This window comes from Lissotriton vulgaris, chromosome 8 (assembly GCF_964263255.1).
Source record: "Lissotriton vulgaris chromosome 8, aLisVul1.2, whole genome shotgun sequence".
Taxonomy (NCBI): Eukaryota; Metazoa; Chordata; class Amphibia; order Caudata; family Salamandridae; genus Lissotriton; species Lissotriton vulgaris.
Genome location: NC_141696.1, coordinates 1,328,748,305 through 1,329,036,662, shown reverse-complemented (window position 1 = coordinate 1,329,036,662; position 288,358 = coordinate 1,328,748,305). Strand labels below are relative to the sequence as shown.

At 46.9% G+C, this 288,358-nt stretch overlaps 1 protein-coding gene across 1 annotated transcript; it reads right to left on the bottom strand.

Annotated features, from left to right (window-relative positions):
- Positions 1 to 85,448: 85,448 nt before the first annotated feature.
- On the bottom strand, positions 85,449 to 229,039 carry DCUN1D5 (defective in cullin neddylation 1 domain containing 5). The gene is made up of 9 exons (XM_086935266.1): positions 228,471 to 229,039; positions 173,940 to 174,061; positions 151,841 to 151,929; positions 134,780 to 134,850; positions 134,345 to 134,436; positions 117,028 to 117,136; positions 116,845 to 116,949; positions 97,198 to 97,300; positions 85,449 to 85,797 (listed from the first exon to the last, which is right to left on the bottom strand). The coding sequence occupies exons 2-9, from the start codon at positions 174,008 to 174,010 to the stop codon at positions 85,742 to 85,744; spliced, it is 696 nt and encodes a 231-aa protein (XP_086791392.1). The 5' UTR covers positions 174,011 to 174,061; positions 228,471 to 229,039; the 3' UTR covers positions 85,449 to 85,741.
- Positions 229,040 to 288,358: the final 59,319 nt, after the last annotated feature.

Below are 288,358 nucleotides of genomic sequence, written 5' to 3'. Positions count from 1 at the left end.
CCTTGGTGTATAAGGACTGAGTCTTCCTACCACCTTAGTGCCCAGGAACCTATAGTGTCTCACTTGCTTTCCTACTCACTCACAGAGAAACAAGTGATTAGACACCCCAGAACACAACACTCCCAGATCTCTAAGGAATCGCAGTAACCATATACACCCTTTTGCTCACACTCTTGTACTTGTCCACAGTAAGATCTGACAGAAAGACGGAACAGTTCAAAATATGTATTTTAACATGCAGTATATGTGCCACAACAAGCAGAAAAATTCATAGTACAAATACAGTCAGCATAGCAGCTAGTCCATATATCCTGAAGTGAGATATCATCATGAAAAGACACTAGAGAAAAGGCTAAAGCGCCTAGTTTCCCTCCCTTTGCTAAGAAGAAGTATTATTATATAATAGAAGATCTCTGGGCTTTGTCAGCAGACGCAATACCTTAGCCTATAGAGAGTAGATCTACATCATAGGTGCGGTCTCGCTGTTCTCCCTAGAAAGGGCCCTCTCCTTATGTGTACTACCTATTCATGTATTCTAATAAGACCAAAGTGTGTTTGACCAAACAACAGCTGCACCGGTATGTTTTGTATAAGCGGTAAGGCCTGGCCAGAACAAAATAACAAGGGCATTGTTGTTCGACCTTGCTCACAATGTTCTTTCAAAATCCCAGGAACTTGCAGATAGTGAACACAGCGATACAGGACACCTCTGCCCAGGATAAGCTTTGTTTCAGGACCCAGAGAGTGGAGGCTCTCTACCCAGGGGTCCAGAAACCTGTTTGGTGGTGACAAATGGTGTGCAGCTATAATGGAACCACACCAGGTCCCTGTGAGTGCATTTTACATTAACTCCTACACTGGCATCAGTGTGGGTTTAATGCGCTGAGAAGTGTGCTACCAAACTTCCCAGGTTTTAGTATAGCCATTATGGAGCAGTGGAGCTCGTAATGACCCATATACTCTTTTTGGTTTTATTACGCTTACAATGTCTCCTAATGGACTTAGACTCTGTAGGGGTACAGGACCCATGCCACTGTACTCTCACCCAAGGGCTACTGCACCCTGCTAGAGGGGTGCCTTACCTAGGCCTCAGGCAGTGGGGTGCAGACATGGCACACCAAGATTTGAGACATGCAACTTCATTTTTATCTGCACCAACACGGAGCGTCCACTGATAGTGTGTGGGTGTTACAGGGTCTATAAAGGTGGCACAATAGGTGCTGCAGCCCTTGAAGGCCTTCTCTGGTCACAGTGCCCATAGTACCCATGCTACCTTTTACAAGGGGCTTACCTGTGGCCAGAGATATGCCAATTATGGGTACTAAGGTACAGCGTTGGAAAAGAACACAGTCCCTGGGAATCTGATTTGCAAGGACCCAGGGCACATCAAGGCAGGTTGCATCAGATGTCAGTCAAAAAGTGGGGGTAACCATGCAAAAATGGGCACTTACCTACAGCCCCCCTCCAAAAAAATAAAACAGGATGAGACTAACATTTCCCAAGAGAGTCTTGATTGGCTGAGTGGAAAAATCTGGAAAGGCTACCTGCATTGGCATGGGTAGTCCAAGGTCTATGTTCCACTGTAAAGTCCATTCCCTGTAGGGAGAGGGATAGAAATGGGGGTCTCTAGTTGGCAGAGGTAGGTACCTTTGGCAAAGTAGGGACACTTCTTCCTAGTCAGGATAAGGGAATTACACTCCTAAAATAACCCCTGCTCACCCCCTTGGTAGCTTGGCACGAGCAGTCAGGCTCATCTTAGAGGCAGTGTGTATAGCATTTGTACATAACCACAGTAACACAGTGTAAGCACTACAAAAGGACACCACACGAGTTTTAGGAAAATATCCAATATTTTTATATACTTAAGACAAGACCAAAAACGATACAAAATACACAATACAGGTCTTAGAAATCTTCAGTTATCAAAATAAACTTGAAATAAAGTTCCTTGAAGTTGATAGCTTCTTCTGGGGCTATCACGGTGTCATGAACAACAAGTTCCAAAGAGTTCTGGCTGACCGCAGCATCGCGGGCCAGCCACGCTGTCGGGAAGACCCGCAAAACAGAACCTTTAGAAATGCAGGGCATAGGTGACCTCTCGTTGAGTTCCGAAAGTACGGCGTCTGCAGGCGTCGGTTCCGGAGGTCGGTGCAGGACTCATCAGACCCTTGAAGTCACATGCCAGATCTCCTCGCGGTTGAAGGCACGAACGCTGGCGTCGGGTGCTGCAGTGCAAAGTGCAATGGTGCTCTTCTCTGTGCTGACAGGTCACGGTGCAAAGCAGTACAAAAGGGGGTGGTGATGGACCGGTTTCTAGCATTACAGGCGTCTTCAGCCAGGCTTGCTTGAATCTAGTGGCAAAGTAAGCAAGTAACGGACGTCCGAGCATACCCTGCCAACTTATGGCAAACAAAGCGGGACAAAAGGGGGCGGTGATGGATGGAGCATCTGAACCAATCAAACACTCACACCCAGTCAACAGATCTGGGTTTAATCCATAACCGTTCTTTAGCCCACTCTGCCACCCCAGTTCAGACATGACCATATGCAAATCAGTCTGACCCTGTGCCTGAGTGTTTGATTGGTTGCTATGCTCCGTCCATCACCACCCCCTTTCGTACCGCTTTGTTCGCCATAAGCTGGCAGGGTATGCTCAGACGTGAGTCCCTTGCTCACTTTGCCACTGGATTCAAGCAAGCCTGGCTGAAGACAGCTGTAATGCTAGAAACCGGTCCTAGAAAGCTTGGATCCGGTCCAGGGAAGGCATGGCTTGGCAGTTCGGGCTGGACTGTTCCCATGAGGCACAGGGTCAGACTGATTTGCATATGGCCATGTCTGAACTGGGGTGACAGAGTGGGCTAAAGAACGGTGATGGATTAAACCCAGATCTGTTGACTGGGTGTGAGTATTTGATTGGTTCAGATGCTCCGTCCATCACCACCCCCTTTTGTACCGCTTTGTTCGCCATAAGTTGGCAGGGTATGCTCAGACGTGAGTCCCTTGCTCACTTTGCCACTGGATTCAAGCAAGCCTGGCTGAAGACGGCGGTAATGCCAGAAACCGGTCCTAGGAAGCTTGGATCCGGTCCAGGGAAGGCATGGCTTGGCAGTCCGGGCTGGACTGTTCCCATGAGGCACAGGGTCAGACTGATTTGCATATGGCCAAACCCAGATCTGTTGACTGGGTGTGAGTGTTTGATTGGTTCAGATGCTCCGTCCATCACCACCCCCTTTTGTACCGCTTAGGTCACGGTGCAAGCAGCATCGTAATCGTCTTTGCTGAAGCGCTGTTGTCAGCTGACGAACTGGAGTTGATTGTGCCTTCGGCGGTAGGCCAAGGCTGCGGTGCGGGATGGGGACGGTGCATCAGTAGCCTACGAGCAGTGCCTTCAAACCACGGTGCAAGCATTGGCGTCGATGTCGCTCGTGAAGCGTCCTCATCTGGGATAATAGAGAGACGATGTGAAGGGAGGCAGTGCCCTCTGTGGTGCCTTCAGGACACAGTGTCGGCAGCGGTGCAGTAGAGGGTGTCGGGTTGCTTGCAGAAGAACTTGACGTTTTTGATGTTCCTGATACTTCTTGAACAGGGGGCAAGCTCTACCTTGAGCCCTTGAAGAAACTCACAAAAATAGATTTCAGAAAGTTCAAGTCCAGTCCTTTCACTGCCCAAGACAGAAGCACCCACTGCAGGCCAAAACAGCAGAGCACACAGCAAAGTGGTTGTTCCTCAACACAGCAAAGTGGTTGTTCCTCCTCACAGCTTCTCCAGCTCTTCTTCTTGGCAGTCTTCTTGGTATAAAAGAGTTCTAAATTTCTGAGGTCTTTGCCCCAATATTTATACCACCAAATCCTTTGTTCTCTGAAGGCAGAGTTTGTCTGTACCCAGCCCAAACCAGTTCTGTCCTCACTGGTGCAGTTTCCTGGCGGGGTGGAGACGGCATTGTGCAAGGCAGACCAGGCCCATTCAGGTGCAAGGAAATCTCGTCCCACTACTCTAAATGCAGCCCAGGTCTATTCAGCCCAGCCCTGAACCATAAGGCTCTCTGGAGCCCCTGTCATTCTAAAGCCAGACAAGCAATCCCCAACCCCAGTAGAGGCACACAGGATGGCTATGCAAGAAAATACCTACTTTCTAAAAGTGTTAATTTCAAACACTGAATGTAAAAATCATCTTCACTAAAAGACATACTAAACTTTATTTTTCAACCTTGTTCCCAGGGGTAGTTATTATTTTTTGGGAGTTTTATATAGCGCTAGCCAGACCCGGAGGTATCGGAGCGCTTTACAACATTTGTCCATAACAGTCTAGTATTCAAAGAGTGTCCAAAAAACACAGTGATTCCAAGGTGGTTCATTAATCAGTATAAGTCTAGTAGCATTCAATTCAGAGTTGTAAAGTTCATGGTAAAAGTAGGGGGGAGGACTGTGCGGGACAGGAGGAAGGTGCTGTAAGGAGTGATCTTTTGTAGTCACTGGGTCACTGAGACAGAATATTCATGTATGTCCATTGGCCCTTCGTGAGGTCTCGATTGAGGAAGAACGCTTTGAGCTGGCTCTTGAATGCTTTGAAGAAGGGGTTAGTCCTGATATGTATAGTGATGGCATTCCAAATTCTGGGTGCATTTCCAGAGAATGACCTAGATAAGGTCTTTTGTTTGCAGGTTTTCGGGGGGATGAGTAGCAGAGAGTTGGTGCTTCTGAGGTTTCTTGTCTGTCCCTCTTTTTTTAGTTTGGCAGCTAGATAGGTGGGTTTGCCAGTGTGCAGAGCTTTGTGTGTGAGACAAGCAGTTCTGAAGTTGGCCCGCATTTCTATTGGGAGCCACTTAAGCTCTTTTAGAGCGGGAGAGATGTGTTCATACTTATTTACTCCCCTTTATAAGATGGTATACACAAACTCCCCATACTGCCTATGGGAATAGGCACCTTGCAATGGTAAAAAAGAAAATACACTGTAATTCACCACCATGTCATGTCAGTACGTGTCCTACCTCTAACATACACAGCCCCCTGCCCACAGGGGTACCTTGGATTTACCTTAGGGGTGACAGACATGTCAAAAAAAGGAGAGGTTGGGACCTGGCAAGTAGGTGCACTTGCCAGGTCGACATTGCAGTTACAAACTGCACACAGACTCTGCGGTGGCAGGTCTGAGTTACCTTTTCAGGGCTACCTCTGTGGGGGGCACAACCAGTGCTGCAAGCCCACGTGTAGCATTTAAATTACCCGCCCTGGCACTCTCAGCGCACTTTACTAGGGTCTCATCAGTAAATCAAATATGCCAATCATGGAAACACCAATCCTTAACATAATTTACAACAGGAGCACTTGCACTTTAATACAGAACAGCAGTAAGAAAGTGCGCAGAGACACTAGAGTGGAGAAGTGTGGCTCAATGATTAGAGCAACAGACCCTGATGCAGAGGTCTAGCCCAGGACCAGGGTTCAATTCTTTCGCCTCGGCGGGTCTTGGGCTCAAAAATTCCACGGACCTGATAATTCTCGCCTCGGTGCCTATTCCAATCATGGTGTCCCACTCTGCAACTCTGGGCAATAGCTTGCTTAATCTCCACAACGGCCCCCACAACGCTAAGGATGCCTGGCCTCCACCTTGGGGGTGCCCAGGAGTGGACGCCTCACAGGGAAAGCCAGGATGGGTTCCACAGCGGTATTCGTACAAGCGCCTTGAGACCCTTGCGGGTGAGTAGTGCGCTATACAAGTATCAATTTAAACCAGCAAAAACAGTCAAAACCGGGAGGTCAGAAAGCAAAAAGACTGGGGAAACACGCCAAAAGATGCAGAGTCTAATAGACCACCTCAAAGGTTTTGGGTTTTCTCCTTTCATCTGCATCAGCCGTCTGAGAGGTCTGTGGTCAGTTGGAACCAGGGAGTGAGTACCAAACCTGTATGGTCTCAACTTCTTCAGGGACCAAAGCACAGCAAAAGCTTCACACTCCAACGCTTTTCCCTGGGGATTAGCATTCTGCTTATGAAAGCAAAAGGTTGGTCTTGTCCATCGTCATTTGTCTGGAATAGGACCGCTCCTATCCCTAGCTCAGAGGCATCAGTCTGCACAATGACTGCTTGGAGTAATCTGCAACCTTAAGAATAGGCACTGAGCACATTGCCTCTTTTAGGATGTCAAAAACCTTTGGCAGCCAACTGTCCAGTTCACATTCTTGGGCATCTTGTTGGAGGAGAGTTCTGTGAGGGGTCACAATGGGCCCATATTGATTCACAAACCTCCTATAGTACTCAGTCTAGTCAAAGAATGCCCGACTTGGGTCTGGGTTGTTGGAGCTTCCCAATCCAGAATGGTCTGGATTTTGGGCTGGAGAGGTTGGACTTGGCCTCCACCTATAAGGCGGCCCAAGTACACAACAGTTCCCTGTCCTATCTGGCACTTGGATGCCTTGTTAGTTAGGCCTACAGTTTTCAGGGCCTGTAAAACCTTCCCCAGGTGGACCAGGTGATCATGCCAGGAAGAGCTAAACACAGCAATATCATCAAGATAAGCTGCACTTAAGCCTTCCAACCCAGCAAGGACTTGATTAACAGCCACCATTGGAAGGTCGCTGGTGCATTCTTTAGAACAAAGGGCATCACTGTGAACTGTAATTGCCCATCAGGTGTGGAGAATGCAGTCTTTTGTGCTCCATCAGCCATGCAAATATACCAGTAGCCTGCAATTAAGTTGAAGGTACTTAGGTAGTTGGCAGCCCCTAACTTATCTATCAGTTCAGCCGATCTGGGGATGGGGTGTGCATCTGTGTTGGTGACAGTATTGAGGCATCTGTAGTCCACACAACACCTAATTTCTCACTTTCCACCATGTGGATGGGGTTTGAGGGCTAGGACCACTTGGCTGGCCAGGGACTCTCAGAAGGCTAACAAAAACAACTCCAGCATCTTGCTGACCTCAGTCCTGATGCTTTTTTTAACTTGATCAGACTGGGGATAGATTTTGGTCTTGACAGAGAAGCTGTCTCCGGTGTCCACATCATAGGTACACCAGGGTGTCTGACCAGAAATGAAGGAAAATAACTTTTCATACTGTTGCAGAACCTGTCTCCAATCAGCCTGCTGTTGGGCAGAGAGGGTGTCTGAATAGACAACCCCATCTACTGACCCATCTTATGGGCTGTAGGAGAGGTGGTTAGGGAGAGGTTCACTTTGTTTCCTGATCCTTATCAGTAACCATCAACATGGTTACATCAGCCCTGTCACAATATAGTTTGAGGCAGTTCACATGTATCACTCTTTTGAAGGAACCTGCTAGTGCCCAGATCTACCAAGTAGGTGGCCACACTCTTTCTCCAGGACAGGGTAAGGGCCACTCTATTTGTCCTGGAGAGCCCTTGGTGACACGGGTTCCAAAGCCCACACCTGTTGCCTTGGTTTGAGTCGTACCAGTGCAGCTTTTTGGTCATATCAGAGCTTCTGGAGCTCCTGGCTGGCCTAAAGGTGGATGTTTTCTGCATGTACTCTGCCATCATGGAACGAAGGCCTAGTACATGATGGTTATTGTCCCCATCCTTCCCTCACAAGAGAGTAATCCCCTTACTGGGTGGCCAAATAGAAGTTGAAAGGGTAAAATCCACACTCCCTTCTGAGGTGCCTCTATGTAGGTAAAAAGCTGGCAGGGTAGCAGAAGGAGTAGTTTCTGTCCTGTAACTCCAGTTCTGTAGTAGGGGTATCTCTGTTATAGTCATAATCTAGTGAATAGTCCCGCCCATGTGCGTGGACCCCGGCAATCAAAAATAATCTCTTAAATTGTCAAATCATGCAGAAACTGCAAAGACACTTAAGAGATAATTTAAAGACAAATAATACAGCCTATATCCACAGGCTACACTGTCCAGTACTTCAAATAGAAATTCCTCCAAACATCACCACACACAACACATCCTGCCCAGTTTCAACTATAGAGAAACTTGCCTCCACCAGTAAAAAGACTCTGTAATGATAGAGAGGAAGGCATGGACAGACAAGCCCCATAGGCTGCCATTATGTGGCTTAAATAGGATACTGTGCCTTTAAGAGAACTTTCCAGAACTCTCTCAGTATCCCAGAATGCATAGCAGGTCCCTCTTACTTTCAGTTCTTTTTGAAGGCGTAGCACGCCAGACCTGTAGCATTCCTTACATGAAGAAATATCTCAACCGGGGAGGAGGGCTGGCGCTTATGACTATAACAGATTAACCCTTCTACAGAACTGGAGTTACAGGACAGAAACTACTCCTTCTGTAGTAGGGGATCTCTGTGTATAGTCATAATCTAGTGAATATAATGGCAAGCCCATCCCCACACTCAAGCGGCGGTGGAGAAAGAAATCAACACCACTACTGTGCGAACAAACTCCGCAGCGAAGCCTGTCCAACCTGAGCATCTGCCCTGGCATCAGTGACCAGACAGTAATGCTTAGCAAAGGTATGAACCGACTTCCAAGTGGCTGCCTTGCAGATTTCAGCAATCGGCACGTTACGGAGCAAGGCTGTCGTGGCAGCTTTGCCCCTGGTGGAATGAGCCTTAGGCTTACCTCCTACGGTCTTATTAGCTTTTTGGTAACACAATTGTATGCAGGACACAATCCACCTAGAAATGGACTGCTTAGAGGTAGCAAGACCCGTCCTGACTGATCCATAATTGATAAACAACTGGTCAGACCTACGAATATCTTTGGTTTTATCCAGATAAAATTTCAACACCCTCCTAACATCCAGGGAATGGAGAGACCTTTCCGCTGGAGACGAAGGATTCTGAAAAAACGTAGGCAAAGTTATGGTCTGGTTGACATGAAAATCAGAAATAACCTTGGGAAGAAATTTAGGGTGAGTACGCATAACAACCTTAGCAGCATGAAATACAGTATAAGGTTCTTGGAAACACAACGCCTGAATTTCACTCACCCTGCGGGCCGATGTAATGGCCACGAAGAACGCCGCCTTCCAGGACAGGTGCTGCAACGAAGCCTTATGAATGGGTTCAAAAGGCTCCTTCATCAATCTGGACAGCACCACATTCAGTTCCCACGAAGGCGAAGGAAGCCTGACAGGAGGGAATACTTTCTTCAAGCCTTCAAAAAATCTTTGATCACAGGGATCTGGAAGAAGGAAGTCTGTGAAGGGCATTTCCTGTAGGCAGTCAATGCAGCGTGATGAACCTTAATGGAATGAACATTAAATCCAGACTGCGCCAAATGTAGAAGGTAAGGAAGGATGACATCTTCCTTGCACGTCGTCGGGTCATGGTTCTTAGACTGGCACCAGATAAAGAACCTCTTACACTTGTAAGCATAGGAAGTCCGAGTGGAAGGTCTCTTAGACTCCTTCAGTATGTTCATGCAGTCATCAGGCAGATTCAGATGGCCATATTGCACTATCTCAGGAGCCATGCCGCCAAACTCAAAGACGAGAGGTTGGGGTGTAACATCCGTCCCCCGAACTTCGTGAGAAGGTCCGGCCTGCACGGCAGCCGAATGTGAGGAAGGAGAGACCGGTGAAGCAGGTCCGTGAACCACCACTGTCTGGGCCATTCCGGGGCAATGAGTATCATCCGAGCCCTGGACCGGGCCAGTTTGATGAGCACCGCCGGAATCAGGGGAATGGGCGGAAAAGCGTACAGGAAGCTGTTCGACCAGTTGATCCATAACGCATTCCCCAGCGTCCCCAGCTGGTAGTACCTGGAGGCGAAGTCTCGGCATTTGCTATTTTGGGCGGTGGCGAACAGATCTACGTCTGGAGTTCTCCACCTTGCGAAGACTTCTCCTAGTACTTCGTCGTTTATGACCCATTCGTGGTTTTCCTGAACCAGTTTGCTCAGTGCGTCTGCCTGAACATTCTGCAAACCTGGCAGATGGGTAGCCGTTATCGTCAGTCCTCTGGCTAGGAGCCAGTGCCAGATCGTCTGCGCCTCCTGCGACAGAGTGCGTGATCTCGAGCCCCCCTGCTTGTTGAGGTAATACATCGTGGTGGTATTGTCCGTCTGTACAAGCAGAGAGTTGGTCTGGAAGGACGGAAGAAAGGCCTTCAGTGCCAAGTGAACAGCTCTGAGTTCCAGGAAATTGATGTGATACGTGGCCTCCATCGGGGACCACGTTCCCTGAATCTGTAGGTTTCCAGAGTTCGTACCCCAACCCAGGAGAGACGCATCCGTCATGACAGTCTGTGTGGGAATGTCCTTGTGGAAGGGAACCCCTCTGAGGAGATTCTCCTCTGATCCCACTGGTCTTCCAAGCACTCCTGCAGCAGTCTCATGTGCAGACGTGCGTGTGGCGTCAGGAAGATACAAGAGGCCATCGATCCCAGTAGAGAAGACACCGTCCTCACTGTTGTAGATGGAGTGGACATAAGAGCCTGAGCCTTCCGAAGGAGTGATAATCATCGCTCCTCCGAAGAAGACACGCTTGCTGACAGCGTATTGATGGAGGCTCCCAAGTACTGTATGCATTGGACTGGAGTCGGGACAGACTCGGACATGTTGACGTGCAACCCCAGCTTGTTCAAGAGAACGCATGTCTTCTGTAAGTGTGCTCGCGCTTCCGAGAAGGAGGATGCCTTGATCAACCAATCGTCCAGGTACGGGTAGACAAACACCTTGTTCTTCCTCAGGTGTGCAGCCACCACCGCCATGCACTTCGAGAATGTTCTCGGCGCAGACTTTAGTCCGAATGGGAGTACTGTGTATTGATAATGATTGGCGCCGACTTGGAACCGCAGGAACTTCCTGTGTTTGTGTGCAATGGGCACATGGAAGTACGCATCCTGTAGGTCTATAGCACATAGCCAGTCTCCCTGTTGCAACTGAGGATAAATCTGATGCAACGACAGCATGCAAAACTTTTCCCTCCGAATCCATCTGTTTGCCTGTCGCAAGTCCAGAATGGGCCTGAACTCGTTCTTGTCCTTCTTGCGAACCAGGAAGAACCGAGAGTAAAGACCTCTTCCTCTCTGAGACGAAGGTATGTCTTCTATCGCCCTTTTCCTTAACAGGATATCTGCCTCCTCCTGGAGCTCCTGCAGTTGATACTGCGAACTGACCGGCGGGATTGATGGAGGCGGGCTGGTGAACCGAAGACTGTATCCATTGCAAACAATATTCAGCACCCACTTGTCCTGAGTAATTTTTCTCCACTCTGCCAGAAAAAATTGAATGCTTCCCCCTACCGGAGTGGGTAACAGATCCGGGGGAAATAGGTTCCTAGGGCCTAGACCCGGCCTGGCCCTTGGTCGCTGGAGCCGACTGCTGGCCTCCTCTGCCCTTCTGGCGTTTCTGGAACGGCTTACGGAACTGTTGATGTTGCTGTGACTGTCCCGAAGGTTGGCCCCGTCCTCTGCCCTGCCCACCGAACCGCTGTTGGAACGGGCGGTACGATTTCTTCACTTCTTTGGGCTTTTCCAGGCCCACAGCCATGAGCGTTTCGGCCTCCGCCTTCATGCGGGCCATTTCGTCATCCGCATGTTTCCCAAAAAGGGTCTCGCCAGAGAATGGAAGGTTGGCTACCCTTTGCTGTGCTTCCGGTTTCAGTGACGTAAGGCGGAGCCAGGCGTGACATCGCTGGTTAACTCCATGGCAAAGCCCATGTGCCGCTAATAGGGATGAGTCTGCTGCAGCGCTGATAATCTGAGTCGCTACCAGCATCCCTTCATTCAGCACTTCCTGGAATTTCTTCCTGGAAGTCCTCCCGCTTTTCGCGGGGCAAGTGTTCCGCAAACTGTTGGAGGGAGTCCCAGAGGGCGCGGTCGTAGCGTCCCAACAAAGCCGTGGTACTCCCAGCCTTCATAGAAGTCGCCGATGTTCCACACACTTTCCTTCCAGCTGGGTCCTTCCAGCTGGACTCTTTATCCGGTGGAACCGTGGATGACGGGGTGGTGGCGTGTTGTTTGCAGGCCGCCGTCACAATTACTGAATCCGGAGGAGGTTCCGCCCTTAGAAAGGCCGGGTCCGAATCGGGAGCCCGGTATTTCTTCAACAATCTCGATGGAGCCGCCCTCGTCACCGCAGGGGTGAGGAAAAGGTCCATGGCCGGTTCCTCCAGGCCCGGCACCAGAGGCAGCAGTGGACAAGACAGGTGTTTCTGGTGCAGAGTCTCGAAAATGACTGATGTCTTAGGCGTGGGCACCATCAAAGATATGCCCAATTTCGCAGCACCTCTCAAAAGAACATCATGGAACGCCACCAGGTCATCAATCGGAGACACCCTTATGTCCGGTGATCCCGACAAGGTCGGAGAGTAGTCCCTAGTCCCTGAAGACCTTGTGCGAGAGCGAGATCTGCGCCTCCTATGGCGGTGTCTCGACCTCGTGGACGATCTGTGGCGCGATCGCTCCCTCCTCCCAGAGCGAGAGCGGGATCTTCCAGCCCGTGGCCGCTCCACAGGCTTCCGTGGGGGAGTCTTCCTCGGTTCCTCCTGGGGTCTAGGTTTCGGTGTCCCCTTCGGAGGTGTCGGCAGAGGAGGTAATGACGTGTACCTCGGCGGAGGGACCGGAGGTATCACCGATCGAGGGGCAAGCCCATGCAGTGGAAGCGGTGGTAGTGGTCGGCCTGGCGGAAGTGGAGGGTTGGTGGGAGGGTCCTCCTTCGGTACAGGCGGAGGAGGCGACCTAGGCTGAGATGGTGTGTATACCACCGAGTACACTGAGCCCGGTGACCCCTTCGGCGAAGGGGGCTCAGATCCAGCCCCTTCAGCAGGTGACCACTTCCTCTTGCATCCTCCACTAGATCCAGCCTGGCTTCTGGCGCCAGAACTCTTCTTGCGCCGCTTAGGAGAGGTAGAGCGACTCCTAGACGCCGATCTCTTCCTTCTCGACGCTGAGCGTCACTTTTCCGGCATCGAACGTCGCCTCCGTGACTCCGGCGTCGAACGCCGCCTCCGCGACGTCGATCTCTTCCTCCACAACGACGAACGCCGCTTCCGCGACGTCGACCTCTTCTTTCGTTACGCCGCCTCCGCGACGTCGACCGTTCCGTTCTCGACGACGAGCGTCGATTCCTCCTTCTCGAGGACCTCGACGTCGAGGAGCCCCTCGACGCCGACCGTTGTCTCGACGGCGAGCGTCGATGCTTTTCGCGATAGGTAGACTCCGACGCCAACGATGACGATGAAGATACAGTCGACGGTGGTTTCGACGGTGGCCTATCCAGGCCCTTCGACGTCGAATCGTCACGCCGTCTCGACCCGGAGCCCCGGGGAGAAGGGGAACACACCGTCGTCATCCCTCTCGACGTTGTCGATGCAATCGACGCCGACGGAGACCGGGACCGTTTGCTGGTCTTCCTGCCTCTGGGGAGCCCCCCAGAGGCCTCAGCAGAGGCAGAGGGAACCTTCCCAGCCTGCCCAGACCCACCTGCTGCCTGCAGTCATATCTCTTCAAGGCCCTGAAGCCTAATCTTCAGCCTGTCCCTCAGGGTTCTTGCTGAAAATTGCTGTGTGTCAGGGAGACAGACGATGCAGACGTCGTGTGGATCACTCTTGGCCTTCTTCCTTCCACATGCTGGGCACTTGTCGAAAAGACCAGGCATTTTAGAGCCCTAAAAAGCCTGAACCAACACACAGGGGAGAAGAGAAGCACCAATAAAGATATACTCAAACACTTTTGAACAAAAAGTGACAAAAATTCCAATAAATCCTTGAAACAAGGGAGAGCTCAATGCCAGGGTCCTGTTAGCAGGAGCCGGAAAAAAGAACTGAAAGTAAGAGGGACCTGCTATGCATTCTGGGATACTGAGAGAGTTCTGGAAAGTTCTCTTAAAGGCACAGTATCCTATTTAAGCCACATAATGGCAGCCTATGGGGCTTGTCTGTCCATGCCTTCCTCTCTATCATTCCAGAGTCTTTTTACTGGTAGAGGCAAGTTTCTCTATGGTAGAAACTGGGCAGGATGTGTTGTGTGTGGTGATTTTTGGTGGAATTTCTAGTTGAAGTACTGGACAGTGTAGCCTGTGGATATAGGCTGCATTATTTGTCTTTAAATTCTCTCTTAAGTGTCTTTGCAGTTTCTGCATGATTTGACAACTTAAGAGATTATTTTTGATTGCCGGGGTCCACGCACATGGGCGGGACTATTCACTAGATTATGACTATACACAGAGATCCCCTACTACAGGACTCCTTTTGAGTTTCTCATGGATTCCCATTATCATACCTTTCAATGAAGGCCATTGATGTGTCGGTGGTAAGGTGTTGTGAACTTATAGAACACTCCGCACTCATCCAACCTGATTTAAGTATGCAGACATGAAATTGGAACCTCTGACTGATATTACCTCCTTTTGACACCCTACCCTGGTGACGACACCAATGAGGGCCTTGGCTACCACAGGGGCTGTAGTGGTCCTAAGGTGAATGGCATCAGGATACCTGGTGACATGATCCACTACCACCAGTATGACTTTGTTTCCTGAGGCAGTGGGAGGTTCAAATAGACCCACTATATACACTCCTACCCTCTCAAAGGGAAGTCCAACAACTGTAAGTGGAATTAAGGGGGCCTTTGGGGACCCCCTGTCTTGCCACTGGCTTGACCGGTAACACAGAAGCTTACAAACACCTTCACTTTTTGGGACATCTGGGGCCAACAGAAGAGGGGACCAATCTTTTCCAAGTTTTGGTCTGGCCCAGAGGTCCAGCTAGAGTAGCTCATAGGCTACAGTGAAGAGAAACACACTATACAGCTGCAGCACTACCACTCTCCCAGTTGCACCATGTTTGTGGTCTCTGGCCTCACTGTACAGGAGCACCTACTGCCAATAGACTTTGTGGGAGCCACTGACATCTTCCTGCTCCTGTGCAGCAGCTGCTGCCTCAGGCCTTTAGGAGTGGGGCAGACCTGCTGTCCGAAGCACAGCTGTTCCCTAGTGGGTCCCTCTGGACCAAAGAGGTCTACCTCGTAAGGTTCAAGTTCCATGGACTCAGCTCCCTCTGGCGCTGACAAGTCCTTTCCCCGAGGAGCGAGGTCTTGATCTTTTTGTTGTGTGGAAGCTGTTTCACCAGTCTTCCTACCTTTTCTCTTAGGAGATTGTGCCATCATTTCAGGCTCCAACTCTATTTCACCCTGTTCTATGCAATGGGCTCTTGTTTTCACATACACTATCGCAGGGATTTGCAGCATGACTGCATGTCTTTCTTTCTACCTCAGCCCATGCAGAGGTTTCCAGATCATTTCCAAGCAGACAGGTGGCTGTGAGTTTTGGAGACACCACTGCCTGTTTCAGGCCAGCAACCCCTCCCCCCTAGTCTAATATCACAATAGCCATGGCATGGCTAGAGGGGACACAGTCAGCATCGGTAAGTCTTTCCATTTAAGGTTTGCTCTGGGGAAACAAGGGTATCCTTCAGAGCTTCTATCTTAGTCCCATTCACTAAGGGGTACTGTAGGTACTTCTTGAAATTTGGGGGCAGACAGCGAAAGTGGCTAACTTTCCCTCCCCTTCAGAGACTAAAAAAGCCTCAGTTTGAACCCTGATTATTTCTGGGCACACTATTGATTTGCCATACCAGTAGAGATTGGTGGGGTACTAGGGTATGGTTAGTTGAGACAGGCACCATCTCCAGTTCAGTGTTTGTTACACTTGAAACACCAGGCCTTAGGAGGATCAAAATGTTTCCCCTTTTGGCTACTAGTTGGGTGGGAAGAGTTCTTGGGCCCAACCCCCTGAACAAGGTTTTGGGGGCCTTTAGAAGACCCTTGTATTTTATCTTTGGGTTTCTCACTCTTTCCCCTAGGGAAGCTTTGTAATCCCTTTCTTTTGGTCACCCCCCCCAATGGCGGTCTTGGTCACCATTGTCTCGACCCAGTGGTCATCCTTTTTTCCCCAATTCTTGGAGAGAAATTGGACCTAGGTCTACCAGGTACTGATGCAACTTTTCATTGATGCAGTTACTTAAAATGTGTTCCTTCATAAACAAATTATAAAATTCCTCACAATTCAACACTTTACTTCCAGTCAACCAGCCACCTAGTGTCTGTACTGAGTAGTCTATAAATTTCACCCAGGACTGAGTCTGGGATATCAGAGCCCCCCTGAATTTAATTCTGTAACCCCTCAGTAGTGAGTCCAAATCCCTCAATCAAGGCACCCTTTATGATTTCATAAGACTCTGCTTCTGCCCCAGTAAGGGTCAGGAGTCTGTCACTGCACTTACCAGAGAACAGTTTCCAAAGAAGTGCCCACCCCCCTAGTGAGTCCCCCTCACCTTTCTGGCCTCACAAGCCCTCTCAAAGGCTGTGAACCACTCGGTGAGACCATCACCATCCTCAAATTTGGGGACAATCCCTATGGGAATTTTAAGATAATAGGATCCTTCTTTCTCTTGAGTTTTTAAATTGCTGCCACCGTTGATGGGTCCTAGGCCCATCTGTGCTCCGGCTTTCTCTAGAGCTAAGCGCTGGTCTCTAGGTCTAGTCTTTTGGTCATCCTTTCTAAAATGGAGATTCTCCTCAGTGAAGTTGTCCTCGCTGACTAGTAGACAGTTAGCCCTACCTCTGTAGGAGCCAGACCCTGTATCTCTTGGGTGTGTACGGTTGGACAAAAAGTTCCCATCCTCTAAGTAGTTGAGGTGGGTGGTTTAAGACCTCATCATCTAAACTAAAATAATTATTACAGGGACTTAACACAAGGCCCTAACAATACACTTAGAAATTTGAAAAAGGCAATTCAAGAAAGGAGTTGCACTAAAGTAAATTTTGGGATTCAATCAGAGGTTGACTAAGTTAGTCCAATAAATGCACAACTTCACATCCCACTGCTGATCCACCAATGTAGGAAGCTGGCTCTGTAAATAATATACTAAAGGAGGGTATAGTGTGCACAGAGTACAGGAAGTCTCCAGAGGTATAGCAAAGGCTAAATTAGGTAAGAACCAACAGCTCTCTTTGTGGTAGTGTGGTCGAGTAGTTAGGCTTATTCAGAGGGTGTGTTAAGCATTTATTGTATACAATCAATCAATACGGAAGGCACACACTCAGACTGAATCCAGACAAATTGGGTAAGTATAAAAAAAAGTATACTTTCTAGAACCAAGTACGTTAATACAGGTAGGTAAAATATACTTTCAATCATAGAACATTTTGAGAAGTGCAATTGGGAATGGATTTGTAACCGTTACCGGATTGTATTGGGTCCAAAAAGCTGTTTAATTTACACTGTAATTACTATTGGAATATTTTTACTTTTAGATTACATCGACTACTCAGGATTGTATGCCAGATACCACACCCTGGATCTCACAGTACAAGGCAAGTTAGACTTTTTAGGGTTTGCAGTTTAGTTACTTTTTCTTTCATACAAAGTCAGTTCGATACACTTCGAACAAAAACTCGTAACATTGGTTCCCATGGCAGACAAATGGTTATCAGTTTCACAGGTAAGTAAACGTCTTAAAACTGAGAGTTTTGGGGGTTAGGACCAAGGTTCCCATCATTGCAGGGGCCAACAATCAGCACAGGCGCTGCACCACCTGTGGCTAAGGGACAGCCAGGTGCAGTGTTCCAAGGCGACGTCGGGGGCACTGTGGATTTCAATGAGAATCTCCTGTTAGGTAAAGATGCTGCAGGCTTGGGCAGGCAGGCTTCCTGGAGGCGACCACCGGCTGGAGAGGTAAGTTGGGATCTTGAGGGATGACTGGACACCGTCGGATGGGCCATCTAAGGCCATGGGGCATCGGGTGCAGGGGTGTCTTTTGGCATTGGGTTCTTCCCAGCTGCAGATGCTGTCAGGGGGACCCTCAGGTGGAGGCTGCAGGTGTCAGCTTGAAGCTTGAGGGAGGTCAGGATCGCTGCGGAGTCCTCCTTGTGGTGTTGGGGCACTCTGACATGGGCCTTGAGTGCTGCAAAATTGCGGTGCTGTCTAGATCTGGATTCTGCAGGCGAGTCTTGGTTGAGCAAATACGGTGCTCACGGGAGTTGTAGGGCAGATCCTCCAGGCTGGGGGGCTGCTCGACACGCCAGATTTTGCTGTAGGGAAGTCTGAGTTTGGACAGACCGGTAGGGCTGGGGCCAAAGCAATTGGTGTCCTCTTCTTCCTGGGTCAGCACGGCTCTTCGGTTCTCAGTTCTTCCTCGAATCTAAGGAGACCAGGTTCAGGGATGCCCCTAAATACTACATTTAGGGGTGTGAAAAGGGGTGTGCAGGTCAGGGCAATGGGTCCCTCACTTGGGGTGTGGACACTCCCTATTATCCCACACTCCAATGGGAGGGGGCAGGAAACTTCTCCCTAATTGTCTGGCTCCCCTCATCTTCAAGATGTAGGGGACTTAGATGGTTGCTTCACCTCGCCTCTCCCAACTGAGGGGTGGGATTGGCAAAGGTGGGCACCCCTCTCTTCCTAGCTTGATTTTCCCACCAATTCTCCTGCCCATAGTGGGGGGCAGAGCCGGTGGGAGCCAGTTGGTGGGGGGCAGCAAAAGGCAGGGACAGCTTACAAAGGCGGCAGGCCTTAGAAGCTTCCCCTTCGTGTCCCATCTTGGGGGAGGAAGCATGACACCTCTGACCAGGATGGGCTTTGTTTCTGGACCCAGAGAGAGGAGGCTCTCTACCCAGTGGTCCTGAACCCTGTCTGGTGGTGGCAAATGCCGTGCAGCCATAATGGAACCAGACTAGGGCCCTCTGAGTGCATTTTACATTACATCCCACACCGACATCAGTGTGGGTTTAATGTGCTGAGAAGTTTGCTGCTATACTTCCCAGGTATTATTAAAGACATTGTGGAGCTGTGGAGTTCATAATGACCGACTCCCAGAACATATACTCTTTATGGCTTAACTACATTTACAATGTCTAAGAATAGACTTAGACACTGTAGGGCAGGGGTCTTCAAACTGTGGGGCACGACCCCCAGGGAGGCCGTGGAGCCATGCAAAGGGGGTCGCGCCTTCCCAGTAACACTTCTGTCCAGGGCCCAGGGCTTCAGCCCTCCCTCTTCCCCTGTCCTGTGTCTCAGCCCAGGCTGCAGCAGTGCAACTCGAGCTGCTGGGGGCTCAGCCAGTGACGTAACACAGGCTCCCGACCCCCGCAACCCCCACGTCACAGGGGGGCAAGTTCCAGGGAGCCCCCTCAGCACAGTCCAGTGAATGCCCGGCCACCAGAAACACAAAACGGCTGCATTCTCATGCTAATGCCAGGCACCTCGGGTGGGTGCTAATAGCTTAGTACTGGGCGAGGTGAAAGTCCGAACGTGCTGCTTCTCCATCCTGACAAACAATGATGCCACTTAACCCTCCCCGCCCACCCTCCACCTCTTCAGGCTGAACAGGACACCTCACACCCCTAGAGCCATGTAGATTAGTGTAGCCTTGGGCCTCGAACACAGAACTCCACTCTGAAGTTCATGACTTCTTTTTCCGATTGGTGCACCTGTCAGTGAAAAACAAACACCATAATCTATCTAGTTATCTGAGACACTTAAACATTACAGTGTCATGTGAGCGCAACTGAAAGTTCAAGTTTGCAGTTCAGGGAGCTGGATAAATAAGCAAAATAAGCACTTTTATGTGGAAGCACAACTTCTTCCAAATCATACTCCTAGCTACCAATATGTGGCTGGTAGCCAAAGGCGCTCTCCTGGTAGTGTTTCCTAAAGTCTTCTTGTCTTTTTCTGTTTATTAAGTTTAATCACATAATATCTGGTGCCAAGCCAGGTCTAAAACCCTCCCAGAAAGAAAGAAGCCGCCCAACAGAGTTTACAACAATCTACAAATATAGGATTGAGTTCCACAAGACAAAATAGCTACCTCATTTCACAAGCAAGATGCAGTTTTAGGAATATTTTGACATCTTTTTTTCAAATCCCCAAATTAAACATTTAATTTAAACTTGGGCCATATAACTGGATATGTATTCATTACTGTTTTTTCATCATTTGCCAGGACTTTGTTTTTAACAGGTACCAACCTTGTGCTCAATTCACCCAAGAATCTGGTCGGTTCTTCCCAGGTCCACTACTGACAAACTTACTAACCCGTCAATTTACACGTTTCATTTTACAGATTAGAAGAAAGGGCCTGATGTATCAAAGCGGTTTGCATACTCTTTGTCTATAGGGAAATAGGTTAGTACATAAAGGCAAAAATTTTCAGCGACACCAGAGCTCTAAGGAGTCAGGACAGCGTAATACTCGAAAACTCAAAATACACAGACACTATTTCTATGTTTTATGAAGACATCTCCATCATCTGGAATTCTGTCCCGACCTATCCTAGTCTGGCAACTCCCCTCACCCTGTTAAGAAAATACTTTAAAGCCTTTCTCCTCCAGCACATTTTTTAAATATGATCCCTTGACGAAATTCTTCTTCCCTTCCTCAATCCCCCTATTCTCCAGTCCAGTAATTGATCATTTGGATGGCCCTGATCACTCTCTAGTGCTTATCCATCCATATAGAAAACTTCTAAATAAATAAAAGCATGTCTCCTGCATTTGTTCATGGGCCCTGTGAATAGCAACGTACTGTGTATAGAGTACGTTCTCTAAATCTTCCACCTTTGATGATGGACCATTCCCATTTAATCATACTTAACATTGTTAATTGCCCTTATTGATTGCATTGCGTGAAATGTACCCCCATTACAGAATTAATTATGACAGTAACAAAAGCTTGAATGCTACCTAAATTTGCCCATTAGGTCTAGCTTTCAGGTGGAGCAGGTGAGCCAAAGCCAGGGAAGTGAGCCAAGAGTGTTAGTGCTGGAAATAAAACAACAGCCCAGGGAGGGCACAGACCACCCTTGGCTGGTAATCTGAACATGTCATGATACACCAGTGCAGAAGAATCACTACGCGTGTTAGGGTCATGCACCCGGTCATTGGTGGAGTTGAACTTGATTCACCCTCTTTATCAAAACTTAATTGGCAATTCATTGTGTCATAATGTAGCCCTTTGCCCGTTCTTGAAGAGATGGTGGCATGCATAAGCCTCTATTGCGTGTATGCACAAGCCTATATTGCCAGTGTGCTGGCACAGGCTTTGGGTGCTCTCCTTTGCAGCAATGGCAGCCCAAGCTGTGCCCTAGCACAACATGCCTCTCCTACTACCAGGGGATAGAACTGAGTCCATTTGGAAAGAAGGTGATGGAGAGAGGGACATTGGCACCGACTGGCACAGGTGCTTTGGACTTCAGAGAGACTCCCTGGGGCTGAGTGCATCTTCCGAGGGCATCTGTGTGACACAGCAGCACTGCCTGGAGTCAGCTAGGAACAGTCTCAGTGGAAACAAACGCTGGCTGGAAGGAGGCCCAGATACCCTGGAGGTCCCACCCAGCTGAAGCCCCACTTGAGTAGAGATCTGCAAGAGTGAGGCAGAGATAACCTGGAGGACCAAAAGGGAAGATGTGAAAGATGAATGGGGGGACTGGAGAGGTGTACAATATAAATAGACTAAAAATTGAATGGCGAGAAAAGGGGAACGCAAAGTGCTGAGGGGCACGGGACTGTTAGAGATGAGGGCAATAAAAATACAGAATGGCAAGAGGTGATTAAAGGTGAAGTGAGAGGTTGAATTGGGAGAGTTCAGAAGTTGTGAAAAGAGGTGAAATAAAATGGCCTGCAAAGTGAGAGATGGGTTAGGAGAGGAGAGAGGGATGGAAGGGAGGGGGCGAGAGGAAAGCTGCAAGGGTAAACTGTTTAACTGTGCACGAAACCGCCAGGGTTTTAAGGGACCCCTGCTTCTCCCGGCCAGGGCCAGGTGAGCTTCTAATGTGGCAGCACGTATTCCTGCGGAGTGGAAGGCCCTTCACAAAGGTTGACTAAAAATCTTTCTGATGTTAATTGTTGTATTTTGGTTATAAACTGGTACTGATGGGGTGAAAGCTTCCCTCAGTGTTACTGTGTGTAAAAAAATGACAAACTAATGAAGCAATGCTATCCTAAAATACGCGGCATCACATAACATCTTTTACATTTTCTTCCCACACAATTTAGTTAAGCCTGTCGCCTAATTTGGTCCTTATCTGCCTCATAATTCCACTAGCCCTGCCTACTGGTTTAGACATTTTTCTCAGGAGGGGGTCCTTACACCTCAAAATGTTGACAGGGGGGTCTCAGCATCTAACGGTTTGAAGACCTCTGCTGTAGGGGTACAGGGATCATGCCACTATACCATCATCAGAGGGCTAGTGACCCTGCTAGAGGGGTGACTTACCAAGGCCTCAAGCAGTGGGGTGCATGCATGGCACAGGAATGTGTGCCATGTTGACACTTCACCTTTTCTCTGCACAAAAGCAGGCAGTGTGTTGGTGTTAAGGTATAGTCTCTAAGGGTGGCACAATAGGTGCTGCTGCCCTTGGAGGTCTTCCCTGGTCATAGTGCCCTTGGTACCTTTTATAAGGGGCTTACTTGTGGCCAGTGATGTGCCAAATGTGGGCACAAAGGTACCGTTTTTGGAAAGAACACAGGCTCTGGGAACCTGATTTTCAGGGACCCAGGGCACATCAAGTCCAGTTGCATTAGATGTCAGGGAAAAAGTGAAGGGATAACCATGCACAAAGAGGCACTTTCCTATACTAACCATTTCACACCCAACCCTAAATAATCACAGGTCCTTTAACGGAATGTGAGGAAAATGGGTAGAGCTGGCCCGGAGAAAAAGTGGACCTAAAGGCATCAACTAAGGAACCATTCAGAAAGAAGTGCTTAACACAAAACTGAGGATACTTCCTGTTACAGGCATTTGAAAAGAGATTCACTTATTATCAGCACAATTGTCATAGGGCCGGTAGGGTTATTGTCGATATCGCTAAGTTAGCATGAGCTCTGCTGTCATGATGCTGCTTTTGCGCACGTTACTACATGACTTTATCATCCAATACTCGGTTTATGCCTTTCACATGTGAACCGTCTGCTTTGTGCGTTCTCGGTTTGTTCCTGGAGTTTAGTCTGAACACGGTGAGCAAGGTTGATAAACAATACCCCTTGTTATTCTGTTCTGGTCAGTCCCTAGCACCTAGACATAACACACTAACACAGCTGTGGCTGCTGAAGACTCGTGCTTTGATATTATGAGAATGCATATTTGGTTGACAAACTCTTGGAGAGGGACCTGTCCAGGCAGAAGAGCCATGCTATTCCTATAATGTAGATATACCATCAAGGCATGGGCTCTGCTGGCAAAGCCGAAAGATCTTCCATTATATAATAATACTTCTTACCAAGGGGAAGGTGGTTAGGCCTTATAGTCCTTTATCCTCGGTCTATATAAGATGACATCTCTCTTTATAATATATGGAATTGCTACAATGCTGTTTTAGGTTTATGCGTTTAGCTGCTGGTAGTGGCTCGTATACTGCATTATAGAGTTAAAAGAAACATTTTAAACTATAACAGCATCTCTGTCAATTCTTATTGTGGACAAGTACGAGTGAGTGAGTGTATGGGTGCGTCTTGCTACCACAATTCCTGAGAGTCGGGAGTGTTGTGTTCTGGGGGGTCTAATCATTTGTATCGTCGTGATTGATTAGGAGAGCAAGTGAAACACTATAACTAGTCGGTCCTGGGATTGTGGGTACTGAGGTGGTAGTAAGGCTTAGCCCCTATACACCAAGGTCCTGCATTACTGCACATAGTTCTGTGTATGTACAGAATCCCTGCAACATGATGCCACCAACATTCTGGTACTTACCTCAGGACTCCCAAGTAGTGCTTGGGCTTGTCCACAATCTCCTCACTTCTGTTTCCGAAAACGGATGGTACAGTGTTGCCTCCTATTATTGAAATAGAGGTTTTTCAATCTTGAATTAAAAAGGTCTTTCACTTTCTATAGCCCAGTTTTGCGCTGCCGCTCGTAGGTTGTTGCATTATAATTTTCATTATGGCAGTTACCATAACCGCGCTCCTGTCACAGCTTATTTGACTCATCATGGAGTGCTTAATGCTGATGCTGCTCTTATTTTTATTGTTGAAGCGGATGCAGCTCACTGCTTTGAGGCACTCTATTCTTGGGTCACCTTCCCTGCGGTGGATGGAAATGATAATTTCTTTCACGGATATGCTGCCACTGCGCTTCCGCAGAATTATCGACCTTATAGATCTCTTGAAGTTCCGTTAACGGCTTGTCAACATACCATTTGGTTTAATGGCGCCCTTCCTCACCCTTTGACATCGGTCCGTTTAGGCCCCTTATCAATTGACGGGGCCACATGGCCCATTTTGGCTGGGTATACCACACATCCAAATTACCTTAATGTTCCTGTAGCAGAGCTACGCGTATTACATACATCCTTGATACGTGTCCATAGGACTGCAATACAGTTCCTGTCGCGCTACAGAGGTGGCACCTGGAGTTGCTGCGCAACCGCCGGGACACAGTCGTTTGGTTATAAGTCCCCTCATAATTAATTCGGATATGGGCAAATGTCCGTAAAATAAGGATGAATTTCCTTATTGGCTTGCTGAAAAATTTGGGTAACTCGAACCTGTTTTTCCAAACACCCCTCCTGTTGAGAAACAGGATCTTGACTATGAGCTTACCTTGTAGCGTCTTTTATGTGTCACACCCCCAGTGTCACCACCTCACTGTATGTCAGGATCCTCCCTAACACAAGATCAGCAGGTGTGCTAAGGTCAAGAAAACAGAATTGGAACCCAATCACTTCCTGGTCTAAAGCATGGAATTCATGGAACTCCAAGATGGCGAACGGCATCGGGAAGTTAGCAGTCTAGTGTTCCAGGACATTCTAGAGCGGAGTTCAGGTGAGGCGTGCGTTCTCTCAGAACTGCGCACTTCACCGCGAATCTTGCCCGAGTCAGTTGAGGAATCTTAGTGAGCCCCAGAAAACGTCGAAGAATGTTTAGTTAAGAGTGGTTTTTAGTTTCGTGAGGTTATCAGAGAATAGGAGATTCATATGCTATTCCCCTATAGTGACTAACGTTGTTTTGGATGAAGAAAGTCCTGACTGAAAAAACCTGTCAGAGAGATTCAGTCATCGTATCCGACAAGGTAGCACCGTCAGCAGCGTGACGGAAGAACTTCGTTGAGCGAGCCGGCTTGCCACCAAGACTACAAGAAGGCATGCGAGTCGGAGAGAAGCAGAACTTGAGAGCTAAGTGATATTAATCGTAGAACTGTACAGTACAAGTGTTATAAGCAATAAGTAGACTGGGTCAAAGCTCAGACAGAGAATTCTCTGTTGGTTATTGTCTACAAGAACTTTTCAAATCTACTAGAGAAAGTTTGTCGTTGATAAGTTATACCGAGAAGCAAGAAATCAGAAAATATAGACTCTTACCTGAAAGTAGCGCGAAGAATCACTTCAACAGAAAAGACTGCATTTCTGAAGGAACTCATAAGTGTTTGAATTGAATTCCATTTTGAACAGAGACAGTAATATATCTGAGGAGGTTATACCGACACAATATAACAAGAGAAACATTTAAAGATATGGAGTTGCAAATAGTGGTAGGCTAAAAATACCTCATTCCATACTTGAGCCAAGAAAGAGAAAGAGTAGAGCAGGTTACTAATAAAGGTATTGATTTCGTTACAGTGAGATTAAGACACTATAGGCAATCCAGAAAGAGAACCTCCCAGAGTAATAAGAAGAGAAGCAGGTCAACACAGTCCCATGGGTATGTTAAAAAAGACATTGGAAGAAAAGGTAGACCAGGGAGGAAATATAAAAACTTATAGTATTCTTGTATGTGTTTAGTATTCACAGGAATCTTGGTAGGCTGGCTAGAAGCCTGAGGAGGATTTGCTGGAGTATCGAGGGACCAGGACCAGTCTCTTCTGTGCTTTATTTTCTTATGGTTATTTTCTCCACTTTTTCTGATTGCTTGGAGTTACGATTACATTCTGACTCCGACCGATTGGAGAGAGGGAGTCGGAAAGTTAGCATCATCTGTTCCTGTGCAAGTCGACAAGAGAGACCCTAGAGTTGGAATTCGTGGACTCTGACACTGTAGCACTTGATATAGAGCCTAGACTTAGCCAACACTGCGACGTAGATGACACCAGGGACTGGTACTTTTTGTGCTATACACTATGTAAACTGATGCCATGTGTTTTTGCTTTTTATTGATTTAGTATCCTATCAGATGTTCTATGTACCTATTTTTGTATTCTTTCCCAGCCCTGAGGAGTTGCGAAGACACTATTCCCACGTGACGAAACACGTGTCTGCTGGTTGTGGAACCATTAAACCTTCTCAAAACATCTTTACGTCATATATTATGCTTGTTTCTCTGTTGACTTTGGTTTTTTCTGATTTGTGTGACATAATTTTACACGACTGTGAAAGATTTATGTTCTTGTGTGCATAGGCATTACTGTAGTATGAGCTTACCTTAAGGCCTTGTTCCTGAGTTAGCTGATTGTAACACTTGGGGTAGAGTGTTTACAGCAGTATATTCGATGTGTTTTGGCACCCCCTCAATGACTGTTCTCCCTTCCATGATAAAAAGTTGTCAGGATGAACACAAACCTTAAGCGCCCTGGAGTTGGGAATGAGACTGGTGGGAGTGTTCGACATGGTTTGAGATCTGATCTTTGCTAATGTGAAGGGTGAAGCTGTAAGCTTACAAGTAGCTCAGCGCTTGGAGGCTGTTGCCAACACAGACAAACAGCATGAATTACCAAAGATTATTGCTAAAGCTTATAAAACATTGGGGCGCAATAGTCTGGGAATTAAGCCTTTTACTCCAACTTATAAAAAGCCCAAACTGGAAAGGATGGGCGCCAGTTCTTTCCTAAAAAGAACTGGAGTAAAAAAAAACAGAGGCAGCAGAAGCAAGGTTCGCATGCTGGTTCACCGACACCGCATTCTTCTGAGCGTACTTATGATTTGCGCGACCGCGTGAATCTTAAGTCTCCAGACAGATTTCAAGTCCGTGATCAGTGCTCTTCTTATTCTTTGCAGGACACATCAGACTCAAGTCAGTGGTGGAGAGCACCAGGATCACAGCAAAGGAGCGACCGCTCAGCAGGGACGAGATCAACCTCGCCAGTTTGATGTCAAAGCCAAAGAGGAGTGACTGCCTAGTTTTCAACCCCCTGATCAAAAGAAGAAAGTTGCCGCTTTAACAGCGAAGTATGACTCAGACGGTGAGAACACTACTCCTAGATTGGATATGGGTATGGGTAGTGATACTCCTCGACAGAGCGGCGGAAGTTACCATACTGCGTCCCTGTCTGCATTTATTACAGTAAAAACAGCAGATACACGAGTTGCACCCCCTGATAGACTGTACGAAACAGTCCTCCAGATTGAAGGAGATACAGTGTACAATTACTGTGGTTTTCCGGGAAAATCTCACCTCCTCGCATGACATTTTGTTGGCAGAGGCGGATTGGCCTCCACCATTTGTTCTTGCGCCTTCTCATGGGGATGACGGGATACTTTCGAGTTTTTCGCGTAACGCCCTTGAGGAAGCTAAACAGGCTCATGCAACGGAGTGGGATGTGGCCCTTGCTCCGGCGGTGTATAGTAATCAAGTGGGATGAGATAGGGATTCGCCTGAACATGAGCTTCCTTTGTGATCTATGCTGCAGCCCCAACCACGCTATTTAATCAGACGAGAGGCTAAAGCGTCCGTCTGCAACAATATGTCCCAGTTGGAATATCAAGGTGTAATTAAACCCTGTATCACCGATGAATAATCCTCTTTTTCCGATATCTAAACCCAATGGTTCATATTGCATAGCATTAGATTATCGAAATTTAAATAGTCATGTTCGTACATTTGCAGTAAAGAACACGCAACTCAGCATTAGTGCATAACATTGTTCTCAAAAAATTCAAAACGACGTTGGATATTTCCAATGCTTTTTACAGTCACAATTTGGCTCAAGAGAGCCAGGATTTGACTGCATTTAGCGTGGTCGGCAACCAAAAAAAGGTTTATGCGTTTGCCTATGGGCTATAAGAACAGTCCAGGGGCATTTGCTGCAAGTGTTGTGTCTTTGTTACATAGCATTGACCCTGATGTGTTCTCAAATGTCGATGGCATGTATCTGACGGATGAGGAACTGATTTCGCACCTAGACCATGTGGATAGGATCATACTGTCGTTTGCCAACTTTGGTTATAGGTTTATTTATTTATTTTTGAGATTTATAAAGCGCTCAAATACCTGAAGGTGTCTAAGCGCTACGGGCAACGGCATATGCTGGTGAAGTGAGTTATAGGTTGAATAAACAGGTTTTGGACACTTTTCTAAAGGTTAGCAAAGACTGGCATGATCTGATGTGTAGCAGAAGTGAATTCCAAAGTTTTGCAGTGGAGACAATAAATCGCTTATCGCCCCCATGTAGCAGTTTTGACGCGAGGAACCTTCATCAAAAGCGCAGTGGCTGAGCGAACGGCCCGGTTAGGAGTGTACATAGCTAACTCCTTTATTAGAAATTGAGGACCAAAGTTAAGCAAGGCCTTAAAGGCGATGCACGGGGGCGTGGCCAAGCAGCATGGCCCACAGGACGTGAGCTCCTTCGGCTCCCGACAGGCCAGCGCTGAAATCCTGTTACTTATCCTTCATTAGGCTCCTCGGACCAGATTTGCAGAGGTGTGTGGGTCCCTGCAAACGAGGGCTACAGCCTATGCAGCGGTGCTCCTGACCAGCGACCTGCAACCGCCCGTTGTGGCGCTGGACGCAAGGCTGGTGGGCCGGAGCTACGCGGGGCTGGGGACTGTGGCCTGTGACAGCGTAGTATAGCGCAATCCTGGTGCTCGCCAAGGCCTGCAGCGAGGGAGGCGCCCACTGCCATCGGGGGCCTCCAGCGAAGACACACGCTCCTGCAGCGTGGCACGGCGGGTGACGGCGAGGACCCCTGGGCCTCATCAGGACTTTGCCCGCCTGCAGTGGTGTCCGGACCGAGTCCCGGAGGTGTGCCCTGGTCCCTGGGGGCAGGGGGGATGCCCTAGACAGCGGTGAGCTGGTCCGGAGGCTCGCAGACGACTGCAGCAGTGCGGGCCCCCACAAGTGGTGAGCCGGCCCTACGCGGCTGCGGTCTGTGTCGACATGGGTGGCGTGCTCCTGGTGCTTGCCTGCCCTGGGTGAAGATTTGCGGCGTGACGCCCACTGCCATCGGGGGGCTCCCGTGAAGTAACACGCTCCTGCAGCGCGTCCGGCTCAACGGTCACACGGCGGACGACACGAGGGGCGGCGAGAACCCCCCGGGGGTCGCCATCGGCGCATCGCCTGCCTGCAGTGGAGTCCGGACTGGATCCCGGGGGTGTGCCCTGGTCCCCGAGGACAGGGCGAGTGCCCTAGACAACAGTGGCCTGGGCCGGAGGCTCGCGGAACACTGGTGCACCGCTGGGCACCTGTGACTGGGGAATCGGCCCAACGCGAGGCCAGAGCGGCGGTTTGCCTTGCCGTGGGTGAAGCACAGAGCTGGCGCCTGCTGCGAGCTGCCTGGATGTGTGGCGGGGGAGGTGCCCACTGTCATCAGGAACCCCCCGCGAGGAGCTGCGCCCACATATTTCACCGAGCACCCGCAGGTGAGCGGAGGTGGGGACTAGAGACTGCGGGGAGCCCGGGGCCCGGTGCTGGCTCATTCCCGACGGGGGCAGATGTTCCGGCCCCCGATTGCTCCTGGGTGGCTCGCAATGAGATTCCGAGCATACGTGCAGGCGCCTCATGCCTGGACGCTGAAAGCGGACCATCTTTTGCCCTGGGGAGGTACCCACAATCCTTGGGGGCTCTCGGAGGGGGGGTTGAGCCCGTGCATCGCCTCTGGCCCCCACAGAGCATCTGGGGCTCAGTAACACAGACTCTGCAGCCCAGAGCGGAGGGCCCTCCATTTCATGCCCTGGGGACCCTTCTGAAGACACAGTGGTGAGTGCGGGGTGGCGGTGCTCAAGCTCGTGGATCTGGGTGGCCCACGGGGACACGGGGCCACAGCTGTACGGGACCAGAGAGGTAGCCTGCACTCGCCTGGGGGGTCATCCCCTGGCTTTTACCTGGTGGGGCTCCTGTGACATTTCCCCGGGCTTTCCAACGAGGGGCACGCATTGGGTGAGGCTGCCTAGAGAGGCCTCTGCCATTCGAGGACCTCGGAGTGGTCTCCTCACGCTTCTACCATGGGTAAGGACAGGTTGCCCCACGCTTCTCAGCCTAACACCATAACGCAATACACCACACAGCGCCTCCCCTCACAGCGGATAACGCGTCAGGCGGGTCTGGATGGGGAGAGTGATGCAGCCGACAAGCCTTCCCGAGCGGAGCTCCTGCAGGCGATACAGGGGCCCGTTCCGCCCTGGAGAAACAAATTGAGACTGTCTCCACTGACGTGAACTTGTTGCGGGCAGACCTGAGGAAAGTTGCGGATAAGGTCTCTGCTGCGGAAGGAGATATCGTCCAGCTGCAGGGGGAGGTGGCTTCCCTGAAGAAGACAGTTTCGCAGCTTACCGCCTCCTTGGGGGCACTGGAGCGTAGGGCGGAAGACACGGAAGGGAGGGCATGCCACAGTAACATCAGGGTCCTTGGCATTCCGGAAAGCTCGGAGATAGGCAATGCAGAGCGATTCCTGGAGAACTGGATCCGCACAATACTCTGCCCCGCAGGCCTGTCTAGTGTCTTTGTGATAGAGCGGGCCCACAGGGCGCTGGTCCCGCCACCGAGACCAGGCGCTCCAACGAGAGCCCTAATTGCTAAGATCCTTAACTATCGGGACAGAGACTGCATTCTGAAAGCGGCTAGGGAAGCAGCGAACCTCACCTTTGAAAATGCCAGAGTTTCTATTTACCCGGACTATACCCACCAGGTACAGGAACAGCAGAAATCCTTCCTAGCCGTTAAGCAAAAACATCTGGATCTACACCTGGAATACATGCTACTCTACCCTGCCAAGCTTAAGGTCATATCTAGGCTGTCCGGAATTCGGTTAAAACCGACTCTGCTCAATATTACCCTACCGACTGCAAATCAGCTGGCCCAGTTTAAACCGAGTATAGCAGAATTTTTCACATTCGGTTCACCACTTGGCCGTTTATACCTTTTGGCTACTTGAGGGAGCCAAAGCAGTACAAACATCGCATCCGAGCTAGGAATCAGTAATTCCAGAAAACATTTAATCCTCCTCCCACTGTTCAGGGCCTTCAAACACACTTGTACTTTCAGCGCAGTGGTCTTGAAACGGGCGCTGCGCTTTGCATTCGGCATTGGTTCGGTGTAGTGGCGGTTTCTATAGTTGGACAGAGGGGCTGCGCCCTTAGTAATAGGTCTCGCATTAGGAAAGTTTGAGCTATTAATTTTGTAAATGACACTTTTTTTATTTATGTATTGGTTCTGAAAATAGCGAAATTAATAGCTTTGTCATTTACAATGCCAATAGTTTTTACTTTCGCAAATGTGACACCTATAACATTTGTAATGCAATATGTGTTGTATTTACATGACTTAGATGTATTGATATTACAAATAACAATTGCTTTTAATTTTTTTAAATAATTAATACTTAGATAAAAGTTATTGTAATTTATAATGGCAATAGCTTAAACTTTTATAAATAACTTTTGTGAAGATTATGTTCAGTGTATTTTATTGTGACGAAAATCCAAGAACAGAAGTGTAATATTAACATCTTTTTGTGACATTTGTAATAAAGCTTGAAACATTGAGAGAACATATTTGAATCAGTTGTTGTTGAATGGTTACACAGATTGATGCTCTGGTAGCGCTGAGTGATGTTGTGGTTGCGACGAGTGATGCTGTGGCGTTCAGTGATGCTGTGGGAGCGCATAGTGATGTTGTGGAGCCCCTGAGTGATGCTGTGGTGGTGCTGAGTGATGCTCTGGTGATGCGATAGATAGAGTGTAATTATGTGGCGTGTAACTATGTGGCACTGAGTGGTATTTGGAGTGTATGTTGCATTGAGTGCAGTGTAATTATGTGGCGTGTAATTATGTGGCACTGAGTGGTATTTGGAGTGTATTTTGCGTTGAGCGCAGTGTAAATATGTAGCATATACTTATGTGGCATTGATTGGTATTTTGAGTTTATGTTGCATTGAGTGCAGTGTAATTATGTGGCTTGTAATTATGTGACACTGAGTGGTATTTGGAGTGTATGTTGCGTTGAGCGCAGTGTAATTATGTAGCATATAATTATGTGGCACTGAGTGATATTGTGTGGAGTGTATGTTGTATTCAGTAGAGTGTAATTGTGTGGCGTGTAATTATGTGGCACGGAGTGGTATTGTTTGGAGTGTATGTTGCATTGAGAGCATTGTAATTATGTAGCATATAATTATGTAGCACAGAGTGTAATTGTGTGGAGTGTGTGTTGCATTCAGCAGAGTGTTATTATGTGGTGTGCAATTATGTGGCACTGAGTGGTATTTGGAGTGTATGTTCAATTGAGTGCAGTGTAATTATGTGGCGTGTAACTATGTGGCACTGAGTGGTATTTGGAGTGTATGTCGCATAGAGTGCAGTGTTATTATGTGGTGTGTAATTATGTGGCACTGAGTGGTAATTGGAGTGTATGTTGCATTGATTGCAGTGTAATTATGTGGCGTGTAACTATGTGGCACTGAGTGGTATTTGGAGTGTATGTTGCATTGAGGGCAGTGTAATTATGTGGCATGTAACTATGTGGCACTGAGTGGTATTTGGAGTGTATGTCGCATAGAGTGCAGTGTTATTATGTGGCGTGTAATTATGTGGCACTGAGTGGTAATTGGAGTGTATGTTGCATTGATTGCAGTGTAATTATGTGGCGTGTAACTATGTGGCACTGATTGGTATTTGGAGTGAATGTTGCATGGAGTGCAGTGTAATTATGTGGCTTGTAATTATGTGGCACTGAATGGTATTTGGAGTGTATTTTGCATTGAGTGCAGTGTAATTATGTGGTGTGTAATTATGTGGCACTGATTGGTATTTGGAGTGTATGTTGCGTTGAGCGCAGTGTAATTATGTTACGTATAATTATGTGGCACTGAGTGGTATTTGGAGTGTATGTTGCATTGAGTGCAGTGTAATTATGTGGCGTGTAATTATGTGGCACTGAGTTGTATTGTTTGGAGTGTATGTTGCATTGAGTGCAGAGTGTAATGTTATGGAGTGCGCTCTAAATACATCACCACTTAATAAAATCATATTACGAAACGGCGGAGGCGCAGAGGGAGGGCACATCTGTAACTGAGCATTGAAGGTTGTGTCATATAAATGGAAGGATACACTAAATATAAAATTAGCTTTGGCATCCGCTTTATTGAAATTATCTTCATAGTGTTAGGACTTGAACGAAATGCGGTGTGGTATTCCATAACTACTGAACACTAACGACTGCTTTTGGACTGATATCGGAAGACTGTTTATGGGTAGAGAAAGAGCACGGCATGGCTGGGACAGTACACAGCATATGACGTGCATACAGGCACTCGAAGCTCTTCAGTGAGAGGGAGGGAGGGAAAGAAGGTGGTAGATGGGGGTGTGACGAGAGAGAAAACTAGGGAGGCGGGGGAGCGGATCTCTTTGAAGCACAGCCTCGCGGCCGTGAAAGATAAGAAGAAGGGGAGGGAAAGAAGGTGGTAGATGGGGGTGCTACGAGAGAGAAAACTAGGGAGGCAGGGGAGCGGATCCCTTTGAAGCACGCTGCAGGGGGCAATGCAAGGGCAGTAGCCTAAGGGATATGATAAACAAGCATTTCCAGAAAACGCAGTACAAAGGATGTACATCTTTCCAAAGTGGGAAAAGGTATGACTGGTAAAATAAAATATTCGAAACATGAAAAATCTGCTGGTAAACAAGCCCATGTTTTTTTTCCATAGTAAGGGTTGGGAGGTAAGCATAGCCGGTAGGAGAGGGAAAGGAAAAGAGATGGGGAAAACGAGCAAATCAGCCAGTGACTAGTGTATGCTTAATCGCACAAACGTCTCATCAATATGTACAATTACATAATGGGATGGAGCCGGTCACAGAAAAACATATCCGCCCTTGTGAATCCGCAATCGGAGCCCAGAGTGTAGCAGGGGTTAAATAAATATCTAAAAAAAAAACTGTTTTCTGTGCAATGCTCACGCCAAAGACACCAGTGATAAAACAAGCCTTGACGACCGGCAGCCACGACGCAAAGTAAACATTAACAAGACCCCCGCAATAGAGGCACGAACCACTAAAAGGCACGATTTGCGGGCTGATAAATGTAAAACCCGTGATAATGCGGATTTAAAAATAAATGGTGTCGCGAACACCAATGGCAAAAACACGTATAAATCAAAGCAGTTTTTACATTGTAACTAAAAGCACAAATAATGAAGGCTGGTACGTGTAATAGTAGAAACGGACTGAAAACCCAAAACCGCACAAGACACCCGCAATAGAGGCTCGGAGCACTAAAAAGGCACGAGTTGCTGGCTGATCAAAGCAAAAATAAACGTGAAAAGCAAAGTATTTGGTACATTGTATCAAAAAATACTAATAATGCGGGCTCATAAATGACAATTCACTAGTAATGTGGCTTGATAAATATTTATCGTAAACGGAAGCAAAAGCACGCGTACAGCAAAGCAGTTTGGAGATTGTAACAAAAAGCACTGGGCTGGTACATGTGATAGTACAAACGGGAGCGAAAATCAAAACCGCAGACAGCGGAAAAGCAAGCTTCGTAGTTGCATATACCTAACATGTTTTAAACTTGTGAAGTCGTTACTTTGGGCTTCAAGAAGACGGACGCCACGCTTTACAGCAAATGTAATGAAGACCTGTGAAGTCCTTGGGTGCGGCTGCAAAGCAGCAAAGATGCAGAGTACTAAATGTGAAAATCCAAAAAATGTTGTTTGCGAAAGAACGTAGCTCAAACGGAATGCACAAAGAAGCTAAAGTTTAAATTAGTTGCTACAGCGGCGCAGATATCACTAAAAATGCAGGCAGTGAAATGTGAAAACCGTAGTAATGTGGGTTGAAAAATGGTGTAGCGAAAATAGAAGGCAAAAGAGGCTAAAAGCCAAGCATTTGGTACTTTGTAACAAAGAATACTAATAATACGTACTGCGAAATAAACAAACACTAATAATGCTTGAGAAATGTGAATGCTTCAATTAACATCAAGATGAAGTTAAACAGCATGAAAACATGAGCTGTGCTTTTATACAATGGATGCAGTCTCTGGGAATGGCAGTGGGGAACGGATTTGGGATGAGGAATGAGTTCCTTAGGCAGAAAGCAGTCTAACAGGTGGCATTTTGTCAGCCCCTGGGATGGTAAGTCACTGGAGAGGGCAGTCGCGACGGAAGGAAGTTGGCAGACAGTCTTGAGGGGTCGTGGCCCGTGGGTGGGGCAATCTGACTAATGGGGGGTTTGGAGTAAGAGCAAACTCACGGGGTGTTAATGGATGGAAAGGCAGGCTCACGGGCGGTATAAGGGGGGGGAGCGGATTTGCTGGGGCAGATTCGCTGTGTCAAAGCAGACTCATGGGTGGTAAGGGAGGAAAGGTGGTGAGGCAGCCTCCCTGGGGGGGAAGGCAGACTCACGTGTGGTAGAAGGGAGGCAGACTCACGGGTGGTAGAGGGGAGGCAGACTCACAGGTGGTAGGGGGTGGGAGGCGGACCCTGTTTGAAAAGGGAAAGCAAGTGCAAGACAAGCACAATATGAATGAGAATTTACGTATTCAAATAGCTTTTGTCCGCACACCCGGGTTGAAACTGGGTTTGCCAAAATAGTTACCTAACCGGCTCTAAATTACGAGAGACCACAATAAAAACAAAAAGCCAACGGTTTTCCTTGTATGAAAATACTCTAGGCTAGTTTGAAAAACAAGCAATTAGGGGGAGGAGAAGGGAAGCCAGCTCACGCTGGGGAAGCCTGTGGGAGGGAGGCTGATGGCTTTGAGGTGGGGAAATGCACGTGCTTGTGGTCACGTGATTTCACATGAACTGTTGAAAATCTGCACTCGGTGAAACTTTCTGGTTTCACCGCAATAGGTCTCTCTACGAGACCTAAAAAGCAATTATCATCCATTTTCCTTTAAAAACAAAGCATTCTGTGCAGATTGCCTCACCAAAAAACAGACATCAGGCACCTGGGCAGATTTTATAAGGGCACATGCGCTAAAGCTCATGCACCAGGTACGTCATATTTAGGGGTGACAATGAATGTAATTTTAAGCAGCCTAGTACAGCCTGAAATTCTGCCAGCAGCACTTCGGAGTCCCCGGGACCGCCCAGTTATGATGTGTTAAAGCGCACATTTTTGAAGCAGCCCCGGCGTTTACAGTATCAGCCCTGTACTCCTGAGGCTGCCTGTCAGTCATGAAGAGCTGCCTCGTACAACCCCTCCCTTTCCCAAGTGTCACACAGTGACGACTTGGGAAAGGGAGGGGTGAACGCCTTTGTAAGAGGCCCTGCAGGCCGTGAGAGCCTTGAGGGCAGGTCAGAAGCGGCTTGTGGCACTCATTGGTGCATTAGGACACCACCCCCCTCAGAGTGTGCACCTCCATGGTGACGTGCGGCATACCCGCCCACATACCTTTACCAAAGCGCTTCCAATCCGCTCTGTAGGAAGTATGAACTTGTACTTTGGCCAAGAACATCTCTACCAATTATATTCACATTTAAAGTACTGCACCACTTTTATACGTCTTTTTGCCAGTTCACTTCAGGCCTGACTAGCCGCAGCCTCTGCTATCCCAGGATTGTGACCCTAAAAACGTCTCCCCCACTCCATTTTAATTATGAGCATCTGCTCTTCCGGTATCCCGGCACAAGAGACTGACTATACTAGCTCAGCAAAAGCACCTCACTCCTGACAGGGAGCAGCCTAAAGCTGACTCGTGGCGCCTTTCGTCTTCATTGTATCAGGAGCCATAGAACTCTGCCAGAGCACCCCTATTCAAACCGTGACACCTCCAACTGATTGTCCACTAGGAGCGACAGACTAGATGTACAGCGCCGCTTGCTATTCCAACAGTGGAGCCCCCCTCCTCCCCTTCCTGTGTTCTCTCGCCGGGACCCAAGAACCGAGCTCTATTGATACATCTCGCTCTTGACCTAGTGCTCTCGATCGTGCTTCTGCGAGGAGTGCACATGTAAACACCCACTGCTCGTGGTGTGCGTACAAACCGCGAGGGTTGTATCACCCTTACAACCAGATTTTGGAATGGGGCGTTTAGGGGCAATTCCCACCACCAGATTTTTTAAGTGGCAAATGAAGAATACACACATTTTCTTCAGTTCTTTGGGGACTGCACAACATCTTTGTTCTTTTTTTTCTTCTTTTAATTGTGGTATTGAACTTCTACCAATATCGTTCAATTATGAAAGCCAAAGGACCCAGCTGTTAGGGAATGAAGGTGCTATTTTAAGTTAAAGCTACAGCTGGAACGCCTGTTTTGAAAATAAAGTGTTTTTAGGAAAGATTAGCTCCTGATCGCCTTGTGACATGTGTTGCAGTGTAACGGAAGGCCCATTGTAAAGGTTGACTGCTCATCTTTATGTTGCTTATGGCTATGTTTAACTATTAAACTTGGTACTAATGAGGTATATAACCTATTCCCAGACAGTGTTAAAATAGTGAAGCAATACTATCAGTAAATGTGCCGCATTATGCCGTATAGTTTGCATTTTCTTGCTGCATAAATCGGTCAACCATGACACGTAATTTGGCACTGGGCCTCATTCCCTACTTATCAGTTCCGACCCATAATAGGGGCCATACGCTAGACCAGGTGTTTTCTACTATTCCTCTGGTTATGGCCTGCCCCATCCCTGTTCTCTGGTGGGACCATTTCCTGATTAGCTTCCAGATTCAGGGTGTTAGCAAACTCCTGGGTGCAATTCCTAATCATTGTAGGCAAACGAGTAGGGCTTACCATCGGGTGACCCCTGAGAGTCTAGCACAGGCCTGTTTGGAGCATCCTTGCCATCTCTCGGGCGATCTTGAGGGATCTCAACCTACTACAGAAGTGGCTAATGGAGTGGCTAGATGATCTCGCTCCTCCTCTTGCGCCTCGGACGACTGCTAGGCGGACCTCTGCGACTTGGTTTACTGATTCTCTTGCACTTTCCAGGCGTAATTGCAAGGTAGCAGAGAGGCTCTGGCGCCAGCAGTATGATCCCGAGGCCAAGGCCGCTTATAGGGCTACTATTAAGATCTATCATGCGGATATTTTGGCCAAAAAAAAGAACTAATATGCAGCAAGAATCGAGACTGCCTTCAGTTCCTGCAGGGAAATTTTTACTATTGTCAAGGAGTTTGTAACTCCGAAGGCCAGTGCTTCACATCATGAGTTTTCCGAGTCATGGGTGATCTCGATAGCTAGTTTTTTCTCTACTAAAATTAAGCAGATTCAAGAGTCCTTTCCCTCCCTGGACCCTAGTGTTGTTACCATCCCGAAGGACCAGTTGAATTTGATAACTGAACCTGGACCCTTTCTCTCTGAGTTTCCATCTATCTCTATGTCAGTCTCCCGGGACCTCCTTTCCAAGCTTAAATCAGGCTCACCATCTGACCCCTGCCCTGCTAGTTTTCTAGCTAGGGCTGGTGAGGCTTTGAACCCATTAATTAACCCCATTCTTAACCTGTCTTTGTCAAGTGGTGTGGTTCCTTTGGTTTGGAAACAGGCGATGGTGGTTCCACTACTTAAAAAGTCGGGTCTTGACCCCGAGATCCTTGACAACTATAGGCCGATTTTCCTCTTGCCTGCTCTCGCTAAGACAGTGGAAAAGCATGTTCAGACTGTGCTCTCCACTTATCTTGAGACCCATAGCCTGCTGCATTCCACCCAGTCGGGCTTTCGCTCCAATCTAAGCACAGAGACATCACTTTTGAAGGTTAATGAGGCCATCAAGGAAGTGTTGGATGAGGGAGGAAGAGCTATGTTGGTAATGTTAGACCTGTCGGCGGCTGGTTGAACTGGTTTAGATCTTATTTAGCTGGTCGCCGATAGGTGGTCTGGCCCCCCCATACTCAGCCGAAGTGCCGCCTTTGGAGGTCGGAGTTCCTCAGGGGTCTGGGCTTAGCCCGACTCTTTTTAACATCTTTATGACCCCTTTGGCGTTGCTGGCTGAATCATTTGGGGCTCAGATCGTATCATACGCCGATGATACTCAGCTCCTCTTCACTTGCGGGAAGGGGGCTGAGTTCCGTGGGTGTCTTGAGGCTGTGTTCGAATGGTTTCGAATGGTTTCAGCGAAACAGCCTCAAATGTTACCCTGGAAAATCTGAGGTGCTTTTCTTCGGGTGTCAGGCTGACCCAAAGTGGCAGGATTGGTGGCCTGTGAACATGTCCCCGCCCACGTCCTCTTCTCAGGTTGCGAAGAATCTGGGGGTCAAAATTGATAATTGCCTGTCACTCAAGTCCCAGATCCTTGGTCTGACGGGCACCTGCTTTGGTCTCCTTAAAATGTTTCGCAAGTTTCTTCCCCTGCTCCCGCTTGCGCATAGAAAGACCACTGTCCAGGCTCTCATCTGTTCTAGGCTGGACTACTCAAATGTTTTGTATTTGGGTCTTCCTGACTATCTATTACAGAAACTTCAGGTGGTCCAGAATTCGGCGGCTCGGGCAGTCTTTGGTCTGCCTCGTCGAGCGAGAGCCTCTGACCTTTTACATTCCCTACACTGGCTCCCTATTCGTAAGCGGATTGTTTTTAAAACACTTACGCTGGCGCATAAGGCTCTCCATGCTGTGGGAGCTGAATATATTCAGAAACGCCTTGCTTTTTACAAGCCAGCTAGATCCCTAAGATCGGAATCTCTTGGTCTGGCCACGGTTCCTTCTGTTAGGAAAGCAAGGGTGGGGGGGCGTTCTTTTAAACACCTGGCTCCCAAGCTCTGGAATGCCCTCCCTTTGTCGCTCTGCGGTACCTCGAACCTGCTAGCCTTTAGAAAAGGCCTGAAGACGTGTCTATATGGACAGTGATCTGCTGTTTCCTTTGCGTTCTTACTTCTGCCTTCTGTTAGTCTGCTGTGGGTTTGAAAGCGCTGGGACACTCCTCGGAGTAGCCGAGCGCTATATAATACACCCATAACATTAACATTAACTGTTCTGCAGCATAATTAGCCCTCTTCTGCTGCATAATTCCAGTGCCCCACAACTACGTATCATTTTCCTTAGCTATTCAGTTTGCGAGCACATTGAAATAATTCGGTAAAGGATCTGTGTTCTGAAAACCGAACTTCTCTGTGTAACAAAAAACAATCTTGCTTTACATTTAATAGGAATATACGCTGTATAAACAAACAGAGAAATGTTCAAACACATCACCTAACATGGGGTATAAGTTTTGAGCTGGAACGTGAGGGGATTGGTTACATGCACCAAGAGGAATAGGGTCCTGTCCTCCCTTCGCAGGCACAAGGTGTTGATTGCGTGCCTCCAGGAAACACACCTCACAAATAAAGGGGCCCAAAAATTGGGGAAAAAGTGGCGGGGTCAGGTGTACCACTCTTCATTTTCCACATATGCCAGGGGGGTCCTAGTCTGGGTGGCCCCGGGAATCCAGTTTGCTGCCCAATATGTGGAAGATGACATTCAGGGAAGGTACCTGCTCCTTAGAGCGAAGCTAGATGGCAGGGATATCACCATACTGAATTCCTATGCACCAAACATGGATGACCCAGTTTTTTTTCAGTCCCTGCAAGAGGACTTGATCCCAGACCTGGAGATACCGGTGCTTTGGTTTGGGGACTTTAACTGTGTCCTGGACCCCACTCTTGATAGGTTCTCACTCCGCACAGGTACGAAACCACGAATGACAGCGAAACTCAGGGAGGTCATGGGGAATATAGGTGCTCTTGATGTTTGGTGCCAGAGAAACCAGACTCAGAAGGTGTATACCTGTTTTTCCTCCACTCAATACCCATAGTCGCTTGGACAAGGTCCTAGTCGCGAACACAGAGTCAACCATGTCACTTGAGATTATCTATCAGGCACATTTTCTATCTGATCATTCTCCTGTAGCGTGTGTGGTGAATTGGGGGGCTCAGTTATATTGCCCCCAGTCCTGGAGGTTACCAATGGAGATCCTTCAGGATCCTTCAGGAGGGAAAACATCACATAGAAACCGCCATCAACGACTACGTGGATCTTAATTGGGGGGCGAGGGAGCACACCTTGGCTACAAAATGGGACGTCTTAAAGGCGGTGTTGAGAGGGGCGAGCATGAGTCTCACCTACGGCGTTCGGAGACAGCTTCAACAGGACCTGCAGGACGCAGAGTGTAGCCTTTTAGATCTGAAGACAGCTGAGACTCCTGATGCTCTGTCACGAGAGGGGGAACAGGACGCTCGGTCTCGTATTCACGATATCCTGGAACAGCTCGACAGATATACCCTCACACAATATAGACAGCGCCTTCACAGGGAGGAAGATAAATCCGGTCACCTGTTGGCCTGGATTCTCCGACGGGAGCAAGCCCCGGAGAGAATTGTGGCCCTGCGGGGGCCTACAGAGGGTGTGGTTCACTCAGAAGTGGGTCTGCTACGAGTTCTCCAGTCTCACCTCCAGCAGGTGTGCGCCGCAGACCTCACCATTTCCCGGGCCTTTTATCTCCCTTACCTTCAAGGGTTGACCCTGTGGTCTATTCCCAAAGCTGTGCAGGAGGACCTGGACGAAGCCCTGACTTTGGGTGAGGTACGTACCGCACTGCAGCGCCTACAGTGGGCTAAGTCCCTGGGAAGCGACGGATTCCCTCCTGAATTTTACCAGAAAATCGATGGTACACTTTCCTGACCCCTATTGCAGGTATTCCATGCAGCATTTGAGAGCGGAACTCTCCTACCGAGTATGACTCTGGGGGAAATATGTATGATCCTGAAACCGGGGTGCAACGCTCATGAACCTTCGTCGTATCGTCCGGTCACGATGATCAACATGGACGTAAAGATCTTATCTAAGGTGCTGTCCTCATGATTGGTACTGTGTATGTCTCACTTGGTCCACATAGACCAGTGCGGCTTTATTCCGGGGCGCAATGCAGCCATGAACCTGCGGCGGTTAAACCACATTATTCATGAGGTGCTTGGTCGGGAGGAGCAGATGGTGTTGGCGTCTATCGACCTTGCTAAGGCGTTCGACACAGTTGACTGGGGGTACTTGCTAGAGGTCCTCCACGCTGTGGGACTGGGCCCCAACTTTTGTCGTTGGATTTGCATCCTGTATACGGCCCTTCGTGCTAGGGTGAAACTTGGGGGCGCACGGTCTGAGGAATGGCAATTGGGATGGGGTACATGCCAGGGGTGTTCCCTCTCGCCTCTCCTGTTTGCCCTGGCCATAGAGCCCTTTGCTATCCGAGTCCAGACGGATATGGAACAATGGGGTATCAGGGTGGGGGACACTTGCAACGTCATCTCCTTATATGCGGACGATGCATTGTTCCATCTGACTGCTCCCCGGGAGGCACTGCCGATACTGCTGCACCACTTAGATCAGTTTGGCGAGGCATCGGGGTTGCGACTTAACCGCAGTAAGTCTTTGATTTTTCTGCTTGCGGGCCTTGACTCGGTGCCCTTGGGAAACTTACCAGTCTTCATGCTGCGTTGGGAACGATCGGGGTTACGCTTTCTCTGAATACAAGTGGCCCCGAAAGATTCACAGCTGCTGGCCCGGAATGTGGATCGCATACTCACATCCTTACAGCAGTCGGTGTCCTTTTGGAACTCTTTGCCACTCTCTCTGATGGGATGGCTGGCCGTCGCCAAGATGGTAATGCTTCCTCAGACGTTATATGTCCTTCAGAACTCGCTGTGTCCTCTCCCCCCACGAGTTTTCCGCACTCTCAATATGCTGCTCACGTCTCTGCTCTGGGCGGGTCGGTGCAGTAGGGTAGCACTCCACACTGTTGTCCGCAGTTACGAGTAGGGGGGACTTATATAACTATGCAGAAGAGTTGCAGCATGCGGCCCGTTAGTTTACGGATGCGGACAACTGGGAGACGCGCCTCGTTGCGGGTAGGCCGGACGTCCAACTGCTACAGGTCACCATAATGCAGGGGAGGGGGGCGGATGCGACTCTTCCTTATGATGTGCGTCACGAGGCCGGCACTTGGCAGCGATTTGTTGAGAGGGTCTTACGGAGGGCACCCTTTCATAGGGAGCTTCCGGTCTGGATACTGGCCCCCTTCATTGACATGGAGAAATAAATGTCTTGTGCAAAAACAAAAAGAGAGTGAGGGATTTTCCACTGTGTGGAGGGGGATACTCCTGGTCCCCTTGACCTTGAAATAAACAAACAAAAGGAGTACCACCACAGGACCTGTCAAGGTCTCAATGGAGTGTGGGGAGAGGGAGTGTACAAAAGAAAGATTTTCTTTTGTTAAAAGGCCCCTCACTCACCAACCTGGTTGGTGACATGCTTCATCATCGGGGTCCCACCCGGACAGCCGAATGCCATCCGGGTGTGCTGCGACACCTGATTACAGTGGAGCGGGTAGTTTTTTGAGAATGTGAAGTGCAAAAAAGTGGGTTAAAAATTGGCCAGATATAACTTTATGGAAAAAACTTTATTCTAAAGCTACTGGACAATGTTAAAACAATTTTTCGATACTTGCGTTGGTTAGGTACAAAAGGATAAAACAGTCTACATGTTTCAACCTGTGTTGGGAATTGCCAGATTTTTGTCAGGACCAAGTGTGAGTGACCTGGGCTGTATACACACGCTAAGCCAACCCTCGGCCACAGTTACCTAACTGCGTACTTACAGTTGGTGTCCTTTCGTCAAAATTAGTCAAAGGAAAAAAACCTGTGGAGAAAAAACACAATCACAAACACACAGATTACGTGCCTGCAAAGTGGTTTCTGAGTGGTTGATTGCTCCATGCTCTCCCAGTCATGTGTTGTGCACGAGCAATTTCAATGCATACTATGGTCGTGGTGGCTATCTGTGCTGGCAAAAACCAGTGGAGTGGTCATAGTATGCGCATTTCTATATCTTGTGACCGAATACAGCACAGGAAAATGGTTGGAAAACCAATATATGGATTGTGCACAAAGGCAAAATATGCCGTAACACTGCAGTGTCAGTCAAACTCACAAGGGTATCAATATTGGAGCACCAGTGAGTATATTTTAACACACCACTTACATACATTATTAAGAGGTGGTTGTGTACGCTCTCATAACATTAGTGCGGGCGTAATAGATATTGCATGCATGCTATTTGACAAAGCGTTGTCACGTATGATACCGAAAGATCTGGGGGGGATCTAGGGGCGGAATTGTGCTTACTCGAATGCTGAGTGTTCAGTGCCTCATGGGAGTCAGGGTCATGCCGCTACTCCTGAAGCACAATCTGATGTGGTGGAGAGAAAAGGAAGTAAGGGCATTCAGCACCTCGGTTCTGGAATCCGAGCCGCAATGTCAAAAAAAGGAACGGGCATAGCCCGGTGCTACAGGAATGGGGCTCACTCTCATCACGTAAAGTACTCACTGTGCCAGGGCTGTAGCATCTGCCAGTATGCCTATTCACCGACTGCCGCTCCCCGTGGTTGAGGTATCGGAGAGGTTCCGTCATTAAGTGCAGAACTCTTCCGGGTGGGGAAATACATGTCTTTCGACTCCTGGCGGGAGGGTGGTTGCAAGGTCCTGGCTGACCTTTACCCAGAGTCCTTCCTAACTTATACGCAGGCAGAGGAGGCCTTCGGCCTGGGGAAGGGACAATACTTGCACTATCAGGGACTCCAGGATGTAGTAAAGGCTACTTGGCCCCAGTACCCAGACGCACCACCACGGACTCATACCTTGGGTATTCTTCTTTCCTGCGACAAGGGGCGCAAACTGGTCTCTCTCCTGTATACGACCATGAAACAGGATTCCACTCCCCCGGTGCCACCAGATCTCGGTACTGTGCTGGAACAGGGGCAGTGGAAGCGCATAGGCTCCCTTACGCGCAAGATTTTGTGCAATGCACGGTTTAAACTGATACATTTTAATTTCTTACACCGCACCTACCTAACCCCAGTTTCCCTAAGGCGTATCTCTGGATATAGAGGAGGCGGATGCCCTCGATGTAGCGCAGAGAAAGCGGGCTTCCTACACTTAGCCTGGGACTGTCCTTCGGTCAGGCGTTTCTGGGTTGGGGTGGTGGAACGCATAGTCACAGCTACAGGCCTTCAGATAGCGATGGACCCCCTGCATTGTCTGCTTGCGTTAGTCCCCAGACCCAAGAAAATGAAGCTCTGATATAAACTCTTACAATTAATGTTGGTGCTCGCCAGACGCAGAGTGGCGATAACTTGGATGGGGCAGAGGGCGCCGGAAGTGCCCATTTGGCTTAGGGATGTCCGGGAGTGGTCCCTGGCTGAGGAAACTCACATGCAACTCATTCGGAGAGACGAGAAACTGCGGGACGACTTACTCGCCTGGCGAGCCATGTGTGTTTCAGGGCTAGCATAAGGGGAGCTTTCCACCCATGATGAGTCTGACAGTGAGGGTAGTGGGTTGAGTGCACCAGCTGGGTCGGGGTCTGATGGTGAGGGAGGGGGTGGCCACTAGGGATATTTACCATTTACCACCTGCAGACGTACCGGGCTTGGCTACTGCCCCATGAGGTTTTCTTTGTCTGTTATTGTGTTTCCTCCCCATGAGTCTGTTCCTCCCTTGATGCTGCCTACAGTCCTAAGTGCCGATAATGAGGTTGTCGATCTGTATACATACACTGTAATGATGCAAATTGTGTGTTCTTGTTTAAAATGAAAAATAAATGTCAAAAAAACCAAAAAGGCGATGCACAGTGCCTTAAATTTAATGCGATTTTTCACAGAGAGCCAGTGATACTGTTTGATGACATGAGAGATTGGCTTAACACCTTAGATGCGCGAAAACATCCCTCCCCAGTGCTGCGCTGTCCATTGGAACTAGTGCTGAATGGACGTCCAATGGTCGTGCGCAGCACTGGGGAGGTAGTGCTGCTGTCGGCCAACGCCCCGACGCAGCACTTAAGAGGCTAAACTTAGGAGTTCTGGATAACATTCTGGGCGCTGCGTTCTGGACAGATTGTAACTTTTGAGTGACCTTATTTTGTGCATTTACAAATAGCCCGTTAAAGTAGTCTATAGAGGACAAGACTAGAAAACTGACCATAGTTTTTCCCGAATTCAAAGGGAGGAATGGTAGAATTATTTTGATCATTCGCACGTTGTAAAATGAAGCCAAGACCACTGAATTGCCATGAGGTGCAAAGGTCAGTCTATCATCAAATATGAAGCCCAGATTCCTGACCTTAGTGACTGGAATCAGGGGGGGGGGGGCAGAATGGGAGGCCACCAGGGCTGAGACCAGGCGGGGGACAGATTGCCAATTGTCATAACCTCTGTTTTGTCAGAGTTCAGCCTAAGGCAATTGCTGGCCATCCAGCTACTGATGGCCAGCATGCCATCTTGGAACTCAGCTGCCACCTTGTCACCATTGTTGTTTTTTTGCCAGTACCAGTTGTGTATAGTCGGCATAAGATGTAAGGCCCATCGCGGGTGATTTAATGATTCTCGCTAAGTCTGACACATCGATGTTAAAAAGCATCGGACTCAGCGATGAACTTTGTGGTAAACTGCATGGGAGGGCCAGTTGGGCAGACTGGAAAGTGCCCAAGTTTACCGACTGGGTACGTGAGGTGAGAAAGGATGACAGCAGGTCTCATGCCTTAAGCAGAATGCCCATTCTAGTGACACGGTTGATCAAGATGGTGTGATCAACCGTGTCAAAAGCGGCTGAAAGGTCCAGCAAAATAAGGACTGCCGTCCCGCCCTGGTCCAGGATAATTCTTATGTCTTCCGACGCCTTAATAAGTGCGGTTTCTGTTCCATGCCCTCTGCGGAAACCAAATTGAGTATCATCTAGTAGTGATGATCTTCTATAAATTTCGAGAGTTGGGTGTTCATTATGTTCTCTACGATTTTACCCGGAAATGGTAGGCTGGCTATGGAGCTGTCATTTTTAGTGTGTTCCGGGTCCAAATTAGATTTTATTTAATAAAGGTTTCAGGATGGTTTTCTTCCAGAAGGTGGAATAGGTACCTGAAGAGAACATAGCATTACAAATATTAGCCAAAACCGGGGCCACCTGTTCAGAGGCAGGAGTAAGCAAAGCAGGCGGGCAAGGATCATTGGCTGAACCAGATTTCACTGTGTACTTTATGTTAACAATCTGGTCTGGTGTTGTGTTTTCGAATTGTGCTAGCATATGATCAGGTAAGAAATGTTAATAATGGATGCTCTAAACAAGTAGCAAGGAAATACAAAGCAACCTCTACACAATAACTGCAAGAGAAGTAACTCACTGCCGTTACTTATTGTACAAATTATCCATTAGAAAAGGTTAAAAAGGATTGAGAGTGAGACAATAAATTTCACATGTTACTTTTATCCGAATTACATCATTCAATGATAACCAAAGTAAACAAAGAAAAAATAGATGCGGTCAACAGGGAATTTCCACATAGGTGACAAGTGAAGTGACACGTGATTATTGTGCTAAAAAATGTGAACAATATATACAGTGCAGGCATATGTACAATTTGGCATATGTACAGTTTGGGAGGTCAGAGGTTTAATGATACAGTGAATCCTATCCTTAGTCCGAAGGAATCCTGCAATCTCTGAGCTTAGATGTACGTTGACGTTTCGACCCTAGCGGTGCCCCAGTGGGTGGTCACAACGGGTCTTCCTCAGGACGGGGCCAGGGGTGGGCGGTGTCGCCTCAAGATGACAGCCTAAGAACAAAGGATTGTGTGTGTGAGAGCGGTTGTCAGAAATGCTCTCAATGGAGATGCAAAGCTCCATAAGGGCCTCCATTACTCACCCTAGGACGGCCCAAAGAATGCTGGCCTTGAAGGTATGGATGGTTGAGTCACCACTAAAAACGAGAAATTAAAATGATGTGGTGTGTGGCAAAACGATACACAACAGCACGTCTCAGAGTTGCTGCTAAGTCAAGGGGGAGGGGGTAATAACTCACCCTCTAAAGGTCAAGGAAGTCTTTGCCTTGTAGAAGAAGAGAATTCTTTGCCACTGTAAGGAAAGTATTGGAAATCAATGTCCAGGCCTGGATACTTAGACCCAATCTATTTACAAGGAGTGACTCAAATGATTTATTCGTGGACATGCAGGCCAAGTGGTGGATGTATGTAACGGTGCTGCGATAGAACTAGCAGGCTCCTAATATACTGAAGACACGGCTATTTGCCAAAGCATACCCATAGTTTTGCTTCTGCCTTTTTGTGATTCATTTTTTGATAGGCGCCTTGATGCCTTCGGGTTTTAGTTGCGCGTTATAAATTTTCTTTCATTTCATTTCATTCATTTCATTTTATTCATTCAGGGAGACCCTCAGCCCCTTGGTTCTCCGAAGAGCTCAGAGAGCACAAGCTCCTCTGTAAGAAACTGGAACGGGCTTGGCGGATAAACTACTACGAGGCAGACAAGAGGAGACTCAAATCATGTCTTTCGGAATAGAAGGTCTTGATTGTGAAGGCAAAACAAACTTACTTTACCAACCGATTAATTGTGCTAGAAACTCGCCTAAGGAATTGTTTGCTACGGTTTCAAGTCTTGCATCTCCAAAGCCAGTGACTACGCCTCCCAGTATGGAGCTGTATGAGGATCTCGCGCAGTTCTCTTCTTAAATAAGGTTGAGATTATTTTTAATTCCCTTGAAGGGCATGTCAGGGAAAACCTGCCAGAGGCTAGGTCTGTAACTTTAACAGCCGATCTGATAGTAGATAAGATGCTGCACTTCTCCCCAGTGACCTCTGAGGAGATCAAGCTTTTGCTACTAGGAACTAAATCGGGCTCCTCACGGGACCCATGCCCGGCCACTGTGGCCAAATTAGCCTCGGCTCCTATAGCCTCAACTCTAACCACGCTGTTCAACAACATGTTTATGACGGGGGTTTTCCCGTCCAGCTGGAAATGGGCCTCAATCCTTCCATTGTTGAAAAAAACAAATCTAGACATCACCGATCCAAATAATTATAGTCTTATTGCCAGACTACCACTACCGGCCAAACTAATAGAAAAAGCTATGAATAGACAGATTCGCGTATTCCTGGGAGCCACAAAAGCCCTTGACCCATCCCAACACGGTTTTAGAACAGGTCATAGCACCGAATCCGCATTAATTAAAGCGACAGAGGAAATTAGGAAAGTGATGGATGTCGGGGGAGAGGGCTCTGGTCTTGTTGGATCTATCAGCAGCCTTCAATACGGTCCACCATGAGATTCTGGTGGTCCGTTTGGAGGCCTGCGGGATTCAAGGGAAAGCGCTAAACATCTTAAAAGCTTTCCTCACGAACAGAGTCCAGGTCGTGGCAGAGGGGAGGTCGAATCTAAACCGTTCGTGTTACACTGTGGGGTCCCCCAGAGATCCTCCCTTAGTCCTACCCTTTTTAACGTTTACGTCTCCTCATTGGCTCCAATTATTCGCTCATTTGGGTTTGAATTGACATCGTATGCGGATGACACGCAGATTGTGAGGTCACTGCTACCGGGCAAAGAGGAAGGTGTTGCCCCTAAATTCCAGGAATGTATGCTGGCGGTTGGCAATTGGATGGCCAAAAACTGTCTTAAATTGAATTTGGCTAAAACCGAAGTTATACTGTTCGGATCTAGTGATAACTTTTGGAGACAGAACAGGTGGCCTGATGGGATGGGCACACCCCCCTCTCCAGTCACGAAGGTCAAGTATCTAGGGGTCCTGATCGATGATCAGCTCACGTTCAGACCCCAGGTCAATGATTTCATCCATCCATTTGATTTTGAAATCTATCCGGAAGATCCTTCCATTCTTACCCGATGGCTGTAAGAAGACTGTGGTAACTTCCCTGGTTTTGTCCCGCCTGGACTATAGCAATAGCCTGCTTCTCAACGCTCGACAGGGGCTTCTGATCAAATTACAGGCTTTGCAAAATGCATCAGCCTGACTCATCTCAGGTTTACCTAAGTTCGCTTCCATCTCTCAAGAATTAGTAAAACTGCATTGGCTTCCAGTACGGAAGCGAATATCTTTTAAGGCCTTGTGTAAAGTCTTTAAAGCCCTCCGAGGAATCGGCCCGTCTTTTCTAAAGCAGTACTTCCACTGGTATAGGTCTGGAAGGCAGCTTAGGTCATCTAACATGGGCTTGATCGAAGCCCCTCGACAGAGGAAGGCGCGATTGAGAGGCAGGAGTTTCATCCTGGGGGCACCAAGGCCTGGAACGCCTTTGAGTGTCAGATAAATGACTGACCTGATGGCCTTTCGCAAAGGCGTGAAAACCTGGCTTTTCGCACAGTAAACATTTCAGACTGGGGCATGGGGAGCTCTCACTTCAGTGCCAGCACACCGTTTGGTAACGCTTTATAAATGTTATAAATAAATAAATAAATATGCATTGTGCCGGGGACGGTAGGTTTCACGTACTTAGCATTTAATGAAGGAGACACAGTACCAATTGCATACAAGTCACTTTTGTACACTTGGGCGGAAATGCAGTTTTCCAATGTTGATTTTATTTTTTACTGCGATCCAAATGGCAATTCGGAAAAAAGATCATTGGCGCTGGGGAAGCGCATTCTTATGGTTTCGCCTGTACCAGCTTTAGAAGCAGGGACTATGGCGAGGGTGCGAATTCTATGGGCTACTTCTTTGACATCAGCTGCTATCACGTTTATCTTTGATCCCGCTCTGCAGACACAGGAGTTTTTGCAGTATGAACATGTTCATCCTCCTCTGTGGTCGTTACTTCCTTTGGATCAGTACAAAGGTATCATTTATACCGACTGCTCCGCTCAACTGGCCTTCGGGTCCAAACATGCTTATTCAGCAGCTTGCACAATTGTGGCTGATTCAATTGCAAATGGTGAATTTAAGCCTTCCATTGCGCATACACAGGCACTGGGGGACTGTACGGCGCAATTGGCGTAGCTGCGTGCACTTGTTTTATCTCTAGAGTTCGCTGATCCAAATATGAACACTCTTATTGTGTGTGATTTTTACTACTGTGTCCAGTCTTTTAATGACAACTTATTCTTTTGGTCTCAGAATGATTGAGACTCTAAAGGCAGTGCAGTAAAGCATAAAATGATTTGAGTCAGAGTGGCAGAACTTAAAGAACATCTGCCACTCACACAAGTTATACATACTCTTTGCCATCAGCGTGTAGGAACACATGCTGTCTGTAATTCTTTGGCTGACGAGGCAGCCAAATCTGCAGTAGCCATGTGTTTTATTTATTTATTTATTTATTTATTTAATTTATATGGCGCGTTATAACCACAGGGGTCTCTAAGCGCTGTTCAGTTGCAGCAGTTACAAGGTCCATGACTAAAATAGATAATGAAATACTGGCAGCTATAGCTGCTACGAAGGAAGGAATGGGTTTCCCACAGGGCTTTCCTTCTAAGTATTCTTATTATTTGTCACCCGAACAAGTATCTTATGCTGCAAAACAGTCAGTTGGAGATTGGCTGGTTCCCAACATGGACCGCAGACTTCCTTTGATCATAGCCGCTCATGAGGGCATGGCTTCTGCACTTGCCAGAGTGTCGTTGACTGTTTCCATTTTACAGAAACTTTATTGGTGGAGTGGTTTATATAGCAAACCCATAATTATGTGCTTTCTTGTGACATTTGTCAACAAAATCGAACCATCTACTGTTTCACTCCACCACAAACACAGCTATAGATATATATTGAATTAGCCATTTGGCTGTGTATATCTTGATCATTGCGGTCCATTGACTTTTGATACTGCATATAAATATATTTTTGTTGCAGTTGATTCGTACACTAGATTCCTATGTGTTTGACCACAACGCAGTGCTGACTCTCGAAATGTAATTAGAGATTTGCATGTCTTTGTCAGGACTTTGCCTGTGGCACCTTCCATTCTGATCAAGGTCCAGCCTTCGTCTTGAATGCGTACAAGGACGCAATTAATTCTTTGGAGGTGCTGGTGCAGCGAATGAACCATGACTTAAAGAAATCTTTGACACCTAGAGTCTTCACTACTTGCAGGAACTGGCTGGTCCATTTGTATGGAGTTCAACGTGCACTTAATAACCTCCAGTGAAGATCTCTGGATGGGCGGACCCCATACAAAATGATCTTTGGCTTTAAGAGGTTTTTGCTAGACATTGATGGTCTAGATGTTGTGGCGGCAGCTGCAACATTTGACATAGATAACCACTCTATTATGTTACAGAACCTACAAAAGATCTGTGACAGCTTCGCTACAGAACATTCACCATCTTCCAATGAAAAAGCAATGATGGACCCGGTCGCCGGCTGGCTTCCTAAGATTGGAGATCTGGTACGAGAAAAGCTGGAGAAAAAAAACAAATTTGGTCCCTCTTCTTGTGCACCAGTCCTAGTTACTGGATTAAAGGGTACTTGTACAGTGATACTACCAACTTTGCCTGGTCACAAGGAACACAGATTTATTTCAATCAACAATGTCAAACTACACCATCTGGCCAATTCCGAATAGTGGGACTCCTAGTGCTTCAAGCAAAACTATTTCCCTGAATCTCATGGTTTCTGCTTCTTCGACTAATGCCCATGTCGTCAAGGGTGAGATGGAGACTTCAATAAACTTTCTGCCTGTTGTGCCCTCATCCTCCTCCAACGCGGACGTGGAGTATGCTTATCCTGCAGATGACTGTCATAATGAAGTACCGGACAATCCTTTACATCATCAAGCTGAAGCTGCACTGCCTCCGTTAATTAACGTGGGAGCAAGCGGTTACTTTGTGGATCATAAGAGCTTCTTGTAGGACTCTTCGTCATCAACTGTGACAACTCCACCGACGCAACACAGTATTTTTATCTCCTGGTTCAAAAATACTTATCTGGACCCAACCTGGACCTACATCTGGCTGGTGCTTATACTGATTTTCCTCTTCATGTCAATTGGGTTTCTGACCATGCTCTTCTTGCTAATCAATGTTCATTACTTGCCAGAACGCTCGGCTGTGAAATTGGTTGATGGAATTCTGGCTCCCATAAATCGTCCCATATTTCTTTAAACTGAAATTGCTGTCACAATCTACATTTATGTTGACCCACACAAAGTCTATTTATACTAATTCAGTTAGAACTGAATTATCCTTACAGGGTTACAAACACTGGAAAGAAACCATTAATTTGAAATCGATTTAATGTACCAAATCTTGGCAAGTCCAGGGAGCCAAAGCTTTGCATCGTGCAGGTCTCATTCCAACTCAAATATTTTTAAATGACACGATGCACCAAACTACTCGCATTGGTTTTGCTGCAGCCAAAAATTTGAATATTCCGTCCATTCCCTCATTGGCAGAGTATGATAATTGGCATAAACACACCAATCATACATTCGACAAACTACAAGTACTGTTTCGAAATGGCAGTTTAAATATCTCTGAAGTTCACCCCTCAGGGTGGTTGTTGTGGCACACCAATGCCTGTCAACTGTTTTCATAAGGCAACAACCAGTTTCACACAAACTAGACCTGATCCAAGTTTCCCGCATTCACATTCAGTCTCCACATATTCGGTATGGAAATTGGGTCAGCAATGGTTGGAACATTCAACACGGTCGTCAGTAAAACACCCGTCTCTCTCGTCGAGCGACATTAATTTAGTAGATCTTATCCTGGGTCCTAAATCTCCAAGATAAAAAAGATTTATCTTTGAGGCTTATAATGAATTTGGGAAACTATCGCAGATTGAAGCAGCGTTATGTCTGCGCTAAATTGAACAAGCAAATTTGGAGAAATTTATTGCAGTTGTCGACAATAGCATCAACACATTGCCTTGCCGTAGATGTACGTTGGAAAATGTTCTTTCATCTGTCATTAATATTGTTCAAAGTGATGGATCAGTGTTGTACAGTGCTCAAAATCAATTACGATCTGTGATGCAATTTGTGTGGACATTACAAACTCTCAAAATGGGAAAAGTACCATGGGATTATTTTAACGCTTGTCCATTGTTTAAGCCATTTAACTTAACTGATAAACAAAGGTTCATGTCCATGAAAGACATTACATACACATTGAACAATTAGAACATTTGTCATTTTCCGTCGCAGAAACTGACTGCGCATTGTGGTTAATTTATGGCATTATTTCTCTGCAATTCTCGCTATTTCAGTTTGAGTCTTGCACTAAACACTTCCCAATAGGCCGTTTTGAACCCCTGGGTAGTTCGTTTCTGCATGAATTATGGTCCTTGCCTTTCACATATAGATGTCACTGGGAAGAGAAGGAAGTTTTCATAACAGGGGAGGAGTGAGATTCCACAGTAGGACATTCCCTAGTTTGCAAACATGTTAATCACAGCGCTTGTAACGTGACCGCTACTAATCTGGCTTGTTTTTTGGACGGTGCACCTGTCCCAACAATAATTCCCACACTCACATTGCTTTCGAACGTCAGTCATCTTATTTTGAATAAACACGACTGCCGTGGCTTACGGGCAGGTATCCTGTATATAGTAACCGTTTCAGACCGTGTTACTTGTAGCAATGTGCTTTATCCACCCCCGCATGGGATTGTAGATGGTTCCCTTTGACCTTCGGTTCAGACTCTGAAAACAGCTTTCAATAAACTAAGCAGGCTCAAAGCACTATTGTTTCAACAGGAGGTGGCTCTCACTTTGGCTCGAGATACCTACAAATTGCAGGTGGCAAGAACATATAGTGAGAGTCAGTCCCTCCTGAATAAAAATATCGTACTTCATTTTGGGGAATGGATACATCAAATAATTAATGCCTCTGACACAGAAAGCCTGGCTCATTTTTTTCAAGCTTGTGGGATCTGGCCTTGTGATCTCTTTTCAGATGATTTTTGGAGTAATACTGGCCTTTATCCATTCTATATTTTCCAGTGCCTTCGGAGGGTTTCCGTTAATTCTAGCACTGGCGAGTGGCGTGCTGGTACTTCTACTCCTTTTACGCAATGGCTGCACATCATGTGGTACTGCAGACCCAGCCTATTGCACCTGTACCGTGACCAAATGCAACAACTTTTTAGATGCTTGCCATCAGCAACGCTTGGCGTAAGTTATGGACTAACTTTTTACCTTGCCTACTTCACTTTCATGCAACCTGTGCTCTACTGCCGGCGGTGCCCTTTCTATTGGGCCTTGGATTTGGGCCTTGGATTTGTGCCTCTCCAATAAGTCATGCGCAGACCCGGATTATGATCTGTTGGTTGGTCCATTACTGGCCCGTGACCAGGCCTGTTCTGGGGATGGCCGTTTGAAGCATGCTGCTACACTTGGAGTGTTGGCTGAGTGGAATACCTGTGTGGCTGCACAACACCTCTTGCAAAGACGTTTCATTGAATATCATGCAAGGTGCCCGAATATGCTCATGGAAGCATCAGATTACGAGGAACACGTGTATTTCTTCTCACTGCTTAACTGGATGGCATCCCTTTTTGCTACGAATGATAGGGATGACCGTTTGGAACAAATGAACAAGTTACTTACCTTTGGTAACTATATCTAAGAAACATAGGTTAGTTATAGAATCTTTACCTAAGAATTACCCCCAGGCATCATAATGGATCCGGAAAGTTTTTCGTCACCAATACCCCTGCGGATCGGTAGGTGGTGTTGGTCGACTCCGCGTCAGTCCTCGGCATTGTGGCAGCTGGGATGACGTTGCAGAAGTTACTTAGCTGCTGCCCTGGTGTGCGGACGTCAGTTCTGTACACGAATTTCCGCACCAGGAACACAGAGCCATGCAAGACACTTACCACTGGTGCACAAAACTAGGGCCCTGAAAGGATGTCCTTAACCCTAGAAATCAGTTCGCAGAACGGGAGGATGGGTGGGGCAGTAAGGAATCTATAACTAGCCTGTTTCTTACAGATCTATTGTTACCGAAGGTAAGTAAATTGTTCATCTGAAAGAAACTGTTAGTTACAAATTCCTTATCTTAGAATAGATGCCCCAGCAATACCAACCCCGGAGGAATGTCTGCGTACTTAGTTCACGCCAGAAAGTCCTGGAGAACAGAACAGCCAAAGAATCCATCTCTCTGGACTTGGCTGTCCAGGCAGTTGTGCTTGGTGAACGTGTGCAGTGATGCCCTCGTAGCTGCCTGACAGATGTCATTCAGGGGGACTCCCCATCCCAAATCAGTAGTAGCTGCCGGCGCGCAACACCACTGGAGGCTCCTTCTTTGCCAAAGAATAGCAGGCTTTGATGCACGAACAACCCATCTGGAGATGGTGCGTATGTGCACATCCTGACCTTTCTTAGCACTCTCGTAACCAACAAAGAGCTGGTCATCCACCCGGAACTGTTTGTTTCGATCGAAAGAAAATGAGAGCAAGCGTTTTGAATCCAGACGGTGGAGCCTCTCTTCCTCTTTTGAAGGATGCAGAAAGGTGGGCAAAGTGATGGTTTGGCCAATATGAAAAGAAGTGACCACCTTTAGAAGAAATAAGGTTGAGTTCCTAGGACGACCTTGTCCAGATGAACAGCCAGAAAGAGAGGCTTGGAAAACAGAGCTTGTAGCTCACTCACCCTGCGTGATGGCCACCAGAAAAGCAGTTTTCAGAGTGAGGAATCTGAGAAGACAGTTATGTAGCAGCTCAAAGGGAGAGCACATCAGATCAGTAAAATCCAAGTTCAAGTCCCACTGAGGCATTACAAAGTGAACAGGAGGAAACAGATGAGTAATGTATTTGAGTAATCTATTAAAAGGGGACTTGAAAAGAGAAGGCTGATCAGGAAGCCTAAGGAAGGCAGAAATGGCCGAGAGGTAGCACTTAAGAATGCCCAGAGCAGAGTCCTGCTGGACCAAAGACAGAAGGAACAAGAGAACCTCATGAAGAGGGGCTGAACAGGGATCAACAGCCTTTTCTGTGCACCATGCCACAAATGTATTCCATCTGCAGGCGTATACCGTCTTAGTGGAGGGACGCCTGGCTGCCAAGATTACATAACTGACTTCGGGAAGCAAGTCAAATGACATCCACTGCCGCCGCTCAATCTTCACACAAGAAGGTAGAGGCTAGACAGGTTCGGGTGGAGGACCGTCCCCTGCTGCTGCAGCAGAAGATCCTCCCCAAGACGCAGTCGGATCAGGGGATTGATGGCCATGTTGAGCAGCTCGGGATAACAGAATTTTTGTGCCCAATCCAGAGCCACAAGGATGACTTGGGCCCGGTCGCGCCTGATCTTCAGCACTCTGGGCAGAAGTGATATAGGACGAAAAGCGTATAACAGACAGCAACTCCACTAGCAATGAAAAGCACCACCCAGCGAGTGCCGCCTTTGAAATTCCAATGTGTAGAATTGCTGACATTGCACATTCTATTCGGTCGCGAATAGATCCAACCAAGGCTCTCCTCACTGTTGAAAGAGATCTTGCACCACCTCTGAGTGAAGACTTCATTCGTGATCCATCATTCACCTATGGCTAAGTTCATCCACCGTGGCGTTCAGTGAACATGCCAGGTATTGAAACACCAGGGATATGCCCTGATGTTCCAGCCATGTCCAGAGAAGGGGGTCCTCTTGACATAGGGTCCACAACCGCACCCGCCTTGTTTGTTACAGTACCACATGGCGGTGGTGTTGTCCTTGAACTTCTGCACTACTTTTCCCCAGGCAGAGGGAAGGAATGCTTTTAATGCAAAACTGATTGCCCGAAGCTCCAGAAGGTTGATGTGGAGCTCAGACTCTGCCAGAGACCAGAGGCCTCTGATCTCTGCCTCTCCCATGTGGCCATCCCATCCCAGAAGGGATGCATCTGTCACCACTGTGTGTCCTGGTTGGACAAGAGAGAGGGATCTGCAGTTGACCCAATCCTGGTTTGTGAGCCAACACAGCAATTGGCGTGTAGTGCCATCCTAGATATGGACACAATCAGTCAGATTCTCCTGATGCTGCACCAACTTGAACTTCAGGTCCCACTGCAGAGCCCGCATAGGCCACCTGGCAGGATCGAATATCAGGATGTAGGAGGCCATGAGGCCCAGCAGCCTCTGGGTCATCCTGACCGAAACCCAGAATGGAGGCTGAAAGATCAGAATCATAGCCCGAATATCCCGGACTCGCTGTTCGGGAGGATAAAACCGAAACTGCGTCGTGCCCAGAAACGCTACAATGAAGAGGAGCTTCTGAGAGGGGGTCAGGTGTGACTTCGGCACATTGATTGAGAACCCCAGTGAATGCAGGAGGTCAGCCGTAGTCTGGAGGTGGGAGACTACTGTCTGGGGCGCGCCTGCCTTCAACAAGTCGTCGAGATAGGGGGAAGACTGGGGAAGACTGGAACCCACCTGATCTACGCCGATCAGCCGGGACCACCGTCATCACTTTTGTGAACACTCGATGGGCACTGGTAAGGCCAAAGGGAAGCACCGTAAACTGAAAGTGCTTGTGGCCAACTGTGAACGACCGGTAACGCCGGTGGGCCGGCAGGACAGGGATGTGAAAATAAGCGTTCTGCAAGTCAACCGCTACCATCCAGTCTCCAGGGTCGAGGACAGACAAGACCTGAGCCAAGGTCAACATTTTCAACTTCTCCTTCCGGAGGAAGCTGTTAACGTACCCGAGATCCAAAATAGGACTCAGGCACTGTTCCTTCTTGGGCACCAGAAAGTAGTGGGAATAGCAACCACAACCTACTTCAGGGGCAGGCATGCGCTTGATGGCTCCCTTGGCCAAGAGAGCCGAAACTTGCTATTGGAGAAGTGCCAGGTGATTCCTCGACATGCAATGGTACTGGGATGGCATGGCTGGAGGGATAGTCTAGAAGGGGAGGGAGTAGCCCCTTCGAACAATCTGCAAACATACCTGTCTGACGTGATGTTGCACCAGTGGAGGAGGTGATGGTGGATCCTGCCGCCCACTGGCATATGATGGGCCTGAAAGGTCGGACTAGGAGGGTTTGGAGGCTGCTGCAGAGGTGGACTGACTAGCACGCTGGCCCCCAGAACCATGTTGGTGGTTCCAATGTCCAAGGCCGTGCTAAGGTTGAACAGCTTACGCTAGCCTGAGGCTCTGAAAGGAACGTGTTGGGGCACCCCTTCCGTGGCCAAGAAAGGAGTGAAAGGCAGACCGTGCAGGGTGCGTGGTGGAGAGGCCCAAGGACTTGGCCATAGCCCAAGAGTCGTTGAAGCACTCTAGCGCACTGTCTGCCTTGTCCCCAAAAAGGAAACGGCCTTTAAAAGGCATGTCCATCAAAGTGTTCTGGACATCCCCGGAAAAGCCAGTCTTTCTCAAACAGGCGTGACGGCGAAGCGCCACCGACGTTGAAATCGTCCTACCCAGTGAGTCAGCAGTTTAGTCCACAGCAAATGGCAAACTTTACTGCATACTCCCCTCTGCAACAGCACAGGAGAGCACGGCCCAGGCCTCCCCCGGACACTGAGGCAGCACTTGGGCCACCGTATCCCACACGGTGTGGGAATAACGGCCCAAGAGGCATGCAGTGTTCACCGACTGCAGCCCTAAGCAGGAGGAAGAAAACCACTTCCCAAGCTGATCCAGATTCCCTGTCCAGTGGTGCGGTAGGGAATGCACTTTGGGATGTAGAGGCTTTGACTACCAAGCTCTCGGGGGAGCGATGTTGGGAGAGGAAAGAGGGGTCACCCGGGGCCAGGAGTTGGCGTCGTGCAACCATCCTATCCACAGGAGCGCCTGTGTTGGGCCTAGACCAGGTGCCCAAAAGGATGTCCAATAGAGCTTCATTAAACGGCAGCAGGGGCTCCAATGGGCTTGCTGCTGGTTGAAGTGCCTCCGTCAGGAGGTTAGTCCGGACTGCCACAGTAGTGGGCTTGAGGGGTAGGGCCTCGGCTGCCCTATGTAACACCACTGCAGAAGACGCTCAATCCTATGTAGGCACGGAAGGAGGCGACAACATGCAAAGGTCTGGTGAGGTGTCCAGACCACAGGCATCCCCCACGTCCTCTCCAGTCCTGATCTTACTCGAGCTGGGCAGTGAGAGGGTCCTCAGACCCCTCCCAGTCTTCCTAACCCTCCTCTGGCTACCAAACTTGCTGAAAATGGCCAGAAGGAATGCAGGCACAAAAGTACCCATCAGCGCCCAATCCCCGGCTCCGTATCCACATAGGGGTGGAAGCCGGGATCAACGCCGGTTGGAGGTCCAGGCGGTGCTGGCTTCAGACATGGTGCCAGTGGTACCAGCACCGATGGAGGTGTAATGAGGTTGACTGGTGCCGATCTGGATCTAAGGGAGATAGGCAATGATGCCAACAAGGGATTTATTTTTGATAATTGCTTTCCAGTTCAGGATGAGAAAAAGCAATTCAGTAATTCTGGCTGACTAATCAGAAACTGCAATAATAAATGAATATCAGAAAGTAGTGAGACTTAATTAACAAATCAAATATTCATACAACTAGAATGAGACATGGAGAAACAACGTTTTGATAAAAATGGTTGATTTATATATTTGCTTATTCTAATAAAAAAAGAACAGGGTACAGATCAACAATTTCAGGTCATAGACACAGAACAAAAAAATTGAAATAAAGAATTGTAAAATCAGCCTTAAATTCATTCGTGAAAAGAGTCTAGTCCATTATAATACAGTAAAGATGAGTATTATCACAGTATCATAAATGCATCATCTGTTTGTTTTAATCGTAATCACAGGAATGGGACTCAGTAGTCGACGTGTCGGTCTCCACTAGAATAAATCAATGAGACCTTCCACAGGACAAAACAATAGATCAGCAGTTGTGACCCTTGAAAAAACACGAACAGGACTGCGTGAGTTAGTCCTCCACTAAACTCGGCGTTCTTATTTATCGGTTTGCATGTATTGTCAAATTTGTCACGCAATAGATGATTGGAAAGTGGTTGTCGTGCACTTATTTTGGAATTTTCAATTTGCAGAAAGTATTCCACTCTGTAACAGCGATCAGAGAAGCACAGCAGTCAATCTCGGCGTCTGAGATGACCTCGTACTAAGGGTGCCCTGCGGTGCGGAGGCCGGAGACACTGGCATAATCAGCCGAGCGCGCAGGGTCCGAAGGCGCACCGGCGGAGTTAGGCTGTCCATAGATTGCATGCATTGCTTCGTAGAACTGACGAAGCTGGGATGGGGTCGCTCTTGGTGCCAGGAAGGGAGGGAAGGCTGGAGTCGATACTGAAGGCTCCGCACACTGAGCCGCGGGAGGGGCACCACCCACACCCTCGTCGAATCGGCCGACGGGCATGGGGTAGTCGAAGAGTGACCATGCTTCTTTGACTTCTTGTGCTTCAACTTGCCTGACCAGAGTGCGAAGACTTAGATCAGGAATGATGAGATGCCTGCACAATCAGTCCCTCGACCTCCCACACAACTGTGACCTTGAACGACTCTGAGCTGTATGACAGGCCTCAAGTAGTTTCGGGACCGCTCCTGCAAAGACTTCTTGGACATGGTTCGGCAGTCAGGCGCACGACTTGGGGTAGTGGACGCGCTCCAGTCATTAGAGGAACATGCGGTGCGGATTCGTCACCAACACCAGTAGAGTACAGGAACCGCAGGCCTTGAACCGGGCATCCCTCAGGCACCAGGTGTCGATGTAAGACTCGAAAAGAAGTTGACAAAAGTTGCAAAAGTTAGTCAAAAAGTGATTGGGGGTACCGCTCTCTCCAGATCCACGCTCGCTGGCACAGAAAAAGAAAGGACTGACGCCAGCACGTGAGGGCGGCCTCTAAGTAATTTCCGCAACGCCATCCCTGCAACCAGGAACAGATGCAGAATTGACCGATGCCACCTACCGACGCGCAGGGGTACTGCTGACAAAACTTTACGGATGCAGTCTGACGCCTGGGCATAATTCTAAGGTAAGGAATCTATAGCTAATTTTGTCTCAAATTGCATTCTTTTTTTTTTTTGTTCACAAAAATTTTATTGAGAGAGATGAGCAAGCATTACAGACATGTGCATATATCATGCATGGTTCCGGCATCAACAAGAGCAAGTACACAAGTATACAAATATAACGGGAACAAAGGAGGGGTAAATTAAGATAATATGAGATAAATCAATAAGCAATTCAAAACAAATCGTAAGGAAAAGAAAGATAACACAGGCAGTGCATCAGTACATTTTCAAGGTTACGGTCATAGGTGGAGCAAGATAACCACGTAAGTCAATGAGGTCAGTCGTTTGGACAGGTAGGCAACCCGGACTATGGGCAGGGTGTATATGTGCATGGCGCATCAGGTAATCATGGTGGTTTAAATAGGTCGAAGTGAGCGTCAAGCGAGGACCACAGGTTCCTATAGGGGGGGCGCCACGGTGTAGCAGCCAGCGCAATATTGTCGGCTCCTCTGAGGTTCGAAACCCAATTGAGCCAGTGGGGGAAAGAAGCTTTGCCAGTGTCCTTCCAGTTATTCAGTATGAGTTTGACCGCTGCTGTCAAAAGTAAGTCAAGTAGGGCTTTATCATTTTCATTGAGGTTAACAGCTTTGGCAAAACCCATGACTAAGGTTGCAAATTCCCTCGGGAGCGAAATATGTAACACTTTGGTAATAAATGCAAAGATTCTAGCCCAGTAGTCGGATACACAGGGGCATTTGAATATTAAGTGTTCAAGGTCCCCACCCTCTGCCTTGCAGTTCCAGCAGGAGTCATCTTCCTTGATGTTGTGCAGGAAGAGTCTCCTAGGAGTCCAAAAAGCTTTGTGGAGAAGCCAGAATTTAGATTGGGATAATGTAGGGCTGATTTTGTGTCGCGAGGTAGATTCCCATATTCTGGCCCATTCTGCTTCCGATGTTGGTGTGGAGGAGTATGAACCCCAGAAGGACTGTGTGGATGTTGTCAGCTTTGTGGTCTGAGGGCGGATCAGTTTGTATATTCTGGACACCTGATGACCCTGTCCGTTAATCGTGTGTAGGTATCCAGGAAGGGAGGGGGTGACGTTGGATAAATCTGTTTTGGAGAGGGCCACTTTGATGTGTAAGAAGTAATAGAAGTCTATGTTCTGGAGTTAACACTTTTTTTGTAGGTCGTTCAAAGTGAGTGGTAATGGACCATCAAACAGCTGATTAGGGAAGTGTATACCCTTCTCTATCCAAGCATGATTATTCATTGGTTTCCCTTTGTATAGCAGTTTTGTATTGTTCCACAACGATTCCCATCGTGATTTACAAAATTGGTGTGGTAAGAATTTGCTTACATGAAGGAGGGCAGCCTTCGTGTTTCTGAGGATGGTGCCTGAGGATACAGTGGGTTGTGGTTTGGTAGTGAGGAGGGTGGAGGGGGGGGGGGGGGGGGGGGGAAGGCCACGGAGGATGGATTTTTCCACCGACAGCCACACTGGTGTGTAGTCTGAGTGTGGAGTGAGCCAAAAGGCCCCTTGTCTAGCTAAGAAGGCGGTTTGATAGAGCTTAAAGTCAGCTAGATTGACGCCTCCTAAGGTTTTATCCAGCCTTAGTTTTTTCATGCTAATTCTGGCTTTTTTCCCTTGCCAAAGGAAAGACGAAATTAACTTATCCAGTTTGGAGAGGAAATCTTTGGAGAAGGTGAGGGCAGCATAGTGCTTAGGTAGTTGATTAGCGGTGATATCATCATTTTTATAGCTTCAATTCTTCCCCACCAAGTAATAAATCGTGGGGACCAGCCGTCAAGGATTCTTTTAACTTTTGTCATTGTCAACGTTTCGTTGTGTGTGATGGTGCTCATTAATTTATCGTGAACTCTATTCCTAAATATTTTATAACCCGTTTGCCAAGCTAGACCTAAGTTACCAAGACCTTCTTTGGTGGTGAAGATGTTTAGTGGTTTAACCTCGGACTTATCTTTGTTTAGCTTGTATCCCGATAGGTAGAGTACTTGCTGATTGAGGACATGAGTCCCTCGATCGATTTGGCTGGGTTTTCTGTCGCAATCAGTATATCGTCAGCATACGCTGCTAATTTTACCTGAGTATCTCCAAAGGAGACTCCCTGAATATCCTCATTCTTTTTGATGTCAGTTAGAAGGGGTTCAAGGGCCAAAAGGAAAAGTGCCGGCGAAAGTGGGCAGCCCTGTCTGGTGCCTTGGTATAGGCAAAAAGGGTCAGAGAGGGTGCCATTAATTGCTATCCGAGCCGAAGGGGAGGCTTACAGGGACATCACCATTGTGATGAACGACTGTCCGAGATCTCAAATTGCATTGTTCAGTTCACAGGATTTGATGTTTTATTCAGATCCACATTAGTCACGTTTTCAACGAAAAATAGGTTTTGCTCTAAATTTTCCAAATTGATTTTTTTTCCCTCTTCTCCAGCGTTACTTGACTGCTTATCTTTGGTATGTTTAAGTCTTTTATCTATATTCTACAACCTGGCCAAGGGTAGGGTGTCATATGGCAGGGAGGGTCATTGTCGACATCGCTAAGTTAGCATGAGCTCTGTCATGATGCTGCTTTCGTGCAAAATACTACATGACTTTATCTTACAATACTCTGTTAATGCCTTTCACATTTGCACGTTCTCCGTTTGTTCCTGGAGTTTAGTCTGAACACGGTGAGAAAGGTCAATAAACAATGCCCCTTGTTGTTCTGGTCAGTCCCTAGCACCTAGACATAACACGTTAACACAATTGCAGCTGCTGAACACTGGTGCTATGATATTATGAGAATGCATGTTTGGTTCACACACACACTTGAGAGGGATCTTTCCAGGGAGAAGAGCCATGCTGGTCCTATGATGTAGATATACCATCTAGGTACTAATTTATGGGGTCTGCAGACAAAGCCCAGAGATCTTCTATTATCTAATAATACTTCGTCTTACGAAGGGGAGGGCGGTTCGGCCTTGTAGTCCTTTATCCACGGTCTATATAAGAGGACATCTCCCTTTATATATGGACTTGCTACAATACTGTTTTAGGTTATTGCATTTTGCTGCTGGTAGTGGCTCGTATACTGGGTTACAGAGCACGTTCGTTAAAATAAACATTTAAAACTAAAACGTTATCAATTCTTCTTGTGGACAAGTACGAGTGAGTGAAAGGGTACGTCTTGCTACCACGGTTCAGTAGTCGGGAGTGTTGTGTTCTGGGGTGTCTAATCATTTGTATTTTCGTGATGGTTTAGGAGAGCGAGTGAGACACTATAGCTAGTCGGTATTGGGATTGTGGGTACTGAGGTGGTAGGAAGACTTAGCCCCTATACACCGAGGTCTAATATTCCCGAGCATAGTTCTGTGTATGTGCAGAATCCCTGCAACACCATCTTGAGAAAATCCCAAATGGCATTACTACTCTGAGGAGGAGGAGGAAGAGTCTCATGCGGGCTATGTCCAGCACTCCTGTTATGAAGGTTAACCACAGCATTGAAGTAATGTGAGGTTTCTAGACTTTGATCGTAAAGTTCAAGTCAGAGTTATGTTTTTCAACTAACACCATGAACTCCGCTTCCACCAGCCAGTTGTCCAAGCATGCAAATACATCTACTCCAGAGTGGTCCAAATGGGTAATAAAGTATATTTTCTTTTTGAGGTACCCCCTTCTCATGAGATAGGCTTTGCCTTCACACTGTGTTAAGTTAGCATGAGCTTATTAGAAGTTTAAACGCCATTTTTCCTTGCTGCTGCTTCTGCACATATTGTTATTAGTGCTTTTAGCCTAGTAGACTATTTAGCTTCACACAAGAATGTTTTCCTATAGTATCAGCTTTGCTTGGTAAGCCAAGTCTGTACGGCGAGTTTGAGGCCTTTCAAGATTATTTCAACACAGTGGTTGTTCGGTCGAATCAGCGTACGTCCTAGACATAACACATATGCAGCTGTGGCCGACTCTGGCTTTTGGCGCGTTTAATAATGCACTGCGCAGAGCATGCACACACACTTTTTTTTAATTTGTTTTTATTGTTGCATCATAGAATTTGGGTACATAGTGGATCATCTGCTGGCGTGGCGTCAACGTTCAGCCACGGTCAGCCGTGCGCGCAACATTTCTGTATACAAACTTGTGGAAATTGATATTTCCTCCATTAAACAGTACAAATCAATCAGATATGTCTTCAGGCTGGGATATTGTAATCGTGCTCCATAAGGGAGAAAGGAGAGCAATAGTGGGCACGTGAATTCCCGCCTTGGTGGCGTAGGATCGGGGTCTGTACAGTTCGTATAACAGTATTACTAGGTAACTGGGGGGACATAACTGTGGGGGGAGCATATAGGCGCTGGCAAGAGCATGGTAAAGGAAAACAGGTGTCGGGAGGCAAGGGGTTCCCTCAGTATGCACTCACAGTAAGGTAGAACAATCAGAGAGTGGGGGCATTCCGTGTTTGTGAGTAGTGGGATGGTTAGCGTGGGGGTGGGGTATTGACTAGGGACTATGGGCTCACTCGAGTGGGGTGGGGGGGGCGCGTAGGTGGGTCTTCTGTGTGCAAGGACTGCCGGAAGCTATGAAGGAGCATGGCCCATTCCATAGAGATGGGATGTTTACGCACACCCCTGGCTTCCTCCTCCATAAGGGCATCCTCCTCCGCCGCCGCCCACTAACAGACCGCTCCCTTCCATGCAGCTATGGGGGGACCTTCCGGGGATCGCCAATGCATAGCTATGCATCTGTTTGCCAGCAGCAGCACCAAGGACACAAAGAGTGTGTACCGGTTCTTGTTTAGGGGCGTGAAAAATGCCTAGTGCGCTGGATTCCCAGGAGGCTAGTGATGTGAGGCCTGTGAGATCTGCTAGTGTGTCGTGCACCGTTTTCCATAGGGAGTGGAGGTCGGGGCAGCTCCAAAACATGTGGCGAAAATCTACATCAGGGGATCGACATCTGGGGCATAGGAATTGTGTTGATGGGTAAAATCTTTGCAGACGCGCCGGGGTGAGGTATGCCCTGTGTAGTATATAGTATTGAATGTTTTTGAAACGAGCATTCCTAGAGACGCGTTTCGGGGCCTTGAGTGCCTTGGTCCACTCTGAGTCGTGTAATGCGCGAAAAATGTCTTCCTCCCATGTGGCCCGTAGGGCCGTCAGGGGAGCGTGCGAGTTCCCAGATCGATTTATACAACCAGGTGACCAAGTGGCGACCCACTCCCATGTGTAGGATAGTGTGTATTACTGGATGCGTGTCTGGTTCATCTGCCCTGAGATTATAGTAGGGACGGAATCCCTCGAGTAGCGGTCTATGTCTGAGGAATTGACCTGGGGGAAGTTCGTACTCTGCGACCAGCCGGTCGATTGGTTTCAGCTGTCCTTCCTCGAAAAGCGACAGCATGTCCGTGATGGCACAGTGTGTCCATTCAGCAAGCATTGGTGCCGAGAAATAGGAGTCCCGCCTGGTGCAACCTATCAACGGTAGTAACGGGGAAGATGGGGTTTTACCGGGGGCCATCCGGTGGATCCACATCATACATTGAGGCGCTATCGCGACATGTAGGGGGTATGTGCGTCGGGGTTAGGTGCCCGGGATGAGAAGACGGGTGAGTTCCGGGGTTGTGACTCTGCCGATCGGGGTAAAAGTCTCCTGGGTGTAACGGTCCGCCGTCCAATACGATAGACATTGGAGCTGTGCCGCCAGGAAATAGGGCTCAAAGGAGGGAGCTCCGAGCCCGCCTAGTGTTGTGAGAAGTTGGAGGGTTTTCAAGGCCACTCTGTCGGCCCGCGCCCCAAATAAGGGTACCTAGGAGAGAGTTGAGGTCCTGGAAGAAGGACCTGGGTGGCACCACCGGCAGGTTCGTGAAGTGGTAGGGAAGTCGAGAAAGCATCACCATTTTGGCCGGGGCTATCCGCCCTATCGGGGCCAGTGGGAGCTTGTTCCAGAAGACAACAGTCGGGCGTAGGTTAGCAAGCACTTTACGGTGATTACCGTCGAAGAAGTCTGCCGGAGAGTGGTACAGGAGAGTGGTACAGGAGAGTGGTACAGGCGGACACCGAGGTACCGGGGGGCTTCCGCGGACCATGAGAGTCTATGGATTCCCAACCCAACGTCACAGGGAGGTAAGCGCGGGTGGAAGGGATAGATCGTGGACTTGTCCCAGTTCACCTGGAGTCCCGAGGCGTCTGCGAACTCAGCCAGCGCCACCCCTATGGGGGTTAGATCATCCTCGATGTCCCGGACGTATATGAGGTCATCTGCGTACATAGAGACGCAATGTGTATCGTCCGCGAAACAGGATGCCCCAATGTATTCCCTCCTGGCGCAGTCTGACTGCCAGCGGTTCGACGGCCAGGGCAAATAGAAGAGGTGACAGGGGGCACCCCTGTCTTGTGCCTCGGCGAACCTCAAATGCAGATGAGATGTGTTTCCCGATCCGTACTCGCGTTGTTAGATCGGTGTACAGGAGGCGAGTGTATGCCATGAGTGTCGGGCCAACGTTGAGACGACGTACGACTGAAAAGAGGTACGGCCAGGTTAGGGTCAAACGCCTTTTCCAAATCCATAATCAGGCAAGCGGCGCGGGGGAATTTGTCCCAAACCTGATCCTGAACATGGAAGACGTGGCGGATGTTCTGTGAGGTGTTCCTACCCGGAACAAACCCACATTGGTCAGGGTGGACCAGTGGGCGTATGACCTGGGTGTACCTGTCTGCCAGGATCTTTCCGAGGATCTTACAGTCTGCCGACAGGAGCGTGATAGGACGGTACGATCCCATGTGGAGTGGGTCCCTGTGGGGTTTGGCGAAGGTCACAATCACGGATTCCCGCAGTGACCGGGGAAGCACTCCTAGATGGAGGGCCGCCGCGAACATCCGAGCCAATCGGGGAACCATTAGGGGAGAAAACGTTGAGTAGTATTCTAGTGGGAAGCCGTCAAGCCCCGTGGCTTTATTCCGGGACAGGGCACGTAGTGCTTGGGTGATATCAGAGGGTGTTATTTTAGTGTCAAGCGTACGCTTGTCAGCATACGATATCGTGGACAATGTCAGTGGAGCGAGGAAGCGGTCCACGAATGATGGAGTGTAACGGGTAGGGGCCTCGTATACCTTTGCGTAATGGTGTTGGAACGCCAGGAGGATCTCAGCTTGAGATTGCACTAGCATGCCATCCGGATTGATAATATCCGTAATTGGTTTGATCGCGGTGTCCTGTCTCGCCATCCAGGCGAGCATCGCTCCCGTTTTGTCCCGATCTTTGTGGACTCTGGAGGCATAGGCCCGGAAATTATATTTCCGAAGATCAGCGCAGGCAGCTTGGCATACCGACTTCGCCTCGGCCATGAGCGCGACGTGTTCCTCCGAGTCATTGGTTTGTTTAGTGAGTGTAGCTAGGCGCTGTTCCGAGGTTAGGAGTGTCTGTTCTAATGTGCGGCGAACCCCTGCAATTTGTTTTACGCATTCCCCCCGTGCCACCACTTTAAATGCATCCCATTCCACTAATGTCGATGATGCCGAGTCCGCTTTTTGTAAGAAGTAGTCTTGTATGCTGGTTTTGTGTGTGTCCCTGAAGACCTGGTCTGATAAGCAGTCTTTAGGGAGGCGCCAAGTGGGAACTGGTGGGTGTGGGGGGCGCCAGATCAAGCGCAAAATGTGGGCGTCATGATCTGAGAGGATTCGACCTAGGTAGTCCGAAGATGTTACCTTTGGGAGGATTGGTGCAGAGCATAAGAATCTGTCCAGACGGACCCGAAGGTTGTGAGGGATCGTGTGGAATGAGTAAATGCGAGCCAGTGGATGTAAGTGCCGCCACGTATCAGTGAGCGCCCCCAGTGTGTGGTCCAAGCTCTAAAGAGTTCCGCTTGCCGGGGGACTGGGGAGTGTGCGGGGGGCTGTGATCGGTCTAGAGCGGGGTCCAGCGTGCGATTATAATCATCCCCCCCCCCCGCCCCCCCTCCCCAAGATCCATGGGACTGCAGTGAACTGGGCCAAGATTCCTGTGAGGTGGACCCAGAATTTATCTTGCTCAGTCTTAGGGGCGTAAATGCTGCCCAGGAGGACCCCTTGTCCGTCTAAGATTCCCTCTAGTAGTGTGCATCTGCCCTCCCTGTCAACCACCCGTCTGAGTGTTCGAAAAGGGGTGCCCGGCCTAACCCAAATTAAGGCGCCACGCGCGAATGCTGAGTATGTCGTGGTGCAAAAGGTCCCCCGCCATTTGGCCTGTAGGCGGCCTAGTTCGGTAGCGTTGGTATGTGTCTCTTGTAAAAGTGCAATACTAGCTGATATACGTTTAATGTAGGAGTAAACGGAGTAGCATTTGCTGGGTGTGTGAAGGCCCCGTACATTCAGTTTGAGGAAGTTAACGTCCGACCTTGGACCCGCCATTGCTAAGATATCGTGCTTGTGAATGGGGCTCCCTTGCAGATCCCGAGGACAGTGAGGTCATGTGTTTCGCGTGTGCTCCTGCGCGCCATGCTTCCATATGTGCGGGGGAGGGACTAACGGGGATAACAACAGGTAGAACCAAGGCGGGCAACAGTCCCAATACCAGGAATATATCACCGGGGGTGGCATATCCAAACTAGTGTCCCACTAGGGGAGAAATATAACAGAATTCTGCGGGGGTGGCAGCATGTGTTACTGCCGGGATTGTGCGCTGATCGGGCTTTTGCAGGAGAGATGTCTATCGCGCGTGCGTATACAGTTAACTGGTTATGCATCCTTGGCACACAGACATCGCATAGCGCATTAAACAACCAAGAAAAGAGGATACAGCAATTGTCTTTCGGTCCATCATGAAGAGGTGCCAGGTTGTCCAGCCGGGGTAGCGTCCATTGTGTGTGCTACAATGAGGGGGGAAGAGATTGGACCAAATCCCATTGTGCCATCACTGTCCCGGTCCTTCTCAGGGGTGAACAGGTGTGGTTGGCTTTCCGGGTCCGATGCCTGGGGAGATATGTGCAGTACAGTCACCGCTCTTAAGGCGTCATGCCTTTCCTGCATGATTTGCGTGAGGTCGGGCGAGCCCGAGGGGGAGGATGCTTGACTTTTGGAAGGGCCTGTCTGGGTACGATTCGTGCCTCGTCTTCTGGATCGTCGAGAGTCATTGTTGTGCTTCCGCTGGGGTCCGGGCTTAGGGATCAGCGGACAGTGAAACTCCGCCCAATCCTGTGCCTCCTCCGCCGTGGTAAAGAATATGGCCTTCCCTTTGTGTAGCACTTTGAGGCGGGCCGGGAACAATAAGGAGTACTGGAGATCATTTGCACGGAGGCGTCTTTTAACCTCCAGATAGGTAGAGCGTTGCTGCTGGACTTCTCTGGCATAATCCGGGAACACCATGACCTGTTGGTCCTCTACTTGCAGGGGGCCCACCATCCGGGCCGCGCGGAGCACCGCATCGCGGTCTCGGAAGTGCAGGAACTTAGCCAGCATGGGGCGTGGAGGGAGACCTGGCTTGAGTTTCCGGGAGGGGACCCTGTGGGCTCTTTCGATAGAGAAAAATGCGTTTTCACTGTGGGTTGTAGCGTGGCCACAATCCGCTCTCCCTCCTTCACTCTGTCCGCCAGCTTACGATGGTCAACGCGGATCAGGCTAATGTCAGTCGTCAAGATGCCCAATCGTTCCTCCATTGAGAGTCGGGATAGTTCAATAGCTGCCAACACCTGATCCAGTTTCGCCGATAATGTGGGGTCCGTATGTGGCGTGTTTGCTTGTGTCCAGGTCCTCGTGTGCGGCATTTTCTCGTTCGCCGTTTCAGGGACAGCAGTCACCTGCGAGCCCTTCGGTTTCCCCATTGGCCCGAGGGAGAGGGCACCGCGTCGTCGTGGGGTCCTGGAGCAGCGGGTCGTCAACTGCCAGTTCGTTGGGGCAGACGACAACCCAGTGGGGGTCGGGTATGTAGTCCTTGTTGGAGCCGAGGTGATTCTGGGTTCGCCGCGGGGCGCCCCAGGTCCGGAGCGCACCGGCGGTCTGCAGTCGCTGGTAGTTTCGGTGGTGTAGCGAGGGGGCTACGCGGGTATCTACAGGCACGTATCAGCAGGAGGCTCCCCCCACTGTCTAGGCACTCCGGGAGAGGGGGCTTCTCGCCGCCCGTAGCCTGGCAGTGTGTGGGTGGCTGGTTTTCGCCTCTCCCTCCTCGATGCAGGGAGTAGTCTATATGCCAGTCTGTGGGGCAGAGGGCCACGCGGTAGGATCTTCAGGGTCCGGGGCAGTGGTAGGTTGTCCTTGTTGTGGCGTGCCACCGCCGCAGTCCCGGTGGAACGCTGCCGCTCCTAGGAGGAGGCTCGCGCCGAGCCCGGCATCCAGGACTTCATGGGCGCCATGTTAGGGATAGGCAACCCGATTCGCAAAGCCGCTTGTGGTGCCAGGTGCGTCTTGGCCCTTCTGCCCCTTTGCCCAGGGGACGAGGTGGCAGGTGTCCTCTAGAAGGCCACAGAGTAATCAGGAGGCTGTTGGGGTCCCTGGGGGGAGGGCAGACACTCACCGCCTGTAGGAGACGTTGCGGTCATCGGAAGGTCCCGGCGCCGCGTAGGTGATGTGTCCGCCGGTGCCCCTCAGCCCCCGGCGGTTGGAGCAGTAGTCGGGTCAGATACCCGGCCGGGCAGGAACGCTGGTGGAGTGAAGCTCCGGACGGCGGCCGCCGTCTTGCGCGCCGATGCGAGTTTTCGGGGGCGAGCCCGGTACTGAATACGCTTCCGCGGGCAGGCCGCGCTGCCCGGCCAGGATCTCCGCGGCCTCAGGCTGGTTTCACTTCTCCGGGCCTCCGATCCAGGAACGAGGGCTCAGTGGCGCCATTTTGCGGCTCGGCGCACCGCTCCGGCAGGAGATATTGTTCCTTCAGGTGTTGCACTCCAGCAATGTCCGCGGCCCACCTGGAAGGTGCCCCTAGGTGTGAGTGCACTTCGGGTGACATTTCTGAAGGCTGAGGCTCCCGGCGATCTCTGGAATCGGGCAGGATGCTAGCCCGATCGCAGAGCCTCAGCAAAACACAGCCGCCATCGTGGCTTGCTAAGCCACGCCCCAGCATGCACACACACTTGATGAATATTCGCATGCAGAGAGTTGGTGTAGAAGAGGATGTGATCCCTTTCTACTAAGACCAGAGGTATCGGGCCGCCCTGCTAAAACCCAAAGAGACCTTTACATAAAATATAATATACTAGCAAGGGAGGGTAAGACTTGGGTGTAATTTAGCCTTCTTCCCTTTAGCATTTTATCATGCTTTCTCCCTTTGTATTTTATGGAATAGTAACTATGCTGATAACCTTGTTGCTTATAATATATTTGCTTGTATTAGTATTGATACTGCGCCTGAGAACACAGCATTAGAAATAAATATTTCAAACTTGCACGTGTCCTCATTTACTTCTCGACTGATATTTTAGTATAACGAAAGAGTGTTCATGTGTTCCATGTGACCGGAGGTGTTCTAAGTTCATGTTCTGGGTTATCTAATCATTGGGGGTGTGTAAGAACCACTGAGACACTGATTGCTAGTCTGGTAGGGGATTTTGGATACTAAGGTGAGTTTTGGCACACCCTAATTTACTGAGGTTCCAAGTCTCTATGTACAGTTCTGTGTAGGAGCAGAATCCCTGAGACACCCTTTTTGAATTATATATGCTGGATTTTTTTTAGGTATAAGTGTCAATTATAAATACACATTTACTCCTATAGTTATTAATTGCAATGTGATAAGTAAGCTTCCTTGAATATATTCATGTGTTTGGTAAGGACTGAAATATCAGTGATAGTTTTTAAATAGACAAGGTTTCATAGACACTGATAACTTAACATCTAATTTATTATTTTTTTTTAAAAACAGGCAAGGTTTCATTAAGTGCAAGTGAAACTGTACCAGGGCCTTCCTGCTAATTGTTCATTCTGAAAATGTTCAAAAATGTTTAGATACAATTTATAAACTAGGAACAGTGTGCAATGGGATTGAGATAAGAAATCAAGTTACTAACCTGTAACTACAGTTATCCAGTATTGGTATCTTTCATAGATTCACATGCCTGAATCATTCCCAGTCGGCGAGGCGGGAGTCCCACTGTAAAATACAAAAGTAGCGCCATAAGCAAGTAGTAGGCTAAAAAGAAAAAGCCTGAGGTCTAAATCTTAGTAGCCTATCTACATCCTTTTAGTAAAAAGAACCAAAAGTCAGATCCAACCAATCGCTACCAGCACCCTCTAGAACACTATTGCAGAGGCAGTTCTCAGATTTTCTTAGCACAAGTGGGAAGTAAGTATCCCAAATTCACTGAGAATTGACTCGATGGGGAGGAGGGTGGGAGCATGTGAATCTATGAAAGATACCAATATTCTGGATAACTGTAGTTACAGGTAAGCAACTTGATTTCTTATCCAGTATTGGGGTATCTTTCATAGATTCACATGCCTGAATCAGAGTAGCAAGCAGTATGCCAAATGCACTGTCGCTAGCGGATTGTGGGAGCCAAGTGTTCGTAAACTCCTAAACTACATCCATAACATTGAAAACAACTGCAATGACCAAGCCTTGAGAAAATAAAGTCATTTTAAAAAGACAGAAATAAAACATGAATATACAAATATATATATATATATATATATATATATATATATATATATATACATACACACACATATATACACACACACACACACATACATAAAGCATGATCTGTGAAACACAGGAGCATGAATACTGAAATAAATATAACAGCACAGAAAGAGAGAAAACCTGCCTCTCAGAAATGCATATGATTAAGACCTGTGAGGGTAATGCTGTACCTGCTGATTAAAGTGGTTCCACTAATGTCCGACTGGTGGGCTTGATTTCTGCCCTGGAGATGGCGAGGAAAATTCTTTTCTGTGCATAGGCAGTGACGTCTCCAAACAAGCCACGACCTGGCAGGCTGGGTGTCCCTTCATCAAACTCTGTTTTCGTTTATGGACACATTTAAAAGGGAGAACCCGCCGGCTGCACCCGCAATTGGAGGGATGGATTGAGCCAAGTGAGCACCACTGGGGTATGCGGGAGGCGCTGCCACCAAGCCTTAGGAGGTCTACGGGCCAGTGTTATCCTGCCTTTCTTGTTGACAGCCAAGGTTTGTGGGATACTACATTCCCGCACAGTCTGACCCCGGGGGACAGAAAACCAGGACGCCACACTGTTTATCAGAACAGTGGGCATCTGGCAGAACAGTGTGCGCAGGGAAGGATACCAAAGCGGAATTACTAATAACGTTAAATAAAGAAAGAAATGACTTTTGTGGGGCAACTACTAGCGCATGTTATGGATGATGGGACATGTAGTCCGGAAGTGCTTAACAACCCAACCGAAGGAGAGACCTTCAATAACTGTGAAATATGAGCACTAAAGCTAAAAATCGGAGGAGAAAGGTCGGGAAATATCCGGAGGTTGGTGATAAACTGCGCGAAATAATAAAGTGTAAGTTACAAACAAAACGATAAACTGGATTTGAAACTTGCCCGCAAGTCCTCCTTCACTTTTGGTGAAACTAAAAACTATTTGAACCCTAATCACCTGCCTCTCAGAAATGCATATGATTAAGACCTGTGAGGGTCGAAACCGGTAATGCTGTACCTGCTGATTAAAGTGGTTCCCCTGATGTCCGACTGGTGGGCTTGATTTCTGCGCTGGAGATGGAGAGGAAATTCTTTATATATATATATATATATATATATATATATCCATCCAGCTCAAGTCCCTGCAAGTTTTAACATTGAGGAAGGCGGAGCGCCGAAACGCGTCTGTTGCGAACCTGAAATAAAATAATCGAAAACGACCCCCGGAGTGCGTGGTTTCTTTGGCGAAAACTGGTGGAAACCGTGAGATATATATATATATATATATATATATATATATATATATATATATATATATAAATAAATAAATGTTAGTCTTTAAAGCATATTAACACATGATCTGTGAAACATAGGAGCATGAATACTGAAATAAATATACCAGCACAGAAAGAGAGAAAACGATGAAAGATAAACTTCAAAGAAAAAACTATAGGAATCTGACCTTAAGAGAAAAAGATGGCGTAAGACAGCCTGTCCAACCGCTGCATCTTCTTGTTGTGCAGATTGAAGACAGTAATGCCTTGTGAACGCGTGAACATTTTTCCATTTCGCAGCACAGCAGATATTTTCTAGTCACTCTAGCAAACAATGCTGTAGAAGCTGCCACAGTTCTGGTAGAATGTGCCTTGGCTTTCCTTTGTAGAGTTGTGTTGGCCTTTTTATAGCAGAAATGAATAGCAGAGGCAAGACATCTGGCGACTAGCCTTCGTCACTGAAGTTCCAAGTGTTGCCTGAACATAGGCCACTAACAGTTCTGAACGTCTGATATCTTTAGTCTTTTGTAAGTAGAATTTTAAATAGCGCTTAACATCCAAAGCGTGTAATGCTCTTTCAGCTGGATTGGATGGATTGGGAAAGAAAGTTCTTAACTTTACCGGTTCATTCAGGTGAAATGGAGGCAGTACTTTAGGGAGGAATCTACAGTTTGTTCGAAGAATTACATAGTCCTGAGTAAAATGTAAAAAGGGTTCCTTAATAGTGAAAGCTTGGATTTCACTAACCCTTCTTGCGAAATTCAGAGCCAGTAAAAGGGCGACCTTCCAAGTGAGGAATTTAAGATCAGCTTTGTGGATTGGTTCAAATGGACGTTTCATTAATTGCACTAGAACAGTGTTGAGTTCTCACTATGGAGGAGGTGCTCGCACCGGAGGGAATGCACGAAAAAGTCCTTTCATGAATGGTTTGACAAGTGAGGACGAACAGAGAGAAGGAAGTTTACCGCATTTTCTGAATCTGGAAAGAGCAGCCAGATGGAAATTGACAGATGAAAAGGTAAGCCCAGATTTGGCTAGCAAAAGCAAATAAGGGAGGATTTGTACCGCAGGAGCTTGAACTGGGTGAACGTTATTCGCTTTGCAACAACAAAATCGCTTCCATTTAAGGCGATAAGTCGATTGTGCTCTGAGCACGAGATTTAGCCAAAATTTTACGACTGTCTTGCGAAATGTTGAGGTCCATGAAATCTAAGAAATCAGGAGCCATGCATGCAAATTGCAGCGACCGTGGGTCCACATGAAGCACTTGGCCTCTGTCCCATGACAACATGGGCTTGGCTTGAGACCATAGCAGAAGTTCCTGGAACCAAGACTGTCTTGACCAACAGGGGGGCAAGCAGAATTAGTCGGCAAGCCTCTAGCTTCATCTTTCGGAGGAAAAGTCTATGCACAAATCCTTGACCATCGCATGGACGGGGCATTACCCCTTGAGCCCTGCTGAGGGAACCTGCTGGCATATCAGCATTACTTGTTCTCCCTCGTTGCAAATAGATCCAGGGCTGGTATGCCCCAAGCCTGGTAAATTCTGTTTATCTGCGCCTGTTCCAGCTACCACTCGTGACAGACTGATTGGGACCTGCTCAGTGTATTCGCCAGAGTATTGTGGAGACCCCTGACGTGCTCGGCTCTCAGGGTTATCTTGTGGAACGTGATCCACTCCCATAACTCCTGTGCCTCCTACGAAAGCATAATGGATTTTGTTTGTCCCTGCTTGCTGATTTAATACATGCTGGTTGTATTGTCAGTACAGACCAGCACTGAGGAGCCCACAATCCTTGGGAGTAAAGCTTGCAAAGACAGAACGATGGCGCAGAGCTCCAGTCTGTTGATATTTCGCTGTTTCTGCACTAGAAACCATTTTCCTTGAATTTGTAAATCTTGCAGGTGACCTCCCCATCCCTCCATGGAGTCGATCGTTAAGACAAAGTCTTGAATGGTTTGCAGAAATGTGAGACCATGGGCCAGATTCGCTGTTTGTGACCACCAATGCAGAAAATCTATCATGCACGGCGTGATCTTGATGGAATCTTCGAAAGACCCCAAGGCATGTTGCCATTGAAGGTGTAGTTCTTCCTGAAGAAGCCTCATTTTCAGCAGTGCCAAGGGTATGAGATTTATTGCAGAAGAGCACATCCCCAGGAGTGATGCAAACATCCAGACAGAAACCGACCTTCATGAAATGACAGGTTAATTTTTAGAGGCTAATTTGGTGGTCGTGTGGCAAGAATTCTTTGCACTGGACCGTGTCTAGTGTCGCTCCGAGAAAAGGAATGACTTGAAGTGGATGCAACTGGATTTGCTCTCGTTGAGCGTCAGCCCCAGTGAGGCGAAGAGATGGAGACAGGTTGCTGTGGCAATGTTGGCTTTGTGTTCTGAAGGACCTTTGAGCAGCAAATCGTCCAGCTAAGGGAACGCTTGGATTCCTTGAGATCTCAATGCTGCTGCCATTGGTGCCAAGCACTTCGTAAAAATTCTTGGTGCTGATTTCAGGCCAAACTGAAGCACTTTGTACTGAACATGGGCGCCAGCCATTGTGAACCGGAGATATTTGTGATGTTTGGGGTGGCTAGGGTTGTGGAAATAAGTCGTCCATATTCAGAGTGGTCATAAAATCTCCTTAGTTTAAACAGCTTAAAATGTCGGAAAGAGTGACCATCTTGAAAGTTTGCTTTTCGGAGGAATTTATTGAGCTTGCGGGGGTCTAGAATCAGTCGCCATTCCCCTGAATTCTTTCTGATCAGGAAGAAACGAGAATAGAAACCTGTTACTTTTTGAGATTATGGAACCTTCTCTATCGCTTTCTTGAGGAGCATCATTTAGGCTTCTTTGAATAATAAGACAAGGGGGAACCCTGGGCGGAGTAGTAGGTGTCCGTTTGAGAAATTCCAGGGTGTGGCCCTTGGTGACCAGGTCCAGAACCCATAGGTCTGAAGTAATTGTTGCCACCTGTGCGCATAGGTTTAAATCTTTGCGCCCACGGATATGGAGGGTAATTTGGTTGGTGCCCTGGTGAGATCAGTGTCAGTTTTAATAGCTAGCAGGGCCTCATCAATTTGTTTCCCAAACAAAGAATCCCCATCGTAGGCCAGGACAAGAATCTTTGTTTGGACTGCAGGTCTTTAAGTCACCACTAGCATCTAAGCACTGCAGCTCCAGCAAGTTGACGGAAATTGGTGTTAACAATGTCCAGTGCACAATCTATTGTTTCTGAGGCAGCACGTTCACCCTCCAATAGGATCTTCCTGGCCTCCTTTCTATGGTCTTCTGGGATGAGGTCAATGAGACCCGCCATATCTGACCACATTTGTCGATCATAGCAGCCGATAATTACTAACGCATTAGCCGCTCGAATAAAGGCCACTGCCATGGAGGAAAATGTCTTGCCTGTGAGGTCCAGACGACGTCCTTCCTGGTCAGGTGGCGTGGTGATAGTCGTTGCAGGATTCTTTGATCGCCGAAATGACTGAATCTGGTCGTGGATGACCTCTAAGACAAGATGGGCTATTTTTAGGGGCACGGTATTTCTTCTCTTTGCGAGGAAGCACAGCCAGGATGGATGCAGGCATCTTCATTATCTTGACACCCTCTTGCCAGATGTAGTCTATGGATGGGTATAACTCTCGTGATTGTTTTTTTACATGAATTCAAGGAGTGAAGACCAATCTGTCTGTTCGACAGTAACAGACAGTTGGAATCTAGCGGCCGCCCGCTGCATCACATTATGAAAGCTCCTCAGGAGGAGAATCATAGGGTAGCGGAAGAGGCGGAGAAGGCATTGGCATTATATATTCGTCCCAGGGATACAGAATGGGAACATGGTCAGGTAATTCGCCCTCAACCTCGTATTTAGAGGAGGAAGTGTCATGCTGCACCTGATCCGAAGAACCAGAAGGATGAGTCTTTGTAAAAGGAGCATCAAGCTCAGGTAAAGGATCAGGAATCGCCTCTGGTGGAGGTGGATTTTCTGAGACAGCACGCTGAGGGGGAAAACTTTGACTGTAATCCACCAGCATAGCTTGAAGCTCCTGTATCAGCGTTGGAGGAAGGCGACTCATTTCCCTCTGGCGTGACTCCTTTTTGTGAAACTGATACCTATGACGTGGAACCATCAGTTGCTCCTGATAATATTGTTCCTGATAGTCATCGTCATCCTGACATTTGATGTTAAGCCACAAGGTCCCTCATCGTCCTCTTCCTCATAATCATCATCTTCTAGGTAATTTTCTAAGAGGTGTGAAGACAGAAGCATAGAAATCTTACTAAAATCCTGTTTCGCAAGGGGCCTTAGGAAAGTCTTGAGTTGGGAAATTCCAGACGACATGGGCGTCGACTGAAGATCTAGTAATCACCGTTGACTCGTTGACCTGAATTGGTATATCCGTTGTCGACTGACTCATCATAGACAGGGCAGACGTTGACAATGTAGTAGACTTAGTCTAGGTTAGCGCCTTCTCCAACGGTGGAGGCTCGGTCAATGTTGCAGTCGATGGATTAGACGACTCTTCAAGAACAGACTTAGATTTAGTTTTGATTAAGATTCTGGTAGACCGAAAAGGTGAGGTAATGACAGTCGTCGAGACAGTTGCTGTTGACGATGGGGCAGAGGTCACACAAATAGTCATCGACGAGGGCGTCAAAGTGACAAACTTAATATGTCCTTTTCTCACAGTTTTTGTAGAAGATGTTTTCTTAGACTCCTTGACCGATGTAGAGGGTGGAGACTGTTTACCCAGAGGAAAGCTTAGGTGACCTCTGTAAAGGGTCAGTGACATCATGGGAAGATTTGTGGTGTTTTCTTCCCTCACTAGAAGAGCTGTCATGAGATCTAGCTCTATTGCTAGAAGTAGAGGCTCGGTCTTCCTCCTCAGCCGAAGAGGATTTAAGCCATAAAAGCAGTCTTGCCTCTCTATCCCGAAGAGTCTTGGTAGGGAAAGTACGGCAGATCTTGCAGTCTTTGGTCTCATGCTTCGGATAAAGGCAATAAATGCAATTCTAATGCTGGTCATCAACATGGACCCTTTTCTTATCACAGGACCTGAATAGAGCTTTCCTGTCAGACATTCTAAGAGTTGAAGAGAAAAAAACTGAGTGGCACTCACTTCCACACGACATCCGGTGAAAATCTGAGCGGAGGAGAGCTGCCTCTGCCGAAGGCTCTAGAGGGTGCTGGTAGCTGATTGGTTAGAGCTGACTTTTGGTTCTTTTTACTATAAAGATGTAGATAGGTGATTGGTTGGAGCTGACCTTTGGTTCGTTTCACTATAAAGATTTAGGCCTCAGGTTTTTCTTTTATAGCCTACTATTTATGGCACTACTTTTGTATTTTAGAGTGGGACTCCTGCCTCGGTGACGGGGAATGAGTCAGGCATGTGAATCTATTAAAGATACCCCAATACTGCATAAACTTAGTACCAGACAAGAGCAAACAGGGCCATAAAGAGCGGTAATCAATTTCCTTTGCAGAAGGCTGCAGTGTTGTGCACCTAGCCTCGACTTGGGCAGCTTTCTTGCATGCCCAATTGCAGATGAGAATAGCAGACAATGTTAAGTTGTTGTGCATAGAGTTTTCAGAGATAGTACGCATCTGCTATCCTCTTATGAGCAACAAAACCAAAATAGGCCTCTTTTGGTGCTAAGTTTAGCCTATTTAGCTGAAAGTAAGGTAGGGCGGGAAACTATCTAAATAAGCTTCATGACAAGTTTCATGATTTTTAGTATTTACCTTCCTGAGAAGTTTAGTTGTCACTAGTTTGCTTGGTTCTATATTAGTTATTACTCACCTTGTATGCACTAGAATAGTTTGATTTCAAATACATCTTGAAAATATACCCTTGGTTTCAGAGTGTTCTTGAATGTTCCTTTCCATGAAAAGAGGGTTTGGGTTTCGCTGAACTATCCCTTTTATATCTTACAGGATTGATGCATCTCCCTAAAGTAATGGTCAGTGGGTTGAAGGTTAACAGTCATACAACTTTCTGTCTCAGGGTGGCACATTGGTAAAGTCCTTAGTGCCAATGTGTTCTAGCTCTAGAAAGCCAATTACAAGGCCATGTTCTGGAAAGGAATAAGGAAAACATAGAACATCTTGGTTTAAGGAGAGTGGTCCAATGGAGAGGAGGGGAAGAAGGAAAGGGTAGAAGCAGATAAAAAGAAGGTTCAAGCAGCAGAACATGATAGGGCTAGATCTGCTGCATCTCTTGATGGCGCCTCCTACATCCACCAATGCCAGAAAAGAGGCTAGTGCTCTGTTGGAGTGCGTGTAACAGCGGCTAAGGTTGGTGCTGCCATGAGGGTTGTGCCAGAGTCTCCAAACTTCTATAATGCTGGTGGCATTGCCTCACTGGTGAAACACGGTCCAGCAAGCAAACCGCACATACTAATTTTTCAGGTGTTTCAAGATGAAGTCAGCCTTCTCCCCAATACTCATGCAACATAAAAGGGCATGTCTGAGGAGCCACTGGAATGCATCCAGGTATGGAGACTCAACATGACAGCCGTGCCCACGGACCAAGTCAGTGTCTCCAGAATCTAGATAGCACTTCAGGATTTGTTGGAAGGCGCCCAAACAGTCACTGACCAATTAAGAAAAAGGCATTTGATGGTGCCCTGAAAGATTAATAACTAGGTTATATCAGTTCCCACAATATCTGTTCCCACACAGCATAAACAGTGCAGGACAGGCAACAGGTGACATGCACTATATATATACACACACATACACACATACACACATACATACACACATACATACATACATACATACATACATATATATATATATATATATGCAAGCCTGCCGCAGGTAAAGAATGGTCAGCCCATAAAGTCCAGATTTTTCATCTTGCCATCTGGAGGTGCGAAGGAAAAGCAATTTGGGTTCAGTTCCGAAGACAAACCTTGGCCCACTAGAATTTTAGTGTAGAGTGATGACAGAAAGTTTCTCCCAGGCAGCCAGAACAGGTTCCAGAAACCCCTCAATGAAGAGCTTAAACCCAGATGTATTAAGAGACATCTGATCTAGTCACCATCAAAAATGTTGAGGAATTTAGTCCAATAAGCATAGAGAACTTCAGACCCATGCCAATGAGACACAGAACAAGCATTTGCAATGCAATAGGTCTCGCATTTGAGAGTTTTAGCTTTTGGCATTATAAATGACAATGCCTTTTATTAATGCGTTTTGAAAACGTGCAAGCAGTGCATAAACATGCACTTTGTATTTATGGTACTTACTTACGAGAAGCAAGGCTGGCAGTAAAAGGGGCGCAGTTACTGCCAGCTTTGCTTCTTAAATAACGACTAAAAGTATAAAGTGTGAGTTTACACATTACTTGCGGGTTTCTCAAGACAACTAAAAGGCACTCATTTACAATACCCCCAACTGCTATTGCATTGCAAATGCTTGTTTTATTTTGTAATGCGATTATGGTGTGGCTAACTGCGACCGATTATACAAATTAGTGTAAGGGAAGTAAAAATACTTTTTCAATTACACTGCTCACAGCAGCAAGTTCGGTTTTCCCTGCAAATGAAACTAGCACCGAGATCTTCTGTTGCCGCAAAAATTATGATTACAGATATGAATGAATTTAGATATTTAATGAAACAAGCTATCCGTGTTCAAATATTCCACAAATGCAACTGTCACTTACCTCTCACACCGCTCTTCAAATACATTCCAATCAAGGAATGTCAACGCTCTTTGGAAAAATGTGGCAGCCATGGAGCTTTCATAACAGCACCAAAGGAAGACGAAAAGGCTACACTTTTTTCGTCTGGCAAATATCGTTCCCGGGGAAACTTTTTTGTAATCCTATTTTGGGAACACACCAGAACTGCCTCTACAATCCGGACCCAATATCTAAAACCATCCTTCCTGCTTAAGTGGATTAAGTCCACTCCATAATTTACATTAAAGCAAAAGGGTGGGTGACGGCAAGCAATTGCAGGAACAGAAGCAACACAAAGGAGGTTGGGGGTTAGGCAAAGCAACAAGGGGAAGAGACAAAACATCGGGGGGGGGCAACACCTGTTTTGTGTCACTACTATGGCAAATTTGCTTGTTGTCACTTTCTGTAAGTTGCGTTCGAGGAGGTATATATTCCGGGCTAGAACGCAACTTACAGAAAACAGGCAATTTTGCCACAGTAATAAAGGGAGCCTGACAAAAATTCAAAATTACTATTAAGTGATTCAATACGTTCGGGGCGAGCTTGCGGTATAACAGTGTATCCGCTAAATAGAGTTGGGCAGGGAGAGATGACACTACAAATCAGTGAGCCTTTTCGCACTGTAAACTTCCTGAAAGCTGTTGACAAGGGAGCTGGGGACCCCCTGTTCGAGACTCACCATCCGCTCAATATTTTGTACATTTTTTTTGTAAATTACTTATTGTCTCCCCTGCCCGCACAAAGGTCATTGAAAGGATTTTTTTTTAATTTTTTTATTTTTTTAAAGATAGTGATTTGTAAGGGGATTTGGGGGGGGGGGGGCATGTACTGTTATGGGAGGGATGAGGGCACACAGAGGAAGTATACGAACTGTAATTTAAATAAAGTCGCAAAAAACGCAGCAGTCTTGTAGAAGTGATGGGGGAGGGTAGGTAGTGTTGTGAAGGGATAAGGGTGGGGAGCGAGAGGGCTCAGCTAATCAGTGAGCACGTCAGTGAGCACGTTGGCACTGTAACCTCCCTGCACGCTGCCGACATTCAACTCGGCAGCTGGGGACCGCATCTGCTCAATAGTTTGCAAATATTTGTAATTCACTTATTGTCTTCCCTGCCTGTGCTATATAAATGCACACATCTAATAGAGAAAAAAGCAGCGATCGCAGCTAATGTAAATGTACAAATATCATTGAAAGCAAAAAAAAAAGCTGTCGCCGTGAGAGTGAAAGCGCGGGGCAGAAGATGAACGTACGCGTGCACACCTCCTGTCCTCTGCACGCGTGCACATCTCCTGTCCCCCTTCGGCCAACAAACCAACAACAATAGGTCTCGCCAAGGCGAGCACCGCATGAGATGCGTTGCTAGGCGAGACCTAAAAACAGAAGGGACACCAGTGTCCCCAGTGGCACTCAGATTTCTAAATCCTATTTGGTAGGCAGAGTCAAAGCTGTAGCCTATGTCGCAGGGAAGGCCTGGAATGAGCTTCCAGTCAACATCATAGGTTCTGCCAGCCTGCACATCTTCTGTAAGAGCCTCAAGACCAGAAGCTGCATTGCACCGCGCAGCCCCCCCCACTCCCCCAAGCACTTGAGACCCTCACAGGTGAGAAGCGCGCTTTAAAAGCCCCCTGATTAATTGATTGTCACCTGCTGGCAACATTGTAGTGCTACTGCTGCGGAAAGGTTTCCAAACCAGTACGGAGGAATTGGGTGAGAAAGAGCTGAGCAGTTTATGTTAAAGAAAACCTTATATCAAAACAATAAATGGCCTACCTCTCCAAGAGGATGGTGAGTGGGTCTTTCAGCAGTTCCTTTAACAGAGAAGAGTAAAGAGCCTTCTCCCTGCAATGCTATTTTAAAGGGCCAGTAACATTAAGGAACATAGCTGTTGGTTTCTATGTAAATAATACATTGCTGGCAAAGAAGCCCTGTAAAATAGAATTGTTTTAGAATGTTTGAGGTACCACTCCAACAGAGGGAATGGTTCTTACACTTGGATTGAAAAGGATCCCACAAGAGAACAAATACATTCTAAAGTAACTATTAAAACAATGTGTATACCACTGACAAAAAAAATCATTTAATTAATGGTGAAGAATATGTAAGAGTAAAAGCATTCATTGACTTAGAGAGATGCACAAAGTATATTTGGTAACCTGGACGGCAAAATGGATTAAGTAGACTTCTGAAGAAAAAAATGGTAATCCTTCGTTGACAGGAATAAGGGTGCTTCATGAAACAGCTATGTTAATTGTAAAGATGTATACTTCTAGCTGCATCCAAATGAGAAAAAAAATAGACACGAAGCTCAGGGGATGACTTCAGTTTGTAGACCTTGTTGCAAATCTTTATCTTTATTGTTTTGAAATGTGTTGTAAGCATCACTAGACTCAAAACAAAAATTCAAATGTTCAGTCTGTAAAGAGGATGTAGTTCCAATGCCCATATCACATATGCAATAGGAAATCTTCAGCTCCTTAAAATAAAGGAAAATGCCATGAGAAGTCTTCAGTAAGGATGAAAGTTTGATCTTCGGTTCCTTCTCATTTCATACTATTTTGTGACTCAATGGGCATTGAAAAGGCTCAAAATTTGCAGAATTGTTTTTGCTATGTTGGCTGCCGAACTTTCTGCCATTCAACAAATTCATCAAGGAGTACCGGCCCTGCAATTAAGAAAAAAATATATATATAGATTATGCTTTTACTATATTTTTAGAGAATTTTTTTTTTTTATCTGTTAACTTCTAGGAAAGGCCTCTATTTATTTACTGCAGTCATAGTTCATATTTTTAAGCTGAGGCAGAACATTGGTTTGAAAAAAATAACCTGGATAAAAACAGTCTTAATTCCGTTTATATAATCTGAAAGTAAGATACTGCCTTAGTCCATTTGACCAGTGAACACATACATACTGCCCTAACCAATCAACAGGCAAACCATTGTCCAAGTAGGTAAACTGAACTGTCCTTGCTCCAGAGGTTCTCCATTATCAGCATGCAGAATTATGGAATGTTACTGATCTGGATCAAAATCTAATATCCAACAATTATTAAACCATTTTAGAGAGTGCTGCTACCCGCCTTTTGGTCACATCATATGCTGTAGTTATGCAGCAGTTCCCAGTAGGACGGAAAAGAGGCTCAAGTCTAATGAGGGTAGTGAACGCCCCAGTCCCGATTTACATGGTTTCGATGTACACAAGCGAAGACTGTTCGACTTTGCGGCTTTGCCCCAAGCTGCTGCAAGTGTTTCTGAACGCTGTGACTTAAGTGCTTTTTGAAAGTTTTTAGTGGACACTGCAAATGTTTTTGATCATGAAAATGTGATCATAAATTGCAACACCAGGGGTCCTGGACAGTCACTAGTTTGTGGGCGGATTCCTATCTGGATATTGTTATTTACCATTGGGATCTGAAGGTACAGTATGAACTAAATCCAATTAAATAGTCATGTTATTTCTTTTGGACAGGTCTCTCTCTGGGAAACTAGAGCCAACAGTCAAAGCTTACTCCAGGAAGTGGTGGTGGGCAGTTAGAGACTCAGAAATAGCGTGACATGATAAACATAAATCAGTCACATCATAATCCCAACAGAGTTTTATCTTTAAAATCATGTAAATTGATACTTGTATAGCGCACTACTCACCCGCAAGGGTCTCAAGGCGCTTGTACGAATACTGCTGTGGAACCCATCCTGGCTTTCCCTGTGAGGCGTCCACTCCTGGGCACCCCCAAGGTGGAGGCCAGGCATCCTTAGCGCTGTGGGGGCCGTTGTGGAGATTAAGCAAGCTATTGCCCAGAGTTGCAGAGTGGGACTCCATGATTGGAATAGGCACTGAGGCAAGAATTATCAGGTCCGTGGAATTTCTGAGCCCAAGACCCGCCGAGGCGGGGAATTGAACCCTGGTCCCGGGCTAGACCTCTGCATCAGGGTCTGCCGCTCTAACCATTGAGCCACACTTCTCCACTAAAGGACTTACATCAACTAGTAGGATATCAAAACCATCAAACGTAAGCAAAACAGCAGAAGGTGCCTCAGTTGCTGAGGTACAACTTCCGCTAAATAGTAACTAAAGATGGAAAATTTTACTTACCCAGCATGCATCTGTTCTTGGCATATAGAGCTGTAGAGTCATATGCTATGCAAAGATCGCCATCTAGTGTTGGGTCCGGATGTTTGCACTTTGTTTTTGTTCGAAGAAGTCTTTCCAGCCACGAGGTAGGCGACCCCTCCTTTCAGTGATCATGCGCATGGGCATCAACTGCTTAGACTGTTATTCCACAGAGGGTGATGATGGGAGTTAGTAAGAGTAGTAAAGAGAGACATCCATGTATATTGTATCCAAGTAAGATGTTCCTGCAACAGGTAAAGGTACCTGGGGAGGCGGGTGGGCGCATAGGACTCTACAGCTCTATATGCCAAGAACAGCTGCATACTAGGTAAGTAGCATTTTCCGTTCGAGGCCGACATCAAGATCTGTGAAAGAATAGATATCTGTGTTTTGGACTACATGTTTGATTATTGGGTTTTTACTATCCGAAGGAAACCTGGTCACTGGATATTAAATGGAATTACAGAGGTCAATTAGACTGGACCGATTTCCTGTGAGCAATCACTTTGTTTAGGGATGACATTTTGCTACAACACTATTTATAATAGTGTTATAATTTTTTGCGAGCTCAGAGGTACATCAATTTTGTTAACTTGTCCGAGGTGATTTAATTCCAGAAAGGTAGGAATTGAGAGAGACGTCCACGGACAGGAGGGGGGGGGGGGGGGGGGGGGGGGAGAATTGATTAGGGGGTAGCAGAAAGAAGTCACTGTTTGCGGGGGAAGTGTGTGAGGAGTTGCTGCCCCTGTCTCTTCCCTTATTGTGGTTTCCTCTAAAACCTCCTCTGAAATAACCTCTTGAAGAGGGAGATTGGTTGTTACCTTGTAAGAGGAGGAGGAATTTTCGGTGGATACAGTTTTGGAACAACCTCTGTAAAAGGAGGGCGAAAGGAACCCATGGTGGTGGGTAACTGCAACGGACGGACTTTGCGACCTCCATGTCTTTTTTCCAGCGAGGTATCAACCGCTGTCCCAAAAAGATGCCCTGGTTACTTACCGGTAATCTTCATTACTCCGAGTATAGTCTTCCTCACCACATGACTAAGTGAGCTTCAGCTCCACACCAGAACCCTCCAAAGCAAAAAGTCAGCCTCTCATGCCTCCCATCCCTTCCAAATATGGCCGACCCATTACACCCCTGACCTCAATAAGAGGCTCAACCCATAAGCCTGAAACCACCAAGCAGAAACATGAAGCCGATAGCCAGACAGGGAGGGAGGGATGGGAACTCATGTGGTGAGGAAGACTATACTCTGAGTAATGAAGATTACCGGTAAGTAACCGGGGCATTACTCCTAGTTAGTCTTCCTCGCCACATGACTAACAAAGTGAGCACATACCAAAGCCAAGCGGCTTCATGGAAACTCACAAGAGACCAACGGACCAGAATGGGACCCCCATGGAAGAGGGCAAACAAACATGCCAGACGAGTGGAAGAACCACCCAAGAGAGGCAACCACGAGCCAGAAGAACCAGCCCAGGACCTAAAGACAACGGAAAGGCCGAAAACCCGGATCCCAGAGACACGAAGGACAGCCAGAAAAATGCCCCCAGGAAGACCCGAAGGAGGATAGAGAATGCACGGCACCAGACTGCACAGAGCCAACAGCAACAAGACCCAGAAGAGAAAAGCAGTAACCCACCAAGATAGCCCAACGGACAGTCAAAGCGAGAGGGGGGCAAGAGCCCATAACACGGGGGGCAAGAGCTTATAACACAGAGGGCAACCCCACCACAGCGACCAGCAAAAAAAGCCACTGCAGCAAGAGAAAAGCAGCCCAAGAAACACAAGCAAGGGAGGCCAACACAAAGGGACCCCCGGAAAAGAACGTGACCACGAGAGAACAGAGGCAGGCACAAGACAAAAAAAGACCCAGGAAGGAGCCGGAAAAGAAACAAAAGAGACACGGCCACCAAGGGAACCTAACCAGCCAACTGAGAAAGGCGGAAGGCCCAGAGGCCCCTCCACAGAGCCCGTAGGGCGGAAGAGACCAGGCCAAGTCACCAGAAAAGAAGCGAACGGCCAATAAAAGTAAACAGAGGTGCCAACTTCCGTACAGGTGTGAAAAGAAACAATGAAACACCCAGAAACAAACACACAGCCTCGAGAGGAAGAGTATAAGACCACAGCCAGCAGGCCACAGGGACACACCCAGAGGACCCCAAGCAGAAGAAGAAAAAACACAGAGCCCGAAGGAAGAGACACGCAGCACGGCGGGCAGAGACCGCCATCCCAGGAACGCCCCACCAGGAGGAAGCGAGCTGCCACAGCGAGCACCTAGGAGAAAACAGGGCGAAACAAGCCCAAGTCAAGGCAACACTCACAGAGAGCCACCGGGTCAACATGGCCCCGGAACTAAAAACAGGGCCACACCGAAAACGCAAGAACCCGCCAGGGAGAAGAGAACCGGGAGTAGCACCCCCGGGCACAAAACAACAAGCGCGGCTAATAAGACATCACTGGCAGGATATTAAACCTCGACCCGAGAGAGGCCGAGGCCCCAGAGGCACAGAATATACCATCGAGCGACAGCCCCCCGGCCCGAACAAAAACCAGCAAGGGAAACCAGAAAGCAGGGGCAGGACACGAACCCCGAGCCCACAAAGGCTCCAACACGGACCAAAGAGCAGCATAGCCATAGACGACCAACGCAGAAGCGGACGCCAACGGAGACGCACCCAGGTGAGCACCATCAACCAGCGTGGAATCAAAAAAGGACCCCAGGAAATGCAAAGCCGGGGACCAGAGACCAAGCGCAAAAAGGACAACAGGGGCGAACCCCGCAAACACCCCGGAGCACGAAGCAGGGGAGAAAACGCCCAGGAGAGCAACCAGAAGCACCTCATGGCTGGGGCAAAGCCCAGAGAAGCCAAGGAAAGGGAGACCGAAAAACCGACCAACCGACAGGGCACCGACCGGGAACCCCCTCATGCCTCAAGGGGAGGCAAAGGTCCCCAGCACCCGGGAAGGACATGGACCCACAGGAGGGGCAGCCCAAACCCAAGGAGACCCAGGCAGCGACACCATGGCGCAAACCAGCCCAAAATGAGGACAGAGGCACACAGGGCAAGAAAGCCACAGGACCCAGGAACACCAAGGACGGGAAGCACGACCAAAAGGCAAGGCGCAGTACCCAAAAAGCTGCGGGAGCAAGCCATAGATCAGCACAGAAGACCACCAAGAGGGAGTCACAGAGAGGAAGCAAAGGCCGCCAAAACCCAGGAACGGGAAAAATCGAAATAATTATCAATAGGTCATGCAAAACACAGCATGCAAAAGAACATCCCAGGTCACTAAGACAGGACTCAGAACCACGTCACCCGAGAGCCGGTGACACCAGGGGCACAAGACACTCCATTGAGCATCAGCCACCCGGTAGAACAGAAAGGACCACCCGACCCACTGGCAGACAGGGTGGGAAAGGGATCCACCAGGGCAAGAAAAAAGGACACCCACGGAAACAGGCGGAGACGGGAAGCCCAAGAAGGGGGACAGTCAAAGCACGATGAATACAGAACCCACCACGGAGGGAACACAGAGCGCCCGCGTGCGGGCAGCAGAGCAAAAACGTGCATCACCAGGAAAAACATACGACCCAGAGAGCAAGAGCCCAAGACAGCAACCAGCCACAGGGACCCCACCAGCCGCCCCGGGCCAGAGCGGCCCCAAACGCAGACCGCAAGAGAAACGTAGGGGTGGCACTGACAAGGCAACATCAAATCCCGGCCACCACAACAAAAAGGTTTGACACGGAATCAAGCACAACACGTGCACAATCAAAGCCCATGTAAACCCCATCTGGGACTCATGGCGCACACTCACTGGTACGCAATGAATCAAACATAGAGGGATGAAAAACCGAGAAGACCCACTAGGAACTGAACCTGCGACCATGCGGCTGAACACAGGCTCCTGCAGCGGACGAACCAGTCCACTGAGACCAACCACGTGGCCACCAATGAGTCCAAACAGCACCCCGCAGGGAAAAACATCACGCGAGTATGCGTTAAGGACACGCAGAGCCCAAGTGCCACAAGACACTGAACAAAAAACAGAGCGACATGCACCCACGCTCATCAAGAATAAAAAAAATGGAACACTTCGACAAGACAGGACTAGAACCCTCGTCGACCGAGAGCCTGTTGACAACAGACACAGCCCCGAGCAAGAGGCACATGGGCACAGATACACTGGAAGCACAAGCTGAACCACAGACATACCCTCTCATTGAATAACAGATGCAAATTGTTACCCAACCCAATGCAACTCAATGCAGTGACCAAGAAAAAGGCGAGAGGAGCCGTCAAGCCATGAACCCCGCGACCACGAGGCCAACCACAGATGACAGGAGCGGAAAACAATGATGCAGTGAGTCACAAGTCCAGAGCACAAGCGAATGTGCCAGAAAAGTGCCCGGGGGACCACGGACCAGGGGAGAGGAAAAAACCGAACAGCCGGAAAAAGAGCGCCTGAAAATGTACCACCTCGGGCTACTTTGACAGCATTGGCAGGATTCGAACCCTGACCAGTGAGGGCAGGAACCACCAAAGGCACAAGACTTACCTTTGAGCTACAGCTCCATGGTAGAATAAAAACAAAACGTACAGTAGGAACAGCCATTACCCCCTGCGGAAGCCTGCGCCATCAGAGGCACAAGTAAAATAGAGCCAATGTGAGACAGAAGTAGGACACGAACCCACATCTACAGGAGAGGCAGCAGCCCAATGCAGCGCCTAATGAAAGAAAACATGGGGGGAAAAATGGAATACAAAACCGGGATCCACAACCGGGAAGAAAAACACTCCAAAAACCCGGAGATCCAAGCTCCCATGTACACACACGCCTCGACCGCAGAGACAGTAATACACATTTGCACACTTGGAGCCTCTACATGACACAAGGGCACATACAATCACATTGAATCACAGGATGCCGCGTCCGAACCTGCATTCGCAGCACGAGGGACGCCTGCTTCAGCATTGCCACAGGCAAGGGAAACAACAACAGACCTGACCCCGGGAACGGAGTAGAACCCACAACCGGAAGCCACCGCGTAGCACTAGCAGAAAACATACCGCCCACTGGGCCATCTCCCGAACCTGTGACCATGCAGTTCCTGATCGATTAAGGAAAGCCGGAGGAGCCCGGCCCCGCCCCTCTGGAATGAGGCGAGGAGCCGAAAGACGGAGGCATACCAGAAAAAACAGGGAAAGAAGCGGCATCCTGCCGCGCCAAACAACCTCCGAGAGCTAGCGACACCAGGGGCCAAAACCCGCAGGAAAAAAGGCGGCTACCTGAGCCAACGCCAGCCCCCGCCGAGCAGAAACTGGTTGAGCGGCACCCGCCGAGGACGGCAGAAGATAAGCCCGCGAGAGCGGGACCCAGCCAAGGGGAGGGCGCCTAGGAAGGCAGAGCTGCGGGGGAAGCAGGCAGGCCCCCCAGGGATCGAAAAACGGCTGAAAACTGCCGGAAGAAAATGCCCGTCCCCGCCTTCAGAGCCCTATGGAGAACCGGGCATAAAGGTGCAAGCCACCAACGCAGGAGCGTAGCGGATATACAGTAAAAGACACCAGCAACACGAACACAGAAACGTGACAAGAAGAGCCCAAGACCTCAAAAAAAAAAAGGCTACTGGGACATCAGCTGGTGACTAATAGCACGAGGCGAGGGGCAGAAGGGCGCAGAACTAGCAGAGCCCTAAACCCCGCTCGCCCCCCTATTGACCCATGGCCCACTAAAGCAGAGCCTAGCCGTGCCCAAAAAGAGACCGGGGGAAGGTCCAAAAATTCATAGAGTCCACTAGCGCAGGACCACCAACCAAGGACCCATGCTCCCGCTACAGCAGGAACTCACTTACCTGAAGACGCAACTGGAGAGAATGATGCGCAGAACTAAAAAAACAGGCTGATGGGTTGGGTCGGCCCGCCTCTTATAGAGGTCAAGGGTGTAATGGGTCGGCCAGGGAGGCTGACTTTTTGCTTTGGAGTTTTCTGGTGTAGAGCTGAAGCTCACTTTGTTAGTCATGTGGCGAGGAAGACTAACGAGGAGGTAATGCTCCTTATCAAATGTTTGGTTGAGGATAGAGGTTTGCACCTCTGGCTTGAAGCCTGATATTCTCAACCAAACATGCCTGCGTAAGAGTATACTGGTGTTCACTGCACGAGCTGCAGTCTCTGCTGCGTCTAGGGCAAATTTGATGGATGTATTAGTAATAAGTTTACCTTCGTGGATAAGGTCGGTAGCCTTAAATTTGTGTTCAATAGGTAAATATTGTATAAGATTTTCTACCATCATAATGAGCCTTATCGTAACAAGCCAGTAGAGCTGAGCGTTGGAAATACGCCAATGATTTGTTGCCCGTGGGGTCACTCTTTTACCCGAGGCATTAAGCTCCTTACCAGGATGAGGAGTCTCAACTGTGGTTTGAGAGTTGGCTCTCTTGCGAGTGTTGGAGACTACATCAGAGGCAAGCTGCCCTTAGACTCTCTTGTAAACCGGGTCGGTGGGTGCAGGTTTATATTTATCCACCCTAAGAGTAATTCTTGCCCATACAGGATCTTTAAATACCTCAATTGTGTGTTTTAACATGCCTTTTAGCATTGGTAATGTAGGAGTGGCTCTTTGAGAAGAAGTAAATGTTTCAAAGAGAAATCCTCTTTATGGAGCTCCACCCCACAATATTGAGCCGCCCTGGTAAGGAGCTCAATGTACCCAATGTTATCGTCAGGTGGGGAGGGTCTGGAGGGCTACAAATCAGGGTCATTGTTTGTATTTGGGTCAGTATGGTAATCCTACCAAGAGTCAATGTCCTGTGGCCTAGTCTGATCTTCGTCCCCATCCCAGTCACCCTGTGGGTCAGGTAAAAGTGAAGGTGAGTTTGATGGTGTGATAATCAAATTGGGATCAGTGAGAGAAGGAGGTGGAATGTAAGGAGGAGAAAGGTTAGTACCCACACTTCATTTTAAGAGGAATATGGTAGTCCTCTGGTAAGTCAATCTTCCGTTTTTTGGAAGAGTGGCATGAATATGTTCAGTTTCGGGGTTGATCACATGTTTTTTCTGCTTTGGATCCAATGGCGGGGTATCGGTCTGAGACTCTTTAGACAAAGTGTCTCTTTTAGTTGCCGGTTTTGGCGTCAAAAGGTTTCGGCTCCAAGCCTCTCCGTGAGGAAGGTGGAATCTTCCGCAACCATGGTATTGTGACAACCACTGTTTGGATTTGGGTTTCGGCGCCGAAGGGGGGGGTCGGCTCGAGCCTGAGCTGAAAGGCTTCTCTTTCTGTTAGAGCCAGGGCGGTGCATCGGAAACTTTGTCGGTGCCGACCTTGGCCCGAGGGCAGAGGAGCGACCAGAGCATTTGTTTTATGTTGTTGAGGGGGCAAAGGGGTATTTTTACTGAGGGTACGTTGACCCGGAGTAACCAGCTCCTCTTCCATGTCAGAGTCAACTTCCTCCTCTGCTCCTTGAGCTTGATGTTCTGTGCCGGAATCTTCACCGAAGATGTCTGGTGTGGAGTTGCTTTGTTGTTGTATCTCTAAGGGTCTTCTTCAATCGAAACGCTCGAAACGCATCACAGTCTCTCATTGTGTTCCGGGGCAGGAAGCAGTTGCACACTTCATGCAAGTTGTTGCATGGAAATTTAGCACGACAACCGGGATATAACTTGAAGGGAAGCTGTTCCATCGACTGCTAGTACGGTCGGCGTGGGTAGGCCAGACGGCCTGCCCCGAGTTTTCTGAACGAAGTGTTTGAGGCGAGACGATAAACAAATAGGGAACCGTGATCGATAACCATACGTCTACGGTAGTGGATTGCACGTCAAATGGGTCCGAGAAACTGTGCCAAACCGGAAAGCAGCAATATACATCCAAACCCGATGGCGGAAAAAAACAATCTAAGGATGGAGTCGATGCCTATGCATATCACTGAAAGGAGGAATCTCCTACGGCACTGGAAAGACTTCTTGGAACAAAAACAAAGTGCAAGCACCCTGACCCAACACTAGATGGCGATCTATGCATAGCATATGATCTACAGCTCATATGCCTCTAACATATTTCCAATATAGAGGCCACATGGCATTTTTAACTAGTGTAGGTTGAATCTCTCTGGGTTCTTTGGAAGGGGCAGATTGTCTAGTCTTCTCTCTCGCAAAGGAATTTAGGATGGGACCCAGGGATACAAATTTGTACCTCTGGTCGTGGGCCAGAGTTGAGTGCCACATTGGAAAACTCAGTGAGCTAAAACTCAGTAGTCGCCCCCACAAATAGGTATCATTAAATGCACCACTTAATATTCAACTCCAGCCACTAAAGTCAATGTTTCTCCCTTCAAAATTCTGTGGTATACTCAATTGTGACCATGGCTCTGGTCCTTTTTATCCAGAGAGGACCAACACCAAAAGTAAACAACAACTGTTTCCGGTCCTTTTCAAGGGACATATAAAAGAGTTTATGGGGTAGACTTGACTGCGAAGTGAAAGTTGCTATCTCAAGGTTGTAGTGACTAAAGTGAAACTTCAGGTCACCTGTATCACATCCAATACCTGGGAATATTAAAAGAGGGTGAAATAAGGAAACCCATTTCAATCTGTAATAAACCGCATTTACCATTGTACAGATGGTTGATGCTCGAAGCAATGTGGAGAACATTGCCTTGTATATATGTGTGGTACTTTGACCATTTTCGTGGGCGATACAAAAAAAAACTAACCAGAAAGGCTAAGCCACTTAACATATTACTATATGCACCGTTTTGGGTGATCATATTGCTAATTTGCTAATTTGACAATGGCAGTAAAGGAGCAAAACAAAGCGAAGAAATTAGCTCCTCCAGTCACATGAGGACCAAGTCCACACCATTCTTTATAAGCGCAATGCATAATATCACACTTCCAAGCCTTCCATTTAACTTGGCACTCTGCATCACATCACACTATCTAGAAGACATCACAATCGCCTGGCTTTCGTCACTGTCCTTTTCTTTCACATACTTTGTAACTGTAACACACTATTACAGCACATCTCAGACAACATAAAACTTATACACAGGCACAAATTAAGCATAATTTCCAGGCCATATGAACAAAAAAACACAGCTTGTGATTCAAATTTAGAGCAGTGTACACCTTAGTACCTTCAGGAGGAGTACACACATGAGTGCAAATGTCAGGTAAATACATAGTAACATTTGTAAATGTAAACATACCTCTACAAACCTAGGAACCCCAGTGTTTATCATAAAGGGCATTTTCCCCTTCTGAAAGAGTCCTATGAATCGGAGATCAGTTGCTCTAATCTCAAAATGATAAAAAAAAACAAAGTTATCCAGCAGACCAGTTTCTCTTATCCCATGCAGGGTTCAAGTAACACTGGCATGCTGAACCACTCACCCATGAAACTAAAATAACGGTACCATTTGGCAAGCACCAACAAGCCCACGCTGTGTAACAGGGCAGGCGTTTAGTAGCAGAAATCTGATTCTGCAAAATGGAAAGACAGACAATTTCACCTTTATGTTTGACAGAAAAACTCAGTGAATTGAACATGTGAAAAACAACACCAAAAAGAACAAGACCATGGGACGTTGCTTAACATAGTGGTGCAAGGTGCACACACCATATTTTGCGGAAGAGTGAAATAGCCTGTTTTATCCACTAGGACAAACTATTACTCTTGTTTTACTCTTGTTGCTATACTGTCAGTTTCAAAGCAAAGTGAACCTTTGTCAACTATAGTTCTTGAGTTCAGTTCCTCAATACTAAATGTACTTTACCAAGAGATATACGGGCAGAAGGGGAAGGGTGTCGTTGAGGTGAAACTGGGTGGTGCTGTAGAAGAGTAATTTATCAACATGTACAAAATATTTGTTATTGTCTTAGCTGATCTATTTAATGGAGGGTTCTGTACTATTTTGACAGCTTACATTAAGTGGAAAATAAAACATTACACTTACATGCACCATCTTCATCGTAGTTACCAAGATCCGCATGCACAGTCCTGCTAAATTCTAACACATTGTACCACTGATCCTTGTTCATGACTCTGTATTTTGATTGCTAAAGAAAACAAAACATGCGTTTGCATAAAAAGACTGCATTTAAGAGACATCCAATTCACATCATTTGCATCAGAACATAGGACTTAGACTGTACTCACAACAAAACTAGAGCACTTAACTGGTAACCAATGAACGTTACACTGTGTAGTTACTATTCAATCGAATTTCCCACTGAAATTTAAAAAAAATTGCCAATAACTTTAGCCTAGCATATGCACCAAATTTAGGATTCGCTTAGCTAACGAAGGTCCGGCATGGTAAATTGTGTGCAATTTCACGCATGTTGAAAAATGCAAATGCTACTTACCAGTATGCATCTGTTCTTGGCATGTAGGGCTGCTGACATTCATATCTGTGCATAGATCGCCACCTAGTGTTGGGTCCGGATGATTGCACATTGTTGTCCTGGAAGAGTCTTCGAAGTATCACGAGATAGGAGACTCCTCCCCTGGACTACAGTGCGCATGGGCATCGACTCCATCCCCAGATTGTTTTTAGCCATTGGCAGAGATGGAGTGAAGAAAGTGAATGATGACCATGCTATGAGCATATGTGTATATATGAATGAATACTGCAGCTGCTACAGGCGCCGGGGAGGAGGGTGGGCGATATGAATGTCAGCAGCCCTACATGCCAAGAACAGATGCATACTGGTAAGTAGCATTTGCAGTTCGAGGCATGTGGGCTGCTGAATTCATATCTGTGCATAGAATACATAGCAGTCCCTCCATTAACGGCGGCCGCCCGTGCCAGCTGCAGAAGTCTGAAAAAGCGTTTTTAGAACAGCCTGACCAACAGCTGCCTGCTGTTTGGAATGCACGTCTACACAGTAGTGCTTAGTGAAAGTGTGTGTGGTAGACCATGTGGCTGCTCTACAGATATCTTCTAAGGGAATGTTACCTAGGAAAGCCATAGAGGCCCCTAACTTCCTGGTGGAGTGGGCCCTCGGTGGGATAGTGAGAGTGCGCTTAGCTTTAGCGTAACAGATCTGAATGCACTTTACTATCCATCTAGCAATCCCTGCTTTGGAGATAGCGTTTCCCTTGTGGTGTGTGGCAAAAGCAACAAAAAGTTGTTTGGTTTTGCGGAAATCTTTTGTCCTGTCTACATAGTACATTAAAGCCCTTTTCACATCAAGGGTGTGGAGCATGCGCTCCGCCAGCGTCTCTGGGTTTTGGAAAAACACCGGCAATTCAATTGTTTGATTTATGTGGAATTATGATACCACTTTGGGTAGGAATTTAGGGTTAGTGCGGAGCACCACCCTGTTAGCATGCACTTGGAAGAAAGGTTCTTGGATGGTGAGCGCCTGCAGTTCGCTAACCCTCCGTAGCGATGTAATGGCTACTAAGAACGCAACCTTCCAAGTTAGAAACTGAAGCTCACAAGAGTGCAGTGGCTCAAAGGGAGGACCCATCAGCCTCGTAAGAACCACGTTGAGGTTCCATTCTGGAGCTGGTGGGGTCCTTGGCGGAATGACCCTTTTGAGTCCTTCCAGAAAGGCTTTGATAGCGGGAACCTTAAAGAGTGACAGGTGCTGCCTATTTTGGAGGTATGCTGCAATAGCAGATAGGTGAATGCGGATGGAAGAGTACGCTAGATTGCATCGATACAGGTGAAAAAGGTAACCGATGATGTTTTGGATGGAAGCATCTAGCGGGTCAATATTGTGCTGAGCACAGTGGATGACAAACCTCTTCCATTTAGCCGCATAGCAAGCTCTAGTAGTGGGCTTCCTTGCTTCCCGAATGATGTCCATACAATCGGGAGGAAGATTGAGGTAGCCAAACTCTAGGACTTCAGGAGCCAGATCGCCAGGTTGAGCTGTTGCGGATCTGGGTGCTGAATGTCGCCATGGCTCTGCGTCAGAAGGCTGGGAGTGAGATGAAGCCTTTGATGCAGTACCACGGAAAGTTCCAGAAACGTGGTGTACCATGGTTGGCGAGCCCACGTTGGAGCAACCAGGATGAGCGTCATTGAGTGCTGCCTGAGCTTGCGTGCCACCAGCGGTATCAGAGGTGCTGGGGGAAAAGCGTACGCAAATCTGCCTGACCAGTTCATCCACATCGCATTGCCCTGTGATTGCGGGTGTGGGAACCTGGCGGCGAAGCTTTGGCATTTTGCGTTCTCCTTTGTGGCGAATAGGTCTATCTCTGGATGACCCCACCTTTGGAAGTACGGTTGGAGTACTGATGGATGTATCTCCCACTCGTGCATCTGATGGCTGTGCCTGCTGAGCAGGTCCGCCATTTGATTGTCCTTGCCCGGGAGATGCTCCGCCATGAGGAAGATGTTCCTCTGAATGGCCCACTTCCACATGCTCTGAGCCAGATGAGACAGCTGTGGAGAGTGTGTGCCTCCCTGCTTCTGAATGTAGTACATGGCTGTCATGTTGTCCGTCCGGATCAACACGACCTTGTTGCACAGATGTACTTTGAACGCCTTCAAGGCCATGAAGATTGCCATCAACTCCAACACATTGATGTGCAACTTCCGTTGCTGTAGTGTCCATAGTCCCTGCACAGTGTAATGGAGTACATGCGCTCCCGATCCCTGGAGAGAGGCGTCCGTCGTCAGGATAATCTGTGGGACAGGCTCTTGGAATGGTCGGCCCTTGCAAAGGTTTTGTGGATTCCACCAATGCAGAGAGTTGTAAGCCCGACCGCTCACCAACACTAGGTCTGTCAGTTGCCCATGAGCCTGAGTCCACTGACGTGCTAGGCACTCCTGAAGCGGACGCATATGTAGTCTCGCGTGCGGGACAATGGAGATGCAGGAGGCCATCATGCCTATCAACTGCATAAACACCCTTGCTGGAAGCGAGTGTTGGGGTCTGAATCGTTGGATCAGCGCCTGGATACTGGCGATTCTCACTGAATTTGGCTGCGCAGTGGCTGCCAGAGTGTTGATTGTTGCGCCCAGATACTGTCGCACGTGGGCGGGCTGGAGATGGGACTTTGGGTAGTTCAGAGAGAATCCCAGATCGTGCAGGAGATGAATGGTGCGTGACACGTGGTCGACGCACTGCTGTTCTGTCTTTGCCTGAATGAGCCAGTCGTCCAGGTAGGGAAAGACGTGGACGTGCTGGCGACGGAGATGAGCCGCCACGGTCGCCAGGCACTTTGTAAACACCCTCGGTGCTGTGGTGACCCCGAACGGCAGAACCTTGAACTGGTAATGCTGGTTTAAGATTGTGAATCGGAGATACTTCCTGTGTGAAGGATGCAGGGGGATATGAAAATAGGCATCCTTCAGATCCAGCGTAGCCAGGAAGTCCCCCTGTTGAAGCAGGGGAAGCACCTGCTGTAACGTGAGCATATGGAAGTGCTCCGAGAGGATGTACCAGTTCAGGGGCCTGAGGTCCAGGATCGGTCTGAGGGACCCGTCCTTTTTGGGGATGAGAAAATACAGGGAGTAAACCCCTGTTCCCCGTTCTTGCGATGGAACGAGCTCTATTGCCCCTTTTTGCAGCATAACTAGGACTTCTTGCTGCAACAAGGTCAAGTGCTCGCCGGACATAGGACGGCTTCTTGGCGGTATGTCCGGTGGAATGGACGTAAGCTCCAGACAGTACCCGTACTGGATAAGAGACCTCACCCACCTGTCCGTGGTGATGGACTCCCACGCTGGCAGGAACTGCTGGAGTCTCCCCCCGGACTGGTGTTGTGTGGTCGGGGGGCAGTGACAAGACGTCACTGCTTGGTGGTGGTGGTGGACCTGGAGCCATTGTTTCCACGTCCCCTGCCCTTGACATTATTGCCTCTGTAACCACCTCTGCCCTTGTTGTTATACGAGGCTTGGGTGTTACCCTTGTAATATTGTGTGGATTGGGATGCCTGTCCTCTTGAGGTGCCTTTTGAATTTGAGCGGCGAAAGGAGCCACCTCGAAACTGCTGACTTTGTAAAGCCCCCATTGACTTGGCAGTTTCTGTGTCTTTTTTCATTTTTTCCAGGGAGGCATCCACCTCCGGGCCAAACAGATGGTCAGGATTTACGGTTTGATTTAGTATAGTAGTCTGGATGTCGGGTTTGAACCCCGAAATCCTAAGCCAGGCATGGCGTCTAAGTAACACGCTTGTATTGATAGCTCTGGAGGCCGTGTCTGCCACATCCAGTGCACATTTGATGGATGCGTTAGTGATGAGTTTACCCTCTTGAATAAGCATCTCCCTTGCCTCTTTGTATTGGTCAGGCAAGTGTTGTAGGATGGCCTCAAGTGTGTCATAATGGGCCCTATCATAACGTGCAAGCAGGGCTTGGGTGTTAGATATCTTCCAGATGTTAGCTGCCTGTGCAGCGATCCGTTTGCCTGAGGCTTCAAAGATTTTCGACTCCTTATCTGGGGGAGGAGCGTCACCAGTCGTTTGAGAGTTTGCCCTCTTCCGAGCGTTGGAAACAACCAAGGAGTCCAATGGCAAGTGTCCCTTGATATATGTTGGATCTGTGGGAGCTGCCCTATATTTCCTGTCGATTCGAGGGTTGACCACACGCGCCCGTGTGGGTTCCTTGAAAACCTCAGCGGCATGCTTAAGCACCCCCTTAAGCATCGGCAGCGTCTTGACTGACTTTTCAGCCACCGAGAAGGTGTCGAACAAGAAGTCCACATCCACGGGGTCTGAGTGCAGTTCGACGTCGTGGTTGGCCGCAGCTCTCTCTATCAGAGCATTGAAGGCCGCCGAGTCTTCTGTAGGAGACGTTTTGGCGGCGAAAAGTTGAGTGTCCTGACCCGACTGCGGGTCGTCGGTGTCGGCGCCGGTGGTCCAGGGTACAGGCCCCTCGTCCGGATCCGAGTACGCCGGATAGTTGTACTCGGCATCCTCCTCGTCCACATCGACTGCGACTGAATGCGTCGGAGAGTGCCGTTGGGCCTGGGGGGACATAGGTTCCACCATAGCCAAAGATCCTGCAGAGTCCTTGTTTTTAAGAGGGATCTTAAAGGGTTCCAACGCCGGCTCTGTTGTGATCTTCCTTTTGTGGAGCGACAGTTTTCCGGTGTTGGCGTCGATGAATACCTCACGACGTTCCTCTACTGCAAGTGGCTGGATTCGAGGCTTTAGCACCGTCAAGGCAGCTTTCGGCGTCAATGGCTCCTTAGCGGATCCGCCCAGCTTCGGCGCGAAGGCCTTCGGCGCAGACTTTGGTGGGAGAGTGAAACGGATAGGCGTGTGGCCCGCAGTAGGCTTAGGCGCTACAGTGTCCTGAGCGGGATTCACACCGGCCTTTCGAATCCGCTGCAAGGATTCCGTCACTTTCTTTGTGAAGGCAGGAGAGGGCTGTGCCGGCTCGAGCGATTCCTCATCCTCGAGATCCACAATGTCCGAGGGCACCTTCTTCGGCGCCGGCGGCCCATGCTTATCGGCGTCGTCGCCCTGACGCTTCTTCGGAGCCGTCTTTGGGTCCACGACCCCTTTCGGCGCCGACGCGGCCGCATCGGAGGACTTCGCCTTAGGCGCCGACCCAGAGGTCTTCGGGTCGGCCATTTTGGCGCGACGCTTCGGGTCGGCCATTTTGGATGTTTTTGTAGTTGACGCCTCCAGAATCTTCATCACCTGCGCCACTTTCGGTTTCGGTTTCGGATCCGATGGTGCGTGACCAGTTGGCTTCACTTTCGGTTTTATCAACTGAAGTGATTGTTCTGAAATGTCCGTGACCGGGCCCGGAGGCGGGGACGTAGGACTTATAGTTAGGTCTTGGGTAAGGCCCGAAGGCGATCCCTCGACCTGGGCCGTATGAAAGGGTATAACCCCTGAGTCTGGTTGGGGATGCTCCTCCTCCGAGCTATCCCCCATCGTGGCACAAGCCTGATCGTCGTCCCCTACCTCGTCGGAGACTTCGTCAAAGTCCTCCTCACCCGCGTCGTAGGTCTCCTCGTCACACGCGGGACCAGAGTCCGAATCTCGCGCGTCGTCTTCCACCTCGACAGATTCCTGGAAAATGTCTTCTGGAGGGGGCGCCGCAGCCGATAGTTGAGCTTGGAGCCGATTGGCACGACGAATCTTCAAGGTCTTCTTGCTCCGGAATTTCGAACACGCCATGCAGGTGTCCTCGCGGTGATCCGGTGACGAGCAGGTATTGCACACAGGGTGCACGTCGAGGTGTGAGTATTTGGAGTGACACAGCGGACACTTTTTAAATGGAGTCCGCTCCATAGCTAGAGGTGTAGGGTAGGCCCGTCCGCGCCGAAGGCACGTGGAAGGGCAGTAAGAGATCGGAGCTGAGAGTCAGAAAGAAAACTCGTACGCAACAATACCGACGCCCAGCCTAAAGACCTTTTGGTCTCGAGTAGAAGTTAAACAACTGTCGGTTCCGACAGAGGGAACCGAAACACATCCGAACCCAATGGCGGAAAAAAACAATCTGGGGATGGAGTCGATGCCCATGCGCACTGTAGTCCAGGGGAGGAGCCACCTATCTCGTGATACTTCGAAGACTCTTCCAGGACAACAATGTGCAATCATCCGGACCCAACACTAGGTGGCGATCTATGCACAGATGAATTCAGCAGCCCACATGCCTCGAACATGCGAGATCAAGGCTTAATTATGACGAGTCACTATTTTAACTATCATGCAAAATATTTCCTACCACCTACAGTTAAAATCACTAAACAGATTTACATAAAACTTGGTTTGCATGTAGAACATTATTCTGAAAGAGTGCTTTTACTGCTTTGGTGTAAATCAGCTCTAAGCTTGAGATATTAGCGGTTGGAAAAGGTGCAGATTAAGCTTGAAACTATTAACACTTTTCTATATCTTGTGAATTGCAATTTATTGATCTGCTTATAAATGTGGCACTGTTTGATAAAATAGTTAAGTAATTTGCAAGATACCATGTTGAAATTACTCTAAGTATTTTTAAATGTATTACTATCCATCACAGGGAAGAGGTCAGTTAAAAAGGGGAGAGGGCAAACATTATGCTAATAACTTTTAGAATGGTGTGATGAATCTGCACAAAATCCGGCAGAAGCTTGAAAGGATCAGTTTTCTATTGGAATGTCAAGTATTGAGCCCGTCCATGGTGGGGCGGGGCAAAGTTAAAAAGGGAGGGGATAAATAAAAGTTTTATTTGCCATTATGTTTGGCACTTCTTGATCAATCTGTATCAAATGTGGCAGGGAGTTCTCAAATAACACCAAGTGCAGTTATTTCAGGTTTCCTAAAGATTCAATGGGGAAGATGGTACAACAGAAAGTACGCGAGGATGTCAGAAATATTAGACAAATATGCACAACACTTAGCAGAGACATAGCCCGTTTACCATTCGCTTGCCATTTTAAGAGTATGCAGATCGATCATATGGGGCTAGGGGAGGATGGCAAAAAGGTTTCATTTGCTAATAACACTGATTGGCAAATGGAAGGACTAATTTTTTATTTCTCTGTTAAGGTTTTGCCCCAATCCATTGGTAGCTAGAGGAAGGGGTGGCAAACTTAAAGAACTGGTGGGGGTGGTAAGTAAAATTCTTAATTTGATTATAAGCAGTGTTGTTGCACGTGGCTCTCTGCAGGGTCACCCCCAAACTTCATGTATTCTCCCATCCTGTTTTGCTGAATTTGCTTTTGTTGGATTTAGTCCTTCGTAAACCCAGGGCCAGTAAGGAGAATGCTACTTACCAGTATGCATCTGCTTTTGGCATGTAGAGCTGCAGATTACTACACTTAGCATTAGATCGCCACCTGGTGTTGGGCTCAGATGATTGCATGTTGTCGTCTTGGAAGAAGTCTTTTGTAGTCACGAAATAGGAGACTCCTCCCTTGGACGATAGTGCGCATGGGCTCCATCCTTAGATTGTTTTTCGCCATGATGGGAAATGATGGCGTTAGTAGAAGTAAAGAAAAGGATGTCCATGCGTGTGCATCTATGTAAGATAAAACTGGAACAGATACAGGTCCCGGGGAGGCGGGAGGGCGTGTAGTAATCTGAAGCTCTACATGCCAAGAACAGATGCGTACTGGTAAGTAGCATTTTCCCTTCGAGGCATACGAGCTGCAGATACTACACTTAGCATCAATCGTGCAGCAGTGTCTCCCCTAGCAGTGGTCACCTGTATCTGTTGCAGTAGTTTGAAAGAGTTTCAAGGACAGCTTGGCCTACTGAAGCTTGCTGCGTGGCTTGCACATCAACACAATAGTGTTTAGTGAAGGTGTGTATTGTAGACCATGTTGCTGCCTTGCATATATCCTCTAATGCTATGTTTCCTAAGAAAGCCATAGAGGCTCCTAGTTTGCAAGTGGAGTGTGCTCTAGGAGGAACTGTTAGTGTACGTTTAGCTTTGTGATAGCAGATTTGAATACACTTAACAATCCATCTAGCTCTTCCAACGTCTAGTGTGTGCAAAGCTCTTTCTGTAACAGAGTCCGGTTTTTGAAAAAACACTGGTAACTCTACTGATTGATTTAGGTGAAAAGGAGTAATCACTATTGGTAGGAATTTTGGATTAGGTCTAAGAACCACTTTGTTAGGATGCATTTGAAAAAAATGGTTCTTCTGTTGTGAATGCTTGGATTTCACCGACTCTTCTGAGAGAGGTAATGGCAACAAGGAAAGCAGTTTTCCATGTTAGAAATTGTAGTTCACATTTATGTAACGGTTCAAAGGGGGGTCCCATGAGTCTTGTAAGGACTACATTCAGGTTCCATACTGGAGCAGGTGGTAACCTGGGTGGGATTATTCTTTTTAATCCTTCCATAAATGCTTTTTATTGCAGGTACTCTAAATAGAGATAGATGTTGTCTATTTTGTAAATATGCTGCAATAGCTGGTAAATGCAGGCGTATGGAAGAGTAAGCCAAATTGGATCTTTGTAAATGTAGAAGGTAGCAAATTATATTTTGGATGGAAACATCCAAAGGATCGATGCAATTGTTATTACAGTATATTGCAAATCGTTACCACTTAGCATCATAGCATGCTCTGGTAGTGGGTCTTCTAGCTTCTTTAATTATATCCATACAGTCTGGTGGTAGGTTTAAGTAACCAAACTCTAGGACTTCAGGAGCCAGATTGCCAAATTCAGTTGGCTCGGTTCTGGGTGTCTTATTTCTCCATGGTTCTGTGTTAAGAGATGGCGTGAGCTGTAATTTCTGATGTGGAACCATTGAGAGATCTAGCAGCGTGGTGAACCACGGCTGGCGTGCCCATGTGGGGGCCACTAGCATTAGTTTGAGGGACTGTTGTCTGAGCTTGCGTACTACTGGTGGAATGAGTGGGAGAGGCGGAAAAGCGTACGCCAATCTGCCTGACCAATTCATCCATATTGCATTCCCCTCAGACCGTGGGTGGGGTTCAGGAGCCAGATTGCCAAATTCAGTTGGCTCGGTTCTGGGTGTCTTATTTCTCCATGGTTCTGTGTTAAGAGATGGCGTGAGCTGTAATTTCTGATGTGGAACCATTGAGAGATCTAGCAGCGTGGTGAACCACGGCTGGCGTGCCCATGTGGGGGCCACTAGCATTAGTTTGAGGGACTGTTGTCTGAGCTTGCGTACTACTGGTGGAATGAGTGGGAGAGGCGGAAAAGCGTACGCCAATCTGCCTGACCAATTCATCCATATTGCATTCCCCTCAGACCGTGGGTGTGGAAACCTGGCGGCGAAGGTTGGGCATTTTGAGTTCTCGTGGGTGGCAAACAGGTCTATTTGTGGATGCCCCCACATTTGAAAGAATGGTTGCAGTACTTGTGGGTGCAACTCCCATTCGTGAATCTGTTGAGATTGACAACTTAACAGATCTGCTATCTGGTTGTGAATCCATGGAAGGTGTTCTACTGTCATGTATGTTTTGAGGAATGGCCCATCTCCAAATTTTCTGTGGAAGTTGGGATAGTTGCAGAGAGTGTGCCCCCCCCCTGTTTTTGTATGTAGTACATGGCTGTCATATTGTCCGTTCGGACTAAGACAGCTTTGTTCTGGATTTGTACTTGAAAAGTTTTGAGTGCCAGGAAAATTGCTAGCAGCTCTAGGTGGTTGATGTGAAACTGTATCTGTTGATTGTTCCACTGACCTTGTGTGGTATAATGCAGTAGATGGGCTACCCATCCCGTAAGGGATGCGTCTGTTGTGAGCACTACTTGTGGAACAGGCTCTAGGAACGGCCGTCCCTTTGTCAAATTTTTGGTGTTCCACCATTGTAGAGAGCGATATGTACGCTGTCCACCAACACCAGGTCTGTAAGCGGACCTTGAGCCTGATTCCACTGTTGTGCGAGACATATCTGTAGTGGATGCATTTGCAGTCTTGCGTGGGGAACTATGAAGATGCAAGACGCCAGCACCCCTATTAATTTCATGAACACTCTGGCTTGTAGAGAGTGCTGGCATTGAAAAAGGGAGACTAAGTTCTGAATACTTTGAATCCTGGCTTGACTGCGATAGGCTTGAGCTACTGATGTGTTTATAGTAGCTCCTAGATGTTGCTGAACATGCGAAGGCTCTAGGTGCGACTTTGTGTAGTTTATCGTAAACCCTAACTAGTGCAGTGTTTGAATTGTTTGCCTTGTGTGTTGTGCACACTGGTTGTACAATCTTGCCTTTATGAGCCAGTCGTCTAGGTAGGGGAAGATCTGTATTTGTTGTCTTCTGAGATGTGCTGCCACTACTGCTAAGCACTTTGTAAACACTCGTGGTGCTGTTGTAACCCCAAATGGAAGGACTTTGAACTGATAGTGTTGTCCTTGTATGACAAACCTTAAATACTTCCTGTGTGCAGGATGTATTGGAATGTGAAAATAGGCGTCCTTTAGGTCTAGTGTGGACAGAAAATCTGCCTGTTGTAGTAATGGGAGTACCTGTTGTAAAGTGATCATGTGAAAATGATCTGATTGAATGTAGTGATTGAGTGGCCTGAGGTCGAGTATTGGTCTTAAAGTCCAGTCTTTCCTTGGAATTAGGAAGTAAAGGGAGTAGACTCCTGTTACTTGTTCTTGTAATGGAACTACTTGAATAGCATCCTTTTCTAGGAGTGCTAGAACCTCCTGTTGAAGCAGAGTTATGTGTTCTGCAGACATTGGACGCTGACTGGGTGGTATATTTGGGGGGTTGCTGTGAGTTCTAGGCAGTAGCCATGTTGGATAATTTTTCTTACCCACCTGTCTGTTGTGATGGAGTTCCAGACAGGTAGGAACTGTGAGAGTCTGCCCCCCACAGGAGTGGAGTGCTGTAGGGGAGGCAGAGAGAAGTCATTGTGTAGGAGCGGAAGAGGAGCGATTGATGTTACTACCTCTACCTCTTCCTTTGTTGTTATTGCCTCTGTATCCTCCTCTAAAAAATCCTCTATTAGAGGAGGTCTGCGTGTGTGTCTTAAAAGATGATGTGTCTGCGCCGGTCTGCTTGGAGCCTCCTCTATAAGAGGAGCGGCGAAAGGAACCTCTAGCTTGGGTGTATTGCCCCCATAGACTTGGCGGTATCTGTGTCGTTCTTCATCTTTTCTAATGTGTTATCTACCTCCGGCCCGAACAATTGGTTCTGATTAAAGGGGTGGTTTAGAATGGTAGTTTGTACCTCTGGTTTAAAACCTGAGATGCGTAACCACGCGTGACGCCTGAGAATAACACTAGTGTTTACTGCTCTGGATGCTGTGTCAGCTACATCTAGTGCACATTTAAATGAAGCATTTGAAATTAATTTGCCTTCTTGTAAAAGCTCCGCTGCTGGATCCTTGTGTTGATCCGGTAGGTGTTCAATTAACTTTTCTAGTTTATCGTACTGGGCCCTGTTGTAGCGTGAGAGTAAAGCATGTGTGTTTGCTATGCGCCATATGTTTGATGCGTCAGGGAAACGAATTGCTGCACAAGCAACAATGATCTTGGACTCTGTCAGGCGGGGGTGTGTCTCCAGAAGTTTGAGAATTGGCCCTTTTACGCGCATTATACACTACCAAGGAGTCTAGTGGCAGATGACCTTTAATGTATACTGGATCAGCTGGTGCTGGCCTATACTTTTTCTCGATTCTAGGATTTAACACCCTACACCTTACTGGATCTTTAAAAATCTCTGGAGCATGTTTTATGACTCCCTTAATCATTGGTAGTATTTGAGTAGACCTTTGTGACTGTTCGAAAGTGTCTAACAAGAAGTCCTCCTCAATGTCAGAGTGCATAGGAACCCAATGGTAAAGTGCAGCTCTGTTTAACAAATGATTAAAGCCAACACTGTCCTCTCTAGGGGAAGGTTTTGTTGGGTAGTACTGAGGATCCGGGATGTCTGGTGCATTATTTGGTGAACAATTGTATGCATCCTCATCATCCTTAGGGTAATCTGTGTTAGCCTCCTCATCTAAAGGGTATGTATGTGTTTCTGGAACATCACCCCCCCACCCAGATCATACTCCTCATCCGTGTGGTGTGATGATGCAGGAGAGTGAATAGGAGAATTTATAGGTTGATATGGAGTAACAGGAGAGGAAGAAGGAGAAGGAGAGGAAGGGTGCATTGGAGAAGTTGCACAGTCCTTTTTGTCAGGGACCACAGGTGTAAGTGGTGTTTCTGTTGGTCTCCTTTGAGGAATTGCTTCCACATGTTTTTGGATTAATATGGACCTTTTATTTGTTTAGGATCTGGTGTAAATAGTTCTTAGTCTTGTATAACCTTCTTCGGCGTCGATTTTTTCGGAGCCGATAGAGGTTGTTTAGTACTTTTTGCCTTATGAGGAGTACCTGAGTCTTTTGGCAATATTTTCGGTGCCTAATGTTGTTTAACCTTATCTGGGGTCTTCGGTACTGATGATATAATTTTTGGCGTGGAGACAGGTTGTGTCGGTCTTGTGGTGCCGGAAATTGGCTTCCCCTCCTTGTTTTTTGAACCGGAAGGTTTCGGGGTCGAAGCTTTCGGAATGGTACAGTGTTTGTCTTTGGGGCAGATGATACGGGTGCCGAAGTGTCTTTGCCTTTAGGCGCCGATGTGTTTGTTCCGTGCCGACGGATCCTTCGGTGCCGAAGGATATTTTGGTGCCAATGGATGAGGTGCAACTGGCACATGGTGTCTCTTCGGTGCAGAGGCACCGGAAGGCGTACTGTCTTTCCTCTGAGCCGGGCCCGAAGGCGGGGCGTTGGAGGATATATGTCGGTCTCGACTGGGCCCCATGGGCGGAGTGCTGACCGTTGCCTTCTGTTTGGGTAAAGTCTGTCGTGCAGGGGCAGATGTACTAACGGGTTGTCGAGACGGGATCGAATCGTCCGAATCCTCTGCCCCCGATATTATTTGGAGATCAGGCGAGTCTTCCTCTGCGCCGAGTGGAGCCTCGTCTTCGGAGATATCTTCGATTGGATATATTCGCCCTCTGAGACGTCTTCTTAGACGATCTCCTCTTCAAAGATGGCCTCTGGTGCTGGTGCTGATCTTCTCATTTCGTGTTGACGGGCCCTCCGATCTCGAATTGTTTTCTTCGATCGGAAGGAGGCACAGGCTGTGCAGGTCGACTCGTCGTGTTCTGGCAAGAGACAGAGGTTGCAAACCTCGTGATAGTCGCTATGAGGGAATTTTGCTCGACATACCGGGCATCTCTTGAATGGAGTTCTTTCCATGAGGCGTAGGCCGCACGGCGCCGATGGGTCCAACGGCCCGCGTCGACGCACCAGAATGTAGCTGGTGATGTCGAAAGTATATTCGATGTCGAAAGAAGTTTATTTGAAGTTTCTCGCTTCAAAAGAGCAGAAAAAGTCTTTTTCTAGCCGGAGCGGAAAACTTTCATCCGAACCCAGCGGCGGAAAAAAACTATCTGAAGATGGAGTCGATGACCATGCGCAGTATTGTCCAAGGGAGGAGTCGCCTGTCCAAGGGAGGAGTCGCCTATCTCGTGACTACAAAAGACTTCTTCCAAGAAGACAACAACCTGCAATCATCCGAGCCCAACACCAGGAGGCGATCTATTGCTAAATGTAGGATCTGCAGCTCATATGCCTCGAACATGATATTCTGGATAGACGCGTCCAGTGGATCAATTAAGTAATTGTTGCAATAAATGGCAAATCTCTTCCATTTAGCAGCACAACAAGCTCTGGTAGTAGGTCTCCTGGCCTTTTTAATGATGTTCATACAGTCTGGTGGTAGGTTAAGATAACACAACTAAGACTTCAGGAGCCAGATCGCCAGATTCAGTTGATTTGGGTCTGGATGGCTGATGTCTCCATGGTTCTGTGTTAGCAGGGATGGTGTGAGGCGTAACTTTTGGTGTGGAACTAGAGTTCTAGCAGTGTGGTGAACCATGGTTGGCGTGCCCATATGGGATCTACCAGGATTAATTTGAGAGACTTGTCTGAGCTTGCGTACTATTAATGGTATTAGTGGTAATGGCGAAAAAGCGTACGCAAATCTGCCTGACCAGTTCATCCATATCGCATTGCCCTTGGACAGCGGGTGTGGAAACCTGGCGGCAAAGGTTGGGCATTTTGTGTTTCCTTGTGTGACGAACAGATCTATGTCTGGATGACCCCACTTGTAGAAAAATGGTTGAAGAACTTGCGGATGTAGTTCTCATTCGTGAATTTTTTGTGTCTGCCGACTCAACAGATCTGCTGACTGTGAACTCCTGGAAGGTGTTGTGCTAGCAGATATATATTTCGTGGAATTGCCCATCTCCAAATGTTCTGTGCAAACTGGGACAGTTATAGAGAGTGTGTGTCCCCCCCCTGCTTTTGTATATAACACATAGCTGTCATGTTGTCCGTCCGGATTAAGACAGCTTTGTTTTGTACTTGGAATGTTTTGAGTGCTAAGAATATTGCTAGCAGCTCTAGATGGTTGATATGGAACAATCTTTGTTGAATGGTCCATTGTTCTTGTGTCGTATGATGTAGGAGATGAGCTCCCCATCCTGTGAGAGATGAGTCTGCTGTGAGTACTATTTGTGGAACAGGCTCAAGGAACAGCCGCCCTTTTGTCAAGTTTTTGGTGTTTCACCACTGCGGAGAGCGATGTGTGCAGCTGTCTACCGAACCCAGGTCTGTTAGTTGCCCTTGAACCTGGTTCCACGGTCGTGCTAGACATTCCTGTATCATATGCAGTCTTGCAAATGGCACAATAAAAATGCAAGACGCCATCGTGCCTATTAGTCTCATGAACACTAGCTTGGAGAGAGTGTTGATGTTGGAAGACTGACTAAGGTTTGAATGATCTGTATCCTTACTGGACTGGGATACGCTAGAGCTGTAGACTTGTTTATTGTAGCCCCTAGATACTGATGTATGTGAGAGGGTTGCAGGTGCGACTTGGTGTAGTTGATTGTGAACCCTAAGTCGTGCAATGTTTGAATTGTCTGATGTGTGTGTTGGACACACCGATTGAATGACTTGGCTTTTATGAGCCAATCGTCTAGATAAGGGAAGACATGTATTTGTTGTCTCCTGCTGCTACTACTGCTAGGCCCTTTGTGAATACTCTTGGTGTCGTTGTCACTCCGAATGGAAAGACTTTGAACTGATAAGGTTGCCCTTCCAGTACAAACCTGTGAGCAGGATGTATAGGAATGTGAAATAAGGCGTCCTTTAGATCTAGTGTTGTAAGGAAATCGCCTTGCTGCAGCAGTGGGAGCACTTGTTGTAAAGTGATCATATGAAAATGATCTGATTGTATGTAATGATTGAGTGGCCTGAGGTTGAAAATTGGTCTTAGTGTCCCGTCCTTCTTGGGTATGAGAAAATATAGAGAGTAAACACCTGTTCCTTGCTGTTGTAAAGGAACTATTTCTATTGCGTCCTATTGAAGACGCGACCGAACTTCTTGTTCGAGCACAGTAAGGTGTTCTGCAGACATTGGACGCGGACTGGGTGGTAAGTGTGGAGGGGTTGCTATAAGTTCGAGGCAGTAGCCATTCTGGATAATTTGTCTTACCCACTTGTCAGTTGTGTTTGGAATTCCAGACAGGTAGGAATTGGGTTAATCTGCCCCCCAACAGGAGTGAAATGCTGTTGGGGAAGCAGAGGGAAGTCACTGTTTTGTGGTGGAAGAGGTTAGATTATTGTTGTTACCCCGACCTCTTCCTTTGTTGTAGTTTCCTCTATATCCTCCTCTAAAATATCCCGTGTAAGAGGATGTTTGTGTGTTAGATTTGAAGGATGTTGTATTGTCTGCTACAGTCTGTTTGGAGTCTCCTCTGTAGAAGGACTGCCAAAAGGAACTTTTAGCTTGTGTGGACTGTAAAGCTCCCATAGATTTGGCAGTGTCTGTATCCTTCTGCATCTTTTCAAGTGCTGTATCTACCTCTGGTCCAAACAGTTGATTTTGATTAAAAGGTTGATTTAAAATGGTAGTTTGCACTTCCTGTTTAAATCCTGAAATGCGTAGCCACGCATGTCTTCTAAGTACAACACTAGTGTTACAGCTCTAGATGCAGTGTCTGCTACATCTAGTTCGCACTTTATCTTCTTTTGCAGAGGATCTGGTTGGAAAAGGTCTTCTTCTTGTGGAACCTTTGTCGGCGGCGATTTTTTCGGTTCCGGGCAAGGTTGCTGCTGGTCTTTAGCCTTAGGAGGTGTTACAATGTCCTTTGGCGTAGTTTTCGGCACCAACGGTATTGTTTTCGGTGTCGTAGGCTGTTTCGAGGGCTTGGGCGCATCGGAATCAGGCCTGGTTTTGTTTCGGTACCGAAGACGGTGGCTTCGAAGTGGAAGCTGGTCTCGTCGGCTTCGAGGCGTCGGGACGCTGGCTTCATGCCTTTGTCTTTAGAAGTTGACGGTTTCGGAGCCGAGACCTCTTTCGGTGCCGAGGTAGCTTGTGGGATCGGCACACGAGTCTTGCTCGGTACGGAGCTACCGGAAGGCTTAATTATTTTCTTCAGAGCCGGGCTCAATGGCGGGGCTTTCTAAGTGGTTTTTCGGTTGCGAATGGGCCCCGGAGGCATAGTGTTGACCTTTGCCTTCGATCTGGGTGCTGTGTGTGGTGCAGGGGCAGTAGTACTCACGTGCTGACCCGATGGTATGGAGTCATCTGATTCGTCTGCCTCTGTAACTATTTGAGATCGGAAACTTCTTCGGGAACGAGCGGAACCTCCTCGAAGATATCCACCGGTTCCGGAGCTGATCTCTGCATGTCATGTCGACGGTCCCTCTGATCTCGGATGGTTTTCTTGGATCGAAAGGGCGCGCAGGCTGTACAGCTGGATTTGTCCTGTTCTGACAGCACAGGTTGCAGACCTCGTGGTGGTCACTGTGTGGAAACTTTGCTCCACACTTGGGGCATCTCTTGAATGGGGTCCTTTCCATGAGGTGTAGGCCTCATGGCGTGGATAGGCCCAACGGCCCGCATCGGCGACTGGAATCAAGCTGGAGTCGAAAACTATGTTAGTCGATATCAAAGGTAGTTCGGTAAAGTTTTAATACGTTTTTGGCGCTTTGAAGTGCTTGAAAAGTCTCTCTAGCCAGAGCAGAAAAGTTCATCCAAACCCAGTGGCAGAAAAAAACAATCCAAGGATGGAGCCGATGCCCATGCGCACTATCGTCCAAGGGAGGAGTCACCTATCTCGTGACTACAAAAGACTTCTTCCAAGACGACAACATGCAATCATCCGAGCCCAACACCAGGTGGCGATCTAATGCTAAGTGTAGTATCTGCAGCTCATATGCCTCGAACATTAAAATAACTAGTGACCCTGCAGCACTCAGTCAAGTAGCCTTTTAAAACCTGTTTTAAGTCTGCTATTGCAGCCAGTATGCAATTTTAAACAAAATAACGAGATTAGCAGTTGCTGATTTCATTCATTGTAACCAACTACATGGGCCCTTTGCTCAACAGAGAAATACCCTTCAGCAGCAAAATGTGTGCTTAGTTTTCCAATGTGACAAAAAGAACAGAAGAGGAATGAGAGGTGGTATTTCTATGACTAGCGAAGCCTTGTTCTGCAATCTGTAGAACCCAACAGTACAAGGTATTGGATTGCCAGTGTGTCAAATTAAACGACACACTGCCACCCATCTCTCTGCCCCCAAGAGGCTGCACGCACACTCACTCAAGGGCAGATTAAAGTGGTTTTTGCCGGAAGGGTCAGTTAAGAGGAGAAAGGTGACTGCTATTTCGGCCTTCAACAGCATTCAGAAACACTAGCTTAGCTCAGAAATAACTAGTTTGGTTCCAGCACTGGGTGAAAGGACTGGAGCTGCTGAAAGGGCAGGCCTAGTCCAGGCCTTCCTGAACTAGTGAGGAGGCTAGCGAGCAGATGAAGTCAGCCCTAAGCACCTTCCATTAAGAATTTCAGCACTAAATCAACTGTCCCTCCAAAGAGACAGACTATCACAAGGCTGGTCTATAAGATTTTATGGGATATCACCCAAAAAGCCAGGACCAAGGGAGATTGTGTTGGGCGGCTCACAGACATTGCCACTGAGTTTAGGCCAGAGCAAAGGATCTGCTTGGCTGAGCCTTACATGGGATGACAATCATCTGTGAAATTAATGATTGCGTAAATGGTCAAGAAGGTCTGGGCGCAACATGCACCATCTCCCATAGGACAATGGATTTGTAAGTCAGGAGGGAGGTTGCTTTCATGGAATAAAAGGTGAGAGTCCTTGAAGTTAAGACCACCTTTCCCACTACCTAGATCCTCTTCAACTCCCTGAGAGGAGGAGTATAAGAAAAGGAGTCAGGTCTTTTGTTTGGAAGAGAATGACTCCTGGACCACAAGACTCCAGGGAGAGGTGAGCAGACAGATATTTTGCGTTCCCAGGACAGGGATGCAAACGGCCTGGCGACTCACCACTGAGGCAGATGAAGGCTTGCTCCCAGTAATCCAAACAGAAGTGAATGCTGGCAGCAGAATTTCTGTTACACAAAGGACCTACCCCTCAACTAAAATAAATGTTGAGAAGCAGAAGAATCTCTGTTGCAACAGATCTTGACCTTTTCCCTTGAGGACGTGTCATTGGGAGCAGCCTGTTCAATTATCATATAGTCAAAAAACAGCCACAGTGGGATCAAGAGCAGGACCTGTGCCTAAAAAGACTGAAGTGTACCCCGAATCTGCACAGTGAAGAGTAAGTTCCTGAATCTTAATGGCCTTAGTGTACAGGACACATACAAATTGGTGTTGTGCCTGGGACTTCCAGTGTGCCATCTTGTTGTGGTAAGTGCAACAGCATTTAAAACCTGAATCTTTCATGGCAATCTCTGAAAACACTGCAATTCAAAAATTTGGTTTTAAAAAAAGGGTCTCAGGAGAGCATCTGTTGACTTGAGAGAAAGAGTGCAGAAAAATAAAAAGCAAAAATAAATAAATCTCAACAGACGTGAGTGCACCGGGATTGCATCTTGTGCAACTCCAGGTCATATACGGGGTGAATCACAGAACCAAGAGTGGACTGCTGTACCACCTACCGGCACAACAGAGCTATTTCAGTGTTCTAGATGCAGTGTGGGACGTGGAAGAGATTCAAGAGGTGAGGAATCTGCAGGTAGAAGAATACTTACAAAACTCCACCTTCTGAACAGAATGAAAACAATCTCTTCTGTTTACACTGCAACTAACCCATATAGTTCAGTATTTACATAGATAAAGTAGTAACATACACTACTGTTGAATAGAATCCAGTCAGGGATTTGCATGTCACTATATCCTTACCTCCAAGTACTGATGAAATACTGAGAAAAGTGGCCATGTTCTTCCAAGCAAAAGAGCCAACATAGACTTTGCTGTATCAATATCAAGGCTTCGTTGGTCCTTTTCCTAGAATGGAAATCCGAAATTAACAAAATTGCAATACACTATAAAATACTAAAATACGTAACAAGAAATTAAACTTACCCTGGCAAAATCAAAGGCATATCTGTATATGTTCTTAAAAGATGGAATATCATTCAGTTGCGAACGTAAATAATCAAATTTGCTTTGTAACTTTTCTGTGCAGTCACACCTTAAGAAAACAAAAATTGGTATGTAACTCAAACACTTCAGATGGTTAAGATAATTATCACTACTACAAGTAGGTTTATGGCTTACAAAAATATACATTAGTGTGGCAGAAATATTTATATCACAAGCAGTTTTACTATAGCCCACTTCCGAGGGCTATACCAGTTGTTAAATGCCCGGAACCAGAGTTATGTGACCCCGGCCTACAACAAGGGAGAGGGCCTTTGACAACAGGTATAGCCCGAGACAGAAGGACTATAAGGCCACTTGAACATTCAACCCACTAATGGTAGAATGTTCTAAATGAAAAAAGAGAGAAACGTTAGAGACAAACATTGGAATGCTGAAGCTCCGGGCTCATACCCACCATTATAAGCCCAGAGTTACTCCATTGTTATGTTATGTTAAAAACATTTATACCGCGCACGGTCACCAAAATGGTTTCATGGCGCTCAATGCAGCTCAACATTCCAATGTTCCAATACAAGGTGACAAAAAAGTTTTAAATGACAATCAGGCTACGATGAGAACACGTTACTAAAACAAAGGCTTGGTAGTCTGTGCATGAAGATATGAAAAAAATATCCCTGAGCCCCTTGTTAGAAAACTACTGCTCCAAATACTTTTAGTTCTCAAGCCTCAGTTTCCACCAGAATTAGAGCAGATTAGTAGACTTCCCAAGGTTACATTAGTTAAATAAATATGTTCTTAGGTACCAGACCATCAGTATTAAATACCAGTGCTGACTAGTTTTGAGTCCACCTCGTGCCTCCTCCTTCCACAACCCTACTAGCACATTATACGTTGTTTTCTAAATTCCTGCTTTCTCCTGAACCATCTCTTTCCCCTCCTTGCTTCGTTTCCTCTTTCTCTTGTTTGTCCTCCATCAAAGTCTGATGAATAACACATGCCAGTTCCCAAAAATGAGTGCCAGTGCCCACTACACAACCTTACATTTTATCATTACCAGATATAACCAGGAAAGTGGTCGAGACGTGTACTCAGGCGCACCCAATGCCTGGTGGTGGTTTGGCAGGTACCACAATTCCCTCACATGCACTGTGTATTCAGATATCCTTAAAGGAGAGACATGTTGGGAAAAGCAAGTGTCCAGCTCAGATGGCAATCAATCACCAATTTTAGGCATAACATTAACCAATAAGTATTTAGGTAAAAGAGTTTAACATATCAATGGGTTAGGCACAGAGGAAGGAATGATAGTTGCGTTGCACTCAGGCAGTTGTCATTAATCAGAGTGGTTGGAGGACTCATCTCACTCCAAGAAAGTTAAAATTACAATATCTTCCTCCTTAAAGCATGGTTCAGAAAGCGACAGCTGAAAACTATTGTAATACTCGCATTAATCTTTCGCAGATAAAACCATTTCAGTGATGAAGGCCCAGTGCCACCAGACTGAATTTTCCTTTCTCCAGGGTTCTAAAACAGACAATGCAAGCCAAGCCTTTCAAAATCGTGGACAGCTCCTGGCTCTGCTTCTAACACTCACTGTACACAAAATGCTCTAGTATTAAAATGTTCCCGTTCTGTGGCTATGCTGAAGGCTCGGAACCAAACAACAAAACATACTGAAGTTGGTCCAGCAACTTTGAAGGCTTTACATACACCACCCCTGTGCCTCGTATGGTGCCTTTGATGTAAGAAACGGTGTCAAATTATGAACAGCAGCAACCTTTCTATAACTTTCCAACAAATCTTTAAGATGAGCAGAAAGTGGGTTTGTTCTCCTTTCTGATGAGGTGCCCACAGGCAAGATGCTTCTAAGACAGGCAAGCTTTGCATGCGTCCCCCGTAATGGAGTCCTTGTACTCAAAGGAAGACCAGAATAATCAAATCTGTCCATCATCTGAATATTTTAATGAGTTTATATAGTACCAATGTGTTTTTGTTTGTAAGCAAATATTACACAAGGTCTGTGTCAACTGAAGTCCAAAGGCATAGATTGAACCTGTGCAATACATGAGTCTAAAAGTGTTGCAATGTAGGCATGGATTGAGAATATTAAGGATCGGTGGATGCGTACTGAATAGCAACTAAGCAGAGTGAGGTTTGGCATTCTCCAACACGTGCAACCAGGCACCCCTCCAACCCCAGGACTGGTGCCCCCGCTGTGCTGCCTTGTCAGAGTTGTGGGTAGATTCATTAACTCAGAAGTGAACCAGCCCTCTAGGAAGCACTTTGAAATTCAATTACAAAATCTAGTTGGCAGTTACCTAAATCCTTGTCCGATAAAGGCTGCTGCAGTACGAACCATATTTCTTGATCATGTATCAGTATACTACTGCAAATTGTAATAAATTAGCTAATGGCGTTGCAAAAGTCAATGTCTTTTATCTATGTGTTTTGGTTTCGAGCGTAGCGGATGTATGAACAACGATACAGCTGCAGCACTGCAGAGATAACTTAGACTGAGATATTACCACTGGGACCAGAGAAGAAGCTGCAGCACGGTCACTCTAGAGGACTTCGAATGAGGAATTACGACTGGGAACAGTCCGCTGCAGAACTGCCTACTGGACTCAGAAAGTGGAATTACTTACAGGACCAGAGTAGCAGCTACAGCACCGCCAACACTCTCGACTTCAAAATGATATTTCAAGAGGAGGGTGACTTAGGTAGCCATTTTAAGATTTAAAATTGACACCCTACAAAACTCTCCATTTGATGTCCAATACTGACACCAGCAAAGTAAGGACTCTGCCTCATTAACACCTTGGCTGCTAGAGGTGTCCCCCCCCCCCCCCCCCCCCCAAGCTCAGCTCGTCATCAGCACAGCTCAACCGTGCCTCATGTCGAGCTGAGCTCGTCATGAGCATCGAAGGGGTTAAAGATCACACTAGGACACTTAATGCAATAATAGCAGATCCTATCAAGACACAAGTTACATTTAGATTATTATTAAGAACAGCGTTCGCTGCACAATGCAATGGGCAGAATTGTCAATGTTATACATTAAGCTGGCTTATGCCACATACTGTAAAACGACAATCCAAAATTACACAGTCGTATAAAAACATGGAATTCAATTTTGAACAACTACTATTGTGACATCATAGCCAACTCTAGCTTTGCTCTTTCTGTCTATTTGATGTCAATTAGAATCTCCCCATTAACTATTTATTTATTGGCACCAATCTAGTTCCATATTTTATGCCCTACTATTGAATTCCAGACTTGCACAACGCAAAAGACAGAGTAACCACTACTGGTGTCATATTATCAATCAAGTTAGATGGAGGTGAAGAAGTCTAAAAGGACTGCAGATTGAGCTCGAATAAAAGACTAACCTGTCCCCAACTTTAAGGAATAAAGTTCAGCCAGCTGACTGGATCTGCCGACGCGGAATACTAGTAAGAGCAAGTGAAATAGAGAAGCAGGGTGATTTCAAATTGCTCAGACAATTATGCCTTACAAAATGTTGAGGAGGGAGTGAAGAGTTTTAAAGAGCTTCGACTGAGCAGGTCAAGTTGTCTTTGGAGGGATCATCTGGGTAGCAAAGTCCTTTCGTGTTCACAGCTGGCACTCTTAGGCAGGACGAATGTTTAGTGAATCTTTAATCTGCAATTACATTCCAGTATCCATGTCATGCCCCACTCAGGCACTCTTGCGGATCAACTCTCTCAAGTTGTCACAACCTGAGCTTGATACTCTAGTCAAACGGTTATCCAAAAACTTCAGAAGTGGCAAGAAATCAAGAATAAATTCCTTTGTTTAAGGATTGCTTTCACAATACTGCACTCCTTATTGAGGCAGTGTCTGCAAAGCCTATGACTTTCGACATTTGCGGCTGGTCTCAGAAGTGCAATCATCCACTGAGATATTCGAGAAATACAAGCATTGGCAAAAACTGCTCAGGCCATGGCGACCTTGGAACCTATTTTGTAAAAGATATGCAATAAGAATTAAAAGTAAAAATGCAGAGTGTATATGCTTGCAGAAAAAAAAATGAAAGAAATTATCCATAGCGAATAGCATGTGCCTCAATCAAACAAATCACTTTTAGTTTAGAAGACCAGAGAAATGGTAAAAACATAATACTTAATAAAATGATAAAGATAAAAAAAGGTATAATTCGCTTAATTGAGAGGATAGCCCTGTAGTTTTTATAGATTTTATTTTAGCTACGTTTTATTTGCATTACAAAAAAAAGCAATGATGGTCAAAAATCTCCACACAAGATTCGAAAGTGAAAATATAACCTTTCTGTACAAACCAAAAACAGCTGCATAAATATATTCAAACTGAAGAGCACTGGAAAGGTTTTGTTAGCTTTTACTATTTTAGATGTACTCTGCTTGATCGTCCCAAATTCTACGAGACAAATCATGGCTACCCATATATCTCACAGACGTTCCTGTGTTGTCTTATCCTTCTCAAAGTGAAATCACTTCAAAATTAAAACAAGAATGAAAAATATTTCTATTGAAATAGCATGGACCATGGAGTAACAGTTAAAGGTAAAAACTAGGGCATGTAATATTTATTGACAAACATTTTGAACAAATGGGCCTTCTATCCCGTTCAACTGTTCATGAAATTAAATGGTCCCAGCTGTTGGAAGAAATGTCTTATGATAGCAGCGGTGGTATTCCAGTGGGATAAGAAACAGCGCAGACTTCTGCTTTTATTTTCGGGTTGAATGAAAAACAACAACCTGCAAGAGAAGTGGCAAGACGTAGGAAAGCACTTAGGCTTGCACTTCCACAGACAAACAGAAGAATTCCTGAGCCCATGGGCCTGAAATATATTAACACCTTGAGTGCTCATGACAGCCGGGAGCCATCTGAACGTTGCCGCTCGGCCCAGGTGCGGTTAATTCCTTGCATGTGCAGGAGAATTGATCGGCCGTCATGAGCACACGCCTACTGTGACTCATGACGACCGGGACCCGCCCTCAGTACGGCAGCGCCACCCCAGCCCCGCCCCCTCTTGCACCGAGGCGGAATTTGCCACGCAGCGAAGGAGTTAAAAATGGACTTAAAATCTTGACTCAATTTACATTTTGTCAAGATCAATTAAAAACCTATGCTGAACTCCTGCCGACTTCCTCCCGCACACACGACATCTGGTCTCCCCCCAAACGTACCTCTTAGTGCAAGCTGCCCCTAATGACACTGAAGCAGAAACGCCGTTTGATGGGTGACGGCGCTCACACATGGGATTCGGCCTAGTTCACACTAGACCTGATTATGTCTGCAATGTTGACCCTACACTATTTATGCTGATGGGAATATTGATGTCCATCAATGCAATGTGCTAATTCTCTTCCATCACTGTGCGTTTAGATAATCTACTGTATTGGAACTTTTGAGTGGCAATGTTTGCTGGTTAAGCTTATTGTTACATGTCCAAAACTCAATAAATAAATAAAAACGTTCTCACTTAACGCACACTGCACTATTCAAGGCATTTTTTTTTCTTTTTTTCCAAACACCAACGTCAAAAATAAATCTAAGGGCACGTCCTGTGGTTCCGTGGTCCCGAAATGGGTTAGATAGTTCCGAAACCCGATTTATAAAGATTGTCGGAAATGGACGATCTTGGTGTCGGCAGACCGCAAATGACGAGTCTAACGTGTCTGGGTGTTTTCGTATGAATCGATATAGGAGAACACTCTGCATTTGAGGATTTAGTTTGAACCCTCGGGTTCCATTTTGTAATGTGGCAGCCATCTTGTATGGTTGCCCTAACATAGGCCCTGTGATTGTGGCCGAACGAGTCCTTGACACGTACGCCTTAGCTGACTTCTGGTTGACCTGGCCAAACTGATTCCTCGCCCGGGGCGAATCCTGCTGAGCCAGTTCCTTGGTTAACAGCTGCACTGATAAAGATCAAAGAGCAGGACGTGGTCAGATTTTATGGCCCACCGTTCCCACTCTATCTCCTTTCCATCCGTTTCTGCCTTTCCTTTACGATATGCTCATCGAACTGGGTTGAAGGTTTTATGATGGGTTTGTCCGGCCTGATTGAACAGGAAAATAGCATATGTGCGATCGTTTGTGGTGGGCTGGACAACGGAAAGTGGGATTAACTTTGACTGTCGTGATTCGCTACTTTTTGAAATGCTACTTGCTCATTGGTTAGTTTTGTATGCACGGAATGTAAATTGTGATGTTGCCAGAAGCTTAATTTTCGGCATAAAAGACAGTTTCGTTCATTGAGGTGGTGCAGTCTCTTTCGAACTACCCGAGTACTTCGTAGACCTCTGTCCCTGGTTGCAACCATTAAACTTTGGTCTTTGACGTCATCGAGAAGTATCCCGTGTCTGTTTGCCAAGACAGGGGAATCCGGGGTCTTTGGGTGTTGCCCTGACACCGCTGGGTTTTGTATTAGTATTGGTTCCAAGAAAACCCAGTACCTCATTTGGCGCCCAACGTAGGGCGACTTCAGCGGTACCGGTCCAAGCCAGAGGTTCGTGAGGAGCGTCGTGAGAAATTCTGGAGGTTGGACAGCCACTTCAGCGACCCCTGTATGTCGACGAGGTTCCGAAGGTCTTTGCTGCGAGGCTTCCCGCGTCCCGACGGCTACGAAGGACTGCTGCCCTGACTGTCGTCCTGTTTTGGAGCCTTAGACGTTTGTAGAGCGAGACGGGTCTTCTGGTGACGCCATCGACAACTCAGTTAAGTATAAAGGGAGTGTCTCCTAGTTCTTAGTCCTTAGTTTGTTTTGTATCCTTTAGTGGATAGCTTTGATTTGGTACCTGCAGGCCCCAAAGCCAAGGGATTCGTGTATTCACGAGCTTATCGATTTTAGATTACCCTTGTTGTTTGAAGCTAGACTAGTGAGCAAGATGCCTGGTTTTAGCAGTCTTAGGAATTTGTTTAGTTGTGGTACTATGAGGGATTCCCGGTTAGAGGATTTGTGTCCGGTTCCTCCGATCGGAACTCCTACATACGAGTTGTACGTGAAGCATGGAGTAGGTCCAATTAGCTATAATGAGGTTTGGATAAAATACACGAAGAATGACGGTGTCCTACCGTGGCCCCGTTATGGTAGTTTTGAGACAGAAGTCTTAGATAATCTTGAAGTGAAGTTGTTCAAGAAGAAATCCCGGCCGGCGATGTTGGACTCTTTCCGCATATGGCGCAAAGAAGCCAAACAGAAAGAAATTAAGTTAGCGAAGAAGAATAGGAAGGGTATGTCAATGGTGCAAGCCGCCGTTGCATACAAAAATTATGAAGACGAAAGAGATAGTGAGCAGATGCTTAGAGTGAGGAAGTTAGCGGTAGACAGATGCTACCCAGTTTTGCCAGCTAAAGAGCAGAAAGATGAAAAGGATCTTGTGAAAGACCCTTTGATGTCGAATTTGCTAAATTCTCCACCACCCTATATGCAGAATGCTACGGCTCCACCACAGCCTGTTGTGGCCGTGCAAACTCCTCTTGCTTTGCCTCCTGTTATTCCTTTACAGCCAGCTCCTCCGTTGGTTGTTCCTTCTAATGCGCAGCCTTCAAGGGTTGCCTGCTTTGCCTTCTGCTACTCCTGCTGTTTCTATGTCTGTTCCAACTATAGATCCGACTACTACTGCTTCGTCTCCTCTTGTCCTTCCGACTGTTCCTTCTCCTAGACAGCGGATGACCGCTGCCTTTTCTAATTTTCTAACTCCTATCTTGGGACAAATGGGTATGTCTCCTATGAATGAGCGTAGACAATTGCGTAGTCAACTGCCTGATACAGATGAACGAGTGGTTCTAGACCATATGACACGTAGATGGGTGACGTATAAGTCCTAGTATGATCTGGAAGGTATTATGGATGTTTTCCGACAATGGGAAGGTCCAAAGCAGCGTTACGTTTTTGAACTTGTGTGCATTCCTCCATGAACAATGGATGGATGTAGTGGGTAGGGTTCCTGTAGAATTATCCCGATTGCGTTCGGAATTTGCCAAAGGAACGATTGCGAGTCTACCCGATGTTGAGAAAGCGGTATCAGTGTTACTGCTGCTACGTAGCGATGTTCCTATTGAACGGTTGTTTGAGCCAGATTCGTCCGTTAGGAGACAAGCGCGTCAATATCCGATGCGAGAGGTTCCTCCAGTATGGAGACCTGCTGATGCTGCTGCTAATCCACCGGTTCAAGCACATTTCCAACGTGTGTGGGTACATGTACCGTGGAAGCGTGCAGAAGTTTTAGCGCTTAAGCAGACATTACCAGATCCGCGAAAGAATCCGGCGGGATATTATAAAGAACTTGCACAAACTGAGTTCGTGTCATGAATTTGGCGGATATAGATATGCTTTTTGGGAACGTTGTTCCACAGTCCATTTGGAATGCCATTCGTCATACAGATCATGATCTTGTATTGGGCGATTCGTGGGCGAATCTCGCTGCGGCAAATGATAGACAAGTTGGAGGTGCTAAGCCTAAAGATGCTATTACTGAGCTTCCTGGTAGGATTATTACTTTCATGAAGACTTTAATGCCTGAAGTCAGTGTTAATTGGGACAAACTGTCAGCTTGTAAGCAGAAGAAAGAAGAGTCTGTTTCAGACTCTCGCAGTTCGAGGAAACGTTCGTTGATCATAGTCGTCAGGTTATGGCTACAGAAGGTGGCCAGAGATTGTTCGTCGATAAATTCGTGCACAATCTTCTTCCCGAGTTGTGTACTAAATTGAAAGATTCTGAGAGTTCTTGGCCCGTTTCTACTTCAGCGCAGATCCTTGCTACGGCACAGTACTATGAGAATAGGCGTAAGGATGAGTTAGAAAGAGCGGATAAGAAGACTAAAGAATTGAAGACTAAAGTTCTTCTACAACAAGCTTATCCACCTCGTGTTAATAATCAGCGTGACTATCAGCAGTCTCAACAGTATTCGAGGAACTCGCAAAGAGACGAGACTCCTCAACAACAGCGTATTCCCGATGGTCCTAATCAGTGTGCGTATTGCAGAGAAGAGGGTCATTACAAGAATAGTTGTCCGGTTTTGTTGCAACGTGCTAATAGTGCTCCTGGTGTTAGAGGTAGAGGTGCTCAACAAGTGCCTCGAGGAAGAGGTCGCGGACAGAACGCGCGCCCTTTGCCTCCACAGAATTCAATGAATAGTTTTGACCAACAACAGTCTTCTGGTAAATCTACACAGTACTACGTAGATGATTACTATGTCGAAGGCGATGGAGAGCGAGGTAATGATTATTAGGACAGCCATGGACAAAGAGAGGGAGTTGTTTCAGTTCCGGTAGATCAGAGTGGACCTTATGTGGAAGTGATTGCATCAGGTGTGTCAGAGCCTTTCCTGCTGGACACTGGTGCTACGAAGAGTTCTATTATGCAATCGAAACTCCCTGGCGCACCTTTGTCTGGCTTCAATAATGTTTCTATAGGTTTTTCTGGCGCCACCGTTATGAATCAGATTTCTGTTCCATTGCCTCTTTCTGTTGGTCCTCGTAGGTTTGAAGCACCCCTTCTTTTGACTACAGGTTGTAATGAGAACTTACTAGGCCTTGACTTGTTGAAGAGATTGTATGCGACTCTGTATTGTTCACCGTCTGGAGTACAACTTACATTAGGTGAGAATGTGATTTCTCCAATATACGTGTCGAAAGGTTGTCTTCCATAGGAATTGTCCTTGCTACCAGGTTCCTTGTGGGCTACGGGTCCAAATGATGTGGGCCTGTTAGACATTCCTCCATATGTTGTGACGTTGAAGGCGAATGCTCAGTTACCACGCACTCCGCAATATCGTATTTCGAGTGATGGTGAACGAGCGCTTTTAGCGATCATTTATGATTTGATTGATAAAGGTGTAATTGAAGAGACTCGAGGAAATGTGCGTAATAGTCCGTTTTTGCCTGTTCTAAAGAGAACTGATTCTTCACAGCCTCCTGTATATAGGTTTGTTATCGATCTTCGTGAAGTGAATAAGATAGTCGTTCCGCAATTCCCTGTTGTACCTGATATAACTGCATTACTGACATTGATTCCGGCTTCTGCTGCCTGGTTTTCGGTGATTGATTTAAAGAATGCTTTCTTTCAAGTCAAGTCAAGTCAAAGATTTATATAGCGCGCTACATACCCAGAGGGTCTCAAGGCGCTTGGAGAAGGGTGGGGAGTTACTTGTCGAATATCCACGTTTTGAGTTGTTTTCTGAATGCTAGGTGGTTCTGAGTAAGGCGAAGGTCAGTGGGAAGTGAGTTCCAAGTTTTAGCTGCTAGGTAGGAGAAGGATCTACCTCCCATGGTGGTTTTGTTGATGCGGGGTACAGTGGCAAGGGCTTGGTTGGAGGATCGTAGCTGGCGGGAGGGGTTGTAGAAGGATAGTCGTGTGTTGAGGCATTCGGGTCCGATTTCGTTGAGTGCTTTGTGTGCGTGGGTTAGGAGCCGGAAAGTGATCCTCTTATTGACGGGGAGCCAGTGGAGGTTTTTCAGGTGATCAGAGATGTGTTCTTTACGCGGGATGTCTAATATGAGCCTGGCTGAGGCGTTCTGGATGCGTTGAAGTTTTTTCTGGAGTTTTGCGGTGGTGCCGGCGTAGAGGGTGTTTCCGTAGTCCAGTCGGCTCGTGACCAGAGCGTGGGTGACTGTTTTTCTAGTTTCGGTAGGGATCCAGCGAAATGTTTTTTTTGAGCATCCCGATTGCCATAGAGAGTAGAGATATCTTTGGATTCTCTTTAGGAGGACGAAGTTTCCACTTCAAGCGCGCTCCTCAAGGTTATTGTGAGAGTCCATCAATTTACAGTCAAGCTCTGAAGACACAACTTGACTTGTTGGCCTTACCGGAAGGTACGGCCCTTATCCAGTATGTAGATTTGTTTGTCGCTGCCGATACTGAAGACATATGTAAGGATGCCACTGTGTCCTTGTTGTCTCATTTGTCTAAATGTCATCACAAAGTCTCTTTCCAAACTACAATTCTGTCGCCAAGAAGTTACCTATCTAGGTCACCTCTTATCGAAGGAGGGAAAGAAACTGACCCCAGAAAGAATTCAGACCATTGCGAAAATGAGTGTCCCTACAACACAGAGAGAAGTACGTGCGTTTTTGGGTATCACGTCGTACTGTAGACAGTGGATCCCGAATTTTTCTCTTTTAGCAAAACCTTTGATAGCCCTTACGGTTAAGGATACTCCAAATCCTATTCCTTGGACTGATGAATGTCAAAATAGCTTTTCTGAATTACGTGATGCGTTGTGTTCGGCTCCTGTGTTGGGTACTCCCGACTACAGCAAGCCTTTCACATTGTATGTTCACGAGAGAGAGGGATGTGCATTGTCGGTTTTGACTCAACAATTTGGCGAGAAGCAACGCCCATGTGCGTACTTTTCGTCGACCTTAGATCCTGTAGCCAGAGCGTTGCCAAGTTGCTTGAGAGCAACTGCAGCAGCGGCTGTTTCGATTCGACAATCTGCTGGTTTGGTTATGGATAATACACTAGTGGTTATGGTTCCACATGCAGTGGATACCTTGTTGAATCGGACGAAGACACAGCACTCGACTAGTGCTCGGTTGTCAGGGTATGAGCTTACGTTGTTGGCAAGTCATGTGCACATCAAGAGGTGCAATACTCTTAATCCGGCTACGTTGTTGCCAATATCGCTTGAGACAGACTATGATAGTGAAGAGCAACACAATTGTTTTTTGAGAACTGAAGAAGAGACGAAAGGGAGGATTGATCTCAAAGATACTCCTCTCCCTGATTGCAATGATGCCTTGTGGGTTGACGGCTCGTGTTTTAAATTACCAAATGGTGATACTACTGCAGCATATGCTGTGACGAGTTTACATACAGTTGTCGAAGATGCTCGAATTCCCTATAATTCTGCTCAAGCGGCAGAGTTAATACCACTTACGAGAGCATGTGTGTTGGCGAAAGGGAAAAGAGTGAATGTATATACTGATAGCCAGTATGCGTTTGGAGTGGTCCATAGTTTGACGATTGTGGCTTGAACGTGGATTTTTGACATCGCATGGGACGAAAATCCAGCATGGGCAACTGGTGAATGAGCTTCTTGAATCTCTTACGCTACCTTTGCAAATAGCGATTGTGAAGTGTAGCGCCCATAAAAAGATTACAGATGATATTGGTCGTGGTAATGCGTTTGCAGAGGAGGTTGCGAAAGAAACTGCTAGAAATGTAACAAGTCGAATGTATGTTGTGGGTCCAGCAAGATGGGTTCCAGAGAAAGGCATGTGCGAAGACACTATTGAGAGTGTGAAGATTATTCAGAGTGAGGTTTCGGAGAAAGAGTTGGATGACTGGAGGGAGAATAAGGGTAGATTGGATGCGAGTGGTTGTTGGAATGACTTGTCCGAACATCAAAGATGGTTGCTGCCGAATGCGTATGTGCTTCCAGTTGTTACAATGGCACATGGATTGGCACATATTAGTGTGAAAGGGATTTGCAAGTTGTTGGCTCCGGTTTGGCAGAATGCAGGAATACCCAAATTTGCAGAGAACTTGGTTAAGAATTGCATGGTGTGTTTGATGCATAATCCTGGTAAGGGAACTCCAACACCAGCTGGTCATTTTGCTCCTCCTCGTTTGAGGCATTGCAGCTAGATTTTATATGGAAAGATGCAACAACTTAAAGTATGTGTTGGTGGTTGTTTGCTCTTTTTCTAGATGAGGAGAAGCTTACCCTCTTAAGGACAATACTGCCTTGTCCACTGCCAAAGCTTTGATAAAGGAATTTTTCCCTAGGTTTGGATTGCCGAGAATCGTTTGGAGTGATAACGGAAGTGAGTTTGTGGGACGAGTGATGAAGAGAGTTTGTGAAGGCCTTGGGATTAGGCAGAAATTCCACGCTGCAAATCATCCCCAATCAGCTGGTTTAGTTGAGTGCTACAATGCCACTCTGAAGTTAAAGTTGGCCAAAATCCAAGAGAGCTACAATGGCCAGATGCTTTGCCTTTAGAGCTTTTGTCCACCCGAATGACTGTGCACTCACGAATGGGTTTGAGTCCGTATGAGGTTGTGTTTGGTCGCCCGGCGAATATTTGGGGCGTACCAAGACCAACGAACTTTAGTGACCTTGAGTACCCTGTTTTGCTTGATTACTTGCGTGAAATGACAACTAAAATGAGTGTTTTACGCCAACAGGTTAACGATTCTCTTCCACAAGCTACAGACTATCCAGGACACGTGCTTGAACCCGGTTCCTGGGTGTTCATTAGGAACTTCCAGAGAACGAAGAATACTCGGCCCCGCTGGACTGGACCTTATCAAGTCCTCTTGTCAACGAGATCTGCGGTGCGAGTTAGTGGGAAGAAACACTGGATACATGGGTGCCACACGAAGAAAGCACCCCTATCTTTACCACACGATAAGTGGGTTCAAGATGGTCTTGCAGATTCAGAAACAGAAACTGTCCCGAAATTTGTCACGTTCAGTGATGCTCGTTTGATTGGTACTAATTCGGAACTGGAGAGCGATCGGCTTTTGCAAGCAGCAATACCTCCTGCGAAGCGGTTGGACACTACTGATCCTCAGCTGTTTACTGATCAAGAATTACCTGGAAGAGACCGATACAATTTGAGATCGAGAAATAAGGACAAATAAAGTGAATAAAGTTGATTTTTTTAATGTTTGCAGGTTAACTCTCCACCAAGGATCTACGTATTTTTGTTTTTCTGAACTGCCATCCGGTTCTTGCTGCTAGGGTCGCGGTTGCTACAAATCTTGGGAGTGCTAGCCTGAGACACTAGGTCTTGGGTTCCGTTAGTCCGAGGCAGTCTTCCTGGGTTTAGTGGAGGCCTCTCAAGCAGAATCAACCAACCACCGCGGGCAGCAACTTTAGTTTAGGAAGGATTTCTTTGAGTTGGAGAGACCTGTGCAGACACTGACTTTTAGAAAACGTATTTGTAAAATAATGTTGAAGAAGATGTTTTTGATTCCGTGCATACTTTTACTACTAAGTATCGTAATTCTTATAATTGGGTATGTAGCATTTGTTTTTAAAGAGACGTCTAATTCCACTGTGCAATCTACACCTTCACCTACTATTTCCTCTCATTCTTTCCACCCTTTGCCTGAATATGAGGTAGTTAGACGTAAGGAGTTCGCTAATAATTCCTTCATACAGCTTTTACATCAGCACTAGTTAGTGATTAATACAACGAACTGCTGGATTTGTGGTTTAATGCATCATACCGCCGATAAAGGAATTCCTTATTTGGTCTTGCCCTTTAGTCTAAATGGTTCGATTCGAGCTTATAGAACCATGTTCATATATGCCCACGGTGTTGACCCCTTACGCTCACCGAGAGATAATCCGAAGAATAGTCCTATAGCTAGAGGCATAGTCGATATGATTCAAGGGACTAATGCAGTAGAGACTATTCCGCAAGACGAGAGACAACCATATAGTGGTTGGAGCGTAAGTGGATATGGAGTAAGTCTGAGTATTAACCAGTGTGCGAAAAGTCCCCTACCGATCTGGATAGTGCCCCATAAGGATTACTATTGTCTGCAGGGCAGCGGTAAGAATCCGAAGGCTCAGTTAGGGAAGAGCGTTTGCACTGAGACTTACGTGTTTCCGTCTCAGTCTTCCCCAGCGTTCTTAGCTGCCAAGGGTACTTATTTTGTTTGCTACGACAAGGCATATACATGGTTGCCCCATGACTTTTCCGGCACATGTTTTGTTTCCTTTCTGTTACCCCCCCACTTTTATAGCTGCGGCAGATTATCACAAGATGAGAATTACGAGAGGTGTCTTTAGTCAAGAAGACACTGCAGGACAAGAATTGGGTGATTTCTTCAAGGGTTTTCTGCCGTTTTGGGGACCTATGGCTAACAGTAGGAATATTCGTCAGCTTACGAGAGTGGTTGAGTCCACCATAGTTGAGACTGCCGGTGCCCTTGGTAACTTGACTGCTGAGCTCCAGTCAGATAGACTTATGACACTTCAGAATAGAGTTGCCCTGGACGTTATTCTAGCAGATCGAGGGGGAGTTTGTAGACTGATTCAATCGAGCTGCTGCGTTTTCATTCCGGATAATGCTCCGTCAGTCTTCCAGGCCATTTCTAAATTGCATAAAATCTCCGATTCTGTCCATCTGGACAAAGGGGATTGGTCTTTGATGGGATGGATTATACGGATTGATATCCACTTGGGGTTGGAAGATTTTGATGGTCATTGGAATGGTTTTGGCGATTCTGTTTGTGTTCTGTCTCTGTGTACAGTGCGCTCCGGCTCTTTGTGGCCTTTGTGCTACTTTGTGCATACGGAAGCCTGTCCGAAGAGAGAAGCATAGTAATAAGATGATGCTACAGAAGCATATCGATGACCTGATGAATATAGATTCAGATTAAAATGGGTTTGTGTTTATTGCCTATGATAGGGCAAAAGGAGGTCTGTGGTTCCGTGGTCCCGAATTGGGTTCGATAGTTCCGAAACCCGATTTATAAAGATTGTCGGAATGGACGATCTTGGTGTCGGCAGACCGCAAATGACGAGTCTAACGTGTCTGGATGTTTTCATATGAATCGATATAGGAGAACACTCTGCATTGAGGATTTAGTTTGAACCCTCGGGTTTCATTTTGTAATGTGGCAGCCATCTTGTATGGTTGCCCCAACATAGGCCCTATGATTGTGGCCGAACAAGTCCTTGACACGCACGCCTTAGCTGACTTCTGGTTGACCTGGCCAAACTGATTCCTCGCCCGGGGCGAATCCTGCTGAGCCAGTTCCTTGGTTAACAGCTGCACTGATAAAGATCAAAGAGCAGGACGTGGTCAGATTTTATGGCCCACCGTTCCCACTCTATCTCCTTTCCATCCGTTTCTGCCTTTCCTTTACGATATGCTCATCGAACTGGGTTGAAGGTTTTATGATGGGTTTGTCCGGCCTGATTGAACAGGAAAATAGCATATGTGCGATCGTTTGTGGTGGGCTGGACAACGGAAAGTGGGATTAACTTTGACTGTCGTGATTCGCTACTTTTTGAAATGCTACTTGCTCATTGGTTAGTTTTGTATGCACGGAATGTAAATTATGATGTTGCCAGAAGCTTAATTTTCGGCATAAAAGACAGTTTCGTTCATTGAGGTGGTGCAGTCTCTTTCGAACTACCCGAGTGTACTTCGTAGACATCTGTCCCTGGTTGCAACCATTAAACTTTGGTCTTTGGCGTCATCGAGAAGTATCCCCTGTCTCTGTTTGCCAAGACAGGGGAATCCGGGGTCTTTGGGTGTTGCCCTGACACCGCTGGGTTTTGTATTAGTATTGGTTCCGAGAAAACCCAGTACCTCAGTCCGCCATTAATCCAGCCGAGGCTGCTGCGCTGGTTAAATAGAAAAAAAACTTTGCGGGAGAGCATGTTCTGCCAAGCAGGCAGGAGCAAGCCATTTAAAAACAAATTGTGCTCAGAGGCTGTAATTAAAGCCTACAGTAAAGCCTACAGATTAACAGCAAATGTAACAGGGGTGTGGATTCATGGGAGGATACAAGAAGAGAAAAGGCAATACTAAGCCTATTGACCATTGAAAAGCCCCCATTTACGAAGGACTGTGACATGAGCCAATTAAAAAGATGGGCAGAAAGTGTGCGGAGCTTCAAGTCCATGCCTGAATACAGCAGGTCTCGAAGAGACAGCATAAGCGCTGCCTATGCAAGACCTAAAAACTAAGAGTACCGCATCAACTAAGGAGAAATGTCAGCAAAATAAGGCACCACTCAAATTTTTGAACCACAATATTAAGTAATTAAATAATGAGGTAGAAAATGTAATCCAGCTATAACTTTAAATAAAATTACAAATAAATTGATTACCAAGTTAAATTATGTTTAAAAGGTGAGCAATAGAAAGAGTGCAATCATGATAAATGTTAAAGGCATATACACAAAAGCAGATGGGACGTGCAAGCACCAAACATCTTTCAAAAACATCTTGCACAAAACTTGGCATTTTTTCTAAAATAGTTTTAAAATCGCCTGATTGCATTTCTTTAAAAATCAGTTATCCCTCAAATATATGTATAGTCGTGTATCTCCACTTGCAGGGCTACATGTAGTTCAAATTTGAAGAGATACCTGATCTCCCCTTTTATGGTAAACAATAGTGAACCTAACAAATAACTGCATTTAACACGGTATTTAGATTCTCTATGACAAAGCAATATCAAGAGCATAACATTCTTCAGTCTTGCACACAACACTTAGTCTAATAGCCAAAATATTTTAGCCAAAATATTTTAACAGTAAACCAAAAGAGTATTTAATTGAACATACAAGAAAACAAAAAAATGGCTCTTACTGTAAAGAGGACATCCCCTTCAACCATTCTTCCTTGGTAAAAAATCCCATGCTTTCAGCCTCCAGCTTCCAGGCTAAAACTAACATAATAATCTGAAAAGCAAATAGGTAACAAATTAAAAATACATAAACACAAATCCGTGAGTGCGTACTCAAATCAGAAAAGTTACATATGTACAATTGACCATCAGTGGTAATCTAATAAAAAAAAAAAAATAAGCAAACCTTCGGGCCATACACCTCGGTGCTAAATGATGGAGGTAGGAATGTACAGCATGAGAGAACAATTTCAAAAAGATGGACTTCATTAAATTGTAACCATTGACTGATAGACAACAGTTTTCCATTGGATTTAAGACAATAACAATAAAATATATTATCAAATGAAAAGTTGTAACTTATGCACCAACAGCAAACTTCTTGGTAATAAACTTACATTTTCAGGTTCGACACCAATGTCTTCACAAAACTTTTCCATTGCTTCTGGGCCTAAAACATCATCAGGACCTAAAGAAAAACAAAAAGTTTACCAAAAGAGAACATGCCCACGTTTTATGGACTATAAGTGTGTGGGTGAGGACTGGGGAGCTTTGAAAAATTAAATCACCTTTAGCAAGGGGTGTAATTACAGCGACAATATCCAACTCATGTTTTCTCTCACGGACAAGAGAAGCACCTCCAGAATCAACTACACCAACTCCATGACCTTGGGTAGATGAATGAATAAGCACAAACTGCATTAAGCTCAATTCCGACAAGACAGAAGTTTGGATATTTGGAAACAAGACCTCCCCATCGGACTCCACCTGGTGGCCATCAGAGCTAGGATTAACACCCCCAAACACACAAGACAAGCATTGGAAATGCAATAGGTCTCGCATTAGGAAAGTTTGAGCTATTGGTATTGTAACTGACACTTTTATTTATGTGTTGGTTTTGAAAGTAGCAAAATTAATAGCTTTTCAGTTACAATGTCAATAGTTTTAACTTTTGCAAATGTGACACCTATAGCATTTATAATTCAATGTGTGTTGTATTTACATGACTTAGATGTCTTGATATTACAAATAACAATGGCTTTTCATTTTGTAAATAATTAATACTTAAATAAAAGTTATTGTAATTTATAATGGCAATAGCTTAAACGTTTGTAAATATTTTTTGTGAAGATTATGTTCAGTGTATTTTATTGTGACGAAAATCCAAGAACATTGCATTTGCACCTACACACACACACACACACAGAGCCACAAACAGATGTGGTGGTGGTGGATCAGGGGATATGGTGATGGTGGATGTGGTGGTGGTGGATCAGGGGATATGGTGGTGGTGGATCTGGGGGATATGGTGATGGTGGATGTGGTGGTGGTGGATCAGGGGATATGGTGGTGGTGGATCTGGGGGATATGGTGATGGTGGATGTGGTGGTGGTGGATCAGGGGATATGGTGGTGGTGGATCTGGGGGATGTGGTGGTGGTGGTGGTGGATCAGGGGATATGGTGGTGGTGGATCTGGGGTGGTGGTGGTGGTGGTGGATGATGATGTGGTGGTGGTGGTGGTGGTGGATCAGGGGATATGGTGGTGGTGGATCTGGGGGTGGTGGTGGTGGTGGTGGTGGATGATGATGTGGGGGTGGTGGTGTTGGTGTTGGTGTTGGTGTTGGTGTTGGTGTTGGTGGATGTGGTGTTGGTGTTGGTGGATGTGGTGTTGGTGTTGGTGGATGTGGTGTTGGTGTTGGTGGATGTGGTGTTGGTGGATGTGGTGTTGGTGTTGGTGGATGTGGTGTTGGTGTTGGTGGATGTGGTGTTGGTGTTGGTGGATGTGGTGTTGGTGTTGGTGTTGGTGGTGGTGGATGATGTGGTGTTGGTGTTGGTGTTGGTGGATGATGTGGTGTTGGTGTTGGTGTTGGTGGTGGTGGATGATGTGGTGTTGGTGTTGGTGTTGGTGGTGGTGGATGATGTGGTGTTGGTGTTGGTGTTGGTGGTGGTGGATGATGTGGTGTTGGTGTTGGTGGTGGTGGATGATGTGGTGTTGGTGTTGGTGGATGTGGTGTTGGTGTTGGTGTTGGTGTTGGTGTTGGTGTTGGTGGATGTGGTGTTGGTGTTGGTGTTGGTGTTGGTGGATGTGGTGTTGGTGTTGGTGGATGTGGTGTTGGTGTTGGTGGATGTGGTGTTGGTGTTGGTGGATGATGTGGTGTTGGTGTTGGTGTTGGTGGTGGTGGATGATGTGGTGTTGGTGTTGGTGTTGGTGGTGGTGGATGATGTGGTGTTGGTGTTGGTGTTGGTGGTGGTGGATGATGTGGTGTTGGTGTTGGTGTTGGTGGTGGTGGATGATGTGGTGTTGGTGGTGGTGGATGATGTGGTGTTGGTGTTGGTGTTGGTGGTGGTGGATGATGTGGTGTTGGTGTTGGTGGATGTGGTGTTGGTGTTGGTGTTGGTGGATGTGGTGTTGGTGTTGGTGGATGTGGTGTTGGTGTTGGTGGTGGTGGATGATGTGGTGTTGGTGTTGGTGTTGGTGGATGATGTGGTGGTGGTGGATGATGTGGTGTTGGTGTTGGTGTTGGTGGTGGTGGATGATGTGGTGTTGGTGTTGGTGGATGTGGTGTTGGTGTTGGTGTTGGTGTTGGTGTTGGTGTTGGTGGATGTGGTGTTGGTGTTGGTGGATGTGGTGTTGGTGTTGGTGGATGTGGTGTTGGTGTTGGTGGATGTGGTGTTGGTGTTGGTGGATGTGGTGTTGGTGGATGTGGTGTTGGTGTTGGTGGATGTGGTGTTGGTGGATGTGGTGTTGGTGGATGATGTGGTGTTGGTGTTGGTGTTGGTGGTGGTGGATGATGTGGTGTTGGTGGTGGTGGATGATGTGGTGTTGGTGTTGGTGTTGGTGGTGGTGGATGATGTGGTGTTGGTGTTGGTGGATGTGGTGTTGGTGTTGGTGTTGGTGGATGTGGTGTTGGTGTTGGTGGATGTGGTGTTGGTGTTGGTGGATGTGGTGTTGGTGTTGGTGTTGGTGGATGTGGTGTTGGTGTTGGTGGATGTGGTGTTGGTGTTGGTGGATGTGGTGTTGGTGTTGGTGGATGTGGTGTTGGTGGATGTGGTGTTGGTGTTGGTGGATGTGGTGTTGGTGGATGTGGTGTTGGTGGATGATGTGGTGTTGGTGTTGGTGTTGGTGGTGGTGGATGATGTGGTGTTGGTGTTGGTGTTGGTGGATGATGTGGTGTTGGTGTTGGTGTTGGTGGTGGTGGATGATGTGGTGTTGGTGTTGGTGTTGGTGGATGATGTGGTGTTGGTGTTGGTGGTGGTGGTGGTGGATGATGTGGTGTTGGTGTTGGTGGATGTGGTGTTGGTGGATGTGGTGTTGGTGTTGGTGTTGGTGTTGGTGGTGGTGGATGATGTGGTGTTGGTGTTGGTGTTGGTGGTGGTGGATGATGTGGTGTTGGTGTTGGTGTTGGTGGTGGTGGATGATGTGGTGTTGGTGTTGGTGTTGGTGGTGGTGGATGATGTGGTGTTGGTGGTGGTGGATGATGTGGTGTTGGTGTTGGTGGATGTGGTGTTGGTGTTGGTGTTGGTGGATGTGGTGTTGGTGTTGGTGGATGTGGTGTTGGTGGATGTGGTGTTGGTGTTGGTGGATGTGGTGTTGGTGGATGTGGTGTTGGTGGATGATGTGGTGTTGGTGTTGGTGGTGGTGGATGATGTGGTGTTGGTGTTGGTGGATGATGTGGTGTTGGTGTTGGTGTTGGTGTTGGTGGATGATGTGGTGTTGGTGTTGGTGTTGGTGGTGGTGGATGATGTGGTGTTGGTGTTGGTGTTGGTGGTGGTGGATGATGTGGTGTTGGTGTTGGTGTTGGTGGTGGTGGATGATGTGGTGTTGGTGTTGGTGTTGGTGGTGGTGGATGATGTGGTGTTGGTGTTGGTGTTGGTGGTGGTGGATGATGTGGTGTTGGTGTTGGTGTTGGTGGTGGTGGATGATGTGGTGTTGGTGGTGGATGATGTGGTGGTGGTGGAGGTGGTGTTGGTGTTGGTGGTGGTGGTGGTGGTGGGGGTGGATGCGGTGTTGGTGGATGCGGTGTTGGTGGATGCGGTGTTGGTGGATGCGGTGTTGGTGGATGCGGTGTTGGTGGATGCGGTGTTGGTGGATGCGGTGTTGGTGGATGCGGTGTTGGTGGATGCGGTGTTGGTGGATGCGGTGTTGGTGGATGCGGTGTTGGTGGATGCGGTGTTGGTGGATGCGGTGTTGGTGGATGCGGTGTTGGTGGATGCGGTGTTGGTGGATGCGGTGTTGGTGGATGCGGTGTTGGTGGATGCGGTGTTGGTGGATGCGGTGTTGGTGGATGCGGTGTTGGTGGATGCGGTGTTGGTGGATGCGGTGTTGGTGGATGCGGTGTTGGTGGATGCGGTGTTGGTGGATGCGGTGTTGGTGGATGCGGTGTTGGTGGATGCGGTGTTGGTGGATGCGGTGTTGGTGGATGCGGTGTTGGTGGATGCGGTGTTGGTGGATGCGGTGTTGGTGGATGCGGTGTTGGTGGATGCGGTGTTGGTGGATGCGGTGTTGGTGGATGCGGTGTTGGTGGATGCGGTGTTGGTGGTGGATGCGGTGTTGGTGGATGCGGTGTTGGTGGATGCGGTGTTGGTGGATGCGGTGTTGGTGGATGCGGTGTTGGTGGATGCGGTGTTGGTGGATGCGGTGTTGGTGGATGCGGTGTTGGTGGATGCGGTGTTGGTGGATGCGGTGTTGGTGGATGCGGTGTTGGTGGATGCGGTGTTGGTGGATGCGGTGTTGGTGGATGCGGTGTTGGTGGATGCGGTGTTGGTGGATGCGGTGGTGGATGAGGTGGATGTGGCGGTGGTGGATGTGGCGGTGGTGAATGTGGCGGATGTGGCGGGGGCGGATGTGGCGGGGGCGGATGTGGCGGATGTGGCGGTGGCGGATGTGGCGGTGGCGGATGTGGCGGTGGCGGATGTGGCGGTGGCGGATGTGGCGGTGGCGGATGTGGCGGTGGCGGATGTGGCGGGGGCGGATGTGGCGGGGGCGGATGTGGCGGGGGCGGATGTGGCGGGGGCGGATGTGGCGGGGGCGGATGTGGCGGGGGCGGATGTGGCGGGGGCGGATGTGGCGGGGGCGGATGTGGCGGGGGCAGATGTGGCGGGGGCGGATGTGGCGGGGGCGGATGTGGCGGGGGCGGATGTGGCGGGGGCGGATGTGGCGGGGGCGGATGTGGCGGGGGCGGATGTGGCGGGGGCGGATGTGGCGGGGGCGGATGTGGCGTTGGTGGCGGATGTGGCGTTGGTGGCGGATGTGGCGTTGGTGGCGGATGTGGCGTTGGTGGCGGATGTGGCGTTGGTGGCGGATGTGGTGTTGGTGGCGGATGTGGTGTTGGTGGTGGATGTGCTGTTGGTGGTGGATGTGCTGTTGGTGGTGGATGTGCTGTTGGTGGTGGATGTGCTGTTGGTGGTGGATGTGCTGTTGGTGGTGGATGTGCTGTTGGTGGTGGATGTGCTGTTGGTGGTGGATGTGCTGTTGGTGGTGGATGTGCTGTTGGTGGTGGATGTGCTGTTGGTGGTGGATGCGGTGGATGTGGTGATGGTGGATGCGGTGGTGGATGTGGTGGTGGATGTGGTGGTGGTGGATGTGATGGTGGATGTGTTGTTGATGGTGGATGTGGTGGTGGAGGCGGATGTCATGGTGGATGTGGTGGTGGTGGATGTGATGGTGGATGTGGCGTTGATGGTGGATGTGGCGTTGATGGTGGATGTGGCGTTGATGGTGGATGTGGCGTTGATGGTGGATGTGGCGTTGATGGTGGATGTGGCGTTGATGGTGGATGTGGCGTTGATGGTGGATGTGGCGTTGATGGTGGATGTGGCGTTGATGGTGGATGTGGCGTTGATGGTGGATGTGGCGTTGATGGTGGATGTGGCGTTGATGGTGGATGTGGCGTTGATGGTGGATGTGGCGTTGATGGTGGATGTGGCGTTGATGGTGGATGTGGCGTTGATGGTGGATGTGGCGTTGATGGTGGATGTGGCGTTGATGGTGGATGTGGCGTTGATGGTGGATGTGGCGTTGATGGTGGATGTGGCGTTGATGGTGGATGTGGCGTTGATGGTGGATGTGGCGTTGATGGTGGATGTGGCGTTGATGGTGGATGTGGCGTTGATGGTGGATGTGGCGTTGATGGTGGATGTGGCGTTGATGGTGGATGTGGCGTTGATGGTGGATGTGGCGTTGATGGTGGATGTGGCGTTGATGGTGGATGTGGCGGTGGATGTGGTGGTGGATGCGGTGGTGGCGGATGTCATGGTGGATGTCATGGTGGATGTGATGGTGGATGTGTTGTTGATGGTGGATGTGGTGGTGGATGCGGTGGTGGTGGAGGCGGTGGATGTGGATGTGGCGTTGATGGTGGATGTGGCGTTGATGGTGGATGTGGCGTGGATGGTGGATGTGGCGTTGATGGTGGATGTGGCGTTGATGGTGGATGTGGCGTTGATGGTGGATGTGGCGTTGATGGTGGATGTGGCGTTGATGGTGGATGTGGCGTTGATGGTGGATGTGGCGTTGATGGTGGATGTGGCGTTGATGGTGGATGTGGCGTTGATGGTGGATGTGGCGTTGATGGTGGATGTGGCGTTGATGGTGGATGTGGCGTTGATGGTGGATGTGGCGTTGATGGTGGATGTGGCGTTGATGGTGGATGTGGCGGTGGATGTGGTGGTGGATGCGGTGGTGGCGGATGTCATGGTGGATGTCATGGTGGATGTGGTGGTGGTGGATGTGATGGTGGATGTGTTGTTGATGGTGGATGTGGTGGTGGATGCGGTGGTGGTGGAGGCGGTGGATGTGGATGGGGTGGTGGTTGTGGTGGTGGGTGTGGTGGTCCTGTGGGTTCCATAAGGGTTTGTGACAGAGAAAAGATTATCTTATTTCAATAACATTTAAATTCGTGTCTGTATTTGTGTCTAAGACAGATTCAATTCTTTCGGAATTTAGAACAAAGAGTACATTACACAACCAACGGTGGAAGCCATCCCGAAAAAAACCAAGCATCCTGCTGTGAGTTAGAGGCCATTGAGGACCGTGCTACAGGGGTGGCCTGGACGTCGCGCTGAGAAGGCAGGCCTAGCGCCCAACGGGGCATTGGTGCTGTAGCCTGCGGACGCCTAGGTTGGCAAACCCCAAGCAGGAAGAGCGCAGGAGTAGGTGAGGCTCCTAGTGCTAGCCATTGGTGCAGACTTCATGACACGGGCAGGGGAGGGGAGGGGGCGGAGAGGGGAGAGGGTGTTGAGCAGCAAATAAAATCTATACAACCGGGCGCCTGCTAAAATATTAAGCGCGGCGCCCATGTAGTTAATACATAAAGTTACAATGCAGGACAACGAGGAGCAAATAGTGGAAAAGCGAGCGCAGTGGTGCACCCTAAGTGCGGCGCCAGAGTTGCCAAAAATAAAAACAGATGTTAACAGAGTTGGGCAAGCCGTGCATTACAATGAGAAACAAGACGGATTGAAGGCAGAGAAGGGGGGGCGGGGGGAGGAGAAATGAGACACGGCGGGCAGGGCGGAGTGGGACGAGGGTGTTAAGCAGCAGGGGCCTTTGAAGTGAAGCTAAGCTTCACTTCAAAGGTGTGGGAGGAGTGTGGCTGAGGGAACAGACGGCGATTTGATGATGTGCACGCACATTTTAGGTCAATGCGCTTGCGCATTGACCTAAAAGCCACGGGCACAGCACCAAATCGCCCAGTCTAGGTAAAGCTTATTTAAGTCCCTATATATCTTCGCTCCCGCTCAATGCGCATGCGCATTGAGATAGGTCGCTCGACCTAAAAAACTGGGGTTCGTCCTAAATGACAGACATAACGGCACAAGTCACAGTGAGTGCCTACTCCCTCAACATCCTTCGAAATATTTTCAAGTGGCTGCCACAGAACACCAGACAGACTCATGCAAGCACTCATCACAAGCAGGCTTGACAATGGCAACACACTTTACTCTATGCCAGACTCTCAAAGTAGCTCCTACAAATGATCCAGACCATCCTGAATGCCGCTGTAAGACATAGTGGACCCACTGTGCTGCACCCCATCACTTCGTACCTCAAGGAACTACACTGGGTCCCCATTCACTAATACAGCCAATTCAAACTCTTGGTTCACACATACAAAGCCCTAAACAACATTGGGCGAGCAGCCTCATACATTTTCACCAGCTGACCAGACACCTGTGCCCTGGTTTCCTACAGTCACAAAAATAGAGCAGGTGGTCACTTGTTCTCATACATGGCACCCAAAATATGGAGCTACCTCCCTCAGTACTGCAAGACGCTGAAGACATGGCTCTCGAATAACTCTGTGGGGACCATATGCCCACTCAACAGCTGAAGTGCCTGGATACACTCACGGGTGATTACTATGCTCTATAAATCTACATAACTTATTTATTTTATTTTTAAAGTTTTATATAGCGCGAACAAGATCTTCGCAGATATCAGAGCGCTTTACAGAGTAGGGGAGCATATATAAACAGATACATCAATAGTGTTAAAAGTACAGTGAAGTGATATAAACAATCAAGTAAGTCAGTTTCAAAGTCAAACAAAAATGCAAAGGGTTCGAACAAGTAGTACAGATCAGTATCGAGTCTTTGACGCTAATCCCCAGTAGTAGTTCAAGTGCTTGTTAGGAACATCTAGCTACAGTATTCGCTAATTGACGTTGCTTTTTAATATGCAAAAAGTCCAAATGTAACTCAGGTCTGAAAGTTAATTTCACATCAAAAACAAACAATACTAAGGTTGTCAAAATGGTAACAATGGAAAGGAATTATTAAAAGGTCCCAGGCATATTTTTTTTTAAACTAAAAACCATTCAATGGCGTTGTCAACATTATGGAGTACAGAACAGCAGCTTCCGCTGTGGGAACAGATCTTAGCTATAGCAAAAGTGGGTATCAAAATCGTTAATAAAATGGTCACAAAAATGCCAATACTGTAGGAGGAAACACAGCGAGACCCTATCCAGTAGTAGAAGTGCTACAATACCGAAATAGGCTTGGATCATTAGGAATAACTTGTATTTCTTTTTTTATTTCTGTAATTTTTTATTGAAAATAAAAGCATATTTACATGGTACAGGGTGAATCACATGGGGGAAAAAGTAAAGAAAAAAGCACCTGGGGGGGTTCAAGCAATGTCCAGATTGCCAGATTGGCTTACATTGGTTTAGCTCTTGCTAGTTCATTCTTCAGTTTGTTACATTTTCTTCTCGCCCGACTTGCACGTTTCCATTTTCCCCCTTGCCCCTTTGCAACCTGTCTGGTTATCTTTCCGTCCCCCTGGTGGTGTGAAGAGATAAAGTATCAGAAGAAAAGAGGTGTAGGAGTAGAGAGACATAGGCGCTTTATGTTGTTGAGTAGGATGCTTGTCTGATTATGCAGTGTAGTGTGGTCTGGGTGTTTAGGGTGGCTTATGAGAGGACAAAAAGTTGTCTAGTGACTGCCATATCTCGCTCTTTTTCCCCCGAGTTCGTTTGGCTGTTGGTCGTTATGGTGTCGGCTCCTCTTAGGAAAATGACCCAGTTGAACCAGGCTTTAAAGGTGGCTTTTGCCGTATCCTTCCAGTTGTTCAACACCGTTTTGACCGCTGCTGTCAGCAGGAGGTCAATCAGGTCTCTGTCATTTTCGGATGTTATGGATGGGTCGGTGTATTCCAGAATTAGGTGGTGAAAGTCCATTGACAGTGTGGCTCCTGTTACGTCATTGATTAGAGTGTTTATGGAGTTCCAAAACTTCCTTGTTTTGGTGCAGTGGAAAAGGAGGTGTGCCAGGTCTCCTTTCTGCATGTCGCAGTTCCAGCAGGAGTCAGTCTCTCTGATACCCATGGCGGCTAGACGTGCTGGGGTCCAGTAGGCCCTGTGTACTAACCAGAACTTTGTCTGATCGAGGGTCGTGGTCACCTTCCTCCTTGATGTGGAGGACCATAGATCTGCCCTTTCCTTCTAGCTTAGCTCTCTCCCTACCGCTTCTTCCCATTGGCTTAGAGTTTTGTTATTTACTTTGGAGGTCATGGCTCTGTATATGTGCGCTACCTGGTGCCCTGTGATGTTCAGGCCATTAGCGTATTGTGTTATTGATGGGGTGAGCATGTTTATACTCAGACTCCTCAAGGAACTAGGAGGGCTGAACATAAACTTTAGAACTTTAGAACCTTTTAAACAGCCCGCTTGGCAGCACAGGGTCTGCAATGGATATCACCAAAGGGCGACTACACCCCAGCCTGGCTCTCCCTAGAGAGGAGACTACTAGGGGGAATGGATCCTGTGGCACTACTCACAGCGACGAAGCACCCCGCGATCAAACAGAACGCAATCCTTAGGAACACACGACTGACCCTACTAAAATTAGACAAACTACTAGACATTAGCGTCAGACAAGCTCAGCTAGAGTCGCTCTGGCACAACCCTAGAATCAAATATAGGGATAAATCACTGGATATGCACACGTGGTACCGGCACGGCATAACAACAGTAAGCCAGCCAGCTGGAGAAAGGGACTCAGACCGCGTTTGACAAGCTCAGACAAGAATACAATTTCGATACCATAGAGCTCTACAACTTCCTTAAAATAAGAGTAGCAATAGGAATAACTTGTATTATAAGACTTTTTGTGTTCAGCTTTCAAGACGAATTTCAGGGCATAAGAAAGTTTTGAACTCTGAACACCTTAACAAATATCGGTTTATTCAAATCTGCAGATCAAAAACACTATGGTATAATAAACATGGGTTTAGTCAACATGCCACGACAGGTCTGGAGAGTAGAGTTTCTGGGTTCTAGGGCAGAAATATGTTTATCAGTAGTACTTTAACTTCCTTCCTGAAAGACGCAGTTGAGGGATTCAGTCTGATTACAGGAGGCAATGAGTTGCAAATTCTCCAGGCGATGCCAGAGAAGGCTCGGTTGTAAGTTCTTTTTTTTACAATTTCTGTGGTTTCAACAGTAAGGTGCTACAACTTCTAGGGGATCTGAAGTTGCCAGAAATTTTCGGTTTCTTTGCGAGGTATCTCGGGGTATTGAAGTTAAGGTCTTTATGTGTCAAACAGGCAGGTTTTAAATATAATCTTGCTTCATAAGGGAGCCAGTTTAGGGATTCCAAATTGGAGGTGTCTTACAGCAATGTTAATTAAGAGAGGCCCTTAAAGGAGCCGTCTTGGATCTGGGTCAGCCGCAGAGGGTTGCAACACTGGGAATCACTAGGGCTTGCACAGCAGACTAAGTGTTTGATGGGGAGGAAGGGTTTTATTTTAAGATGTTAATTTGGAGGCTTGGTCTTTCGGTGGCAGCGCTGATATGCTTTAGCATATTCAAGTTCTGTCTAAAATTATTCACAGGGATCTTGCAGAATCTATATAGTGTCGCATGAAGTTAATAGCGGTTAGTTACCCATTCCTCCATATCAGGTGATTGTTTGGGCAGGCGATTAGGAGGAATTCCATCTTGAGAGTGCTTAGTGTGAAGCGGCTGCATGTCTGTCAGTTTATTTTTTTTTGGTAACGTTAAGTTGAGGGTACCAATATAGTCATGGGAGGAGACTTTCAGGTACACTTGAGCACTATCGGCGTACGTCATAGTAGATGTTGGATGATCTCAGAATTTCCGTTAAAGGCTCCATGAACAAGTTAAAGAGAAAAGTGAGAGCGAGGAACCCCTAATGTGACCAGAGTGGATTTAGACGGGGACTGTTTAACCTTGAATCGAGAAGGTCTGTTGTGGAAAAATGAGGCGATTCAGTTTGGAACAAACCGTTAGTAACCCATCCTAGGTTTGAGCAAGTCTAGTAGGTTGTCATGCTTAACTGTATCGAACGCTGACGAAAGGTCAAGGAGGATTAGAAGGCAGGATTCGTTCTGATTCAACATTTTTAACACATCGCCAACTAGGTGTGTCAGAACTGATTCAGTGGTATGACCCGGACGGAAACCGGATAGGTCTATGTGGTTAGAGTTGGATGTGTACACGTCTGATGTGCAAGAAAAAAAAAAACAATTGAAAAGTATAAATGTCACCTCAAAAACACATACAACAGTGAAATAACCCCTAATCTGTAACAGTACTCCAGTCAGAGCGGAAAACTTATAATGGCACAATGTATTAGAGTAGCTCATAAATCAGGGAAGCACCTCAACCAATTTAAGAAGCATCTTTACCAAGGAGGCAGATGTCAAGCTATAGACCATGACTGGTATGAATGATATAAAAAAAAAATCTCAAACAGACCAGCAATCAACTTAGTTGCTTGTTAGTAAGAACAATAAGACCAAAACACTTGGCAAGGTAAGGCTATGTAGGATGCTTCCGGGATACTCTCTGATTAGATGCAAATATATGCAAAAGCTTGAAGGCAAGACTATTCTTTGCTTTCAAAATAAAATGTTTATTTAAAAAAATGCAACTAGGAAAAATAAAATTGCTAAACTACTGTGAACATTTAGATACCATTTCTTTTATGCATCGTTTAGCAAAATGTGTTGATGGATGCTAGTATCTCTCAAAGGTATTCATAATGGAAAATCAGTGTAACCAGTTGCAACAAAATTATAGGCAACATAAAAATAAAAGCACTGGCAAAGCCACTAGGTACGACCTTGGTGGTCAGCTTTTTGGTTAGGTCAATGTAGGTCTTATTTTGACATGGGTTTCGTAAAACTTTATTGTTGTGGGTGCAGCCGTCATCATTATAACAAACATTGCCAAAAGCAAAAATATGTTTTGTCTCAAAAACCACACATGCCACATTAATTCCTGGCACTGAACAAAACTACTTTGCGTGCCAATATGCTCCTTGTGAAAGAGCAGAATGTTGTCACTGACGTGCAGCCAGCCAATAGGTAGAATTTTTATTAAAACAAAAATGCCAGACCTAAAAAGGTCATCAATTCTAGAAGTACACCCATGGTATATGTCCTTACAGCAGTGCAGATTTACGTCTTTCATGAATTCGGTGAGTCAGGAAATTATACTCCTAGAAAATATGTGAACTGCATGTTAGTACTGGCAAATATACATGTGCAGTTCTCATGCGAAAATCTTCTGCATGGTAACAAGTTTACTTTCCCACCAACTATTTTTTATCCATCCCTCGAAGAATTTTTACTTCTGCCCTTCGAGAGTACATTTCCAACCTTTCTCAACATGTGAGAATATAAGAGCAAACTGATGAAAACCCATAAAAAATGCAAGTTAGTAGGTTTGCACAGACTCAAAAGGGCATTCCATCCATGGGGGAACTATTGCTTACCACCACCTCCAGCTGCAGGGTATGTAGATCTGTGGAAAAAGCGCCAAATAAGGGAATTGCTAGTATTCAAAGCCTACTGTGGTATGAGCTCTGGCATAACCAGAGAGGCTATTATCAGAGCTATTATATAGTGAGATTCCTACCATAATGTATTGCCACACTACAGGCATTAAAGGGGCAAGTGGATATTGTTAAAGGACAAGTAATTTTATGAAGTAGATATTTTATTAAATTCCCCACCCCTGCTTTACCATAACTTTCATAATAAACAAATCAGGCCTGTAGTCTTGCTCATAGGCTTGCCCCCATTGTGGGCGGCGCCTAAGCCCCTAACTGAGTAGTAATTCGTAAAGCCTCATCGGTTGCTGACTTAAGATATGGTGAAAGCTGTGCTGAAGAGCTATATCTATAAAAAGAAGGGGTGGTATACCGCCTTAAAATAAAAAATAAAAACGAATTTATTGATAGACCTACATACAGTCTATTTATGTGTGATATAAGAAAAATTGAGTTGCTGCGGTTTATCCTCAAAATTAAACAAATCTTGACAAGTTACCTACAAATTAGACATTAAAATAGGGAAATAGGAGTTTATTTCCCCCTTAAGAAAAGTTATATACATAAATAATTAACTTGACTACAAAGTTGTGATGTAATCATACCCCCACTATAGTGCAGCAATGTCGTGACTACTTATGTACGTTCATGTGATGTAGAGACCTACATCAAGTTATAAAGCACTGCCCATCCCCTTGCAAGTCAAAAGTCACTTTCTCGGTATTCTGCCTGCCATTTTGTATCCTTTTTAGTTTGTCCTACGTAGGAGGTTAGATTTAGTGTAGGTCTATAAGGTGGTGGAATCAAGTTGCAGCCAATGTCCCTTTGCATTGGCATAGGGTGAAAGTGTGAGAATAGTCAAGTCATACATGCAGGCACTTAAAAGGTCCGCGAACACCGTATTAAATGTGCTGCTGTTGATGTGCACCAGTTGTGTCTGATGGGGTATATGGATTCCACATTGTTAGATCGGCCAAGCAATCAAAGATATTGTTAAGCCACCAAGTGAGTGCAAATATTGACCACCGAAGATTCGCTCACTCACTGATAATATTGTTAAATCCAAAAAGGAGTGCAATTTGGAATTTAGAGTCTATCTAGAAACGACAGAGCTCCAGATCACTAGTGTGCCATGTAAATTATACCCAAGAGCAAGAGTCCACCCACGTTAGGTGCTATGAATAGAAAGCAGTGTGGCAAATATTTGGGACTAATGCCCCTTCCGGGACCAAATAAGTCATGATGCCATATTCAGATGCTTTCAACCATCCACTCTTCTACTGGATGACTGGCCTAAACACCCTATGAACACCCAGAGAAGATTAAGTAGAGGAGCAGCAATAAACAAGCAGGGCCTCCAGAAGGTGGATGGAGGGGAGAGTAGGGTAATGGGGACAGCAGAGGAATAATGCCAGGTTAGCACGGGAAAACAGAGTCAGATGACATTAGGCTAAATCACTGCAGAAACAATTAACATTGCTGCACTAGAACCAAATGGTGCATGCCATAAACGTTGTAAATACTGCTCATGTCTAGCAAAAAACATTTCAATACCAAAACATTTCTAATGCAGCTCAAGCGAAGCATTAAATATTTACAGCAAAAAAAACATTGTCACAAAGATTAAACTTATTCGGAACAAAAGCATCAAGTTGCAGCCCATGTCAACCATAAACATTTCCTATAAAGAAACTTCAAAAACAGAAAAACCTCTGAGAGCAAGATAGTCTATCAGCTCCACAAAGGATAAGTCACAAAGGCCAGAAGGGAGCTTTCCTAGATTTTTAATCAATGTATTAAAAATATTTAACTTTTGAATAGCAGTACATAGACAAATAGTGCAGGCGACAGTGGTCAGTGAAGCAAGTTAAAGCGCACCAGGTGGTGAAGAGGAAATTAAAAAGAACCAAGTCAATCCCTAGTTATAAAAACAAGTAATGTGCAGCTTTTTCAGGAGCCCATTCTCATATTAGGGAAAACTGCTGTTGCGATAGGAGTTCCGCATATAGATCTTAAAGCACATATTGTATCTCTCCTCGAGTCACTTGTAATAGGTCAAGATTTGGAACCAGAGGGGTTAACTCATGGATTGTTATCGTGATTGACAAGTCATTTATGTGCCTCAGAGGATACTGAAATACAGGGAAAACATACCTTTAAGATGAAGTGCCTGAAGAACTGGATTTTAAATTAAAAAGGGGGGTGGGGGAATTTACAGATAGGTAGGAGGGTCCATGCCATTTAGACTTAGTTAACACACAAGTTCAAAGAAGTCAAACAAAGATTCTTTATTATTGATCAGGATTCAACACTTGTAAGCCAATTTACAAAAGCATTTAGTAGTACAGGAAGCAGCACTACAAAAGTACCTTTGTGAATCTGCCTGAAAACACCCAACACTCTATAAGTAAAAGTCCAAGGAGAAGACAGTGCATTTATTGTACTAAATGCACATGAACATTCCCTGACAATTAACATTTTCTTCCAGGTTTAGATGCCCCGGCGCCAATTCACAAAGGCATGTAACAGTATGTAGAGTACTACAGGAGCATCACATTACGTTCTCCAAATTAAATCAGAGAATAAGACTTCTGGAGAATAATACCAAGCATTATGGATAGAGGTTCATAGATATTTTAACTATGTTCAAGTGAACCCAGTGGTGAAATTAGCATGTAAACTGGTCTTGATATGGTAATGGAGACAATGAGAAAACACCAATCAGCACTCAGCTTGCCTTTTGTTTTACAGGTTTACAAACGCAGGTATACTTTACAGACTCAGAATTTTTCAGTCAACAGCTGATGCATCTCATAATTAACAATGCTAGTTTTATTTTTGACTTGTAGAGCACACACTCCAAAATTGCCCCAGGTGCCAGCATCTATTAAAAAGAATGTAAAACATCATGTGTAAGTGCTACTAAAAACTGGCTTTTATATGCTATAAGAGATGAAATCGAATCGGTTTCTGAAAATGAATGAATGCTTAACCTGAAGGTTACAAGAGGATCCTTGTTCTAAATATGTATTTGGGGGAGGGCGGCGGAGCAGGGTAAATTACAAATTAGTGAGCTAACTACTAAGAATCTACAGTCCCCTTTTCAACAGAGGGAAGATCTAAACTGCTTGATCATAAATTGTAGGTCATTTGGAAGGCTGTACATATTTATACAGGTAGCCAATGCAATATGTTCAGGCATGCCAAGATATGATCATCTTTTTTAACTCAGATTAGTCTTGTTCTAGACATATTAAAATCTATCAAGCTGATTTTTGAAAGCCCACCCATTAAAGCACTGACATATTGAAGTGTTTAATTATTATATAAGCTGGTTATGCTTTGTGAAATTTCAATCTGAATGTCAATGTTAATTTTGAATGCCGTGGGCAACAAAATGCTGAAGGAACTACAATGCTTATGCAAGCCTCAAAGTTCCAATCTACACCCTAGGTTACCCCTCCACCAACACGAGTATAACTATTAGTGAGGGATACAGGCAGAGTGGTTATGTCTGCACTCATTGAGACTTAAATAAGATTGGTACAGTTATTACCCCAAAAGGAACTATGATCCATTTGAAGAAGTGGCGGTCTGGACATTTTCATTTTAAAAGTTATTTTTTAAAATTCCATTTAATATGTTCCATGGAAATATTTCAGAACTATACTATACATGAGTCTTTATGTTTTAAATGAGTGCACTAGGATTTTAGCTTCTATAGCACAAAATATTTACTCTTCTTTTGGCGTGCCTGCAAGAAACTTTGGCTTCAGATGTATTGCACCATATTGCACCATTGCAGTAATTCCCGAATCCTTTAAATTTAAAATATATCAACTGTTTTACCTTTGGCGGTCAAGGTCAAATTAAGACAAGCAACATAAAAAGATATTTTAGAAACCAGTAAAAAATGTGCACAGCAACAGCTGGACAGAATGGTAGAGAACCAAAAACTGTTGCAGAAAATGTATATTCAAATTCACTGATTACAAATGTGAAGTCTTTGGTACCAAAAGGAAAGTAACTCAGAGGAAGAGCAGAAATCTCACACAATCTTACAGAGACAGCATATTTTAAGGTTTACACACACACACACACAAAGAGTAGCAGAAAAATAAAGTTGACTTAATTGGGTAAAAAATGATCTACATACCTGCATACTCATAAAACCAAGCTAGGCACTTCTTGCTTGAAAAATGATTTTCTCCTATTACTCTGTCTGGAGTCTGTAACCTGTAGTAGCTTAAAAAAAAAAATCAACCCAAACAAATTATAGGAGACCCACAACATAGATAATATAATTCTGCTACACAGCTTGTTTTGAATCAAAGACTGATATTACAAATGGAATATTTCTAGGTAGATCAATCAGGACAAAGAAATTAAACTTTAAAAACACCAGTAGAGACCAATAGTAATTAGAAGCTACTTTCAATTCGGTCCGAAACTATACAATCGGAAAAAAATAAAAATAAATCGAAGACATAGTGAAAATGTAATACATGATCAACTTTCAGCAAGCATAGCCAAATAGGACATTTTATAAACTAGAAGGTACAACATGTTTAACAAATATACCTCTCCTATTTGGCGCAAAACAGTGAGGCGACATATTATGGTAGCAATGTCATGTCAGAGCTCTGACAAGACTGGCTAATATGGCATAAATACGGATTCAAGGGAGGTTTTGGTTATGCAATTATTCCAGGGTTCACTTTTTAGAACCCTTTGAACGTGGATAAACAAAATAAAGGTTTTAAGCACACATGCTTAGCAGATTTTCGCAAGAGCAAATATACATGCGCATGCCTGCTTGTAAAAAAATGGAATGCATAAAAGTTTTGCTAGGATTACATCAGGAAAATGTGAGGGTCAGTTTTCCTGTTCTACCACGGGAAATAATTCATTAAAGTCAAATCTGTACTCATACGGTCCGTCCTGAGGGTGCCTGCGCATTTTCCCACTCCACAGCGAAAGATCGCAAGACTATTTCCCAGCTTAGCACAGGTAGCAGAAGTATTCAGTAGCCAGGCGGCCTTGCTCAGCAACAGTAATTTGTTCTGTGACTTTACTAATCTGTGAACCAATACTAGGAAGGGCACACTCAATTTGGGGGAAGAGGATCAGGGGTGTAGCCCCAAGGGGAGAATGGGGGGCGTTTGGGGTGTGACACCCCTTAAATAAATGCATTCTTGGCTTGGTAGTAGGGCTTGGGAGCACAATGTCAAGCCTGCTATGTCGGTTTCTCTTGTCATCTGGATTTCACAAACATTTTTTACTTGTTCATTTTTTGGGACGAGGAACTTAAATACGTTTAGTGACTGGTTTACCAAGACAAAAGTAGCAAATGTACACCCATAGGAGTACTCCTTAAATGGATGTCAATATACTACTTTTTAGAATTCACAAACATTGGCAGTCGTAAGCTTGGAACGGTTAGTCTTAGGTTTCTAGGCATACTACTGGCAATCACACACCAAAATGTTGATGGGACAAATATTTGCAAATATTCTAGCCACAGGCAGTCTCTCGGGTTATTACTGCAAACCATAATTTTTCTCCCAATGCACTACTTTAGACAGATCTGAATTAGTGTTTGGAAGACAGAGTAAAGCCAGACGGGGTTGCAGAGGATTTTACTGTCTAAACTCCACCTGCCAAATTCAGAGAGGTCTGCCAGCCCCGCAGACATCTCAATACACTAGCAGGAAAAATTTCTCTCCAGTTCCTGTTCTGCCAGTGTAGGAAAAGTTTTGATGAACAGCTCAAACAGGACCGGTGGCCATCACACTGTTCCCAAGTTTTTTTTCTTTAAAAAACAAACTCCCAATGTAGGAGTATGCGTTTGAAAAATAAAAATAATGATTCACTACAACATGGGAGTTCTCCCAGTGTAGTGGCCATTTTTAGGTCGAGCATTCAGGCAATAAATATGTGTTTTCGATTGCGACGATCTATTGTTCTTGAACCCTCATTGCCCAGCATGCGCAGGCGTCACTTCCTCCTTGTGCGTCACTTCCAAGGAGCCTGGTCCACATAATTAACGTGTTTGAGTCCTTCCACTGCTGGCACTCAAACCGAGGCACTTTTTTGTTTGTGCTTCTGCAGATGATGCTTTCTGTGTCATCCATCAACTTACTCTGTTGTTGCTTTGTACCTCGCCACTCTCCTTGCTTGTGTTAACACTAACAATGAACAGCAGTAGGTTCCCTCTTTTCGTGCGACCCTTGTGGTGTGCATTTCATTGAGATTTGGCGTTGGCACGACTCATTTTGGCTGACATTCTCATTCACTACAGTACATCATTTTTCCTCCTCTTGTACTAAATGAAGGGTTCTCTTTAGGGGTGCTGGCTTAAATATAAAGTTAAGTCTTCAGCGAGTATTGGAGGCAGCTCCTTATTTATTACGCTTAACAAGAAAAAGTCCTCACTGAGCGAGGTTGTCCGGCTCATAGAGGAGTCCCTGCTTTCAAATTTAAGCAGTGGTTTATCAGAGACTTGAAAAATATTGACTTCTGTTCAGTTGTGGGAGTAACAGTTTCATTTGTCTTTTTAGCACATTAAAGATCAAGGTTACAGTGAGAAAGTACCTCTTTTGCATAGTTCGCCCCCCACACACACACTTTTTTGCCCGAATTTGATTCGGTTTCAAATGTAGTACAGAAGGTCCCTGCCAAACAGGTTGCCTGTGCCAGTGCTCATTCCCTAAAACAAACCCCCAATTGGTACTACTGCCCACTGCAAGTCCCTAGTAAATGGTGCCTGGGGGCTGAAGCGGATCCATAGGGACACCACCTTACTGGGACAATGCCCGTGCCCTTCCAGCCTGCATGCCGCTGTGATGGAGAAAACGACAAAGTCAATTTGGCAACCTGCTTGGGTGCCATACCAGCTACCACTGCCTGACAAGCTAGGTAAGTCACCCCTCTGAGGCAGGGTGCACTATACAACAGGTTAGGGCATATCTGCATGAGCAAACATGCCCCTACAATATTGGGCCCCATTTCCTAATATTGTAAGTGCCAGTACAGCCAGTGAACTATAGTTCCTAAGCACCATGATGGCATCACTGAATTCGGGAGTGTTTGGGTTTATTGAAAGGAGTAGTTTGCTACCACACTGATGCCAGTGTGGAATTTACTGTACCATGTACCCAGAGGGCACATCAGAGGGCCTCCCTGAATCTCCACCAACCCTGGTGTGGTCTCTGACCAACCGTAGGCAGCCAGCCACCACCATACATGCTTCTGGACCCCTGGGTAGAGAGTCCCTGGTTTCTGAGACCAGAACCAATGCACATCCTGGGCAGAGGTGTCATGCCTCCTCCACCAGGCTGGTCCAGTGCTCGAAGAGGAAAGCTTCCAAGGCCTGCCGCCTTTGTAATGCAACCCCTAGGCTCTGCTGCTATCAGCAGTTGGCAGTCCAACTTTGGAAGGGAAACCCTGCAGGAAAATTAAACAAGCATTTGCAATGCAATAGGTCTCGCTTCAATTAAGTTTGAGCTTTTGGCATTGCTAAATATTGAAACAAGTCTATAAATTGTAGGCCAAAAAATGTGCATTTACTTTTTTTAGCAATGGTGGCATGCTGCGCTTTAGATGAATATGTTTAGTAAAGTGCGCTATACTACGATAGTTAATTGTGGATGCGTTAACAATTGATGTGTGCACTGATGGCTGGTGGTGTGTGTGCCTGGTGAAAGCGTGCACAGACGGCTGGTGGTGTGTGTGCCTGGTGAAAGCGTGCACAGACGGCTGGTGGTGTGTGTGCCCGGTGAAAGCGTGCACAGACGGCTGGTGGTGTGTGTGCCTGGTGAAAGCGTGCACAGACGGCTGGTGGTGTGTGTGCCTGGTGAAAGCGTGCACAGACGGCTGGTGGTGTGTGTGCCTGGTGAAAGCGTGCACAGACGGCTGGTGGTGTGTGTGCCTGGTGAAAGCGTGCACAGACGGCTGGTGGTGTGTGTGCCTGGTGAAAGCGTGCACAGACGGCTGGTGGTGTGTGTGTGTGCCTGGTGAAAGCGTGCACAGACGGCTGGTGGTGTGTGTGCCTGGTGAAAGCGTGCACAGACGGCTGGTGGTGTGTGTGCCTGGTGAAAGCGTGCACAGACGGCTGGTGGTGTGTGTGTGTCTGGTTAAAAACGTGCACAGACGGCTGGTTGTGTGTGTGTGTGTGTGTGTGTGTGTGTGTGTGTGTGTGTGTGTGTGTGTGTGTGTGTGGGGGGGGGGGGGGGGAATGTGGGTGGGTGTGTGTTTGTGTCTGGTGAAAGCGTGCAGACGGCTGGTGGTGTGTGTGTGCCTGGTGAAAGCGTGCACAGACGGCTGGTGGTGTGTGTGTCTGGTGAAAGCGTGCACAGACGCTGGTGGTGTGGGTAGTTGTGTGTGTGGGTGGATAGTTGTGTGGGTGGGTGGATAGTTGTGTGGGTGGGTAGTTGTGTGTGGGTGGGTAGTTGTGTGGGTGGGTAGTTGTGTGTGTGGGTGGGTAGTTGTGTGTGTGGGTGGATAGTTGTGTGTGTGGGTGGATAGTTGTGTGTGTGGGTGGATAGTTGTGTGGGTGGGTGGGTAGTTGTGTGGGTGGGTAGTTGTGTGGGTGGGTAGTTGTGTGGGTGGGTGGGTAGTTGGGTGGGTGGGTGGGTAGTTGGGTGGGTGGGTGGGTGGGTAGTTGGGTGTGTGGGTGGGTAGCTGTGTGTGGGGGGTGGGTAGCTGTGTGTGGGGGGTGGGTAGTTGTGTGTGGGTGTGGGTGGGTAGTTGGGTGTGTGTGGGTAGCTGTGTGTGGGTAGCTGTGTGTGGGGGTAGTTGTGTGTGTGGGTAGTTGTGTGTGTGGGTAGTTGTGTGTGTGGGTAGTTGTGTGTGTGGGTAGTTGTGTGTGTGGGTAGTTGTGTGTGTGGGTAGTTGTGTGTGTGGGTAGTTGTGTGTGTGGGTAGTTGTGTGTGTGGGTAGTTGTGTGTGTGGGTAGTTGTGTGTGTGGGTAGTTGTGTGTGTGGGTAGTTGTGTGTGTGGGTAGTTGTGTGTGTGGGTAGTTGTGTGTGTGGGTAGTTGTGTGTGTGGGTAGTTGTGTGCGTGGGTAGTTGTGTGCGTGGGTGGGTAGTGTTGTGGGTGGGTGGGTAGTTGGGTGGGTGGGTAGTTGTGTGGGTGGGTGGGTAGTTGTGTGGGTGGGTGGGTAGTTGTGTGGGTGGGTAGTTGGGTGGGTGGGTAGTTGTGTGGGTGGGTAGTTGGGTGGGTGGGTAGTTGGGTGGGTGGGTAGTTGGGTGGGTGGGTAGTTGGGTGGGTGGGTGGGTAGTTGGGTGGGTGGGTGGGTGGGTGGGTAGTTGGGTGGGTGGCTGGCTAGCTGTGTGTGGGTGGGTGGGTAGTTGTGTGTGGGTGTGGGTGGGTGGGTAGTTGTGGGTGGGTAGTTGGGTGTGTGTGTGGGTAGTTTGTGTGTGTGGGTAGTTGTGTGTGTGTGTGGGTAGTTGTGTGTGTGTGTGGGTAGTTGTGTGTGTGTGGGTAGTTGTGTGTGTGGGGGTAGTTGTGTGTGGGTAGTTGTGTGTGTGTGGGTAGTTGTGTGTGTGTGTGGGTAGTTGTGTGTGTGTGGGTAGTTGTGTGTGTGCGTGTGTGGGTAGTTGTGTGTGTGTGTGTGTGGGTAGTTGTGTGTGTGCGTGTGTGGGTAGTTATGTGTGTGGGTAGTGTTGTGTGCGTGTGTGGGTAGTGTTGTGTGTGTGTGGGTAGTGTTGTGTGTGTGTGGGTAGTGTTGTGTGTGTGTGTGGGTAGTGTTGTGTGTGTGTGGGTAGTGTTGTGTGTGTGTGTGGGTAGTGTGTGTGTGTGTGGGTAGTTGTGTGTGTGTGGGGGTAGTTGTGTGTGTGTGTGTGTGGGTAGTTGTGTGTGTGGGTAGTTGTGTGTGTGGGTAGTTGTGTGTGTGTGGGTAGTTGTGTGTGTGTGGGTAGTTGTGTGTGTGTGGGTAGTTGTGTGTGTGTGGGTAGTTGTGTGTGTGTGGGTAGTTGTGTGTGTGGGTAGTTGTGTGTGTGGGTAGTTGTGTGTGTGGGTAGTTGTGTGTGTGGGTAGTTGTGTGTGTGGGTAGTTGTGTGTGTGGAGGTAGTTGTGTGTGTGGGTAGTTGTGTGTGTGTGGAGGTAGTTGTGTGTGTGGGTAGTTGTGTGTGTGGGTAGTTGTGTGTGTGGGGGTAGTTGTGTGTGTGGGGGTAGTTGTGTGTGTGTGTGGAGGTAGTTGTGTGTGTGTGGGGGTAGTTGTGTGTGTGTGTGGGGGTAGTTGTGTGTGTGTGTGGGGGTAGTTGTGTGTGTGTGTGGGGGTAGTTGTGTGTGTGTGGGGGTAGTTGTGTGTGTGTGGGGGTAGTTGTGTGTGTGTGGGGGTAGTTGTGTGTGTGTGGGGGTAGTTGTGTGTGTGTGGGGGGGTAGTTGTGTGTGTGTGGGTAGTTGTGTGTGGTTAGTTGTGTGTGGTTAGTTGTGTGTGGTTAGTTGTGTGTGGTTAGTTGTGTGTGTGTGGGTACTTAAAATGGGTAAAAATGCATACAATGATAAAATAATGACTAAACTTACTCAACTGGTGCTTTTAAGATACGCCTACCCCTGTGTACCTAACCTAAGCCTAGTACATGGGAAGAAGTACGGGAGAAGTAGTTTAAAGTTAAATTGTTTCTGCCAAGCATCTAAACCAAGAATTCTCTAAGGGTCTAATCAGCTCCGTACCTGGTTCAGAATGTAGGTGGTTTTGAATCTCTCTGTCTCAGAACTCGATCTCCCAGCAACCCGAAAGGGTAGCAGGGAAACACTGGAGCTGGATTTCTCGGCAAGAGAAAAGACAGCGTCTCTCTCAGTGCGTCATCGGGAGGGTCGGCTTCCTTCGGTACGTTCTACAGCAGGGCATCGGGCAAGTAGATGGTCGATCTGCTCCAAACCACTGTGTCTTTTGCTAAGGCAGATGCGGGTATATTTATACCTGGAAGGTGCCGAGTTTGACGTAAGGTTGGACACAAGACGTCACTAAGAACTCGCAGTTCTTTCAGTACTCCAGGAGTTCTAGGACAAATCAATACAGAAGCAGAGGGAAGTCCCGGGCTGCTGGAGGCTTTGTTTCTCTAAGAACACGTTGTGCTTTCTAGGAGTCTATGGGAGTAGCCTTGCCGTATTTGGACTGCATTGGCTATGTCTTTATATGGGTATGGTTCTTATGCCTATATAAGGACATGATCTGATATAACCACATAAGGTCATAAATCAGGAATATTAAACTAGAGTCCTAGATTCGTCCACAACACAACCTTTCCTCTGGAGACCAAAGACCCTTGACCTCCAGATCCCCCAGATGAGCACCCCACCCTAAAGTGGATGCATCCGTTATCACTGTGGCCACAGCTGGAGGCAGATGTAAATGTAAATGCCATTTGGAAAGCACACAGCTACCTCCAACGGAGTTGTCCCGGCGCTGTCCGTATACCGCTTAGGAACCCTTCCTGGTTTTCCCCTGTGGAATGTCTACTCCTGGGCACCACCAAGGTGAAGCCAGGCATCCCAGCACTCTTGGGGCCGCTGTGGAGATTAAGCAAGCTATTGCCCAGAGTTGCAGAGTGGGACCCATGATTAGAAGAGGCACCGAGGAGAGAATTATCAGGTCCGAGGAAATTGAGCCAAAGACCCGCCGAGGTGGTTATTGAACACTGGTCCCAGACCGGACCTCTGCATCAGGGTCTGTCTCTCTAACCATTTCAGCCACACTTCTCCAGATGAAAGGGCTTCCCTTGAGACAGGTTGCCTTCCACCCCCCACTAAGTCAGATCCGCTGCAGTTTCTCTGGAGATCCTCACAGACTCAGATCTCCGTTCTGTTGATACCACTGCCTGCGGAGGCACCACTGGAGTGCCCTCATGTACCAGCGTGCATGGTTGACCAACAGAATGCAGGAAGCCAAAAGACCGAGCAGGCGAAAGACCTTCAGGACTGGAACGACCGCTCCATTGAAAAATAAAGGAATCCACTCCTGTATGTAGCGAATCCTTTGAGGAGGAGGGAATGCACGACACAGTTGTATCCAGTCCGCACCTATGAACAGGTTGCGCTGGGAGGGCAACAGATGAGATTTGGGTACATTTATCGAAAAACCCAACCTGTGTAACAACTGAGTTGTCTCTTGCAAATGATGGAACACTATCTCTGGAGACTCTGCTTTGATCAGCAAATCATCCCGATAAGGGAATACCGGAATCCCTGACCTTCTGAGATGTGCAGCCACCACAGCCATCACCTTGGTGAAGACTCGAGGCGCAGTAGTAAGACTAAATGGAAGGACCGCAAACTGGTAGTGTTGCGAGCCCACCGTAAAACGAAGATACTTCCTGTGCGACTTCAGGATTGGGATGTGGAAATACGCATCCTGCAAGTCGATTGACACCATCCAGTCCTCTTCCAGCAGCGCCTGAAGAACCTGTGCAAGGCTGAGCATCTTGAACTTCTCCTGCTTCAGGTAAAGGTTCAAGATCCTGAGATCCAGGATTGAACGAAGTCTGCCATCCTTCTTGGGAATCAGGAAATACCGGGAGTAGCATCCCTGACCCCTTTCCTGCTCTGGAACCACCTCTATCGCACCTTTTCTTAACAGTACCTGTACCTCTTCCTGAAGGAGCAACAGGTGGTCCTCTGAGCAAAAACCCTGGCAAGGAGGGTAATTGGGAGGGAATTCCCGAAAGGGAAGAGCATACCCATTCTCTATGAGATTGAGAACCCAAAGATCTGATGTAGCAGATTCCCAATCCCGTAGAAAATAAGTAAGCCGACCCCCTACAGGATCCACATGATCCGGAATGGCGGATCTAGGGCTGCTTTGCTGTTGTAGGTGGGGGTGGGTATTAGAGGAGAAAGTGGAGGAGGAGGAGTCTTGACGTCCACGAGGACGACCACTTTGTCTACCCCTGTAGGACTTGTACAAAAGAATTTGTTGCTGCTGCTGGTTCTGCTTATAGGAACGAAAAGTAGACCTTCCAAAACCCTTGTACTTCTTGGTGAAAGAGCCTCTAGTCTGCAGACCTAGAGATCTTGCTGTCGCTCTGCTATCTTTAAACCTTTCCATGGCAGCATCAGCTTTGAATCCGAAAAGGCCTGTGCCATCAAAATGCAAATCCATCAGAGCAGCCTGGACATCAGCTGAAAACTCCGACGTCTTTAACCAAGCAGCTTTTCTAGTGGCAATTCAAGTCCCCATGATCCTAGCCACTGAATCCACTGTGTCCATACCACTTTGTATGACCTGCCGAGCTGCAGCCTGCGTGTCAGATATCACTTCACTAAAGTTCTTCCTATCCGCCTCAGGAAGCTTAGATGATAGCTGCTTCACGGTGTCCATCAAATCATTAACATATCTGCCTAGCAGACAAGTAGCATTCGTGGATTTAAGAGTCATACTACTTGACGAAAACACCTTTTTCGCATTTTGATCTTGCTTTTTAGAGTCTTTATTTCCAGGAACCTGGGGAAAAGCACCAGCCGATTTCTTTGAACAAGCAGCTTGGACCACCAAACTCTCTGGCAGAGGATGAATAGACAAGAATTCAGGATCTCCAGGTACCACCCTATAGCGACTAGCAACTGATTTTAACACCGCAGGAGCAGTAAGAGGCCTCTTCCAGACTTCCAAAATAGGTTCAGTAAGCGCCTCAGTAAATGGTAGAGTTGGCTCAACCACAGAGGACGGAGAATGGAGAACCTCCGTAAGGACGTTAAATTTGACTTTACCATCTGTGGAGTTCAAGTCTAAGAGTTCAGCAGCTTTCTTAATTACCTCATGGTAAGGAGCCACATCCTTTGAAGGTGCATCAGACACAGCAGGTAACTTTCATTCGGGAGATAGGTTCAAACCACTTGCATCCTGCAACTCTTCGAAGTAACAAAGTTACTATCCACACAATAGAAGATCCCAAGAAACCGTTAGCGTCGACTACGCGGAAAAAAGGGAACTGATGTCATCACGCTGACGTAGGCCTACTAAGGGGTCGGTGAAGTCAGTCGGAGTCACGTGCGATGCCGTGCTCCTATGAAGTCGTCCACGCCGGCGTGCTACAATGCAAATGCTACTTACCAGTATGCATCTGTTCTTGGCATGTAGGGCTGCTGACATTCATATCTGTGCATAGATCGCCGCCTAGTGTTGGGTCCGGATGATTGCACATTGTTGTCCTGGAAGAGTCTTCGAAGTATCACGAGATAGGTGGCTCCTCCCCTGGACTACAGTGCGCATGGGCATCGCCTCCATCCCCAGATTGTTTTTAGCCATTGGCAGAGATGGAGTGAAGTATGTGAGTGATGCCCATGCTAAGAGCATATAAATATATGTAAATGAATGCTGCAGCTGCTACAGGCGCCGGGGAGGAGGGCGGGCGATATGAATGTCAGCAGCCCTACATGCCAAGAACAGATGCATACTGGTAAGTAGCATTTGCAGTTCGAGGCATGTGGGCTGCTGAATTCATATCTGTGCATAGAATACATAGCAGTCCCTCCATTAGCGGCGGCCGCCCGTGCCAGCTGCAGCCGTTTGAAAAAGCGTTTTGAGAACAGCCTGGCCAACAGCTGCCTGCTGTTTAGAGTGCACATCTACACAATAATGCTTTGTGAAAGTATGTGTGGTTGACCAAGTAGCTGCTCTACAAATATCTTCTAAGGGAATGTTACCTAGGAAAGCCATAGAGGCCCCCAACTTTCTAGTGGAGTGGGCTCTTGGTGGAATTGTGAGAGTGCGTTTAGCTTTAGCGTAACAGATCTGAATGCATTTCACTATCCACCTAGCGATCCCAGCTTTGGAGATAGCGTTTCCCTTGTGGTGTGTGGCAAAAGCAACAAAGAGCTGCTTGGTTTTGCGAAAATCTTTTGTCCTGTCTACATAGTACATCAAGGCTCTCTTAACGTCAAGGGTGTGGAGCATCCGCTCCGCCAGCGTCTCTGGGTTCTGGAAAAACACTGGCAACTCAATTGTCTGGAATTGGAATTGAGATACAACCTTGGGTAAGAATTTAGGGTTAGTGCGGAGCACAACCCTGTTAGCGTGTACCTGGAAGAAAGGTTCTTGGATGGTGAGCGCCTGCAGCTCGCTAACCCTCCGTAGCGATGTGATTGCTACTAAGAACGCAACCTTCCAAGTTAGGAACTGAAGCTCACAAGAGTGCAGTGGCTCGAAGGGAGGACCCATCAGTCTTGTAAGAACCACATTGAGGTTCCATTCTGGAGCTGGTGGTGTCCTTGGTGGAATGACTCTCTTGAGTCCTTCCAAAAAAGCCTTGATCGCAGGGACCTTAAAGAGCGACAGGTGTTGCCTATTCTGGAGGTATGCTGCCATAGCAGACAGGTGAATGCGGATGGAAGAGTACGCCAAATTGCATTGATACAGGTGGAACAGGTAACAAATGATGTTTTGAATGGAAGCATCTAACGGGTCAATATTGTGGTTAACACAGTAGATGACAAACCTCTTCCATTTAGCCGCATAACAAGCTCTAGTAGTGGGCTTTCTTGCCTCTCGAATGATGTCCATGCAATCGGGAGGAAGATTGAGGTAGCCAAACTCTAGGACTTCAGGAGCCAGATCGCCAGGTTGAGCTGTTGCGGATCTGGGTGCTGAATGTCGCCATGGCTCTGCGTCAGAAGGCTGGGGGTGAGATGAAGCCTCTGATGCGGTACCACGGAGAGTTCCAGAAACGTGGTGTACCATGGTTGGCGAGCCCACGTTGGAGCAACCAGGATGAGAGTCATCGAGTGCTGCCTGAGCTTGCGTGCCACCAGCGGTATCAGGGGTGCTGGGGGAAAAGCGTACGCAAATCTGCCTGACCAGTTCATCCACATCGCATTGCCCTGTGATTGCGGGTGTGGGAACCTGGCGGCGAAGCTTTGGCATTTTGCGTTCTCTTGCGTGGCGAACAGGTCTATCTCTGGATGACCCCACTTTTGGAAGTACGGTTGGAGTACTGATGGATGTATCTCCCACTCGTGCATTTGATGGCTGTGCCTGCTGAGCAGATCCGCCATCTGATTGTCCTTGCCCGGGAGATGCTCTGCCATGAGGAAGATGTTCCTCTGAATGGCCCACTTCCACATGCTCTGAGCCAGATGAGACAGCTGTGGAGAGTGTGTGCCTCCCTGTTTCTGGATGTAGTACATGGCCGTCATGTTGTCCGTCCGGATCAACACGACCTTGTTGCACAGATGTACTTTGAACGCCTTTAAGGCCATGAAGACTGCCATCAGTTCCAACACATTGATGTGCATCTTCTTTTGCTGTAGTGTCCATAGTCCCTGCACCGTGTATTGGAGTACATGCGCTCCCCATCCCTGGAGAGAGGCGTCCGTCGTCAGGATAATCTGTGGCACAGGCTCCTGGAACGGTCGGCCCTTGCAAAGGTTTTGTGGATTCCACCAATGCAGAGAGTTGTACGCCCGACCGCTCACCAACACTAGGTCTGTCAGTTGCCCATGAGCCTGAGTCCACTGACGTGCCAAGCACTCTTGAAGCGGACGCATATGTAGTCTCGCGTGCGGGACGATGGAGATGCAGGAGGCCATCATGCCTATCAACTGCATGAACACCTTCGCTGGAAGCGAGTGCTGAGGTCTGAATTGTTGGATCAGAGCCTGGATGCTGGCGATTCTCACTGAATTTGGCTGCGCAGTGGCTGCCAGCGTGTCTATCGTCGCGCCCAGATACTGCCGTACGTGGGCGGGCTGGAGATGAGATTTTGGATAGTTCAGCGAGAATCCCAGATCGTGCAGGAGATGAATAGTGCGTGACACATGGTCTGCGCACTGCTGTTCTGTCTTTGCCTGAATGAGCCAGTCGTCCAGATAAGGATAGACGTGAACGTTTTGGCGTCGCAGATGCGCCGCCACAGTCGCCAGGCACTTGGTAAAGACTCTTGGCGCTGTGGTGACCCCGAACGGCAGAACCCTGAACTGGTAGTGCTGGTCTAGGATTGTGAATCTGAGATACTTCCTGTGGGAAGGATGCAGTGGGATATGAAAATATGCATCTTTCAGATCCAGCGTAGCCAGGAAGTCCCCCTGCTGAAGCAGAGGGAGTACTTGCTGTAATGTGAGCATATGGAAGTGCTCCGAGAGAATGTACCAGTTGAGGGGCCTGAGGTCCAGGATGGGCATGAGGGATCCGTCCTTTTTGGGGATTAGAAAATACAGGGAGTAAACGCCTGTTCCCCTTTCCTGCAACGGGACGAGCTCTATTGCCCCTTTTTGCAGCATGACTAGGACTTCCTGCTGCAATAAGGTCAAGTGCTCGCCGGACATAGGACGGCTTCTTGGGGGTATGTTTGGTGGAATGGAAGTAAGTTCCAGACAGTAACCGTACTGGATAAGAGACTTGACCCACCTGTCCGTGGTGATGGATTTCCACGCGGGCAGGAACTGCTGGAGTCTCCCCCCCGACCGGTGTTGTATGGTCGGGGGGCAGTGACAAGACGTCACTGTTTGTTGGCGGTGGTGGACCTGGAGCTGTTGTTTCCACGTCCCCTGCCCTTGACGTTATTGCCTCTGTAGCCACCTCTACTCTTGTTGTTGTATGAGGTTGGAGTGTTACTTTTGTAATACTGGGTGGACTGCGATGCCTGACCCCTTGAGGTGCCTCTGGACGTGGAGCGACGAAAGGAACCGCTCCGAAACTGCTGAGACTGGAGGGCCCCCATAGACTTGGCAGTGTCAGTATCTTTTTTCATCTTTTCCAGCGTCGCATCCACCTCAGGGCCAAACAGGTGGTCAGGATTAACTGATTGGTTCAGTATTGTTGTTTGAATATCGGGCTTGAACCCTGAAATTCTAAGCCAAGCATGCCGTCTAAGCAACACACTGGTGTTGATTGCCCTGGAGGCTGTATCGGCCACATCCAGCGCACATTTTATGGATGCGTTTGTAATGAGCTTTCCCTCCTGAATCAGCATTTCTCCTGCCTCCTTGTACTGGTCAGGCAAGTGTTGCAGTATTGATTCTAAGGTGTCATAATGAGCCCTATCATAGCGTGCAAGTAGGGCTTGTGTGTTTGAGATTCTCCAAATGTTAGCTGCCTGTGCAGCAATTAGTTTCCCAGAGGCCTCGAAGATTTTGGACTCTTTGTCTGTGGGAGGAGCGTCACCAGTGGTTTGCGAGTTCGCCCTCTTCCGAGCGTTAGATACAACCAACGAGTCCAGAGGCAAGTGTCCCTTGATGTATGTTGGATCCGAGGGCGCTGCCTTATATTTTCTGTCAATGCGAGGGTTGATGACACGCGCCCGGGTGGGCTCCTTGAAGACCTCCGTTGCGTGTTTGAGCACCCCCTTAAGCATTGGCAGTGTTTTGACTGACTTTTCGGCTACTGAGAAAGTGTCAAATAAAAAGTCCACATCCACAGGGTCTGAGTGCAGCTCGACATCGTGGTTAGCCGCAGCTCTCTCGAGTAGAGCGTTGAAGGCCGCCGAGTCCTCCGTCGGTGAGGTCTTTGCCGCAAATAGCTGCGGTTCCTGACCCGATTGCGGGTCGTCCGGGTCGGCTCTGGCAGACCAAGGTCCATGTTCCTCCTCTGGATCCGAGTACGCCAGATAGTTGTACTCGTCCCCCTCCTCATCTTCACCTTCCCCCGCATTAGAACACGTTGGAGAACGTTCCACATGTGTGGGAGATGAAGGCTCCATAGGGTCTGAAGCACCCGTCGAGTCCTTCTTGTTTTTAAGAGGAATCCAAAAATGCTCTAGCACCGGTTCCGTGGTGATTTTTCTTTTGAGGAGGGACAATTTCCCAGTATTGGCGTCGATGAAGACCTCTCGGCGCTCTTCCTCTGCGAGTGGCTGGAGCCGAGGCTTCGACACCCCCTACGCTGCCTTGGACGTCGAGGTCTCTTTCGAGGGCACGTCCGCCCCCTGCTTCGGAGCGAAGGCCTTCGGCGCCGATTTTGGCGGCAGGGTGTAGCGAATAGGCGTCTGCGCCTTCGTCGGCTTCGATGCGGGCTTCGGCTTCACTCCCTCCGGCTCGGGAACCTCAGCGCTTCGAATCCATTGGAGGGATTCAACCACCTTCTTCGCTAATGTCGGGGAGGGCTTGACTTGCTTGTGCGCTCCCCTTGAGTCGGGAGCCGAGTCTGCCGGGGGCAGGGTCTTTGGAGTCGAAACCATGCCATCCTTGGTTCCGACGGTCGGAGCCGGTACAGCCGGAGCCTTGGAATCGCCTTGGCGCTTCTTCGGAGCCTTTTTTGGGTCGTCGACCCCGACCATCTTCGGCGCCGACGCAGCCGCGTCGACCACCTTTGCCTTCTGCGCCGACCCCGAGGCCTTGGGGTCGGCCATCTTGGCGTGGCTCTTCGAGTCGGCCATCTTGATTGTCTTAGGTGTTGACACCTCCTGAGCCCTCTGCACCACCAGTGGAGCTTTCACTTTCGGTTTCGAAACCGACTGCGTGGATCCCGATGGCTTCACTTTAGTTTTCTTCAACGGGAGTGGCTCATCCGAAATGTCCGTGGCCGGGCCGAGAGGCGGGGCAGTTGGACTAATAGCAAGGTCTTGGGTAAGGCCCGAAGGCGATCCCTCGACCTGGGCCGTATGTTGGGGATTGACCCCTGAGTCAGTTTGGGGGTGCTCTTCCTCCGAGCTATCCCCCACGGTGGCAATGGCCTCATCGTCGTCCCCTACCTCGTCGCCGGCTTCATAAAATTCCTCATCCTCTGCGCCGTAGTTCTCTTCCTCCGACGCAGGGTTAGAGTCCGAAACCTCAAAACCTTCAAAGATGTTGTCCGGCAGGGTCGCAGGGAGCGCCGCCAACTGGGCCTGGAGCCGAGCGGCCCGACGATGCTTTAGGGTCTTCTTGCACCGGAACTTTGAGCAGGCCATACACCTGGTCTCGTCATGGTCCGGTGATAAACACTTGTTGCACACAGGGTGCACGTCGAGGAGTGAATACTTGGAAGTGCACACTGGGCACTTCTTGAACAGAGTCCGTTCCATGATGGGAACTTTGAGCGTCGAGTAGGCCCGTCCGCGCCGAGAGCACGCGGAGGGCAGAGAGCGTCCGGAGCTGAGAAGATAACCCGAACGAAACAATACAGACGCCCAGCCTATAGACCTTTTGGTCTCAAGTAGAAACGTAAACTACTATCGGTTCCGAAGAGGGAACCGACACACATCCGAACCCAATGGCGGAAAAAAACAATCTGGGGATGGAGGCGATGCCCATGCGCACTGTAGTCCAGGGGAGGAGCCACCTATCTCGTGATACTTCGAAGACTCTTCCAGGACAACAATGTGCAATCATCCGGACCCAACACTAGGCGGCGATCTATGCACAGATATGAATTCAGCAGCCCACATGCCTCGAACAGGAATTTCCGGACGTTGCTGACGCAGGGGGATATTCACACGGTGAGGAATCCACTGGCAGATGTAATTATCAGAAATGCAGAATAGACAGTAAAAAAGGTCACATAGGGAGAGAGGAGCGAAATATTAGAAGAGGGAGCGACAAAGAGCAGGTCTACAGTTAATTTCAAATAGTACAGCTGTAAACTGACTGCTCAGCTGTCCATATTTTGCTTGAAAGTACATCTGAATAGACAAATGTTTTGGTGGTTCAAGATATAAAAACACAAAAAGCTATGTTTTTATAAGAACCAAGTCCACTCTTCCAGGGCAAAGGAATGTCATTTGCGGATTCACCGTGAGTGGTGGGGGCCTGGACGGACATTTATTGGAGAGCTATCCTGCGTTCCCGTGACCTGCCCTAAGCAAACATATGTGCGCACCCGTTCATCAAGAAAGCAAAAGAAAGATGCAATTAAGTGGAAAACGAACCTGAAATATAGGACCAAACACCGGAAGTATAACTCGATTTGTCACAGCGTGCAGGTTACATGCACAGTCCTCTCAGTGTGTTCATGGTCACCTTTATAATGGATTATGAGGTAGCTTTCAGTGAGGCAGCAACACAGATCCGATTGCCCGAGCACGTGTTTTATACTTTGCAGAATTCATATAGCTCTTGGTTGCTTACCAAACTCATTGTGGGACGTAAAGCGCTCGGCCGACGACAACCCTGCTTGTCAGTGCAGAGCTGGTACCAGAGAAGTGCAAGAGCGCCATCACACGTCGCAAGCCTAGCAGGCTGCCTCTGAAACTTGGGAGGGTGGAAGTGAGGAAGTGGAGGCGGGGGTGTGTAGCCACCCCATGGGGTAAAGTGGCTGCGCCCAGTTTGTTTTGGGAAAAAATGCGGTTTCTGTAGTTGGTTTCCTGTACGTGATAAATAATAGGGGGAGGGGCACTGGCGGGTCACAAATGCATCACGATGATAGTGCATTAAAACATGTAGGGATATAACATTCTGAAATGTAAATACTGTTTGTTCAGTGGAAAAGTTGCGCGTTGTCACCCCGTGTGGTGTTAGGTTGATCTCTGCCGAATCCTGCAGGAGTGAGACGAAAGTGGCCTGCGGCAGTATTTTTATCCGGGAGAGGAGGAAGGCAACGTGCACCGCCTCGTGAAATGGATCCCAAATAAAACCAAGCATTTGGCATTGCTGTGGCGGGGCGGGGGAGTGCATTCCTTTGAAGTCTGATGAAGAGGCTCAGACAAATGGTGTGGGATGTGGCTGACAATGGTGTGGGTGTGCAATGTGCATGCGCCTGGCTCACATGAACTGTACCCGATCCGCAGCAGTTTGGGTAGACTTTTGAAAGCCCTACTATAATCTCGGCCAAACAAGCATTGCTAAAGCAATGCTGTACGTCGAGACCTAAAAAAGGATAGGTGTGCCGACCTCTGCCAACCCCACCCCTAAGCTGGGGAAGCGAGAAGCACAACTTTCAGTACCAGCCATCTTGAAGATGGGGCGATCCCTCAAATCAGGGATAGGTCTATGACCCCTCCTAAAGGAGGGTGGCTTAGAGGGTGTAGTCATCCCAGGTAAGGTGTACATTGGCAGTACCTGCTTCTCTCCTAAAACGTCTCCTAAATTTAGTACTGTGGCTCCCCCAGATCTGGCCCTCGGATCTGCGACGACATAAGAAAGACCCAGCAGCAGAAGACAACTGCCTTGGTCACATCCCTACCTGCCTGTCTCCTGCTTGAACGACCCTGAAACCTGTCTTGCAACAGCAACTTCTGAAACCCCTGAGAGGACTGTTGCCTTCAAGACCCCCAATCTCCCATGGACAGCGGACATGTCCAGAATAACCAGACTCCAAAGACTTTGGATCCAGGCGGATACTCAGCACCCGACGTCCACGGGCCTAGTCAGATTGGCTCAACTGTGCAGTGAAGTTCCCCGGCAATCCTGACCTCGTGACCAGCGTTGGCTGACCTCTCCTGCCCTCCACGGCAGCACCTGCAGTGTGAATGCAGACACTCCCCCCAGATCACACCTGGCAAGAAGATTCAAATATCGAAAGGCACCCATACACCCGAAGCCCCTGGGCCTTTGTGAGCTGAACCGATGGTGCCCCTACAACGACCCCAAATCCCAACTTACCTCTGCTCATTGATACAATTTTGTACCACTAAGCATAGTAGGTGTGATCTCATAGGACATTCGAACCAGGAGAAACAATGAAGATAATATGGGAGCGCATCACACCATCTAGTGGTACAAAATTGTATCAATGACGATTTATGAGACAACAACTGGAGCCAACACTGGATGGATGACAACATTGGGATATTAATCAAGCCCTGGTGAAGTCCCACAGGGACGAAACGCTTCGGCTGGGTCGAACGGATTGCTTCTGTCAAATTGGCATTTATAAAATAAAGTTGTGATTAATAAAAGTTATTCAGGGGTCTTGCGAGTTACTTTAATTCCATCATGACTACTTGATCTATTGCTGGAGAACAGTTTAACCATCTATTGATTTTGTAATAGATAATCCTGTATAGAATTGAAAGCTCCTTTTCATTTGTTATTTCTTGACCTTGTGTTGGGGTGGCCTCTTGGCAATGGGGTCACAAAAGTAGAGCATTGGAGGAAACAGAATTTGTATTCACCGCATTATTGCTGCTGCATATTCCCGTGCTGTGCTGCAATTTTAAAAATCCCTTGTTATGTGACAAGGTCAACTCGTCAAACGCACAGCGCAGGTAACACCCATGACGAGTTGACCTTGTCACAAGCATAGAAGGGGTTAATTACACACCAGTGAGCCGTTTGGAGCCCACATTGCCAGTGTGCCGTTTTCTAATATTCTTCATAGATTCAGATGTAGCCTGGGGTTCATGATTCAATATGTTTTTATTTTTTCAGGGTTCTTCTGAAATATTCCGATTTGTTTATTTCCGTTTATAATATTGCTGTAGATCGTTGTTTATGGGGCTAATTTATTATTTTTTTATTTTTGTTATTTTGTGTTTTTTTTTCCTTTCTTCATTTTGTTAAGTTGTATTTTGTCGTTATTTTCAAGAGGAAAAGTAAATGCAGTGTTCATGGCACATATTGGGCCCGATAGCAGTGTGATGTAATGGATTTAAGACTTAGAATAATGGGCGAGTATTCCAGGCTAAGTGGAGGAGTAGCTGCAGTACGTTTTTAATGTGGATTCTCATTACGGAAAAAACAAGTGTTGAAACTTAGTGCAAAAGACATTGCTTGTTCTTCCATAGTGAGGCGATCACCACACAGTTTTATGCAAAGGCACATGGCCATAAGGTCTCTGTGAAAAGTAAAACTGCAAAGAAGGTCGATGATCACTCCCAGGAAAATAAAAATCAGCTGGAACTCTGAAGCAACAAGATCACCACTAAGCGTCTACTTTTGGCAAATGGACACTCCTTCACCAGAAGAAACTTTCTCTGCACTGCTAGTCCCATGAGCAGACCACTAAAGGTTAAAATGAAAGTATGACCATAATGATCCAGGATTTTATCTCCCTTTGCTGCTACGCCTCCCCCATCCCTCCCCCTGCTGTGCAAAGCCTTTTTGGGGGGGGGGGGGGGGGGGGGGGGGGAGGGGAGGGGGCGCTATTTGGGGTAGTTTCCACTTAGTCCCCTCTAGCTTTTGGTATCAACACCAAATGTAAGTCTTTTTCTTAAGACAAATTGAGGATTCTGAAGGTACCCAGGCTTTGGGGACTCCCCCGAAAACCCAGAAATTACCCAAAATACAGCAAAGAATTTTTTTGTGGGGAGTTTGAAAGAATTGGATAAAGGTGCTGCAGAAAAAAGCTTTTGTTTTTTTTCTCTACAAATGGTCTCAAAGGATTTGTGTGCTGAAATCACCATCTTCTCAGCTTTCAGGGACAGGCAAACTTTTGTCAGAAACCCAACATTTTTCACACAGTATTGCAATTTACTGGGACATACCCTATTTTTGCTATTTTTTGTGTTTTCAATCTCCTTCTAGTTAATGCAAGAAATTGGTGTGAAAGCAATAATGGATCCCGGAAAGCTGTACATTTCGGAAAACTAGATCTAATTAGGAATTCAGCAAGGGGTCATTTGTGAAGATTCTTCAAGTTTTTTTTAATAGCAACTAACAGCTAAAAATAAAAAATATTAAAATTGAGCTGAAAAAAAACCCAGACATTTGTGCCAATATTTTCACCTGTAACTTCTTCCAGGTATGACAGATTTTTTAAAGCAATATACAGTTATTTTCCTTACATTTCTGTGATGGAAAGTTCTGGAATCTGCAGGGAGCCACAAACATCCACCCCCCAGCATTCCCCAAAGTCTCCTGATAAAAAGGATACCACACTTGTGTGGGTAGGTCTAGTTTCCGTGACCGGGATTGGCCCAATACGTAGTGTGGAGACTTCAAAATTATAAATGTTATGTTATGGTATGTTAGTAGGCACTTCTAAAGCACATGTACACCCTTCGTTTTCATGGCGCTAAATACTGGAGACTGTTGCATCAGAGTTACTAGGCATAGGTTTGCTCGAATAGCCATGTTTTTAAAGCCTTTCTGAAGCTGAGGTTATTACAACTTCTGAGTGCCAACAGGAGAGAATTCCAGAGTCTGGGGGCCAAGTGGGAGAAGCGGCAGCCACCCAGACTTTTCAGTCTAAAAGACGAAGTAGTGAGCAGAAAGTGGTGGGCTGAGCGGCAGCTGCGCCGCGGGGTATATTTAGTGATGAAGCGGCTGATGAATCTGGGGCTCTTGCCATGCAGAGCACTAAAGGCTAAGCAGCCGGTCTTGAAGGTTACACTTTGGGCTATCGGGAGCCAGTGGAGCTGTGCCAGACCAGGTCTGGCTGACAGCCACCTGAGTTGTTTAAGAATCAGTCTTGCTGCCTGATTCTGGACCAATTGAAGCCTTTTTTGCAGACCGACAGGTAGACCGTGGTAGATGGAATTTTAAAAGTCAAGCTGTGAGAGTATTAGTGCGAGCACCACCTGAATTAATGCTGAGCGAGTCAGCAGGTGTGCAATTTTCCTGATTTTTCGAAGTTGGTGGACACTAGAGGAAATCACAGCGCTGACCTGACCACGAAGCAAGTGGTCAGATTTGATGGTGACCCCATGGCTCTTCACGGAGAGAGACGGGGTGGGGGGAGGCCCAAGTTCTGTCGGCCAGAAATGTGTGCCCCAGTTGTCCATGCTGTTCAGAGGCTTCCCCAGAGTCTATTAAGGTGGGCTCTAAACTTGGATTGAAAGTCAAGAAGAGGGAGCCGGTGGAAGGCAGAGTGGCTTCCTCCAGGCGTAGAGCAGAGAGCACCTGCTACATGAGGAGGGAAAGTGATGCTGGTAGCGCAGAGTGATAACGGCACATGGGCAGCACATAGCAGGTGCATACAGCAGACGGCTGCATTGCAGGCATGGGAAGGTCACGTATCTCTACCACCCTTGTCGCCAGTTTTTGTGTCCCGTAATAATGATGACACAGGTCGGAAGCAGTAACTTCCTTTATTTAGTTTCTTCTACTGGGCCTGAGCTCCCTGCAGCAGTCGTACCTCTCCTTCCTCCAACCCCCTACTAATCCCTCCCTTTCCTTTCCTGTCTCTTGTCCCTGTTCTCGACCTGCCCCAGTCTGCATGGTCACGACAGCATCAAATACTGCTTTGGAGGATTACACCATTTTAACTTATTCCCTTCCTAATCTTTTTTAAATCTGCCATTCTGGCAAAAAAATGTCACTTGTCGACTGTTAAATTAAAATTATTTAAGATTACAACGTCAAACTATGGAGATTGAACCCAGATCACAGCAGTCCTTAAGCAACAGTACCAGTAAGAGTTGACTGAGAACATTTAGAAATGTCATGAATGTATTATTCGTACACGAACAGCTGGCCACAAAGTAAACATTTACAATGTATCTGACTGAATATATCACTACCTTGTGAGTTTGCATTTCTTTAAGCCAAGATCTTCAGAACCAGAGGATTTTCTCTTTTTTTTCACAGGCATATTTTCCCAATATGATGATAAATTTCGAATGGCTGCACTGTGAAGACGTTTCTGAAAATACAGTTCCCAGTAGTTAGATTCAATAAACATGCCATAGTACAATCCTCAGTGACAAATATTGCAGTTCACTTTCGCCAAGTGTGAGTAAAATCAAGTTTGCTAACAAATTATAAAAACAATACCATTAAATTAAAATTTAAAATAAACTACTAGTGTGGGCAACTTTACAGTACAGCGCATACCTTGATGACAAAAATGATAACATTGAGAATGGAAACATGTAATCCTCCTTGTAGTGCTGTTAACCTATCTTTACATTTCCACTGAAAAGCTTTAGAAATATTGGAGAAACCAAATTTAAAGATGGTATTTGCTGCTATGTAGTAAAGACAGACCAGCATTCCACTAGCCAAATTCACATCTGCACATTTAATTATTTGTTCCCCCTCCGCACTACTTGACCAAACCAAAAGAACAATTGATGGACAGAATGCAGAACAAGGTCATACATTCACCCCAGTACAGAGATCTGGGCCTAAATCCATCTTTTTTTTGCTCACCATGCCATTCCAGTTTGACCCCAGTCATACAAATCAGTCTTGACCCTGCACCCAATGGGAACAGTCGAGCCCCTCCCTGGACTGGAAACAAGCATGCAAGGACCGGTGCCCATTTTAACTTGGTTATTCGATCAGCTGTTTTAAATACATCAACTACAACTCATGTTGTCATTGCCCATTTGCTGCTTATGTACTGAGCAGTAAGAATTTAGAACATTGGCAAAAACCTGAAGTAAAGAAGAATTTTAGTTAGCTGCACTTTCCCCCTATTCCCTTCAAAGGATTCCAGGCCATCACATGGTGGTTTGTTTGGATGCAGTATCAGGAGAACCACAGCTCTATAGCTCCAAAATTGTAAAGGCAAAAGAAGAAGTGGGCTAGCTGTTCTATTCGAGCAAACATATCTCACTAAACCAGATGACGTTGTCATACAAGATTGAGAGGCCCTCTTCACCAGAGGCAACCCTACACCATCTTCCTCCTGTATCTACCTTCTCCTTTACCGACCTTCACCTATCAATGCAACATTCCCAGTCACATTTCTAAACACTGTTTTCAAAACAGAGAACACTACCATCCAACCTATGCATTCTGGAGACCTAAACATTTGGTTTGACAAACCCAATATGCCCCGACCATAAACCATCATCACTGGCCTAGACACACTGGGCACATCCTAGATGTCATTTTTGAAAAAATAGAACTTGTTGCCTCTCAAACGATTAATCCAGTCACATTATGGTCAGAACACCATTTGCTAACTGTTCAACATAAAACCAAAAAGCAACACCCCTAAAAGCCCTGATCATGCATCCAACAATCAACCAAGGAACAAACTCAATTTTTAACAATTAGAAACGCAACTAACACTGAACACAGATCTTGACAAAATAAATTTAAGATTATACAAGTTAGCAATCCAAAAAAGCTAAAAATAAAAATTAAAAACGCCATTCAGACAATTTAAAATGCTAAAATGTGCAAATAAAAATTTGTATAAAATTCTAGCACAATTTCATAAACCTAAATCCATAAAAGAACTCATCCCATTAATCAAGAATTCACGGACAAGCTGGCAAATCACTACACAACCAAAGCAGGCTCGTTGGACAAAGGGAAACCACTTGCACCAACCCCTTTAAAAAAAAAACCCTTACACCGGCAGAGATAGATGCGGTAAGCTCCTGGCCCACCGGCTCAGGGCTGCGCAGCAACGCAACGTCGTGAAGGAGCTAGTGGGAGCAAATGGGGTCCCGGTTTCCGGTGACGCGGAGGTGGCGGACTCCTTCCGTGCCTTTTACGAGGCGCTGTACGCTGCAGAGCCCTCCCCACCGGGAGAGGCTGAGGCCTATCTGGAATCAGTGACCCTCCCGGCCTTGGACCCCGCCCAGGCGACCCACCTGGAGAGGGATATTCACGTGGAGGAAGTCATCTCCGCTATTGCACGGCTGAAACACGGCAAGGCCCCGGGCCCGGACGGCTATACGGCCTTGTTTTACAAGACCTTCTGTCCCACTGTCGCGCCTCTCCTAGCTCGTTTATTCAACTCCTTCTCCGAACCGGGAGCCATCCCGCCAGACCTTCTTTCGGCGACCGTGTCGGTTATCCCGAAACCGGGAAAAGACCGGACTCTATGCGGCTCGTATCGGCCCATCTCGCTTCTAAATGTGGACCTCAAGCTGTACACGGGGATCTTGGCGGCCAGACTGGGTCTAAATCTACCAGGTTTGGTGGAGGCGGACCAGACCGGCTTTGTACCCGGTAGGCAGACGGTCGACAACACCAAGAGGGTGACGCACGTGCTAGAAAAGGCCTCACGCGTCCCGGGGGAGCGGATGCTGCTATCGGTAGACGCGGAGAAGGCCTTTGATAGGGTTCATTGGCCGTACCTCGAGCTGGTTCTTGGGAAACTGGGGATCGGCGAGAAGTTCCGCACTATGATCTTTAATTGCTATAAGAGACCGTCAGCATCGGTGCGTGTAAACGGACACAGCTCCGGCAGCTTTGCCATTGAGCGTGGCACGAGACAGGGTTGCCCCCTTTCACCGCTCCTGTTTGCCCTCTATATGGAGCCGTTTGCCCAGAGGATTCGCGATAACCCGGACGCTATCGGAGTGAGGATGGGGCAATACACGCATACTGTCAGCCTGTATGCGGACGATGTCTTGCTGACCCTAGATGACCCTAGGCGGTCGCTCCCTGCCTGCGTCCAGGAACTGAATTCCTTTGCCCGTGTGGCAGGCTTCAAAATGAATATGTCTAAGTCGGCCGCCCTGGACGTGTCCCTCTCTGTTAACACCAGGCGGGACCTCCAGTGTCTTTTTCCTCTGCAATGGTCCTCCTCCACGGTGCCTTACCTGGGGATTTTGCTTGCGCCTTCCCTGCCTGCAATGGTCGCTGCTAACTATTCCTCTCTGGGCAAAAAGATCAAAGAGGAACTCGGCCGATGGAACAAGGGCCTGCTCTCGTGGCTGGGCCGTATCGCAGCGGTGAAGATGACGATACTGCCTCAGATCCTGTATCTTTTTCGCGCCCTACCTCTCCAGCCCCCTGTAGGTTGGATAAGACAGGCGCAGGCAGACATCTCCCGCTTTGTGTGGCAGGGCCGTAAGCCTCGGATGAAGCGGGTCCTCTCCATGCTTGCCCCGGAGGCGGGGGGTCTCGGGGTCCCGGACCTCCGGAAGTACTTCCAGGCGGATCAACTTCGGTATCTGGTGGAGTGGAGCCGGTGGGAATCGGACAAGCACTGGCTCTTTCAAGACCAGGCAGTTGCGGGCCGTACGCTCCAGGAAGTCCCGTTCCTGCGGCGCACTCACCGCCCGCCAAACCTCTACGCCTCTTTTATCACCCGGGTTCCGCTGAAAGCGTGGGACGCGGTGTGCGAGCTTCGCGAGCTCACCACTTTTCCATCGCCGTTCACCCCCATTGCTGGCAATCCGGACTTCACTCCGGGCCTGGAACCGGGAGCCTTTTCCCACTGGGTGAGCGCGGGCTGCAGGGCGCTTTTCCAGATCTACGGGCCGGAGGGCGTACTCCCCTTCCAGCAGCTCCGACAGGAGTTTGGCCTGACGGAGGGGGACAGACTGCGTTATATGCAAGTCCGCCACTGGGCTCTACAACCCCCAGTGCGCGACGTCGCTGCCCGCTCGATTACGCCCTATGAGCGTTGGCTGGTTACCCGGACCTCGGATGCCAAGCTTATCACCGACTTGTACAAGTTTCTCCAACCCCCGCCGTTTCATTACCATAACCCAGGGAGGGAGCGCTGGCACAGGGAATTGGGCAGGACCTTGAGCCACCAAGAGTGGGACAGGATTGCGTATCGGGCGAGGCACTCGGCGTACCACACTGGGCTGACGGAGACCTTTATTAAGGTGTCCACCTATTGGTATTACACCCCGGAGCGGCTCTAAGAGATGCGCAAAATCGGCGATAGAGGTTGCTGGCGCGGCTGCGGACAGGAGGGTACCCTCACGCACATTCTCTGGGAGTGCCCGGTGCTGTCGGCCTATTGGAAAGAGGTCTTGGATGAGGTGGACAGGCATTTTGAGATTGAGCTCCCGCGCTTCCCTGCGTATGTCTTGCTAGGCCTCCCCAATGACCTGATGTACCCGCTGAAGTCCCGCAGGGGTAGGCAGATTGCGATTGCGCTGGGCTCCGCGGTTCAAAACATCCTGGTGCTCTGGCGTACCCCCACTGCCCCCTCTGTCACTGGTTGGTTACACAGGCTCTGGCAGGTACTGGGCATGGAGAAGATGTCGCTGACGGTGGCTGGGAATGTTGACCAGTTTGAACAACTCTGGCACCCCTTTTTGGCACTGCTATCCACGGAATTCCGCGAGCTCACATGCCCACGGTACCTGCGACTTCTTAGGCTGACGCCGCCGGCGGCTCCAGCGGAGTGAATGTGCGGGGTCAGGGGTTTGGGGCGGGGTTATATGCTTCTAATGCTGACCTTCGGACGGGGATGTTGGGGTATTGTTTTCTTCCTTTTCTTCCTTTGCTTCTCTTTCTCCTAATTTTCCGGGGTTGGGGGGCTGGAGGGATGGTGTGTTTTTTTTACTGTGTTGCGGGACGCTATTTCAGCTCGGCCTTGCTAAGAGAATGGGGGGTCTCCTGGGGGGTCATTCGCGATGCCTTATTGCCTTAAGACTTATGCCTTGTTACCCTCTGGGGCTTCCTGTCTCCCTACTTTCCTTCTGAACCGCTGCAACATCTCGCTTTTTGTACTGTATGTTCGCTTGACCTCCTATTCCCTTCCCCATGTTTTTTTATACCTTAATAAAATACTTTAAACCTAAAAAAAAAAACCTCCAGGTTTACAGAGTCACCACATTCCTTCAAAACAAATATCACAAAGTGAATGTATGGATCAAGTCAAAGCAAGCAGGCCTGTAGGCAGCCATTCTGACTCTTATCCACCACAAATCTTCAAGAACATTCTACTAACTACCTCTGCTGCCACTCTAGTAAGAAGAATCGTCATTAATTCCTTAACTACAGGAATCTTTCAGACCTATAAAAGGCATACATAGGCCCACTATTAAAGAAAACTAATCTGGACCCGCGTGATCCAGATAACTACAGATCAATTAAAAATGGACGTTTCCTGGGCAAACTTACAGAAAGAGTAGCATTCATATTTCCGTCCAGAAAGAGGTATCGAATTTGTTCTCATCACCATCTGGGATGACCTCACGAACACCGTAGACCGGAACGGGGTGGCTGCACTACCTATCTTGGACCTCTTAGCTGCCTTTGACACAGTTGACCATGACACAAATACAAAGACTCTACAAAGTCGGCATAGAAGGGACTGCTCTTGACTGAATCCCATCCTACCTTCAAAACAGAACAAATGTAATCCTAGTCCCCCTTCCTCACCCAAACCACACATCACAAAAGCAAGGCTCTATTATCTCACCCACACTTTTCAACATTTACATGAAGTCATTACCAGCAATGATTAATGAATTTCACCTCACATGATATAACTATGCAGATGACAGACACAAATACTCAAACTGGAAAGCTCCAAAGACATTGGAAACTCTCACATTTTCAATTACTTCTGAACTGTTGATCATTGGATGGTATGGAGCCATCTCAAATTTAATGTTTTCAAAACAGAAATACTCGGAGGTCGCTATTGGAAAAACTATGACCCACTCGCCGCCTGGCCTGACAATCTGGGAACACCTCCTAAAGTACCCAAGGATTAAAAAAACCTTGGAATTACCATGGACTCCAGGAAATCAGTGGATGCCTAAGTGGAAATATAAGCAAGATCAAGCTTCATTACAATGAAAACTCAGCGACGCATTTCCCACCACCTGGGATTTCCACACTAGGTCCAGGCTACTATCTCTTTTGTACTGTCTAAACTCGATTACGCCAATGTTCTGTACCACGGATCACCTTTATCAACTATGAAAAAACTACAATGGATTAAAAACTCTGCTGCCAAACTACTCCTACATGTAAAGCCACAAGCCCACATTAGTTATGCAGCAGGTCCCAAAGGCAAGACCTATCTAGGCATAATTCAGACCCGTGTTCAAATGACATTTTTCTATCAACAAAATCACCTGGCCGTTCCAATTATGTGCAGTAGGTGTTCTTGCATTTTTAAGAGAGCTCGAGAAAGAAAATAAGAATGAGAAGCTTCTGGTCACGTGGAATGTAGTTCACAACTGCTTGCCAGGACCTCCTGCTGCACAGGTGGCAGGGGCTGACTGCGAGGCACCGCTTTTGTGCGGTTCTGTGCAGCAGACACTGGCATTTGCTTGCCTTTACTTCTTCTGTGGGGGTTCTGTCAAGTAGGCAGGGTGGGGAAAAGTTGTCTGAGCTGTGTCGAGGTCAGCCTGCTAGGGCTGACAGGTTATGTCTTCACACAGAGAAGAGAATCAATACTTTTAGACTGCGGCAGTGTCCTCGGTGTAACACAACAAGCGCGCGCCATCTGACATGTTTCTAGGCGATTCATGGCAGCGCTTCCGGGAGGTGTCGTTGCTGCTGCAGTGGTGGTTTACCTCGCCGCCCCCTCGCTAGGTTGGATACTTCTCTCAGGTACGGTGGAGCTTGCTCTGCTTCACAGCCACATCACACTTCAGAGCACAGGCTGATCCAGGCGCGCCGGGAGCAGGCAAGATGCAATAATTAGAACCAAAAATGAAAACATTTGCCGAGGGCCACTCAGACCCCACCAGGCTCCACAGCATGCAGCGAAAGAAAACGCACACTTCATTACAGAAGGCTGCTTTTTTTTCCTTCTGTTTCCCAATCGTTGTTTTTCTCATACAGTTGATAACACACGAGGGGATAAATGACAAGCGACCCCTGGAGCAGCGACAGACCACGGGAGGAGAGAAGAGCGTCTGTGGCATTAGTGGCAGCTGCTAGGGAACGGTGAAGGGAGGGGTGTTAGAAAAAAAAGAAAAGACTACTTGCATGCGCGCTGCGTAGGCGAGACCTAAAAACACAGGTAGCACATCCTTCATTGTTCAAACAGCCAACTATGGCATTCATTACCCCAAACAGAAGATAACTATCTTATCTTCAGAAGACTACTCCAGAGTTAGCTCTTCCCGGCACAATAATCATACTCTGACACAGAAGTACAGCATGTCCCTGTGTATATAAGCACTTAATTTCATTATATGTATTACCTACTGGCGGTCGCCAGTAGGTATACTTAGGACCTATTTTCCATAAGAAATTTGCAACATTTTATTTGGAATAACTTTGGCGCCGGTTGACGAATCACAAAATTTTCAAAACTGGTGGGGCGCTCCGGTCCGCTCCTATCCTGAAAGTCTGTGGGTGATTCGTTACACGGGGGCCAGGAAAAAAAGGGGGGGGGTCCCAAAACATTATCAATGCAGTTTTCCATAGGAACCGTTCATCGTGCATACAGCTTAAACTGCTGAACGGAATTACACCAAAATTGGCAAAAAGGTAGTCCTTGGTTCAGACTCGTGCCTTTTGCTTGAATGGTGTAAATGGTGTAAATCCGTTCAGTAGTTCCTGAGAAAATCACAATTAAAAGTACATATATCATATGGCCCAGCGCGAATTTCGTGCAAAATAAAAAAAATAAGCAGCGCAGGCTCCAGCGCCCCCAGCCCCAGGGACCACCACCACCCAGGGCTTCATTAGAAAGTGTGGGGAGGGGCTCATAGCCCCCCGCCCCTAAGCCCTGCGGACCGCCACCCCCGGGGCTTCTTTGCATAAATTAAATTTAAAAAAATAACCTGTGGGGGGCTAGAGCCTTCCCACACACCCCGGGGAGCGCCACCTCCCCCGGGCTCTAATATTCAAAACAGGGGATCCGTGACGGACCACCACACCCCAGGCTTTTAAAATGGTCGGAGGGGGGCCACGCAGCACCCCTCCTGAAGCCCTTGATTGTCCTGGGGACCACCAACCCCCAGGGCCTGCTCCTGCAGTGTGGGGCTCAAAGGCCACCCCCTCCAAGCCCCGCAGACCGCCACTCCCCGGAGCTTTATTACAATATTGGCGGGGAGGCTCACTCCACCCCGCAGCCCCGGGGACCGCCACCCCCAATCGGGGGGGGGGAACAGATAAATAAATGGCACTCATTTACAATGCCATTAGCTTAATCTCTCGCAAATGCGAGACCTAGTAGTAGAGTGAGTAATAGTGAGTAGTAGAGTGTGCGTAGTAGAGGAGTAGAGAGTGTGTAGTAGAGTAGTAGAGTGAGTACTAGAGAGTGATTGAGTAGTAGAGAGAGCGAGGAAGAGGCGAGGAGAAAGAGAAAAGATTGGACAGGAGAATGGTGGGCGAGTGGGGAGGCCATTGTCCAAAGTGTATGACTGAAGCATGGTGTGCGAGGGCACTGCCTTTTACAGAGAGCACAATTGGGCACTACATTTGTATTAATTATGCAGCTTCAATGCTAACCCTGCGTGACACATAAGACGTGGAAATCGATTTTCTGTGCATACCTCTCATGTGTGCATCACACTTGTAAAGAGTCTTTTTTTTTTGATCCTATTAAAATCTTTGCAACAATCACACTTTAGAGTCACAAAAAAAACTACGATCTTTATTTGAACTTTTCTTACTGCGGAAATATTTTGAAATATTTATCAAATTTATTTTGCAAGCATTTTCAGTTTGTCAAATATTACAAAACACTTGACACTGCGTAGCTTCTTCCATAGCTTGTAAGCACTGCACTACACAGCACAGGCACCTCTCGCACCCCTACTTCTGCACCCCTGCCCTTCGACCACCCACCCACTGCAATTTACCTGGCCCAGAGGAGTTTTGGCCTATACTATGTCCCTTGTGTGGCCTTGCAGAGTAGAATCCTTCTGGAACAGGACGTGCAGCCAACCTTGAGGAAAGTGAACAGCATGTGCAGGCCAACTTTATGCAAGTGCCAGGGATGGTGGAGCAATAAGAATTATCCTATCAACGTGGCACGTTGCGTTGTTTAAAGTGCAGTGTTACTGAAAGTAGACTTGCAGCATTAGAGGTACGAGAAGTGCTGCTGGCAGGAGCTGGAGAAAAAGACACAAGTTCCACGGATGGCAGGGGTGGGGTTACTTACTGGGAGTGTGGGGGGAGATAGGGTGGCGTGGAGGCTACAAATCTCAGGGGTAGTGAGGGTACTAGGCCATAAGTGGTGAGAAGGGGTGCAGGGCAAGGAAGGGTCTAGGTTAAAAAAATAATCTTCCCCTTGTTGATACAATGAACACTGGGGGAAAGGGGTGCAATAAGCGACACATTACTGTGCTGTGTGCACCAGGCATGTCATATATGGCTCTGGTACCCAAACCTAGAAAATACTCACCCCTTTCCCGTCATATTACACGACTCCCAGACGAGATATTCCACATATAGGCTCATGTAATGACACCCCCGTAGCAATCCACCTCCGCCTCCTCATAGCACTACCAGCTCCCATCCCACTTTCTTAAAAAGTCAAGTTTTCCATACCTGGGCCCCCCATGGTGCGGCGTGCGGCCCCCTCAGATCCGGATGGGCGCTTGTTCCTGGATCACGGATTCGAGAAGATCTGCCACTGCTGATGACAGCTCGAAAGGGCAGAAGTACGGGGTCCTCGGAGCACAGGGGGGTGAGGGGTTCTGTGCAAGCCTCCTCTCTTTCTTCAGTCTCACCCCTCCCTTGCGCACCACCAAGACATAGGACCCCGTGATGACAGCCATGTTGTACAAGAGCTGTTCAGCAATCAGCCCCACTCGGGTGTATGTTAGCCAGGCAGCGGTGTCCAGGCACTCGTTGGTGCAGAGCAGCAGTGACATCACTTCCTGCCGCAATGGCGGGAGGCTGGAAGCCCTCCCTGCAGCACTATTCAGAGTCTCGAACAATCCGCCCTCTCAGGATCCGCGCGCTGCCCGCTGACCAGTGCAAACATGCTGACGCGGGACGCCCTGTCCGTCAGCTGCACCCCTGGCATGGCGGAGGTCTATTTTAGCATGCCCACAGCAGCATTCGGGAACGGAGATTATCGAAATGGTCGGATTTCACCTCTTCTGCTCAGGTTATTTATTCCGCGACCACTTCTGAAGCTCATGGTTTTGCTTCAATGTGTAATAAGAAATCTTCTCATAGTATACGCCACTGCTCAGCGGGCCACGTGGGCGACACAAAACCTCCTTTGGGAGCAGCATATATCTGTCTACCGTCCGTACCTGACTTGCTGCTTCAGAGAAATAACGCTGCTCGCCACTGTACCGGTTCCTGAGATACTGGCCTGTTTCATTACTTTCTCTGCAAAACTGTCCGCAATCCTACGGCCATGCAATTTCCCAAAACACCCCTGCTTTTGCTATGGAGCCACGTCTTAGGCTACATATTCGTAGAGTTACACTGAAAAAGGAAACTTTTGTGCTGGGTGAATAATTCGAAAGTGAGGAACAGAAAGAGTAAATTAAAACAAGTACATATCCGTGTGCACGTGCGTGCTGAGACGCTGCTCGGAAAGCACAGCGCCCTGTAGGGATCCGGGGGCGTGCTCTCCCCTTCCCATTGGCTGGAAGGTGAAATTCCAGCCAATGGGAAGAGGAGAGGGCGGGACTTAAAAAAAGACCCAGAAACGCCCCCGAATCGCGTTTTCACGGGGAAAGCGTGATTGACAGCCAATCTCATCCAATGGCTAGCCTGCATTTATGGAGCTAGCCAATGGAAGACAGAGGCGGGACGAAGCCCCATACTGGAGATCATAAGATTTGGCACTGAGCGGAGCCACCTGCTTCGCAGGTGCTACGGCCAGGGCGAAACCTAAAAAGTACGAGGCCCTGGGGGATGGGGTCTCCAGGGTCAAAATCTTAGGAAAAGAAGGGGGGGCCACACAGCCCCCTTCTTAAAACAAAAAAAAGAAGAAAAAGACCGGCATTGCACCGGAGGCCATGCCCCCTTCTTGCAGCACTCCGCAAAAGCGCCCCCTGGCGCGTTTGCAGAGTGGGTACAAATTCCCTGTCAGGTCCCAGATTCTTCGCAGAGGCAGAACTGATGCTTGCTCCCAATGCCCTATCCCCAGTGATGCCGCTTCATGAGCAACGACACCAGAGACAGGGAAAGGGGAAGTGGACAGAAAAGAGAGACACTCCGACGACAACTGGCGCCCATTAGTCCTTCTATGTTTTAATGGTGGTCAGGACTACTCTTGGGTTCCTAATGCACAGAGGAAAGAGAGAAAGACAATGCAGAAACTCCAACTACTCTTCCAGGGCATATAATACACAAATCCAGTTTATCCTACCAGTTGTCTTTAGAGCCTTGCCCCTCTCTGTATGTGGTTGCGAGTGGTTACCATGAAGTAGTGGATGATACTGAAAAAGGGAGAACACCCAGTTAGTAATGGAACTAGAGGAAAGGGTCCCTGACACCACCCCCGTACTCTTTTGCCTACCTTCTTCAATGATAACGTTGCTGCAAATGGGAGTCTGTTCACAAGGGTGCTGAATTGGTCATACAGTTCATGGAGACAGTCTTGAGCTCGTGGTGGAAGCACGCAAAAAGGAACCAGGAAGGAAAGAGATAGGGCAGCGCAATGGGGGAGCTCTGGGGAAAACTAAATTATCTTCCAGGCAATTGGAAAAGTCTTACTTGGTCCTCCGGTGGATGCCGGCTTACTATCCTTCGCTGTTTGCAGCCTTGTCCACACTGAAGAGATGGAACTGGGAGTTGAGGATAATTCTCCTCAGGAAAAGTCCAGAAAGTCTCTCACAAACTCCTTAGACTCTTGCTAGAACAGCTGTCAAGCGCAACCTGCTCTCGACGGACTTCTCTTCACTTAGACGTCGAATAAACGAGAACCGCTCACAGACTTGGTTCTCACCGCTTACAACCAGCTTCGACTCTGGACGAAGATATTCAGGAACGAAACTATGAATTGTTCTCTCAGGAAACACTAAAACTCGAAATTCCTGTGAGCGCCTTGAATTACGGCCACTCACGGTAAAGTCTATTTTGAAGTGCGCAGTTCTCAGCACGCTCGCTCTTCAAGATAGCGAGAGACTAGAACGTCGCCGGTTTGTCATCACGGCAATGGCGGCGACCATCTTGAATTCCCCAGCTAATTCACATTTACCCAGAAGTTCACCATCCTAGGTTTCACCACAACCCTGGATGTCTTCTTGGAGCGGAAATGTCCTGTGTTGTATAGAGAACTGACTGAATGATTCCTGACATTCCCCTTGAATACTGGGGGTCCCTGGAGCCCAACTAGTCCACCAGGGACCTCCAGTATGCACCATGGGGCTGCGTTGCAGAGAGGTGTTCTGATGCCATGCCCCTTTTTACACCTCGGGATGAGGAGGAATTCATTTTCTAACTTAAAACGCGCCACAGGGCGTGTTTGCAGACATGTCACCTTAGGCTCGCCCCATTCATTCACCATTGTGTAAACTCGTCCTGTGGTGCGTTTTCAGTTGAGGAATTAATTCTAACCGTACTTACCAGTAACTTGAATTTCCTTCCATAGGATATCATTGCCTGCTTTTTGCTGAAAAAGTTTTAAAGTGTCGATTTTTGAAACGTACAAATATTCCTCTAAAATTAGTCGAACTACGAATTCCGATTTACTCATCTGTTATCAGGAGAGACCTCAGTGCTGCATCTTTGAGCCCAGTACTGATCATGAAAAGTAATTCTAACCATACTTATGAGTAACTTGGATTTCCTTCCATAGGCTAACATTGACTGGTTTCTCTTGGAAATTCTTTTAAGTGTGGAGTTTAGGAACTTTAAAATATTCATCTAAAATCATCCAAACGACGAATTCAGATTTACTCACCTGTTATCAAGAGAACCCAGTGCTGAAAAGTAATTACAACCGTATTTACCAGTAACTTGTATTTCCTTCCATAGGAATCCATTGTCTGGTTTTCACCAGAAAAGTTTAAGTGTCGATTTTCACAAAATAAAAATATTCCTTAAAAATCGCCTGTATGACCTAAACTCATTCTTTCAACTGTTTACAGGAGATGCACCAGTGCTGGATCCAGGATCCACCACGGAGTAAGAAAAAGTAACAATAACACTACTTACCTGCTAAGTGAGTTTACTCCCATAGGATAACATTGGTGATTCTATGTGAAAAAGTGTCAACTTTTAAAATACAATAAAATTCCTTAAAAATCACCACTGTAACCAAAACGCTTTTACTCAACTGTTTACAGGAGATGTCCGAAGACAATCTAGGATCCAGTGCTGTGGTTAGAAAAGTCATCCATAAAGTAACAAATTGCATTTAACTAGAAATTCACATTGAGCTCAATGTTGCATATTGTTTGAAATTGTGTTGTTCATTGCAACAACTAACTGCTGTACTTAAAAGTCTATTGCCTATATTTTGTAATGTTATTATAATGTAATTTTAAAAAAATATATAGTTTTAAAAAAATGTAGTAAATCAGTATAAAAAAATAAGTGTAACAATTAATACATTTAGAAATTGTCATTTACAAAACCTTTGAAATTCACTGAAAAAAACCCATATGTTTCAGACATGTTATAGTTAAGGAATTAGCATTTAAAAAACCTTAAGAAATTCACTGAAAAAACCATAGGTTTTAGGGGTGTTATAGTTAGCTGGACATTTTAGTCGTACAAACCATTGAAATTCCTCCGTTATGGTTAGTTGTACCAACTATAACTCGCGTGCCCGCAATCCACTGCTGATGTCCCATTACATCATTCATGACATCGTCATTGACATCTCTGATGACATCATCCATGTGACAATCTGATACATCTCATCATACACTAGTATAACCTTAAAACACATTATAAAATTTGGAGTACCATATTTGAAACCCTTGACACACCAATATGAGTTTCTAAAAACCCACTCGGTGATTCCTATATCTACACACACATCTATACACTTACCTATAGATTCAATCATACATGCCAACAAAGATCAATAGAACACTATTAAATATACTTATACGTAGACATTACACACCAGCACACATCCTATTGACTTATGCAGTCATCCTACTCACTTATGCAAACAATTGATCATACTTCTATTTAATAAGCTACACACTTATACAAACACCACTTTATACATATAGATAGTAACTCATACTTAGTGTGTTATAAAATCACTATTACAAGTAAACAGTTCGATCCAGTCACTCATACAATCACTGGGTCTCATGTACACTTTATTTATATACAACTGTCACATACACTGCCTTTTATATTTCTACTTTGTTGGACATGTATCATTGAGAAATATTTGCTCATCACCACACCCATAAAGAGATTCACTCACACAAATGTTTCCACGTGCAGTCTTAACCTCATACCTACTAAATCAACTATTTACACATCTTTGGACAGTCAAACACCTCCCACCCAACTACACATACATTCACTATCCCATACAAATACTCACTTACCTAATTAATAAATAAACTAGACTTTCACATAGCTAGTAACCAACTTATGTAGTAGTTTACACAACAAGAGAGATAGAGCTATGGGGGACGCAACTTGGTAGAGCTCCGTCCACGGGGCCCCTACTATCCTGAAATTACCCTGCTGAGGTGCTCTCTTACAAGCCGGAACACGCAGAGCTGGCGTGCAAAAGTGTAACAAGGCCAATGAGACGCGGAGCGGCTTAAATCCGCGGCTTAAATCAGCAGGGCTGCGACACCGCTGCAGGGGCGCCAGAGGCGCGAAAGCCGCCTGCTGCCTCGGTGCACAGGGAGCCTTTGGTGACGCCGTGGAGAACACGCCAGGAGGTGATAGAGTCTGGCCGGGGCTCCAGCGCCTCAGAGACCGGGCGTGAGCAGCCATCGCGTGGGGGTGAGTGACCCTGCAGCAGGCGGCGTGCGACTGGAGGTGCCCAGAGTGGTCGGGCATGACCTCGCACCCGAGTCCGCACCCAGAGGCGTAGCAGAGGCCTCGGCAGCGAGGCACAAGGGAGATGCGGTGACGGACGGCGGCTCACTGCGGCTCTCTGCAAGCTCACCTGCGAATCCTGAGGCTGCCGGCGCATAGGAGGCACTAAGACCCTGATGTCTCCTGCAATCTAAGTTCTTCTCGGCACCCACATATCCAACGGGGTCAACATAAAATGGCATCGCGTCCCTGACTCGCCAGAGGCCGAACCTGCGATTCCGCTGAGCCGGCGCAGAAGCTCCAAAACCTTCTGGGCCCGCTGTAATCAGCTGACTGCTGTCACGATCTGCCCACAGGCATTTCTGAAGGAGGCTGTCCATCAATGCGGCTGCACTCGCCCTGCGATCTCCACCCCGCCTGACCCACACATGGCGGCTCACAAGACATTCTGGCCTGCGCTGCCTGCTAAAATAATCATAAAATGTACTGTTGCCAATCGGGATAACCCACTCGCAATCAGTTACGCCAGCGAGTGGAAGGTCCCTCAACTACCACCCTATATGCGTGCTTACGCTCTCAACCTGACCCACTTCATGGGAGCATCTAAAATGGTGGCGTAGAGGCGTCCGAGCTCCGGCTGCTGCTTAAGTAGCTGCGTGCCTCTACCATCAACGAGCCATTCTCTGCCAGAATCAGTTGAGCAACCGAGAAGCCAGTCAGTCCTGGAAGGTGAATGCCTCTCAATGCAGCTGCCTTCTCCCTCCGACCTCCGCCCCGCTTGCCCTCAGCATGGTGACATGCAAAACATTTTGACCTGCGCTGCCTTGCGCTAAAACACGCATACGAGCCAATCCTTGCCGCCACATTCTCCTGCCCACGATCAGCGATTCCAGCAAGCGGGGGGGGTCCTCATACATCATTCTAAATACAGGCTCAACACCTCACTCTGACCACCCCCACAGGAGGAGCACCTAAAATTGGCACTAACATCGCTAAATGGCTACAGGCACCTGTCAGGGACGTCAGGCGCTGGAGTGGTGGACTGCCGCACTGACAACAGAGGCACGGGGCGGGCATTGTGGCCATACACGGCCTGACTGAGGCGGGGATAGACTGGGCCAGAGCGCCATTTTCAAACAGACACCATTTTGGACAAGGTAGCACTGGGCGGGCTATTCCACTGAAATAGCTCGGGAGCCGCGCCTGGTCACCGGACCTTGAGACTGCGCTGGCTGGACTAGACTCGTCCCTGGAGTTGCCGGAGCCACTGCGGCGGAGGATTGCTCCCACTGAGGGAGGGGGGGGGGGGGGGGCGGGGAATTAGCGCCCCCGACTTGGGGTGAGAGGAGGATCGCTCATAACTTTCTAGGCGACGGCCCCTGGTGGGGGCGGCCCACCCTCGACAACTCTCTCCTGAAACCTGAAGCAGCGGCAACTGAGCTGGTGGGGCACCCCTTTCGCTCTGCGCTGGCACGCCGTAATTGTGCAATGATGCCAACGGCGCAACAGTTGGTGATGGGGAAACTACGGGACAAATCACGTCAACAGCAACAGGCGGTGGGGGACACGGGCCCTGCACAGGAGCTGAGCCGGGAGGACCTGGAGCTCCCAGCAACATTGGAGGCTAAGATGGACACTGTCTTGGCGGCGGTGGAGCGCATTGGACCTCCCTCGAAGCACGGATAGACAAGGTAACATCCGACTTCACACTTACATGCTGATCAGCTCAAACTGTCGGAGGCAGTAGCCACCCAACGCCAATCCGTCCAAGAATTGCAACCCGTGGTGCAGTCATGCCTCAGCACTGCAAGACCTGATTGACAGGGTTCACGCGCTGGAAGACCACGCGGAGGACGCTCTCGGCGCAACAACGTCCGGGTGGTCGGCCTGCCGGAGAGAGAGGAGGGGGAAGAACCCCGAGTAATATATGTAATTTTATCGTAGGTTTTATTAAGCGCTCAGCTACTCTAGCAGAGTGTCCCGGCGCTAACAGACCAGACACAGCATAACTCATCCATCGAAGGGGAAGTTGGAGGCAGAACAGCCACGTTTTAAGATCTTTCCTGAAAGATGCCAAATTCTCGCTCTTTCTCAGAGCTAGAGGCAGATCATTCCAGGCCCGTGACGCTAGACATTGAAAGGATCGGTCCCCAGCCGTGCACGCCTGATTACAGGGATCTTCGCCAGTGACATGGCAGCCGATAGTAAGGCTCTGGTTGGATGGTGGAAGACAACTCTCTTCCGCAGATAGAGAGCCCCAATGCCATGAAGGGCTTTAAACGCCATGGTAAGGGCCTTGAACTTAATTAGTTTCCTAATTGGAAGCCAGTGAAGGGACTCCAGGAGGCCAGTGGCATAAGAACGGCGACCAAGGCCAAAAATGGCCCGAGCCACCGCGTTCTGCACTACCTGTAACCGTGTCAAAAGATATTCAGGCAGGCCGAGGTAGAGTACGTTCAGGTAGTCCAACCTCGATCCAATCAGGGCTTGCACCGTTAATTTCCTATGGGCAATAGAGAGAAGGGGGTGGAATTTCCTCAACATTTTGAGTATTCCAAAACACTGCCCCACCAGGCCAAGAATCTGAGATTTCAATGAAAGGCAGTTGTCCATCTTGATTCCCAGGTTCTTAGCTACCTTGGAGTCAGTAGCAGGGGGAAACATTCCTGCAGGCCACCAGGTCTTCCATCCGGGATCAGGGGGGCAGCCGAAGAAGAGGAGCTCGGACTTGTCGGAGTTGCATTTCAACTGGTTAAGTTGAAACCACGTAAATATTGCGCCCAAGCAGTTCTTGATGCTCTCGCCATCAAAGTCCATGTTCTTACCACAGGTGAAGAAAAGCTGGGTATCGTCGGCGTACAATATAATCTGGGCGCCAAAAGACTTTTCCAGTGCCGCGAGGGGGGACATATAGATATTAAAAAGAGTGGGGCTCAGAATCGACCCCTGAGGAACTCCCACCTCCAAAGGTGGCACTGTAGCAGAGTACGGAGGAGCCCAGACTGTCTGTTATCGGTTGGAAAGGAACGACAAACCATCTGAACACCGTTCCCCGAACCCCGATCTCCGAGAGTCTCGCCAGGAGCCGGTCATGGGGAACGGTGTCAAACGCCGCCGAAAGATCTAATAATACCAACACTGCTTTCCCTCCATTATCTAGGACTTCCTTGATGGCTTCTGACACCTCCAACAGTGCTCATATTAGCCCTGAAACCGGACTGGGTGTAGTGCAAGATCTCATTTGACTCTACAAAGTCGGCCAGGACTCGGTGCACATGCTTTTCAGTCACCTTGGCCAAATAGGCCTATAGTTGGCATGGTTACTGGGGTCCAGGGACGGCTTCTTTAAGAGGGAGAACCATCGCCTGTTTCCATGCTTATGGTACAGTTCCGGTTTCCAATGACCTATTAAGGATCAGATTGACAGTCGGATGAATGACAAGTGCAATTTTAGCTAAGAACTTAGCGGGGCACGGATCAAGCGGGAGCCAGATCGCAATTTAGACAGAATTTCCAAAGAAGATTGCAACTCAATGGAAGGAAAAGTTTTCAAAGTGGGCTGTCCAGCGATCAGCTTAGGAGAGCCCAGTGCTGGGTCAAGCGGATCCACGCCCGCCGCAGCAGGAAAAGTATCCTGAATGCTAATAATCTTATTAGAGAAGAAGCTAACCAGTTGGACCACCCAAGTTCCGAAAAGGAGCTTTTAGGTGTAATGGCGGCCGGGGGGGTAAATTCCTTCACTACCAGAAAACTTCTTTACTGGTGTTACTGGCCTTCTCAATCCTTCTGGCAAAGTGAGCTTTTTTCTCTAAATAGATTTCCCTGTGGCAAGCCTTGATCCTGCTCTTATACGCTTCCTTCAGGGGCTCCAGATAGCTTACTCTCCATGCTCTTTCTGCTTTCTTACAAAGCCTGCCGCTGGAGTTAAGCGCTGAAGTGATCCATGGAGCGGATGCGCGGGACGAGGCCTTAAAGGAACACTCGGGCAACGCCAGCTCCTCCAAACAGCGCGTAAGCCAGCTTTGAAAGAGGTTAATATCTGTCTCCACGTCACCTGACAGATGACACGGATGATTCATCAGATATTGGTCGATCATGTCTGAAGACACTTTATGAAAGGCACGAAGGGAGCTGGGATGAAGGACCTTTGTCCCTAATAGTGGAGCTAGATTTATGCATAATATCGAAGGACACCAACAAATGATCAGTCCAAAGTACTGGCAAAGGAGGGGAGACTCTGATAAGGGCAGTAGAGAAGATTTGATCCAACGTATGACCTTTGTTGTGTGTAGGTGACATCAGGTACGGTAGTAAGCCCAGTGGCTCCGTGGAATCTAAGAGCTTGATCGTATCAACAGCATCCACGTCGAAGTGGATATTGAAGTCGCCAAGGAGTATACAGTGTTTAAACTGTACACACAGTGACAACATCACTGAGGAAAGTCCCTCATGGAAAGATCCAATAGGACCTGGAGGTCTGTAGACCAACAGTCCAGCACAGGATTGGGCTGGTGATAGCGACAGGCAGAAACCCAACGCTTCTGCTCCCTGAATGTCTTCAGTTGGGAAAATAGTACATTTGAAGCGCCTGTCTATCACAAGAGCAACGCCCCCACCTCTGCCCAAACCCAGATCTTTCCTCAACATACAATAGTTAGGGGGCAGAGCATTTGCTATATCCGGCTCCGACGCCTCACCAAGCCATGTTTCTGTCAAGATCAGACAGGCTGGTTTAGAGCCAGCCAAAAGATAGAATAAGTCCTGAGCAGGTTTGCTCACTGACCGAGTGTTCAGAAGTGTGCTTCGGCCTGCTTCGGGCAGTGCGGAAAGTTCTCCCTCTCTTGCCCTTTCAGTCCAGGAAACTATTGATCCAGGGATTCATTTTATCCAGACTGGACTATAGCAACGCCCTACTCCTGGCAGCGCCAGAACCACCATTAATATCTTGCAGCGGGTGCAGAACGCTGCTGCCAGAATGCTTATGGGGGCCCCAAGAAGAGCGTCTGCCAAACCGTTGCTGAGAGCTCTCCACTGGCTTCCAGTTCGTGAGCGAATCGCCTTCAAATCATCTTGCATTGCCCATAAGACACTCCAAGGCAAAGGTCCTTCGGCCCGGAGGAGCCTGATTTGTCCCTACAGACCCCCTCGGGCCCTCCAATCGGACCTGGATAATCTTGCCATAGTTTCTAGAGTGAGGAAGGCCCGCACAGGAGGCCGCCGTTTTTCTGTAAATTCGGCAAAAAACTGGAACGCTCTCCCTAGGCATATTCGGACTGAACCTTCCCATCTTAAGTTCCGAAAGTTGCTTAAAACTTTTCTTTTCCCTAAAACACCTTAAATTCCGGTTCCTTTTGAGTTTTCTGTTACCTGTTAGGCAGCGCTGGGACGCTCTTGGGCAGCCATGCGCTTTACAAATCAAATTTCATTTCATTTCAAGGGCACAGCTAAAAATATATTTAGAGTGGTCCACCCCTGACAAAGGGGCAGCTACGTGCCCCTTCTCCCGGAAGTTTCCTGTCGGCAAGGTATCGCCAAATGACCAGCCACAGCCGGGACAGGCAGAGATCTCCTCTGAGAGAAGATCCTGAGGAATACATTCACTGCTACAGGGTCTTAGGCTGAAGAGTTGCACAGAAGAATACCTGAGAAGGTATGGCTGAGGTCGCTCTTACCGCATGGGACATGCGGTAAGAGAGGTGGAGAGGGCACACAGGGTAACGGCACAAGCTCAGCGACCTGGAACTCTGCCTCGCCCGTTCCTCTTCAAGCTCCTCAACTATCGTGTCCGCGACGTGGTGCTTCGCGAAACCCGGAAGCTGAACAACCTCACGGTGGGCAACAGTTGCATGATGTTCTTCCCGGACTACACAGTGCAGAAACGGAGGGGCACATACTTGGCTGTGAAGCGGCAGTTGCTGGAGCTGGAATAACCCTACTCCCTGCTGTACCCCTCTCGCCTCCGGGTGGTCACTAAGGAGGGCACACGCTTCTTTGAGCCCCCATCGGAAGTCTGGGACTGGTTAGAAGAGATGGGGCAATGGTCAGGAATGAAACCCACAGGCCAGGAGGAAGGCGGATGGCAAGAACAGCGCTCCAGGAGGCGGAGGAGGAAGAGAGGGACTCGTCGAGGAGAAGACATAGGCCAGGTTGCCCCTAGCCCAGAAAAGATGCGACAGGAACAAGAAGCGCTAGAGGCGGTTGCGACGCTGGGAGTGGCGAGCAACGCTGGCAGTTCTGACGCCAGACAGCAGAGTGATTTGAACATGAGCGGTTCATTCTCGCCGTCCACTGTACTGTCAGACGACATAAACCTGCCCATGGTAACACCACAGACAGCTGACTTCATTATGTGATTGGCTACCAGCCTGATGGCCGGATTGAGGATTTGGTCCTGCATTCACTGTTCACTATATCCTTTACCTACCTGTTGTGCATCATGCTGTCAGCGTATGACACTAGGTCCCCAAGCTGGCACTATCTGGAGCACATATACCACCCAAGCCAGGAGGGGGCGCATTTAGGCCTGCGATTGGGCAACACTGACTCCTGGGTATTGCACACTACACACCTTAGTCACTCTCGAGCAGCTCTCAGACACTCACAGGCCCTAGGTAAGGGAGCGCCTTAACTTGACTGCTGGCTGCACCATCCACCGCATACACACTGATTTAAGATAGCACATCACTAATTGGTAGACCCACTTTTTGTTTTTTGGTTCGGACGTATGCCCCGTTGGAACTTGCCCACCCTGTTGCATTGTTGATTATTGTTTCTACGATTCAGAGGCGGCACACTGATTGCTTCCCCACGCCGCCCCCCCCCCCCCCCTTGAGTAGCTGCCCACTGGCCCCTCCTGGGGCACGCGACGATACCACAACTTCACACATGGCATGCACTAACATAGTGACTTGGAACATCCCCGGCATGCACACCCCGGCGCGTCGCTACTCTGTCTTCTCTTATCTCCAACGGCACAGGGTGGGGATTGCACTACTCCAGGAGACACACATGTCCAGGACAGAGCTCGATCGACTCCGCAGGCCCTGGAGAGGACAGATATATGGCACGCTGATCTGGGTGAGGGCCAATGTTCCGTTTATCTGCGAGGACGCTCAGGTAGACCCGGAGGGGAGATACTCTCTAGCAAAGGGGAAACTAAACGGGCAGGAAGTCCTCCTGGGATCCCTTTATGCCCCCAACACAGGTCAGCACCTATTCTTGGAAAACCTAAACCAAACCTTACATCCATATGCGGGCCTCCCTTGGGTTACTGGGCGGGGAGTTTAATATGGTTCTTGACACACACCTGGACCGGTCCTCCCTCCCACCCCCCTTCAAGCTGCAGCAGTACACAGGCATTGCAGAACTGGCTTACACATTGGGGAATGTATGACCTTTAGCGCGTGCAGCACCCTGCTGAAAAAACACTCATACTACTCACCACCAGTCCATGACCTCCATGTCCACCTAGACCGCATAATAGGCTCTCAGTCATTGCTCCCCATCCTGACCAGGACAGAATATCTGGGTAGGACACATTCAGACCATAATCCCCTATTATTCCAGCTTAGCTGGGAAGCGGACCGGCCCCCTGTGCCCACGTGGCGGTTGAGGATGCTGAGTTTCGCTCTTCACTGGGCACTGCCATCCTAGGTTACTTCAAGGAGAACGCGGAGACGGCGAGCAACCCCATGGTGGAATGGGATGCACCTAAAGTGACAATACGCGGGCACTGTATGGGTGCCGCATGGAACATCCTTTCAATAGGGTCTGATTTCCTGACTCTACTAGAATCCGAGCTCTGCGCTAGGAGAGGAAAGGTGAGGGGACTGGTAGACACTCGGCCAAGCTTAGCAACCTTAGGGGTGAGCACGCAACCTCATGGAAAGGTTGAGATGCCACAATTATGCGGCACACACGGCCAAGACCCACGCCAAGGTGGATAGGGCTAGCCGCCTACTGGCCTGGCTGATACAAAAGACAGGCAGCGGTGCACCGGTGGGCGCCATCCGCATAGGGGGAGGGGAGATTGTCTACACGCAGCGCAAAATTCACCAGGCACTGACTGATCACTACAGACAGCTATAGATGGCCCGAGGCACTGACCCTAGACATGTAATGGTTGAGTTTTTGGACTCGATTACTCTACCCACTGCCACCGACGATCAGAAAGACACCCTCAATGCCCCTCTCACACTAGAGGAAGTGGGAGAAGCGATTCAGGCTTTGGCGACTGGGAAATCCCCGGGACCTGACGGCCTGCCAGCCGAATACTACAAAGCGAACAGGGAGATTCTAGCATCCCGGCTCCTCCAACTGTACAATGCAGCAATAAACGCAGGTTTGTTTCCACCGTCTATACGGGAGGCATTTCTGGTATCTCTGCCCAAACCAGATAGGGACCCTCCGGCACTGGGCTCATATCGCCCACTGGCAATGCTTACTGTAGACTACAAAGTCTACGCCAAAATCCTTGTAGAACGACTGGCGCCGGTGGTCCCACACTTAGTTCACTCGGATCAAAATGGCTTTGTGCCGGCGTGGTCCACCTCACTGAACCTCAGGAGATATTTTAGGGTGGTAGCAGTAGCAACGGGAGCCTGGCCTCGAGCAGGGTGCCTGGTGTTCGATCTGGAAAAGGCTTCGACTGTCTAGAGTGGGGCTACCGTAAGTCCGTGTTGGAGAAATATGAACTAGATGTAGACTTCCTGCTGATGGTTGACCTCTTGTACCGCAACCCAATGGTTCGTGCGAGGTTGGGACCCTACGTCTCGGAGGCAGTGGCGGTGGGCAGGGGAACTCGACAGGGGTGTCCTCTGTCCCCATTGCTCTTCGCACTGGCCATGGAATCCCTGGTGCAGCCATTAGACAGACACTAGGTGATGGCATCCCGCTGGGAGAATGCGCAGAACCAGATGTCACTATATGCAGATGACCTGTTCGTGTTAGTCAGGGATGTGAGTCGCATCCCGGAGCAACTGGACTGTCTGCTGGGCCGATTTGCGGAGCTCTCCGGGCGAACGCAGGCAAGTCCTGCCTCTTGGCATTCAGCGGAGAGGTAGGCGATCCGGGGTTCCAATTGCACAGCACGAGAGTCCAATGGAAAGCAGACACATGTAAGTACCTGGGGATCCAGATCTATCGCCAGCCGTCTGACCTATTTGACAGGAATCTGAGACCTGCGGTAACGCGCTTAGATCTCAGATTGGCTTCTGGTCCACGCTTCCGCTGACTCCCACGTGCAGAGTAGCTTTGGACAAAATGGTCATGCTTCCTCGCCTTTTGTACTACTTCACTAACTTGCCTTTATTCCTACCTGCTTCCTTCTTCATGCTTTACAAGGTCCTGTGCGACTTCATCTGAGGCTCGTCACGTCATCGGCTGGCGCTCGGGAAATTGTTCCTCCCCACTGATAGAGGCGGATTAGCTGCTCCCTGTTTGAGCATTATTACCTGGCTGCGCAACTCCAATGGATCGCCCGATGGTTAGCGGACAGGGGACGAGAGAGGACACTGCTACGGGCAATCCACCACACACACTGGAGAGAGTCCTTGCGCTATTCCACCCGCTGGCGGCCCAGACGCGCCCCACCCTGCTACTGTTGGCGGTGGTGTACAAATTATTCCGTAGGGCACTGCAACTCACACGGACAGTGCTCCCCTACGCACCGGCAGTGCCTTTGGAAGGCTCGCCGGGAGGCGGGTCCTTACGCGCCCCATGTTAGAAAGATGGCATGCAGCTGACATCCAGTCGCTAGGCGACTTGTACAACGATGGGGCACTGACACCGTACGAGACACTGGTCGCGGACGATGGACTTCCTGCAGGGGGGTTCCTGCTCCATCGCTCCCTTCTGGCACACATTACGAATAGGTGGGGGGCGGGATGTCACAACAGAGTCTAAGCAGCATCTAACTATACAATACCTTCACGTCATGGGTTGGGATAGACACCAGGTCAGATGGTTTGCTGCATCCTTGAGGGCACACACGGAACAAAATTTTGACCCACTGCCGGGCAAATGGGAGCGGGATTTGGGGAGAGTACTCGCCGATAAAGAATGGGAGAGAATCCTAAAAAGTCTAGTGCGCATCCCCAGAAATATGCGCTTCCCCCAGATCCAGGTATATATTGTCCACAGGGCCTACCTCACTCCTGCCTTAATTAACAAATACTTCCACAAAACAGATGCGTCCTGTCCTGCCCACGGTGCGGTGAGGTAAATGCCGATCTTCACCTTCTGTGGCACTGTCCAGGGCTGGGCACCTACTGGGGGCACATTAGTGGGCTCCTTCAGCAACGTACTGGGCGCACAATCCCCTGTAACTGGCCTGAATACCTCTTGCATCATTTTAAGATGCCTCCCAAGATAAGGTATCGTCTCATTTCCTGGTACTGGGGATGGTAGTGGCGACGCGCCTCCTCACCAAACGGTGGAAGGCGCGGGATCCTGCTAGCGTGCGGGCATGGTCCCTGTCCCTTCAAGCGTGGGCCCGGGCGGAATGGACTGCCACACAGCAGGAGGAAACAGTGGGACTCCGTAGGGAACCTATCGCAGAGCACTGGGAACGCATGATCATTACCCTCCACTCAGCGGAAAGCGCTGCGAGCGGGAGAGCGGCAGAGGATTAGCCAGGCACACTGGAGGTTGGGCTGGCACACTGCAGACAATGTACCGGTGAACTATGCGGTGCGGAAGCACAGGGGAGCAGTGGGGGCGGGACTAGGAAGGTGGACAGCATACACTGTTGTTTATCTGTGACCATGCCGCAGTTTGTTTGCTTTAAAAAAAATTGTACTATTCATATATAAAAATCATTTCTGTGTGCGGGGCAGGGCTGCACTGGCCCCTCTTGACTGTAGACTTCTCCTGGTGCATGTACTACATCCGATTATATTCATGTGTCACACTGCAGTGCCCAGGGGACTCAATACGATCTATATACATGGACGCTTGCTATAAACACAGCGATGAAATGTATGGAATTTCACGAGTACTGTAATGCTTATAAAATATAAATGCCAATAAACAGATTTGACAAAAAAAAGCTATACAGATATTCACACAGTTTAATCACTATCCCATATATTTAGTGAGACACTTTAAATTAGTTACTTAGACAGTCAATCACAGTGCTACTAAATCCTCCATCCAGACACTTATACATCCACTTAGTCGTCAATGCAGATATATATATATATCAATTACTTATTTAAATATCGAACCAAACCACATTCACAGGATGAGGTCATCAGTAATGTCATCAGTGATGTCACAGACCAGGTCATGAATGATGAAATATGTGACATCAGCAGTGGATTGCGGGCGCGCGAGTTATTGTTAGTACAACTAACTATAACAGAAGAATTTTAATGGTTTTGTACGAGTGAAATGTCAGGCTAACTACAACACCCCTAAAACCTATGGTTTTTTCAGTGAATTTCTATGGTTTATTAAATGCTATTCCCAAACTATAACATGTCTGAAACCTGTTTTTTTCAGTGAATCTATATATGTGTATTTCTTTTTATAGATATGTTCAGTAATTATGTATATAAATATATAGATTTTCTTTAGGTCTGATTAACAAAAGTACACATTACTTCTGGTTATATTCTATTCTTAAAATGCATATAGGTCATTACATAGTTTTCATACAAGTTATTTGATTTGCTACCTATGGTTCTCCATTTATCTATCATAACTAGATCTACAGTTGCTTAACTATTGAAAAGAAAAAAACACAAATTAGCTTAAAATACAGTAACGCTTGACAGTCTGAGTTTATTAAATACAACTTAAATCTGATATTTTACCTTCCTTGTACTTTATCTATATATTACTTTACTCACATGGATGGAAAAAAACCACAGTTGCACCTCTCCAATGCACCACCCTACGTTACACCCTATACCTCTCTCAGTATATCTGTTACCACCACTCTCCAACTCACCCCAAACTTCATTCTACTACGATCTCCAAAATAACCCTTTCTAGATTCTAACCTCCAAACCTCGTTTTACTACCAATATCTCCCAAACATCCCTTACTAAATTCTTATCTCATGTATCCCTCCTTAAACCTCATTTTACTGCTACAGCCCCCTAATCCATTTCTCGAGACTTCCCTCCTCCATCTCTTTCACTCATCCCAAACCACCTCCTACTATGATCTCCCAATAAACACTTTCTAGACTCTTTCCTCTTCTATCCCTCCATTATCCTTTTCAATCCAACTAAGAGTCTAACGTGTCCACCTCCAAATGAATTCAGATTTCCCTAAACTAATTTACCACTAATCCTTTTTGGGGTCCGGACTAGCGTGCTACTCGGCGAAAAGAGAGTAAACGCCTCGTCAGGGGTAATAAGCACTATATAAATGCAATTTCAAAAAATTGAAGGCCTGCTCCTGTTTAGGGCATATTTCTCCACATACCTTAGGATATGTCAGGGAGAGGATACCAAATGATTAAAAAAAAATTTAATAAAGATAAAATATTTTTAATCTTAATAATGAGCATTTTTCTTTAATTTCATGCAGATAATTCTAAAACGGAATATAAAAAGCCTATTTATTGCAAGAGATCCAGAATACAAAGTGTCAGAGAAGTAGTTGCAGGTATTTAAAAGAATATGTCTGAAGAGGCTGTTAAGTGTCAGTATTTAAAGGAAAATTCTTGCCATTTACTTTGCACACCACCAAGAACTGGAGAAAAATGCTCCAGCCAGTTGGTGCTCAGCAGAAACCTAAGAAGCAAATTCATGGCCCTTCAGAAGAGTTATCTTTCCAGCCACTGTTCTGCCATAAGCATACGCCAAGTGCATCAGACTGCCCCTCCCCTCAGCACTTCAACTTGTCTTTTTTTTTTTTTGAAAACCTTTATTGAGCATCAGATCAGAACAAATACGGGCCTACAACCTTCCGGCCGGCCACGATAACAGTTGAGCATCAATGCAACTTTACGGCGACACAGTGATATCTCTCGTTATAGGCAAGCATTAAAGGGGGCACACTGTAATTACCATATCCACCGTGTCACAGAATCAGTGAAGGTTAATTTTAAGGTTTTCATCGCGACAATTAAGATCAGGTCTTATTACTCCGCACGTATACGAGCTAAGAAAAGAAAACTAGGACCATGTAGGTGGAACCCAACAACAGACATCCTTATCAGTCAGTGCGGCTAGCAACACTCAAGTCCCAGCCAGAGGATGGCCACACAGCATGCACCCCCCAAGAGAGGATGCAGCACCCCAATTGACCCCGCGCTACCACCCATCCCCCAGTCTGCCTATCACGGCCTAGAAAGGAAAAAGCAAATAATAACAAAAGGCACCATAGAAATAAACCCGAACTAAAATGTACCCCCCCACCCTACACACGCAGAGGCTACGGCCTACCCCCCCCCTAGCAGAGTGTTTTATCTCCCCAAAAACCCGAAATGCAGTAAGAGAAGAGAAAAATGAGAAGAAGAAAGAAAAGAGAAAGGAAGAGGAAAAGAAATACAATTCACATAAGACCGGAGGAGGGCCAATTAAGTATGTCCAATTCGAGTAGCATAAGGTTCCCTGGCCGCCCTAACCCCGACCCCAAGACCAGTACAATACCACTATTCAAGTCCCCGGCAGTCCATCAACGTCCCAGCAGCAGAAGAGAGACAGTCCTGATGTAGGAGGGTGCTTCCTCAACCCTGTCCCCTACGGTGCGGTGCCACGGTGCAGTCCAACTGTACTACAGACCTCTTAGGAGGTGGAGACAAACAAAGGGACCACAGCTGGGTGAAGGAACGATCGCCAAAGTCCATCTCGGTCGCAGTAGCGTTGTCCGCAGTCATGGCAGACGATCCACAGCAAGGCAACAGTTCTCCAGAAGCAGCTAGTTCAAGCGGCAATGATCGCTTCAGGATGGGATACGGAGGTCCGTCAGTAGCCCCCGAGGCAGTCCTCAGGCGTAGCGTCTCGCGGCGTCTCCCAAGCCGGGCCATTTCTCCAGAAAGCGTGCGTTTCTTCAGGGGTGTCTCCACCAGCATTCCAGCAATAACTGGGTCTCGCGACCGCAGCGGGCTGATGGCGACAATAGTGAGGTGGCCAAAGATGGCAGCTGCAGGGTGTGGCGCAGCATCCTGCACACAGACAGACTGGGGGGCCTCAGGCGGTGTGGCGTTCACCCGAGCCCCAAATTCACAAGCCACAGCCCGCATGTCGAACCTGAGGTCGTCTAGAGCGCTCAGGATGTCACCGAGATGCAGGGGCGCCTCAAAAGGCAGGGACGTTACCCCTTCCAAGTCTCTAGGATGGCAAACAATAGGTAGACCGGCTGGTCGTTCATCCTCACTCTCGGCGAGCCCTCCCGTGTCTTGCCAGGTCGAGACACGGTGGAAGCGGTGTAGGGGCACAGGGGCAGCAGAATCCATCCCGTCGCTGTTGTGGAGTGGGTCGGGCCGATGCCCGCGTCCCACCAGCAGCCCTGGGCTCGCAGCTGCAAAAGCCGAGAGCAGGCAGCAAGATGGCGCTCGAAGAAAGCTCCGGGGAAACAATGTTGCGGGGAAGTCGTCTAGGAACCGAGGAGCCGATACTTTGTAGCTCCGACAGCAGTGGTGTCCAGGATCGGGAGTACCAGTGCCAGGTGCAGGGGTACAGGCGCTGCTGACAGGAATCTGCCGTCGGTTCTGTCCGAGCTGTAATGGCCGCCGTCTCTGTAGACGGGGCCGGCCGCTTTAACTTGTCTTTTTTTGTGCTCAGGCATGCAACAAGCAGAAGGTAACTAAAAAGGACCTCCGGGCCTTCCTTGGGCTTTTAGGATACTATCGGAGGTTCATCCCAAACTTTTCTCAGACTGCAGTACCCCTGACCGATCTCCTGAAGAAAAGCCCTGGAACAGAAACCCTACTACGACAACCCTCCCCTCAGATGTTGACAGCTTTTCAGAATCTGAAAAATGCACTGTTGTCCGAGCCAGTTCTCATCAGTCCGGACTACACACAACCCTTCGTTCTCCAGACTGACGCCTCAGAACAGGGACTGGGAGCGGTCCTCTCCCAAAAAGACCAGTCAGGCATAGAGAGGCCTATCCTCTACCTCAGTAGGAAACTCTTCCCCCGTGAGATGAACTACGCGGTAGTCGAGAAAGACGCCCTAGCCATTAAATGGGCCATTGAGAGCCTGCGTTATTACCTAGAAGGGCGAGAGTTCATTCTGTATACGGACCACGCACCCCTAGAGTGGATGGCACGCAACAGGGGACATAATGACAGGGTGCTACGCTGGTTTCTATCCCTACAGCCTTACAGATTCCAGACAAAACATAGAAAAGGGGCCGAGCAGGGAAATGCAGACTACTTATCTAGATATCCTCCACCTTCCACCCCCACAAGAAGGATAGCTAGGGAAAGGGGATGTGGAAGAGGAACGACACAGACCTCAACGGAGAGACCCTCGAGCGAGGGTTCCTCGGGTTCTAATCCTCCTGCGTCTCTGACAACCAGGAGTCCTTCTTCTTTGTTTCCCCTGCAGGCATGCAACCAGCGGATCCAACCCAGACTCGTCCCAGGAACGGAACCTCACGAGCGCCCTGACCCCGGAAGTCCCGAACCGGAAGCAGCCTACCGGGAAACCGGAAGTCCCGCCCCCATCCCAGGACCCGGAACTACAAAAGACGCCGAAGAAGAGAGGAGAGCGTTCCCGATAGCCGACTCGTGGCAGGAGACAGCGCACAGAGAACCATCGAGAGAGAGAGAGAGGAGTACGAGGATCGAAGGCGGAGAGAGTTGGAGGACGTCTGGACCGAGGAGTGGTGGAGTCCTCAGGAGGTGGCTGGAGAGCGGCCGTAACTCGCGGGAGAGTTACGGCGGGGCACGTGAGTACCGTGTTACCGTCTCCGTGTCCCCACTTTGTAGAAACCTGTAGATATTTGTATAGAGCTAGACCTCACTGTTAGAGCACCTTTGCACTGTATATAAACTACTTTAGAGGCACTTCACTAGTAAATCTTGTATCATATCCCCTACACCCCCCCCCCCCATCACCAGAGCACCTCTCTTCTACCCTCTCCCACCTCTTTCCCCCCCCCCCTCTGTATCCCTATCCGTTCCCTTCCTCACGGTTCTCTTTCCCCTCACGCCCCGGTGTTGGTAACTGTACCGGAGAAGTCTTTACGACAAGGACTAACCCCTGCTTCTCTATTTTCCCTCCGAGGTCATCCCAACGCCCGGAAGACGTGAAGACCTCTGGAAGATCCTCTGGACCACATACAGCTGGGAGCCGACCAAAGCTACGCCCCTGAACACTTTATGTATATGCCCTCGTACTTTTGTCAAAGAGAACAATAAAAGAGCTACCATAGCCCAATATATACGGCCTCCACGCCTGTTATTCCGGCCCGCAGCAGCCCACAGTCCACAGAGACATAAAAGCAATCCCATTAAGTTGGAATTTAAATTAAACCTGGCAAAAACATGCATGTTGCTATGCTTTTACAGACTAGCTCAAAGAGAGGGGGAGCCATAGAGCTCAGTGAGAACAGGAATGTGAGGCGGAGTAGCAAATTTGCATGAGGAGCTGAAGAATACAAGTCATCCAATCAAAGGATGGTAAAGAACCTTTGGGTCAGGGGAGGGACAAACAAAAAGAGGAAGGAAAACAGACAACTAAGGAGAAAACAAATTAGATGGCGTCCATCAACAAATGATAAGCAATGGGCATAGCCAAACATCACTAACTATAGGTACTATACACAAAAGGTCGTGGACAACAGAAAGCTATCTACAGGCAAAAGAAACTAAAGACCACATTTAAGATTGGAGAGGGTGGTAGGGCAAAAGAAGTGCCTTGCAGTGCCAAAGTGAGAGAATAAAATATCTATGACTTTGCTGAGTAGCCAAAGATATATTGGCTATGGCCCAATCTAATTCTACCTTTCCTAAGGCTTGGAGGTGAGAATTGTGTCGGTCCCCAACTAGCGTAAGGTTGGGGATGTTTGGAAAAGGTGGTATTTTGTGCAACAGCCCCCTTGTCCAAGGGGCCATATGTGTTGGATAAAGCACATCATGCCATGCTCAAAATGATGATGTGGGAGATTTTGCGCACATCTTTGCCCGTGCCCAAGGCTTGGGTGATAGGGTATTTGGCAACCTACCAACTACTGGCTTGGCTAGACCCACCACCTTGAAAGGAATTCCAAAACAAGCAATGAAAATTTAATAGGTCTCGCCCTCGTGTAAGTTAAAACAATTCAGTTTGTAATTAGATGGCTTTTTAGCTTTGCTTTTATTAGTGGGTTTCAAACTTATGTACATAACATACATATATGTATGCATTTATATTTGTATTAATATAGATATATATATATATATATATATATATATAAAACGTAAAGAGTTGCCCCCTTCAGAAGAACCACAACGCAGGTAGGTTTGCTTATTGGAAGCTGCAGCTCAGTAGTCAGGATACCTTGCATCAGATCATAAAGCCTCGAAATATTCTTGGCGACGCATTTCGTGCAATGTTGCACTTCTTCACAGGGATATCTCTCACAAAGTGCAGAGCAGTTCGCGCACTCTATTTCCCAACTCGATACCTACGGAGCTAAAACGACGTGCCGGTTCAGTTCAGCAGAAAACGAGCAGCAGACTTGATGTGCTGGAGACCGTGGCCCGATGGAGTTGAAAGAGGTGATAAAACAAGGACAGTGCCACAATTAAGCTATCGAACACTTACCTGGCACTACCAATACCATAGTGCTTCACTCAGCCACGCCCAAGGGGGCGGGACTCAAGATCAAATAGTGCGAGAAACCCATAGCTGCCTTGCTTTCCACAGGCGCCATGCCAGTGAGCAAGGAACTTTTCCGAAACTTGTTTGGCAAGATGGCAACATTGTCACTGTGAAGGCATTACCTTGTGTGCTGTGGCTGGCTGAATAAAAGGATTAAACATACGTTGGATGTGGTGTCTCCAACTGTGCGAGCAGCTTTGTTTTGGATATTATGTGGCCCGCTCTTGCCACGGAGACTACCCTACTGCAGAGATGCAGGTTCGTGCTTCCAGCAGGAAGCACAAGTTGAAACGACGTGCCAGTTCAGTTCAGCAGAAAACGAGCAGCAGACTTGATGTGCTGGAGACAGTGGCCCGATGGAGTTTAAAGAGGTGATGAAACAAGGACAGCGCTACAATTAAGCAACCGACCACTTACCTGGCACTACCAATAAATAGTGCTTCACTCAGCCACACCCAAGGGGGCGGGACTCTCAAGATCAAATAGTGCCAGAAACCCATAGCTGCCTTGCTTGGGGAGGGGGGGGGGGGACCATGAAATTATGTGGAAACTAAAAGAAAGAGACTGGGCAGATGAATAAGCCTCAGGTATGTCAGTCATTTTATTTTTGCGTAGTGTTGCATTCAATTAGTATGTAATGTTTAGGTCTCGCCTACACAGCGCACAAGCTTTGCTTAGGAGAGGACCTCTTGGGATCGTCCAGGACTTTTTAGGAAACTCTTGCATGTACTGCACTATTCCCAATGAGCCTTCGTGCATGTGCGGAGTTTCCTTGCAGGAGCGAGCAGCGGCGTTTGCAATTATCGCACCCTACCGTAAGGTAAACGCTGACTTTTCATTGTTTATTGCTTGTATGGTGTACATCGAATAAAACCAGCCGCTTGGGGGCGCCAAATGTCTGTGGTTTGTACGAATAAGTCCCAAGGTGGCCTATTCTTATGTCTGCTTATTATTTCACAGACTCAAGACAAAACTACTGGTGGCGTTAATCCACAACCATGACCAATTTGTGCGCTGGAACTGGGAAAGCAGGTACGGATCCATGCAAGGGATTTGTTTTTTGAAAATTCCGATCAGGATTTAATGGTTTGCGCATTTAAGGCACAATTTATAAGTGGTCATGTGAGCTTATTTATTGTGATGTAATGCAAGTTCATTTCAGTACTCAGCTTCACATGGAGTCCTTACTCTAGGGTTTTAACACTTAAGTAGCGGTATCCCAAGTGTGCACAATTAGCCCCTGCATCCTCTTGTAATTACACGAAATTCCATACAAAGCGGAGCTGGCATTTATGGTTATATTTTTGTGCAAAATGCGTCCAAAGCCACTAGTCCCATAAACCTCCGTTTGTGTTCTGGGTGGTCGCGTTCTTTCTGCAATTCCACTCTAAAATGTTGCTATTAAGGCACAAGGTCAATTTCAAGAATTTTGTGTGACAAGCCGAACGCAAAAATGCGCACAATTACACTGGTCTTACTGTTTAGGGGACTCCTACCCAGAGTGATCTTGTCAGATCATGTCTATAAAAGAAAAGGGATGTGCTCTTCTGAGAAAAGATGATGATGATGATGCAATACCAACTGTGAAACAGCATCCCTATGCACATCACAGGATGACTCAAAACTTATGGTTTCCAGCTGGGTGGTGAGACCATGGAGTAGTAGGACTGCAGCATTTGTCTGAACCTTTTGTGAGCTGATTGTTGAAGGCAGGGCTTCATACCTTGCAATCTTCACCTCTTCATTCATTCATTCAGGCCCAGGGAAAATTTAGAAAGCATAACTGCGTTGTTAGTCAGCAACAGCACTGGTCGGTCCTCTTTGGGCTGTAGCACGGCTCTCCTAACCCAGCCATGGATGCCTATTGCATTCTGAAAGATGAGACAATTCTGTAGTCCCCACGGCTTTACAACTATTTGTTTGAACAAGTTATTCTTCGTCAACTTAGCTGGGTTAATTTCTCTAACAAGCCATCTGGAATTTCTTTTTACATCAGAATTTTTTTGCCCTGAAAACTATAAACCATGCTTTTTATATGACCCACAGAACCAGAATGTGCAACAAGAGGCACTCTCCCACTACAAAATTGCCAAACAAACCTTGACATAGCCAATAGGTCTCGCTTTTGGGACCTTATAAATATTTAGTTATGCAGCACAATATCCTTGGTGCAAAGCATCAACTCTTGCATGGCTAAACACTTCTAAGGTCCCAAAGGTGAGACCTATAAGCTATGCCAATGCGGATTAAAAAATTCTGAGAACAAAGTTATGTTAGGGAAAAGCTCTGCATCTCTGGTTGTGGATAAAAGGCCAGCATTGGTTGAAGGTGGAAATGGAGAGAGGACAATATTAGGCAGTCATCTTTCACAAGCACAATAGTATTCTAGCAAAGACAATAGCCCTACATGCACAGAACTATATGCATTAAAAAGTGCACACAGCTCCTAGGTGCAAAGTCACACAGTAGGTTCCCACACTTTCCATGATAAAGAAAAATGGAACCTTTATGGCTGACCAAAGAATCGCTTAAAGGTTTCTGAAAATATTACTAAAATTGGCACGCAGAACGTCATAAAAACATGTATACAACTGCACAGCTTAAACAATTCAACCACTAAATAGCGCCTACATTTCCACACTGCCTCCTGATGAGGCGATACTCCATAAAATTCCTCCGAGGATACACTAGGTTACCAATGAGAAATGGAATCTCGATCTGGGATATGTATCAACTCAGGCCTAATGGGAAGACGCATCAATGGAAAAGTATTGTACTATGCTAAAGCTAAAAAGTAATACATTTTAAAAAAACTGCTTTTATGTACTCTTCCCACCCTTCTAAACTGCAGACATTTGAGAAACAGAGTAATGCCCATTGTGACAACAGTCTGCAGATCTCAAGTCAGTAGAGGCTTGAGACATCCATAGAGTCAAGATCTAAAACACTGCAGGTATAACGCGAAGCCGTCAACCAGGGAGTTCAACTGTCTGGCGTAAAACTACATAATTGCATTGGTGGAAGGGACTCAAGGACCAATGCTAGCTGGGTATTTTTATCCCATAATCATCTCACCCACTAGGGTCTAGGATCTGATAGCAGGAGATAGGGAGGTGGAATGGAGGGTGGATTGAACCCAAGGCTATAGTTCATGGCAGAATAGACTAAGAAAAACCAAGTCACTGTGCTCCACTCAATAGAGGCAAGAACCAGGGCCATGGGTAGGCTGCATAGTAGAGATTGAGGAGTTTGGCATTTGCATCAGCAGAATAACAATGACAGGCACCACAGAAATCTTGAACGCCTCTTGGCTATCCATGCTTGCCAGAAGCTGCAGTCCCTAGCCATCTGTTGCTGTGCACCAGATGTACCACAGAGTTTAGAAAAACAAAGGTACCTCAACGCGTGGCATTACGTAGAATAATGTAGTTTGTGAAGAAAATTAATGTGCATCAAAGCAATTAACATTTTCTTCTTTATGAAGACCTTTAGGAATCCTATGGCTATAAACCCCTCAAAAAAGTTCAAGAACAAAGATAAACATGTCTAAAAACAATAACAAAACTAATTCCTACATTAACATCCAGACATACAAATGGTCAAAACAGTACATTCATCTATTTACCAGTTTTGTAAAAAAAAAAGTGCATTACATAACCTTGAGGAGGCTAACAAACGCCTCATGACCTAATGACTGTTACTGGGACACCGCCATAGCAACAGGGAGCTAATGCTCTTGATACAAGTTGGTTATTTCTTCGGGAAGAAAGTCTACTTTGGAAGCTCGTCCATCAAGTAGGTGCAGCTTGGCTTTTTCTGAACAGACTCCTCCTGCAGTGACAACACAAGTATCCATCTTTGCAGTAGGCAAGGTAAGCTCATTTACCAAAGCAGACCCACAGTTTCTTCCAGTAGATAGTGGGAAACTCCTTCACGTGATGCCTGGTCACCTCGGGTAGGCAGGTTGTAAAAGGATAAGCACAAGGGGGTATACAGTCAGGTCGCCCCCCTCTCAGTCTACAAACAAAAGTAGACCTGACCAATTCTAAACAACTAAATCTATTCAGAAGACATCCGAGGAGTTTATAAGAAATTTTAAAACTTCCTCCAAGGCACGGCACATTACCATTAGTCTAGTATCTAATTGTTCAATTTCGAAAAAAACATGTCAATACACCACACCTCAAAAAAGAAAAAAAATGTGTGTCCATACAAAGTTTGTGAAAAAGTGTGGAAAAAGTAAGAAAGTGTCTCAGGGTGGTAACACCAAGGGAGGCTTGTTGGTTCGTACTCACTAGCTCACCCACTTATCATCGGTCCCTTTCTTACCCAGAAAGAAAAACAAAGGTGTACTTTTTCATAGTGTTCTCAGAGGTGAGATAAAAAAACTGAACAAACGTGTGTAAATGCACGGTCAGTGCTTATGTCCCTTAACCGCATCGCTGCGGCGGCTTTTCCCGCTGTGCGCGGCAAATTCGAAAATACCGCGTTACGTGACGAGCTGGCCTTGTCATCCGCGCAGGACAGGTAAGCGCGATGACGAGCCCAGCTCGTCAATAGCCTCGAAGGGGTTAAGTGCCCGCTGTTCCCCGTGAGATAAATGAAATTCTCAAAATTAAAATGAGGTACAACTCACTTGCTGAATTTTAATTTTATTTGATGCTGTGTGCGTCCTCAATTTAAAAAATGGTTTATTTTCAGCCATTTTCATAAACCAAAAGCCGACATTTTGTTGCCGCCTATTTATGCAACTTCATCAGGGCTGACAGGGTAACCAGTATTCACCTCACTTGTGACTCACACCGGACCTGTGGTTATTATTATTATTATTATTATTGTTTCTTATATAGCGCAGAATCGACCCCCGAAGGGGTATCTCCGTGCTTGCCTTGGGAACCCGTCCTGGCTTTTCCCTGTGAGATAGCCCCTACAGGGCATCCCCAAGGTGAAAGCCAGGCATCCCGCCGCGGGGGGCGTTTGTGGAGATTAAGCAAGCTTAATGCCCAGAGTTGCAGAGTGTGAACCCATGATTAGGTCAGGCACCGAAGCGAGAATTATCGAGTTCATGGACATTTGAGCTCAAGACCCCTGCCGCGTCGGGAATTGAACCCTGGTCCCGGGTCTGACCTCTGCTTCAGGATCTGCCTGCTCTAACCAGTGAGCCACACTTCTCCACGTTATAGGGCATTAAAAAAATGTTTAAAAAAATTTTAAAAAACGTGCCAATTGTAAAGACCACCATACTTTCAAATGCACTTGCGGGTTCTCAAAACTGCTCAATCGTATGCATAGTTAACGAGTGGCTGCTGTTTTCCTTCATACCTGCAACCTACTCTACAAGGGATCACATGCTAACTGGTCGTGTATCCCGGTAACAACTGCTACCGTCAGTGTCACCTAAAATGACATGCATGTTTGTTATGGCCCAAATTGCGAGAATAAAAATGCACTTATTATGTGGCCCAGTTTAAGATCCTCTCAAGTGTATTGCCAGAGTTTTTTATTTGCCATTTTCCGCTCTATGTAAAGTTAAAACCTACCCATACACAACTACTATACACTCTTGCAATCCTACATGCCTCTCCCATACCTTCCAGCAACTATGAACAAGCCCGATTTTCCAAAGGACTAGAGCTGTGGGGGCTTAAACAGAGCAAGCGGCCTCATCCACACCACTGCACTCAAGACCAGCTCCCTCTTTCAAACCCTTACAGCTACCGCATATAGCTGGAAGCCTCAAAATCCGTCCAGAGGCTCTCCAAGGGACGTGGGCGTCTAGAATTTAAACCCTGCCCTCACCCAAGGGCCCATGTGTACCGGAAGCCACCGCCCCAGTTTTTTTCCTGGTCCCATCACGTTGCGTTATTACACGGCGGCCCTATTTGAGTGGAGTGAAATTGCATATTCACCCTAGGGATGCCTACTATATTTTAAACTATACAAGCAGAACCACTTCTTTTAAGCCTATACAGGTCTTCAAAATATTTAATCGCAGCAGGTTTATTCCAAGGAGTAATCGAAGTACTAATAGGATAGAATTACCAATACTGAATATTTTTCAAATACGAAATCCTTTCACTACTTCAATACTTAGACTTGTATACTGGAGGGAAAATAAAAAAAACGTAAACTCATGCTCATTGCACCCTGCATTGTAATGTTACCACTACTAATAGTTTTTCAAAATATGTGTCACTTTGTATGAAGGTGCTGGAAGCTCACCCACAGACGCCTCATGTTGATAACAGAACCTCAAAGCCAGATGTTGTAAGCTCACATCAAGGTTGAAGACCGTGATAGCTACGGGATATCTAGGCCCCTCAGTGACCCAAGACATGCACCCGACTGTATAGAATTGCTTTGTCTACCAATTTTATTCCATTCAGTGGAGTCATTCAGGCCTATACGGTCCGCTTTCTCAGAAAAAAATCCATCTTGCCTCCTTTCTGGCAAAAAGTATGTAAGGTCCATACTATTTGGAAACCAGTGTTTGGTGGGAAGTAGTCTAACAGCAGTACGTCCAGTCTATCCTGGTACCGAGTCAGAGTTTATTTCTGATCTTAATTCTCCATCAGCTACTGGTTAGCTTGAAGGTTTTATTTAACTTACCCATGTACTGAACCATCAGATTTCGGAGGCCAATCATGCAATCCACTTCCTTCGTAGGGGACTCAGGAGTTCATGCCCAACAACCTTGGGCCAAAGTCACTGGAGCACAGACAGGATAGGTAAACAAGCATTTGCAATGCAATAGGTCTCGCATTAGGAAAGTTTGAGCTATTGGTATCGTAAATGACATTTTTTTATTGATGTTTTGTTTTTGAAAATAGCGAAATTAATAGCTTTGTCATTTACAATGCCAATAGGTCTAACTTTCGCAAATGTGACACCTATAGCATTTGTAATGCAATATGTGTGGTATTTACATGACTTACATGTATTGAGATTACAAATAACAATGGCTTTTAATTTTTTTTCAATAATACTTAAATGAAAGTTATTGTAATTTATAATGGCACTAGCTTAAAGTTTTGTAAATAACTCGTGAAGATGTTCAGTGTATTTTATTGTGACGAAAATCCAAGAACAGAAGTGAAATATTAACATCTTTTTGTTACATTTGTAATAAAGCTTGAAACATTGAGAGAACATATGTGAACCAGGTGTTGTTGAATGGTTGCACAGATTGATGCTGTGGTGGCGCCGAGTGATGCGGTGATGGCGAACGAGTGATGCTGTGGCCTTCAGTGATGTTGTGGTGGCGCTGAGTGATACTGTGATGGCGAACGTGTGATGTTGTGGCCTTCAGTGATGCTGTGGTAGCGCATAGTGATGCTGTAGTGTCCCTGAGTGATGCTGTGGTGATGCGGAGTGATGCTGTATGCTATGTTTTGTTATGCCATGCTATGTTTTGCTATCCTATGCTTTGATTTGTTATGCTATGCTGTGTTTTGTATGCTGTTTTGCTATGCTTTGTTATGCTATGCTTTGTTATGCTATGCTTTGTTATGCTATGCTATGCTTTGTTATGCTATGCTATGCTTTGTTATGCTATGCTATGCTTTGTTATGCTATGCTATGCTTTGTTATGCTATACTTCGTTATGCTATGCTATGTTTTGTTATGGTTTTCGGAAAACGGGCACTTCCCGTAAAACGGGCGGGCCGCGTCAGCCATTGGACGACGGCAGCACCAGCGAGGTAGCGTTGCCCTTGGCCGACGGCAGCATGGAAGGGGTTAAGCTATGTTGTGTTTTGCTATCCTATGCTAAGTTTTGTTATGCAATGCTGGTGTGTGCGAGAGTGGGTGCGAGAGTGGGTGCGAGAGTGGGTGAGGGTGTGAATGTAAATGTTATGGAAATTACGTACATTTTTTACGTATGAAAATTACATAAGCATTGATATTTAAGAAAATTATGTAAGAATTGTAAGACTTTATTTCCTTATGCATAAATAAACAAATGTCGTTTGTTACTTTTACTCCTGCAACTTGCTTTGTGCTGTGTACTGCATACGGTGTACTGCCTTTGAAAATACAGTGAGCCTGTGAACGACAGTGCAGAGGAACGCAGTTATTTACAGTGTCTCCAAAGGCAGTTATTTTTGTCAGGGCCTCTCAGGAGCCGACTTCTTGTGAAAGCGAGCGCATTCCTCCTGCATCTCACTGTCCTACCATTTCCGGCAGAGGGAGGAGGTGAAACCACAGGTTATGAGGGGTGAACGCAGGAACACCCCAGCGTCGGAGTTATTGGCATTATCAATACCAATGATTTTACCGAGCCACGTTGCAGGGTCTACATCCTTTGTGACCAAAAGAGGTCCCACCACATGGCTCGGTAAAACACATTGGTATTGATAATGCCAATAACTCCAAGTAGAACAAGCTTTGCATACAGTGAAGTAGAACAAGCTTCGCATACAGTGGAGTGGAGAAAAATACAGACTAGAAAATATTAATCCAGTTTACACTCCAAAAAAATATAGTAAAATAACTAATAATAGATACGTGTTGTGATATCGGCACACAATCCTCAAGCTTCAACCGGCGAGGCAACCAACCCATTTGAAACACTGGTCCATACTTTCAAATTCAACATAAAGACGACGAGGTAAGAGACTTATGACACGGTGCTGCTTTGGGGGAAAAGCTTGGGTGCAGTTAGCAAATGAAATAAAAAAAGCCAAGAGAAACCTAGTAACTTCAATGAGAGGCAGGCCTCGTGCAGGTCAACAATACACCGCACAGTTCATGGCAGAAGGAAGTCAGTGTTTACCTTTTCATGCGGCTCAACATTGTGTGTGTGTTTTTAGGTCGAGCTAGAGTTGCGCATGCGTAGCATGCACGTCTAGCTCGACAACTATTGTTTTCAGTTCCCTGGGAATCTGAGACAGGCACGAGCACAGATTTCTCCTCGTGGGCGCGGACGGCGCCGTGCAAATCCCCTGCCTCAGATTCACAGCCTCACTCACGCGCACACAGACACACACTGTATATATTATATATACATACACACACACACACACACACACACACACACACACCCACCCCCCACTCACCTGGCTCTTTTGTCGTGACTCCCCGTATCTCCGCCACATCGCCTGGCCTGGGTTGCATAATTCAAACAGCACCCAACAGCCATGCGCCGAAACCAAGTGGAAGCGGACGCCGCGTCCCCAGCGCACCCCTTGCCTGTAGCAGCCGCCTCTGCTGACCCGGAAACGCTCCAGCAGCCTCCAGTACCTGGATGCATTACATTCTGCTCCTTGTCTCAGTGGCAGACATGGCGGGCGTCCGAAGCACATCCCGGGGACGCAGACAAGCTCAGCAAGAAGTAAGCGGCAGAGAGTGGTCGTGTGTCTCGCGCCTCACAGCAGGAGACCGCTGTGCGCCGCGGCTTTGTTTTGCTTTGGAGACCGGTCTAGAACCCGTTGGGATGCGGGTTTCATTTACCTGCTTTTGTGCGGACCCGGTTTCCCGTCATGCAGTTTTTCGCATTCTCTCTCAAGGCATTGTTGGGGATGTAGTGCGAGGGCATATTCGGGTTTCGCTGCTGGGCTACGCGTAGCGTGTGTCTGAACTTCAGCAGAGTGCGAAGGGACTGGGCGAGCCATACATGTCAGGCAGCGAGGCTTGGGACTACCGAGGGTAACGCATGTGACACACGGGGTGCTGGTGGGTCTCAGAAGCAGCTGACTAACTTACTGAAGGCACTCAGACTTATGAGATACGCATGTGACACATGGGAGGGGGGGTCTGAGTGGTAACCAACTAATTTACATGCATGCACTCTGGAGATGGCAGCTCTTACTTTCCTCTGGAGCCTTGCACCTTCCCTTTCAAGAATGTCCTTCAGCTGTCAAAGTCTTTCCCCACAGCTTTACAATTATAGATAAATAAATCCTAAAGTGTGCTTCATTGAGTGTATCCAACGTGTAAAGCTCCATTTTGGCATCTTGTGAACTCTCACTTGTTTTAGTTATATATATCTACAGTCCTTAGTGGCTCTACTAAAAGTGGTCCTACATGCTGCTGACATTCTGGGCGGAGGTCACTGCAAGTTTAAATTGTTCTCATTCCTTGAAATTTTTACTGGCTTTATTTTAAATGTCATTTTGATATATTCTTTAGTGGCCTACAAAGGTATTCAAATTGGCTTATCACTCATTTATTTTAAAGCCGTCATTTTGTTACGTAAGAGCACTAATCTATCCTAACAGTATCTTCCTCATTCTAAATGTACTAGCCGGGAGATGCAATTAAATCTCTTTTCGTCTTCATGAATTAGAGGCTTTTCATCCACCCCTCTGTTTTTGTTGTCAAGTGCCCCACAATAAAACATACAAAAAAATTCCAAATGGAAAGATGATATTTACTGTTTGTGGAGCACTCTATCTAATACATCCACTGAAAGTAGCAAAGTACCCTCGTGTGCCTTTTACCATTTGAAGTGTCAGATTCCCCCAAGAGGGGGAAAGACCGCAGCCACATTTTACACTGAACTGAAATAAAAAAATAAAATGTCTGGACGATTTTTGCATTCTGTATTGTGGGTCATCTAACGTCCCAAAAAGTCGTGTGCAACTTAACCTGAAAAGCGCAGATTTTTATTGCTTTGTTTTGGAAACGCATATTGCATTACAAATGCTATAGGTGTCACATTTGCGAAAAACTATTGGCATTGTAAATGACAAAGCTATTAATTTCGCTATTTTCAAAACCAACACATAAATACAAAATTGGTCAGTTACAATACCAATAGCTCACACTTTCCTAATGCGAGACCTATTGCATTGCAAATGCGTGTTTAGTAAGGCTATAGAAATCATGTAGCCCAACATTGACACCCACCGCGCATCTTCACATCCCAATATTCGTTATTCACGTCTGTAAATAAAGCCCCTTTCTTTCAGCGCCTAGGAGAGAAACTATCAATTTGGGAATGATGCACAATTGATTACAGCTATAATATGTTGTTGAATGGTAGGGGCGGTCAGGAAACTCCATTTGTAAGAGACCAGCATAATAAAACGTAATATATGCGCTTTTCATTTTACAAGGAAATAGTTTAAAGATCTGATGTGTTCACTCTCTAGTACGACTGGACTGTAAGACAATTGAATCGGATGTCACACTGACTGCCCCTCCCTCCCCACCCCCCCCCGCCCCCCCCGGCGACTGCTAGTGCATATTTCCAAAGGAAGAAATTCCACGTTTTGGTCACTTCAAAGTGTAACAATTTGAGTACATTATATTTGGAAACTTAGCAGGAAAGATGGTTGAGGTATATACCTTTCCATGTACTGCAGGTTTAACTTAAGGATTACACTAATGCCAAAATTCTAAATGCCACAGAAGTAAATGGTTTAAATAAACATTACACAGTGATAAACAGTAAACGTGTATTCTAGAAAGAAGCTTGCGCTGCGCAGACTCTCATTTCTCAAATTTAATGGATCCTTCTAGTTATATGTTAAGATGCAAAAATACAGCAGGTTGAGGAGAGAAGCAATCTGTGCAAAAAACAATATTGCCGAGTTCAAGCGCAACACTCATCTGCAGGAGTATCTTTAAGCGTGTATGTATGTAGCATCTCCACTCATTGACCAGACATGCGAATCAGATTAGTCATGAATATAAAAACAGGTAATGCTGTTTAATATATACACAGCAGTGCTATCCGCATATCTAGTTTACAGGAAGGGTGGCTGAAACCGTAAATGCTAAATAAGCGCTACAGCTGCATATTGCGCTGTAATGCTTTTCTAAAAGAACTGTAAAGCCATTTGATTGTGCACATATATTAACCTGCAGACGGTGCACAAAAAGGTAATAAGAAGGGAAGAATAGGGGAGAGTAAGGGTGACGAGATGCACAGGGAGCATTAGCCTTTGATGTGCCGGCCGGCCGTGGGCAGTGAATAATTAGGGGAGGAGAAATTCCAGAGCGCACGCTAGAGGACGCTTGTGGGAGGGAGGCTGGTGGCTTTGATGCATGCACGCGCTTTTTTCACAGGCACAAATTTGCTACAATTGTATTCATTTCCTCTGAAGTATCACTTCAAGGTATTGTGAATAAATTACAATACACACTTCTAAAAGTGAAGAATGTTTTCCAGTTTTCCTTTCTAAAGTGTTTGAATTATTATTTGTTGGTTTTGCAACACAACTTTTCCTCCTTTACGGGGACCCCTTTTACATGTACCATTTTTCACAGGCACAGCATCAAAATAGCCCGTTTGGTTAAGCCCTCGTTAAGCCCCAATATGTCTCGACATCTGCAATGCGCAAGCGCATTGGCAGAGGTCGAGCCCTAACAAAAACTGTTCAAGTAGCTGAATTACATACAGTTGTGTAGAATCACACTGAAGATAAAGGAGAAAGCAGAAAAAAAATTAAATAAATCACACTTCATCCTATCGTTCTCAGCTAATGTACCAGCCATGCTATCAAGGGTCTTGTTAAATCATTCTAACAACCCACTGGTCTCCAGGCAGTGTGCTCTGAGAGTTGTATGTTACACCATCTCTCATTTATACGATGGAATACATTTTTCTGTCAGAAATGTCCATCTTGAAAAATTAGACTTTAAATCTGACGATACCTAGGAATATCTTCGTAAATACCTAAAGAGAACAATGTCAATGAATGAATGAATGAATGTTGGATCTATAAAGCGCGTGGTTGCCCTGGAGCGTCCAGCGCTGTACCACTGGGGAACCCGTCCTGGCTTTCCCTGTGAGATGGTCCCTTTACTGGACATCCCAAAGGTGAAGCCAGGCATCCCCGGCAGTGATGGGGCCGGAGTGGACATTAAGCAAGCAATTGCCCAGAGTTGCAGCGTGGGACCCCATGGTTAGAGTGGCACAGAGGCGAGATTTATAGGGCACGCTGACATTGGTCCTGCACCCGGCCGCGTCGGGAATTGAACCCTGGTCCCGGGCCAACCTCAGTCTCCGGGTCTGCCGCCTCTAACCGTTGAGCCACGCTTCTCCACAATGGCCCCACTGCTCAAATAGCACACCCACTAAAGGCAGCAGCACCAACTGTGATGTGCCTTCCCATCTTACAACTCACTTGGCAAGAGGAATAGGGTCTACAGAACCATTCTGTACCTCGGCACAGAGGGTGCAACCTGTCCAGGGTGTTTTAATGCACAAATGCCCCGCTATGGGAATCTCATGTGACAGTGACATGAAATTCCTGTGCACTACAGAAACCTCCAGCCTCTTGCTGGTACCCATGAAAGGATTCAGAGGCTTAGTTTACAGCAGTCCATGCTCCAAGACCACATGTTTGCCAACAAGTCTTGCTGACCTGATCCTGGGCTTTCTTCCTAAGTCCCACAAGAGTAGGTTCTCAACTTGCACCAAGCAAAACTCTTACCAGCACGTTCTTCCATCAGTTAACGAACCCTGAAGTTCTGGCAGCGACACAAAGCCAACACACAGTTTTCCTCAGGGTACGTCATCCTCCTCACTGCCTAGAACATAAGTCAAGGGCATCATGACTAGTGTCTTCTATATTAGCCTCCATCAATCCCTGCACAGATGCTTGCAGCTTCATCTGGCATTAATGTTCAGCCTGAGCCCTAGAAAGCACAGCTGATGTGGTCTAGGAAATGTATGCCACTAGCCCAGGGATTAACCCAGGTGCTATCAAAGTCAGCTCCTAAGGCATCTAGCACCATGTTTCTTCCCAGTTATGTTGGCATTGAATTCTGCTTCAACCCAGGCAAGCAAGGTACACCATGTAGTCTCCACTAGTCTGCAATCAGTGGAACCATGCACAACCTCCTCAGGTTAGAGATACTTCCTCTAAACCATAGTTCTTTAAGAACAGTATATGTAACTGCAGGAACCTTCCTTCCACTAACACCCATCTCCAGAAGAAACCCCATGGTATTTGGGTAACTATGCTTCAGAATAACGCCCTCCCAAATGTACACTGCTATACAGCCTTTACTGGTACCTACCCAAGGATAGCATACTGCCCATCATACTTGCCGCTGTTAAAAATCGTTCTTGTAACATCGCTCCCCATGGCACTTAAAACAAGTCACCAACTTGGTATGGAGGTAACCGCCTCCTGGCGGTATTAGTAACCTAGCTCCCATTAGGCTTTTATCCTTGCCAAAATCTTGTCAATCAATCTGGCCCTTCACTTCTATTTAGAAGGGAACTCTCTCCCCTTGGACTTGGAACAAAGTTTCTTCAGACCCAGGTTAAATTCTCTTCACTTGTCATTCAATAGTTTTTCTGGCTCTCCCTTTGTCAAAACAGACAAATACTGCCTGAGTGAAATACACTCAGCCACCATCAACTGGTTAAGAGACTAAACATTATTTGCTTCCACCACTTTCACTTACTTCTTCCCATGATACAACATACAATGGATATAATGGTCAATGTAACGCAATGGAAGTGATCTAAAAAAATAAAATAGGATCAAATCAAAAATAAAACTTCCCATAATACTCATCGTAGAAAACGTGCGTTAGTCCAAAAGCCCTGGAATTGGAGAGAAATTCCTACAAAGAGTGAAGTACTGCTGACAAACGTGACAAGGTTCTTGTACAGGGTGAGCTTAGTGAACAGGGAGAGGCAACTGACCTAGCTAAGACTTTGTTTTTCCAACCACTCCGATTCTTTTATAAAGTTTTATATAGCACGAAAATGTCCCTAGAGGGTATCAGCGCACTGTACAAGAAAGGAAGGCAGGATATTGAAGTGAAAATAAAATCTAGCCACATATATCATTGGAGAACAAACATGGAGGATAAACAAAATAGTAAGCTTGACGTCTATAAGGGGACACCTATGTAGTAGTTAAAATCAATAAATGAGTAACAGGCAGGTATACAATCAAAACAACAAGTGTTATCTTAGGGCAAAAACTTATTCATCAGAAGTGTTTTCACTTCTTTTCTGAAGGAGGCAGTAGACGAACTTAGGCGGATATACGGCAGCAGAGTTTTCCAAATCTTCAGGGCGACACCCAAGAAAGCCCTGTAGCAGGTTTACTTTTTGTGAAAAATCTGGTTTCAGTAGCAGGGAGCTAGCCCTCCTTGAGGACCTGCAAACCCCAACCCCCGCAATAACTTTTGTGCCAAATATCTGGGAGTCTTAAAATGTTGAGCTTTATGAGTCATGAACACAATCTTTAGTTGTTATCTTGCCTTATTAGTGAGCCAGTTCAGGGAATTCAGAGCCCAGTAGATAGGATTTATTTTTCTCCAGAGACAAGTCTGGCAGCAGCATTAAGGGAGGCCCTTAGAGAGGCCATCCGTTATCTAGGTAAGCTGCATAGCGTGGTACTTCCACAGTCCAGCCTGGGTAATAGAGCTCGGTCCGCAAACTTAAGGTCATCCTGTGGAAGGAAGGGTTTAAGTTTCCTTAAAATGTTTATCTAGTAATTCCCTCCTTTGGTGGTAGTACTGATGTAATCCTGCATATTTAGGTATGTCTAGTGTACTTCCCAAGGATCTAGCAGAGTCAATATTGTGAGGAGAAAAGTGGAGGACTGTTAGTTCCTTCATCTAAAAGATCTTGGGACAGTGGTTCGGAGGAGGAATTCCGCTTTGGCAGTGTTGAGCTTGAGATGTTTGCCAGTGAGCCAATGTTGAGTGTTTTGTAAAGTAGAGTTGAGGGAAATTATGTCTTCTGGGGAGAAGATTTTCAAATACAAATCGAGTGTCATCTGAATACATACGATAATGAATGCTGACAGATTTCTAGGCGTCTGCTAGAGATTCCAAGAATAAATTAAAATGAATGGGTGAAAGGGCAGATCCCTGTGGAACCCCAAGGGTGTCTACAGAGGGCTAAAAGGGATTGATTTGCCTTAACTCTCTGGGTTCTGTCATGGAGGAATGAAGTGAACCATTGCAGCTCAGGTCCTGATAAGCCCATCCTCCATTCAAGTAAGTTCACCAGTCTGTCCTTTTTAACAGTGTTGAAAGCATAGGATAAGTCAAGTAGTATCAGAAGACATGATTCATTTAGGTCCAAAATTTTTAATATGTCATCCACAATGTGTGTGAGTGTCAATTCAGTGCTGCGATCTTGACTAAAGACAGACTGGTGTTGGTCAAGCAGTTGAAAGTTATCTATGTGGTTGCAAAGTTGGATCTGGACAAATTTTTACAGACGTATCGCCATAGTGGGAATGTTAGAGATAGGGTGGAAGTTAAGATCTGAACAATCTGCACTAGGTTGTTTTTAGAATGGGTAATAGTGCCTTGCCGTTGTGAGGCATTAATCTTAGACCAGAAGGTGAGAAAGAGGCTGTTATCTCCTTGAAGGTAAAAGACAACGTTAATTAAATGATTAGATGGTTTTAAAGCTAAAAGAATGTTATAACGGTGACTTTCATTGAGGGGTATGAAAGTGTGCCAGGAGGCATTGTTTTTGGGGACCTGACCTGGGGGACAAACCCGCTCAGTGGCCTGGGAGTAAGTGGAAAGAAGTGTGAGGCAACAGGAAGTAGTTCGCTCGCCGATTGTAGATCATTTTCAATAGTTTTAGTTTTTCTCAAGAAAGAAGCCAACGTCTCACAGTTTGGTAGAGTGACTGACCCAAAGCCAAGCGGATTTGGTATGTTGAGCGATTGCTGCTTGACTATTTCAAAACGTTTTTGGGGTCTATTTCTGGCTTGGTTTAGCTGGGTTCTAAAGAAGATGGCCTTCACATTTTAGATTTTTCTGTTTTATGTGTTCCTTACCGATTTTAAGCATTTTAGGTTTTCAGTGAATGGCACGGATCTCCAAGCTCTTTCTGCTAATCGTATATTGCATCTTTCAGAGTTGTAGTGGTCATTGAACTAAGGTTTAGAGTCTTTGGTGGATATGTTTTTTTGGCGAAGGGGGAGACGGAGTCAAGGACATTCAAAATGGATGCATTGTAGAACTCTGTGTGGTCATAGACATCTACCATGTCCATTTGAGTAGTCAAGGCGTTGTTATAGCAGGTAGATAAGTCATTAGTGTTACACCTATCAGCCCTCTGGGTGGTCCCTCCTATTTATTAATTAAATTGTGTCCCCTTTTTGCCCCTCAATCTCTTTATTTTTTATGTCTACTGGACTTTTCAGGTGTTGACCTAGGGGGTTAGGTGCTCTTTGCCCTCATAGTCTCTTTCCTGAGGCCTAGGTGCCTTTCTGAATAAAATCTACCAGACCTACAAAATGGTGGCTCACAACTGCCACAACTGTCACCTCAGAATCTAGGGCCATTGGGAACTATGAGGGGTTCCAGAATGTTCTGGTCCTCTCTGGACCCTCGGGACCTAGGCTATAAATAGCGGAATGGTAGGCAGCCATTTTAGATGATGACCAGAGAGTTGAGGAGTGAGGCAGTGGTTTGGGGAGGTGGGCGCGCTAGAAGTGGTTAGTTCCTGTTAAAGTGGACAGTCACTGCTTGAGGACGTTCTCCCCTTAGCCTTTGACCGAGCCCTGTTATTGGTCTGTGGACATTGTTCGCCAAAACTCCTCAAGAGATTCCTGTGAGGCGACATTGAATTCCTCCCTTCTCCTCTCCAAGACAACACCTGCCATCCGTGACTGGCCCTCCACGATTCCTTTACCGGTACTTGGAAGCGCAGCTGGGAGTGTCCCTCTTAGCGCTGGGAGAACCTGGTAAAGGGTGAGAAGTGTCTGAGGAAGTGGCGCGATACGGCGCAGGTCTGCTGTGGTGTTCCTTCAGCCAGAGGAAGAGGGGCGGAGTGCCTTTCCCAGCCCTGGAAGACTCTGGCAGGGTGAGAAGTGTCTGCGGAGGTGGCGCGATACTGCGCAGGTCTGCTGTGGTGTTCCGGGTGAGGAGAGAAGCGTCGGCGGAGCGATTCCGCGCAGGCCTGTTGTGAAGTCCCGCCTGCCTGAAGGAAGAGGGGCGGAGCGTCGACGGAGAAGCGGCAGCTGGTGCGCAGGCCCGAAGAGGAATTTCCGACCATCTGAGGAGAGAAGAGGAGCGGCAACAACCTGAGCCACTGCTCCCCCGCGCCTGCCCAGTGGCGCTGAAGTCGGAAGGTCGGAGGAGCCGTCTTGAGGAACCCGCATCGTCGCTAGCCCAGTGAGTCCTCCCCCTCGGTGCCGGCTTGGATTTCGCTTGGCCTGGCCCACGAGGGAGGCGCTGCTGAGAGAAGACGACTGTTGACGAGTGCCGGTTAGCGGCAACTGTGCAGTGCCCGGCTGGCCTCAAGTAAGGTGGAAACTGGGGGCTGTTGTGGGGCCGGGGGTTAATAAAACCAGGTCCCGGAAGGGAGATCTTTCTTTACCCCAGTTACTAAAATTGGAAGTACAGGTCTGAAAAGACTGGGGAGTCTGAGACTAAGAAGTTACCAGGACTAGTGATAAAGGGAAACAGGTAAAGTAAAGGAGAGCGACTGAACTCTCTTCCAGCTGAAAAAGACGGGGATTGTTGTTTAACCTTTTTCTTTCAGTGGTGGAAGGGGAAGGAAACTACGGCATGTCTTCTGTCAAACCTCTGAGTTAATCTGATTAAGCTGAATGTAATATTTAATCTTTCATCTGAAACCCTGTGGTTACTCACCTGTGCCTTGAAAAGCGTTAAGTTCTGTTTACCATTGTACCAGTCCAGTTTAGGAAGCCGGGGTGTCCCCAGGGAGTCAAGTAACGATTTTCTGTGAATTGATTGCTGGAGAATTAACTTATGTAAAAGTGCAAATGGAAAAATATTTGATTTGAGCCATAACCAAGTTGACGGACAGGAAAACTAAGAGTAAATAATATTATTTTTATAAACAGCTCATATTTTCCTAAAAAGAAGTGGTGTAGCGTCATTTTTGAGTGGACGGATGCTGGGTTGCTGTAGGGGTGTAACGCAAGATTAATACTTTTGCCTCTAGGTTTGATTGTCTTACCCTGGGCCAGGCTACCCCTTGTGATCTGGAGACCCCAGGTCCAACAATTAGGATTTAGTTTTCAAAGACTCATTTTCCATTGCTTTGTTTTCTAAGGTGGAGTACTCTTCAGGGTCACCTCCACATTGATGAAGATGGTGATACAGTAATGGCCTGTCAAGTCGCAGGGGATAATTGACTCCAATGTGATGATGTCCATTGTAGAAATGATAAGGACCAATGTCTCACCTTTGTTGTGAGTAGGGCTGTCAGAGATTTGGGTCAACTTGTGGTCTGATAGAAAGGATTTAAGTCTGTTTGTTGCATGGTCATTCCGTGGAGATAAAAGACCCCAAGAAAGATCTTGCCCACTTGAGGGTCAACGTTAGTTGTGATGACTTCCATGATTTGTTCAATGAACGGCAGACTGTCTTCAGAAGGGTGATAGAGCATATGTAGTTTGCAAATGAGACTATTGTGGCCAACGATTTTGATGCAAAGATATTCACAGGCAGACAGGGTGGCAGTTTGTGACAAACAGAGAATGTTTTGCAGTACATTCAGGCTATTCCCCCACTAGGTTTCTTAGATCTAGTTAAATGATGCTGTGACTTGGGGAAGTGGGGGGCTAGTAAGTCTGAAATTGGAGGAGATGAGCTGTTTAACTAAGTTTCCGTGAGGATAACGATATTGAGCTCATGTGTGAGGATGAGGTCATAAATATCAGGTGCATGTTTACTAGCCGATTTACAGTTCAGAAGAAAGCATTTCAGTTGGCTATTGCTGTGGACAGTGGCAGCCCGAGAGATGTTAATACAGTTGAGGTTGAAGCGGTTTACAGCCCTGTGATTGTAGCTAGTTCTCTGTAAGGGCTAGCCGGAATGGTTTGGATTTAATCTCAATACGTCTTATTAGTATCTTTCATGTGGGAGTAAGAGAGGAAGAGTTTGTGGATGTCACTGTCAGATAGACCAACATTCAGTCCCATGGGTCATGAGGCAGAAGTAGTATCTGACCACCCCAATTGCTACACTCTCCTTGACCTTATGATCTTGGAGATAGTTTTAGAAGCCCCCCCACCCCACTTGCTCATTTACCCCTACGTTTGGACTGACCCATTCACTCATCTAAGATCCCTTCTCTAATCAAACAATGGACATAAAAATTAAAACCTACAGGTCTCAATGGCTTCACCATTAAATACCCTCCTAATCTGTCCAAAACTGCATCAAAAAGACGCAAAACTCACCCTGAAACGCTCATGTCAGACCCATACTACTGTTCTAGCAAGAGTACATTAACCATTTACCTAATTTCGACATCAAAAAGACGTGCACAATGGAAGACGATCATATATTCCATGCTTCAAATCACCTTAACCAGGAAAACACCCCATGGTCTCAGATTATCGGCCTCTCCTTCGCCCTGCTGCAGGGCAGACGTTACCATATCTCTATACAATAGTAACATTCTAATGCAATCCTCAAACGACAAACTAGCAATAGAGGCTGAGACCTTCCCTATCGATGTTCTCTCTGGTACTCCCAAAGAACCCTCCTGTGCCTAGAAGTTCTCCTTGTTCGAATCTATACCCACTACCTTGATTAACCTCTTGCGACCCAGGTCCCCCACTCAGCTCATAATACCCAGACCTTTGCACGCACAGTCTGTAGGCACATGGGGCTTTTTAAATAAAGTAGCAAAATATCACAAATAATGAAGTTTGCCATGGTGGTTCCTCTGCATAAATATAAGGTTTTCATATGATCAAAAATAAATCTGAATATATACAAAATAAGCACATTTGGCTGCAGAGGGCTTTACCTGCGACCTAGAAACAGGTGTTTAAAGAACTGAAGTTATAAGAAGGAAACTATATTACACCCAGGTTTGACAGGTACTTAACTTGAAGATTAGGACTGCATAGGCAATAAATTGAAGATTACATTAGTTAGTGGTTCACGGGTGTGTTTTTTGATGTGTTACCATTCCTAATCAATTTCAGCCATTGCGCTTGTTTTTCCATATATTTTAAAAATCTTAAACTTTCTAGAATAATTGACTAGCCTGCACTCAGGCAAACGTGTACAGAAATAGATTTGAAAACGTAATCTATGCTTTACTAATAATCAATTAAAAATATATTTATACATTTAAGTTATAAGATTCTGTATGTTAGTGTAGAGGTTACGTTTGGGTGTCAAAAGAGGATCGTCATTAAGTACTGAATTGGTGCTAGATGTAGATACGAATACAACCATCTTTCCGTGATAAATAGACCACCAGGCAAAGGGTGGTAAGTTAGGGTACCAGGACGAGTACGATCGCCCAGTCGTTGTCGAGAAGCAACATATTTCACAGCCGAATATTTCTGTGGGTTCTACCGCCAGCTGAGGGAAGTCTTAACGCTCACGAGACTACGGCGAAAATGTATACATAACTTTCGTTACCAGGACAGTGTTGTTTGCCAAAGTGCACTTTCTGGTTCCCTTGCCCTCCGCATGAATAGGTTAAGAGGAGCGGATCTCGGTGAACGGGGAGGCACCCACAGCATCTTGTGATGCAGTCATGTAAATCACGACAGAGGCGTCACTTCCCGAGGCCGAGAAGAGACGTAGTAAACACAACCAGACTTCTTACACGTACCTGTGATTACTTGTTGCATTGCAGTCACGTAAGCGGCATCCTGCGACGGCCACGGAATGTCACAGTGCATTAACACCTAGGAGACCTCTAGCCAGAGTCAGGATTCAAACAACCAACTTAAGACAAGAGAAAGCTCATCCAAGAGAAAGCAAGAGTAAATGTTAATCAGACTATTGCCGCAGCACGCCACTGCGCTAGTGACGTCAGACACGGAAATGACATCAGAAGCCGGTCCAGCATTACACACATATGACGACATGCACCAGAGCCAACTAAACACTCACCAGGTCGGACAGGGCCGCTCGAGATTCTGGAAGGGAGCCAGCCGCCGGGGATTCCCCTAGCGGCTCCTGGCAGGCGTTGTGTGGGGCCGGTGGATACGCATAGCCAGGGTGTACTGGATCCAGACCGCTAGACAGCCCGCCAAGGAGCGGCCTGACACTTAAGCAGCGGCACTCACGGCTAGCCAGGGTGGCGATGACAAGGCCGGTAAGGAGCGTGCCCCCTGCGCTGTCTGCTGCCTGTCCCGCAACCCCGGCTCCGCCTCAGCGGCTACCGACCGGCTCCAGCAAAGATGGCCGCTAACTGCAGACTCGGGGTTGCGCGCGTACAGGCTGGAGTCTAGCACAAGAGGAAACGTAGTGCGTCAGACAGCCAAGTGACCCTCTGTGGCCATGAAAACAGAAGACGTACCCAGAGCTTTCACCGCCCCCTTCCCAAGCTACCATTGTCATAGCAAAAGGACTAACACATGTCGCAGAAGCTCAAGAAGGGCTGGAGTTAAGTGAATGCGTCATCATTGTGTGCCATGTTGTTGGATAAAACGATGTACAATCTACTGTCTTCGGCGGTCAATGAGGATTGCGTTGTGCAAAACTCTTATTCTCGAGCCACAAACATTCATATCATATACCTTTGTCCATCCATATGCCAAAGGCGCCGGTAAACCCTTCTTGGGTAGCTGTGCGCCATACAAATGTAAAATAAATAAATAAATAAATAAATTCAACAAGCTTTCACAAAGCTAATAGGTCGCACCTTTCCTTGCAATACTGTTTGACATCCGCAAAAGAATCAAGCACTGGCAAAGTTAATAGGTCTGGCTTTTTCTGGTGTGATGGTTATGTTTTTTTAAAGCGAACAATGCTAAAAAAGTAGAAATAAGCCACACAGCCACCTGAACTTGGCTGCCTTATGCTTGTAATATAATTTTTAGGTCGAGGCTAGCGGCAGTGCGTATGCGCTGCTCGCTCTGTGAGGCATGCCATAGTAGAGTATGCTGTGGAAGCCTCGCCCACTCTCCTCCCATATTTTTCATTGGCTGGAGTCATTGTACTTGGGAATACTGGCTTCCGATTCATTATGAGGCTTGTTAGTCCCTCCTTGTTACCGCCTTGTCGCCATTTGTTCCAGCCCATAAGGACTGGCCTTTTTACTTAGCACGTTACACAGACTTTATATTGTGAGTGAGCACTATTTTTGTTATTGACACTAATGGGGACAATGGCAGCTGCTTTATTTTGTTTTATTTATTTATTTATTTGTAACTTTAATACTGAGTGGGGCGGCTGCTTCAGGAACACCACGCTCGGTTTTATTTATTTATTTGTAACTTAACTACTGAGTGCGGAGCCCGCTGTTGGGACACTTCACTCTGTTTGTTTTTTTAAACTTTAATACTGAGTGTGGCACCCGCTTCAGGGACATAGTGCTTGGTTTATAAACCTTAAAAATGTAAGTACGCTATCAGCGTCTGGCAGCCGAGGCGGCGGCACAATGGAAGCCTGGCCCCTCTACAGAAAATCTTCTTCTTCAAAGGAGCGATCGTGTCTCTATTAAAGGGACACAAAACCAATTAACTCTTATATTCAGTTGCAAACACTGTTCTGACATTCCTGAGCTCATTCATACCTCTTCCCCTTCAGTCCCTCGCCCTACACCCCTCCCTCCAAACACCACAGAGGATTGTGTAAGGACAAAGCATGGGTGCGGGATCATCTCTAGTTTAATCAGATAAAAGGAAAATCTGTGTTCTCAGTGCCAGCTGAGACAGGCGTCCCAAATTGTGACTGAGGAGGGAGGGGAATAAATAAACAAACCTGTATTCTTCCATCTCCGTTATCACCACAGGCACCAGCTGTCTATTCTAGGGCTGAATGGGCACCACACATCTCTCAGTTTACCTCTAAGATGCCCTGGGTTTATCCCTGCTATGTGAGTATCCCATGAATATCAGTCACCTTGGATTTCCCTCAGAGCATGACTTGCAGTGTCACTGAGCCTTCACTCCCTTCGTTCTCCCAGTGTCAGACCCTAATGACCCACCTCAGGGTTCCTGGTCGTCGCATAGTGGTGTGCAAGGTCTTTTCAGTCACTTGGATTCTTTCAGTGTCTGTCTGTCTGATATATGATTAACACAAGTAATCAAGCATTCTTCCTGTCACTCTTAGATGGCCTTCTATTTTACAAGAGCAAGGTTCTAGATTGAATCCTGGTCTCTCTTTGGGACTTGGCCACCGCCACCCTTCAAAACGGACGCTACTCGTCATCTGCTCAGGACACAAGGCCTCATTAATTCACTCCTGGTTATAATTTAAAAAAAAGCATTTGCAATGCAATAGGTCTAGCAGTTCCGCAAGTTTAAGCAATTGGCATTGTAATGACTGCGTTTTATTTACGTTTGAAAAACCTAAATAAAAGACATTGTCATTTACAATGCCAAGAGCTGAAACTCACGTAAATCCGAGACTTGTTGCAGTGCAAATGCTTGTTTACATTACAAACATTCATTGAAGTGTCTGTTTTAAAATCTTTTTTAAATAACAGTCCTTTAGTTGTGACATGCATTTTATAATTATCATTATTTGCCAAGAAGACAAGAATAAATCACCACCAAACCAAGCACTCAAATTTCAAACCTCTGTAATGTTACAGTATAACTTGAATAATTTGTTACCAAACTTTAACAAGCATTTGCAATGCAATAGGTCTCGCATTTGCAAGAGTTGGAGCTATTGGCATTGTAAATGACAATGCCTTTTATTCTTTTGTTTTGAAAACCTACAAGCCATGCATAAACTTGCACTTTGTACGTATAGTCCTTGCTTACGAGAAGCAAGGCTGTCAGTAAAAGAGACTGCCAGCTTTGCTTCTCATAAGCAATGACTACAATTACAAAGTGCTTGTTTACGCACAGCTTGCAGGTTTTCAAACGCTTTTAATAAAAGGCATTGCCATTTACAATGCCAATAGCTCAAAGTCTCGCAAATGCAATACCTATTGCATTGCAAATGCTTGTTTTAATGAACTGTGCAACTACAGATTTGACTCTAGTGAGTCCCCACCTGTAGCGGCGCAGAGTACTGTGAGCCACAGCATCACAATGCTAGCCGTGCCAGGGGAAGGCCAGGTTCTGACAGAGACGGGTATCCCTGAGACAACATAGAAGGAACAGTTCCACAGTGTCAGGAAGCCACCCGAGCCCCGTGAGCCACGGATTTCTCAAGTCACCTGAGCCTGTGGCCGGGCAGAGAAAACCAGTGAGCCATGGTGGCACAGAGCTACCTTAGACCGTGGCAGGGCATCCTTTTAAGATGAAGTTTCGTGCAGCTCTGTCTTAAATGCACCAAAATGATTACAAACACAAAATTGTTTTTTTCCCCAAGGACTTGCGAGTCTAATAGGCACCAGAGAGGCACCAGTGCCACTGCATTCTCACTTATAAACATTTGCATAGCTCCCACAAGGTTGTCTCTTGAGAGGTGCTGTATCAACTGTGCGTTTTCCTGCCGACCCCGGCCAGTATGCACTAGCTGTAGTGCAGTGTGAGGGCAGCAGCAGCCCAGACCCCTCTGCGGAGGACGCCCCCTGACCAGCTGTGCGGGGCTAACAGAATGCGGGTGGGATATTAAGCCGGCCTTTGATTAGTGATTACCGTTATATGGGAATCCCAGCATATGACATGATAATCCACATTTGTAAAGCGGCACAATCACCCGTAAGGGTCTCTAGGCACTGGAGGCCGTCGGGAAGATTAAGCAAGCTATTGCCCAGAGTCATGATGGTAATTTGGAAACGTTACTATTGATGCCAAGCCCCTCCAGAGATCAGCCCCAGCCCGCTTTGAGAAGGTTGCAAAAGTCCCTGTGAAGCCCCCTCGAAGGGATTCCTCAGATCTTGCGGTTGTCGAAGTGCACATAAATCTGAAAGGCACTGCTTCTGAGCGCTCCATAAAATCATAGCTCCCCGTCCCTTCCTCCGGGAGAGCCCCCTCTCCTGACCATTCACCCACTCCCGCCTCGTGTTCATTTCTAGGCAGATGCATTCAGGGGCCGGTGGCGCTCAATCGGCCCTAATTGGCGTTAAAGCACTCAGTACTTGGGAGCATATGCGGGGAGGGGGCTCCCAAGTTCCATCGAGCAGCGCACCCACCCGCAGGACCCTCAACCCGGAGGGGAAAGGCAGAGCAGAAGCTGAAAGTGTCAGGGTGTGAGGGAGCAGGAACTGGTACGGACCGAGGGACATTACCCCTTGCATTCCGCAGGTGTGGGAGCAGGAAGGGGGTTCCTGCTCCCACACCTGCTTCTACAGGCAGAGAAATCTCGCTATAAGCCCCACAGGCCAAGCAACGAGGAAGGGCCAGTTGTTCTGCACTCTGGCTCTGCGCTACAAATGGGAAAAGGTTGGGGGATGTGCACCCCATGGGGGGCATCGATGGAAGGACATTACCCCTGCATTCTACAGACAGGGCCCAGTGAGGGGGTTTCATGCACAGGTGCCCTCTACTGGCAGAGACATCGCGCTATGAGCCCCACAGGCCAGGACAAGAGGAAGGGGCAGTGGCTCTGCACTCTGCAGTACAAATAGGAATGGGTGGATGCGCACCCCATGGGGGTCCTCGATGGAGGGACAGTGGTTTGGCTCCCCTCAGACAAAGAGCCTAGAGGGGATCTTGGTGAGCTGCACTGTACAGGCAGGGCCTAGAATGAGGGCTGCGGGCATCGGACTGAGCGCCACACAGGCAAAGCCCCAGAGAGGGTGCTTCAAGGCTTTGCGCCCGCATGCAGGGGCCCAATGGGGTGTGAGGGGGCTCAATACCGCAGAGAAGAGGTCTGCTTGAATCTCACAGGAAGGGCCATTAGAGGCTGGGAGAGAGTCCCAGAGGATAAAGCCGGTGGTCTCACCCGGCATAAAGAGGCCACTAAACAGGGTGCATCCAGCACAGAGAGCCTGCAGTGAAGTCTGCTCAACAGGTGGATCCAAGGAAGACAGGATCTCGCACAGCTGAGGCAATCTTTTTTCCTCCTAAAACAGTCTATAAATGGTAACGTTTGTCTAAGGCTATAAGAGTAAATACATTTGCCATTCAGGTCAGAGTGAGCGTTGGAACTTCAAACTGAGGTGAGCTGGGGCAGAGCAGAAAGTGTGTCTCTCTCGAAGAAGAAACCTAGGTTGGGATCCTGTCTCCCCACTTCATCAGCTTGTGTGATTCTTGGCCTATCGCACCTCCTTGTATACAGCAACATTTGCAGCTCTTTAAAATGTAAATATTCTTATATAGCTAATTGAATGCTTAGAGCGCATCAAACAAAGTTGGTAGACACTACTGAGAAACGCTGCAAGCAAATGCCGACCACAACAAGCAACGTACCTTTCTTGGATTGAGTGTTTCCGGTCCCTCTGCACGGGTGAGACACAGGAAGCCAGGCTGGACTGCCCGGGACTGCCTGCTTGAGTGCGGGGCCACCAGCACAGACAGGAAGCGGACAGGAGCCTACCCCGCGCTCCTGTGAAGGGAAGTGAGGTTCCGTGACCATTGTAAGTGGTGTTTTCGACTCGCACTAATATGGTCGAGTCTGGTATCTATGAACCGTAAATGACGAGTTTAGTGGGTGTACGCGTTTTCGCTGTGCTAGCCTACATCGTTCGTTTGTTTCGTGGGTTTCTACATCCGAGCCCACGGGTTCCATCTTAGATACGGCATCCATTTTGTTTCTTGCCCTCAAGTAGCCAGCGAACGGACGCTGTCCGCTTCGCGACCCTGGGATTCCCAAGACTCTTGCGGAAGACACGTTTCCTTTGAAAATGTCTTTATGATGAGGGGGATGACACTGTAAGGCAGATGGCCCCGCTCGAGGCTCATCTTGCTGTGCCGCTCTATTGTCTCAGTCGTGCATCTCATTAGGCACGTCCCTTTGATGCCTGTAGCTCGTGTTTCCCGATACCACCCCTTTTTACACCCTTTCCGATCTCCCCACTGTTTCTGTCTTCCTCTGCACCTGTTTTCCGTTCCTTCTTCGATCTGTTTACTGCCAATTGGAATGTACTAATGGTGGGAAGATATGTTTTACAGTTGGGAACCAACAAATGTTTCTGCACGTATGTTCCGGGCCCTGAATGCATCAGAGCAATCCCTCTTGGAGATTACGATGGGAACCGAGTTGTAAACCTTTGTGTACAATGTTAACCTATGAGAGAAATGTGTATAAAAGGAGCGACCTGCAGTAGCAATTTGAAGCAGACTCCTCAAACCTACACACGCTGTACTTCTTGTGACTCCTGTGTTCCCTGCAGTAATAAACCTCGAATCTTTGACGCCGAAGGAAGTGTCCCGTGTCTCTGTCATTTGTACGCCGGAACAGGTTACCCACGAAGGTTTCAGGTGTTGTCCCCTGGCACCGCTGGGTCTTAGAATAACCCAGTCCTTCAGTTGGCGCCCAACGTTGGGCTGCATCAGTGGTACCGGTCCAAGCCCGACGATCGTGAGGAACTTCGTGTGAAATCTCCGAGGGAAGGTGCACCCCGCTTCATCGATCCTGTTGTCGAAACAAGTGGCCCGACGACTTTTCCCGCGAAGATTCACGCCTCCTGACGGCTGCGACGGACTGCTGCCCTGACTGTAGACCTGTTTTGGCGCCTGGCGTAGACCTTGGTACAGCGAGACGATTGACGGGCCTTCCTGGTGACGCCATTGATCTTTGAGTTAAGTATTTGTGGGTCGCTCCCAGAGTCCTTAGTTGTGGTTGCTTAGTTGTTGCATGGTTCCATTGCATTTGTGGTTCTTGGTACTTGGTTCTTTGTTGTGATATTTGACGTCTGCAGTCGCCAAAAACCGAGGGTTTTTGCTCTTTGCAGGGACTTGGTAAAACCCGTAACCCTTGAAGTTTGTGAAACTCGGCTAGTGTGCAAGATGCCTGGTCGCAGTACTTTGTTCAGTTGTTTTAGACGTTGTGGTGCGGATTCCCAATTGGAGGACTCGCGTCCGATACCTCCGATTGGAACTCCAAATTATGAGTTGTATAGCAAGCATGGGTTAGGTCCGATTACATTCAATGAGTGTTGGATGCGCTATACTAAAGATGATGGTGCCCTTAGTTGGCCACCTCACGGTAGCTTTAAGACCCCGATTCTAGATAATCTTGAAGCCAAATTGTTTAAAAGGAAATCAAGGCCGGCCATGTTTGATTCCTTTCGGTTGTGGCGCAAAGAGGCCAAACAGAAAGAAATCAGACAGATTAAACGTAATCAGAGAGATGGAGTTGTTACCACGGTAAGGAAAGCAGAGCAGTTTCAGCGAGATAAGGAGGAAAAGGAAAAGGAGGTTTTTGATAGATTGCAACGTATGTCTGTAGATAAGTGCTATCCCGCTTTACCGGCGGATACGGACAAAAAGGAGGAAGGTACCGAGGACCCCTTAATGTCTTATCTCATGAAGTCACCACCTCCGTATGTACAGGGGACCACCGCTCCTGTGGTTCCCCCTGTTCCTGCTCCCCAACCAGCTCCTGTCCCTGTACTTCCAGCTGTCCCCGCTCCTCTACCTGCTTCTGTCCCTACTGCTCCTCCACTTGTACTTCCTCATACTCCTGCTCCCGCTGTCTCTACTGTTCTGGTTTCTCCTGCTGTTTCCTCTGTCCCTGGTACTTCTCTTGTTACCCCCATGGGTTATTCTACTACCCCGTCTACCGGACGTCGTGTTCCTTCTGTAGCCGCTAACCTTTTCAATTCCCTTGGTCCGATTCTCGAGACCGCTGGTTCGGATGGTCCTCAGAGACGAAGTCAGCTTCCCGGTAGTCGGGAACGTGACAGTCTATATGATATGGTACTAGCTTGGATGAAATACCCTATTAGAAATCCACCACGTGTGGTACTTGACACGTTTTCTCAGTTTAATATACCGACACAGAGGTTCGTATTTGAGGAAATGTGCAAAGCTTTGCGAGATCTAATATCAGTTGATGCACCCGAGGAAACGATGTCTGCTCTAACTAACCTTCAGCTTCAGTTTTCGAGCGGAATGGTAGTGGGCAGCAATGTCCGACGTGCTGTCAAGCAGTTGCTGTCTTTTCGTCCTTCTATAATGCCTAGAGCATTGTTCGTGGAAGACATTGAAGGACCGCTAGGAGCACCTGGTCAGTATCCCATGCGTGAAGTTCCACCAGTGTGGATGCCAGGTGATAATACTCGAGTTCCACCGATTTTGCCGCATTTTCAGAGAGTGCGGATCCATCTTCCATGGAAACGATCAGAAGTTTTGCAGGTAAAGCAATCTTTGCCTGACCCTCGCAAAAATCCTGCAGGGTATTATAAAGAATTATCGCAGCTCGTGGATGCTACGAAAATGAATCTTGCCGATATCGATATGCTGTTTGGCAATATCGTTCCGCAACCGGTATGGGCAAAGATTCGTCAAGAAAACCATGCGGCAGAATTAGGAGGTGATTGGGCTGCTCTTATAGCGGCAGATACACGACAAGTCGGTGGGGCTAAACCTGAACAGCTTATTACCGATCTCCCTCAGAGGATCATTACCCTAATGAAAACGCTTATGCCAGCTATGAAAGTAAATTGGGATAAGTTGTCTGCTTGCAAACAGAAGAAGGACGAGAGTGTCTCTGACTTCTTTACGAGATTTGAGGAGGCATTCATCGATCATAGTGGTCAGGATATGGGTACCGAGGGTGGTCAGAGGTTGTTCGGGGACAAGTTTGTCTCTAACTTGTTGCCTGACTTGAGCAACAAGTTGAAAAATTCTGAAAGTGCATGGGCCGTTTCTACTTCTGCTCAAATATTGGCCACCATTACAAGAATGGGGTGACCCTTAAGGTATGGACCTGGGTAACTGGTAATATAAACAAACAATGGTCCTAGACCTATAGATTGAGGTACATTGATCAAATCAGGAAATGAATAATTATTCAAAAAAGGTGCTTTGTTTTTTGAATAATTATTCATTTCCTGATTTGATCAATGTACCTCAACAAATATTGGCCACAGCACAATATTATGAGAACAGAGAGAAGGAAGAGAATGATCGCGCTGATAAGAAGACGAAAGAACTCAAAACGAAAGTGTTGTTACAGCAAGCGTATCCTCCCCGTTCGAATCAAAACGATTCGCAACAGCGGAATAGGTCGCAGTCTCAGTCGAATAGATCGCAATCTCGGAATGATTCCTCTTCTGATAGATCTTCGCTGGGGTACAATCAGTGTGCCTTTTGTCGGAACGAGGGTCATCTGAAATTCGATTGTCCGGTTTTGCGTGATCGCGACAGCGGCAATTCCTCTAGAGGAGGTCGTAGCGGCCCCCAACAAGCATCACGTGGTAGAGGTCGTGGTGTCCAAACTGATCGTTCCAATAATTCTTCCGATTCCAACAATTTTTTGATCAACGTGGATCATCACAAAGCAGATCTGCACAGTACAATGTAGACGATTATTATGTTGATCACAATGTCGATGATAGTAGTTACTAGGACAGCCATGAACAAAGAGAGGGAGTGGTATCAGTTCCGGTTGATCAGAGAGGGCCTTACGTCGCAGTTGCCACCTCGGGCGTCGTCGAGCCTTAACTGTTGGACACTGGTGCAGCGAAAAGTTCTATCATGCATTCGAAACTCCCTGGCGCACCTTTGTCTGGCTTAACAAATGTTTCCGTTGGATTCTCTGGCGCCCCTGTTAGCAATCCGGTTTCGTGCCCTTTGCCCCTTACAATTGGGCCTCGTGAGCTGAAAGCTCCGTTGATTTTGACCACTGGTTGTGGTGAAAATCTTATGGGCCTGGATTTGCTAAAACGTCTGTATGCGACTTTGTATTGTTCTCTTGCGGGAGTGAAGCTTACGTTGGGTGAGAGAGTTATCTCTCCGATGTACTTGTCTCTCGATAAGCTTCCACCGGAATTGAGTTCTCTTCCTGCATCTTTGTGGGCAACAGGTCCCAATGACGTGGGCCTGCTTGATATCTCCCCTTATGTTGTTCACTTGAAACCTAATGTGCGTTTGCCACGTATTCCCCAGTATCATATCTCCCTTGATGGTGAACGAGCACTGTTAGCCATCATCTACGATTTGATTGAGAAAGACGTTATCGAGGAGACTCGGGGAAACGTGTGCAATAGCCCTGTACTGCCCATTTTGAAGCGCACTGATCCATCAAAACCCCCTGTTTATCGTTTTGTCATCGATTTACGGGAGGTAAATAAAATTGTGGTTCCTCAGTTCCCTGTGGTGCCTGACATCACGGCACTTCTCACTGTGATTCCAGCTTCTGCATCTTGGTTTTCAGTGATCGATCTGAAGAATGCGTTCTTCAGTATACCTATTGCTGAGGAGAGTAGAGATCTTTTCGGTTTCTCTCTTGGAGGCCGCAGTTTCCGGTTTAAACGTGCTCCTCAGGGCTACTGTGAGAGTCCATCGATATACAGTCAAGCCTTGAAGGGCCAACTTGATGCATTTGTGTTGCCAACTGGTGCAGCCTTGATCCAATACGTCGACGACTTATTGGTGGCGGCAAACACTCAGGACATTTGCAGAATTGCTACGGTGTCGTTGTTGCAACATCTCTGTGACTTACATCACAAGGTGTCACCTTCTAAATTACAATATTGTTGTCAAGAAGTAACCTATCTAGGTCACTTATTGTCAAAGGAGGGAAGAAGGTTGACCCCAGAGAGAATTGCAGCGATTGCTCGAATGACTGTGCCAACAACTCAGAGAGATGTGCGTGCCTTTTTAGGTATCACGTCATACTGCAGGCAATGGATTCCGAATTTTTCACTGCTAGCGAAACCATTGGTGGCTCTTACATGCAAGGATGTTCCAACTCCTTTGCCATGGATGGAAGAATGTCAGAAAAGTTTTTCTGAACTGCGTGACGCGTTGTGTTCAGCTCCTGTGTTAGGTACCCCTGACTACAGTAAGCCGTTTACACTATATGTTCACGAGAGGGAAGGTTGTGCGTTGAGTGTTTTGACGCAACAATTCGGTGGTAAGCAGCGTCCATGTGCATATTTTTCCTCGACCTTGGACCCAGTAGCTAGAGCATTGCCGAGTTGTCTGAGGGCAACAGCGGCAGCTGCGGTATCCATCCGACAATCTGCAGGATTGGTCATGGATAATATGCTTACGGTGATGGTTCCGCATGCAGTTGACACTCTCTTGAATCGTACCAAAACTCAGCACTTGACGAGTGCAAGGTTGTCTGGGTACGAGTTGACGCTTTTGGCAAGTCACATTCAAATAAAACGCTGTAAAGTCCTGAATCCGGCGACTTTGTTACCAATTAGTATGGAATCAGATGAAGTAGCAGCTCACGACTGCTACTTACGAACCGAAGAGGAAACCAAAGGTTGTGTAGACCTAAAAAATACTCCTTTGGAAAATCCCGATGGGACTCTGTATGTGGATGGGTCGTGTTTTAAATTACCGAATGGTGATGTAACGACCGCGTATGCTGTAGTGACATTGAGTACGGTTGTGGAAGCTGCAAGATTGAATCAGAGTTCTGCTCAGGCTGCAGAGCTGATTGCTTTGACTAGAGCGTGTGTGTTGTCGAAAGGGAAACGGGTGAATGTGTTTACCGACAGCCAATACGCTTTTGGCGTCGCGCATAGCTTTGGACGATTGTGGCGAGAGAGAGGTTTCATGACATCGCATGGCACTAAGATTCAGCATGGACAACTTGTGAATGATCTTTTGGATGCACTCACTTTGCCTAAGCAGGTGGCGATTGTTAAATGTAGTGCGCATCGTAAGGTGACAGATGATGTTGGTCGTGGGAATGCGTTTGCGAATGAGACTGCTAAGGAGACTGCCCGGAACCTTAGCACGAGAATGTATGTGACGAGTTCGGTAAGGTGGCCTACAGGGACTGGTATGTGTGAAGATACCATCGAGAGTGTGAAAGCGATTCAGAATGAGGCCACCGAGACTGAAAAGACGAAGTGGAAAGAAAGTACGGGAAAGTTGGATGCGAATGGCTGTTGGATAGATTTGTCGGAGCATAAGAGATGGATGTTGCCAGATGCGTATGTGCTAGCTGTTGTGACGATGGCACATGGGTTAGCACATATTAGTGCGAAAGGTATCTGCAAGTTGTTGTCCCCTGTATGGAAGAATGACGGTATCACTAAATGTGCTGAGAGATTGGTCAAGAATTGTATGATATGTATGATGTATAATCCTGGAAAAGGAACCCCTACGTCTCCTGGCCATTTTGCTCCCCCTTCATGCCCCTTTGAAGTAATTCAGCTAGACGTCATCCATATGGAGCGATGCAATAACCTGAAGTACGTTTTAGTGGTGGTTTGCGCATTCTCCCGATGGATTGAAGCCTACCCTCTCAAAGACAACACTGCTATGTCCACTGCGAAAATCCTACTGAAGGAATACTTTCCTCGGTATGGAATGCCACGGATTGTATGGTCTGATAACGGAAGTGAGTTTGTGGGGAGTGTGATGAAGAATGTGTGTAAGGGCCTTGGAATTACTCAAAAGTTCCATAGCGCCAATCATCCTCAGTCAGCGGGTCTGGTTGAGGGGTATAATGGCACCCTTAAACTAAAGTTGGCGAAGATTCAGGCCACTACTGTTCTCTCATGGCCTGACGCTTTGCCTCTAGCTCTGTTGTCAACAAGGGCGACTGTACACTCCAGAGTAGGGCTCAGTCCCTACGAAATAGTGTTCGGCCGTCCTGCGAATGTTTGGGGGGTCCCTAGACCAAGTGTGTTTTCAGACCTTGAATATCCAATGTTGATCGATTATCTACATGATCTGACTGCTAAACTGAGGTTAATTCACCAACAGGTCTTTGAAGCACTGCCGACGCAGACGGAGGGTCCAGGCCACCAGCTCCAGCCCGGAGACTGGGTGGTGACGAGGAACTTCGGAAGAAAGCGTAACCTCGAACCTCGCTTTACTGGACCCTACCAAGTCCTCCTTGCCACGAGAACTGCTGTCCGTCTGGAAGGCCGAAAACACTGGGTGCATGCCACCCATACTAAAAAGGTTCCTATACCTTTACCAGCGGACTCGTGGATGAGGAAGGGCATTGCCTCGTCTGAAACTGAAGCATCGCAAACATTTGTACCTTTCAGCGACGCTCAGCCTGTCGGAGAATCCTCAGTGCAGCAGAACGACATTGTTGAATATTTGTCATCACAAGATTCAAGATCTGAACAATTGACTGATCAACAGAACTCTGTTCCCTCATCAGATCCATTGTTTGACGAACAGACACGTCCTGGGAGAAACCGCTACTCTTTGCGATCTAATACCAAGGACAAATAAATTTTCGTTTCTATCCTTTGACATCTACGTTACCCCTTTTGCCACGATCAGTCTAAACACACGTACAACTGTGATTTTTTTGTAAATATTGAGTTTTTCCACATGTGTTTTTGCTTCCACAGCTGAGAGACTTTGTATACATTTGTGAATTAGAATACCTTACATCCAGGTGAACCGTAGGGCCGCGCGTGTACTTCCTTCTGGTTAGTAGGTCCAGACACTAGGTCAGAGACCGTCGGTTCCTGGGAACTCCTGGGGATTGACTACTGCTACACAGAACGAAGTGCGTCAAGAAACGCTGCGGACGGTTTTAGGGGATGGCGTTTTCAAAGCTGATGGACTTGGAAAAAGCTCAGGCGCAAAGATTCAAACTGCAACAGATTACTCGTACCAGATGCTTTATGTTTCAGGTGTTCCTTCTGTTTCTAATTGTTTCCTCTTATTGGCGGGTGGGGTGTATTATGTGATACAGTACTTCCTACCTTCTGCCATACTTACTCCTACTTCTGAACCTAAAACTACCTCCACTGTGTCCCCTCATTCCTTCCATATCCTACCGCAACACGAACAGGCTAGACGTGCAGAATTCAGAAATAATTCCTTCATTCAACTCCTTCATCAGCATCAGTTAGTGGTTAATACTACTAATTGTTGGGTGTGTGGGTTAATGCCACATACCACAGATAAGGGAATTCCGTATTTGGTCCTTCCTTATAGTTCCCAGGGTTCAGCTCGAGCATTACAAACAATGTTTCGAAGTGCACTAGATTCCTACCCCAATCGAGAGCCACGTCCTCCGCACTTTGGTCCCGGTCCGTACCACAAGCCTTTGGCTATAGCGATCGCTGATTTAGATAGGGATATCTATGAGCTGTCGCTCATCCCAGAGGAAGAGGTGCGAGCCTATAGGGATCTGAGTGAGGCTGAGTATAGTGCGCTCGTGGGTGAAAGACAGCTTAGAAGCTCGTCTCCAATATGGATCGTACCCCACCTCGGTAATTTTTGTCTAAAAGGTCGTGGCCGAAGATCGAGAGCATATCTTGGAGAGAGTTCTTGCTCCGAGACGTATGTCTTACCCATGCTCTCCACCCCTGTGTTTCTGGCTGCCAAGGGTACGTACTTTGTCTGCCATGATCGTGCGTATACATGGTTGCCCTCCGACTTTGCGGGCACATGTTATATTACGAATTTGTTGCCTCCGACGTTTACCGTTGATGCAGACTACCACAAGACTAGAGTTGTGAGGGGCGTGATTAGCGAAGAGGACACTGCCGGTCAAGAGGCAGGAGACTTTTTCAAGGGTTTCTTTCCGTTTTGGGGGCCTATGGTCAATAGTAGGAACCTGAGACAGTTGACTCGAGTGGTGGAATTGACCGCTAATATCACTGCCAGTGCCCTTGGTAATATCACCGCAGAACTTCAGGCGGACAGGCTCATGACGTTACAAAACCGTATGGTTTTAGACGTCGAGGTGGAGTATGTAAGGTGATCCATTCGAGCGGCTGTATTTTCATTCCAAATAACGCTCCTACTGTCTATCAAGCCATCTCAAAGTTGCATAAGATCTCTGAGTCCATACACGTGGACGTAGGGGATTGGACGTTACTTGGGTGGTTTTGGGGCCTAATGTCGACTTGGGGTTGGAAAATTCTGATGATCATTGGGGTTGTTGCAGCATTTCTATTCACGTGTTGCCTTTGTGTGCAGTGTGGTCCTGCCTTATGTGGCCTCTGTGCTACAACGTGTATGAGACAGCCGCCTGTTACCAAAGCAGCTCAGTTGGATAGAATGATGTTGCAGCAGCATCTAGATGGTCTGATGAATATCGAGTATGATTCCGACTAGTGCTTGCCTACATGAGGGCAAAATGAGCGTCTGAGGTTCCGTGACCATTGTAAGTGGTGTTTTCGACTCGCACTAATATGGTCGAGTCTGGTATCTATGAACCGCAAATGACGAGTTTAGTGGGTGTACGCGTTTTCGCTGTGCTAGCCTACATCGTTCGTTTGTTTCGTGGGTTTCTACATCCGAGCCCACGGGTTCCATCTTAGATACGGCATCCATTTTGTTTCTTGCCCTCAAGTAGCCAGCGAACGGACGCTGTCCACTTCGCGACCCTGGGATTCCCAAGACTCTTGCGGAAGACACGTTTCCTTTGAAAATGTCTTTATGATGAGGGGGATGACACTGTAAGGCAGATGGCCCCGCTCGAGGCTCATCTTGCCGTGCCGCTCTATTGTCTCAGTCGTGCATCTCATTAGGCACGTCCCTTTGATGCCTGTAGCTCGTGTTTCCCGATACCACCCCTTTTTACACCCTTTCCGATCTCCCCACTGTTTCTGTCTTCCTCTGCACCTGTTTTCCGTTCCTTCTTCGATCTGTTTACTGCCAATTGGAATGTACTAATGGTGGGAAGATATGTTTTACAGTTGGGAACCAACAAATGTTTCCGCACGTATGTTCCGGGCCCTGAATGCATCAGAGCAATCCCTCTTGGAGATTACGATGGGAACCGAGTTGTAAACCTTTGTGTACAATGTTAACCTATGAGAGAAATGTGTATAAAAGGAGCGACCTGCAGTAGCAATATGAAGCAGACTCCTCGAACCTACACACGCTGTACTTCTTGTGACTCCTGTGTTCCCTGCAGTAATAAACCTCGAATCTTTGACGCCGAAGGAAGTGTCCCGTGTCTCTGTCATTTGTACGCCGGAACAGGTTACCCACGAAGGTTTCAGGTGTTGTCCCCTGGCACCGCTGGGTCTTAGAATAACCCAGTCCTTCAGTAGGGAGCTAGCCGCCTACGAATCCCGTGCAGCGCCACTACCACGGGACAGGACCAGAGGAGTATGAGAGACCCGGTGAGTGGGGGCGTCGGGGCACATTGACGGCTAGACTGATAGACGGAAGTCATTAGGCGCGGTCATTAGGCACGTTCGGCACGTTCACAACACCAGAGCTGCAGCGCCCAGGAGAGTCTGAACAGGTGATGCGAGCCCGCCAGCTGAAGCGCATCCTCGAGGTAAAATCGCAGAGGTTATGCGCGTAACCACCCCCTCTCAGCCATTCCCAGGAAACCCACAACAATAGGTCTGTCGCTGGAGCAGTGCTATGCGCTGCTAACACCAGCGAGACCTAATAAAAAGCACCAATCACATTAGTTCACAACAGCTGAACGGAAGCGCACAGGAGAGTGTGCACAGGGCCAGCAGAAGCGGCAGTGAGGCGGCTTTTTACATAACTTGTTGATTTTAAATAATTCCATAACATGAGAGCCCACCGTGGTTAAATAAAAATCACCAATCACATTAGTTCACAACAGCTAAACGGAAGCGCACAGGAGAGTGTGCACAGGGCCAGCAGAAGCGGCAGTGAGGCAGCTTTTTACATAACTTGTTGATTTTAATTAATTCCATAACATGAGAGCTATCGTAGAAATGATATATTGTAAGCCGTTCTTTTAACCGTAATGATGTCAGCGACAAGAAGGGTTACGAAGTGTGAGACGTGGTAATGCTTTGGAATTTAAAAGCAACCATAGTCCAAGTGAGGCGGCTTTTAACGTACCTTTGCGACTTTTAACAACGTGGTTAAATAAAAATCACCAAGCACATTAGTTAACAACATCTGAACTGAAGCGCACAGGAGAGTCTGCACACGGCCAGCAGAAGCGCGTGCCACTTGCCTAAAATAATTAGAGACGCGGAAGTCATTAGGCGCGATCACAACAACAGATCTTCAGCGCCCTGGAGAGTCCACCGCGTGCAACTTGCCTAAAAAAATGCGAGGCATGGAAGTCAGTAGGCACGATCACAACAACAGATCTGCAGCGCAGATCTGCAGCGCCCTGGAGAGTCAAGCGCGAGCCACTTCCCTGCAAAAAAAAAAAAAAGCGCGTGCAACTTGCCTAAAAAAAACAAGACACGGAAGTCATTAGGCGCGAACGCAAAAACAGATCTGCAGCGCGTTGGAGAGTCTGCACACTTGATGCAAGCCCGACTGCAAAAGCGCGTCCTCGAGATGAAATCGCAGAAGTGAAGCGCGTAACCACCCCCTGTGCCCCATTCCCGGCAAACCCACAACAATAGGTCTTTCACTGGAGCAGCGCTTCGCGCTGCGACCACCAGCGAGACCTAAAAAGGAGACTGACAATAACTCACCAAAGTGCAGGCAACATAAGTAGGCAGCATTTAAAGTTGATCTAAAAAAAATAAAGCACACTTTAAACCAGCTTTACCATTGAAGAGAAAGTAACTATTTTTAGACCAATGTGAAGAAAGTCCACAAGCGTTATGTAGTCACTCAAAGTGCAGGGAGCCGACCTGCTACACTATTCAGTATGCTGTAAGCGGGTGGAAGCAACATATGAATGACAATTTAACAGACCAATGAGTGATGCCCATTGACCAAAAGCCCTTCTCTATATGAATAGTATGTATGACTTTTTGGAAAAACAATAGTCTGGAGAGACAGTTAAAGCTATCTCAAAGGCCAGTCTTAAAAATGCTTGTTTGCCAATGCAAAAGAGTTTTGGCAAAAAAATATAGCCACCACAGCGCAATGACGTGTACACACGCTTCATCAATACTGATATGCACATATGCATCATGACATGACAGCAATTTATAGGGGGGCATACCAGCCTCTTGATAGGTGCTTGTTAAGTGCCTTCAGAACTGTCTAGTCTGCGCCTTGGAGTCATCACAATTTGCACCACCTGAGGACAGACCCTAATGCTGCAATACCTTGAGGTGTGTTTGTCATGGTGCGGCAGAAATTATCTCTGAACTGCTGACATATTGAAGTGGATAATGGCACAGCACAAATGACGGATAACCCAATGCAGCCATTGTTAGAAATGCTAATAAGAGCAAATGTGTATCTATTCTCCCTGTTCTTGCTGATCGGGCCCATGTAGGTTGTCGCCAAGAAATTGGATAAGCTAAGGAGACCCACGTAGTTGAGTAAGATTCTCCAGTACACCTTGCCTAGCGGAGGTGAGGGGAAATGCTTAGGGACGGGTGTGGTGCCCCAATATTCCCAACCGGCGCAACTCCTTTAAATATTTGGGCATTCATATGTTCCTTTTTTAGACCTGGCATGGAATCCTAAATTCCATGTGCTGACCCCAACGCTTGAGGACAATCTATCAGCGGGCGACTCTTCTGTTGAATCCTATGGGGTGTACTGCCCTCTTTAAGATGGTGTGCCTGCTGCTCTGTTTATATGTTCTGGGTAACTACCCCCACCCCTCGCAAATGGTTTTATTCTTTTGAACGCCAAGATCACCAACTTTGTGTGGGTGGGTGGCAGGCTCAGGGTGGATTTTCCGACACTGCACGATTACCCCTTTGATGGTGGTCTCGTCTATTGGACATATATCTTTATTGCCTTGCAGCGCACTTTGTACCCTTAATGAATGGTTTACAGGTGCATGGGATGACTCGTCATACCACTTGAAAATGTATTTGTTGAGCTTGGATGGTCTGCTTGATCTCCTGTATCCTGTCTCTCCCTGCTCCCAGTCCTCCCTCGCTTTCCCTTATCATGCATATAGTATCCCCCGCCCATATCTCATTAGCGATCACCGCCAGAACCCAGCCGCCCCTGCCCTCGAGCAAGGTACCTCAAAGTAAGTTTCCCCCATCCTTCCACCACTTCTCACGCACCCATGGAATTCCTGACTGTTAGCCTAATACCCCGCTCCCCCCTTTTCTTCTTCCCCGTCAGAGAGCCACTCGCCGGAGCATCTCGCTGCCGTACAAGTCACCGTGGAAACCTCCCTAACAAGTAAGTCACAGGAGACAGACCGCTCACACGGTACTTTGCACTCGTGACTTTGACCACACTAAGTCTCTCTCCCTCCTTTACTCCCCAGCCATTCCTATTATCTACTGTGCAATGCGCCAGCATTGCCAGTGAAAAGTGAGTATCTATAATGTGTTTATCTGAGTCTCACTGTCGACTCCCTATTTCCCTCTCCTACGTAGTCATGCATTCCCCTGACTGTTGTGATAATACCCCGCTCCCCCCTCCTTCTCTCCCCGCCAGAGCGTCACTCGCCGGAGCATCCCGCTGCCGCGCCAGTCCCCGTGGTTACCACTATAACAAGTAAGTCCTAAGAGATAGACCACATGGAATCTTGCACCTGTGACTCTGACCTAACTAAGTGTCTCCTCCCCCTTCTTTACTCCCCAGTCAATTCTTTCATCTACTGTGCAACGCGTCCGCATTGCCAGTGAAATGTGAGTACCTGTACAGTTTTTTTATCTGAGCCTCACTGTTTTATCTGAGCCTCACTACCCACAGGTTAATTTAAATACCCATCCTCTTTCTCCCCAGCTCATATATTGCCTATGTAATTACGAGCTCAATATACATATCCCGACCACGCCAATTTCTGGGATTCACGCGCATTCTTTCCAAGGAGTTAAATCGCGCCAGACTAAACCAGTTGTCTGCTTCTCCATGCACATACCTCACTGCACCGTTTTTTCACTGCGTCGAATAAAGCCCTGTTTCACAGCACGTTTTTAAACATGTCACGTAACTTCTTATGCTGCACGATATGTAAAGCACTGATGAAACTATTCCGTGTATACGCTAAGAGTCACCATAACCACTCGCTGTCACCCTTTCGTGATTATAGAATCATATCATGTTTCACCAATGATTGCGGGCTGATGATATCTATCACTATAGCGATTCATAGTTACTTATCGTATTTACAAGGTTTTAACACTTCACTAGTAGAAACGGAATAAGAACTGAACTCATGCCTAGCTACTGTGATTTCTAACAATGGTTATTTATGTTTTTTTTCCCCCTTTTTTCTCAATTATGCTGATTATGTTATTTGTTAGAGGTTTTGAAAATTTGAATATGTTCTCAAGACAAACTTAATTTATTCTTTGTCCTGATGATGATGCATGTATTTACAAATTGCATCGAAACGTCGTCGACCTGAGAGCACCATATGTTTCCTACAAAGTCACTATAATGTCTTTTTACAATGGTTGCCAGAAATGAATTCTAGTCTGTAATACTGACTAATAGTACAGACCGCCTTGTGCTTTCTTGCATAAGCTGCTTTTAAATGTCTTGTCTTGTCTTCCGTGGGTCACAGGCTGTGCCCACTTGTATTTAAATGTTCACCATTTGTGCCAGATCAAAATATTATAATGGAATAAATTCCCTGTCCGGCTGGACAAAGTACATACAAACTATTTAGTGTATGTCTATCTTTTCCTTGATCCTAAATTACTAGGGTCCTCTGTTCTGTGAAATTGATCTCCTGTATGGGGCACGTTTGCCCACCACACTGTCCTCTTGTAAGTGGGTGTCTCTTACCTGCCAGAGGGCGGCCCTCTGGCTCATCGGCAGGGAGAATTCGCTCATCGAGCTGACACCTTTGTGGCGAGGAACATGGCTGTGTCAGCTCTCGACTCTGGTGGGCTTTGCCCCCTGGGACAGGATTGGGATCTTTTACCTGGGAGATGTCTTTAGAGGGGACTACCTCAAGACGTTTCAGGATGTGCGGTCTCCGTACTCCCTTTAAAACTCTCAGTCTTTTCAGTATTTCCAACTACGCCACTCCTTGCAGGCTCATGCTTTCCCAGGCACATCCCTACCTGAATACAGTCCGCTTGAAGCAAAGATTTTCTTTGGGCGTCTGGGTATAGGAACTGCGGGAAAGGTCCCCCTTTTTGCCTGTTTTTTTCCCTCTTTTTGCCTGACATTTGATGCAACCTGACTTGATGTGCCTTGGGTCCCTGCCAATAAGGTTCCCTGGGTTCTTTCCAAAGACTGTACCTTTGTAGCCACAATTGGCACATCCCTGGCCACAGGTAAGCCCCTTGTAAAAGGTACCATGGGTATCAAGGGCACTATGTCCAAGGAAGGCCTCTAAGGGCTGTACCTTAACCCACACACTGCTACTGCAGACTGCATGTTTTGGTGCAGAGAAAGTCGAAATGGCACATTTCCTTGTGTGCCATTCCTGCATTCCACTGCCTGAGCCCTGGGTAAGTCACCCCCTAGCAGGGCACGCACACACTGAGGTGAGGGCACAGAGGCATGAGCCCTGTACCCCTACAGTGTCTTAAGTTCATTCGTAGACATTGTAAGTGTAGTAAATCCATAAAGAGTATATGGTCTGGGAGTTGGTGATTACGAACTCTAAAGTTCCATAATTACTTTACTAAAAACTGGGAAGTTGGTAGCAAACTTCTCAGAACTTTAAACCCACACTGATGCCATTTTGGGATTTAATGTAAAATGCACGCATAGGGCATCTTAGAGATGCCCCCTGAAAATTGACCAGCCCAGGTGTGTTTCCTGAATGGCTGCCCGCCATTTGCTACCACCAGACAGGTTTGTGAACCCCTGGGTAGATAGCCTCCGCTCTCTGGGTCCAGAAACAAAGCCCATTCTGGGCTTCCTCCCTCAGGATGGTTTGGGTCCATGAAAGGGAAAGCTTCAAAGGCCTGCTGCCTTTGGAAGCTGTCCCTGCCTTTTGCTGTCCCCAGTAACTGGCTCCCACCGGTTCTGGCACCCACTTTGGGCAAGAGAATCGGTGGGAAATCCAAGCTAGGAAGAGAGGTGTGCCCACCTTTGCCAACCCCACTCCTCAGGTGGGGGAGGCGAGGTGAAGCTCACATCTCAGTCCCCTCTATCTTGATGGTGAGAGGACTCAGCCAATTAGGAAGAGGCTCATGCCCTCTCCCACTGGAGGATGGCATAATAGGGGGGTACCCACCCCAAGGAAGGGACCCATTGGTCCCAACCTGCACACCCCTTTAACACCCCTAATTTTAGTATTTAGGGTCAACCCTGAACATTACCTTTTCAGATTCGAGGAAGAAGGACCTAAGAGCCGTGCTGACCCAGGAAGAAAAAGAGGACACCAACTGCCTTGGCCCAGCCCCACGACCTACCTACAGCAAGAACCCCGGCGAGTCTAGCAGCCAGCAACCCCCAGAGACCGGAGTACCTGCCCTGTGACCCTCTTACAGACTCTGTCTCCCATGAGCACCAGATTTGCTCAAACAAAGAATCCGTATTCTTGCGACTCTGTGATTCTGCACCACTCTGCTTCCGATACCCACTGCCCGAGTTTGAGTGGCCCAACACCACGAGGAGGTCTCCCCAGAGATCCTGACCTAGGATCTGGTGATCCCCAACCTCCCTCAAGAGTACGCCTGGAGCCTCAACCTGAAGGGACTCCCTAACCACGACCGGAGCTGGTAGGAAAACCCGATGCCAAAAGACACTCCTGCGCCCGACACCCACAACCTTGGGAGGCCCAACCGATGGTATCCAGGCATCCCCCAAGACCCCAACTTACCTCTCCAGCTGGTGGTTGCCTTCAGGAAGTCTCCCTGCCCGAGCCCGCAGCAACTTCGCAGAACCAAAGTTCTCCATTGCAAAGCACAGGGTCCCAGATGTCCATTTTGCACTCTGCCCCCGGCCGCACCAGTGCTGCTGGTGGTGCTGCTCCTGTGCTGGTTGTTGGCCCCTGTGTTTTTTGTGGAGTTTTATATAGCGCAAACTAGACCCAAAGGTATCAGAGCGCTTTACATGCTCTCTAGTTACATTAAAGATGGTCAGAGGGCAATTAAGTGATTTGCCCAGAATCACAGAATGTTGAGCGTCCCTGCGAGACTCGAACCCGGTTCCCCAGATTCGAGGTCGACCGCCCTACCTGTCATGCCACATGCTCTCATTCTGTTCAGACAGCCACCTGGGGTAGGTGAGGTGTGTCCTGTTTTTCCAGGGTGAGTCAAGGCTGGGCTAAATAGACCTGGGTTGCATTCAGAGTAGGGGGAGGAGATTTCTTTCAGACCTGAATAGGCCTGGTCTGCCTTGGACAATGCTGTCTCCACTTCCTGCAAGGAAGCTGTACCAGCGAGGACATAAATGGTTTTGACTGGGCCAAGAGCTTCTCTGCCACCAGAGAACAAAGTAATGTGTGCTATAAAAAGTGGAGCTCAGACCTCAGACTTTTAGGTCACTTTTGGAATTCAAGGGGAACCTCTGCCAAGGAGAAGAGCTGACGAAACTGAAGGAGAAGTACTGGCCCTTTGCTGTGTGTTGTCTGGGGTTAGCCTGTAGTGGCTGTTTCTGCCAAGTAAAGGATAACAACTTTGCTGTGTGCTGTTTCTCCTGCTTGAGTAAGATCTCCAAGGGCTGGAAGTAGAGCTTGACTCCTGTTTTGAAGTCTCAGGGATACAAAGACTTCACCACCAGCTCCCCTGAACTTCCTTGCTGTGAGTTCTGACCTGCCAAGAGGTGCCTTTGACTGTGTTGGGCCTCTGGTGGTTGTTCCTGCTGTCAGGGGTTGCTCCGCAGGATCCGGTTGCCGCAAGTAATGGTGCACCTCCTGATATTGTCAACACCCCGCAAGCAGACACAGGGGGTATCAGGTGAGGGAAAGGGAAGGGAAGGGACTGCAGGGAAAGGAACCTGAAACAACAAAAGAACAAAATATAAACAAAGCCTGATAAGTAAAGCATTAGGTCTCACTAGATCAGTATATACCTGCTTGGGATAATAAATATAACATGGCTTCTCATAGCAGTCAAACGTCTCTCTCTTTCTCGCACACCTGAAAAAAGAGATAGGTCAATGCATCGCAAATAATTATACCCTGGACATGTATTGTATGTTATTTGCTTCTGCCTAACACATACCACAGTGAGAGTGAAAGTTCTCCAATAAAGGTGTGTTTCTTGTAAATGAGCAACTATAAATCCTTTTATACCAACAACCCAAAATAGGAGAAAGTATCTGAGTATTGTTGAAGGTCCCTTATTCAATTCCCAAATGCACAATATCAGAAAAGTATAACTGAACAAAGGAAGTAAATAGGCAGTTTCAATAGAAAGCCTGTATGCTGTAAGTCAAGGATGCTAACAAAAGTCACATCACCACATAATCCCTTTAGCGCGTAGTTGCGACCACTACAGCACTCCAGGAAAATACAGAAAGTAATTCAGAACGGTAGCACGTGGTTGCGACCACCACCGCGCTCCACTTTAGTAAACACAATATCAAACACGGCAGCGCGTGGTTGAGACCACCACCGCCCTCCGCCTTAAATCCCAGGAGAATCCAAATACGATTAACGGCAGCGCGTGGTTTTGACCACCACCGTGCTCCGCCCTAAATCCCAGCAGAATCCAAATACGATTAACGGCAGCGCGTGGTTGTGACCACCACCGCCATCCGCTTAAACTCCCAAAAGTAAATACAGAAGTGCAACGTTAACACGTGGCCACTTTAATTGCGCTCCGCTCACCTGAATGCAAGGAACTGCTCTTACCGGAAAGAAGATCCACTTATGCTGGTAATCTACCTCCTCACTTGCTCCAAGGAACCGTAGAGTCAAAATTAAGGAACCGTATAACCGGAGGCACCTAGACAAGTCCGCAACGAATCAGCAATGTCCAGAATAACGCGCATCAGCTGATGCATGTTCATGCCTGAAATACTTCCTTCCTGGCAAGGATCATGGGAAGTGTAGTTTTGTTGGTGATAGTAGGCTCTGCTCGACACGTCCTGACAACTGCTGTTGGGAGCTGGAAAAGTTATGCAACTATGAGAAGCAAGTTACAGAACATTCAAAATGCCGCCGCAAGACTGGTCCTCAACCTGCCAAGACACTGCCACACCTCCCTGTCCTGTGCACACTCCACTGGCTCCCCATTGAAGCTAGAGTCACCTTCAAGATGCTCACCCACGCTCACAAGTACACTGGACCAGCATACCTGAACAGCCGACTCAAATTCCACGCACCCCAAAGGACCTTACAATCTGCCCAGCTCTCCTACGCCATGGTCCCCCGCACCAGTAAGACCAGGTCGGGAGGCCGCTCCTCCTTCTACTTCCTCACAGCCAAAGCCTGGAACGACCTTCCTCTTCACCTCTGACAGACATCATTGCTCCCCATCTTCTCAAGAAACCTCAAATCTTGGCTCTTCAACTGACCCCCTCCTTGATAGACTGGAACCTGTGAAACCCCCACCAGCACCTTGAGACCCTTACGAGTGAGTAGTCGCGCTTAACAAACACCTGGTTGATTGAAGCATGACGCATCTGCACCTGTTTCCGACACATCGCCGAAGAAACTGACACAGCGCCTGCCTGCAGCTGGAAAAATTGCTGCACATCAAATCCTGTGCACGATATCCGAAGTCCGAGATCTCCACACCAATTCTGACGCAGACCTTGCTGTGTGGCTGCAAGAACCGACGCATCGTAGGACTGTGGCTGGAGTAACCAACGCAGCGCCATTGCTGCCGCTGCATCGAGAACCGACGCATCCCTGATGCTCACACATCGCACCGGGGTGCCAAGTCTTCAAGAACGCCGGGGCTGCAGTAAGAAACTGATGCATATCCTTCCCGCACAGTAAGAAACTGATGAATCACCTCCCCTTTAGTAAGGAACCAAAGCATCACCTTCATTGGGCGTAAGGCAGACGCATCACCTTCCCTGTGGCTGGTTTTGTTTGTGACGGATCCAAGGTACTTTGTGTTGAAAGTGTCGCAACTATAGTTTGCTATGGACAGAACTGTTCTACCGTTTAAAAGTCATATTTTGATTACTGTATTGTGGCTTTTTGTCGTTTTGGTATTGTTTGGTTTAGATAAAGATTACGTATTATTCTAAACTGCTGTGGTGCCCATTTGTAGTGTTTTCACTGTATTACTGTATGTGTACACAAATGCTTTAAACATTGCATCTGAGATAAGCCTGTCTGCTCGTGCAAGCTACCAAGGGTGTGAGCTGGGGTTATTTTACTAGTGTATCCCCCCTTACCCTGACTAGGATGAATGGTCACTACTGGTGGTGCAGCTCCTGTGTTGGTCGTTGGCCCCTGCAGTGCTGACCTTAAGCCCAGGATATTTGCTCCCACACCGTAGTGGACTGCTCGTAAGCAGTCCCTAACCGAAGGCCTCCTTAGGCCCATTGGCTAACATTGGGCTCTGCACTCAGCACCCGGCCTCCCCAGTGCCGCTGGTGGTGCATCTCGAGTGAACATCTAGAACTTGGGGAACCTTGATCCTAACCCCCACAACTCACCCTCATAAGTCGTGTACTTACCTGTGAAACCTCTAACACTTTTTCCCCATAGGAACCCATGTAAAGAGATTTTGGGCCTAAAATGTTCTACGTGTTGAACTGTTGTTGTCCCGTTGTGTGGTATCTAGGCATACCAACCCCAGTAATCAAAGTAATCCAAAAGGAATTCAAGATTAATGAAAAGTAATTACTGTGTAATTTCAACTGTTTACAAAGGCATATACACACCTGTAACACTTGCAATTTCTAGCATAACTGCATTTTGTTGGACTTGGCCCTTCTGGCAACTTTTCCCCTGAACTTTTTGTCTTTTAATGTTACATAATTATAGTGATTTCTGATCTTTGCACACTTTGACAATGTGTCCCAGTGTAAAGTGCATGCGCTCTCTGAGTGCGTGTGTGAGATTGGCCTGCCCTCCCATAGGAATGCATGGGGGATATGTGTGTCCATGGTAGTTCCTGATGTGTGGGGAGTGCAGGGTCGAGTTTGGTATGTGCGGACTCGTGAGATTGAATGCTGCGCGATGATGTGTGCGGATTTATTGTGTCTAGTGTGGAAGTGCCACTTCTAGAAGTTGGCATGTCTGTGCAGTTAATGTGAATTGACTGTCTGGCTTGTGATTGGCTGGAGCTGGCTGGTGTGCTAAGCAGCGATGGGAGGTGCGAGTGAGAGACCTGGATGAAGATGAACGGAGGGAGGCTTGCATGGTACCTCATGAGTTGGCAATGTCAGCACACTGTGTATGGTTTAATTTAATTATCTACACGCACCATACCACGCCCCCCAGCGTTTGCAGCTCTTATCTCCTGACGCCCCTGCTGTGTGTTCAAGGTGTGCACTGCCGGCAGTGGATTTTGTCCATATGGCATGGGACTGTCCAGTGTTGAGGCCCTATTGGGAGGGAATAGGTTGAGAGCTTTCTTCTGTCCTGGGCCGCACAGTGGAAGCCACCTCTTGTAATGTACTGTTAGGATTGGTGGAGGACTTTGGGGGCCCCCAGGTGGAGTGGGCCTTCTTGGGGCTGGCTTGTTTGGTCGCAAAGAAGGGCGTAGCCCCTGCCTGGAAGCAGCAAGCTCCACGGACTTTCAGGTACTGCCGCAAGGGGCTAGACTGGTGTGCACCTCAATAATAGCCAGTTTTTGTGGCTCGTGGCCGAATATAGGGGAAATGGTGTAACCATTATGGACTGTCATTGTCATTCCATGCAGTTTGGCTATATTGTGCGTGGTTTCTGCTTTGTGAACTTATGTGTCTTGATTCTCCATTACGCTGTGACTCAGAGACAGGCAGGATTATCCTCTAACACTGTGCTCCCAAGAGAAAGGGGGCCTTTCCTAGAGCCGCCCCCAGCAGAACTGTTATCTGCGATCAAAGACTTTTGCACTTCAGTAGAACACAACATGGATACTATTTCAATTGAGATAAACGTCATCAGACCTGACTTCTTGACTTTTCGGAGCACTGTGAGGGCCTCTGAGTGGAATATTTTTAAAAATAGTTATTCCTTGAAACCATCCAATCAAGGGGTCTCTAAAAACTATTCACAATGAAAGAGTGCATAGAGCCCTTGCACCCCAGCCGAGGCTGGATGCCCCACCTCCTGCAATTATAACCAATTTCTTGAACTATTGGGCCCATGACACCAATTTACAGAGCTAAAGAGGAAAGTTGTAGCCCAGTTTGAAAGTCTAGCGATCCAGATTGTTCCTGAATACATGCATTGGGTGCAGCACACATGAAATCCCTTGATGCAGTGAAAAGAAGTCTAAATGATCAGAGCGCAAAATAAATGCTACTGTTCATGGACAAACTCAGTAGTATCAGAGATGGAAAGTCACATTTTTTTCAGTCTCGGGAAACAGCCTGAGGCTAAACAGACGGGTGAGAAAAGCCTCATAGATTGCAGAGGAACATGGCAGTTGGTACACACAAAGACCCTGTTACAGAGAGACAGTCTGGAACATCCTCGTAGGGCCTAGAACATGGGTACTCGCAAACCTTTCCCCAGGGGCCACAAAGTACTGTCTGTGGCATGCCCTTGGGCCATACCAATGCAGCAATGCAAGGGTCAAGGAGATGAAAGGTGGGTATAGGTGGACGTGAAGCAGATGCATGGTGTTGACAACAAACCAAGCCTTCATGTGACTTCTGTCTGTCACAAACACTCTATTCTCATGCACCACAGCATTAAAAATTAAAGTCAAAGCATTAACTTCTAATGTAAAATGTGAGAGGCAAAGAGATACTCATCTAGTGGCTGAATTACGAAATGTGAAGCCAGAAAACCTGGTATCATTCCTGGCTTTCCTACTTAACGAAATTGTGTGATCCTAGGCAATTGGTTAATTTCAATTTGCCTCCTATTTCTTCATATCCACCTCTTATACAAAGTTCAGGATGTGTGCTGTACAAAACCTTCTCTTTTGTTTTATTTAATAAACTATAATGGTATTCCAATTATATAACAACCAAGGCGACACACAAGGCACACCTGACAAAGGACTTGCCTCTTGGTTCACTAATGCAAAAACCACAGGTGATGGACAGAATGCAGAACAATGTCATACATTCACCCCAGTACAGAGATCTGGGCCTAAATCCATCCTTTTTTTGCACTCCACACCACCCCAGTTCAGACATGGCCATATGCAAATCAGTCTGACCCTGTGCCTCATGGGAAAAGTCCAGCCCGAACTGCCAAGCCATGCCTTCCCTGGACTGGAAACAAGCTTCCGAGGACCAGTTTCTGGCATTCCAGCCGTCTTCAGCCCGGCTTGCTTGAATCCAGTGTTGTGGAGTGCATGGGACTCACGTCTGAGCATACCCATCCCACTCGGGGTGACAAATGCAAAAACCACAGCTGATGGACAGAATCCAGAACAATGTCATACATTCACCCCAGTACAGAGATCTGGGCCTAAATCCATCGTTTTTTTGCACTCCACACCACCCCAGTTCAGACATTGCCATATGAAAATCAGTCTGACCCTGTGCCTCATGGGAACAGTCCAGCCCGAACTGCCAAGCCATGCCTTCCCTGGACCGGAAGCAAGCTTCTGAGGACCGGTTCCTGGCATTCCAGCTGTCTTCAGCCCGGCTTGCTTGAATCCAGGGGTGTGGAGTGCATGGGACTCACGTCTGAGCATACCCAGCCCACTCGGGGTGACAAATGTAAAAACCACGGGTGATGGACAGAATGCAGAACAATGTCATACATTCACCCCAGTACAGAGATCTGGGCCTAAATCCATAGTTGTTTTTGCACTCCACACCACATGAGTTCAGACATGGCCATATGCAAATCAGTCTGACCCTGTGCCTCATGGGAACAGTCCAGCCCGAACTGCCAAGCCATGCCTTCCCTGGACTGGAAACAAGCTTCCGAAGACCGGTTTCTGGCATTCCAGCCGTCTTCAGCCCGGCTTGCTTGAATCCAGTGGTGTGGAGTGCATGGGACTCACGTCTGAGCATACCCATCCCACTCGGGGTGACAAATGCAAAAACCACAGGTGATGGACAGAATCCAGAACAATGTCATACATTCACCCCAGTACAGAGATCTGGGCCTAAATCCATCGTTTTTTTGCACTCCACACCACCCCAGTTCAGACATGGCCATATGCAAATCAGTCTGACCCTGTGCCTCATGCGAACAGTCCAGCCCGAACTGCCAAGCCATGCCTTCCCTGGACTGGAAGCAAGCTTCCGAGGACCGGTTTCTGGCATTCCAGCCGTCTTCAGCCCGGCTTGCTTGAATCCAGTGGTGTGGAGTGCATGGGACTCACGTCTGAGCATACCCATCCCACTCGGGGTGACAAATGCAAAAACCACAGGTGATGGACAGAATGCAGAACAATGTCATACATTCACCCCAGTACAGAGATCTGGGCCTAAATCCATTGTTTTTGCACTCCACACCACCCCAGTTCAGACATGGGTATATGCAAATCAGTCTGACCCTGTGTGTCAGGATAGCACTCCGCAGGATCCGCATGCAGCCACAATGCTCCACCTCCGGACCCTCCGAACACCCCGAAGTGTAAACACAGGGTGTTCAGACGATACGGTGAGGGAAAAACCCCAAAAGGGGAAAAAACCCAAAAGAATAAAGAGAAGAAGGAAGGGGCAGCAGGGATAAAGAAACTGTAAGACAAAAGTGCAAAGGTTAATACAAGTCTTAACCCTACACTCATTCAATTCTCGCTAATTCACCAACTGTTAGCTTCACCTGTAATATATATTCAATGACACCATACTGCTGTTTCTTCAGACTTCCTTCTTTCCTGTATAACACAAAGAACTGTATAAATCAATGAGGCATAATACATCCTCTGCCTTAAACTTTGATTCTTGCTAGTAACATACCCCATAGCCATTACTCATAAGCTCTGAAGAATAGCTCCATAATAATCAATAGTTGCACTGTTAATATATCTGGCACTCTTGTGCCAAAAGAAAGGACGGGGATCCAACTTAAAAGTAAATTGAAATCCTCCTTCGCTATGATAGCGCAAACGTTTCCTCTGCACTCACTATGTGCGAGGGTTAACCCAAAAACGGCAAGACGTAGTTCCCTCACTACTGCCATTTGCTTTGGTATTTTAATGTTCCAAGTCCGGTCTGAAAACAATCACTTCTCAGATTCGTGACGGTAGTGCGGAGGTCCTCATCCCCCCCTGCACTCCGCCACTTGCTCAGTCCAAAACAATGCTGTAAATAATAACCCACCGCCGTAACTGATATAGGCGAGTGAACACCGACTCTGGGACAACAAGAAAAAGTAAAGTTTCCTCGCAGCAGCGAGGCTATGCAATACTCTGAATTGCTCTGTTCCGTGGACAACAAACAAAGCAATTAAACAAATGCGCTAGCCAGCGTGTGTGAAATACCGGCTCTGTCTCAATCCTCCAAAGCAAGGAAATCAGCCAAGTCCTTCAGGAAACAAGTCCGGAATAACACAGAGGAGCAGCCGCTACCTCTGAACAAACAGGAATCACGAGCACCGATCATTAGGCTCTGCCCAGTGATATCCTGTGACTCCGCCGAGGATTCTGGGAACAGTAGTCTTGAGCCCACGATTGCTGGGAAATGTAGTTTTTTGGCAGGCGCGCTGCGCTACAACCTGACAGTATGCCCTCCTCCCAGGTGCCTCCTAGGCCCAGGCTTTGCAGGAAACCTGACGTGGAAAGACCGTACAGCCCTAGGAGCATGAATGTGATGCACAGGTTCCCAGGAATCCTCCTCAGAACCATACCCCTTCCAGGAGACCAAATATCAGAGCACCCCTCTGCGTAATTTGGAGTCACGTATAGACCTCACCTCGTACTCCAAATTCCCGTCACTAGCAAGGACAGGAGGCGCAGTTCTGCGCGATGTAAGGGCTCTCTTCAGCAGCTGCACATGGAACACAGGATGTATTCTCAATGTGTTAGGTAACTTCAGCTTGTATGCAACAGGGTTGATACGACGCACCACAGAGTAGGGCCCAATAAATCGCGGATGGAATATGCTCCTCATCTTGAAACGAATGTACTTGGTCGAAAGCCACACCTTATCCCCCACCTCGAACTGAGGGCCAGGTGCTCGATGCCGGTCCTCCCATCGTTTGTACACCTCTTTAGCTTTTTGCAGATGTCTTTGCACTGCTCTATGCACCCTCCTCAATGTCAGTACATGCTCCCTCACAGAGGGTTGGTTAACCAAATCGTCAGGGAGAATGATCGGCAAGGTATGAACATCATAACCATAATTGGCCTTGAACGGTGACATGCCTATGGAACTGTGCCAAGCATTGTTGTATACCAACTCCGCCATCCACAATAAATCCACCCATGACTCATGTGCTTCCTTAGAGTAACAGTGCAAATACTTCTTTAAAGTTTGATTTAGACGTTCCGTCTGTCCATCTGTTTGGGGATGGAAACTGGTAGAGAGCGCTGACTCTATACCCAATGCACTGCACCACATACGCCAAAAGCGAGCGATGAATTGTGGTCCCCTATCAGATACGATGACTCTCGGAATGCCATGCAATCATATGACTTGAGATGTCAGTAACTGAGCCGTTTGACTAGCAGTGGGAAGGTTCACACATGGTATAAAATGTCCCATTTTCGTCAGATTGTCCACTACCACCAACACTGCGGTGTTTCCCTGGTCAGATGGGAGACCCGTAATGAAGTCCAGACTTATGTTCAACCATGGCCGATCAGGCGTGGGCATAGGCATCAACCAGCCTTTCTTTTTAGTGGTTTCCCCTTTTGCTCTGGCACAGGTATCACACCTACCCACCCATTGAGGAGCGTCTTTGACCAAAGACTCCCACCTAAAATGCCTCCTAAGCAGTACCACAGTTTTGGTAATTCCGGGATGTCCATCCGCCGGAGCTTCATGACACCAACTGAAGGCTTTCTTTCTAATCTCCTCATTAGGCAGAAATAAACACTCCCCTTGGAAAGGCAAGCCCTGTCTCACCTTCCTGCCTGGTTTGACCGCCGCCCATCGGACCCAAGACCCCAAAGACCTGGAGCCCTTGATGCCGTCCACAAACTTCTTGGCCCTAATCACACACACCACCTTATTTGAAGGGATGATGGATAATTCCTCCTCGCACTGTTTTAGGGGGATTTCCTGTCTGGAAAGAGCATCCGCCTTCCTGTTGTCCGAGCCAGGACGAAAGGTTACCACAAAGTTGTACTCGGAAAAGAACAACATCCACCGCATTTGCCTTTGCGTCAGATGTCTAGCGGAGGACATGTATGGGAGGTTCCTGTGATCGGTATAAACGTCACTGCCTGACAAGCCCCCCACAAATAGGGCCTCCACTCTTGAAAGGCCCATTTAATCGCTAAGAGTTCTTTCTCCGCAATGGAATAGTTGACCTCAGCCGAGCTCAACTTCTTTGACAGGTAAGCAACCGGATGGAGCTGACCCGTGTGCACATCTCTCTGAGACAGAATTGCCCCTATGGCTTCATCCGAAGCATCGGCCTCGACTATGAAAGGATTTTCCAAGACAGGATGTGCCAACACCGGTGCTGTGGTGAAAGCTCTTTTCAGAGCCCGAAATGCCTCCTCTGCCCCCCCTGTCCACACAAAAGGCTTCCCTTTTCTTAATAACCTGGTGATGGGGACAGCAGTCTGGGAAAAATGCAAGATGAATCGCCGATAGTAATTTGCGAACCCCAAGAAGCTCTGAACCTCCTTCACGTTCTTAGGGGCTGGCCAATCCCTCACCGCCTGTACCTTTCTCTCGGACATCTGTAATCCACTAGGACTAAGGTTCACACCCAGAAATTCCACCTCTCGCACCCCAAACTCACATTTACTCAATTTCACGTTTAAACAATGTTCCCTTAGTTTGTCCAAAACTTTGCAGACATGAGTCGTATGGCATGATATATCCTGTGAGTATATCAAGATGTCATCAATATACATCACAACAAATTGATCCACATATTCCTTCAAAACATCGTTTATAAAAAACTGAAATGCTGTAGGAGCATTACAAAGTCCAAAAGGCATCACTAAGTACTCGTACAGACCGAATCGCGTCTTGAACGCCGTCTTCCACTCATCCCCCTCTCTCACTCTGACCGGGTGATACGCCCCACGTAGGTCCAAACGGGCGTAAATCTTGGCCTCTCTCACCTGGTCGAGCATAACCGAGATGAGTGGAAGAGGGTAACGGTTACGGATGATGTTTTTATTCAAGACGCGATAGTCCACACACGCTCTTAAGTCCCCATTGGCCTTCGCTATGAAGAAAAGAGGGGAAGCTGCTGGAGAGCGAGATGGTCGGATGAACCTCAAACGGGAATAATGCTCTATGTATTCCTTCAAATGTTTGGTTTTTGGTACAGACAAAGCATATACTCTACAAGAAGGTATTGTAGCCCCATCCACTAAATCGATACGACAGTCATATTCCCTATGAGGGGGTAGAGCTTCTGCCTTTGCCTCGCTGAACACATCACTATAATCCGAATATTCGACTGGTAGTTGGAAATTTTTTTCCGCAGCTGTAGCTGCCATGAATGGGGTGGCTAAAACCGTGACATTGGCCGACACACATATACTCATATATATATATATACACAATACTCTGGTACAAACTGCAATGTTTTCGACTGCCAATCCACCACAGGGTTGTGTTAATATAACCAAGGCATACCCAAAATAATCTCGTACTGAGGTGCGTCGATGATGTTTAGAGACAGAACCTCAGAATGCACATACCCTTGTGTTATCAATGACAACCGCAATTCGCCTGTTTTTTCTGTAATCTGACCAGATGTTAAAGGCTGCCCATCAACTGCCAGCACTTCCTCAGGAGTCTCCCTAGAGACACGAGGTAAAGCTAGACGCCTCACCAAGCCTTCGTCCACAAAATTACCGGTCGCTCCGGAATCTAACATTACCATTACCTGACGTCTTTCTAGTTCGTATTCGAGCGTCATTACCACCACCAAGTGTGGCTCTGTTTCATCATCACCCGGAGATGACAATGATGTGAGTTTCCACTCACGTCCCCCTTCAACTCTAGACTTATTATCTTCCGTCTGCTCTCTTTCCTGTACTGTATTAGACACAGCAACCTTTTTGATCCTGCTGACATTCCCTGAAGACTTGGGTTTAGAAGGACATTCACGGACATAATGCCCCTTCTACCCACGGTACATGCATAGGCCCTGTACTCTTCTGGCTTCCCTCTCTTCTCTTGACAAAGGTGCTCTAAGTGCTCCTATCTCCATAGGTTCCGGAGGGTTGTCAGTCCCCACCGATGTCTTACGCATGTTTTTTTCACCACTGTAGGCTCCTCTTTCCCATCTTCTCCTGTTACACCCTCTATCCGTAAGACGGCTATCCAGCCTTAACACCAAATTCACCATATGAACAAAAGAAGTAGGCTGTGGATCCACCTGAGCCACTACATCTTTCAAGTCATCATGTAACCCTTGATAAAATAGGGACAACATTTTCTCCTCTGGCATTCTGCTTCTGCCACTAGTCTATTGAAAGCAGTAAGATACGTGATCAGTTCTCCCCTGCCTTGTCTCAATGTCAATAACTCTCAATCAGCACTAAATGTTGTAGCTCTTCGGTCAAAAGCCCTCTAAAATTAATTTTTAAACGCTGTCCAATCAGTCTGGAGGGCATCATCACGTTTTACTAAGGGTACCACCCAGTCCGCTGCGTCTCCCACCAAATACGAAATCAAAAAAGCTACCCTAGAATGGTTTGTGGGGAACGAGGAAGGTTTACATGAAAAATGCATGAGGATTTGTGTCATAAACACGTGTACCTTACGGGGGTCCCCTGAGAACCGTTCAGGTGTAGCCAGTGGAATGGGTGGAGGCACAGTGACCTGGACATTAGAAGAAGAAGCGGATGCGTTAAAAGGGTTACTACTTAGACGTTCCACTTTTTCCCGTAAAGCAGCAGTCTCTGCTTTAGAGGAGGCCAATTCCTGCTGTACCAGGACCAAAACATGCAACACATCCTCCATAGACGCCATTGTCGCTACTTACGGATCGGGCGGAGTGAAATTCTTGGTCTCGTGATTCTGTCAGGATAGCACTCCGCAGGATCCGCATGCAGCCACAATGCTCCACCTCCGGACCCTCCGAACACCCCGAAGTGTAAACACAGGGTGTTCAGACGATACGGTGAGGGAAAAACCCCAAAAGGGGAAAAAAACCAAAAGAATAAAGAGAAGAAGGAAGGGGCAGCAGGGATAAAGAAACTGTAAGACAAAAGTACAAAGGTTAATACAAGTCTTAACCCTACACTCATTCAATTCTCGCTAATTCACCAACTGTTAGCTTCACCTGTAATATATATTCAATGACACCATACTGCTGTTTCTTCAGACTTCCTTCTTTCCTGTATAACACAAAGAACTGTATAAATCAATGAGGCATAATACACCCTCTGCCTTAAACTTTGATTCTTGCTAGTAACATACCCCATAGCCATTACTCATAAGCTCTGAAGAATAGCTCCATAATAATCAATAGTTGCACTGTTAATATATCTGGTACTCTTGTGCCAAAAGAAAGGACGGGGATCCAACTTAAACGTCAATTGAAATCCTCATTCGCTATGATAGCGCAAACGTTTCCTCTACACTCACTATATGCGAGGGTTAACCCAAAAACGGCAAGGCGTAGTTCCCTCACTACTGCCATCCGCTTTGGTATTTTAATGTTCCAAGTCCGGTCTGAAAACAATCACTTCTCAGATTCGTGTCGGTAGTGCGGAGGTCCTCATCCCCCCCTGCACTCCGCCACTTGCTAAGTCCAAAACAATGCTGTAAATAATAACCCACCGCCGTAACTGATATAGGCGAGTGAACACCGACTCTGGGACAACAAGAAAAAGTAAAGTTTCCACGCAGCAGCGAGGCTATGCAATACTCCGAATTGCTCTGTTCTGTGGACAACAAACAAAGCAATTAAACAAACGCGCTAGCCAGTGCGTGTGAAATACCGGCTCTGTCTCAATCCTCCAAAGCAAGGAAATCAGCCAAGTCCTTCAGGAAACAAGTCCGGAATAACACAGAGGAGCAGCCGCTACCTCTGAACAAACAGGAATCACGAGCACCGATCATTAGTCTCTGCCCAGTGATATCCTGTGACTCCGCCGAGGATTCTGGGAACAGTAGTCTTGAGCCCACGATTGCTGGGAAATATAGTTTTTTGGCAGGCGCGCTGCGCTACAACCTGACACAGTGCCTCATGGGAACAGTCCAGCTCGAACTGCCAAGCCATGCTTTCCCTGGACCGGAAACATGCTTCCGAGGACCGGTTTCTGGCATTCCAGCCGTCTTCAGCCCGGCTTGCTTGAATCCAGTGGTGTGGAGTGCATGGGACTCACGTCTGAGCATACCCATCCCACTCGGGGTGACAAATGCAAAAACCACAGGTGATGGACAGAATGCAGAACAATGTCATACATTCACCCCAGTACAGAGATCTGGGCCTAAATCCATCGTTTTTTTGCACTCCACACCACCGCAGTTCAGACATGGCCATATGCAAATCAGTCTGACCCTGTGCCTCATGGGAACAGTCCAGCCCGAACTGCCAAGCCATGCCTTCCCTGGACCGGAAACAAGCTTCAGAGGACCAGTTTCTGGCATTCCAGCCGTCTTCAGCCCGGCTTGCTTGAATCCAGTGGTGTGGAGTGCACGGGACTCACGTCTGAGCATACCAATCCGACTCGGGGTGACAAATGCAAAAACCACAGGTGATGGACAGAATGCAGAACAATGTCATACATTCAACCCAGTACAGAGATCTGGGCCTAAATCCATAGTTTTTTTGCACTCCACACCACCCCAGTTCAGACATGGCCATATGCAAATCAGTCTGACCCTGTGCTTCATGGGAACAGTCCAGCCCGAACTGCCAAACCATGCCTTCCCTGGACAGGAAACAAGCTTCAGAGGACCGGTTTCTGGCATTCCAGCTGTCTTCAGGCCGGCTTGCTTGAATCCAGTGGTGTGGAGTGCATGGGACTCACGTCTGAGCATACCCATCCCACTCGGGGTGACAAATACAAAAACCACGGATGTATGACGGTACAACGCGTACCGTCACAACGCATCCCTTTACACCGCATCCCTTACAACGCAAGTCGTTACCACGACTTGCGTTGGGGGCGCGGATTTCAAATAGTATAATTTACTATTCTAACACCAGTCCCCGTGGACCCTAGGGAAGGTGTTGGGATAGTACATTTACTATTTTTAATCCTTTATTGCCCTCCAGCGCAAGTCGTGGTTTCGACTTGCGTTGTAATTGACGCGTTGTAAAGGCCACGCGTGGTAAAATCCGCGTGGTAAAGGATGTTTACCAAAAACCACAGGTGATGGACAGAATGCAGAACAATGTCATACATTCACCCCAGTACAGAGATCTGGGCCTAAATCCATCGTATTTTTGCACTTCACACCACCCCAGTTCAGACATTGCCATATGCAAATCAGTCTGACCCTGTGCCTCATGGGAACAGTCCAGCCCGAACTTCCAAGACATTCCTTCCCTGGACCGGAAACAAGCTTCCGAGGACCAGTTCTGGCATTCCAGCCTTCTTCAGCCCGGCTTGCTTGAATCCAGTGGTGTGGAGTGCATGGGACTAATGGCATGGTTCTCTTAACTTGGAACTGCATGAATGTTTCTTAGATGATGTTCATAAAATATTACTCCTAATAAATGCCTCTCAATGTAGTAATACAATCTGATCTACTAAGGTAAAATGCTCATGCATGTTAATAAAATACACTTTTTTGAAGTCTGCAGAGAGTTTATTATGTTTTTACATGTTTAGTGCAAGATGTCTTTAAAACTAAAGCTGTTCCTAAAGATAAGTTGCCCAAATACCTTCTGTTCTCCTATACCGTTACTTTAGTTAACGTGCAAATAAAGTATGCCCATTTGTTTAACAGCTTTCTGAATGTTCCTGCTCTGTCAAATGAACAGCAGCCCAGTGCTGCTGTTCATCAGGGGGCTGCAATTAAAGGTCAGGTGGGCCGCATGCGGCCCCGTGGCCATACTTTGAGTATCCGATGGCTAGAGGATAACCAAACCTTGCCCAACACTAGGTCAGAGTATTTGAATGAAGACAGCATATTAACCAGGGCTTAAATGTGAAATGGCCATACTATTTGTGTTTGAATTCCAGAGTTGAAACCACCAAGGGTTGGTGTTTCCTTCCTGAGTTGGGGCTCTATGAAGAGGTGTTTGTGCATTTCCTTCTATGATCTAGCCTTTTATGCTGGGGTTGCTGCCATGGGACCATGGTCCTCTCTGTGATCAGTAGCGTACCTTTAGTGCCAGAGGCACTCTTATATATTGGGACCACGTGATGACTTTTGACTACCATTGTTTTATTTGACTCTAGGTGTTTTGATTTATTCTAGCTTGAATGTTCGACATCATTTTTAAGAGATTATAAAACTGGGGTCTGTTGACTTGGAAAGCAGGATTTTGTACCTGAAGGACAGACACGTCTTATTCAGTGTGGAAGGTCCTGGCTTGATGAGTCTCTTGACCCCAGGGCTGTGCATCCCCCAGTCTGGTGTGGGCTAGGATGAAGCTATTGCAGCCAGTGATGTATTTTCTCTGATTATAGGCATTGTGATGTGTAAGTGTGTCTCTGTGCACATTCAAATCTACAGTGATTTTAATCATCTGATGTATTCTGGGTATATACCTGCGTATCTTTTCAAGCTTTCCTTTGATTGCTTGTATCTGATTACTTGTATATAACGGTGCCTATTTATTGTAGTGGACGTCAAGTATTATTATCATTATTATCTGCTTGTATTTTATCCCATGCATTTAACAGTTGCATTTGCTCACTTGTATTATTGGTTGTGTGTGTGTGTGTGTGTGTATATATATACTCTCTGAAGAGCTCTAGGTAGAGTGAAACACTGTATTAGGTGTTGCTTTTAATCATTTTAGGTTGGCTTGGTTGGTATTTTACCAATTCAAAGCTGTAATACTGTGCCTGGTATAGTAAATGGCTTTTGTCATTTTACAGCTCAGAGTGGACTGCACTGTGCTAGTCCTATGCTTAAAGACTTTGCTGTAGAAATGGCAAAAGACTTTGCCCTTTTCTATCTCGGCATGGATGGCAGTGTGTTAATCCTATGCTTAAAGACTTTGATAGAAAAGCAGACATTTGAGGTGAGGAGATCAAGAGTGTCGCTGGCGTTTAGCGTGCTCTATACAGGAGCTGCTTTCCACCTAAACTTGAGAACCACCCAGAGGTCTCTGCTTCTTTTTTGCATACTTTTTGCGTCACTCTATGCCTGAAAGGGTAGTGTTTTGACTTATACTGGGTGCTCCCTTGTGCCTGGACAAAGCTATACCTCTCTGGAGAGCTATAAGTAGAGTGAAACACTCATTATATAAGAGCTCTGATACAACCTCGCTGATTATGCCAGGGCTCATACCATAGTAGTGTTTGAATGCTTGCAATCCCCTTATGTTGCCAAGTTTTCGCAGATCTACATACTGGGACTGAAGGTAGTGGTAAGCAATAGTTCCAGGCTTAGAATACCCTTTTGAATCATCTGTGAAAACCTACTAACTTTCATGTTTAAAGGGTTTCCAACAACTCTTTTCTAATCTTTTCCTATACTGAGAAATGTTGGAAATGTACTCCTGACAATGGCAGATATAAACCTTCTTTCAGAGTTGGGGAAGAAAGTAGTTGGAGGGATAGTGAACTTGCAAACTCAGATTATTGCATGAGCAAATCTACACATGTATACTTGCTCATGCTAAACTGCAGTAGGGGATGCAGATGAGGGATTTGTTAATGGATGGTGGGTGTGTCACCTCTGTGTAGTGAGGCTGTTTATGGTGTCACGTATTCGAACAGCCAGTTCTGTGTGTCACAGTTGTTAAGGTATCCCACTCTTTGGCATTTCACATGTGTTCCAAATCATTCCATTTTGGCTGTCATAAGTGGCCTACAAGTGTGCTCTGATATGTCCCGCCATGATGCAGGGATGCACCCTGTGTGTCAAGTCCCACGATGTGGGCAACATGTACATAAGGGGGAGTCACTGCCCCTACATTTGTCTGGGCTTTCATTCTTGTTTGATCATGGACATGGCACGTCAGTGTGCAGGGGGTGTTGTTTGTCCCTCTGCAAAATGAGGGGGAGATGCTATTTCACAGTGTGTACCATGTTTGTTTTCACATTGGCGCAGGTCACATACTGAATGCATGTTGATGTACATTGTGGCTGTTTGTGGGGAATTGCCTATCTGATTTGGACAATGGTCATTTGTTCTGCGTCACAGCTGTGGTGTTGTGCTAGCGCGTTGTCATTTCACCGTTTATTTACTCTGCTTTTATGGTGCATTTTCTCACCAGACACATGGGATTTGCAGGCCGGTCGCTGGTTTTCGGTGCTTTTTGTACCACGATTGGCCTCATCGCAAGATGTTTTGCGTTCTCGTTTCACATTTTTGTGGCATGGCGTTGATTTTAACGCAGACATTTGACGCGTTATCTGGAGACTATCGCATGGTACCGCCGTGTTGAGAATGCAGAATTTTCCCACGATAGACTGCATGTTGGAAGTTGCGTTGTTACTTTTGCGAAAGTTATCACACGTTCTTGAGAATATGCCCCTTAGTCCTTTTCTATCTTGGCGTGGATGGCACTGTGATAATCCTATGCTTAAAGACTTTGATAGAAAAGCAGACATTTGAGGTGAGCAGATCTAGAGTGTCACTGGTGTTGAGAGTGCTCTATACAGGAGCTGCTTTCCACCTAAACTTGAGAACTGCCCAGAGTTCTCTGCTTCTTTTATATATATTACCTACTGGCGGTCGCCAGTAGGTATATATAGTTAGGATTTTTTCCCTATGGGATTTTTGAAAATTCTATGTCTAATAACTTTGGCGTTTGTGGACGGAATCGGCTGAAATTTTCAGGAAAATGGCACATTTTGTTTCTGAGCAGCTTCCGGAAATTTGGGGGGGGTTCGTCAAGGGGGGGCCAAGAAAAAAGGGGGGTCCCAAAATGCGTTTTTCCCATGTTAATTTCCATAGGGCGGTTGGCCTCACTTTTAGCCCGAACGGCTGAATGGATTTCCACGAAACTTGGCAAAATTGTAGGGACTGTTAGCCCGATGTGCCTTTGCTAGGTCACAATATATGTGCTTCAGTGGATTTTGAGAAATTAACGTTTAAAACAAGATATATATCTGTAACAGCGCTCCGGGCAGCGCTCCGGTTCGCGAACTTTTCGCGTATCGGAACTTTGCGAAGCGAAGCAGATTGGTTCTCCGGTGTCTGTCAACATTCTAAACAGTCCGGAGCGGCCGCCATCTTGTCTCTCGGTAGGATCGAGAGACAAGAGGAGGCCAAAACAAAGGGGGAAATTACCATAAGGGGGCATAGTAGATCCTCGTTGACCCCCTAGGTTTTATGTGGAGGTTTTAAAAGGGCCCAGGAGGGTAAAAAAAAAAAATGTCTTTTTTTTTTGCGTGGTGAGCGCCAAGTTCGCGAACCGGGAAGCGTTCTGGGCAGCGTACTATAAGGATAAAAGAATGATAGACTTTTCTAATACTGTATGTTAATTGTTTGTTGTTTTTGTTGTTTTTTTGTTTTCTTTATTTTTAAAGTATTTTTTTTTATTTTGATTGTGTTTCATAATTCATTAAATTTTCTAACATTTCAGTGTCAGAAATTTCAAAATTGAATATAGGGTGTAACATGTCCTCATTTTGAAGCAGGTTGTCCACTGCTTCAACACATTGTAGTAGTTCCTGGTCTCTACTTTGATCCATAAAATCATCAATTTTTTCTTGGCTGCTCTCCTCCAGTACAATTGTAAATTTAACTTGTTGCTCGCCTTCCATTTTCCCTGAAATTTTGATTAAAAAAATATATATTAGTAGAGATAGGGCACTGTTGGGATTAATTTTAGATAGGCAGTTTTTATCAGTGAATTTATCTTTTGGCAGTGTATAGTATCAGAGTGGAAATAAGACTATAAAAAAGTGTATGTGATTTAACCAAGACAAGCCTAACTCCATTCATAACTATAACAGAGAAGTCTATCTAAATCTATAACTACTATAGAGGGATAGTATATATCTATCAGAAAAAGTCTACCATATTAAGTTATAGTGCACAATATACTTCAGTTTTAAAAATAACAACTTACCTTCACAAACAAGTTGAAGTGTTTGATAGCTATTCAAATGTGATGTACAAGTACAACAAGAAGTAGCAGTCAAAATGGCTGTGTTTTCTTCTCCTCCTTTATTTAAATACAGGTATATAACCAATCAAATGTCAGGTAATAAAAGTAGAAAATGAAAGTAACATTTTCATTGGTTGTCAATTCCAACACTTCAGATGTGTTTTGTGAAGTAATTTGCCTCACGGTACTTAGAGAGGTCTACAGGCTTAATGGCTAAATGGAATTTCAATCAAATTTGTGAAAATGAAAGGGATTGTTATGTAGTATGAGCTAATCTATATTTGGTGAGAGTGTCTCTAGTCGTTTTTCTGTAAATTACTTTCCCACCTTTTTTTTGGACCGCTTCCCGGGAAGCGGCTCGGTTCGCGAACTTTAAGCGTCACGGGAGTCCACCATTTTGTGTTTCGGTCGCATTAAGATACAAGATGGAGGACAAATAATGTTTAGAATGGGTAGAAGGGGTCATGGTAGACTTATCTTGACCCCCTAGGTTTTCTGAGGGTGGCTGAGGAGGCTTATATGTGCGGAAATTTTTTTTTTTTTTTTAAATTCCGCGAGGTTAGCTTTCGGTTCGCGAACCGGGTAGCGCCCCGGGGAGCGTAATTTGTGGAAAATTAGTGAAAAAAGTTAGAAAAAAATAATAATTGTGAGTGATCAGATGAAGGGTAGCTCTGAGAAGAGCTTTTGGGTTTATGGTACATTTAGGTACTTATAAGTAGGTACCAATGCACAGTCTTAAATTTAGAATGAAAATTCTGTTGCCCTCATCTGAGAAGTGAACTCCATCTCCTCTGTAGATATCTTGCATGTAGTAACGCAAGTTATTGTTGTACAAGGAGCCCATTCCATGGTCTCTCATGTAAGCTGAAACAGATTTGTTTACATGCTTCCTCGCTTTCTCAATTTGTGGACAAAATTGGTTGGACCACCTCCATTTCTGTCTTTGGCATATATTGGAATATACCAAGGCAGTTTGAGGTAAAAGTGCCATTAATTGCTCAAAGGTGTCCTTTAAAAGCATTTCCAGACCTACTCCAGTCAAAGTGCCCAAATCATTACCTCCACAGTGCACAATTAACAGGTCAGGTTTTGGCAAATGCATAAAGGTTTTCACCAATGGTAGCAGTTGGTGACATTTTAATCCTCTTTGGCCCAACCACTTAATTTCCACATCTTGTAAATTGAGGTTAGGTAAATTTCTGTTCTCAGCATACCTTTGAGCCAAGTGGATGTAACTATGTCCAACAATCCAGACTTTAAACATGGTGAGAGAAGGTTGTGCTGCAGTCAGATGAAGTGTGGTAATGAAAGGGCAGTTGAAACAGTAGGAGTTTGTAAAGAAAAAAAACTGTGGAGTTTCAGTGCTAATGATTCATTAGCAGTGATTGGTGGATTTCCATTTCTGAAAACAGAAGGTTAGGGTGCATGGATGTGTTCTTTGAAAGATGTAATTTGAATGGTCAAGGAAAAAACATTTAATGAAAGATTGCACTGGATACGCAGGTGCACTGAGAGTTCAGAGTTCAATTGAAACATTGTTGTGTGAATTTGCAAACATGAGAGGTCTTCCAGGAGGTGGTTGCTATGGAAAAAAGGCAGAGAGGGCAGAGGGGGAAGGGTTTTGATTTGAAAAAAGTGAGGGAAGAGTTATGATTGGCTAATATGAGAGCTATGTGTAATGAATATCTGTATTTCTGTGCTTTCAATAGCTGCAGCCTTTGGAGTGCATCCTGTTTGATCTGCTCAAGGCAATTTGGTGTATTTCTGAGACTGTTTTGAAACTCAAAAAGTATTTGCTAAGGTGAGAAAAGATTTATTTAATTTAGATAGAGAATAGTATGATTTAAGGAGAAAATGATTTGTAAAGTTTGTTGTAAATACGCTCCCACCTGTGCTTTGCAAATTTAGATTTTGATTATGGGAGTTACATAGCCATGTTAATAATGTCCCAAAAATGGTGCAAGGGCATTCAATAAAACGCTTTCATGTGTCTCAAGGACATTTTCAGTCATTTCTTCTTGAATGCAGGTATACAATTGATTTATATGCTGTGTTTAAAAACGATTTTTTCAAATCAATTACATTTCTGGATATGTACTGCTAGAGCTTCATAGGTTGTTTTGGGTCATATTTATAAGGCATTTGAGTGTCTATGATATTATTTTTCCCATTTTCAATGGAAAGCGTTCCTCATGGGGCAAGTTTGTTGTAAATACGCTCCCACCTGTGCTTGGCAAATTTAGATTTTGATTATGGGAGTTACATAGCCATGTTAATAATGTCCCAAAAATGGTGCAAGGGCATTCAATAAAATGCTTTCATGTGTCTCAAGGACATTTTCAGTCATTTCTTCTTGAATGCAGGTATACAATTGATTTATATGCTGTGTTTAAAAAGATTTTTTCAAATCAATTACATTTCTGGATATGTACTGCTAGAGCTTCATAGGTTGTTTTGGGTCATATTTATAAGGCATTTGAGTGTCTATGATGTTATTTTTCCCTTTTTCAATGGAAAGCGTTCCTCATGGGGCAATTTTGTTGTAAATACGCTCCCACCTGTGCTTGGCAAATTTAGATTTTGATTATGGGAGTTACATAGCCATGTTAATAATGTCCCAAAAATGGTGCAAGGGCATTCAATAAAACGCTTTCAAGTGTCTCAAGGACATTTTCAGTCATTTCTTCTTGAATGCAGGTATACAATTGATTTATATGCTGTGTTTAAAAACGATTTTTTCAAATCAATTACATTTCTGGATATGTACTGCTAGAGCTTCATAGGTTGTTTTGGGTCATATTTATAAGGCATTTGAGTGTCTATGATGTTATTTTTCCCTTTTTCAATGGAAAGCGTTCCTCATGGGGCAAGTTTGTTGTAAATACGCTCCCACCTGTGCTTGGCAAATTTAGATTTTGATTAAGGGAGTTACATAGCCATGTTAATAATGTCCCAAAAATGGTGCAAGGGCATTCAATAAAACGCTTTCATGTGTCTCAAGGACATTTTCAGTCATTTCCTCTTGAATGCAGCTATACAATTGATTTATATGCTGTGTTTAAAAACGATTTTTTGAAATCAATTACATTTCTAGATATGTACTCCTAGAGCTTCATAGGTTGTTTTGGGTCATATTTATAAGGCATTTGAGTGTCTATGATGTTATTTTTCCCTTTTTAAATGGAAAGCGTTTCTCATGGGTCAAGTTTCTTGTAAATTCGCTCCCACCTGTGGTTGGCAAATTTAGATTTTGATTATGGGAGTAAGATAGCCATGTTCAAAATGACCCTAAAATGGTGCAAGGGCAATCTAAAAAACGGTTTCATGTGCATTAAGGACATTTTAAGTCAATAAGGAAACACAGGTGATGTAATTCTGAAATGAGGAAAAGAAACTTCACATTTTTCAATTACATCACTAGTGTTTCCTAAGTTTATGAATGACATTGTGCAGATGAAGTTTAGGTGTGACCACAGATTCAAAAGATGTCTGCCCTTTGTTCAAGAGTGAAGAGGACATGACTTACTTCATTGCTAGGCCTTCACATGCATTATCTCCTTTGTTTTCTTCAACAAGTGAAAATCTCATCTGCAACCGTGTGTTGGCCTCACCTTAAACAAACAAAACAGGTGATGGACCGAATGTGGATCAATGACACCCATTTACCCCAGTCCAAAGATCTGGGCCCAAACAAACCTCTAGATAGGCCACACTTTATCGTCAACTTGAATAAATCATTTAAAATGTTAGGGAGAGATTTATGATTGTTGTATGCCTGTTTTATACCACTGTGTGTCATTTTTGTGACGCAGTGGTGGTGCCAAAGATTTGCTATGTTATATAATAAGTAGGGTGTTAAGTTTATGATGACTGTTATTCATTTACTGTTTGGTAATAGTGGTTAATAACAGTTTTTTATTATATTTTTCCACAGATTCAACTGCACATCATTTCTAAATTGAAAAAATGCCAACTAAAAATCGTATTACAAAGGCGAGAAAACGTCAAAGACAGCAAGATCATGTATTATTGCAGCAGTCCTCTACCCAAAATACTTGTGAAATCACCAAGAAAGCTCCGGGTAAGAGCACGAAATCATTCATAAGAAATATTTGTAGTAAAAAAAGTATTTCTCCCAAAAATGTTTCAGTCCAGAAAAAGAAAAGCAATTTAAATGGAAAGGAAAGACCCATCAAAAATGTTACTGGTAGAGGAAGAGATAACTCTGTGCATGATAGTAGAAGGAAACAACAGTTTAGGGACATTCGAAAACGAATGTTCCGCAACAGGATAATAGTTAATTTATTAAAAAATATTAAGAAAGGCCAACAGAAAGTGGCATTTTATAAGAAAAAGAAAAATGTAGAGAAAATTATTGATCATGCTTTTGAAATTAAGCGAAAGTTGTTTATTTTGATAATCAATAGAATTAGGAAACTAAACAAGGTAATTTCTGATTTCAAATCAAATAGTAGATGGAAGAGAGTAGTAAATCGTAGTAACTTTTGTGAAGTTTTTTCCGGAGAATGGATGCATAGTTCAAGTTGTGAGGCATTTTTTAATGAGGAGAGTTATTTTCAGGATAATGATTTGGTGTTTGCAGTTGACACCAGTGGTCGAGCTTATGAAGTGAACTGGAAAGCGAACCAAAAGAAATAGAGCTTGCCAGAGTGCTAAACATTCTAGCAATTTTATTTGAAATGGGAGGTAGTTCTGAAAAGAACTTTTTTTTTATGTTTTTGTTGTTTTATTTATTTATTTATTTTTTCTAAACATTTTTTGATTTTTTTGTATTTTTGCATAGTTTTATGTTTTTTTTTTGTTTTTGATGGAGGGGAAACAACAAAAAACAGGCATTGAAAAAGGCTCAACAGGAGCAAAAAAAAACTTACTGTTTGGGTGGGTTAGGGCACTTGTGATTCTCGTAAGCAATGTTCATTAAGTTTACGCTCATGTTCCCACATGAAAGTAATGCCCCGCAATACAAGCAGGTTAGTTTCATGTGTTTAAAGTTCTTTTGAATGTTTGGCACGGTTTCCTGTGCCTCTCCTCCAGTCAAAGAGATATGCAAGGTTGACCTGGCCACAGGAGTTGTTGGGGGATTATCCTGCAGGTCACGCAACTCTGCACGGCTGTAGTTGAGTGGATGCCACCTGCTCATATGGCGATGCATGGTATAGTTTCCCATGCTATACTTTTTTTCAGTGCCTTTTGATAGCCTTTTTTTTACAGATAAGGCAGGTGGCATATTTTGCATTGACTTTCTTCTCCCCTCGAGGGATTGAAAAAAACTGCCAGATAAAACTAGTTTTCCGACGGGAAACACGGGGCAACTCCTGTAAGAACTCTTGTTCTTCTCTCTCCTCTTCTTCAAGTTCATCCTCTTCCTCCTCCTCTGTGTTGGCGATGAACCGAGATGATGGTCCTCTCTTCTCATGAGGAGGTGGAGGTGGTGGTGGGGGTGCACCAGCTGAAGTAAGTACAGAAGCCATTGCTCAATTATAGGTAAATGGTCTTTCTCTCACCAAGATGAAAGTCAGAGTGAGGAAAGAAGGAGGGGTTTTCATCATTTGGGAAAAGCAAAAGTTCTAAACCAATGAAAAGTGTTAATTTTAGATCACATGACCTAGTATTATATCATTAGGAAACCAAAAGTGAAATGAACCAATGAAAAGTTTTATAAACAAGTCACATGACCTGTTCCGCTCACGTTACGCGGTGCGCGCCGCGTCCCGGATCGCTTCTGGTTCGCGGTCCGGAGCACTTCCGGGAGCGCTAACGCGGCGCGTCATAAGACGCATTACGCGACAAAGTGATACGTCGCGCTTCCGCAAAGCGTCACAGTTGCGCAAACGAAACGTTTACCGGTTCGCGGACTAGGTCGCGGCATCAAGATGAGCTAACGGAAAGCTTCCCGGTTCGCGAACCGAAAGCGAAGCAAAAAAAATATTTTAAAAAAATTATTAATAAACATCTAAAATATATTTTTGGATTTAAAGAAGAATACATTTTACAGCTTCAGATGTTAGCTTTTAAAAAACCAATGAAATTCACTGAAAAAACCATAGGTTATAGACCATATATAGTTAGGAATTAGCATTTACAAAACCTTGAAAATTCGCTGAAAAAACCATAGGTTATAGACCATATATAGTTAGGAATTCGCATTTACAAAACCTTAATTTACTCGCACAAAACCATTGAAATTCCATATATAGTTAGTTGCACTAACTATATATCGCGCACCCGCAATCCACTGCTGATGATGTCACATATTACATCATTCATGTCATGGTCAGTGACATCACTGATGATATCACTGATGACATCTCAAATGACATCACTGATGACATCTCAAATGACATCACTGATGACATCACTGATGACATCTCATTTGACATTACTGATCACATCACTGATGATATCATTCATGTGATAATACGATGAACCTCTTCAGACTCTAATATAACCTTAGATACAATCAGTGTGAACAGACACTCACAGACTGTCACTCATCCATGGAGTTACTCACACACCTCGTCAGTCATGCAAAGAATCAATCACACCTCCATTTCCTCAACTATACAGTTATACAAACTTTACTTATTCAAACATATACTAACACATATTTACTCTCTTATACAATCCCTGATACAAGTTCACAATGATCCATACAGCCACTCACACATTCACTGGCCCCTTTGCACAGTTATTTATATATGTCAACTCTCACATGTACTGTGTTTTACATATGTACTTACTTTGACATGTAGCACTGAGATATCCATTCACTCACCAATACACTCATGCACACAGTCAACCGCCCATACAGCTGTTTCCACATGCACTTTTGAAACCATACATCTAGTGAATCAACTGCTCACACATCTATGCACAGAGTCATACACCTCCCAGCCACCCACACACACACTCAGTCACCCATACAAATACTTGGGCAACCAATCAATAACCCATATAGTTACTCATATAGCTACTTATCAACACATGCAACAGTTTACAGAACAACAGACATAATGATGCACAAATTAAGACAGTTTAGTCACTAACCCATGCACTCAGTGAGACACATTTAATCACTCACTCATACAGTCAGTCATGCACCTACTAAATCCTTCATCCAGACACTTATACATCCACTCATTCTTCAACATGTAAGACATATTTTAACTTTACAGAAACATACAGTCACTGGATGTTGTCATCAGTGATGTCATCAGTGATGTCATTTGAGATGTCATCAGTGATGTCATCAGTGATGTCATTTGAGATGTCATCAGTGATGTCATCAGTGATGTCACTGACCATGTCATGAATGATGTAATATGTGACATCATCAGCAGTGGATTGCGGGTGTGCGATATATAGTTAGTGCAACTAACTATATATGGAATTTCAATGGTTTTATGCGAGTAAATTAAGGTTTTGTAAATGCGAATTCCTAACAATATATGGTCTATAACCTATGGTTTTTTCAGTGAATATATATATATATGTATATATCCGCAAATCCAAGTCCCGGTAGTACACCAGTCACGTTCACGAGTGGGTCGGGGTAGGGCTCCCGGTCACCCTTTTATCCATCACAGCATTCCATTCTCTCGAACAGACGTACCCGACTCTCAAAAGGTTGCTGTGCACGCAATTTTATTCAGCAGCAGGAAAACAACGCGTTTCGCTTTACAGCTTGATCATGTTTACAAATTGTTGCCAAACATAGTGTCCTTTTACTCTTTCCAGAGACAAAAAGAGACATCGGACCAACACCCATATATGTGAAAATAAATATAAAATGTGTGGCGGACATATTGAGATGGTCAAATGTGTTTCACATAATTAAATTTGTACATATGAATAGTGAGTTAGGTAACGTCAATGTAACAATATATGCAACGTAAAGTTGGGGTGCTCAACACAAAGTAATACTTATATCTCGTACATAAATGAGTGATATTCCTAACGATTTGTTACTTAAAACCCGCTTAGCCCAAGTGGGCACAATTAATATATGCATAGTGAGAAGATTGTTATGCACCCAAGCGTTGATAGTGCACGGATTAACCATGTCCTGTAATTATTAAGTCGTTTTTAAGTCCTAGCCCAAGTGGGCAAATTCACAATGTGGCATGTACCCCTGATGATTAAGATTGGAGTTCTGCTAATTATACCAAATCGTAACAGGGAACAACAAATATGTACATGTTATAGATTGTTTCATTCCGTACAAATAGATTAAATGTTGTTTAGCCGCATTATGAACAAAAGGTCAATCCAGTCCTTGTGGGCGGTAAGTACCCATAATTTGTTGAGTTCCAAGTTTAGACCACCAACCATCAATGCCCCAGTGGGCAAACTCACTGTCCATTAGATCTGAGATGTCATTCAGTCATTGAAAACCATGTGTCTTTCATATTTCATTTATGTTGACCTCAAAGTTCCATAGCCACATCTATTCATCCAGTGCCTGTGAGAAAATACATAGAACCGTTTTAAAAGAAAGGACCATATAAATCTAACTGCAGATTACTACTGTATTTCAGAAATATCAATTACATCTTCATGTCAAGTGTACCACCAGTTCCTCATTAATGTTCAAACCATTCGGGGTCATACATTCAAAATCAATGATGTACCTTGATTCTAGTTGGCGCAGGGCCAGTTTCCTGTTACCTCCTCTTATTCCCAGATTTACCTTGTCAATGTCTACCATTTTTAGTAAGTTTTCATTTTGGTAGTGTTGATCGTAAAAGTGACGAGCTACAGGATATTGCACATTATGATTTTTGATAGCTCTTAAATGCTGTAAGACTCTTTCTTTTGCTTTCAGCGTAGTGCTGCCGACATACCACTTATCACAAGGACATATCAGTACATATACACTGTACATGGTAAGGCAGGAAAGTGATTTCTTGATCGTAAACACTCTTTTTGAAGTCGGAATTATAAGTTCTTTACAATTACTACTGTTCCGACATGCCTTACAAGATCCACAGCATTTAAAACCAGGAATATCTTTCGGGTCACTCTTACTTGTTACACTGTTGGGGCTCAAGTCATCCTTCAAGGATTTGCTTTTTCTGAAGGTTATCTGGGGATTGGGACTCAGGTATGGTTTCAGATGGTTGTCTGTCAGAAGGACATGCCAATGTTTGTGGAAGATTTTTCTTATTTCATGTGCATGCCCAGAAAAAGTTGTTATGAATCTGACTTTGGTCTCTTCTTCTCTAATCTTGTTAGGCTTTAGCAGTTCATTCCTTACAGTGTTGTCAACTTTCTTACATGCGTCAGAGATGGTTTGATTTTTGTACCCTCTTTCTTTGAAGCGGCTACACATTACAGTTTTCTCTTTTTCATAGCCTTCTAAGGTGCTGCAGTTTCTTTTTGCTCGTAGTAACTCCCCGTATGGTATGCTGTCTACCAAGCTTCTGGGGTGTGCGCTTATTGCATTTAAAAGGCTATTACCAGCAGTTTTTTTACGAAACAAACTGGTCGTCAGTGTGGTTCCCTCGATTTTTATTTGTATGTCAAGAAATTCGATTTCGGTCTTGTGAATGTGCTCTGTGAAGTTCAGATTTACATCATTGACATTTAGTTGATCTACAAATGATTTTGCAGACTTTTCATCACCGTTCCAAATCATAAAAATGTCATCAATGTACCTAAGCCACAGGACAACATTGGTGTTAAATTCGGCTAACTGGCTGGACACCTGTTCCTCCCACCAACCCATGAATAGGTTGGCATAACTGGGGGCGAAACAGGTGCCCATAGCCGTGCCCTGTGACTGTCGGTACATCTTGGCATCAAAAATAAAGAAATTGTTATTCAGACAAAACTCAATTAATCTGACCAGCATCTTCGAATGTTCAACATATGAGATGGACCTGGATCTCAAAAAGTGTTCCACACCTTTAAGACCAAGATCATGCCTTATACAAGTATATAGGCTACTCACATCGAGGGTAACCAAAGTATAAGACGATTCCCAGTGTATGCCCTCGATGGTTTTGAGGAAGTGGGTAGTATCTTTCAGATGTGATGGGAGGGAAACAACAAAAGGACTTAGATAATGGTTAATGTATTGGGATGTGTTTTCCAAAAGGGAGCCAATTGAGGACACAATGGGCCTCCCTAGAGGGTCCACTGCATTTTTATGGAGTTTGGGGAGGAGATACAAAATCGGAGTCTTGGGATGTTCACAACGGAAAAACTTAAATTCCTCCCATTCCAACAATCCTCTGTCTTTGCAGTCTAGTAATAGTTCGTCAAAGATATTTTTAACAGTTCTTATGTCTGACAATGCACATGGTTGATAGCAGGATGTATCTCCTAGCTGTTTCATTCCTTCAGCCAAATATTTTTCTTTATCCAGCACAACCACATTTCATCCTTTATCCGCATTGCGAATCACAATTCGACTATCTGCCTTCAAGTTGTCAATTGCCTGTTTATGTGCAAGGGAGAGATTCTTTACATTGTTAGGTACTCGTCTAGTACGTAGTTTTTTAATGTCATTGAGTACCCCTTTCTCAAATACTTCCACTGCTTCACAAGCAATCTGGGGAACAAATTTTGATTTAGGCCTGAACTCGCTTCCAGGATTTAAATTTGTAGCCTCTCCCAATGTGTCAGTGCTATTGATTATCCCCGATGAGATCACCTCCAAAAGTTCAACATCAACTGAGTTTAAATTGCTAGAATTGGCAACTGGGGGTTTAGTAGTTGTGTTCGATGTTTGTGTCTCAAACCACTTTTTTAACTTCAATTTTCTCGAGAAGTAAAATCAGTCAATCCTAGTTTGAACATAGTTTAGATTAGAAGAGGGACAAACGGATAACCCCAATGATAATACTTCACTTTCATAAACATTTAAAGGTCTTTGAGAGAGATTCATTACCGTCATATTTTTGCCTTGCTCCCCCGTGTTGTAACTCCCATGGGTGATTTTTCTGCGCTTTTGCCTTGCTTTTGCTTGTTTATTCCTCGTGGTCTTCCCCGATTTCCTCTGCCTCTTCCTTTTGGGCTCCCTTGATCTTGTTGTGCGTCCGATCGTCCCTGATTTAGGACCTGGAATTGTAATAAAAAATTATTCCTCTTTTTCTGTTGGTCTTCCGCAATCTTTGAGTTGAGTCGCGCCGGGGAAATGTCTGTGAGACTTCCTTCTGAAGCGTCACTTTCCACAGCTTCTGTTTGAATTTGAGTCTCAGAATTAACCTCTTTCGTTGAGCAAGGTTTGTCAAATAGGTGGTCGTATTTTCGATGAAATGTTAGGGTACGACCTGACTGGTAATCTTTATAATCCCGTAGGAATTTCCGTTGTTTTTTTGCTGTAATTTCCTCTTCTAATTTCAGCATTTTCGTTTCTATTGTTTTCAAATGATCTTCCAACGCTTCCTTTGTCAATAGAGGACCAATTTCGCTCATTAGTTTATCGATCTCCTCAAGCAATTTGCTCCTGTCTTTCAGGGCGTACTTTACCAGTATGCGCATCATTGTTGTGGAACACGCAGCCGAGTTATTGGACCATTCATCCAACATCTCGGGATCCGGGTCCTCAAATGTAGGAATGGTGAAAATTCTAAGGCCACGAGGTACTCTTCCGAGCTCGATGTAGCGTTGGAGGGATTCCACCTCCCACCATTTTGAAAGTTCCTTTCGATGAAGTTTTTCTAGTTTTACCAATAATGTTTGTAAATGGATTTCAGTGCTGATGTTAGCTGAGCTATTTCCATTGGAGTTAGAGGAACTTGTGGACTGCATGAAGAAAAGTTTATCTGCAGTGGCCTTTCGATTGGCATCCAACGCTGCCATTGTTGCGTGCAGAGTATATTAACCAACAACCTCCGCCGACTCTAAGGACGTCTCCTCTTGTTTAGTCGGCTCTCAACCCTTGTTCCCGCAAAGGTGTCCAGTACTAGAACGCTTCCACCGCCCCAAACGTACTTACACGAGCCACGCCTCAGAAAGTGACGCTGCTCGGGGTTCCGCTCGGCAGTGTTACGTCGCGTACTGCAAGTTCCACAGTTCTTTGCGCCTGACCTCCTTTCTTCCGTTTCCAGAAATCCTTAAATCGATCCTGAAGTTTTTAACGAGTTCGTTCGTCAACTCGTTACAGGATGGTCGGCTGTAGCGGGTTTCGGGGAACGGACTGGTATTCGTTCAAAATCCGCAAATGCAAGTCCCTGTAGTACACCAGTCACGTTCACGAGTGGGTCGGGGTAGGGCTCCCGGTCACCCATTTATCCATCACAGCATTCCATTCTCTCGAACAGACGTACCCGACTCTCAAAAGGTTGCTGTGCACGCAATTTTATTCAGCAGCAGGAAAACAACGCGTTTTGCTTTACAGCTTGATCACGTTTACAAATTGTTGCCAAACAAAGTGTCCTTTTACTCTTTCCAGTGACAAAAAGAGACAACGGACCAACACCCATATATGTGAAAATAAATATAAAATGTGTGGCGGACATATTGAGATGGTCAAATGTGCTTCACATAATTACATTTGTACATATGAATAGCGAGTTAGGTAACGTCAATGTAACAATATATGCAACGTAAAGTTGGGGTGCTCAACACAAAGTAATACTTATATCTCGTTCATAAATGAGTGATATTCGTAACGATTTGTTACTTAAAACCCGCTTAGCCCAAGTGGGCACAATTAATATATGCATAGTGAGAAGATTGTTATGCACCCAAGCGTTGATAGTGCATGGATTAACCATGTCCTGTAATTATTAAGTCATTTTTAAGTCCTAGCCCAAGTGGGCAAATTCAAAATGTGGCATGTACCCCTGATGATTAAGATTGGAGTTCGCCATACATTTTATATTTATTTTCACATATATGGGTGTTGGTCCGTTGTCTCTTTTTGTCACTGGAAAGAGTAAAAGGACACTTTGTTTGGCAACAATTTGTAAACGTGAACAAGCTGTAAAGCGAAACGCGTTGTTTTCCTGCTGCTGAATAAAATTGCGTGCACAGCAACCTTTTGAGAGTCGGGTACGTCTGTTCGAGAGAATGGAATGCTGTGATGGATAAATGGGTGACCGGGAGCCCTACCCCGACCCACTCGTGAACGTGACTGGTGTACTACCGGGACTTGCATTTGCGGATTTTGAACGAATACCAGTCCGTCCCCCGAAACCCGCTACAGCCGACCATCCTGTAACGAGTTGACGAACGAACTCGTTAAAAACTTCAGGACCGATTTAAGGATTTCTGGAAACGGAAGAAAGGAGGTCAGGCGCAAATAACTGTGGAACTTGCAGTACGCGACGTAACACTGCCGAGCGGAACCCCGAGCAGCGTCACTTTCTGAGGCGTGGCTCGTGTAAGTACGTTTGGGGCGGTGGAAGCGTTCTAGTACTGGATACCTTTGCGGGAACAAGGGTTGAGAGCCGACTAAACAAGAGGAGACGTCCTTAGAGTCGGCGGAGGTTGTTGGTTAATATACTCTGCACGCAACAATGGCAGCGTTGGATGCCAAACGAAAGGCCACTGCAGATAAACTTTTCTTCATGCAGTCCACAAGTTCCTCTAACTCCAATGGAAATAGCTCAGCTAACATCAGCACTGAAATCCATTTACAAACATTATTGGTAAAACTAGAAAAACTTCATCGAAAGGAACTTTCAAAATGGTGGGAGGCGGAATCCCTCCAACGCTACATCGAGGTCGGAAGAGTACCTCGTGGCCTTAGAATTTTCACCATTCCTACATTTGAGGACCCGGATCCCGAGATGTTGGATGAATGGTCCAATAACTCGGCTGCGTGTTCCACAACAATGATGCGCATACTGGTAAAGTACGCCCTGAAAGACAGGAGCAAATTGCTTGAGGAGATCGATAAAATAATGAGCGAAATTGGTCTCTAATGACAAAGGAAGCGTTGGAAGATCATTTGAAAACAATAGAAATGAAAATGCTGAAATTAGAAGAGGAAATTACAGCAAAATAACAACGGAAATTCCTACGGGATTATAAAGATTACCAGTCAGGTCGTACCCTAACATTTCATCGAAAATACGACCACCTATTTGACAAACCTTGCTCAACGAAAGTGGTTAATTCTGAGACTCAAATTCAAACAGAAGCTGTGGAAAGAGACGCTTCAGAAGGAAGTCTCCCAGACATTTCCCCGGCACGACTCAACTCAAAGATTGCGGAAGACCAACAGAAAAAGAGGAATAATTTTTTATTACAATTCCAGGTCCTAAATCAGGGACGATCGGACGCACAACAAGATCAAGGGAGCCCAAGAGGAAGAGGCAGAGGAAATCGGGGAAGACCACGAGGAATAAACAAGCAAAAGCAAGGCAAAAGCGCAGAAAAATCACCCATGGGAGTTACAACACGGGGGAGCAAGGCAAAAATATGACGGTAATTAATCTCTCTCAAAGACCTTTAAATGTTTATGAAAGTGAAGTATTATCATTGGGGTTATCCTATTGTCCCTCTTCTAATCTAAACTATGTTCAAACTAGGATTGACTGATTTTACTTCTCGAGAAAATTGAAGTTAAAAAAGTGGTTTGAGACACAAACATCGAACACAACTACTAAACCCCCAGTTGCCAATTCTAGCAATTTAAACTCAGTTGATGTTGAACTTTTGGAGGTAATCTCATCGGGGATAATCAATAGCACTGACACATTGGGAGAGGCTACAAATTTAAATCCTGGAAGCGAGTTCAGGCCTAAATCAAAATTTGTTCCCCAGATTGCTTGTGAAGCAGTGGAAGTATTTGAGAAAGGGGTACTCAATGACATTAAAAAACTACGTACTAGACGAGTACCTAACAATGTAAAGAATCTCTCCCTTGCACATAAACAGGCAATTGACAACTTGAAGGCAGATAGTCGAATTGTGATTCGCAATGCAGATAAAGGGGGAAATGTGGTTGTGCTGGATAAAGAAAAATATTTGGCTGAAGGAATGAGACAGCTAGGAGATACATCCTGCTATCAACCATGTGCATTGTCAGACATAAGAACTGTTAAAAATATCTTTGACGAACTATTACTAGACTGCAAAGACAGAGGGGAAACATCCTTTACCACGCAACCGTTACAACGCGGTATGTAACAACGTGGTTTTAACAACGCAAGTCATTATGTCGACTTGCACTGGAGGGCGCTCTAGACTAAGGAATAGTGTGAATTACTATTCCAACACCTTCCCTACTGTACGTAGGCTGGAGTTGGAATAGTAATTTGCACTATTCCTAAATCCAGCACCCTCCAGTGCAAGTCGACATAATGACTTGCGTTGTTAAAACCACGTTGTAACATACCGCGTTGTAACGGTATACGTGGTATCGACATACATCCAAGACAGAGGATTGTTGGAATGGGAGGAATTTAAGTTTTTACGTTGTGAACATCCCAAGACTCTGATTTTGTATCTCCTCCCCAAACTCCATAAAAACACAGTGGACCCTCCAGGGAGGCCCATTGTGTCCTCAATTGGCTCCCTTTTGGAAAACACATCCCAATACATCGACCATTATCTTAGGCCTTTTGTTGTTTCCCTCCCATCACATCTGAAAGATACTACCCACTTCCTCAAAACCATCGAGGGCATACACTGGGAATCGTCTTATACTTTGGTTACCCTCGATGTGAGTAGCCTATATACTTGCATAAGGCATGATCTCGGTCTTAAAGCTGTGGAACACTTTTTGAAATCCAGGTCCATCTCATATGTTGAACATTCGAAGATGCTGGTCAGATTAATTGAGTTTTGTATGAATAACAAATTCTTTATTTTTGATGCCAAGATGTACCGACAGTCACAGGGCACGGCTATGGGCACCTGTTTCGCCCCCAGTTATGCCAACCTATTCATGGGTTGAAGGGAGGAACAGGTGTCCAGCCAGTTAGCCGAATTTAACACCAATGTTGTCCTGTGGCTTAGGTACATCGATGACATTTTTATGATTTGGAACGGTGATGAAAAGTCTGCAAAATCATTTGTAGATCAACTAAATGTCAATGATGTAAATCTGAACTTCACAGAGCACATTCACAAGACCGAAATTGAATTTCTTGACATACAAATAAAAATCGAGGGAACCACACTGACGACCAGTTTGTTTCGTAAAAAAAACTGCTGGTAATAGCCTTTTAAATGCAATAAGCGCACACCCCAGAAGCTTGGTAGACAACATACCATACGGGGAGTTACTACGAGCAAAAAGAAACTGCAGCACCTTAGAAGGCCATGAAAAAGAGAAAACTGTAATGTGTAGCCACTTCAAAGAAAGAGGGTACAAAAATCAAACCATCTCTGAGGCATGTAAGAAAGTTGACAACACTGTAAGGAATGAACTGCTAAATCCTAACAAGATTAGAGAAGAAGAGACCAAAGTCAGATTCATAACAACTTTTTCTGGGCATGCACATGAAATAAGAAAAATCTTCCACAAACATTGGCATGTCCTTCTGACAGACAACTATCTGAAACCATACCTGAGTCCCAATCCCCAGATAACCCTCAGAAAAAGCAAATCCTTGAAGGATGACTTGAGCCCCAACAGTGTAACAAGTAAGAGTGACCCGAAAGATATTCCTGGTTTTAAATGCTGTGGATCTTGTAAGGCATGTCGGAACAGTAGTAATTGTAAAGAACTTATAATTCCGACTTCAAAAAGAGTGTTTACGATCAAGAAATCACTTTCCTGCCTTACCATGTACAGTGTATATGTACTGATATGTCCTTGTGATAAGTGGTATGTCGGCAGCACTACGCTGAAAGCA

Coding starts and splice junctions, on each gene's coding strand:
- DCUN1D5 (XM_086935266.1), bottom strand. CDS start 174,010: ATGCCTGTGAAAAAAAAGAGAAAATCCTCTGGTTCTGAAGATCTTGGC. Junction 117,137..134,344: donor AAGGGGATGTCCTCTTTACA/GTAAGAGCCATT, acceptor TGTTTTCTTAAG/GTGTGACTGCACAGAAAAGT. Junction 116,950..117,027: donor ATGCCTTTGATTTTGCCAGG/GTAAGTTTAATT, acceptor TTTCCATTCTAG/GAAAAGGACCAACGAAGCCT.